Genomic DNA, 288,358 nt, shown 5'->3' with positions numbered 1-288,358 from the left:
GAGAATTGAAGACTGCCGAGATTGCGCCATGATAAGCGACGAAGATCTCCTCCAAACACTTCCCAGCATTTTTAAGGGTAATGCGAGTAGGTGGTTCCGCACAATTCGTAAAGAAATTAGTTCGTGAAGGTCATTTAAAAAAGCTTTTCGACGAGAGTATTTAATGACCATTGATGACGACGAAGTGATAGACGAGATGAGGAGTAGGACTCAAGCGAAAGGGGAGAAAATATCCTCCTACATAACCAGTTTGCGACTTATAATGGGGCATCTTAGGAAACCATTGTCGTCCAGGGAACAGGTTAAAATCGCTTATAAGGGACTTACCCCCACTTATCGGAAACAAGTTGATTCATCGGGGTTAGAATCACTCTCGAAATTAGAGAGAAATTTGCGACAGTTCGAAAAGGTTCTAGATCTCGACGACAGATACGTCCCCCCTCCTCCTAAAGAGAAAATGCGTTTTCCCGCCGCGGCTTATAAGGGTACGAAGAAGGATGAGAAAAAGCCATCTTCCTCAAAAGAGACGAAGAAGATAGCGGCTTTAGAAAACGAGTCAGCGACGGGTAGCGAGGTAGAGAAGGTGGTCGACAAGAAGAGTAAGGGGAAAAAGTCGAAGAAGACAAAGAAGACTGATTCTGAGAAGGGAACTATAGAGGTGAATGCAATTAAGCAATCAAGTCCTCAGCCATCCGCGACTCCGATACGGGCTTCTAACCCTCCTCCTACTTTTGCGACAGTGGCCGCTGGGAAAGGCAAGCGTCAGTTTCCACCAAAACAAGGAGTTGGAAACACTGGACATACAACACAAATTGCGACGGGCGGGTCGAAGCCATTTGTGGGGGCATGTTTCACATGTCAAATGGTCGGACACAAAGTTTCGGAATGCCCCATGAGGACATGCTTTGTTTGTCAACAGCGTGGTCATTTCGCGGCACAGTGCCCAGCAGAGTCCAGGTTGAATCCTGCCTTGTTTGTCGATCACCAGGCGTGAATTTCCTTAATTGTCCGAATTGCGTCCAAGTGAGGGCCGCTTTGGGAAACGGACAATGGGGGGCACAGAGCGGGTCTGTACCCCCCTCCAACCCACTCAAGAATCCTTAAAACCGATTCTTAACGACGGGGTAGCGACCAGGGTTGGAGAAGGTTCAGGGGAAAAGAAGAGTAAACAAAGAGGGTAAAATTTTTTCCCCATCAACGAGGATGCATCCTGTAGTGGACAACAGAGTGGGAAGGGACCACTCAAACGTAGTGATGAGAGAGTTGGTACTGACGAATTAAATGAATAGAATTTATTTAAATTTGTGACACAGGTACCAAAAAGCCAAATGAGTGGAGAGCATTCACTCAAAAACGTGTTAGTAACAGATGGGACTAAAGATACTGAAAGGGAGTCAGTACCAATAGTCCAGGGGAGGGGAGAGGCTGTGACGGGCACAGCTGACCCAGAACCCTTATTCGACAAGGATGTAGACGGAAGTCGTATGGAAAATCGTTATTTCTTTCGAATGACCATTGGCGACAAATCTTACGAGGCACTTTTCGACCCTGGAGCGATGATCTCGGTGATTAGCGACAGAGTGGCTGAGCCTTATAAGAGCCGCATCCAGCCTTGCAATACATCGATAAGAAGCGCCATTGGAGGAGTAACTGAGACAGCTGGATTGTTGAATTTGAACATCGAGGTGGATGGCCATTCTCAACCGTTTAGCGTCAAGGTCCTTAGTTCAGTAGTACAAGATATAATTTTGGGTGTGGATTTCTGCAAAGCCTGGAATATGGAGGTACAATTGGGACTGGGGTTATGGAGAGTTTTCAATGGCGACTGGCATGTTTTTGGCGTCAAGGATGGGATTGAGAGTGATGAGTCGATCTACGCTGAATGCGCTGGAATCTCTGCGTTGACGGACAAACAAAGAGAGATCATTCAAGAAATGGTGAACCGATTGGTTCTTCCAGAATCTGACGTACTGGGGGTGACAAATCTGACAGAACATCATATAAGGGTTACAGACGAGACACCAGTACAGCATCGCCAGAGACGCATGTCACCTATTATGATCACGTGGGCTCAAGGACACATGATTCAACTACATGGGCAAGGTGTGAGCGAACCATCAAGTAGCGACTGGAGGAGTGCACCGGTGATTGCCAGAAAAGGGAATGGAGATTTTCGAATGTGTATGGACTATAGGGATGTCAAAAAGGTTACCGTCAAGGACGCCTATTTAATTCCGACGATAGACTCCATACTCGACAAGTTGAGAAAGGCGCGATACTTGTCGAAGATCGATTTGAAATTGGCATATCACCAAATTCCAATGGCAGAATAGAGCAGAAAGTACAAACAACTCCGGAGATTTTTGGGCATGGTGGGATGGTATTCGAGATTTATCATGAACGATAGCGAAATCAAGATACCTCTTCTTAAATTGCTCAAGAAGAGTCAAGACTGGGAATGGGGCGAGGAGCAACAAGAGGCTTTCGACAAGTTGAAGGACAAACTTACGACAGCGCCAGTGTTGGCCCGTCCTGACTTTAGTAAGATATTCACCATCCAATGTGATGCGAGTAGTTTTGCTATTAGAGCTGTGTTGACTCAGGAGTTTGACGACGGTGAACATCCGGTGATGTATATCAGCCGTGTTCTGACAGGGGCAGAACGGAATTATAGCGTCACGGAGAAGGAGTGTTTAGCGTTGTTGTGGGCGATTAAGAAGTTGCGACCGTATATCGAGGGATACAAGTTTATGGTGATCACAGATCACAGTGCCCTAAAGTGGCTTAGAAACTTAAAAGACCCAAGTGTTCGACTAGCGAGATGGGCCCTGGAAATGCAGGTGTGGGATTTTGAAATCATTCACAGGAGGGGTGCATTGAACCAAGTCCCAGATGCATTGTTCAGGATGAGTGAGGATGACGAGGAGATGATCGATGCCTTTGATACCATTATGGACCAATGGTACCTTAAGCGACGAGATTTGGTTCGACAGTTCCCGGAGCGTTTTCCTGGATGGAAAATTGAGAACGATCATCTTTATCGACATAGGAGTGACCCGTTACTCCTTCCGATTGTTGGCGACGAAGATGGTTGGAAACTGGTGGTACCTGAGGAGTACAGAGAGAGAGTTCTCCACGACGGCCATGGGTTGGCGTCGACAGGTCATTTGGGGGTGGAGAAAACGTATAATCGAGTGGCGAGAGAATATTACTGGCAAGGAATCTGGAACGATGTCCACCAGTATGTCACTCGATGTCCCCAGTGCCAGCTTCACAAAGCATCACAAGCAGGACCGGCAGGACTAATGGGACAGAGGATAGTTGAGCGACCTTGGGCTGTAGTGGCGGCGGACACAATGGAGTTTCCACCAAGCAAGAGTAGGTGTAAATATCTTGTCGTGTTCCAAGATCTTTTCTCGAGGTGGGTTGAGGTGAAACCGTTGCGATCAGCTGATGGAAAGTCGGTGGCCAAAGCATTTGAAGAATTGGTCCTCTTCCGCTGGGAAACCCCTGACTTTTTATTAACGGACAATGGGAAGGAGTTCGACAACAAGTTCCTCAAGGAAACGCTTCAGGAATATGGGGTCAAACACATCACCACACCACCCTACCACCCGCAAGCTAATCCTGTGGAGAGGAGTAACCGGACATTGAAGACGATGATTGCGACTTTCATAGGGAATGATCATCGCGACTGGGATCTTCATGTTCATGAGTTTCGCCATGCTATGAACACTGCGACACAGGTGGCGACTAAAACGTCTCCCGCATTTTTGAATTACGGAAGACATCCTTGACCGGTTAAAAGTTTGCGACGGGAGGTGGAACCACGAGATCAGGTTAGAAGAATTGCGCCAGAAGATTGGGTAGACAGGGTAAAGAGGTTGGATGCGTTGCGAGACTTGGTAGCGAAATTTATCGACAAAGAACGTGATCGACAGACCGAGTACTATAACCGTAATCGACGTGAGGGGTTGTTTAACGTGGATGATCTAGTACTCCGTAAATAACACAAATTGTCGAGTGGTACACGGAATTTCGCGACAAAACTCGCACCGAAATATGAAGGCCCCTTCGAGATCGTGGAGAAATTATCACCTACAGTTTTTGTCTTACGCGATAACGAGAGTCGTCGATTTCCTAAAATCCATGTCTCAGACCTTAAACGATATCTCGCCCTACGAACTCAGTAAATTTTACTAATGATACTATAATTTTAGATTCGAGGAGGAATTTCGACAAGGGTAATATGAGACAAAGGGAACGAGATCAACGACAAAAGCTTCAAGGACCTTAAACAAAATGTAGTCCTCCATGTAGTCGACAAGGGACGGACAATTTTTCGACTTGGGTTTTGGTGTTTTGGTTAGGCGTTACTGCTGGGAGTAGTAACGGCCTAGGGGGGAGGTGTTTGTGACGAAGTAATTCGTTACAAGGCAATTTTCGACTCGGGTTGAGTTTCGCGCATTTTGGAGTTTGGAGCCGAGACAACGCAGGAGTCCGGGAGGTGGCGCCATCACGGCGGCCAACTACGGAACGAGGCGGAGACGAAGGCGATCAATTAGAGAATTCCATCGACGCGTGTAAGAGAGCACAGAGGTGCTAATAGTTTGAGTTTTTGAGTATTAAGTTGTGTAGAGGAGTATTGTAGTGTTTCTTTTGAGAGGGAGTCGAAGCAGAGTTCGACTCAAGAATAAATAAAGAAAAAAGTGTGAAAGTGTGTATTTTATTTATCAGCCCTTTTCTCGACACCGGCGAGTTTTCACCGACCACGAGGACCTGCCGAGAGGAAGCTGTGTGCTGATTTTGTCGTCGTGGGTAAGTCCAATTTTGTTGTGTCGTGTCTCAAGGGTCGTGTCCCTTTTTGCGACTTTCGTTCTTGACAGAATCTCCTCTGAGATTTAATTTGGTTAATTTGAGTGTTGGGGTTATTTTGTGAAATTTGTGATTTTTCTGGTTTGCCAATTCCATTTAATAATTGGCTGGCGTCTAACAATTATCACGTTGGGTTTTCTTTTTGTAACTTAAAAAGGGGTTATTGATTAACAACATTTAATTAATTTAATAATTTCGTTAGAACATATATATGGTAATTCAACAACTGTATGCACTGTACACTTAAAACACTTATTATTAATTAATTATATCTTAATTTATTATTATTATTGCATAAATCAGCACTCTAAATGTATATTAACCATTCCTAATAGTTATTTCCTACATATTTCGTTGATTAACGACAATATTTCACAATGAACGGAAACGTAACCGAATCGTAACCCAATTCGGTTACAACTCGGTTTTCCCAATCCGCCAGGGTGGTACAGTCCGGGATAACAAATAAAAGAAAAAAATGATGTTACGAAAAATGTCCCAAATTAACGCACGATGTTAAACATGATAAAATAGTGGAATAAATTTCTTTACAGTACAAGATTCAAAAAAAATGTCAATTTTATCGACAGCGACAAGAGTAATTCCTTTAAATACAGTAAAACGTTCAACTCACGAAGCATTCCGACTCGCATACCGTTCATAATTTATCTTAAATGAACACTAGGCGAGAATTTCGACACTACGCGGGAACTCGCTGTACTCGGCAACCATTCAACTCGCGAAGCATTCAAATTCGCCTACCGTTTAGAATGTGTCTCGAAAATTTCAGAGATTGTACTATCTATATCAAAAACATAGGTTAAAAATTAGGATAATATCAATACTGAAGGTCGAACGACAGAATCATAGATTAAAACGAACATAACCGCAAAAATTAAAGTTTTTGAAGTAGTTGAGACAGAAATAACCTCAAAATTAGTATCAGTTCAAAAGATAACCCTCCGTTTAAAATATCAAAGGTCATAGGTCAAAAGAGATCATAGCCTCAAATTTACGTCAAATGTCATAGGCGTGGAGGCGAACATAACCTCAAAATTTGTTCTAGATCATAGAAAAAAATACTGACAAACCTCAAAATTAGGGTCATAGGTTAGTAGAACGTCATCCGTGGAGTGTCTTAGATATAAATTCTTTAAAATGAAAGAATAAATTTTTGTGAAAGAATTTGGCTAAAATTAATCTTTGAACACATATGAAAACTTATTCCGTTCCTAATTAATTTTTCAATTGCAGAATAGATGAAAATTTAGTTTACGGATGTAAGTTAAAATATAAATAAATTTCTGCTATTCAAATTTAAAAACTTTTTATTAAAGGCGCTCGCACACCAGAGAGACAGAAAATTCAAATTTAAATCTACTGACTCTCTGATTGGAACCCACTGGCTGCCTGTGCAGGCAGTCAGAGGTGCGAGTGCGCCCTAAATATAAATTTAATCAAAATAATATTAAATATTTTTAGTAAATTTAAATAGGTGGTTGGCGTGCGAAGTGTGCAGGGGGGCGAAGCCACCTAGTATATATATCGTCGCTTGGGGGCAAAATGATGTCAATTCAGATTAGTTTTAAGAAACATGCCATTCCAAATAAGATGTGAAAAACATGTCATTTAAAATGTCAAATTTTTTTTCATATTTTATAGGTTAACAAAAGTAAACCAAAAAGTTGATTAACGAAATAAATTCGTTGATGAAAATGAAGTTGAAGCCTAAATAGTTAATTTAAGATCATAATTTTACAGATTTCTTTTTTAACTATACACTTTTCCCAACCTATGAAATATGTAAAAAATTTGACATTTGAAATGGCATGTTTTTCAAATCTTATTTGGAATGGCATGTTTCTTGATACTAATCTGAATTGGCATCATTTTGACTCCATGCGACGATATGTACCTGTAACTTATATTAATACAGGACAAGGAAAATTGTAATCCTTGTGAGTCATATCAAATAAACGTAACTAAAGATAAATTATAATTATAAACAAAATTTAATAATATAATTATAGTTTATAATTTTAGTTAGAAATACTGATTCCAGAAAAGTATAAAATTTTTAGGTGTTTCCGTTCTCACGAAGACTAGCGTGAGATTCAAACACGTCAGAAAAAATTCAATGTCAATGGGCCTCGTGCATTTTCCCTACTTCTATTCTTTATTACTCCCTAATTTTAAATTATCCCACCTAGACCCCGAAGTTAGAACTAGAGGCATGTCGCAAAATTTCAATTAACGCAGTACAACTTTCCTAGCTCATTAATAAACCTTGAGCCTGAAAACGCCGCGACTAAGCCAGTCCGCGAGTCGGAACCCGAGTTTTAGATCTTCATACAAAGTTATAAGTAAACAAAGGCGGACAAAAATAAATTTAAATTCTTCAGCCGGCAAAGTCCAATGGAAGCCAACTTGAGTGAAAATTATAATTAATTATATAATTAATTAATTGGAATTCCTGTTATTCAACTGGTCAGTCCGTACCCGAGGTACCTGCGCCATCCCAACTTGGTGGACCCACAAGCGCGAGAGCGCTACCAACCTTTTGTTTGGCCCGGAGTCGTAAAACCCGTGTGTGGATGACGTACAGCGGTAGTTTTAAAACATCGTAGCGTAAGTAAAAATTATGTATCGTTCGTATTATTAATTTCCTTTTGTACTTCTTTTAAATTTTATTTCAATAAACAATAACTTGTAACAGAATTCTTAGTCTTTTCTTATTATCTACTCCTACCTTTTGTAACAAATAGTTTCAATTTTTCTTATAGTGGCTTGGCGGAACGTTCTAAAACGATAAACGATCCCACATAAAAGTAAACAGAATTTCGAGTTTCTTTTCTCACACACTTTCAGTTAACTTTAAATTCTGGCAGTTTGGTGCCTCCCCCTAACCTCAAAATTGATAATTTTATATTAATTAATTTTCCGGTTCGTAACACATTTTTAATCCCATATTTTGGAACCCGGGATTGTGTTCAGCACACAAAAATACATTGGAAACCACACTAATATTTCAAAAAATACCTCGTAGACCTGTGTAATAGTTTCCATAGCATTTTTACATATATCTACTACAAGAATATGCAGTTTTTAGAAAATCGATTTTTTTGAAAAAAGATGTGGTATACTATCTTCTTAACCAAAGTCAACAAATTAATACATTTTTGGAAAAAAGGACGTTTAAATTCTTATTCCGTAATTGCACGTGATCTGAATCAGTGTATACGAATGCAATATGACCCTCAAACTATTTTTTTTAAATCGGAGACATCTTTAGTAATTGGTCCGGTGTTGTGTGGTCTTTGCAAATTTGTTTTTTTAATATTCACATCATTTAGTACAGCTTCGCGTTCAGAGTATCTTTTGGCAGTTTGTTCAAGAGGTTTATGTCCTTTTTTTATCATTCTCTTTATCGTTGACATATAGTTCTCGAATCTAAAAGCACTGTACTTGTCCAAGCGTCCAAACTTCTTAACATCCGCAATAAGGTGTAATAAGTTGTGCACATTATGTGACACAAATTGTTCCCCATAAATATTTTGAAAACCTTGGACAAAATTTACTAACAATTCGTGACAAGACTGTATATTCTCTGGAGAAAGATTAATTTCGCTCACTAAAACAGATATCGCAGTATGTAGAAGTAAGAAGTTCTCATACATTTCCTTTTTTACACCATTTACCATTGTTTTCTTCAAAACCACAGGTCCTGTATATAATAAGAATGTCCGAAACTCTGTTGCCTTCCAATGTGCATATGTCAATAACGATCGTGGTTTTCTCCCAAATTCACAAGGTATGCTGCAACGAAGATTCAACCGTCTTTTAGAAATTTTTCTTATTTCTTCTGAACTTAATCTCACTTTAAGTGGACCCTTCACCCATAACTGTATGAGTTTCTTCATTACACCTAACAATACCAGGTGCATATAATCTAAAGGCACTTTGGAGAAGCAACCGAAATTTGGAATTTGGGTTAAGATTGTCTCTTTTCCATTGTCGAATTCTTGATAATCATTATTAATAAATCCTCCATCTGTTTTCAGAGGTGAAGGTTTGATACCTGGAAAACATACAGTTCCCCTTTTTTTCGACCTTTGCCTTTCTTCTTACGTTTTCCTTTACCTTTCTCATTTCCTTTTCGCGCAATATATTTACCTCTAATGGTGCATTTTGAACAGCTGTTATATCCTGTATGTCCTTTCAGATAAAAGGCGAAAGATTTTGCCGGAGCATCGCAAACTATAGCTGTACACGATATTGAAACATCAGAATCTTTTAGTTTATTATTACATATATAAATTAATTCTTCAACAAATTCCTTTAGAAAATCATTAGCATCTTCTGGTTTCGATGCGCCGTAAAACGCTCCAACTGGATATACTATGTCTCCATTTATTTCAGAGCATAGAATTAATGCATCCAAGGGCAAAGGAAATGGTAAAACTGATTTTAAAAGAAGTAATAATGCAGTCAAAGCAACAAGGCTAATGTTAAAAATCAAAGCCCAATGACGCAATTTAATTTTAAAAGCATTTCCACAAGAGTCCTCGTCTACCAGATCATCATCTGTGTCTTCGTTTGAGGATAGTTTGTTTGAATTTTTACTATCGCCATCAAAAGAGGTATCCATTAATGAGTCATCACTACTGTCAGAAAGTAAAACCTCATCTTCAGAATCATTATTGAGCAAATTAAGTCCATCATTTTCAACACTGAAAGACAAATAATATAAGGTGCTTCAACAGGTTTCTTAAAGATAATTAAACAAAACATGAGTTTATAAGAAAACGAATTTCACTTTTTAAAATTAATTTTTTCAAAAAGATAAAAAATAAAATGATAATATGTAATTTTCTTTAAAAACATGCTCCATAAATTTCATGTGATCAATAGTTTTGTCAAAACGAACAAGCCTTGCTGAAATTTCGTATAAATTAGGCATTTATTTAGTAATTTCAGTCAAGTTGCAAAATAATTAAATCTAACCATTTGAATGTTAAGAAATAAGATTAAGCTAAATTCAGGCAAATACCAATTCTAATTTTCTAATACTTTGATTGAGGGGGCAACACCAATTTTAGCGCGAAAAATTTATTCATTTACAGAAATTTTTTTTTGAAAATCACCAATATTTTTCGTTTTGGAAACTATTTATTATTTAAAAGTACATGTATTGAAGCTACCTTTAATTACTTTTAATTTAAAAATATTATAAAAGTTAAAGAGGAATTATTATTATAAAAATGAAATACATCAGTCAAGCGGCATAGAGTTCTGCTCAAACGTGTGTGTACACTGTCGCGCGCGTAACCAGTACACCGAGTTGAAATGATTATTTAAAGCTATTAAACCAACTCGGCCATTCTGAATCTATTTTAAAAGTTCTTTCTTATATTTTCAGGCACATTAAAAAAAATTAATAAAAAATACCCCAATTCAAAAAAATTCATTTTGTTTATATAAAATTTTCATGGCATCACGGTTCACTGCGTGAACGGAAACATGAACAATCAATTTTTTTAAAGAATTTTTTTCAACTTTACTTAAAAATTTTGTAAGAACACTTTTAAATTTACATACTGAAAAAAAACAAAAAGTGTAAAATTGGTATTTTTGAAGTGCGAATTAATGTTGCCCCCCTTAAATTCATATTAAGAAATGCTAAAAATGTTACTTATTGAAAGTCAAAAGCTTTGATAAATGGTCGGCTTTTTAGTTGATTCCAAAAATCTGAATAGAATTAGTAAAATATGCAAAAAAAATACGATATACATTGCAGTAAAATGTAGTTCAACAACAAAACATTTGAGAATTTCCATATCCCAATGGGAAATTGCCAGTGCTTACTATTGGCGCAATATTGGGCAATATTGGAAGCCAATAGATTTTTTCTTGGTTAACTACTGGCTCCCAATATTGGACAACGATTGCTAGAGCCTTGGGATGATCACGACTTTGCCAAGCATTGGTAGCCAATATTGGATTAATATTGGCTTCCAAGGCAAATATCGGATAAAAAAACATTGGATAATCCATGGCTACAAAGATTGTACCAATATTGGAAGCCAACATTTCCAAAACTTTGGTTAATCTGTAGCTACAAAAGATTGTACCAATATTGAAAGCCAACAAAATCGTGCCAAGATTTAAAGAAAACAGATTTAATTAATTATACAACTCTAAAAAAAGAGATGTACCAAAAAATCACCAGTCACACTTAAGCAATAGGTGAATAGAAATAAATTTTGCTCCTGACGGTGCAGGAGTCCCTTCTTATAACACTAGTCGAGCATCTTGTTTTCGGGTAGAACATTCTCACATGCACCCTGGTGGTGACTCCTCTAAATTCTTTTCCAGCGCACAATGTTCTGAGCAGCGCAGCGCGGGAATTTTCAAATTTCAATTTAACTCTTTGCAATTATTGAATTAATTAAATATAAAAAAATTATTTATTTGTACATACCTAATGAATATTTAATTTTTTGTTTAGTAAATGTTAACAAAAAAAATTATTTTTTATTTATTTAATTAATTAGGAAAAGTGTTCACAAGTATTTTTATCCGATTCATATATTTCTTATACATATGGATCTTTTTCATAAAATATCCAAATATTTACAAGAAAAAAAACTTGTTTGATCTTTATAATAGAAGTTTTATTGTTTTGGTTTAATTGAACACATCTTGACACCTCATATACAAAATTTAATAATCTAGCAACAGTTTAAAACACATTTATAATAATGTAACGTAAAAATACAAAACCATTTTTCATCAAAATTTTTGAACATACACTTTTAAAAATAATTATCCTTACATCGTACTAAAATATATACAAAAAGAAGATCTTTTAATCAGTTTCTAAATTTTCTTGTGAGAATTTGCTTTCTCTTCGTTTTGTTAATATTTTATTATGCATTTTAGCAAGTTGTAAAAAACGTGTTTATAAATTTAGTATAAATATGAAAATTTTCTTAAGCAAAAATTTTAAACATATAAATAAAGAGGACTTTTTAATCATTTTCGAAATTATTTTGTGATGATTCAGTTTCTCTTTCATTTCCCTTCTAATAATTTAAATCCTGTTATAACAACAGGTAAAAAACACATTTACATTTAACGTAAAATTCAAAAATCCTCTTTGAACAAAAATGTTTGATACTCTTAACAGTAGCGGTTTCAGAAATCATCATCTTTATATTGTTTTAAAATATAAATAAAAATGAGGTCTTCGACTCATTTTCGAAATTCTGTAGGTTAGACTGCGATTTTTCTTCGCTTTAATAATTTAACCCTGTTACAACCGCAGGTAAAAATCGCGTTTAAAATATGTTCTCTATCTTTATATTGAGTCAGCCACACTCCTATGGCGCTGCCAATATTTTTATCGTTCGAATCCTTAATTTTAAAAGTTATCACAGCTAAAAAAAAGTTAAAAATTATAACGATAAATACAAGTGGAAAAATAATTATATTAATTTTGTATTAACTGTTACTAATACCCACTTTGATATAAGAACAAGTATCATTTTTGATAGAAAACAATATGATAAAAATTAAAAACTTTAAAAAATAAATGGAATATTTTACCACTAAATAATTGTCTTGGTAAAATCCCATAGTACTTAAAACATTCATTAAATGACAATATATAAAATTAAATATGTATAAATTACCTGAAATGCACGAAAATAAAGTAGTTTCAGAAAAAGCTGCTTTTTTGACTCCTCTGAATGATTTACCCTTTCCGGAAAAGTTTTTCTGTACTTCTTTTTTTATTAATGTTGGCATTACAGCTTTTACTGCTTCATTAATGTCTTTTGTGCCAGCGATTTTACGCAATAGGTGTGTGTGCTAAAAATGAAAAAGTCATTTATGTGAAGGTAAGTTACATTAATTATATATTTAATATTACTTTTGTATGTTTTATAAATAAAACAAATTGACTTTGAATTTTAGATGTAAAAGAAATATGTTAAAAATGTTACTTTTATTGTGAATGATAATAATGTGAATGTTTACCAATTTTTGACGCAATTCTTGGTTGGTTTTTAAATCAGTGTCAAAGACTTCGAAATTTTCGACAGTTGTTAAAGGGAGCTGACTGATGAATGGTTGTTCGAGAAACGTTCTTAAGTCAGATGAAGCCGCAGTTGTCTCTATAAGTTGAATAATCTCATTCCCTTTTTGTTTAACGTCGTATTCAACACGTCGTTCTGAAGCAATAATTTCTTTTTTCGTTAAAGCATTCATTTCATCTTTTGAAACACTTACAGCTTTCAATACTTTATTTTCTGTAGCACTTAAAGCTTCAATAACTGAAAATACAAAAAAAATTTTAAGAAAAATAATATTTTAATTATACAATAAAATATCAAAAAACCAACTTACATTCTTTTTTAAATTCAGCTAAAATGGATACAACATTTTCTTCTGAATTCTGATTTTGTTTATCATTTCCCTCACAACACAAGGATATTCAGGATATCCCTGGGACGTCCTGGGGATATCCATTTGCTTTTGGCGATTCGGATATCCCTAAGATATCCTCTGGATATCCATGGACATCTCTAAGATATCCCAGGGATATCCAAACCGCCGAAAACAAATCGATATCCCCAGGACGTCCCAAGGATATCCTGAATATCCTTTTGTTGTGAGGGTTGGTGGAGAATTTTCTGCAAAAATAAATGTTATTATTTTTAAAGTAAATATTATTTAACAATATAGGTTTACAATGATAGATTGAACAAAAAATTTAATTAAATTGGTGTGCAAATCAATTTGATTTCATTTTGAAATTTTGAAATTACTATATTATTAAAAATATTTTTAATATAATTAAAACTCACTATTTTCTGCTTCAATAGAAGACACTTGTTTCTTTAAATGTCTGTCATTCTCTGCAACTTCATCTTCGCTTGAGGTCGAGTCTTCAGGATGCCTCATAATTAATCGTCTTTCTAGTTTAAAAAAAATATATTAAATTGTTACATATAAAATAAAGATTAACTCTTTCATACTAAGAGTATTTCAATAAGTATTTGATAAGAGTTTATAACACTCATTACCGCAAAGAACTTATATTTTCAATTTTTTAATATTTTTTAAGATTGCAATCAAATTCTTTATGTAAATATCCTTGAAAATATAACAATTTAAAAATTAAATTTAAAATCTTCAATAATCTCTATTTTTGAGAAAAATAAATTTACGTGCTCCTATTCGCTCTATGAAAATAATACTTTTTCTTTTACTACCTGCTTTGTCTATATATGTGGCAAAGAAAGTTAAAAGACCTACGATCCATAAATAAAATAAAATTATAATAAATAAAAAATCATTAAAAAATAAAAAAATCAATTCTATCGAACCGAAGGTCTCTTTAAACCATCTGTCACATACGACGATCCAATAAATTATTGTTAATAAAAAAAGAAATTTACTTCTGCCATTCTGAAGTGCTTTAATTTTTCTGTTCTTCTCATCAGTTGTCATTTTCTTGACAGGAGCAGTAGAAGATGTGGAAGGTTCTTTTCCTAAATCAACTCCATTCTTTTTTTTGTCGACCAATCTTGGGATACTTCTCAACATTTGTTTCGCGTCTTTTCGAGTAAAGACGGTCACCTCCTCTGGCACATTTGTAGCAGCATTTTCTATCTCCGTTTCAATATTGCTGCTTTCCACAAAACCTTGCGCACACATCCTATTCATTCTCCAAAATGCTTGCTCGTAATCACCTTTAATTATAAATATTAAAAATTGTCAAATGAATAGCAAAAGACGAATATTTGTAAATATATATTAAGATATCCATCAAGTCTTAAAGCAGTGTATTAATTATTTGAAAAAAAATGTTACTGAAAACCTTACAAAATATTCCAATTTATTCTGACATTAATTATTTACAAAAATAGTTTTTTCCTTTTATCAAACAAATTTTATCGTGATAGATCTATTACCGGTAATGTTTAAAATTTATATTAAAAATATCACTTTCAGAAAATGATGTTTTAATTTATTATTTTTTAAAATAAATCAATTTTGTCTACATAAAAATTCTTTTAATCACATTTAATGCTTTGAATTTCATTTCTTTTTTTTATATGTTAAAATTTTTACTGTTTCGTATAAACTTAAATTTTTTAATTTAAAAATATAAATATCGTTTTCTAAGAATGAATTTAAAGAGAAAATAAAAAATAAAGTTAAAATAAATATACTAAAATGAATAAATAATTAAAATAAATAAACTATACATACGAGCTTCTGTAATCACATTTATCGGAAAAAGTTTCCAAGTTTCCCCAGGAGGAACTTCTTGTTGAATCCACTCATCCAAATTCTGGTAATCATTTTCATCAGGATATTTGCATTCCCACTTGACCTTACTGATTTCAAATGCCCAAGTAATGGATAAAATGTCGACAGATTTTGGAGAATGATTGTTTGATTTTTGTGTTTTCTTTTTCGCTGGGAGAATAAACTCTACCAGTAAATATTTCGCATTACTTTTCATTTCTGTTGACATCTAAAAATATGTAACAATTATTATTAATAATGTAATTATGATGTTTAAATTAGTACATAATTTATGAAATAGTAAAATGCTTAAAACATATTTTCTTTCAATTGCATTTTTACAATATTTCTTCAACACCAAGTTAAATAAAAGTGAGAAACATCCTGAATATTTTCTGAAACTATTGAAACGATATTATTATAAAATTAAACTTTATATATGTAAAAATTTAAATGTATCATCCTTGGTCCTTTTTAAACAAATTTATAATATATTTTTTCCAATAGTCGCACCTTTATAGTCGCACCATAATACTTTTTTTAGGTTATGTCAGTGTTGAAAATATATCTGTTTAACATCATTTACTTGGATATCAAATAACTGAATTCAATAGGATAATTTTAATAGATGCGAGAAAAAAAATTAATTTAAGAAGTACGTACCTTTTACTTGATCTATTTTTAATCCAAAGTACTATGTATGGAATAAAAATTGTTTCAACTCAACGGTCAAAAGAAACTTCACTTATCTATATTCTCATCAATTCACGTTCTTCTTGATAGAAACTATGGAAAGTCTTATTCATCACATTCTCACTGTTGCCAATCACTGAATTTATTGTTATATTATTTTATTATTTATTATTTAACAAATCACGAACAACGAGCACAGACAGTACTGAAATATTTGATTTTTTCATAGGTGTTTTTATTTTATAATTAAATATTTGTTAAATTTTAAGTGTTATTTAAATATTTTTTTCAACGAAATATTTTTAAATTTATTGTGAATTGACCAGGGAAAAACAGGAAAAAGCTTTATTGCTGGATTTTGAGACGGTTACGTGAAAAACTTGTCTTTTTTCAAAATTCGATAAAGACATAATTTTTATTTAAGACTTTTAGAAAATTGTAAAAACAATTGTATTTCCAAAACGGTTCACAGTTATTTGAAAAAACAATTATCCCACAAAACTAGATTTTAATACTTTTTTTTAAATCTAATAAAAGTGACTGGATGAGTTAAATCCTTCTATAATTAAATTGATGTTGGTACAATAAAAAAATCCTTCCTTTTTTATTTAAATTTTGAATCAATTTTTGTAAATACATAAATTTTTTTATTTATTAAATAATAATATATTAAATATTAATACTTAAATAATATTAAATAGTTAAAAATATAAAAGAAAAAATCGTAGCTAATTACGATTTTTAATTAATTTATAGATATAAAAATTAATAATAAGTTTCTTTATTATAAAAAATATGAAAAAACATTGCGTTGTATAAAAAATTTTGATTTAAAGAATGCAAGAAATTTATTTACAATTATTATAAATAATTTATATTATTATTGACAAATAAGTATAAATATTTATTATAAAATGCAGATACTTTAATTTTTAAATTAATTTATCAAATTACAAATTGACGATTTAAATGTCCACCATACATCTCGGTAAATTTAATTAATTAATTAATGATAAAAGCCATAAACATACGTTGATAAATGTTCAAAAAGTTTTTCTAATTATGTTACTTTTAATTGAATAATAATTTAATAAAAATTTGACAAGTCCAGAATTTTTTATAACGAGATTCAGTATTTAATAAATTTCATTTTTAAAGAATTACCTTAAATCGTTTTATAGAGCTGCTAGTTTCACAAATAATATTAATATTTACATTGCAATATTATTTCAATGCCCTTTTAATTATGACACTAATTTAATAATAGAATTTAAAAATATTTCGTTGAAAACATTTTTAAATTTTCCGGCCATTCGTGTCAACTGATGACGACAAGGCTTGCAGCTTATAAAGACCCGAAAGTTACCCACCTTCAGGTTGTTGGTTAGGTTAGTGGTTAGGGTTCTTGGCTGTTGTGTTGCGCGTCCGGGTTCAATCCCCAGCTCCTCCAAATTTATTTCCGAAAATTGCGCCGTTAATGTTGGGGAAAAATAAAAGAAAGCGCAATAAGGGAAAAATAAATTTTTTTAATTTTACTTTTATTTAATAAATATTATAAAACATTTATAATAAACTTACCTTATAAAATTCACTGAAAACTTGTATTTTAATTTTACAGGAAATTTGCCTATATATCTTATTTAGAGTACTTTCCGGAGATAGTTTTAAAGAAATTCACAAAGCAAATTTCTGTAAAACTCAAAATTTAATATTTCCTAAACTTTTATCCACAATTTTTCGGCAAACTTAATCGGATAACTATCCTGAACTTCGCACCGCGAGTTATAAAACCGAGGACATATAGAGCTCGCCTGAACTTCCCCTGAAGCTCCCCAACTTAGTTTCCGAACTTAACACGGGGAACTCTCCGCGAACTCCCTGCGAAAAACGGTGCTGTCTGGGAAATAATAAATAAACGATAAATTACATTTCTTTGGCACAATGAGTTTATATTTCCCTTTCATATTATTCTTTAAAGAAGGATAACATTTATTTTTAAACGATTTTTTTTAAATGTAGTATTGTAAGAAAATAAAAATTATATAATTACTTATGTTATAAAATGTTATAGTTAACTGAAGAAGGAAATATGAAAATGCGACTATTACTACTGGTGTGCATTTGGATTTTATGCGTTGCTGTGACACTGAATTGTAAGTTCGATATTTAAAATGTTTTTTTAAAATTATATTAATAAATATTGTTATTTTAATTTTAATCTTTGGTAAAATTTTAAGGAAATATAATTTTTATTGTGTTCGTAAATTTTTAGATTGATTTGGAATAATGTATTTTCTGAAGAGCAAAATGTTGAAAATAAGTGATTCATTAAAATCAAAATTTTCTATTTGTCTGAAGCTGTCGTTATTTAATATTAAAAATATATTTAATAAGAAAAAAAAATTATTTGTATTGCAAGGTGAAAGTCATGTTAGCATAAAAGTTGTAGAACATATAGAGAATTAGAGAAATTAGGAAATTTTGTTTTTTTTATGAGTTTCATTTTTTAATTGAATAATTTCCTATATTTTTCAGGTAACGACTGCAATATGTCCAGTTACTATCGAACGAAAAAACATCGCGAGTTGAAGCGAAGCTTGGAAAACGAATCCGCCAATAATATTAACAATCCTATTGCAAAACAAAATGAAAATAACAGTACCAAGGTAGAGCAGAAAGGACAAAACTCCGACGATGACGAAAAATTAGAAAACAACCACATGGTCGAGGAGCATCTAGGAAACTATGAAGCAACCGTTAATAAAAAACCACGTATTGAAGATGAATACTTGCACAATGACGACGATGTAACTCTAGACCAAGATATCGTTGAGGGAATAGACGATCAGAATAACAGCAGCACTCTACCAGACAACAGTGATAGAGCATCGGCTCATCATTCTGGCACCAATTCACAATCAAAAGTAAAAGTTTCGAATTTGAGAAACAGGTTGCACGTTTGGGCAATAAAGAACAGAAAGCATTTACCTCGTAACAGTATTGATGATTTGTTAACAATTTTTAGATTAGAAGGTTTCACGGACATTCCAAAGTCTTCAAAAACTCTTTTACCCTCAGATTCAACTGCGGATTATAATATAAGATTGATGGAAAGTGGTCGCGAAAAACTTGGATGTTTTGTATATTTTGGAATCGCCGAGAGATTGAAAAAAATCATTGATCCATCAATATTCGTCGAGGAGACTATAAGTCTTCTAATAAATGTTGATGGAGTTCCATTATTTCAAAACTCTCGTCAGCAGTTTTGGCCTATTTTGGGCATGATAGCTCACGTCGAATATCATTCAGCGCCGTTTATTATTGGCGTTTTTGGTGGTGATTCAAAACCTGGGTCGGCTGAAGATTTTTTCAAAGAATTTGTGGAAGAGATGAACCTGCTGATCTGCAATGGACTACAAATTCAACAAAAATTATACTCCATAAAGCTACTTGGATTCGTTTGCGATACTCCGGCCAGAGCATTTATAAAAGGCGTTAAGGGACACACGGGTTTTTCTTCATGCGAGCGATGCGTTGTTCACGGTGCAACAGTTAAGAAAAAAAGAGTATTTCCGACAGTTGATTCAGCACCTCGAACGAATGAATCATTTCGACAACAATCGCAAAGTGATAATCATAAGGAGGATTGTTATCTTCTGAATTTAATCGATTTCGACCCAGTAAAACACGTTTTTTTAGATATTATGCATTTATTATTTCGAGGCGCAATGAAATACTTACTGGATGAATGGTATAGCACTAAAAAACGATTCGGCAAGTTAAATATAGAAGAACGACAATCGTTGAGTGAATTGTTGATCGAAGCTTCGTCAGGAATAACTTGTGAATTTCAAAGGAAAACTTTGGAAACTGGTGATTTATCGAATTGGAAAGCTACGCAGTATCGTTTCGTTTTATTGTATTGCAGCGCCATTGTTTTAAAATTTGTTTTAAAAAAAGACACCTACGAACACTTCATGCTTTTATTTGTTGGTTGTCGCATTCTGTGCTCAGAGGAATTAGCGGCAGAACATTGTAGCTACGCAAAAACGCTTTTGCAGCAATATGTCATCTTGATGCCTACGTTTTATGGAGAAGATTGTCAAACAATGAATAACCGATGATGTTGATCTTATAAGAAAGTCGTTGTCCTCAGTTACGGCATTTCCTTTTGAAAACTGCCTGGGATTGCTAAAATCAATGATAAAAGGACCAAATGACATAGTTCCACAACTCATCCAAAGAATCTCGGAAATAGAAAATTGTCCTGAATCACTGGAAGAATTTAAATTAGCAGTAAATTGCCCTGTTCAGCGAAAACAAAACTCAATTCTGGAGGAAACTGACAAATCAGGAGCAATTGTATCTTTAACGTTGAGACAAATGACGATTCGAAATTGTAAACCAGATAATACCGTCATATTAAAGGACAACACATTTTTTGAAGTAACTGGTTTCTCAAAGTCGCAAGAAAATAATATATCTATAGAAGGGCATAAAATCGAAGATCTAGGAAATTCTTTCGACTTCCCATGTGATTCGTCAATATTAGGAATTCGGAAACTAGGGTTATGCAGTACGAAAAAGGAGTCAATAGATGTCCAAAAAATAAAAAATAAATGTGTCTCTCTGGAGGTAAAAGAAGAAAGGCACGCTTTAAATTTATTACATATCGACTAAGAAAGGTAAATATATTTTTAGAAACATTATTATTTTAAACATTCTGAATCAATGTTATTAAGGGGGGGGGGTATAGTTAATTCGGTGAAAATAATGCATACTTTTAAGAATTTTTTTTGGCGATACAAAGAAAGTTAATATATTTATTAAATTTTTATATAATAGTACAACATTTGAACAGTATTTCACCAAATTTTCATTGCAAAATATTGCGAATTGAGCGAGTAAGAGCAAATCTCCTCAGGCGCTTGCAAAAAAAGTTATTTTACGGTGTACACTCTAACTCGCAAAAGAATCATCTAAAACAAAAAAAACAAGATGCATTAGTCAAAGGAGATGTTTCTCAAGGTAACGCTGGGAGGATTTTTCTTTTCATTTTTCGATTTTTCGTAACACATAAAAGCCAAAAAACCGATTTTTTCTATAAAAAATCGACGAATTTGTTATTGTAAAATGAGTAATTTTTTAAAAAACAAAAAAAGCTCCCAGGGTTACGTGAGGAATTATGTGAAGAAGAACTGTGCCAAATTTCAGCATGATTGGTCCAGTAGATTTTGAGTTATGATGTACACGGACTTCAGAAATAGCAAGTTTCAGAAAAACGCTTTAAAGTTTAAGTACCAGATGTACACAAATTTTACTGAATGTTTGACATTATTTTTAAACTTTAAAACGCAATTTAAATAGCAATTCCTATGGCTTAGAAATCGCTCTTTCAAATAGTCTATCAAAGAATATTGAAAATTTTTAAATAAACAAATTACAGGTTGTTATTTAATAAAAAAACATGAATTCTCAAAGTTTTTTTAGGGTTCCGTACCCGAAGGAGCCCTAGAAAAAAATTACACGTGAAATTACACGTGTAATTACACGTGTAATTACACGTGTAGATTTGGCCACATGTAATTACACGTGTAATGTATACTTTAATATTTTACGAATATTTTTTAAAAAAATACACGTGTAATTACACGTGTAATGTATACTTTAATATTTTTCAAAAAATTACACGTGTAATTACATGTGTAATTTATACTTTAATATTTTTCGAATATTTTTCAAAAAAAATACACGTGTAATTACACGTGTAATTTATATTTTAATACTTTTCAAATATTTTTCAAAAAATTACACGTGTAATTACACGTGTAATATATACTTTATTATTTTTCAAATATTTTTCAAAAAATTACACGTGTAATTACACGTGTAATGTATACTTTAATATTTTACGAATATTTTTTAAAAAAATACACGTGTAATTACACGTGTAATGTATACTTTAATATTTTTCAAAAAATTACACGTGTAATTACATGTGTAATATATACTTTATTATTTTTCAAATATTTTTCAAAAAATTACACGTGTAATTACACGTGTAATTTATATTTTAATACTTTTCAAATATTTTTCAAAAAATTACACGTGTAATTACACGTGTAATATAAACTTTATTATTTTTCTAATATTTTTCAAAAAATTACACGTGTAATTACATGTGTAATTTATACTTTAATATTTTTCGAATATTTTTCAAAAAAAATACACGTGTAATTACACGTGTAATTTATACTTTAATATTTTTCAAATATTTTTTAAAAAATTACACGTGTAATTACACGTGTAATATAAACTTTATTATTTTTCAAATATTTTTCAAAAAATTACACGTGTAATTACACGTGTAATATATACTTTATTATTTTTCAAATATTTTTCAAAAAATTACACGTGTAATTACACGTGTAATTTATATTTTAATACTTTTCAAATATTTTTCAAAAAATTACACGTATAATTACACGTGTAATATATACTTTATTATTTTTCAAATATTTTTCAAAAAATTACACGTGTAATTACACGTGTAATGTATACTTTAATATTTTACGAATATTTTTTAAAAAAATACACGTGTAATTACACGTGTAATGTATACTTTAATATTTTTCAAAAAATTACACGTGTAATTACATGTGTAATTTATACTTTAATATTTTTCGAATATTTTTCAAAAAAAATACACGTGTAATTACACGTGTAATTTATATTTTAATACTTTTCAAATATTTTTCAAAAAATTACACGTGTAATTACACGTGTAATATATACTTTATTATTTTTCAAATATTTTTCAAAAAATTACACGTGTAATTACACGTGTAATTTATATTTTAATACTTTTCAAATATTTTTCAAAAAATTACACGTGTAATTACACGTGTAATATAAACTTTATTATTTTTCTAATATTTTTCAAAAAATTACACGTGTAATTACATGTGTAATTTATACTTTAATATTTTTCGAATATTTTTCAAAAAAAATACACGTGTAATTACACGTGTAATTTATACTTTAATATTTTTCAAATATTTTTTAAAAAATTACACGTGTAATTACACGTGTAATATAAACTTTATTATTTTTCAAATATTTTTCAAAAAATTACACGTGTAATTACACGTGTAATATATACTTTATTATTTTTCAAATATTTTTCAAAAAATTACACGTGTAATTACACGTGTAATTTATATTTTAATACTTTTCAAATATTTTTCAAAAAATTACACGTGTAATTACACGTGTAATATAAACTTTATTATTTTTCTAATATTTTTCAAAAAATTACACGTGTAATTACATGTGTAATTTATACTTTAATATTTTTCGAATATTTTTCAAAAAAAATACACGTGTAATTACACGTGTAATTTATACTTTAATATTTTTCAAATATTTTTTAAAAAATTACACGTGTAATTACACGTGTAATATAAACTTTATTATTTTTCTAATATTTTTCAAAAAATTACACGTGTAATTACACGTGTAATGTATACTTTAATATTTTACGAATATTTTTTAAAAAAATACACGTGTAATTACACGTGTAATGTATACTTTAATATTTTTCAAAAAATTACACGTGTAATTACATGTGTAATTTATACTTTAATATTTTTCGAATATTTTTCAAAAAAAATACACGTGTAATTACACGTGTAATTTATATTTTAATACTTTTCAAATATTTTTCAAAAAATTACACGTGTAATTACACGTGTAATATATACTTTATTATTTTTCAAATATTTTTCAAAAAATTACACGTGTAATTACACGTGTAATTTATATTTTAATACTTTTCAAATATTTTTCAAAAAATTACACGTGTAATTACACGTGTAATATAAACTTTATTATTTTTCTAATATTTTTCAAAAAATTACACGTGTAATTACATGTGTAATTTATACTTTAATATTTTTCGAATATTTTTCAAAAAAAATACACGTGTAATTACACGTGTAATTTATATTTTAATACTTTTCAAATATTTTTCAAAAAATTACACGTGTAATTACACGTGTAATATATACTTTATTATTTTTCAAATATTTTTCAAAAAATTACACGTGTAATTACACGTGTAATTTATATTTTAATACTTTTCAAATATTTTTCAAAAAATTACACGTGTAATTACACGTGTAATATATACTTTATTATTTTTCAAATATTTTTCAAAAAATTACACGTGTAATTACACGTGTAATTTATACTTTAATATTTTTCAAATATTTTTTAAAAAATTACACGTGTAATTACACGTGTAATATAAACTTTATTATTTTTCTAATATTTTTCAAAAAATTACACGTGTAATTACATGTGTAATTTATACTTTAATATTTTTCGAATATTTTTCAAAAAAAATACACGTGTAATTACACGTGTAATTTATATTTTAATACTTTTCAAATATTTTTCAAAAAATTACACGTGTAATTACACGTGTAATATATACTTTATTATTTTTCAAATATTTTTCAAAAAATTACACGTGTAATTACACGTGTAATTTATATTTTAATACTTTTCAAATATTTTTCAAAAAATTACACGTGTAATTACACGTGTAATATAAACTTTATTATTTTTCTAATATTTTTCAAAAAATTACACGTGTAATTACATGTGTAATTTATACTTTAATATTTTTCGAATATTTTTCAAAAAAAATACACGTGTAATTACACGTGTAATTTATACTTTAATATTTTTCAAATATTTTTTAAAAAATTTACACGTGTAATTACACGTGTAATGTATACTTTAATATTTTTCAAATATTTTTCAAAAAATTACACGTGTAATTTATACTTTAATATTTTTCAAACATTTTTCAAAAAATTACACGTGTAATTACACGTGTAATATATACTTTAATATTTTTCAAATATTTTTCAAAAAATTACACGTGTAATTACACGTGTAATTTATATTTTAATATTTTTCAAACATTTTTCAAAAAATTACACGTGTAATTACACGTGTAATGTATACTTTAATATTCTTCAAACATTTTTCAAAAAATTACACGTGTAATTACATGTGAAATTTATATTTTAATATTTTTCAAATATTTTTCAGGGTTCGTTTTTAATGAACTTAACATTACATATTACAGATTTAAAGTATTTATTAACAAAACAAGAAATTTACTATTTACAAACTATTAAAATAAATTTCAAACTGTGATAATTTCTACGCGAAGAAATTATAATGAACGACTACAATATTATGCTCGATTAATAACACAACTAACGATTTACAAAATTACGCTGATTTGTCGAATAAAAGAAATACAAACATTTCTTATTTCACAGTGTACATAGTCGGTACATTTAATTTTGCGCCAAGATAACACGGTTTCTTACGCTAAACGATCTGGAATATTTTTCAAAAAATTACACGTGTAATTTATACTTTGATATTTCTCGAATATTTTTTAAAAAATTACACGTGTAATTTATACTTTAAAGTGTATGTTTTAAGAAATTTATCTAGAAATTTTTATGATGATCCTGTGAAAATTGAATGAGATATATACAGGCTGAAAGGGAAGCGCATCAGAATGGTTGAAAACAGGTAATTGTGGCCTTGTAGGTCCTTATACCTTTCTATTTGAATTGTGATTTTGGAAGCAGCATCATGTGCTGAAAAATTATTATATGGTCCAAGAATTGATGATTCTATCTGATTTAAAAAAATTCCATATTCATTGAGAAGTAAGTTAAAATTTTAAACACGTTTTTCTCAAAACTACATTTTTAAATTCGGTGACCACTCTCAATTGAAAACTACTCATTCGATTGTCCTGAAATTTAACGTTCTCTTTTAATACATAATAATCTAGTTCTTGATAGGACATCACTTTGACAGGATATAATTTTAAATTTTTTAATATTTTTATTTTTTTTTGTAAATTCATGTTTAATATAAGTACTTTTAAACAATAAATCGATATTTTGAAAAAATTTAATGGTGTACAAGAAAAAAATTTATAAAAAAGGTCTATTTTTTGCGCTACAACTGCGATTGCCCCTTTAAACTCTGTCGTTATAAATGCAAGGAATTTTTTTAAATTTTTTTAAATCTTTTTTTTCTAAACTTATTAATAACTTTACAATTATTATTACAATGTATTATTTTTTCATTTCTTTATTAAAATATCTTAATTGAAATAACCTTAAAAGTTGAAGAATTGAATGTAAATAAAAAATAAATTACAACAAAAGTTATTTGTAAATTATAGGCATGACTTTGAAATACGCTACTACAATTTGACAAAAAAAAGCGATCAAATAATGTAAGATCAAACAGACGGCCGGTGATGATCAATGGTGATAACAGACAGAAAATAAAATTTCGTCTTTTCTGAATCTGTAAGATACAGATCTCTCAGAGTAAATTGTTCTTCAACTTACCCTTTTGTAGAGAATGTTTATTTGTTTTATTAAATAAACGTCTTCATTTGTTTCTTCAATTCCTGAGTAATTGTAGCATTTGCAGATATATTTATAATGAATTAACTCAAAAATAATTTTAAAAAAATTATATTAGTATTTTTTTAATTTAATTATTATCCACATAGTATACCATGTTATCTAAATATTAAATTGTATATCTAATATATAATTTTTTTAAACAAATTTTATTTCAAAAAATTATGAAAATTATGATGTTATATTTTAAAGAAATATTATAATTGTCATTAAAAATTTTTAGTTTTTTAAATTATATAATTTTAATGTGGTTTTGCTATATAATAGTTATTTATGTGGCAAGGGCGCAAAAGTAGGGGAATTGAGATTCGTGTGGGTTTGAGGCACGAGCGAATCGAGTGCGACAATCACGCGAGTCGAGATTCCCTTATTTGCGCCCATGTCTCATACATAATTTTTTATAACATTTTGTGTCAAAAACTCAACTAAATTGCTATGATGGAATTGCTGTGTGCGTAAAAGTACGATTTCCCCTCCTTTTAAGCACTAGTGCGTAAAAGATAGCAATTTAGTCGGGTTTTTGACGCAAGATGTTATAAAAAATATTTTATTTTTTAGTCTTGAAATTTTGAAATGTTTTTTGTGAAATAGAAATAAAAAATCAATAATGCAATTTTAATTTATTTTTATTTGTCCTTTTTTTAAAATTTCCACTTTTTTTTAATTATTCATTTTTTTTCTGAAATTATAAAATATTTTAATTAGTTAATATATTCTTTGAAAAATATTTAAATTAAAACACATGAAAAATTTCTTTTTTTTTTAATTGACTTAAAGAGCAATTTATGAAAATGTATTACAGTTACAAATGTTTCGAAAAACCTTGCACAAAATCGAAAAATGAAACTATTAGAATATAATTTTTTTTATACATGTTATTTTGTTTCATAAAATGATAAATTTATAAAAAATTTAGCATTATAAATATATTGTTGTTAAAAGTGATTTTAATGAAATATTACTGTAAAATTTTTAAATAGTAAAAATATTTAATAACAATGTTTAAAGAATTATAGTTATATTATTAACAGATTTTTAGAAAAATTTAACACTGTGCTTGGATAAATAAGTAAATATTCTTACTGGACAATTCTGGATGCATAAGATTCCTAAGTGTACGAATATGCTGGCTAATGTAGTACCCAAATTTTTTTTCTCGTTCGATTTTATTCTTTACGTTATCCAATCTATCTACGAAGCATTCTAAAAAGAAATTACATAATAATTTACATAAAATTGACATATTTTTAAGTTATTATAGAGGAAATTTGCTTTAAGTTTGAAATTTATGAAAAGTCATCATTTCCCCCTTCATTTTTATAAAATGGAACTTTTTCAAATTGTTAATTGTCAGAGTTATTTATTTATTTACATGTTTATGGGCAGTGCACTTTTATTTAAATGTACTGATAATAAAAATTTGAAAATTAATAAAATATAAGTAAAACAAAACTAGGCGAAGATATAATAATTTATTTATAATGTAATACGAGATCTCTTAACTTAGTAATAAACATATTCAAAGAGATGCTTCAAAAAATAAGAATTGTATGCAACTAATTTACATCTCTGATAATTCTAGATATAACATAAAGTACACACCCTTATTATGGAACACATTGAAAACTTGATCCTATTATGGAACAATGAAAAATATTTGAAAATTATGGAGGAGAGTCAGTACGGTAGGGCCACCTTTACGGTTGGGTGTTTAAAGCCCTTTCACATTAGTGCCATTTGTTTGCAAAAACTTACTAGTGATATTAATAAACTTTTCACGTCACTTTTAGCAATTTTCAGTAAAATGCGTAATTCGTACATACGTGTTTTGTTAAAGTTCGCTAAAGATTAAAAGAAAAAATTGTTTTTGGTGTCCGAAAAAATGAATTAAACAAAAGAAGAAGTTGCAAACAATAAAGTAAGTTGACTAAGTTTGTTCGTTTGAGTGTTCTTTAAAAATGTAATGTCTTATTTGATGTTTGTGTTATTCGTTTTCTGTCTGTATAATAAAAAAATAAAACGACGTGATAGGTATGGTTGGGCCACTTTAAATTTTGTAATTATGATACGTCCTGACATTATAAATTCATTTTTCGACGTAGCGATGTGTCAAAAACGTCATTTACCAATGGGAAATAAAGATTTAAATTTTAGATACGCTACTAAAAGGATTCATAAAGTTTTATTTCGAGTCTACTGCAATAACGCATTATAAACGATTTGTGTTCTGAAAACGTTTTCGGGGTTTTCATTAATTTAAATGAGATTTTGTTTGAAATTTGTACCCCCTCCCGTTTTGTGAGATTTTTAGGGACCACCCTTCTCCCCCTCTCTTGAGAAGCTTTTAATACTTTCTTTTGACATACATGAAACGTTTTAGGAAACTTTCTTTAAAGTAAATCTAATGTATTTTATTGCAAAAAATTAAATATTATTAATTTTTATCATTTTTCTTTAATTTTTAAATTAACTTTTAGAAAAAAGAGAAAAACAAACCGCGAGAATTTCGATTTTCCTATAACTTTTAAACTTTTGGTCCAATCATTTTCTGTTGTTTAGAGAAACTGTTGCACTTGAAAAGATCTTTCCAACCATACGTGATAAAATCCGAAATTCGGTTTAGAACAGAAATTATGGATACAAGTCAAAACGTGACCCAACCATACTAACTCTCCCCTAATAGAAAACATTTTTTCCGTTTTTAAAAAATCATAGTTTCATAGTGCCCCTAACCTCAAAAATGCATTGATAAATAAGAACTAATTATAAAGTGTGGAACACACGTACAGGTGTGTAAATGAAGTTCTATTAATATATCCATCATCATTTTTCTAAATTTGATTTATTAAACAAATCAAATCAATCAAAATTAGGTTTTTAAGGAATGTTTTAAAAAACTACAATGGTAGGCTAATCGATTAGTAATTATTGTCGATTTTTAATTAGTACATTTGTCTGTCATAAAAATAGCTTCAATATTTGGGAAACCGAAAAAGTGTTCCATAATAGGAGCGTTTATCTTATGGGGGCGTTTACAAATAACGTCACATAAATTTACCGACTTTTAAATGAATAAAATAAAGTTTGAATTAAATGACTTTTTTATTGTGCAATTTGCACACTCTTTATCCTAGGTGACGATAAAATGAAGTTGTGTATGGAAGAATAAATTTTAGACGAGAGTGGGGAGTTTTGCTCCAAGTTTTCTTTTTAGATCAGAACTATTACATACATTCTTTTAAATATTCTAATATGCAGCATTTTTAGAATACGTACAAGTACAACTTTTAGCATAATTGATTATTTAAAATTTTTAACTGAAATCGAAATTTTGCTTGTTTTTCGAAACTACTAGTTATATGATTTTTCAAAAACAGTAGGGAGTTGTGCTCCAGCATTAAAAATGGAAGAAAAAGATATACTTTTTTAAATTTTCTTTATTTAAATTATAAAATGTGTAACAATAAGATAATTCACATAAAATAAATTAATAGATAAGATAATAAAATATTAATTTTAAATAATTTAGATAAAATTATATATTTTAAGAAGAATTGAATGAAACTAGGTAAATAATTTAATTTATAGTGAATAAAGATTTAAAAAGTCCCATTTCACTAAAAAACAATATTTAAATTGCATAAAATATTCTAATTATTTATCAGTATTGAAAAATTAAAAAAATACGAATTAGGATTAAAAACTGTTAAATATGATGTGAGGAACAACTCAACTCAAAATAGTCGTAGTATGATAAATACATAGAATATTCATGAGAATTTTTTTTACGTCAAAAAATTATTAATGACAATTAATTTTTATGCATTCAACATTGTAATCACTTTGAAAAAAAATAATTGAAATGACCTAAACATAAAGAGACAAAAGACTTTTAAAAACAAATTTTTACTTAATATCTTGAAAGACACAAAAAATGATTCCAAATATGACGGGTACCATTTAAAAAGTTACTTCTTAAGGAGAAAAGAATATGTCAATAGTTGAAATTTCTCATATTAATGGCCATAATAAAAAAATTAAGGTGGAGCACGACTCCCCACGAGGTGCAACTCCCCACTCTCTCCTTTTTATTTTACTTACTGTATAATATTTCTTTTTTTTTTTCATTTAACAATTTGCGTGGAGATCTATTTGGCAAATTTATAATGTTTGGAGTTTCCTTCAGATACGAATTAACTAGCTCATTTCTGCCAAATATTGCTGTTGCTAAATATTTGACAAACTTTGAGTCTAGTTCTTGATTTACAATAGAATTCCACACCTCTTTTTTTATTTTTACTTTTTCTCCTAAATAAATATATTCCGTCTGCAAAATAAAATATATATCATGATAAAAGTACGTCGTTTTGTAAATTTGTACATTTACCAATAAATGCACATATTTACAAGGCTCACAACCAACAAATTAAAAAATATTTCCTAAATATTTATAGGTTAAAAAAATGTTTTTGTAATGGAAAATGTAATATTATAAAATACAGCTGTAAATTGTAAGATTTTTTGTGTAATTCTGATATTACAGCTCCTTGAATTAAAACAAACTATCTACATTTAACAAATTACCAATGATGTACTTTTACCATGACATACATATACATATGGATCAATTTTTATCGAATATAACATTATCAAAATTAAATTTGTCAAATTAGATAATGATGTTTTAACAAAATTAAACTTATTAAATGATTTTATTTATTTTCTCCAAGAAATTACTGATATAATGATATAAATGATATAATTTATATACAAAATTAATTGAAGGTGATAATCTTTTTAAATCATATCAACTTTAGCATCCAAGAAGAATATTCTAAAGTATCTTTGATTGATTTTAATTAACTAATTTCAACCAAATACGAAGATTATTTAATAAGATAAGAAAAGATTACCCTTCCGATGGTATGATGATAAGGCGAACATTAGTCATATATCGCACGCTTCGGAGGATGTGGAGTCTTCAAAACGGCCCAGCGGTTCCACATGTATGCGAAATAACAAATTCGTTGCGATTGTGGAACTCCCATTGCGATATCTAATCAATAAACTTCCCTCCGTGACGTTAAAAAGGGAAAGCATTATGTAAATGACGTAGTGGGAGTTGGACGATCGCAACGACTGTACGATTTCACCTACATGTGGAACCTTTTTGAAGAGTCTAAGAAGACTCGCACGAACGAAGAATAAATAAGCCACCCGGTAAAAAGAGCAGATTGTAAAGGATAAATATGCTTCTATCTAATTCAATGTCGTTTTTGTCCATAAACAGATTAATTCCGAATGAAGAGGAAGCAGGAATTAGATGGTATGAAAATGCTAACAGTACTTGCAATAGAATAAAATATGGTATTAAATATAATAGAAACGCTCAATTTATCTTTGAAATGACAAAATTGATCATTTTTAACATGAATTTATTGGTTAATTATACTATATTTTTTAAAACTAAAAAAACATAAAAAATATAAGTATAAAACATACTCAATTTTAATGCGTTTAATTTAATTTCATTTTATAGGGATGTCATAACCCATTAATTTAAAAAAAAATAATTTAGATGAATTTAAATGAATTAACTTTTTTGCCAAGGTCCAATTCGTATTTGTCGCTAAGCAAGATTTAGTGAAGCCCTTTGTATATTCAAATCAATTCGTACCAATGAGTTTTCATTTGTTTAGAATTCAAATTAAATGACCAACTCGTCTGTTGGATTTTTGTTGACGAATTGAAAAAAATTGAAACTCAAAACTTTTTTCATTGAATTAGTACGAATAGAGACTTTGGAAATGGAATTCAGCTTCATAGAATTAAAATGAATTGCAACATTGCTGCAATTCGAATTTGTTGCAAAACGGGATTCACTGAAGCTCAAGGTATATTCAATTAAATTCAAACAAATTAATTTTTATTTTCTGGGAAAATTGATTTCAATATTAAATCAGATTGATGTGCTATAATTCGTATTTTGATTATAATAATTAAAATGGTTTTAACTTTTATAGTTATTTTCCAAAATACAACAGTTTTAAACTAATATGGAGCTTATCAGTTAAGGATTGAATATGACTCAAAAATACTCAAATATAATGAGAATAATCCTCCAATATTATGATTATCATTTTATGTATATAAGAAATCTTGAATACTTTAATTAATAAGAAAATTATATTGTTCATTTTAGATAAGGCAATAAATAATTAATTATGTACAGTTTGATAATAATAACACCCTCAACACGTCACTTTTCTATCTGATCTCTTATACCATACATCCAAGAAGTTGCATACATATAATAAGAGGGAATTTCTTTTTGTTACGCTGTCAAGAAGTTGCATACATATAATAAGAGGGAATTTCTTTTTGTTTACGCTGTTGAGATACCAATTAAAGTGTAAACATTTTCTACACTAAATTTTCAAATAATTAAATAGGATATAAATTAAAACATTTGTTATATCAGAAAACAAATTGAAATGAAACTGGACAAAAACGACATTTGTTAGAATAAAGTGTGTTAAATTTCATAACAATTTGAATGCACTTTTATAGATTTTAATCCACTCTTTCTTAGCGGGTAGAAGCAAGGATCGCGATAGTTAAATCCCAGGGACATTCACCTACAAAGTTTAAATCTTGACGGCAGTTTCGTCGTGTGGATTAGTCCAGCCAAAGGGTGTACTTTTTAGTGGGTCGACCAGAACAAGAACGGTCATCCCCACATAACCTCGGAGCAACGGGCTCCAGGTATTTGCCTTTAGTATCAAGGATTATGTAGTTTTTCCATTTCCCTCGTAAAAAAAAAGAAAAAAAAGAAAAAAAAGAAAAGATAAGATTAATAAACAATAAATGATGATAATTAATTATAAAATAATTAATAAGATTAATTAAAGTCTTAATTAAAAGTATTTTTAAAACTTATTAAATTTCTTATGATGTTTTACAAAAAAAATGTAAAATTGTACATAAATTAGAAATATGTAAAAAAACAGATGATTAACATAATAGCTTGGATAAAAATGTTGGATGAATGTTTTAACAACATGGTTTGTTTTAGAAATGATTAAATCAATAAGAGTTATCGATTGTGCTATATAAAATTATAAGTACTATATGGGTCATTTTCAATAAACGTAGAAATTCAATTCTTCTATAATTATTTAATGAAAAAAATATTGTATGTTGCTATAATAACGGTGTAACATATTAATAAATATTATATCTACTCATTTCTATTTCCAGAAATTGCAAATATTTGGTTCACAATATATGATAGTTGATTAAAGTGTGAAATGTCACGTTAAGTATTTTTATCCACATTTAAGTTAATAATAATAAATTTTTTTAATAAACAATTATATTTTGTAATAAAATACAATTGATTGAAAAAATTTTAGTACCTTTTTTATGTAATTCCCCTGGCATGAAATAAAATAAAAAAATTTTAATTTTTGTTCTAATAATAATGGCTATAAATATTAAGTTATAAATTCTTCATAATATCCCATAATAATAAGTAAATATTTTTATACACATAAAATATTAACTAAACCTTCAAATTTGAAAACTATCAAACCTTTTATTTATTGAAAATAAACCATATATGTGAATAGAGATAAGAATTTTCTATGGAAATATTTAAAAAAATATTTAACAAATTAAAATTGGTTTTAATTTAGTATTATTTTTAAAATATCTATAAAGTATGCAATGTTAAGAAAAACGAAAAATCTAACTAAACCAAACACAGCTGACAAAAAAAAGAATGATACAATTTTTTTATTATTTGTTAATGTTGAAATGTTAAATGAAATACTGTATCGTGCTATTTAAATTTCCTACACTAAAAGAAATTTGAATTATCATTTATTGATAGATGCATATAAAAGTTTAAAATAAAGTGTTTCAATTTAGGAAAAAAGAGTAATTTTTATAATTACTGTTAAAATTATTATCAAAATATATAATAAATATAAGAATAAATATTATTTGAAGAATGAAAAATTAATAAATTTATTTTTTTTTCCATGTTCTTTTTTATAAAATCGAAATAATTCGATACATTTATTATGAAAAATTAGAATTATGTGAGGATTATGACAGAGTACGAAAAAGTGTTATTTAAAATGCAGAAGTTGTAAAAATAAATATATAATTTAGCATGCATATATATATATATATATATATATATATATATAACACATTAAACTTATTTCACTATTCGTAAAATTTTATATGAAAAGTGTCGGATTTCCCCGATAATCTATGACTTGAACCGAGTTCGACTTCATATTTAATCTGAACTGTCCCGATCCAATCCGATGACTAAAAGTCTTTGTACTATGATCAATTGATACGTATATGAAAAAATATTATTTATACACTGAAAAAAATTTACTTCGTATTAATGACTATTAACCACAGCAACTTTAAATATAGTCAGCGTAACCAAGCATCCTAGTCAATTCAGTTATGTAGCTTGGTTAATATTGTCAAAGTCGATTTAGTAGAATTGACCCCTTGTTTCCTAGTTATATTAACTAAAATGTTTCGTTAATATGACATGTATCTATAGTCAATTTTGCTAAAGTTTATTTAGTCAAAGTAATTCCAGCCAATGTAACTAAGATACCTGGTTATTCTGATAAGCTTCCCTAGTCATTCTGACTAATTGTAGAAATCAACTTTAACCAAGATTGCCTAGTGGGTTCCTCTCGTAACCAGGCAAATTAGTCAATTCCTGGTATACGGGGGTTAGAAATTTTTTTCAGTGTAATATATTATAAGTAAATCTTTTTCTCAAAAGTGCTAAAAAATTCCAATGCTTAACATATAAGGAAACGAAAGGAGTATATGTAGATGTTATATATGCTTATATAAGGAAACGAAAGGAGTATATGTAGATCTTATATATGCATATTAGTATTAGTTTGTGAGCGTCTATGTATAAGTAAAACAATCTGTGTATCAAGTTTATCAAGTTGTAGCTACCGTTTGTATATGTGTGCGTTTGTGTTTATACAATCGACGTGATGTGTTAATTGAAATTACTAATTAGAGAATTTGAGAATGACGGAATTAAACGACAATAGCCGAAATTTCTTTTTTTTTCCTTCTTACAAACATTCCGAATTTTTCATATAAAATTTTTCAAATTTAAAAAAGCTACGTTATAGAATATAAATAAACTTTATATAATATTTTAATAAAAGTGCAAATTTCCTTACATTGAAATAAAATATATTAAAATGTAATACAAGTTTTTGTACATTTTAATAATAATTTTCTTCTAGTGCACTGGGAAGGTAAACGGGTGACTTTTAATGAAATAAAAATTAAAATTAATAAGTATATTAAAATTTAAAAATTATTAAAAGAAAAATTTTATTACCTTTGTTCCATTACTTTCTTTGGTAAATGTTTCATACATTTCTTTTTCCTCAATTTCATTGTCTGATGAATCTTAAATATAAATTAAAATATACAGTTAGTAATTCATATATTTCATATTAATAAAATACAGTTTATTTATATTATATATAAATATAATATGTAATTTAAAAAAAAACATATTATTTCAAAACTTATTATCTACAATAATGTTTTTTTTATATTTGCAATGTGCATAACATTTAGTACTAGCGGTAAGTACTTCACCCATAAATTATTATTAATTTTTATTAAAAACTGTTTATGGTGAGAGGATTAAAATTTTGGTTAAATATAAGCATTGCAATTTTTGAAAAATCATAACTATTGTATTAAAATATGAAAAAATTTTAACTTATATGATTTGGAAAGGGTTTTTCATGTTCTTTCGAATAATATAATTTTTTTTTTAAATTCATAATTTACTCTTTCTTTGAAAATCAAAACTATTTTTAAATTTTTTTATAATAATAAACATTTAAGTAAGTTAAGTAATTTACTGTAATTAAAAATTTACCAATTTAATATTAACATAATTTTGCATCCAAGGAGCACTACATGAAGTATTTTGATTAAGTACCCGCCATAGCCCTGGTGTTTTCGCTGAAATCGATATATATTAAGCTGAAGGTTTGATGTCGAGAATATGTTTGTGCACTTAGCTGACTATTTAAATGTACATTTATGACTAGACAGTTAACAAACCAGCTGTATTCAGTAATTTCTAAATCTGAATTGGCGATTATTCGCTTTGAATTAGTGACTATTCGCTTATACCTATCGCAGAGTATGCAGCTGGGAATAAGTGAATAATCACTCATTGAAAATTCGCTCATCATTAGCGAATAATCGCTATTTTAATCAGCCCAGAGTATGCAGCTACGAATATGCAAATATTTCTAATAAATGTTGGCTACGGACCGTAACTTTTGGAACTTTAGAGTATTCATAGAAGTAGGGTTATAAGTGTGGAATAGCATGCGTAAAAACCTTTACAAGAGGTATAATAAGGAAATCTAATAAAACAATATTTCATTTTATATTAACATTAATTAATTAATTAATATTTCGAAGAATAAAAAATTTTGTTTAAATTGTTTATTAAAAGTTCACATTTTTTGTTTTATTTTAAGGTGTGAAAAAAAGAAATAAAAAATGTCTTTTATTAAAAAAAAATTAAAGAATATTTTTGATTTTCAAAAAGGGGGTTAATTTTGAATAAAAAATATTTATTCCATTCTAAAGAGCACTTAAAAATCTTTCGAAATCATATATATCAACATTTCTTTCACCCTGTTATACTCTCTAAATTTGAATTAGTGACTATTCGGTTATTCGTAGCTACATACTCTGGGCCGATTAAAATTGTGACTATTCGCTAGCAATCAGCGACTATTCGCTAGTGATGAGCAAATTTTCAATGAGTAATTATTCACTTGTTCCCAGCTGCATACTCTGCGCTAGGAATAAGCGAATAGTCAATAATTTAAAGCTAATAGTCGCTAATTCAGATTTAGAGAGTACAATAGTTATGAATTTTTAAAAAATGCAATCCTCACATTTTGATAATTTCTTCACTTTATAAACGCACAATATATATATACATACATACAAGCAAAAGTCTGTCTAAAAATATTCATTACATATACTAAACGTTTTTTCTTTTTTCATGTGGACCTTAAATTATGCTGTAATATTTTTTTCAAACTATTATACTGTAGGGTAATTTATATGTTTTTAAATTTTACTTAAAAAAAATTTTTGAACATTTTTTTAAATTAGTGATTAAACATTTCTAATGTTCTATAATATTTATATAAAAAAATTTCAATAACATTTTAATGACGTTTATCCATGTAAATGTAGACCTCTGAAAAAAATATGTAATTAACATTAAAATAATTAGAAAAAATATTAGTAATATTACTTTCTGAAAGAAGAAATAACAATTTTCAAGAAAAATATTTAAAACCTATAAATTGTATTTGTTATTCCACAATTTGCATGATAACAATTTTACGTAACATCACTTGGACAGAATTTTTTAAAAATTATTCGATTTCAAAGTATTATGGTTCTTCAGAAAATGATTCTCTACAACTTTACCGTGAAGATTTTCAAACAAGCAATTTTTTATCTTATACAAATTTTATAAACAAATATATTTTTTGATTTAAATTTTTTTCTTAAAAATTGATATTTCTTCTTGCAGAAAGTACATTTAATAATATTATTATAGTTATAGTTATTGTATCAATAACTAATTAACATTAAAATTAAATGTTAAATTTTTTGCTTAAGTGGTCCCTTAGGGTGTTAGAAATAATATCCCATTAGTTTCAAGTTGGAAAAGAAATCTATTTTTAAAAAATAATTTTTGTCGGGAAAGCACATTGCATAGTAAGAAAGTTTAACATGATTAAAAAATTAATTCAGAAATTACTACCATGAGTACACTAATATAAATAACTCGTCAATACTGCAATAATTATTTGCATGTTTACCATACAAATTGATTGGAATAGATACGGCCATATTTGATGTCTATTTTAACTAAAAATATGTCAAACTGAAAAATATAAATATTACAAAAGAGCAATTCAAATAAAAGTGATGGTTAAAACGGCCTGCTAATCATTGTGAATTAACATTGTACACTTTGATATATTTTCATAAGAAAATCCATCAACTTGTTTCTATCAGTGTAATGATTTTGGTATCATTAGCTTAATTTTGAAAATTTGTACTCTACCATGTTGGATATGCCATTTTAAATTTTGAAAAACTTACGTCATATTCGTAATCAGCGACTCCAAAAATCTCTTAACATTGTTTTTATGATTGCAAACTTAAAAATTGTTTTTCTCAAATCTAGATTTTTCAAAATTGACGGAAGAATTATTCCTATAATTTTTAACGGATTTGCTTGAAATTTGGACTGCAGCTTTAGGACACTATTCCTTCGGAAAGTACGTAGGACTTTTTAATTGCTTGAAGAGTTTCTATTAAACAACTATTTTTTGAGTGAATTTTCTTTAAAAAATTACATTTTTTTCATAAATGAAATTCCATTTTAACAAAAATCTATATTTTTAAAATATTCTACGTAATTCTTTAGCAAATAACATCTTCTTTCATAATTTGCATAAATTTTTTGTCTACGTTTTCTTAAAATAAATTAATGAAATATACTATTTTTAACGTGTTATGGGTGATTTTAACCTTTCAACTATTTTCTTCTGGAGGTCTGCATTTCCGTGGATAAACGTACTTCATTAAGTTATGAAAAAAATTATAACGGAAATATATCAATATATTATACGAATATTACAACTTCTGCAATGTAATTGTTATATTCAGTATATACCAGGAATAATCTTAAATATCCAATGCTATGAAGGAAGGTAATGTTGAAAAAAATTATTTTAGGCCTTGAAAACCTTTAAAAATTATAGACATTCTTTTTAGGAATCATTTTACAACCTATATCAAAATATTTAATTTTCTTGTTCTTAAAAATACTACGTCTTACCTGTTTTTCTTAAAATTTCTTCTCTTATATTCAAGTTTTTTGTTTTATTCTTCTTTTGATTCGGATGACTTTTCATTTTTTTAAATTGGCCTTTTTGCAAATCTTTTATACCTATTGAAAAAATAAATGTTTATATTTTTTATTATTTTTCAATCATTTATTAAAGTAATAAATATGAATATGATGTTTATTTTTAGTAAATTATTTTGAAATTATAATTTATTTTTTATATAATAATATAAAAAAAAGTCTGAAATGAATTTTATTATTAATTTAAATTGCATTATTCTTAGATTAATTTTAAATTTCAAGAGTTTAAAGAAAATGTCATTGATTGATCTTATTTTTTAATGTAAGTTTCTTTTTTCTATAGCTCTACAAGGAAAAGTATACAAGAAACATTAAAAAACGATAAAATTCAAGTAAAAAAGTTATTCCTTAAAACTTAAAGAAAAATTTAATAAAATTATACATCGTACAGTCAGTGAGCAGTAAGAGGCAGGTATTAGAGTGTGCGTTCGTGTTTGGTCATTTCTTTTTCCTGGTTCTTCATTTACTGTATTTTTACTTATTATGACTATTTTGATAAAATAATTAAGAGAACTTTTGTAAAGTGATAAATAATTAAGTAATTCTAATTACTTAATGAATTACTTAGTTTAAAATAATTATAATCATATAATACATGTTTTTTAAATGTGATTCACTCACCGAGTTGTGAAGAATCACTTTCTTCATTGTCACTAGGAATATTTTTTCCTAATGGTTCATGATTAGAATTTTCTTCTGAAAACAGCAAGAATTAAATCATTTAACTATACGGAAAAAACAAACTTGCCTTTTTATCACAAAAGTACTTTATCCTTTAATTTATGCTTTCGTAGTACGACATATAGTCTACCTTAAATATCAATAGCTTCATCCTTTTTAGTCTTTAAATTCTTGCAACCTTGCGTTTTCTCAAAGCCTACTTTCCCTTTCAAACCATCACAGGTTGCAAGAATTTTAGAACCAAAAAGAATGAAGCTTTTGCTAATTTAGGTAGTCTGCGTGTCGTATTTTGCGGGCATGAATTTTATGATTTTAAATTACGTCATTCTTCCATAATAGTATAATTATTATACTTTTATTTAGCATGGACTTATTTTACGCTAAAAATGCATTACTTTATATTTTGAAAGGTAAACAATGTTACCTGTTATTAAAGGATAAAGTAGTTTCATACCAAAAAGGCTAGTTTGTTTTTTCCCTATATACAGAATGACAAATGGTCAAATGAATCGGAAAGAATATAGTCAGTAACTATATTACTTTTGCGCGTGTGCTCTTTTAATATATTCGTAGAGCAATATAATACTAATTTCTATAAAGTGTGTTCCAAAAGTATGGAAACTTGCAAATATCTCCAAAAGTACGCATTTTCGTGATACTTTTTTTTTTATTATTGGCTTACGGGACCAATTTTTTGGGTTTAAAAATGTAGATCTTTTTTTTGGAACAACTTTTGTTTTGAATATTTTTTACGAAAATGCGTACTTTTCGAGATATTTGTAACTTTCCATACATTTGGAACACCCTGTATACTACTGGATAGTGGATTGTCGTATCTGTCATGTTACAAAAGTGTATCCAATTAAAGGGGTTAGGTTTTTTTCTGAAGCCAAAAATAGCATATTATATTTACGAATTTTTTTCTAAGAGATGAAATGAATGCGTTTAAAGTTTTCTTAACAGTTTGTTTCTGATTAAAAATGATTAAATTAAAAATTATCTCTAATCATTTACGCCTGGTACATATATCATATCTTTTATATGACTATAAGGTATACATTAAGCAAAAAAAATTTGATTTATTTTAAATTTCAAAGTTGTGTAACCCCTCAAAACTTTAGAAAAATGTTATTGTAATATTACACTATTAAATAAAAAAGGAAAGAAAAAATTTGTTCTTTATTTTGACTCATGTAATCTCTTAAAATTGATTCATTTTTGCGATGGAAACAGACTTCTAAATGTAAAATTCGTCAACACACTCCACTTTACTCTATATTTTAAAAAAGTTGTTTTAGTGTTAAATTCTCTATAAAGATTAAACTTATTTTCTATTAAATATATTAGAATCACCTGTTTCAGAAGAACTTAATTTTTCATCTTGAAAATCAACATTTTCATTTAATGATTTTTCTCCATTAGTTTCATCTAAAAATAATAATAATGAAATTATTTAACTGTAATTTATTTCATCGAATTCGTATGAAAATATTTACTCTGCTGTTTTTGGAGTTTTTGATTATAAATCTGTTGTCAGTTTTCCAAAATTAAAAATAGCTTATACAAAAATGCTGATCAAGTAATTAAAAATCAATTACACTAGATGCCGTTCAAAATGAAAATCATTTTCTAAAATTCTATCTTTTTCTTAGAGTTTTATTCATATTATCTTAAAACTTTGGCAAAACGTTCCTGAAATGTTATACTATTAAATAAAGAAAGGAAATAAAAATTTGATTTTTTTCTTTACTCTTGTAACCTCTTAAAATTGATTCATTTTTGTAATGACTAAAGACTTCTGAATGTCAAATTCACTAATATAATCCACTCTACTGTATATTTTTAAAAAGTTGTCTTTGTGTTAAATTCTCTATAAAGATTAAACTTATTTTCTATTAAATATATTAGAATCACCTGTTTCAGAAGAAATTACATTTTCTTCTTGAAAATCAACGTTTTCATTTAAATAATGATCATTTAATGATCTTTCTTCAGTATCTACATCTAGAAATAAAAATAATTAAATTATTCAATTATAATTTATTTCATCGAATTCGTTTAAAAATATTTACTCAGGGGTTTTTTGAAATTGTTGATTAGGAATCTATTGTCAGTTTTCAAAAATTAAAAATGGCTGACAAAAAAATGCGGATGAAGTAATTAAAAATCAATTGCACTAGATGCCGGTCAAAATGAAAATTGTTTTATAAAATTCTATATGTTTCTTAGACTTTTACTCATATTATCTTAAAACTTTGGGAAAACGTTCTTGAAATGTTATACTATTAAATAAAAAAGGAAATAAAAATTTGATTTTTTTCTTTAATCATGTAACCTCTTAAAATTAATTCATTTTTGTGATGACTAAAGACTTCTGAATGTAAAATTCACTAATATAATCCACTCTACTCTATATTTTAAAAAAGTTGTTTTCGTTTTAAATTATCTATACAGATTAAACTTATTTTCTATTAAATATATTAGAATCACCTGTTTCAGAAGAACTTAATTTTTCTTCTTGAAAATCAACGTTTTTATTTGAATAATGATCATTTAATGATCTTTCTTCAGTATCATCATCTAGAAATAAAAATAATTAAATTATTCAATTATAATTTATTTCATCGAATTCGTTTAAAAATATTTACTCAGGGGTTTTTTGAAATTGTTGATTAGGAATCTATTGTCAGTTTTCAAAAATTAAAAATGGCTGACAAAAAAATGCGGATGAAGTAATTAAAAATCAATTGCACTAGATGCCGGTCAAAATGAAAATTGTTTTATAAAATTCTATATGTTTCTTAGACTTTTACTCATATTATCTTAAAACTTTGGGAAAACGTTCTTGAAATGTTATACTATTAAATAAAAAAGGAAATAAAAATTTGATTTTTTTCTTTAATCATGTAACCTCTTAAAATTGATTCATTTTTGTGATGACTAAAGACTTCTGAATGTCAAATTCACTAATATAATCCACTCTACTCTATATTTTAAAAAAGTTGTTTTCGTTTTAAATTATCTATACAGATTAAACTTATTTTCTATTAAATATATTAGAATCACCTGTTTCAGAAGAACTTAATTTTTCTTCTTGAAAATCAACGTTTTTATTTGAATAATGATCATTTAATGATCTTTCTTCAGTATCATCATCTAGAAATAAAAATAATTAAATTATTCAACTATATCTCGTAAACATGATGAGGGTTTAATTCTGAGGTCTGTTTTGGAATCAGCACGTCGAAAACCTTCAAAATAGCATTGTCTAATTCTTGATTAGAAAATTTAATTAAATTTTGTTCGCATGTGTTATTGATGACATTAATAATACTACATTAATTACATAAAATACATCATGCATTAAATATATCGTTACCATAAAAATTTTTTAATCACATAATTCTTCTGTTACTCAATTTAAATATGTCAATGAATAAAATTTAAAAATAAAATAAAAATTTTATATAAAATTTGAAGTGAATATTTAATTAGGTTAAAAGACCACATTTGAATTACGTTACGCTTTAAGGTGTTAGTACCACATCTCACTGACTTTTATTAAATTTTTTTTTTATTACAAAATTTATTAGTATGGATTGCGAAAATTATTAATTTTCTTCAAAAATTAACTTTTTCGTAGAATTTTTGAAAATTTCAAACTTGACAAAGTCCCTTTAGAAAAAAGGAAATAATTTCTTTTTAAAAACTTAGTTTTTTCTCTCAAATTTCTCAAATTTTAAAGTTTGCAAAAAATATGAGGAAAATATAGTAGTATGGAAGGCAAAACTTTTTAAATTTTTCAACAAAAATTTTTTTTTTTCGAATTTCTCAAATTTCAAACTTATGTGCAATATCATTTGAGAAAAAAATAGTTTTTGCAACACTAACCTCTAAAGTTAAATTTTACACACCGAAAAGTGTGTGTAAAGAAGCTCTTTTTCAAACGGTGTGTAAAGTGATTCACTTTACGAACTGAAATTTAATTTACGCACTGAAATATTACTTTACGCACTGAAATTAACTTTACGCACCGAAATTTTTCTCACATAATATAAGGATTGTTTTAGACCATACAAAACCACAAAATTAAAAAAGAACTTTACTGTTAAATTTATACACTCCTGCTTAATGATATTTTTCCTGATCTTCGATTGATTTATTTAATTCTATATAATCGAAATTATTCTAATAGAGAGATGGAATTCCTCATAATGGGTACTTAACTTTAGAGGTGGGTGTTGCAAAAAATGTTGTATGATACACGTGCGTAAATCTGATTATACTCGTGTGATTTGCATCACTCGGCTTCGCCTCGTGCTGCAAACGTCACACTCGTATAATCACTCACTTTACGCACTTGTATCATAAATAACTATTTTTCGACAAATTTCTTTAATTTGAAAGTCTTGAAAAAGTATGGGGAAAGTATGGGATTAATATTTTAAAGTGACTTTGACAAAAGTTTAAAACTTTCATAAATTCGACGAAAAAAGTTATTTTTTAAAGAAAAATAAACATTTTCGCAATCCATACTCCTCCCATATTTTTAAAAACTTGGCAATTTGAAAAATTAGACGAAAAAAATTAAGTTTTTAAAAAAAAATAATCCCATACTTTCCCCATACTTTAATTTTTACGCGGGTGACTCCCTTTAAGGAGGATGTAAGAGAAATATTCATTATAATCAATTGCTATAAAGGTCGGTCAAATTCAAGTTACGCTTAAACATAAAAATATTACTTTTAACGAGGTACTATTTATTGAAAACTATTATTGAAAGATGTGAATTTAAACAATATGTACAGAAAATTTACAAACATTTTTAATGTTTAGAATAAAATAATATACAAAACAAAAAAAAATGAATTAAACGAAACTTTTCTTTTAAACATAGCATTAATTATTCTAGGTTTGCTTACCAGATTCACTGGATAAAATTCTCGATGTACTTGGTTTATCTATAAATATATATTAAATATTCAATATGTTTGTTTTTGATAAGAGTATACACGGATAAAAATAGATGGTACGGGTTACTATAAAGATAGTATCATGTACCATATTTGATCTTACATAAACGGACAGGAATCTTGATTGTACCATTAATTATCTGAAGATTGTAAAAATAATATTGTACGGGGTACTATCACAGATGGTGAGGGATATTTTAACAGATTGTTCACCTGCATATGATTGAATCGAAAGACACTTATGCGGTATTAAGTAAAACTGTATTACATTAGTTGTAAAATTAAAGAAATGTTTCTAAAGTTCTAAACGTAGAAAATAAATAAAATTTAAATAAATTTAAAATAAGTATAAAACAAATTTTTTGCATTTTAAAGTCGACGCAGCACATTTAATAAAAAATAGAAATGAGACAGACGCTAAAAATTTTAAAAAATTCAATTAATCAGTATAAGAAATGTTTACATTATATTTTCTTATAACACTGGAATAATAGTGAACATTTTGATATATGGACTGTAAGTTCGCAAGTTGCATTGTTGATCAAATTGATTGTCAATATTTTTGAGCTTAAAGGGGGAAAATCGTGTAAAAATTTTTTTTTTTACATTTTCTTTTTCTTGCTTTAAAAATTAGTTTACTATCTGTAGATTATGTTTTTAAATTATTTATCTACAATTAGATGTATGAATGTCTATAGTAAACATAAGTTTAGCACATCAGATGCAACCAAAGGCAGTTAACTATGAGAACGAGATCCCTCTATTCTTTCGGGTTTTTGTCAATATAATTTTATTAATTGTCATTAACAAGCACCATAAGCAAGTGATAGTAAATCTTGGTTTTTGTGCAATAGTTATTTTCGAATATATAACGTCTTCAAGGCAATAGTTAAAATACTACTTTTATATATCGAAAACTTTATACGTATTTTTTCGCGCGCCGTGCAATGTAACTTAGCCAATTTTTAACTGATTTTAATCAAACTTACCACAAATCTTCTTTATCTTACTGGCTATTGCATGACGAGCTCTTTTTTTAATTTTTGTTTAACAATTGTTTTTGAACATTGTTTATAAAAAAAGTGATTTTTTTTAAATGGTCCCAAATTTTCAAAACAAATTTTTTTTTTGTTTTCTCTTCGTCATGCAAAGCGTATTTGCGTATGTTAACGGTAAAAATTTTGATTTTTAATTTTAGTTGAAATTTGTGACCTGTAGGCTGTACGGCGAAAAATCAAAGATGCAAATCCAAACGCCTGTAATGCCACCATTTTGTATTTTTTTTTAAGAAAAAATTTTTTTTATAAAGCTTATATTATGTACTTTAAGGTATGCTTTACTTTCATTCAATAAACTTTACCAGTTTTTTAAAAAAAATTCCTGAAAAACGTAAATTTACATGAGTTTCCCCCCTTAATTTACGAACACACGAGATGTAGTAATCTATGATATTTATCCTCTTGGAATATAATAAAAGTGTTAATTACCTTCAAATATGGAAATAAGCTTTTCCAAATTCTAGCTTATTAGGATATTTTTTTTTAAATTGTTCATTTTTTGATAAAACAAAAACAAAAAACAGAGAAACACAACACTTCATGCATTAAATAACTACCTGTTATGCGCATGTCAATAAAATCTTACCATCTCTAGATTTTATAAAATTCAACTACATCTAGATGTTAAAGAGAGTTAAATGAGTAAAATCACGGATGGTAAAATATTTATATTAGATCCTACTAAGTACAATCTTGATGTTACTGAGTACTATCTTTTTTATTTACCATCTATTTCTCTCCGTGTAATGATCATTTAGTAAAAAATAACTGATCGTCAGTAAAGTATAAATAATTGATAGTGAAAACTAACACCTATGTCAATAGATTTTATTTTAATTGATTTAATTAGTCAAATTAAACTAATTTTTCAGTTATTTCTTATTAAGAATCAGTCAGTTTTTTAATAATAATGAGTTATTTTTAACTGATTGTTAGTTAAAACTTTTACATATTAGGGTCAGTTCACCGACTTTCGTCTGGGGGGAGTAGCGGCTATAGTTTTAAAAATTCTGAATTCAAAATATGTTAAAACTGAAAGACTTAATTAGTCCATTAATCATAATATTATGCTGTAACATTTATTTATTTAGGTTTTACTATTAATCGAAAATTGTACGCTTAGAGGGTTATTTTGTAAGGAAGAATCAAAAATCTGCAACTCCCCCAGACGAAAGTCAGTGAAGAGACCCATAAATTTTATTATTAGAAAATAATTATTTACCCTTTAATATGTTCTTTTTTCTTTTAAATGGCGATCCTTCTATTAATTTTTTATTTAATAAAATATTTTTTTTTCTTTTATAATTAATTGTATCTAAAATTCTTTCTCTCTCCGCTATTGATTTTTTCTGTTTCTGATAAAATAAAAAAAATTTTTTTAATACTTATAGATATATATTTAACTTTAATATTAAGATAGATGTCCTTATATTAAATCATAAAAATATTAAATTTTAATATTTTAATATTAATTTTAAATATCCCTCTTTCTTCTTGTATTTTTCAGAAAAAGCTAAAATATTTAAAAGAATGTTATTTGAAATGTTATATTTAAAAGTTATAGATGATTTTTGAAATTTCTATGTTATGTGATATTATAATTGTAACCTTACAAAAACGGCATTAAATTACACTTTGCGCGAAAAAGATATTTTTTTGGAATATACTTGTCATATAATGTATTAAAGGGTTAGTACAAAATCTCAGTGATTTTTCTTAAACATTTTACTTTATTAAAAAATTTATTTCATTTACTTAAAATTTTTTTATACCTAAAAGAAAGGATTTTAAACAATAAAAAAAATTTTAGTTAGAGCCGTATTTGTTGGACAATGATTGCATGTATTACTTAATCAAGAAATTTTAGACACCGTCGAATACTTTTAATTATAAAACGTCCTAAAAGCCTACCAGCAGATCAGCTAGGCTATTCTTTCAAAATTCAAAATATAAAAAAATTTTATAAATAGTTTCAATCATTATTATAACTTAGAAAAAATTACAGAGGCATTATCTCTTTTGCCTTATTTATTTTAAAATAACAGTTTTAATACCTGCAGTTTTTGTTTTGTATTTTTAACTGATCTATCTTGTGTGTTCGGCATCTTTTCTGCGGAACGCATTTTCCGAAAAGGAACATATGAAATACGAGATTTATTCCCAGAATTTTTTATTCGTTCATTGATACTTTCTTCTGAATCTGTAATATGAAATTAGATTTTATATTGTTTATTCAAAGTGTAAAAAAATTCAACGTCACAATTCCATAATTCGTTCAACGTTCATACGCAAGCTCAATTGGTCGTTGGTTATCAGCGACTGAGCTAATGACACTCTTTTCTACCTGATTACAAATAGAGCGTTAGTTCGAGCGTCAAACGAGTTATGAAATTAGAACTGTCACCCCCCCTCTCTCTAACACTCACTCACTCTCTCACTCTCATTCTATCACTCTATCATTCAATCATTCAAATATATCAAAAGTCAAGAAGAAAATCCGTACTGTTTGTTTTTTTTGTTTTAGAAAAAAGTCAACAATGATTCCCATTAAAGGTACAACAAATGATTTAATCATGAAAAATCATTTGTTCCACCTTTAATAGAAATTATTATTAACGTTTTTCCGAAACAAAAAAGCAAACACAGTAATGATTTTCTTCATGACTCCTAGCTTTTGATATTTTTGAGCGAGCAATAATAAAAGTAAACAATGTTATTAACAAATATTGAGTATTAATTCTGACACTTTTAAATTGAATAAAAATTGACAACTTCAGGAAAAATTGATTCATTATTAAAAATCGAATTTATTAATGTTCAACTGTTTCAAAATAAAAAAAGTGTACTACAAAAAGTTGATAATACACAAAAATCTAGTTTATTCCAAAATCTCTTTACCGATTTTAAAAATCTTAAGTTGAAATTACTTAGAAAATAATGTGGAATTATTGTCTGAAGAGTGCCAAGATGGGCCGATATTTTTTGGTTAATGTTAATCTAAGCCCGCCTTGGAGTACCAAACCACTTTTGTTTTCTATTAGAGGGTAAAAAAAATAATATTTCTATTCTATGGTTAAAAAAATTTAATTCAATAATCTGTAAAACCATTATCATACCCTCAAACTAAAAAGTAGTTTTAACTGAACTGAAAATATATTTAAAAGTAATTTCACCCCAATTCGACAGATCCAATTGTACAATTTTAAAAAAAAATTATTTTTATTGAAAATTTGTTGCTAAATAATAAATAATAAACATTTTGTATTTTTTACAATGTTGGACGTTGGTAATTATTTGCCTTACATCAGACGTAGTAACCTTACAGAGGCTGGTATTAAGACATAACCTCAGCTTAATTTTACAATCAGTGTTTTATTGTATAATACAGGGATGTGTCCGGAAACAGAACTTCGGTTCCGTTCCGTGCTGTAGTCACGGGACGAAAGTCATGAAGCATTTAGTTTTGTGACTGGGCACGGAACGAAAGTCGATGGGACATTCATTCCGTTCCAAGACCAGAAACGACAGTTGATGGGACTTTCGTTCCATTCCAAGACCAGAAACGAAAATCGATGGGACTTTTATTCCGTTCTAAGACCAAAAACGAAAGTTGATGAGACTTTTGTTCCGTTCCAAGATTAGAAAAAACACTGAATTCAGTGTCATATGAAACATACATGTATCCATTTTTTTCTGATCTTGGAATGGAACAAAAGTCTCATCAACTTTCGTTTTTGGTCTTAGAACGGAATAAAAGTCCCATCGATTTTCGTTTCTGGTCTTGGAACGAAACGAAAGTCCCTATATACTTTCGTTTCTGTTCTCAGGCACGGAACAGAACAGAAGTGATTTTTCCTTTCTGTTCCGTTTCCGGACACATCTCTGGTATAAGGGCGATTCACGATTCGCCGCCAACTCATCCCCGTGTACCTGCTCAGCGGCAAATTTTCGTCCCCGTATGTTCCCCCACTACCGGCCGTACTGTACCCCTCCGTTCAGTCTGACTGCATGTTGTTTATATATATATATATATATAATATTATGTCAATAAATATACATATGTATAAATAATAATAATTATTATATATCTATTGAAAAAAAAAATGGCTGGCAGAATGTTTATAAATTACAATGAATTTTTAATTTAATTTTTAATTTAATTTTCTTAGATTTTGAATTGAAATTTTGGATAATAATTAAATTTTTATTGACTTTTAATTGAAATTTTGGGTAATAATTAAAGTTTAGTTTATTTTGAATTGGAATTTTTGAAAATAATTCAATTTTATTGTGATATTTTTTTAAAATTATAAACAATTGTTAAATTTCATAAAAATTTTATTTGAAAAATAATTTTGAAATAATTGAATTTGTGATGAATTTCATTAAAATTATTAAAAATAATTAATTTAATGAAGAATCATTTTAGTTCAAAATTTGTTAAATAATTGAATTGAAGAAGATCTAAAGAAGATCTACATAAGATCTACATTTTACACCAAAAAAAATGTATTTTCTTTAATTTTTTTTTTAATGTAAAAAAAAGTCGAAAAAGTCACATTTTATTAAAATAAGTCGATAAAAGTCGTATTTTTGAAGAAAAAGTCGTATAATCCGAGGCCTGTTAAAAATATAATTTTCATTATTATCATTTAATATGTAATAATATTCTAATAAATTTAAATTATTATTGATAATATTAATCTTTAATTTCTTTATAACAAACAATTTAATTAAATTTCAATCACGAGAACAGAGTCTGTCCTTGTCTATTATATGTATGTCCACACAAACCATGGGAAGGAGTACTGTGAAGTAGAGTATGCCTTTGCGGTCTGACTGAACGGAGGGGTACAGTACGGCCGGTAGTGGGGGAACATACGGGGACGAAAATTTGCCGCTGAGCAGGTACACGGGGATGAGTTGGCGTCGAAAAGTGGTCTGCCCCTGGTATAATATGAGATTTATTTTTGAATATTTATTAATCAATTAAATTTTTTTTTAAATAAAAAAAATGGGTTTTTCGATTTTTCTGGAAACAAAGAAAGAAACGCCTTCCATAATTAGCATGAAGGAGCACTTTAACAATAATTTTTAAAAGAGAAATTATAAAAGTGATTGTATTAAATATTATTAAAAAAAAATAATATTTTTAATCTATTTTTTAGGTTATGCTACATGACTAAAAAATTAGTAGATTTTTGTTAACCAAATATTTAGTAATTTTTTTTTTAAATAATTAGTCAAATTAGACTTTTAAATCAGATGTTTTCTTCTAAAAATTAGTTTTTTTTTCTAATTAAAATAGGGCCGACTCATTCACTGTTTTACTGTCAATTAGTAGTTTTCTACTAATTCTGATTTAGAGAGTAATTTCAAACTTTCAAATTTTGAGTAATTTTAATCAAAGAAAAATTAAAAGTAAAATTTTAGTTAAAAAATTTTCAAATAAATAAAAAAATTCCTCTTTTTAGGGTTCCGTACCCGAAGGGGGAACCCTATTAATGAGACTAGTGAAGCAAGGCATGTACCCCCCCCCTAGCGGCCACACGAATTTATCTAGAGGGCTAAAATTTGGTACACATATGTATTTTGACGTGTAGATTACAGGAAAAATATAACGAATCTCATAGGAATTGATTATCATAGCGTTGTCAAGGAAAAACCATGAATTTTTACGAAAAATCCCTAAAAATGACTATGTACCCCCCCCCCTGGTGGCCACATTTTTTCACATAGAGATCTCAAATTTGGTACACTTATGTATTTTTACGTGAAAATTACAGGAAAAATATAGCGAACATGATTCGGATCGATTTACATAGCGTTGTCAAGGAAAAATCAAAAATTTTGAAAAAAAGCGTTTAATCCTCCTAGCGCACACACTATTTGACCAAGACAGTTAATATTTGGTATACATACGTATTTTTGCGTATAGATTACAGAAAAAATATAGCGAGCACGATTGGAGTTGATGATCATATTGTTTTTAAGAAAAACTCATATTTTTAGAAAAAATCATGGATTTTTCGAATAAAAAAAGAAGAAAATTTTATCTTAAGGGCTTCAAATTTATACATTTTTAGGTATTTTTACGTGCAGATTACAAGAAAAATAGTCAGCATGATTGGAGTTGGTAATCATAGCGTTTTCAAGGAAAAACTGATAATTTTCGTTATATGTGACTATGTGTCTATCTATGTGTTTTTATGCTCAAATTACTGATTACGAATTTGATGTCAGTTTTTGAAAATACAAAATGGCGGATCCAATATGGCGGACGAAAAAATAAAAATTCAACCGGATTTGCTTAAAACTTGTTACTCGGGGGTTTTTGGGGTCGCTGATTACGAATTTGATGTCAGTTTTTGAAAATACAAAATGGCGGATCTAATATGGCGGACAAAGATTAAGAAATTAATTAAATTTAGTTGAAAATGGTTACTTGTGGCCTTTTGAGATTGCTAGTTATGAATATAGGCACAAAACATTAACGTTCTAGGAACGTTTTAATTAATTAAAAAAGTTAATTTTTTATTTTGTAGTCCGCCATATTGGATCCGCCATTTTGAATTTTCAAAAACTGACATAAAATTCATAATCAGCGACCCCAAAAACCCCCGAGTAACAAGTTTTAAGCAAATTCGGTTCAATTTTTATTTTTTGTCCGCCATATTAGATCCGCCATTTTGTATTTTCAAAAACTGACATCAAATTCGTAATCAGCGACCCCAAAAACCCCCGAGTAGCAAGTTTTAAGCAAATCCGGTTGAATTTTTATTTTTTCGTCCGCCATATTGGATCCGCCATTTTGAATTTTCAAAAACGGACATCAAATTCGTAATCAGCGACCCCAAAAACCCCCGAATAGCAAGTTTTAAGCAAATCCGGTTGAATTTTTATTTTTTCGTCCGCCATATTGGATCCGCCATTTTGAATTTTCCAAAACGGACATCAAATTCGTAATCAGCGACCCTAAAAACAGCGGGATACGAAGTTCTGTTGTAATAAAAAGTTGTTTGATATTCATGACTCAATGAACTATGTTATGAAAACTTTGAACGCGTTTTTCGCGAAAACTCATTTTTCAAACTGGTACAGAGCTTTTCTCAAAATCTACCTAACCGATTTTGAAATCCCAAAAAATTTTCGATTCTTTATTTAAAAAACTGGGGCCTAAACCTCTAAAAACTCATATTTCTACCCCCTGTGTTTTTATATGGAGGTAAATTGACCCCAAAACACGGCGTTTTTGCGAGTTTTTGAGAAAAATGTACATAAAAAATAAAAAAACCTTTAAAAAAAATCGTTTTTGAGGTTTAGACCCCAGAATAAATCCTTATGAAGAGATTCCCGTTTGAAACTTGAATTTATGTATTACAGGTTGCCCGGAAACTAACGTACCAAAAAAAAGGTATCTTTTGGAAGACGCCACCTACAGCTATGAAATTGAACTAAATACACTCAAACATATTTTTTAAATTTTCTCTACGCAATGTGCTACAATGTCCAAAAATAGTTTTTACAATTTCTTTAATACTGTTCTTACAATAAAAGTTTTAAAACCTTCCTTTTTTGTCAATTCTAAACCAGAAAGTCCCCTTAAAAATATTTTCGCATAATTTGTCACTTTGATATACATCTGTCATGTACAATTATCGCGTCAAAAATGTTTATGCTTTGATATGGTGTCATAGATTTAAATAGAAATCAAAATGTCGGATCCAAAATGGCAATTAAATTCAAGTTTTTTATAACAAATATACAGTTAGTTTCAAAAATTTTAAAAACGTGACGGACTTAAACGAAATTTGTCACTCGGGGGTTTTTGGGGTCGCTGATTACGAATTTAGTCAGTTTTCAAAAATTCAAAATGGCGGATCCAATATGGCGGCTAAAAAAAATGTAAAATTCATCGGATTGGCTTGAAACTCGGTACTTACGGGTTTTCGGGGTCACTGATTACAAATATAGTATCAGATTTTCAAAATTCAAAATGCGGATCCAAGACGGCGGAAAGAAAAATAGAAATTCATCGGATTCACCTACAATTTTCTACTCGGGGGTTTTCGGGGTCGCTGATTACGAATTTTAAGTCAGTTTTTAAAAATTCGAAATAAAACTCGATAATTTTTTATACTTACACAGAGTCGTCGATACCAGGTCCACAGAGCTCTTGATAATCAAAGTGATCTAGAGCATCCTTTTGGATTTGTCTACGCAAAACTCTTTCTTCTTTACTGTCGTGCGCCGCTTTCCCCTCTGCTCTATCAATTCGCAATTCGTCAGCTTGTCGCGCCAATTCGTGAGAACTTGGTCCGGTATGAATGTGCATCTCTTGCATGAAAGCCAACAAAGCAAAAGAACCTTCATTGAAAGTACATGCTGCTACATTAGCTGCAATTTCAACAATTGTAGAGGTGCCACTCATTGACTTTGGAGAGATTTTCCAAATAAGCTGATTCAGACTTTCATTATTATTTTGCGTGAAACCTCCAAGACATCGTTGTAAAAGTGCATCTTTGCTCAAGTCTACATAAATGGGCTTCATGGCTTCCAAAACGTCATTAGGAAGGGCTTGGTAAGTATGTTTGAATGATTTTAGAGTATTTGTAGCAGCAGCTTTTTGCCATTCGCACCAGGAGTCTTTTCCGCTCGGGCATTTCTCGTGCTGTGGCTTCTTGTCAGTTGAACTGTAATGATAAAATGTTGCCTATATGGCATTTTTCATCTTCTCAATTGAATCATGATTGCGTCGAATAGCCAGTCTATAGTATACAGTCAATTTGTCAATCATTTTAGCAGTAAGCTTTCCTTTGCCAGAGAGGCTTTTTCTTTTTGTGATCTTTCCGGCTTTGGTAATTACGTCAACTACGAATTTTTTTACTAATTCACGCAAACGTGTTCCCATTCTCTTTTGTACATGACCGATGCATTCTTTTTTGTTTACCTTGAACTCGGAACCATAAGGTTTTGCATTAACAACGCTGCTGTACGTCTTCGAGTCACCGTCTCCGATGTAGTTACGATATTTCACTTCAAGATTTTCAAACGATCGTTTGAACATTTCGATGATTGCAGATACCTCCATGTTTCCAGCGGGTCCGTCGTGGTTGGCTTTGAAATTGCCGCTATTTGCTTTTTCCTCGTACCACTCTTCGAATTGGGCAGAATCCAATTTGTTTTCCCAAGTTTTACATTCGTGACAGTAACTACTTTTCACAAAAATGTCAAGTACCTTTCCAGTATAATGTCCAATTAGTGAAGCAACGCCAAATAACGAGGAAAACCCTCTTTTTTCCATGTGCCATCGCCTGATACAGTCAATTCTGATGTATCTTTTAAATTATTTGCTTCACACGTTGCTTTTTTCTCTTGTTGGACAGCCGATGCAAAACACTTCTTTGCAACATGTTTTACCGATTCACACATTTTTTTCATATATGAATGATAAGCTGCCTTCGATAAGAAATTACCAGCTAAATCCATGAGTCCGCAAAACCTATTACATCCGGCTAAACCTAAGCCTAAAACTCGCATTACGAAAGCAAATCGATAATTGATATCGTATGCACCAGAATCTATTCGTTTACTTGATGGCAGAGCCATATTTGTAATAGAGGCCAATAAGGCCATGGCCTAGGGGCCGGCGGATTTTAGGGGCGGCAAAATATTGAAATAAAAAATTTAAAAAAATTTTAAAATGTGTTAGGTAAAGTCGAAAAAAGTTAAAAATAGAAAAAAACGGAACATAGTTTACATGTGACTTTATCTGAATACCAGGGGACAACTTTCGATCGTAGCGCCAATCTGATAATCAATTTCAGGAACTTCTCTTTTCTTCATACTGCTCAACACTCCCACCTATTAAGTTTGTAAAACTTTTTGGTTATGACTTTATGTTTACATATTGTTCTTGTTGTTGTTGACATATTGTAAATGAAAGTTAAATTACTTAAATTATGTCTTCTAAAAAAAATAAATTAAGCGGTTGTGAATACCGTAAAATAAGAAAAGAAAAAAATGTAGCTTTAATAAAGCATACCGGTCAATACCAAAAATTGGATTCTTTCGTTACGAAAATCCAAGCTAATATATCAGACAATAATAATTCGATTCATTTGAACACCGTGGAAAATGTCGCCGAACGTAAGTTATAATTTTACCAAGTTTTCTTATTCTTTGTTCGAGTTTTTTAATATAATTGTACATTTACTTTTTCATCATATTGTGCTATTTTTAAAAATTCTAACCTCTATTTATACCTAAATAGAAAACGCGGAAAAGGGTTTATCGGAAGAACCTGGTGATTTTCAATTAAATGAGGGTCTTGACACAGAGGGTATTCAAGACATTTCGAAATTATCATTAACTCCAGACAATACAGAGATTGATTTGACAAATTGTGAGATCAGTGATGATCCGTCGAAATGGACAATTAATGATTCAACGGTAGAGTATTTCACAACACACGGATTTAATCAAAACATTGATGCCGACTTTTCGAAATCAAAAAGACAGTATAATAATAGAGCAAGGTACATGTCAAAATCACTTTTTAATCGAGAACTAAAAAATGGAGAAATTCAGGTGCGTCCGTGGTTGATATATTCAACAAGTGTAAACTCGATTTTTTGTGGTCCCTGTAAATTATTTAAAGTGAAAGAAAGTTCGTTTACAACAGGATTTAATGATTGGAAAAACGCACATGATCGTTTAGTGCAACATGAATGTTCCACGGAACATAAGGATGCAATGATGAGGTTTTTACAAATAAATAAAACGAATAAGAGTATTGACAAATCAATTATTTATGAAACACAAAAACAAATCGAATATTGGAGAAACGTTCTTAAACGAGTAGTGGCAACGATCAAATCTTTGGCATCTTATGGATTACCATTTAGAGGAACAGATGAAAAATTTGGATCATTCCATTCGGGAAATTACATCATGGCTTTAGAGTTAATTGCTCAATTTGACCCCTTTCTGGCAGAGCATATAAAGCTTTATGGAAACAAAGGTAGTGGAAATACATCTTACCTTTCATCTTTCACTTGCGAAGAATTTATTAAAATTTTAGGAGATAATGTTCTGAACGAAATTCTAAAAAATGTAAAGATAGCAAAATACTTTTCGATTAGTATTGATTCAACTTCAGATGTAGCACATTTTGATCAGTTATCATTTATCTTGAGACATGTAGATGGAAATGGTTTACCAAGAGAAAATTTTGTAAAGTTTATTCCCAACTGTGGGCACAAATCAGAAGAAATGTTCGATACCATTCTCGGTGTTTTGGCTGGTGATGATTTAAGCATAGGAAATTGTCGAGGACAGTCTTACGACAACGCAGCCAATATGTCGGGTATGTATTCTGGTGTTCAAGCAAGAATTGTTGAAGTAAATCCCGCAGCTGTCTTCGCTCCTTGTTCACCACATTCACTCAATCTTGTTGGGACAAATACTGTTAAAAGTTGTCAGTTAGTGGTAAATTTTTTCTCTATTTTGCAACAGCTTTACAATTTCTTTTCCTCGTCAACACACAGATGGGAGATTTTACTCGAAAATTTGAAAGATAACGCGACTGTTCTTAAGAATTTATCTAAAACTAGATGGTCAGATCAACACCAAGCATGTAAAAGTGTTTGTCAATCTTGGAGTGAAATTTTAAATGCCCTGTTACAAATAGCTAACAATAAATTTGAAAAACCTGAAACTCGTCAACAAGCCAAAGGAATTCATGTTTCTCTTGATAATCTTGAAAATTGCTTTATTTCACTTGTTTGGAACGATATACTTCAAAGGTTGAATGCTGTCAGCAAAGCATTACAAGCTAAAGATTGTCACCTCGCTTTGGTTGTTGAACTTTATCACTCTTTAATGCAGTACGTTGCCGAATTCAGGAACCAATTTTCTGTTTACGAAGAGAAAGCCAAAAGTGTTTGCAAGCACACTAGTTATAAATTTGATTTGTCGAGAAAGAAGAAACGTAAACCACATTTTGATGAAGCTGGAGAAACGGAACATGAATTTACGGGCAGAGACAACATCAAAGTGAACATGTTTTACTTTAGCATTGATAGGTTGGAAGCGGAATTAAAAAAACGATGCGAAGCCTATGAAATTTTGTGTGACAGGTTCTCTTTCTTAACATTATTGCATGTTCAAGATTCTGGCGAAATAAGGAAGAATTGTACAAAGTTACTCTCTTTTTATCCCGACGATTTAGGAGACGAATTAGAAGTTGAATGCCTTCACCTTGGAGCACATCTAAGATCGATGAAGATACAAAATATTTCGATGATTGAACTGTCGATTATGCTGCACGAAAAACAATTAACGATTGTTTATCCAAATGTAAATGTTGCGCTTCGTATTTATTTAACAATCCCTGTTTCAAATTGTTCTTGTGAGCGATCATTTTCTGCTATGTCAAGAGTTAAAGACTATTTGCGCTCAACCATGTGCGAAGAAAGATTGAATGCCTTGTCTATAATGTATATTGAATCTTCCATTCTTCAAACAATTGATACCGAAAAAATTATAAACGAGTTTGCAGAAAAAAAAGTACGTCGAGTAAATCTGTAGACTAAAAGTCTTACTTCATTATTATTTATTATTATTAAATAAAAATAATTTTTAAATTATTAATTACATATTTCTTTCTTCTTCTCCATTAAATTCGCGAAACAAATGAGAAGTTATTCAAGTCTCTTTTTTTATCTCAACATGCAAATAAAAATCTTAAATATGCAAACATTTTAATATATCATTATTAATCATCATACGCCAAAATTAATTTTTCCAAATATTTGTATTCATGCATGAAAATCCTCGCCTTAAGGAGGGCGGATCAGTAAAATGGCCTAGGGCGGCAAGATGTCTATATTCGGCTCTGCTTGATGGGATGTGATGAGGCTTTGTACACTTTTCACATGTAACTTTTACGTTGAAACCAAGACCTTCTTTTTTGCATGTTTCGAATGCAACTTTTCCATCACACTTTACACATTTCACTAATGTAGCAATAGTTGAAAAAACAAGAACAAAATCTATTATTCTATAATGTTTTTGGGTATCTTCTTCTACCTCTGGAGCGGGACTATTTTTAATTTTTTTCGATGACGCGCTTATACCTGCCGTTTCTTCTTTTTTACGCTTTTGAGGAGGCACCACTTTTTTCGATCTACACAGAAAATCATTACTTCTCTTACGTTCTTCTCTGGTAATTTTTCGAGGCATTTTTAATAGATATATAGTCACAGGAGCAATAAAATCCAATCTCAAATAAAAATACACGAAAACACAACGGTCGCGACAAACATTGGGAATCACTTTATTGAAAATACGCAAAAAAAACGAACACGGACGAAATGTGTATACAATAGATAAAAAAAACATTGGGAAACACTTGTAACACACTCTTTGAGTGTCGCGCTAAAATACGTGAAATTGACCAAGAATGTTAAAAAAATGAAGATTTTAAAAAATGGTCGGATTCACCTGAAACTAGTTACTTGGGGGTTTCGGGATTTGAATTTTGTAAAGTTAACAATGGATTCATCATCAGCGACCCCGAAAACCCATGAGTGACAAGATTCAGATAAATCCGTTAATTTTTCAAAAAGTCGTCCGCCATATTGGATCCGCCATTTTGAACTTTTGAAAACTGACATCGGATTCGTAATCAGCGATCCCGAAAGCCCCCGAGTAACCTATTTCAATCGAATACGACTAATTTTTAAAAAAGTTGTCCGCCATATTGAAGCCGCCATTTTGAATTTTTGAAAACTGACATCATATTCGTAATCAGCGACCCCTAAAACCCCCGAATAACTAATTTCAAGCAAATTTATGAAGTGGAAATATGATTTTGGTCAAAGACGTCACACGACATTCTTGGGGCCTGGACCACCGGGCCCTCAAATACCCATAACTTTGTCAATTTTGCTCCGATTGACTTGCCATTTTGACACAATATTCTTGATATATTATACATTCATTTAAAAAAATAAAAAAAATGCAAAAAAAAATTAAAATACTATACCCCCCCCTTAATTGATAATATTAAATTTAATGATTTCATTACATATTTTTTAATACAAATATTTCGTATAATAAAAAAGTCAATTATTAGATTAATTATAAATTTCTTATCATTTAATTGTTATCATGGAATATATTTTTAGTAATATTGCGATTAAAGTTATTTTTACAAAAAAAAAATTATTTTCATTAATTTATACTTCTTTGAAAAAATTTATGTTGATCTCTGTGAAAAGCTTTCCACTCCATATATATTTTGTAAAGAAAAAAGAAATTTGCAAAAAAATAAAATGTATTAATTATTTCAAATTAATTTACAGATTAGCAGTACCTCTGTCAGCTCAAATATGAAAATTTTCAATTTATGGTGATTATCGGAAATTTGATGAAAATTATTTCTAAACTGTACTTCGAGGGAAAATACAAGCGAAAACTTTTCAACATTATTATAGAAGCTGACCACTTTTGACTCACGAACGAGCAGCGGAGACAATAAAAAATAGCTTATTTTAACTATTTATCAAATATGACTTTTTGGATTTTTTCTTTACGTTGCAGTATCGCAGACATGCATGTATAGAAAAAGTGTCACGACCAATGAAATGCCTTTCTGTATGACAAAAATCGACGAACCGTTTGTTTGCAAATTAATTTTTTATATTCCGTACAATCTATTGCAAATTACTAAATTTGTTTCATGTAATATTCTATACATTTAATTTTAATTAAATTACTTTAGAATTTATAATGGATTTTTATTTGATAGAATTGTTAATGCCAATTAATATATAATATTTAAATATATTTAAATATATATTTAATATTAATATTTAAATATATATTAAATATATAATATTTAATATATATTATATAATAATATAATTAACTGATATCGAAGGAAATAGAAAACAGATACAAATATTTTATAATGAAAATTAACCTTATTTTAAATTTTTCAGGCAAGAAAAAGCTGATGGTATACAAGTTATAGAAAATTGAAAATAATTTTTTGAATTTATCTTGGAACTTAACTTTTATTTTCTCAAAATTTATAAAAATCTATAAATAAAAATCAATTGTGTAAAATACATTGGACTGGTTTCTTGTTTTTAATATTTTCAATAGTATTTTTATTTAATGATTATTAATCAAATAAAACAGATAATAAACAAACATTCGTAAAATTTATTAATAATAACATTAATAATATATAATATATTAATATTATAAGTAAAATAAAAAATTATTAATTACAGGATAAATTCATGATTTTTATGAATTATGAAAATTTATTCTTTAATTACAATCTGCAAACAAAAATAATGAATAATTATAAAACTTTAAAGAAATGAGTTAAATTGAAATTTGAAAATTCCCGCGCTGCGCTGCTCAGAACCATGTGCGCTGGAAAAGAATTTAGAGGAGTCACCACCAGGGTGCATGTGAGAATGTTCTACCCGAAAACAAGATGCTCGACTAGTGTTATAAGAAGGGACTCCTGCACCGTCAGGAGCAAAATTTATTTCTATTCACCTATTGCTTAAGTGTGACTGGTGATTTTTTGGTACATCTCTTTTTTTAGAGTTGTATAATTAATTAAATCTGTTTCCTTTAAATCTTGGCACGATTTTGTTGGCTTCCAATATTGGTACAATCTTTGTAGCTACAGATTAACCAAAGTTTTGGAAATGTTGGCTTCCAATATTGGTACAATCTTTGTAGCCGTGGATTATCAAATGTTTTTTTATCCGATATTTGCCTTGGAAGCCAATATTAATCCAATATTGGCTACCAATGCTTGGCAAAGTCGTGATCATCCCAAGGCTCTAGCAATCGTTGTCCAATATTGGGAGCCAATGTTGCACCTAGCTTGGCAAGATTGGCTGCCAATATTTCTCAATATTTAGCCAATAGTAAATTTCCCATTGGGATAATATTATTATGAGCGACAAATTTACTTTTTGAAAATGTTAATGTTACTTAACATATTCCGCAATTACTTGGAAACAATTTTTTGTGTTCTAAATATTATTGGTATTAAATAAATGAATATATTGTTAATATTTTGCTACTCATAAAAAGTAATAAAGTTTTTTTTAGGAATACACAATCTTAAGAAAATAACAAATTTCATTACATAAATACCTATAATCGTTGACTTGTTTCACAACATCGTGGTTAGCATCCAAACAATTAGTCATATAATTACTCTCGACATTTTTACTAGATTGTAATACCTGGGTGGACTCTTCATATACATCGCTTTCCAAGACTGACAAGTGTTGCTTTAAAGTGGACCTTACGGGAAAAAACTATATTAGGATAATAAAGATATTGAATATTACTTGAACATGGTATCATCAATTCTTCAAATTCATAGTATCATTCTATATAAAGTAATTATAAACTTTTTGTTTTTCAAGAAGATTAAAGTGGAGTTATGGTTGATCAAATAGAGTTCAAGCCATGAGGAGCTGCAAAGTATTCCAAGTTATTCAATGATTCTGTGTAATCAAACTTTTCAAGTTTTCGAATTTATTTATTAATTCAAAAATATTAAATTTTCTGAATTTATAAAAAAAACTATAAAATGTTCAAAATTTTGAAATTTTCAATTACTTTCTTGCATTTGAGTACTGGAATGTGTTGAAGTTATTTTAATTTTCGAGTTTTTTTAATACATTCATAGTCACTTAACTTGGCTCTGCTCTTTAAAAAAGTCGGCTCTACTTGGTTCGTCTGTTTAAAATTTTTGCAAACCTCTACAACTTTAAGATTTCAACTATTATGATGATAAATTTTTGTTATTTTTAGTTACATATAATGTACGCTATGGTAATATTATTATGATACAGTTTAATAAAATATAAGACTATTAATTTCTTTACAAAAGATAATTTTTAAAACATTAGTTCGTTTCGATAATGATTAATTAAAATTCAAATATCTTTATGTCAATCTTTATACCGAGCTTTACTAAAATCGAAGCGGAGAACTATACAACAATGAACACTTACCACCTACTTTATGTTTGTTAATTTCGTATATCGAAAATATTTCATTAATTTCTTTAATTTATGCTCAAATTTCTTTAATAATCAATTTGGGACAATTGAGGCAGATGTCGCTATTAAAATGATAAAACCGTAATTGACTCGAAAATCTATTAATATTTGAATTGAATCTTCGAAATCATTTTAAAAAAAAATTTTGAAATTAGCAAAAAATGACTAACTTTTTAAAAATATTATATTACTATATAAATATATAGCTTATTTTTAATTTATTACTGATTTATTTATGTTGTACATAAAGCTTACTATTATTTGTAGCGGTGTTAAAACTCGACCTGATAATTTTGGGCTTTTCCATTTTTCTGGTGGGGTCGGGTCGGGCTTAATTAAATCGGGCTCGTACCGCGGGTTCGGGTCGGGTCGGGCCTTGTCAAAAACCCGAATATATTCGGGTTCTCGATATTTTCGGGTACCCGAATAATTTCGGGTGTCCGAATGAATTCGGGTTTTTGAAATTTGTTATTTTCTAAAACTTAATTGCTCTTATTATTAAAAAAAAATTTGAAATTTTTAGTACTAGAATGCTACACGAGCTGTGCCTGTGTTTGAACTTTCTCGATATATCAAGTACTCTTTTCGATAAGTCAAGTGCTTTCAATAATCCGAAAATTTTCGAGTACCTGGAAACAATCGGGTAATCGAAACTTTCGGTGCCCGAAAAATTCGAGTACCCGAATGCATTTAGTTACCCGATTTTTCGGGTAACCCAAAAATTTTGAATGGCTCGAGCCCGACCCGACTTGAGTTTTCGGGCTTTTTGCACACCTCTAATTATTTGTTCTAATTAAAACTATAGAAAAATGTTTAACACTAATTTTTTATTTTTTGAATTTAAACAAATAACATTAATTTAAAAAATATATATTTCAAAATAATTCAATTTTATAGTATAAGATAAGGCAAAACTTATAATATAAAAATATAAATTTCATTAAATATAAACAAGTAATGAAGTAAATGAAAATGAAAAAGAAATAAAGATTGTCATATTCTCAAATTAGTCTTAAATTCAATTAACTAAATAAAATTAACTAGTTTAAAAATAAAACTACACACTTATATGATTATAATATTTTTCTAAAAAAACAATTATTTAAAAACTCTAATAAATAATTTATTAATTTATAATAATGTTTTAAATGATTATACGAAGAAATAATTTTCTTATTATAAAATTGTTCGTTTAAATTTAACATTTCTGAAAATAGTGATATAAACTTTCAAAATTCTGTTTTGAACAAATGTAAACCACTTTATTATAAACGCAACATTTATCAATTGAAATAACTGAATTTAAAATGTGGTTGTGATTTTATTGATTCATAAATTATAAAGCAATTACATTTTTTAATAATTATATAACGTCGGGATTAGTAACTTAAGGAATAAAATTTTTGAAAAAATAATATTTCTCAAATATTGAATTTAAATTATTTTTATTTTTATTTTTAAACTAGAAAACAATTTTAATTATATCACGAAATTTTCAGAGTGAGAATATTAAATAATGGAATTAATAATGCATTTTTGGAAGAAATAGAAAATTTCATATTTGTAAATTGTTAGGACAAAAATTGTAAATTTTGTAACGAATTGAATAATAAACATTTAATAATAACAACGGGACCTAATAGTTCCGAAATTGTAGGTTATGTTTGGGTCCATTACAGATTGATTTAACGGTTTATTTTATTAAAATTATCTAACAATAAAATCAGTTTTTATTACATATTTTAGATGTCGTTAAGAGTTAAATTTATTTGTACTGAAAATTGATAGTCTTTGCTCTTTTTTATTTCAAAAACATACAAACATAACCTACAATTTTGCGGAATCTTGGGTCCTTTTCTTTGCATCGCGTCACAAATATTCAGTAATAAATATTGAACTTTTCTTCAATTAATAATTTTATAATTTATTTTTATAATTTTTATAATCTATGTTCTAAATGGAATTTTTTTATTATTTGTTGAAAATATAATTGCAACAATATCATGTCCCTATTTATTTTAAATTGGAATTACTTACCTCTGAAACAACTTATCACTCTCACTGCTCTCAGAGTCACTGTCTTGGTCTTCACTATTATTTTCAATCACTACTAGATCATCTTTTTCTAATTCTCTGTTTACAATTCGCTGAAAATGACGCTTGGAATATCCACATTGAAGGGATGCTTTTCTTTTAAATGAATCCATTTTCTCAGGATAAAGTTTCGGAAGTCACAAAATATCACTCGGAAAAATGGCACTAAAGAATATATTACTTCTTTTTGTTATTAAGCTTAACTTTGAACTAAAAGACATATTAAACAAACCAAAAATTTGGAAAGAATCACGTACGAAAAACACGAACGCATGCATAACCAGAATGCGTTTGTTTACCAAAAATTTTCGTCTGCTATAGTAGAAGATTCTATAAGATTCTAGAAAAAACGTCACTTCCTCTAATCCCATTCCGATGTTTAAAAAATTGTTCAGTTATTCAACTGTATTTTACAAAATAGAAAACATTTTATTTTCATACATTTACATAAATAATAATTGTAAGAAATACATAAAATTGTTTAAGATTTTTAAGAACTTAAAAATACTATTACTACAAGATAATCCAATTAAAGTCGCAAAAATAAATAATAGACACATGGCAACGTCGCTGATACGAGAAAAAAACCGGCCGGTAAGAGGACTCACGTGTTTTGTTTTCGATCGTGTCATACGTGATCGCAGTTTATACGGTCTTCTTCTATCGTTTTGTGCAGTTGTGTGAAAATTGATAAACTTACACTACCGTCCGAAATTGTGCGAACTCTGCTTTTTCAACAACTATAAAACTGTTCAAATCTTCAAAAATATTAAAACTGAAATTTTTTCCTCTTTATTTTATTAAAGCTAATAAAATTCTGAAAGAAATGACACCTTGACAAAGAGAATATGTTAATTTTTCAATTAGATATCTAAGAAAAACCCAATTTTCAATGTTTTTACTATTTTTTTTATTTCTCTTGAAAAAATTAATATTTTTAAACGTTCTTAGGCTCATTGAAATCGTATTTTGTTATGCAATTCAAATTATATAAAACAATTCATGTACACATTCTTCCCTAGCGTATGCAAACCGTGAAAGTTGGCTCATAAAATGTCAAAAAATTGTGATTAATGTTTATATGACAAAAATTGATCAGTAAAATGTATAAATTTCAAACTTACTTACATAAATCAGAGAAGTTTAGAATGATATATTTACTTGATTTTTAAACATTATATTTTATTGTAGAATTAAATTTCAATTTTTTGACATTTTATGAGCCAACTTTCACGGTTTGCATACGCTAGGGAAGAATGTGTACATAAATTGTTTTATATAATTTGAATTGCATAACAAAATACGATTTCAATGAGCCTAAGAACGTTTAAAAATATTAATTTTTTCAAGAGAAATAAAAAAATAGTAAAAACATTGAAAATTGGGTTTTTCTTAGATATCTAATTGAAAAATTAACATATTCTTTTTGTCAAGGTGTCATTTCTTTCAGAATTTTATTAACTTTAATAAAATAAAGAGGAAAAAATTTTAGTTTTAATATTTTTGAAGATTTGAACAGTTTTATAGTTGTTGAAAAAGCAGAGTTCGCACAATTTCGGACGGTAGTGTAATCATGTGCGACTTTGCAATTGTAAATTTTGAAGACGGGATGGCCATCATTAGATCCAGTTGGGCAATTAGAGACGAAAAGTAAAAATAAGTTCCAGTTATTACCCGTTGGGAAAAAATGCAAATTCCGTTGTTCACCATCTTTTGTCTAGAGAAGATGTAAAAATATCAATTTCGAAGGGAGGCTAGAAAATTCTGCCCGTCGAACATTTATGCGATGCAAATAAGTATAATTTGAAAAAAAAATATCTTACAACTGAAAAATCTTATGATCTTAATTGGTCGGAACATTAGTTTTCACTCGAACATAAATATGAACAGACGGATCATAGAAGGGCATACGTGCCATATAAAATACATTACGCGTATACCTTTCTACGATCTATTGCAGTTTAATTAAAGAATTACACATTACCAATACATTTATTATTTATATTATTTAATTTTTTCAAAAATTCATTTTTTTTAAATTAAAAATTCCTGTTTGGTGTTGTAGTGTTATAAATTAAATTCATTTATAAATTTTTTAAAAGTTGATGTATATGTTCAAAATTTAAAACAATAATTTTGTCAGAAAATTTATTTCCTGAGAATGAAAATATCAAAAAATTCAAACTTTTTGTAATCCAAGTAACTATGAAGTCAGTTACATTATGTTATTTCAATTATGTATCAGTAAGAGATTTTTTGTTCAAAATATAGTTGTTTATATATTTGTTCAGAACAAAACTAAAAATTTTAATGAACAATTTATTTAACCAAAAAATGAAAGTGTTATCTTATTTAAAAATTTATTACAAAATAATATTAAATTTTTAGGGGTCGTCCATAAATTACGTAAGACTTTCTTCTGGTCATTTGAACCCCCTCCCACCCTATGTAAGATTTTTTACATGCATTAGCGACATTTTGCCCATTGGTCGTAAGAAATACTTGACCCCCTAAAAGTCTTACGTAATTTATGGACGGCCCCTTAAATAGAATTTTTAAATAACTTTTTTTAGAAAAGTGTTTTTTAATCATTTAAAATATTATATATGTAGTTGAATTTTTTAAATAGTTTATTTTGTATAATTAACGAATATAATACTATAATTTGAGGATTTAAAGTTTCTGAATTTTTTTGAAAATGTAAAAAATTAATTTTACAATATAAATTGAAAAATTGCAACATAAACATAGACTTTGTTCTTATATTATTCATTCGATTTTATAGAATTCAAGTCTTATGAGAGTAAAAATAATTTAAATTTAAACATTTGTGCAAATTTAATAATGAAAAATCTATTATTCAATAAAACAATAATAAAACTATGTATTTAAAGTTTTTTTTTTGTAAAAACTGAGTGAATAATTTAAGTTTTTAATAAAAGAATGTGTATTTCGTCGACAAAAAATTGAGAAAAAAGATTGAGAATTGAAGTTAAAATTTTGAAATATGTAGATAAAATATTCTACAGAAATTATGATTGTCATCAGAGCAATGTGTTGCAAAAAGTTCTTAAAATTACTTTAATTTTTAAATATAAAAAAATAACTACCTATTTATAAATTAAAAAACTCGTTAAAAAATAAACAAAGAAATAATTGTTTTCTAAAACATATGAAACTTATTATAAATTATTATTATGTTATTAAATAATTGAAATTAAAAACAATTTTTTACAAAACATGAAATTTTTATATATATATGTCTTGACATTTATTACGTCCAATTAAGAATTATAAAATTGTAATTTTTTTGCTATGAAAGTATAAACATTTATTTAAAAAATTTTATTTTCTGAATTTTGATGGGTCCCAATTGATAACTTATTACTTGTGAGAGCAAATAGAAAAGGCGTAACTCACGAAAACAGATTGAAAAATGTATATATTTTCACTCTCTGAAATTGAATCAGTAAAATTTATTAATTTTCTAGTGAGTAAACATCTTGTTACTTCAATCAGTGAAATGTCATTAGAAATAAGTAAAAAAATAACCCAATTTTGATTCATTTTTCAATGATCTAAGCAATTAAAAATGACATAATTTCAATAACTACTATTCAAATTTTCAGTTATATTGAAAAAAATATTATTTTACATCATTTTAATTTTTAGGTTCTTATGAGTTAGCGACTCAAAAGCTTGATGTGTTAGGAAAATTGTCAGGCATAGAAAGTGATGATAATAAAAATCTCGAAAAACTGCGCAAGACGAGACATCTTAGATGCCTTTCAGTAGGTTTCTTTAGTAATTTAAAGAATTAATTTTTAAATTACATGTTGGACGTGGTAAATTTTTGACACAAGTAGCGAAGGTATCTTGCAAGTTAACATTTTATCGTTTTACAATAAATAATAAATTAACAGCACCAAACTATTTTAATACCACGGATCATAAGTTGTGCCTTATTTTCACATTTTTTCAACTTTACCCTTTATGAAAAAAAATTACTGGAATAATTACTGAAAATACAGTAATTTTTTCGCTTTACATTGTGAAAAAATTTATTCGATGCGCACTAAGTTTCTATTACTCCTACGTATGCGCAATAGTTTTTTTTGTTGCAAGTTGAATGCACTCACATAATAAATAACACCTAAAATTACGATTTCATTGCAATTTAAAATGAGTAATGTACTTAAAAAAATATATTCGCGAAATAATTACTGGAATTCCAGTAATTCTTTTTCATACGGGTCTCACCAAGTTTCAAATTTTAAATAATCTCCATTTTGGTTGATTTTAATTTTACAAAATTTTCACTCATAAAATTTTTAAACTAATCCAAATGTAATTGATCAAAATTTAAAAGCATCTGAATTCCAATTCATTAGTAATCGAAATTATAATGTATTTTAAATTTTATTGATTTAAATCTTTATTGGTAAATTGATTCTAATTTTAATTGATCCAAATAATATTAATGTAAATTCATATAATGTTAGCCAACTCCAAACTTGATGTACCCAAATTTCAGTTTAATCCATTTCAGTGTGCCTCTAAAATTATACCCCCGAAAAAATTTTCCAAAATTGAAACAGAAATTTTTTGGATTTTAAAGAGAAAGTTTTTTTAAAATGTTTAAATGATTTTTCACTTTGTTAAAAATAAAACTGATAATTTTTTACTTTTCTAAAAATTGAACTAAGTGATTATGTGAAACAAAAGACAACTTTTTTATTAAAGCAGTGCTTTTATAATAAGCAACGCTCTATATTGAAAAGTTTTTATATAAATCATTTTAAGTTCACATTATATATATTTCTTTTTTTTTTCTTTAAAATCAGTTCTGACTTTTTTGAGCAAAACCCATTTTTCTATTTTGGTGCAATTTTTTATTCTAAGTTTAGTCCAATAGAATTTCAACTAATTCTGAATTTTAGTTATTCAAATTACAAATCATTTTATCTTCAATTTAATGTTAAATTGATTGTAACCAATTTTTTATATTAATTATATTTTAATTTATTTCTTTTTCAATTAATTCTCAATTTAATTTAACGGAATTGCAATTTATTATAATTCGAATCCCTTCGATTGAAACTGTACGTAATGGATTTTAAATCAATTCACTTAATATTCAATTGCTTTAAATTTCAAAAGATATTTATTATTTTATTTATTAATTTGTTACTTCATATATTTAATTACTTTGTGTAGGAATGGTAGCAATTTTTCCGGAAATTATTAACCTTTTATTACCTTTTTTGGAAAAATAATATCCTAATCCCTGTAATGTATAAGCTAGGAAGAATTAAAATTACCATATTCGACGTGAAAAATTTTTTTCAAAGTTGTGAAAAGATGTCTATATTTTATTGTCTGCTTTGTTTGATCACTGATATATTTTACTAAATTTCATATTACAGAAAATATAAAAAATATATTCCAGTCGCGGATTAAGAAGAAGAACGATAGACAGATGAAGAAATCAAATCTTGAAAATGAAGATTCTCAACGGATTGAAAATAAAGTACCAAAAGGTACAGATAACTCTAATATTGGAGGCACAAAGGCAACAGACTTAGTAGAAGAAGACACAATTGAAGCAGAGGCAATGCAGAATAGTGTAATTTCGGGAAATCCTATAAAAGTAAACTCAAGCGGAGAAAATACAATAGAAACAGTCGAAAATGGGGAAAATGCAATAGAAGCAGGTACAAGTGGAGAAAATGCCATGGATGCAGGCACAAGTGGAAAAAATATAACAGACGCAGAAATAACTGAAGAAACTGCAATGGAAGCAGGTACGTGTGTAGGAAATGAAAAAGGTATAATGTAATTAAAGTCAAGTATAAGTTTTATGGCACTACATGCAGAAAATTTTATTTACAATTTTTATTCTTTATAACAATGGGTATCGACCTAAGTGCCAACAACTCGTACTAGGGGACCCCGGATCAGGCTCGTCTTCATTACATTACATTCTTTATAGCAATGATTTTTTAAAATCGACAAAAACGTACTCTTTATATCTACTTAAAGAAATTTTAATTAATTCAATATTACCGACTAGTTCATTAAATAAAATACAATATATAGTACTTTAAACAAAATTTTAAATTAGAAAAAACGAAATTTTTTTCTGATAAAATAAGAAAAAGTGAGTCCCTATATTTTTATTTTTTTCATTAAATAAAAAATTTTAAACACTATCCACAATTTTCCACCTATGTGTAAAAATTAAATATAATTTTTCTAAATACAGAAAATTAAATATAAATATTTTATTTTTGAATTTTTTAAAAATCTATAAAAAATTTAGTTTTAGATCCGATGGTACAGGAGAGCCAGGAATTTGTGAATAATAATAATGGGACAGACAGAAAATTGCTTATGCAAATTTCCAGAAAAATCACATCAATGGGAGTTGTTTTAAAAATCATGAGCGAAAATCAATTGAATCCTAGAATCCACTAATATACTACTTGACGATCCTGAAATGAAAATATTTCCCGCCAAAAGTGTCGAGGAACTAAATGAAATTAATAGAAAATTAAAAAAATTAAGTCGCCTGAGAATTAAAGTAAAAAATGCGCTATTATCGATTGGAAAAGGAACATCAATAAATACAACTGTATACGATTTGATGAACAAACTTTTAACATTGCAATGTGGACAACTTTACACGTTTAAGGGAAGGAGTAACAAGAAGCCATCCTTTGAAATTTTAAAATTAACTTCGATAATATGTGGTAAGTATTATTGTAATTCAATCTTGTCGACATTCATAGAGTTTCAATGAATTTTTTTTAATGGAAAAAGGTTTTTTGCAATAGGCTTAATCCATTATATACCATAATTGGTTGGAATAATTTTTGAAATTAATACAATATATTTTTAGCAGTCAATTTATTAATTATTAATTTTATAATTTTTTTACTTTTTTATTATCAATTTATTTATCTATATGTATAACATTGGCAATTAAATTCTGAAGTTTCAGTGCAAAAAACAATTTATTTGATCTGAAAAAATTACACTTCTAAAATACTTAATAGTAAAATTTTGTTTTAGAATAGTAAATTTTACTATTTCTGAAATAAAAATCCAAATATTAACTTCGTAAAAAACTCGATTTACTAATTAAAACTCGCATTTTTTAGAAAACGTCCCAAGTTACAACCTGAATATAACTTGCTAGAAATAATTGAAATATTCGGACGTCCACAAATTATTAATCAGAAATGTATTTTTATGCTCTTCTTACGTTTTTTGTTTTCATTAGATGTAGTCGTGCAAATGATCCCGAAGGCAGATAGGGCCGATGTAAAGAAGGCTATTATATTATGGTTGAACCAATGTAAAAATAAGGAGAAACGTTTACAGTAAGTAAATTTTATAGAGAAATTTTATGTGATTTATATGATTTTTTGCTGACTTGTTTGACATTTTCAGTTTCCCTTTATAATGCAATCATGATTTTATTAAGAATTATTATTTTCAAATATTAAGAATCAGATAAAAGAGAACATTTTAATATTAAACATTTCAATAAAAACTATTTAAAATAACTTAAAAAATTGTATCAAATTCATACGTAACATAAAAAAATTAATAAGTTAAAAAATTGATAACAAATAAGAATACTAGTTAAACTTGAATAGAATATTTTTTAAAATCCAACTTAAGAACTCTCTCTTGAAGAATTCAGAGATATTGAGAAAAGTTCATAAAAGTTTTACTAAAAAATACAAAAAATTAAATGGAAGAATCCAAGAATTAAAAATCATAAAAACTATCGTCATCTTCAAAAACATCTTTTAATAAAATTTTTACAGTAAATATTAATTTGTTTTTATATTATAGAACTGCCTTACAAAGACGCCAAGAGAATGAGAGAGATGTAATGGAATCTTCAAGCGAAGATGAGGATAAATAAAAGGTAAATTTTTTGTAATTAAATACCCCAGAATTTGAATTCTAAAGTTTAGTTGCAAAGAAAAGAGGTTTTTAGAAGTAGAAGCATATAAATTACAGTTGAAATTTCGAAAATTAAGGGTAGTGTTAAATAGTTTCAAATATATTTTTTGGAAGAGATATCATTCTTTTGATCATTTAATAATTCACATTTTTTTAAATAATCAGTTGCCACATTTAATCTTCCGATTTTTAGTCAAATTTTGACATTCCAAATTAATTTTAACATTACAATAGACAGCAGATCTTGTAAATTAGTACAAATTGTAGTATTTTATTTTTTCTTAATTTAAACAGGAGAATTTTTTAAATGGGTGTCAGTCCACTATTAAAATTTTACGGACGTGATTAACTTATTTTTTAGGATATAAAATTTATAAATATTTAAATAAAATTATATAAAAAGTTTTATATTTTATTGTTAACAGTTGTTAAATTATGTTAACATTCAAGGTTTTTAAGGCCTGTATTTATATTGCTAATTTATTATTATATAAATATGAGAAATTTTTTATACGAATTATTTAATTTTTCTAGATATACGACATAACGAATTTCAAGAATAAAATATAATGTATTGCCCTAAAAGTACCTCTATAATTGTTTATATTTTCTTACCGTAAAAAACGAGTTTAATAAAAAATATGTTAAATGTTTCAGGTTTTTAAAGGAGACGAAGGATTCCTATCGTTTACATATTAATTTCGTTGCATTTTCTTAAATTTTATTAATTGTTTCAAATTTTAAAAAAGACTGATTAATTTTTAATAAAAATAATGTAACATTTATAATAATAACTTAATAAATCATGTAATAAAAAATTAATCCATTGTTTGTCTTTCTGGACCCAGTTTAAATATATAAGGTTATTCATATGTTAATAATTCTATAATTTTAAATACTGAAAAAATTTTAGTGTGTATTATTAATTAAAATTTATAATTTATTTCTCCTAAAATTTTATAGACAAACTTAGAGGAAATTATCCGCGCTATTTTTTCAACAATTATTCTTGGAAATTTTCAGAAATTTTACTGTTAAAATTTGCATTGCAAACTTGCCAATGGGGGGACATTTTTATACATATTTAAAGTTTGCTGCAAACTTCCGAACTTTGCACTGCAAACTTGCCGAAAAATGTCGTGCTATCTGGGTTATATTCTGAAAAAATAAGCCAAATCCCATTGAAAAAAGTTAATATTTAAAAAAGTTAAACGCATTTTGGCATTATTAATTTCTTATATTAAATTTCAGTAATTAAAATTATATTTTAAAACATTATATTAAAAAAATAATAATAATAGTATATTAATTATTATAACAATTAATATCACAATATTCCAATGCAATATTTCCACACTTTTCGAATAGAATATTTCCATAATATTCCATTGCTTTATTTGAAATAATCCTTTGGAATATTCCATTGATGTTCTAAGAATATAAAAATATCCGATGTTTGGAATGTCCCTTTAGAATATTGGAGGAATATTCTTGTAATTTCGAAAAATATGATTTAATTTTGATTTTTTTCAAGAATATTGATGTATTATTCATATTATATTTTTATAATTTTTTATTTGAATATTCCAATGGAACATTCCCACAATATTCCAAAGAAATATTCCTGTAGTAATCCTATGAAATATCCAAATATTCTTGCAATATTTCAAAAGAATATTTCAAAAAGTGGATATTTTTATGCTCCTGGAATGTAAATGGAATATTATTTTAGAATATTCCCAATATTCTACCCACACAGCACCCAAAATTTCCTGAAACTTGACAGAGCCTCACACGGCAAGGTTAGGAAACTTCAGTGGCAAAGTTCATACAAGTTTGTGTCGATGTTTAAATGTCCACATGAAAAGAATATTTACACGAAACTTTGAAGAAATATTACACTATAAATATTCACGTGCAATGTTCAGTCAATGTTGTGTCAATATTCACCTATACTTATTATATTAGTAAATGAAATTTTTATAACTAGGCGAAAATGTAATTTCCATATTGACACAACATTTACTGAACATTGCACGTGAATATTTATGTGTAATATTTCCTCAAAGCTTCGTGTGAATATTCTTTTCATGTGGACATTTAAACATCGACACAAACTTGTATGAACTTTGCCACTGAAGTTTCCTAACCTTGCCGTGTTTCCTAACCTATTTTAATGCGACTTAGATTCAGCAGATTCTCAGCAATTTCTTCGCTAGTCTCCACTATCGCCATTACTTCTGCTCTGGCGTTTGGTTTTGTTAGAAAAACTTTTACGTTTACAATCTGATCGTTTAGTGCATTCTTGATTTCTTCTTCCACTTCTTCTTTTGTTGTAATACAGTCCAAATCCCGTATCTCCAAAGAGGCTTTCGGAGTTCTGCTTTCCACCGTTCCAAGCTCACCTACCACCTTGGTTAAGGCTTCAGCGAAAGCTTTTTTGTCTTTAGACACTCTACTTATTTCAACTACAACACATCCATTTCTCGTTTCGTGGATATGTTTAATTATTGTATTGAAAAAAAATTTGATTCTTTAAATTATTGATTAATTTTTTAAAGCAAATTAAATTTTTTCGAAAATATTTACATTTCTTTCATAAAAAGAAATTGGATCATTTGATTTCGTTTGAACATTAAAATACTCTCAAAATAAACTAAATTTGTCTCCTATTTAATATTTTAAGAAAATTGGAGAAATTAGGCTTTATGATAACCGCTTCTGAGCGTAATTTTTTATTTCTTGAAGGAAGGACTTCTTTCTTCTTCTCAGGTTTCCTCTTAGAGTTTACATCTATCCACTCTCCTTCTTTCTGTAATTCTTTCTTCTTCTTTTCAGACTGGTTTTCTCCATTTTTTTCGAGTGGACTAGTTGCTGAGCGCTTTTTTGGAGTGCTTGAACTAGTCTCGTCTGAAGATTTAGGCTTTTTTGGCGTGTTCAAACTGTTGCGTCGGGACTGTAATCTTGTTAGAGCCGCCAAGTTTCCTTTAGCCGTTTTCGACTTTTGCCTCTCTGTATTGATAATATCCACCATCTCCCTAAGGACAGGAATACCATCTTTTATGTTGCTATTAACATTTTTCTACCTTAATAGAGCTGCAGCCATAACCTCTAAGGTAGCCTGCATCTTTTTCAATGCCTTCGAAATAGCATCATCTGCGTTTACCGCCTGACTTTTTAGTTCAGCAGTTTGCTCGACTAAATTTGTACGCGGATCATTCTTATCTCCTCTTGTAATCAAACAATAATTTTAAATAATTTTTAAAAATTTATTTATAAATTGAACCTATTTTCAAGAATTTAAACGATATAAATTTCCAATTCTTATAATTCCGATCAACTTCAAATTAATTCGATTCAAATTCCACTAAATCTCAATATTTATTAATCAAAACATTTATTAATTAAAATTTTTATCGACTCTAAATTTAATTCATCCAAATTTAAAACGATTTAAATTTTAATTAACCTCAAATTCAATGCGTCCAAATTTCAATAATTATTAATTAAGTTTTAAAATTAATTCATCCAAAGTTTAAATTCATTTTTTTAAGTTACTGTCTTCGATTGGGTCTTTAAGAAAAAATTTGTAGTTTAACGTTTAATTTTATTTCACACGTTTTCATAAATGCAAAAACGATTCGCTGAGGATAAAAAAAATATCAATAAAATTAGAAAAAAAATGTAGCAAAATATCTGCAAATCATCGAAATTTTTTATTTCTTGAAGTCGAATCATTTCTTTTTTTGTCAGTTTGCGTAAGTAAAGCCACACTTCAAAGAAGCAAAATTTTTAATTGCTGCAAAACTGCAAGAGGAGAAAATTTTTTTTTTCAATTTTATTTCGCTTAAAATATTTTAACTAATCGAAAAAACATGAATCGTTCTATAAACTGGTTCGTAAACGAGTTTAATTATGAAAATAAGTCATAAAAATTCTTGAAGTTTTACGTGAAAATTTAAACATATGCGTAACCTGGTCTACGAAAAGGGATATCATACGTGGGAAAATAAGTTTTCGAGAAAACAGCTATTCAAAATTTTTTTTTCCCTTTACTTTTAGTAATTTATGACTTTCTGGTTTTCACCATGTGAAAGAACGTCTCAAACTTTATCCGAAACGGCAAAAAAGTGAAAAATTATTTTTTTGACTTGAAAGGTCCCTCTCCGTAGAAGACCAGGTCACATATATTATAAATAATATGTAAATAAATAAGTAATAAAAAAAATTATTTGTGAATAATGAATTAAAATTCATTATTGCTAAAAATACAATTTTTCTTATAGGTCTGTAGCTGACAGATTTGGTGTTTCAATTTCTACGGCGTGGCAGTGCATTATTGATGTTGGGAGTGTACTTTGTGAACGTGCACGTCAATTCATTCAGTGGCCAACGGGTCCTGAAATTCGTCAAAAGGAACAAGAATTTCGTCAAATTAAAGGCTTTCCAGGAGCCATTGGGGCCATTGATTGTTGCCAAGTGCAAATAAGTGCGCCACATGATCATCCCGACACCTACTTCAATCGGAAGGGATATTATTCTATAAATGTCCAGGCAATTTGTGACGCTAACATGAAGTTTACCGACATTTATGCAGCTTGTCCGGGAAGCGTAAATGATGCACGCGTATGGGCATTGAGCACTATTAACGAAGAGGCTCAGCGAGATAAAAATCGTTATTTCCCGGACCAAACGCACATTATCGCCCCCACAGCACCCAAAATTTCTTGAAAATTTCCTAAAGATTTATTTGCAAACTTCGGAAACTTTAATTGCAAAGTTTAGAGAAAATTGTATAAAGATTTAAATGTCCAAAATGAGTAAATGTGTGGCGTAAAACTTGACGGAAGATTTAAATTAAATTTTCCAGAAATTTTCGACGCGAAAATTGAGTGAAGATTTAAATTAAAGTTTCGTGAAATGTTTGGCGTAAAAGTTGACTAAAAATTTAAATTAAATATTTATTAAAAATTTATACCGAAAGTTGAGTGAAAATGTAATTTAAATATTCAGTCAATTTTTGTGACGAACATTTCCTAAAAATTTAAATTAAATTTTCAGAAAAGGTTGGACGAAAATATTTGTAAAAAATACAAAAATAATATTTAAGAAGTATTAATATTATTATTAATATTAATAATACATAGATAGATAGATAGATAGATAGATCTTTATTATTATTATTATTATCAATAAAAAAAATTTACTATCTGGGATTAAAAATAAAATAAATAATATACAAACATTGTTGCTCTGCTTTGATTCACATTGAATCAAGCACTGCATGCTTGTTGAGCAAGAACTTTTGAAAACAAATTATGGGGTGCTGGGGATTGAACCTACATTCGCCGCGCGCTAGCTAAAGACCCTAACCACTACACTACAGATATCTGGCTGAAAAAAAAAATCTTCCTCACACTCTACAACTTACTGATAGACAAGTGATCCTACTTATCGACTCAAAAGTCGATAATATAAAGTTGTAGAGTGTGTGGAAGATTTTTTTTTCAGCCAGATATCTGTAGTGTATATTTAATCACTGCATATTAGAAAAAAAAATTTAATAAATATTTTAAGTCGTGAAAAAATTTAAACGTGACACTAAACTTAAAAATAATCAACAATGGTACATAAATGAATTTTCAAATAAAAGTAATACATATTTCTTCATGTAAGCCTTATATCATAATAATTATATAAAAGTACATATAATCACAAAATCATTTTTGAAACATTTGTTATTATAATTAACAAAACATATATTTTTTAAAAAGTCTTTTCCTTTGGACACCTATTAATTAAAAAAAAAAAAATACAAAATTTATTGCTCAAATTAACATATGTATTAAACATAAAAATTCAACTGTTAAAAAAAAGAAAGAAAGAAGAAACGAGCAATCTTCGACTTTTAATATATATATATATATATTATGTATCTCAAAAAGAGGATTAAAAATAAATATTCTTAAGAAAACAAATCTAATCTTTAGGGAAATGACTAGTATTAAAATTGCAAAATGAAAATACTCTTTTTTGTATTGCATTTATTTCCCGGAACAAAATAAAGAAAAAGTAAATTGCAATTGTTTTTTTAAAAGACTAAATCTAATAAACAAATTATAATTTCACCAATAAATCCAGTCATACGTTTGTGTGAAAGAGAATTTTTCGAACCATATCCAAGGTTTATCAAATTTTTTTAAAAAATTTTTATTACAAATTGATTGTCATCGCCATATTTGAAAAAAAAATTTTCTTTTGTTTGTATCGCTAGCGCAATAAAAGAAAAAATCAGCCAAGTGACCAACGTCACTCACGCTGTCATTAGTATATTTATTATATTCCACGTCTGCTTATTTTGTAATAGAATAATAATTTTACTAGTAATACTTAGATTGTCATTATTGAATTATCACGTTCATCTTAAATCTAAATTGACCTAAGTGATTCCACTTTATCACAGTATCTCTATTTTTAAATTTTTAGACAAATCAATAGGTACAAATAATGATTCCTGGCGAAGGGGCCGTCCATATACCACGTGGACAGTTTTGGGGGGGAGGGGGGGTTCGTCAAAAGTCCACGATTGTCCACGAGGGGGGGAGGGGGGGTCAAAGCAAATATCCACGTGGACCCAGTAAAAATGAAATTTTATTTATTGTTTTTTATCCCTCTTTTAAATTTCGCGCCAGTGTATTATGCAGCGCTGCGCAAGTCATTCGATATTTTTATCGATTTCGTTCGAGTTTTATCGAATCAATATACGCCGGCTGGTGTGCTACACGTGAAAAATCATAACAAACCCACCTTAACCCGAATTCTCATAAATTACAATTTCATTTTTAATGAATTTAAGACCTACTGTGAATGATTTACCTCAAAATCTCCCTTATGATTTGTACTGCCCTTCAGTACTACCTGTACTGCAAGGTAAGTGGCCCCTTAAAAAGATTCCACAGATAGGACTCCGATAAAAATTTTGATACTCAGCGTAACAAATTTTGATTTGAAATACACCTTGAATTTTGAAACTACTATTGACTCAAAATACTTCAATCAACTAACAGACTGTTTTTAAAATTTTAAAACGCATATGCAGTGAATGTGGCCTTTATTTTGCCGCAAAGTCGCACTTAACTACTCACGTTAAAATATTACATAAAAATCAACGTAAAAGAAATACAAAGAATTGGGATGAAGAAACGGAACTTGTTGAAGTGTCTTGTGTAGAGATGGAAAATAATGTAACTTCAGAGAGCTCCATTGATTTTTTCGCAACTGATAATCTTGCCGAATGGTTAACACAACCATGGATCAGCAATGATAATATAGATGACGATTGTGGTTTTTTCGATATTATTTTAAGATTTGTTACCATAAAGATTTACCTACTTTTATTTTATACGATAATTTTCAGATATTCCTGGCATAAATATTTTAATTCTACCATACATTGTATTTTTAGCTATAGTGATCGATAATTTAAGATTTGTTGCCAGAAAGATTTATGTATTTTTAGTTTGTAGAGTAATTTGAAATATTTTTGCCAAAAATATCTTCACGATACCAAAAAATAATGGTATTTAGTTGGTAAACGTTATTCTAAGATGTGTTACCAATGTGATTGTTATGTGATTCAACCAAAAATGTTATTTTGCTTAGCAAAATTTTAAGTTTACTAGCAGTAAACTTGAAAATTATTTTTATAATTAAAAGAAACAGTGACTAAATGTTTTCTAATAACTATTAAATATCTATTTATTTACCATTTTAAAATAAGAAACATACTGAAAGGATCAAATTCTAACAAGCCTAGCAAATTTGAATTGTTCCGCCTAAATTTATATCGAGACAGTAGAGTTGACATGCGTGAATGACTTTTCCCGCCGTATTCCTGGAAAAGCGCCATGATTTCTGAGAATCCCGCCAGGAATACGAAGAACGATGGAAGTGGGCTGGAGAATGATGAATGGGTGGGGAATTATTCCGTGTCGAATAAAAGTAACGATAAAGGGACGCGTCCTCACTAATTGTTCGTCGTTGGTCAAGTGTTTGACTCCGCGCCACATTTCCGTGTCTATCGCCGATGAGCTGGAGGTATTAATTTCAATAGTTAAATTCGAGTATCAAATATTTAAAAATCATATTTCGGAGTAAAATTAATAATTATAATTTAATAATTCTCATTTAGTGTGGCGTTTAATTAACATCCATTTTGTGGAATTGAGTTTGTGCTGTTTGCGTGGAGATCGAAGGGTCAAGGGAGAGTCCTCATTCGTTGATTTCAATTGTACTCCGTTGGTGTAATATTGGGGAAAAAAGCCGCCCGATTCCGACAAAAAGGAGCCTACTTATCACATAACGAAGAATACACGGTGTTGCTCATTCACGAGGTTCAATACGTCTCCAGACCGCTTCCAAAGTTAAACCCGCTCAGAGCCAAGAATCCAACTGCCACGACGAACGATAAGTCACAAAAACCATTACTGTCTGTGTCTGTCTCAATCATTTCTTTTGTCTTTATAAAACTATTGATTTAATGTCTCTATAATCAAAAGCAATTATTTTACTATATCAATTTTTATATTTCATATTTATTTTTGTCCGACTCAATTTTATCTTGCTCAAAGCATGATTTGTGTAACATAATTTTGTATATCTGTGCGAGTGTGATTCGAATTCGTGGCTCGAGCCCGCGTGCGTTTCCTAATGTGTAGCTTGTAATTTGATTTTTGACGAAGGAACGTAAATTTGTAAGTCGTTGATTATGATAAATTTATTTGAGCAAGTTTATTTTAGAATATATTTTTTATATACGAGCTAATTATTGTTTAAATTATTTAATTTCCTTTTTCAATTATTGTTTGTTGTCAATTTATCTCAATTTAATTTTTATAAGTTCTAATTTTATTTGAATTTGATATTTCTAACTGATTTCAATAATTAAAAATAACTAGTTTGTTACAATACAAACAAAAAATGTTCACCAAAAAAAGTCCACGTGGACATTTAGGGTGGTGGGGGGGTTCGTCAAAAGTCCACAATTGTCCACGAGGGGGGGAGGGGGGGGGGTCAAAAAGTGATGAAAAATTGTCCACGTGGTATCTGGACGGCCCAGAATCAAAGGATAAATATTATATGCGCATTATAGCCGTTGATTCATTAACAAGTTTTCGAATTTAAAAATGTTTCCTCGTTTTGTTATTGTTGTTATTATTATCAGAGAACTCGGTAATTTTCTCACTATGAATATTATTGTTTATTATGTTAAATTTCTTTCAAACTGTTTTTATTATAAATTTGTTAATGATTTTTAGAGGCCTTTTACAGTTAAGATGTTTATTTATTGTTTGACATAAAGTTGTTACAACATGTTTCGGCTATTTAGCCCTTATCAGGTAAGTCAATGCACTTTTTTAAATAATTATAAGTATAACGAACAAACATAAGATAAATACGTGAGTGAAACAAAATCTGTAATAAATAAAAGGATTTCGATGTTATTTATTAAATTATAGGATTAAATTATTAAAATTGAAATAGAGAATTAAATTATTAAAATAGAGAATTAAATTATTAAAATTAAAAGAATAAAAGACTTACCACGTGTTTGATCACATTATTTTAATTTATTAGTTTGAATAATTTTTTTAATTTAAATAATTAAAAAAATTAAAAATTTAAAGAAATTAGAAATTTTTAAAAAAATTCAAATTTAAGAATCCATGGTGAATAAATGTTTCATGGTGTTCCATGGTAATATATCTGTTATGGCAGATTTCGAAAAAGTGAAAGGAAAAAATGTTTGAGGTTATGATAAAAAGTTAAAAAAATCCCTGTATTATCATGTAAAATATTAATTTAAGTTTAGAAGATTGATGATAAAGTAGAGTCCTATATTAACCTATATGGAATTAATGTGGTAATTTTGAAAAATTTAGAAGAATTCTAAAAAATTACATTGGAGAATCCGTTATTATTGAAAAATATATTTTGCTTAGATTTTGTGTGTCTGTATTAAAATTTACATGGTTTAATTTATTACTTTGGATGTGTTTTAAAATAGAATCATCTTCATTTGAAAAATAGTGTTTTGGATTTTTAATTTTATTGTAACGCAAATTAATTTTATTTTTTAATAATTCTTTAGGATAGCCATTATTTAATAATGTGTTTTTAACTATTTTTAAATTATCTTGATGAAAAGAAGGATGTGATAGCTTAATAGCTCTGTCGACCAGAGAGTATATAATTCCGATTTTTTGTGACAAAGGGTGTTGTGATGTAAAATTAAGATAACGGCCGGACCAAGTATTTTTGTGGTACCAATTTGTTTTTATATTATTGTTTTCAACTATAAGTGACAAATCTAAAAAATTAATAGTGTTATTTTTCCAAAGTTCTAAGGTAAATTTAATATTTTTATCAATACTGTTGAACTTGTCAAAAATATCTTGGATTTTGTTTGAAGGGGCACAAATCAAAATGTCATCTATGTATCTGAAATAAAAGATAATTTTAAAATTAAGAGACTTAATAATTTCATTTTCTAAATTTTCCATTACAAGGTTCGCACAGCTGGGTGAAATCGGAGAGCCCATTGGCAAACCAAAAATTTGTTTATAATATTCATTATTATATTTACAATAAGATGATGAGAGACAAAAATCTAAAGCTTTAATGAATTCTTCTTTTGAAAAAGTAGTGTGTTTACGAATATCATTCCATCTATCATTGACTGACATTTTAATTCTTTCCCATGAAATGTTAGTGTACATTGAGACAACATCTAGAGAAAATATTTGAAAATTATCAGGGATGAATTTTATATTATTAATTTTATTTTTAAAAGACCAATAATCCCTGACAAAATAACAGCTTTTTTTGTTTAAAGATTTATTTAATGTGATTGAGATAAGTTTAGATAATCTGTAATTAGGATTACTATAATAAGCAGTAATAGGTCTTAAGGGTATATTAGGTTTGTGGATTTTTCGTAAACCGTAAAATCTCGGAGCGTAACCGTTAGTACAATTTAGGTAATCGTATGTATCTTTTTTGAAAAAATTTTTTGTTAAGAATCTTTGAATTAGTGTGTGTAATGATGCGGAGACATTATGTGTCGGGTCTGTTTTAACTTTTATATAGGTTTTTTATCTTGTAATAATTCTAAAATTTTGTTATTATATGTAAATTTATCCATGAGAACTGTTATATTGCCCTTATCTGCAGAAGTGATTATTAAATTTTTTTGTGAATTAAGAAAATTTTTGGTTTTTTGGATTTTATAGATAATAAATGTTTCTGAGTAATTATTTGTGTGAAATAATGAATTATTGAGAAAATATTGTAAATTATAAGCAAACTTGCTTCGCAGGTAATCTTTGCTATCTTGTGGAAATTTAAGTAGGGTAACGGCACCAGTGAAAGAACATTTAAGGAAATGCATACTTTTATCATTTATTATTTTTGAATGCAGTTATTGAAAATTTTTTTACCAATTTTTTTTCGATAGCTAATTAAGTGTAGAATGCGAAGGTCACATTTAATTTTCATAAATATAAGATGTTAATTAAAATTTTAATTAATAAGTAAAACATATCTATTTCACCAGTGAAAGAACAAATTGTCTAATGAAAGAATTTTCTGCATCCAGTGAAAGAACGATGTGAAATATATATTTAAAATATATTTAAAAAATATATTAAAACAAAGATAAAATAATAAAATGTTTGTAATATACTAAAATAAAGGTAAATTAATGATAATTATGAATATTTTTTAACTAAGTTTGCAGAATCTTATTTTTAATTGAAAATGCATTTATAACCTACAATCAATCATCTACTTGCAATTTATTTTGACAATATTATTGTAACCTAACAGTGTTAACCTATTTGATTTTGTCATTTTTTTGTTTGACTTCAGACTATTCGTTGAAGGTGCTCCTTCATTGGATTGCATTGGAACCAGTGAAAAAACATTTCTGTTCTTTCACTAGTAAATAAAAAAAAACCCCAATGACGGAATTTGCTTTTCTTATGGCAAATTAATATTTTATTAGCTTTTAAATGAAAAGAAGTATTTCTAATACACAAGATAAATTTAGTTTAAAGAAGACCGACGATTTAAGGTAGTTTAAATTAGTTAAATGTGAAAAAAGAAATAACGTGTCAGAGAAGAGTTCTTATTGTTGAAGATAAATTTGCAACACAACATTTTTAAAAAATTTTTTTTATAAAATTTACGTGTTAACTCTCTAGGTATCTTAGATACTAAAGACGTAAATTAAATATGGAACATAAAAATATATAATTTATAATACCAAATTGCTTATTACACTAATTAGAATGCAAAACATGAAATTTGTTCTTTCACTGGTGCCGTTACCCTAGACCATATTCAAAATTTGTGATGATTTTGGAGATAGGAATGTCTTTTTTTGTAGTATATGGAAAGGCAAAATGACCTCCCAAACTTAAAATTTCTTTTACATCATTAGGGATATCTATGGTTGTAAGATTTTTTAACCGTTTGTCACTATCAGTATGAAAATCCACTCTCTGTCGATGTAAGAGATCATTAAATTTTTTAATAATAATTTTCAAATATTTTCTCTAGATGTTGTCTCAATGTACACTAACATTTCATGGGAAAGAATTAAAATGTCAGTCAATGATAGATGGAATGATATTCGTAAACACACTACTTTTTCAAAAGAAGAATTCATTAAAGCTTTAGATTTTTGTCTCTCATCATCTTATTGTAAATATAATAATGAATATTATAAACAAATTTTTGGTTTGCCAATGGGCTCTCCGATTTCACCCAGCTGTGCGAACCTTGTAATGGAAAATTTAGAAAATGAAATTATTAAGTCTTTTAATTTTAAAATTATCTTTTATTTCAGATACATAGATGACATTTTGATTTGTGCCCCTTCAAACAAAATCCAAGATATTTTTGACAAGTTCAACAGTATTGATAAAAATATTAAATTTACCTTAGAACTTTGGAAAAATAACACTATTAATTTTTTAGATTTGTCACTTATAGTTGAAAACAATAATATAAAAACAAATTGGTACCACAAAAATACTTGGTCCGGCCGTTATCTTAATTTTACATCACAACACCCTTTGTCACAAAAAATCGGAATTATATACTCTCTGGTCGACAGAGCTATTAAGCTATCACTTTGAGTTCGGGGTTCGATTCCCTGGATGGGTAGATTTTTTTCGTAAAGAAATGTTCCCATAATATTACTGTAATATTCTCTTGTAATATTACTGTAATATTCTCTTGTAATATTACCTTAATATTACGGTATAATATTACTGCAATATTACTGTAATATTACCTTAATATTAGCGCGTAATATTACAGTAACATTACCGATAATATTACCTTGAGGCGGACATTTTAAGATCACTGTAAGATTACTGTAATATTACAACGTTATATTACGAATCTTACATGTAATATTACCTTGCTATTGAGGTTATATTACGTGCTTCTTGGGTCCCCATTTTTATATAATTTCATTTATTTTCAATAATTAATTAATTAATTTATTAATTGATTCAATATTTAATTCAATAATAATGCAAATTTTTAGACTCAATAATTCATAGAAATATTTTTAAGAAATTTTGTTTAGAATATTTCAGACTTAAACTGAGAAAAATTTTTAAGATCTTTAGATTAAAAAGAAAATTTCAAGATTTTTTGGAGATAGGACATTCTTGCAATTTTGCATTGAACAAAATATAATAATTAAATTTTAATTTGAACTTAAGAATTATAAATTAAATATGCGACTCATAATTATATTAGGTAATCAGTCAAATTAGAAACATCATTTTTTACAAATTCAATTATTTAAAAATTAAATTATTGTAAACACAAATTGTATTTGAATTTAAGTTTCTTTTAAATTATAAATCAATTTTTTAATAATTTAATTTTATAACGAAATTATTAAATTAATTAAATGTTGTTAATTAATAACCCCTTTTTAAGTTACAAAAAGATAACCCAACGTGATAATTGTTAGATGCCAGCCAATTTTTAAATGGAATTGGCAAACCAGAAAAATCACGAAATAACCCCAAAACTCAAAATCAACAAAATAACTCTCAGAGGAGATTCTGTTGAGAACGAAAGTCGCAAAAAGGGACACGACACAACAAAATTGGACTTACCCACGACGACAAAATCAGCACACAGTTTCCTCTCAGCACATCCTCGTAGTCGGAGAAAACACGCCGGAGTCGGGAAAATGGGCTGATTAAATACACACTTTCACACTTCTTTTCTTATTCTTTATTTCCAATGAGTCGAACTCTGTTTCGACTCCCTCTCTACACACGCTACTATGCTCCTCTAACACACAACAAAAGAAAACTAAGACTCAAAGACGGGCAAAAACTAACTAGTACCTCTGTACTCTCTTATTCGCGTCCATTGACATTCTCCATTGATTTTTGTATTGATCGCCTTCGTCTCCGTCTCGTTACATAAGTGGCCGCCGCGATGGCGCCACCTCCCGGACTCCTGCGTTGTCTCAGCTCCAAACTCCCAAACGCGCTAAACTCAACTCCAGTCGAAAATTGCCTTGTGACGAATTACTTCTTCACAAACACCTCCCCCCTAGGCCGTTACTACTCCCAGAAGTAACGCCTACCCACAACACCAAAACCCAAGTCGTGACATTCTGTCTCTCCGTCGATGAAGCCTCTGTCGTTGATCTCGTTCCCTTTGTCACATATTACCCTTGTCGAAATTCCTCCTCGAATCTAAAATTATATTATCATTAGTAAAAATTAATGAGCTCGTGGGGGAATGTATCGTTTAAGGTCTGAGACATGGATTTTAGGAATACGACGACTCTCGTTATCGCGTAAGACAAAAACTGTAGGTGATAATTTCTCCACAATCTCGAAGGGGCCTTCATATTTTGGTGCGAGTTTTGTCGTGAAATTCTTGGTACCACTCGACAATTTGTGTGATTTACGAAGTACCAAGTCACCCACGTTAAACAACCCCTCACGTCGATTACGGTTATAGTACTCGGTCTGTCGATCACGTTCTTTGTCGATAAATTGCGCTACCAAATCTCGCAACGCATCCAACCTCTTTACCCTGTCTACCCAGTCTTCTGGTGCAATTCTCTTAACCTGATCTCGTTGTTCTACCTCCCGTCGCAAACTTTTAACCGGTCGAGGATGTCTTCCGTAATTTAAAAATGCGGGAGACGTTTTAGTCGCCACCTGTGTCGCAGTGTTCATAGCATGGCAAAACTCGTGAACATGAAGATCCCAGTCGCGATGATCATTCCCTATGAAAGTCGCAATCATGGTCTTCAATGTGCGGTTACTCCTCTCCACAGGATTAGCTTGCGGGTGGTGTGGTGATGTGTTTGACACCATATTCCTGAAGCGTCTCCTTGAGGAACTTGTTGTCGAACTCCTTCCCATTGTCTGTTAATAAAAAGTCAAGGGTTTCCCAGCGAAAGAGGACCAATTCTTCAAATGCTTTGGCCACCAACTTTCCATCAGCTGATCGCAACGGCTTCACCTCAACCCACCTCGAGAAAAGATCTTGGAACACGACAAGATATTTACACCTACTCTTGCTTGGTGAAAACTCTATCGTGTCCGCTGCCACTACAGCACAAGGTCGCTCAACTATCCTCTGTCCCATTAGTCCTGCCGGTCCTGCTTGTGATGCTTTGTGAAGTTGGCACTGGGCACATCGAGTGACATACTGGTGGACATCGTTCCAGATTCCTTGCCAGTAATATTATCTCGCCACTCGATTTTACGTTTTCTCTACCCCCAAATTACCTGCCGACGCCAATCCATGGCCGTCGTGGAGAACTCTCTCTGTACTCCTCAGGTACCACCAGTTTCCAACCATCTTCGTCACCAACAATCGGAAGGAGTAACGGGTCACTCCTATGTCGATAAAGATGATCGTTCTCAATTTTCCATCCTGGAAAACGCTCCGGGAATTGTCGAACCAAATCTCGTCGCTTAAGGTACCATTGGTCCATAATAGTATCAAAGGCATCGATCATCTCCTCGTCAACCTCACTCATTCTGGACAATGTATCTGGGACTTGGTTCAATGCACCTCTCCTGTGAATAATTTCAAAATCCCACACCTGCATTTCCAGGGTCCATCTCGCCAGTCGACCACTCGTATCTTTCAAGTTTCTAAGCCACTTTAGGGCACTGTGATCTGTGATCACCTTAAACTTGTATCCCTCGATATACGGTCGCAATTTCTTAATCGCCCACAGCAGCGCTAAACACTCCTTCTCCGTGACGCTATAATTCCGTTCTGCCCTAGTCAGAACACGGCTGATACACATCACCGGATGTTCATCGTCGTCAAACTCCTGAGTCAACACAGCTCCAATAGCAAAACTACTCGCATCACATTGGATGGTGAATGTCTTACTAAAGTCAGGACGGGCCAACACTGACGCTGTCGTAAGTTTGTCCTTCAACTTGTCGAAAGCCTCTTGTTGCTCCTCGCCCCATTCCCAGTCTTGACTCTTCTTTAGCAATTTAAGAAGAGGTATCTTGATTTCACTATCGTTCTTAATAAATCTCGAATACCACCCCACCATGCCCAAAAATCTTGGGAGTTGTTTGACGTTCTTTGGCGCTGGATAGTTTCTCACTGGCTCGGTTTTTTCGGGGTCTGGTCGCAATCCTTCATTGTCTAGAAGATACCCCAAGTAGGTAACCCTAGAGCACCCAAACTCACATTTCTCTGGGTTAACCACAAATCCCGCGTCTGCCAACTTCTTCAAAACTATCTCCAGCCATTTCACGTGTTCGTCGAAAGTATCTGTCACAATTATTATATCGTCGAGATAACCAAACACGTGAGGTTCGAATTCCGGTCCGAAAAGAGCATCAATTACTCGTTGAAAAGTCATCGGCGCGTTAGTCAAGCCGAATGGCATTCGTCGATATTGCCACAGTCCTGAGCCGGGGATGGCAAAGGCCGTGTACTTTCTGCTCTCTTCTGCCATTGGAATTTGGTGATATGCCAATTTCAAATCGATCTTCGACAAGTATCGCGCCTTCCTCAACTTGTCGAGTATGGAGTCTATCGTCGGAAATAAATAGGCGTCCTTGACGGTAACCTTGTTGACATCCCTATAGTCTGTAACGTCCAGCGAATTTTGACGTTTAAAATTTATTTTATTTTATTTTCTCACACATTTTCTATTTTATTTTACTTCGTTATAACATGAATTTTTCAGGATAAGATAAGTTTATGAGTTATAAATTTTTTCCAACTTTCTTAAGAAATCTTTATCCTGTAAAGTAAATATTTTCAAGTTTTCAAATTTTAGTAAATAAGATACTTTAAAAATTTATAACACCTCATAGATTTATCCAGTCCCAAAAATTCACGTCTGCCGCCACTAAACAATAATCTATATCAAACAATAGATTACCTTCAAAGGACCATATTCCTTAAGTGCCGTAGCACTTAAAAACCTATGTAAACAAGTAATATAACCATACCTATGTATAGATATATATAGATATACAACACAAAGTACAAAATAATAATTCAACATTTAGAATAAATTTTCTATATATATATTATTTTCAATAATATTATTAGTTAATTATTATATAAAGAATTTATAATTATTAATTGTTTAACTAATTATTGTTATAAATAATTAAAATAAATTAAATTATTACAATTAATATGAATTCAATATTTCTATTAAACTAAACATAAAAATTATGTAATAACACAATAGTTAATTAACAATAAAATTGTAAATAAATAATTAAATTCTAAATAATTTGAAAATATATTATTCTACATAATTTAATTAACTAATTTTGATAATTGAATGTTATTAAAGAATTTTATAATTAACAATAAAATAATTAATGTTTAAACATTAAGTTATTTAATAAATTACAATAAATTATTAATCTAAGTGCAATAATAGCCAAAATATTAGTGACAAGACTAATTAACTAATATTCTTTAGAATAAAATAATTAAATAACATTTTTTTTTCTATTAAATAATTAAGTTAACAATTTTTAAACAATTTAACAATAAATAATTTTTGAAATATTATGTTAATTAACAATTAATCAGAAACTTTTATTAATTAATAGAATAATAGTTGTTAGAGACGGATTTTCCGTCACTTTATAATCTTTTTTTTTAATTCTTTTTTATTCATAATTATCTTTCAAATTATTATATTATAAAACACAAAACACATTATTATTCTCATTGTGAATATTTTAATTATTATTTCGAAATCATTTAATAATTATGCCAAAGGTCTTTTCATATACTTTAGATATAATGAATTGTTAAATTGAAATAAGTTACAAAATAATAACATGATCTAAATTCTTATTGTATCATTTAAATGTGGGTCTTTAATATATGACAGTTACTTAATCCCTTTGGAAGATTAAGTAATATTAATGAAAATTATAAGTAGAGTAGGTGATTGAATGTATCACTGCCCCAGTTAAAAATGCAATGTTGTTGAAATTGCATGAAAATAAGGAGAAGTCAGTTGCAAAATCAACTCTCCTTCTACATGAATCGGGAGTGATCATTGTCACCAAACTCATTGTTTAAGAGAGTTTAAATAGTCGGTCTTTCGGCCAGTAGAGATCGAATGATCAGTATTCGTTCAAGTGTTCAGTATCATTTCCCGCAAAGGCGGATGTTGTGTTGATTCCCGCAAAAGGCGGATGATTATATTATTGAAGTCCCACAAAAAGTGGTTGAAGTTATTAATTAATCCCCAAGTAAGGGTTGATCTGTGTTAAATAATAATAAATACAAGTGTCTTGAAAATATATAAAAATAAATTGAGAAATTCATTATAACTAAATAAAGAAGAGAAGACTTCCGCATACCTAAATATCAAGTGACAAACAACGAGTAATACGATACTTTTCTGTAACGATTATAATTCTGGTGAGTCTCTTTAAATAATTGTGTTTAATAAAACAGTTTCTTGTGTTTCGAATCTATCTTGTTGATATTTGCGAGACTTGACGTAAGTCAAGTAGCTTAATTATTGAATTTTGTAATAAACCTTTCTTTGCATGTATAAAACAAATACTTTGAGAATGATTTGTAATAAATTGAGTGTTAATTTAATTTGACTCTATTTATTTATTTTTCACATTGAATTACTTTGTCTCATATTTCTTTTAACATTTTCTCTGAAATACCGTCTATCCGGGTTTATTGAATTGATGATTTACTGAGAGGTAGTCCACTACCTTATTCTAAAATTATTTAGCGAAGAGCATTTACGCTTTCCAAATAAGCGGAATTGTTAAGTAATAAAAATTAGTATTTTTCTAAAATATTTATTATTTCTCGTCAAGTTATCTATTTTATTTTTCTTTTGTTAATTAACATCCGTCTTTAACAATAGTAAAAATTGTTATTTGAGTATCAAATTAATTATTTAATGTTAATAACTTTGATTGTTATTAACATTTAATAAATAATATTATGAATATTCATAAGTTTATTGAATAATTATTAAATAATGTTTTTTTTTGTAAAGTTCTTTCTGTTATTGTAAATTAAACACTAATATTATTATTGCTATTGTTAATAACAATCATTTATAAACAAATTGTTATTAAAAATTATATATTATTATGTAAAACAAATATAATTTAAGGAAAATTCTAAAATTTAGAGTTTACGCCATTTCTGTAAAAACTATAAAATTGGAGTTGGAAGGGGAGATGAAGTTGAGGTAGGACAAGTCTCAGCCTTTTTTTTAAAAGATCCTCCTACGTGTTAAACCCCCAAATATGGGACGTACCCAAATTCTCCAATAAGGCCCATTTTTCTAATGAGTTTTTCTCCATTTTTCCTTTTCTTGAACCAATCTTAAAATACCCAACCTCTTTTTCCCTTACTATGACATTTCTATCCCCAAATTTTTCGCCCTTAAGAAAATTGGTAGTGGGAAATGTCATATAAATATATGTACTTCCGTAAGGAAGTTCAGTTAAAAAAATTTTTTTTCAATCTCAAGTCTAAAATTCAATCTCAAGTCAATCATCATTCAAGTTATACAAAGTTCTACATCAAATTGCAAGTTTTCAACTAATTAAAAAAAATCAATTGTAATGAAAGTTTAAAAATTATCGATCGAATATCGCGTAAATTATCTAAAGTCGATAATTTACATTACCGACGGATCGCATACGCCATGTAGTACACGTTCGCGACCACGTGAGTCCCGAGACTCTCGGTAGTGGGGAACGCGAGCGAGCGCGCAAGCCCAACGCGCCAGCCAATCACGGATCACTGGCTCCGGCGTAAAAGCAGAGCGCGCGGCCCGAGTTCTTCACTTCTTCCTCCATTGCGAAAGCGGTCTTACCGCTAAAGTAAGTGGTCTATACCACGTAGTATTTTTCGAATGCGGTTTCACCGCAGATTAGATTTTTGACACAATGGTTTTACCATTAGTTAACGTGCTTTTTGAAAACGGTTTTACCGTATTTAACCTGTAAAATTCTTTTAAGAGTGGTTTCACCACTATCGTAGATCCTTCCTTTTGAATGGTTTTTAACCATAATTAATGAAGTCATTTTTGAAAGCGGTTTTACCGCTATTAAAATCGTTATCTCTTTTTTGGTGGTCATTACCACACGTTAAGTCCGAAAATAGTTTGGCGTAGAGATACGACGTTCTCTGGCGCGGACTAATCGGTAGTTTTCGAGAAACTACATCGTCGTACATCGTTTATTTCATTTGTTAATCGCGTTCATGATTATTATGTTATTTTCCGCATTAATCGTTTGTAAATACTAAATTTCTTGTTTTGTTAATAAATACGTTAAATCTGTAATTTGTAATGTTAAATTTATTAAAAACGAACCCTGGCACGACGAGCTATATAAATATTTTAAAAACAATCATTACACAATATTACTCAACTTCATCGAACATTCCAATTTCAAGGACAACAATTATAATAAAAAGTAAGTTACAATTTTGAAATTGCTATCTTAATATTTCTTTCTACATTCTATCTCATCATTCCTAATTCCGGAATAATTCTCGTACGTCTATAATGTATGTATAAGAATATATTCCATACTTTTTGTATTTGATTCCTTACATTTGAATAACCTATGAATCCAAGATCAATTATTGAACTGTCAATTCAGTTCGAGAAAGATCTGAATCCTTTTAAATTCAATATTCCATATTATTTTCTAAATTGAATCAGAATAACAATCAAAAGAAATTTGAAAGTATTCCCAAGCTATTGGACTTAAGAGTCTAGGCTTAAAATTAATTATTATTTTAATTATTAATCAAATAACAAAATAAATTTATGTTATGTTCAATATTTTTGGACGTAACATAGATAAATTTTTGGAGGCCCCGGGGGGATAGCTTTCAAAAATTCTTCTTTTCATTTCTGATTCAATTAACTTCTTTACTCTCTTAATTATTATAAATAAATCCGATTAATAATGAATTTCTGTTACGAACCGAAGAAATTATTTGTTTTGAAATAATTATTATTAAAAATAATTAGAACAATACATCGGGCTTTTGAGATGGCCCAAATTTCAGAGGTTCTCGGAGGTCCAAACTGCCAAAGCCTGAAGGGCCTTGTTTTTATTTATGGGTTCTTTTTGTTCTAATTGCTGATATTTTCTAGGATAAAATAGGAAAATATACCACGACTTCCTTTTATAACTTGTTACTATTAGAATACAGGGAACAGAAAATAAAGAGAAGAAAGAATTAAAGAATTATTAATTTTATTTTATCATTCAAAAATAATGCTGACAAATATATTCCACTCTCTCTTACAAGAAAGGAGGGAGGGAAGAAGGATGTAGTTACAAAATTACCCCGGAACGATACTAAATACTTACCGTTCCGCTTCCTTATTCTACCGTCGACAATTTCTTCTCGACGGGCAAAAACATAAATTTTGAAAATCGTCCTCACACAATCACTCGAGTGGCGCATTCGCGGTTTGACGTATGTTCTATTATTGCGCGAACAATTTTTAAACAGGGACAGACAAATCCCCTCTCTCTTACTCTAATTCGTTAAGCCGTCAATTGCAAGAGCAGACGCGGGCACTCCGCACCCGGCTGGTCTTTCGACAAAAATTTAGAAAACGAAAATTAATTAGATTTAAAAACTCTTCACTTGAATTGATTCTTAACCGGCCTCCGTGGACTTCGGAGTAAGTTGGCGTTTTACTATACGTCCGACCGAAATTATTCGTGTAAGCACACGAATCAAAACGGGTCCTTGGTACCGGATGGGAGCGCTTAGGCTTTTTAATCCGGGCAGTTCCAAACAGAGTTGGAACTTCGATGCTCGCGGAAACCGTACTGAACAAAAATTTAGGGGCTGGAGATGCCTCTACAGGTCGGCTTAGGGCACCTGGTGGAAAATTTTGCTGATTTTGAATTTCGCAATTGTAGGTGGAAAGGGAATGTTGTTGCAATTCCAGTTTTGAGATCAATTGTCTCAATATTGATCTGGAATTGATCAGTTGCATATAGATCTAAAAGCACATTATAGTAAAGCAATGGCAGGCATAGCTTGTAGGCTTGAAAGATACAGAAGGGCAAGGTAGGATAGGCTGTGAGCAAGGAAACATAGGTGTATTGGTGCCATAGCGTACAGCATAGACGTCTCCAGCCATACTAATGTGTATTATAGTCGTAATACCTAACGAGTGCGAGAGAGCAAGCATCCACTATGCATTCGACAGCGTAAGAGCAAGAGTGACGCGTACTAGTCATTGGAGCGAGGGAGAAAACCATGCGACAGAGAGAGAACGCAGTACTCCGCGAGAACAGTGTGTCTGAGGGAGAACGCTTCGCCGTTACATACAGTCTTCTTTCTCTCTCGCGCAATGTCGAGGGACGCGCGGGGAGCCTTCACTCAACGCGTTCAGTGAGGACTCCCACCCATGGCTGCAGAAATATTATTTTAATTTCGAATCTTATTATTTTAATTACTATTTTAAATTTAATTTTTAATAATTTTAAAATTTGACAATTCTTTTGCAACAATAATATAAATACTTTGCGATATATTTAGGATAATATAATAATACATTTTCATGAATAAATAATTAATGATTTTGAACGAAATTCGCACTTGTTGCGTAACACCTGATTATTAAATGTATGTATCTATTCAATAGCGACTCGCAATGTTGCTGAAAGGTTTTCGGACGATATCTCGGCTGTTTACCATTCAATAAGATTTTAGCACAATTTATTAGCTTCAGGAGGTTGTGGCAATGTTGATTATCGAAACCGCAACATTCGCAAAATTGCGGTTCGCTAACTACGGAAGTTACAAATTGGTAACATTGCGACAAGGTCCATTTGCTTCTTATGGATGTCAGAGTAATGACTCTTTATTCTGCAACCTTCGCAAAATTGCGGTTCACTAGTTATTTGCGAGTTTCGTCTGCAACGTCGCTGCAAGGTTATTAGTGTACTACAATAGACGCGGGTCTTGCAACGACGTTATTGACGAAGTTACAAGAAATTTTTATTTAAAATAAAAGAACAATCAATCAATGAAGATTATAAAATTATTACTCTTCATTAATTGATATATTCTTAAAATTCGTGTTGGCTCCAAGAGCTTGCTTCATATAAATTAATTTTTTTTTAAAAAGGAATAAAATTATTATTCTTCCAAGATGCGAGTTGCCTAATAAAGTCGCGTTATTTCTTTATATTGTTTCCCTGACGTCCCGAAATTCCTGACGGTAATATGATATTAGAGTTGCTACAATCTAACTTGAAGCAAGTCTAAAAATAAAGAAAAATAATTTTAAAATAAAATAATTCTGATATATTTAATTAATAATTAATAATAACTCTACTCCCCGCGAGTCCCGAGCGGTATCTCGCGAACGCGAAGTCCCTCGCTGTTCTAAATACGATTTTTGATTTTTCTTAATTATGAATATTTATATTTAAATTTAATTTTTTTTTCTCGTAAATATATATATTTACGATTTTATTTTTCTCATTCCACTCTTTTGACTGTACAATGGAATAGTATTACGTCTGACTATACAAGCCAGACGGCGGCCATTTTTTTTTCTCACAGTACGCTATACGTAGCATTCAGCCCCGCGCTATCCGCGACTCCCGAGCGTTATCTCGCGAACGCAAAGTTCCTCGCGGTTTTTAATATGATTTTTGATTTTTCTCATTATTATAAAATATAATTTTTTAATAATTATTATTATTATTATTACTAAAATTTGAAAATTTTTTTTTTCTCCCTTTTTGGAATAACTCAAATTTTGTTTTTACATATGTTTCTAAAATGATCATTCTAAATAATGACATATTAGTAAAACTTTGTAATAAAATTAATAAAATAGAAAAAACTATTGAAATCAACTCTGATATTGATAAAGATCACTGGTATACTACCTCTAATTTGTGCGATAATTTTGATAAAATAAGAACAGCCTTAATAACATTGACTACAGTAAATAAGCAATTGATTGACATAGTTAGAGATATTGTCCCGGCCACAACATCAGAAAATAAAGAGGATATAATTAACAAATTAGATGTCGCTTTCGCCCGTTTAACTATTAGAAGTTAAATTTATGCAAATAAAAAATTCTTTTTGTATAAAAAAAAATCGTTAGTCCTTTTTATTTTTCATATATATAATGAGTTATGTCAGAGCAGATTTAGTTACGTGTCCCTATGATTCATCTCACAGAATACTTCGAGAAAGAATAGTTAGACACCTTATTAAATGCCGAGATAACAACGAGCCCCAATCTTTAGTGATGGTTGAATGTCCTATTAATAAAAATCACCTTGTACGAGAAATGGAAATGCATTATCATTTTATCAATTGTAGCAAAAACACTACCAAATCTTATTATTATTGGTTAGAACAATATAATACAACTAAATGTTGATTATAAAAATAAAATAAAAAAATTCTTCTTTAATCAATGATATTAATCTTGATGAAATCTTTAAAAAAAATTCTAAATCTAAAAAAAAAACTAATAAAAATTTATAAATAAATTTTTGAATAAAATTAAAAATAAATAAAAACAAAATTTGTCACTAAAAATAAAAAATTTCTTACTAAAACTTTCTTACAATCAGAGATTGAATCCAATTGTTGACAAATTATATTAATAAAAAAAAAATATTAATATTATTATTAATAAAAATAAAAATCTGAAAATCCAATTAAAATTAAAAACTCGATTCCTTATCCAAACTCCTTTCTATTAATCCATTGAAATAATCAAGAGTTGGAAAATTTTTTTCAAAAAATTTTTTTTTAGTAATAAATTGCACAGCTAATACGCCCGGAAATATAAAAGAATAGAATCAATCACTTGGATCTTAATGTCAATAAATGTTGTATCATTTCTTTTAGTAAATCTAATACCATTCAAAGATATTCATACTTTGTTGGCAATGGGGAGCTTAATAGAGTAAACCAAGTGCGGGATCTTGGGATAACACTTGATGACTCGTTATCTTTTAGTTATCACATTTCCAATATCGTTAACTGTGCTCTCAAGTCACTAGGATTTGTTATTAGAAATGCTTTAGCATTCCATAACCCACGAACTCTGAAATCGCTTTACTTTTCATTTGTTAGATCACAAATTGAACACTGTTCTGTGTCATGGAGACCATATTATGCTCATTATCTTGTTAGAATCGAACGAGTTCAAAATCGTTTCCTACGGTTCTTTGCTAGACAAACTAATGTTCGTTTTGATAGATTTTCACATGAATATGACAGTTTACGTTCATTGGCGAACATACCCAGACTTACATCTAGATTTGACTATTTTGATTTACTTTTCTTTTTTAAAATTTTAAAGGGATACATTGATTGTCCCCCCTTACTATCACTAATTAAATTTTCTATTCCAAAACGTCATTCCAGACATTATGTACTGTTTCAAATACCATACCATCGTACAAATTACGGAATTAATTCTGTCATTAACAGATTATCTATAAAGGCTAATACGGTTGCTAATGACATTGATTTTTTTAATATTAAGTTAGAAGCATTTAATACAGCACTGCGTAATCTATTATTTAGTAATTAGTTTCTTTATTTTATAAATAGCAGCGTTATACATAATATGTATTATACAATTTGTATTTAAAGGGCACTTTACTTTTGAAGTCCCGTAAATAAATAAATAAAAGAATTAATATTTCTGAGTATTTCTGCTGCCTTTAGCATCTTGATTTTTCAAAATTAAAAGAAAATAAAAATTAATTTTTATTCATAATAATTAATTTTTGTTAAATTCTGTCTCTCGAGTGGATTATGTCCATTTTAGAAGAGTAAGAATAATTTTCTAACAAAAAAAAAACTTCTTCCTTCCTTTTGAATTTAATTTTTCAATTTAAGGAAAACAAAAATTAATCTTTATTTTTTATAATAATAATTGATTGTGTTTTAAATTCTGTCTCTCGAGTGGATTACGTCCATTTTAGAAGAGTAAGAATTAATTTCCTTACAAATGAATTACCAAAATTCTATCCCGTCTAAATCTACAAATCGTAGAAAAAGAGGAAATAAAAAATTTGAATCCATTCCTCCTAGTTCCTTGATTTATTATAAATTAACCAAATCAATTTATACTATAAAACCAACACTAGCTGTAAAACCAACTTTAAAGGTTCATACAGAATTGCCTATAAATAATAATATTAATGTTGATATTTTAGAGATTGATCTCACTCTCGAAGAAGCAATAATCCAAAGAACAATAGCTATTCGAGAAGAGAATCAAGCCAGAAATGAAAGTCAAATAATGGATTCAGTTTATGATCAAGAAATCATAGAAATCGATTAAATTTCATTAAAATTTTTTTTTTCTTTTCTTCCCTCCTTTTAATAAAATTTTTTTTTATAGTGTTTGAATATTCTTCAAAACCCAGCAAGCTATCCAAGCGACAGAGAGCCAGCCTAAAAAAGAAACTTAGGCAGGAAACAATCCTGAAAGGAGAAACGTGGTACCCTGTTGAAGAATATCGACGTCTAAAAAAAGAACGTGAAATCGGAAATCCAGATTCTCAAAAAGAGAACGAAATTTGTCCTCCTTTACCTACGGAGACACCCTATAAACCTCCAGAACCTCCAGGCAGGGAAGAATTGAAACCTTATAAGGGTTTAATACACCCAGAGGTATTCAAAAAATTAAATTTAGATACTAAGATAATTTTATTTAGAAAAAATTTGTTTAAGCATTTAAATAACCCGACCATTTGTAAAGAATGTATAAATAACTTTACTAAAAATTATAAAATTCCTAAATTAAAAAGGGAATAAAATATTCAAATAAAAATAAAATTTTTAAGAATAAAAAAAAACTAAAATTATTTAATTTTGTCTTTCACATTTTCTTTTCTTTTTTTTTCTCCTCTATGAAACGAATTACTAGATTACAGGCAAAAGATGATTTAGAATTATTATTTGAAGTAGAAGCATTCAATCCTTTTGTAACAAGAAAAGAAATTTCACGATCCTCTCACATTAAAAAGAAAGCACAAGCTGAATCTAGTAATTTACATAAATCATCCTCAGAGTCCGATAATCAGTCATTAGAACAATCACAACACAGCTTCGATGTACACAATAACACTACAGTACAAAATTTTGATCCTTTAATTAATTTGTCTGAAGAAAACAATACCCCCACTACGTCTAAGGGTCTTTTTCATTCTACTCCTTATAGAAAAACGGTAGACTTTTCTAATATTAGTGAAATTGATAAAAATTTAACTATTAGACCGATTATTCCAGTCACAAATCAACAAGAATTTGATATGAGTATAGTACAAGACCCCCCAGCAATCATGGCACTCCCTTTTAACCAAACCGTTAGTCTCGTTGATGCCATTAAAGTAGATCCCGAATTTGATGGATCTAATATCCCCGTAACACTTTTTATAAGAGGTTGTTATGAAGCCAAAGACATGATTGGTCAAGGAGCTGAAGGCAATCTAACTAAGTTATTAAGATCAAAAATATTAGGTGAAGCCCAAGAAACTATCTCAAGGCAAACTTTTGAAACTGTAGAGGCTTTATCAAATTTTCTGAAGGATATTTACATTGTCAGTCGGACAGTAAAACAGTTACTCGGCGATCTTGGTAATGAATACCAACGCGAAGATGAAAAAGTTATTACATTTGCTAATCGAATTAGGGATATAGGAACTAGAATAATTGAAGCACAACGCGCAGCAACCGGTAATGCTGATAACCAATTCATCATAGATACTCAAAATGATGTCATAGAAACTTTCAGAGAAGGTTTACTTCCCGAAATCGAAATCAAAATGGTTGTTAATCGTGATATGAATGAATTAATAAAAAATGTAATTAAAATTGAACGTAAATTAGCAACTCAGAAAAGTAGAATTACAGGTAGTACTGTAGAATCCAAAATTACTAGAAAAAAGGAAATTTTCACATGTTAGTTATGTAAAAAGGAAGGCCATGTTGCCACAGATTGTAGTAATCTATCCCCAATACCGTGCGAAATTTGTAAAAAGACGAATCATACGCGAGATCAATATTTTTTCAAAGATAAGAAACCAACAACCACTTGTCAAATTTGCAATCGTCCTGGCCATGAAGCCCCCCAATGTTTTAAAATACAAAATTGTCAAATATGTCAACAAGTTGGACATACTGCAAAATTTTGTATTCAAACTAAGAGTTCAATAAATTGTCAAATTTGTCGAAATTCCGGACACGATGCAAAAAATTGTCCTCAAATTAAACAAAATGAGTATTGTCATTTTTGCAAAACAAATTCTCATTCAATGGACGATTGTAAAATGAAAGATAAAACTAACAATCCCATGGTAGCCTGATCACAGTTCCAATGTCAATTATGCAATGGAATAGGTCATACCGCTGCTAGATGTAAGAATTTAGGGTATCAATAACGATCTTGAAGAATTTTTTAATTATTGTAAAGAAAAAGGCCATGTAATTCAACATTGCATTAAAAGAATTATTAACAACTTTCGAAAATCGGGAAACGGGAACGGTCTTCAAATATCGAGCGCGAAAGTGGAGACTTTAGTCAGTCCCAGGCGCTCACCGAAAATGATGGAAGTAGAAAATTTACCGTGCGAATAAATGCGTTAGACAAAATTACTCGTAAAAATAGTCCTTATATTAACTTAAAAATCACACAAGATACTGACAACGTTGAAGTTCTTTTAGACACAGGAGCAGAAGCTAATTTATTAAAATTAAAATGCATCCCAAAAGATCGTAAAATCGACAAATCAAAAATTTATCAGATTTTCGGAATAGGAGGAGAATCATTAGAAACTTTAGGTCAAATAACATTAAAAATTGCCACTTATGATATCGATTTTCTAATAGTTCCAGATAATACTTCAATACCATACGATGGTATACTAGGAACTCAATTCTTCATTAAGACTAAAAGTAAACTTAATTTTTTAACTCAAAAATTAGAAATTGACTTTTTGCGAATAAAAATGTTAAGAAAAACCATCATACAAGACGATGTAATAAATGACGTGTATAGTATAGAAGACACTAATGTTTTAGGTAAACTTCCTCACATGTTTATTAAAAATGGTATTACAGACAAAACTTTTGACTTTTTAATTCATACAGGTTCAGAATGTAATATCATCAAAGATGAATTAATGTCACCTGGTGACCCTATAATGACTAATGAAAATCTATATTTGAAAGGAGTAGGCGATAATGTAATCCAAACAATGGGTAGTACAAATCTTTTCGTATACGGAGTTTTTTCCCCATTTCAAGTTGTTTCCGATGATGTTAACTTACCAGCTCAGGCTGTTTTAGGAGCTAAATTCTGCCAAGATGGAAAAGTTATTATTGACTTTGAAAATTCGGTAATAGTTATTCGAGAATCAGCTTACAACTTCCAATTTAACGCCCATTTACCTAATGTAGAAAAAGAACAAAATAATCTATATTTTTGTTCAGAAAATCGAGATATTCCTATTTTTTCTATCGATGTACTCCAACCTACTGATATTGAATTTGAATTCAATCACTCAAATTTTTTAAAAAATATAAAAGAAAAATACATCTTTCATGTCAATACACATGAATTGGGTAAAAATTAAGATTTAGACCCAAATGAGGAATTTTTTTGGATCCCTCTAACCCTTACTATCAAGAGGAACAAGAAGAATTAGATCGTTTAAAAAATAATAATCTTTCTGATTTCTTACGATTAGATCATCTGCATCAAAAAGAAAGACAACATGTAATAAATCTAGTAAATCAATATAGATCTAGTTTTTACTTACCAGGAGACGATTTACCTGGTACAGATGTTATCATGCATAAAATTCCTACTATTGATGATATTCCTGTAAATACTAAACAATATAAATTTCCTCACGCGTTAAAAGAAGAAATCATTAAACAAATGAAACATTCCTTTATGGATAGTTCCAAAAAAACCCGATTCCCATGGTGTAGTTAAATGGAGAGTTGTTCTCGATTTCCGATGTGTTTGGGTTTCGAAGTAGATTTCAGGTACCTGGCGACTTGAAAGGCCTGGTTGCCTGGGATTGGTCGGCTCTGGAAGGGGCGAGTAGGTCGACTTTCCCTCTCTTCTAATTGTTCTCTAGAATTCAAGGGAAACTGACCAGCGTGCTGGCAGTATTGTCTCGCGTTCTCGCTTTAGACGGTCGCTCAAGCGGATTTTGTTAAAAACCAGTTGAACCCTATTGTTCTTTTTCGTTAAAGTGTTGTTCTCGATTAATTTTTCTACTATTGTATCGTTTGCGTTTCTTTCTTGTACACGGGGCTGTTCCCCCTCTCAGACAACCCCCCGGGTTGTCCCGAAGAAACGGAACAGTGCGGAAGTGTAAGGACGCGAACGTTTAAAAACAGTGTTTGCCTTAGTTTAATTTCACTTTTTCTTTCTTTTATTATTTTTATTTTGTTTGTTCATACCTAGTTTCTAAACTATAGATTAAACTCTGACAATTTTTGGTGCATCGGCCGGGAAAGTTTTTTTTCTTTTAAGAAGAAAGTAACTCCGACGAACCCGCGGTAAATTCCAGTTTATAGCACTACCTGTCCTTCCGCGAAGGGTCGTGTTTACGAATTCTGCCTTCTATTTCCCTTCCCCGAGGGGAAAAGTGTTTGTGCGAATCGACTGATTACCTTTTCTCCCAAAGTCATAAAGACAATAACGCGAGTGAACCAGTGTTTCCCCTCCCCCCCCCTTTTTTGACTTCTGCAGTGCCGCACAACTCTACAACGATGGCTCCAACCTTGAGAAAACTGTTGTCGCAACAGGCCACTCGCCTCGACACCATAAAAAGAACTATCACGCGTAGAAAACAGGCCTCGAGGGAAGGAAGCCTACCTATTCCTCTCCTTAGGTCTAGGCTGAACCAGTTAGAAACATATTGGAAAGAGACCCGTGAAGCTCACCTAGAGATCATGAGTACTGCGGAGTCTGAAAACGAGCCCTACGTTACTGAACAACAATTTGAAAACATGGAGGTCGAATATGAAGCCGAAAACGATGAATTAGCTTCACTATTATACGACTCAACAAGACCCACTCAACAAAACGAGCCCCCCAACTTACACACAGGCGTACCAATTTCAAGCAAATTGCGCCTACCGAAGTCTACATTACCGCAATTTTCGGGGAGATACGAAGATTGGGGAAACTTCTCAGACTTGTTCCTCTCCATGATAGATGAGGACAAAACGCTACCTGGCGTCGTAAAATTGCAATACTTGAAGCAATGTTTAATCGATGAAGCTGCTGATTTTGTGAAGGACGTTAAAGTGGAAGAGTCAAATTACAAGCCCACTTGGGAAGCATTAAAAGGCAGATACTGCAACGTACGCCTACTCATACATACTCACTTTAACACACTTTACAATCTACCCAAACTACAGGATGAATCTGTGTCAGACCTTAAAACACTCATCGACAAAACTCGACAAGCTGTCCGCTCTTTGAGGAACATCGGAAGAGATATCGTTGGTGATTGGCTGGTTTACCACACTAGTGAACGGCTGGATCCAGCGTCGCGCCTCCAATGGGAAAACTATCTCAGCACTCGGAGTTCGAAACTCCCCAATTCGGAAGGCAATGACTCGGAACCCGATCATTATCCCACATTCGAAGCTTTAGCAAAATTCATTGACGAGCGAATCATCACCCTAAACATGACAGACTCGCATCGCTCAATGACGACCCCCAACTCGCCCGCATCAAGCTTAAAAAATTAAGGACAGAAAAACGTCAAGAGGACATTTCACAACGCTGCAAAGAGCGGACGTCCAAACCGGAAATGTCCAAAGTGTTCCGACGAACACTACATAGGTCGCTGTCCGACCTTTAAGCAACTTAGCACATTGGAACGCCGTAACGAAGCACGACGAATAAAACTTTGTTTTAATTGTCTAGGCCTTCATCAAATCAAGGACTGCACTTCCAAGGGACGCTGCTTCGAATGTCATAAGCAACATCACACCCTTCTGCACAGGCCACCTAGAGATAAAACCTCCGAGAACGAAAAGAATGCAAAACACCCTCACCAGACCACAGTGGGCCAGAAGGCAGGCAAAAGCGGCCAAAACTCGATTATTTTTTTTTTAATTTTTGTTTTGTTTATAGTAATCTACATATTTCAAAGTAGATTTTAGCCAATTTCTGTTGCATTTAATAAAACATTTTTAACTCTGCTGTATTTTGAATTTAAATTTGACAGTAGAATTTGAGTTCGGTTTATGCGCGAAATAATGAATATAGTTCAAGATGGTTAACAATTTCATAAAATTTTGAATTAGATACTTATTCTGTATGTAAAAACAAGTAAGTGTCAAGAAAAAAATATTTAAAAAAATATATATACAGCATAATACACGACATTATTATTCGCAGGTGCATATTATTTTTCGACTATGCTCGCTGCCGAATGCAGATTCCCCTAGATTCCGCTGCATAAAGAAAAATCTAAAGTGTAAATCGCTTCATTATTTCATATACTTCAATTTAATCCTGCCCACTTTTGCCCGTTTTCACTTTTGAATTAGAAATATTGCAAAAAAGTCGCGTGCGAGCACTTAACATTTTTCGACTTTTATATAGCCTCGATACTTGCTTATGGTTCCACCTATTTACCTACAGTCAATTTTTTACTGACAAAATTAATATTTTGTTTTCTACACATTGTGTTAATAATATTTATATGCTCCTACTAAACAAATAGATGGCGCCACCGTCGGTATCCAAGTGAATTTTCTTGTAAAACATGTTTTATCGAATATACTGATCATATTTTTTGCTTATGTTGTTTGAGAATATAAAATTCTAAAATACTTATCAAATTTAATAATAAAATTTAATATATATTATATATATATATTTTAATTTAATTTATTAAATTTAATAATTAAGGTCCTAGGGACCTTAAAAATACCCTAAAATTCCAGTTTATAAAAATAGTTTTCTTACGTTTTTTGGTTCGTATTGTAAATTTTTAATTTTCAGTATTATATTATTTATGTATTTGTTAGTTTTAAGTTATGTATTCGTAATCAGCACCCCCAAAAAAAACCTCAAAAAGAATTTTAGCTGAATTTAATGAGTTTTTAAATTTTTTGATCCACCATATTGGATCCGCCATTTTGAATTTTTGAAATCTGACATCGGATTTGTAATCAGCGACCCCGAAAACCCCCGAGTAATAATTTTTGAGTAAATTGAATCAACTTTTAAAAAAGACGTCCGCCATATTGGATGCGCCATTTTGAGTTTTTGAAAAGTGACATCGGATTCGTAATTAGCGACCCCGAAAACCCCCAAGTAACGATTTTCGAGTAAATTGAATCAACTTTTAAAAAATTCGTCCGACATATTGGATACGCCATTTTGAATTTTTGAAAACTGACATTGGATTCGTAATCAGCGACCCCGAAAACCCCCGAGTGACAATTTTCATGCCAATTGGATCGATTTTTCAAAAAGTCGTCCGCCATATTGGATCCGCCATTTTGAATTTTTGAAAACTGACGTTAGATTCGTAATCAGCGACCCCGAAAACCCCCGAGTAACGATTTTCGAGCGAATTTGATCACTTTTTGAGTTTTGGCCGCTTTTGCCTGCCTTCTGGCCCACTGTGCAGACACAAAGTCCATCGGCTACTACAGCACCCACGGTTCATACGAATACAACGTCCATCAGCAGTTCCAACCGGACAATTCTTCTGGCAACAGCCTGCGCTATTCTTGAAGGACCAAAGGGCCAAACCACGGCCCGTGCCATGCTGGATCAAGGATCTGAGGTATCCTTCATTTCTCAGGATATCGTCAGGAAATTGAGACTACCATGCTACCCCGCAAACGTCACTATCCTAGGATTGGAAAACCATAAAGTGGGGGAGGCAAAGACAGTTGCCACAATGACCCTAAGGTCCGTGCACGCGCCCGACTTCCATCTCGAATTCCAAGCTTATGTGGTCCCAAAACTCACATCAAGGCTTCCAACGCGAAAAATAGTTGAGATCAATCTGGATTGGCTCGGAGCAGAAAAGTTGGCTGATCCTCTTTATTACCAACCTGGAACAATCCAACTTATAATTGGCGCTGATTACTATGGACAGCTACTACTACCAGGGCTGTACCAGATTGAAAGTCCAAAAGCAACAGCCCAAAAAACAGCACTGGGCTGGGTTATTTCGGGAACTGTTGAAACCGAGTTTGCACGGCGGGCGGAACCAACTACTTCAAGAACAGTTTCGTCAATGCATTGCGCATCGTCAGAAAATATTCAAGACGAACTGCAACGCTTTTAGGAATTTGAAGCCATCCCAAACAATAAGGTGATCAAGCCAGATGACGAAAGTTGCGAAAACCACTTCGCTAATACACACACACGAACCCCTGAATGCCAGTACATGGTCCGTCTCCCCATCAAGTGTCAACCTCCAGAGGCTGCAGCTGAAACCAGAAGACTAGCTGCAAGCAGCCTAATTGGAACAGAGCGTCGATTTAAGCAAGATATCAAGTTATCCGAAGCCTACTGCGAGTTCATGGATAAATACGAATCAGACGGTCACATGAAGAGAGTGCCAGAGGAGGAATTGAACAACCCAAAGGCTTGGTACATACCACACCACGCAGTAGTCCAACAAACAAATAACTTGGATTGGAAATTACGAGTGGTGTTTAACGCATCAAGGTTAACCTCTCAGAAAAAATGCCTTAATGACTTCCTGCATGCTGGACCTGCTCTACAGAACGACATTGGCCTCATACTATTAAACTTGCGCAGACACAGAGTCGTTTTCACCGCGGACATAGTAAAAATGTTCCGCCAGATCCTCGTTCATCCGGAAGACCGCGATCTACAACGAATTCTTTGGCGATCAACTCCGGAGAAACCCATCGAAGAATATCGGCTCTGCACCGTCACATATGGCACGGCGTGCGCGCCATATCTCGCCATCCGCACCTTGCAACAACTTTCGATCGATGAAGGAGCTCAATTTCCACTTGGAGCGGACTGTTTGCTAGATAACACCTATGTCGACGATATCTTCGACGGCGATGATGACGTCCTACACGCTGAGAAGAAACGAGATCAAGTGATAGATCTCTGTGCGAAGGGGAACCTTAAGTTAGATAAATGGGCAGTAAACCACCCCGACCTACATCCTTCATCTTGCGCACCACCATCCTCGGAGATCATCGACAAAAACACAGTTTTTAAGACTCTGGGGATACTTTGGGATTCAAGAGTCGACTACTTTGCTTTCAACAATCCCCAAAAAACACACATCTCGGAGGATGCAACAAAAAGAATTATTTCCTCTACCATTGCCAAGCTGTACGACCCTTTGGGCTGGCTCGCACCTATCACAGTGGTCGCCAAGATCATGCTCCAAGATATCTGGATACTCAGAATTGACTGGGATGTTGAACTCCCTACTGAAGTGCAAGAGCGCTGGACGCAGTACTATCAATCCCTAGCTGGATTATCAGGTATCCAGATACCACGCTGGCTGGGAAGCTTTTCGAATTCGCTGATCGAACTCCATGGCTTCTCAGATGCTTCCACTCGAGCCTACGCCGCAGCGGTCTACGTGCGAGTTCTTAAATACAAAGAGGACGCTCAAGTTACACTTCTTGCAGCGAAGTCCAAAGTCGCTCCTATTAAGACTGCAACAATACCGAAGCTAGAACTCTGTGAAGCTGCTCTCCTAGTAAAGCTCTTAAAATACGTCTTAAAGACGGCTGACCTTTCTAAATACTGTACCTGTGACGGCTTGGAGTGACAGTCAAGTCACTCTAGCCTGGATCAATCAGCATCCATCCAAATGGAAAACCTTCATTGCGAACCGCGTCTCCTACATTCAGACTGAACTGCCTTCGGTGAAATGGAGACACGTGCCTAGCCAAGAAAATCCGGCTGACCTAGCGACACGAGGTCTTCAACCAGAGACCCTGCAAGAAAATAATCTTTGGTGGCATGGTCCACAATGGCTGTCCCTATCACCGGTTAATTGGCCTTCTCAATCCCAAGGTCACGATACCAATAGCGAGGAAGTGCAAGCGTTCCTTACTGTCGAAGCTGAAGTCAACAATGAGATTCTTTCGAGATTCTCCTCTCTGCAACGACTTATTAGAGTTGTAGCATTCTGCCTGAGAGTGTTCCAGAACTTTAGAGCAAAAGGCTCTGGAAACTCTTTCAAGGATACGGCCCTTTCCTTGACCGAGATAGAATCTGCCAGATCGACGGTCTTAGCGATAGCGCAGAGGAAGACATTCTCTGAGGAGATAGATTCTCTGAAAAACGGGAGAAACATTCCCAAACATAGTAAACTCCGCAATCTCAACCCCTTTTTGGACAAAGCAGGAATCCTCCGAGTTGGTGGACGTTTGAAACACTCTTCTCTAGTCTTCTCCTCGAAGCATCCACCGATTCTCCCAAAAGATTCACCACTGACCCCCTTGTACGTGAACTTAGCGCACAAGGTCTCGTGTCATGGAGGGCCAAAGCTAACCCTCAGCATCCTTCGAAACTTAGTGTGGATTGTTGGTGCAGCTTCACTAGTGAGAAAACTGGTACGCACGTGCGTGCCCTGCCACCGAATTAAACCTCGCTTCCCGACGCAGCTCATGGGTGATCTGCCACCTGCAAGGATCGAACCGGCTCGTCCATTTACAAACTGCGGCCTTGACTATGCCGGACCCTTTCAACTGCGGGCCACCAAAGGCCGTGGATTCAAATCCTACAAAGGATACATTGTAGTCTTCGTTTGCTTCGCTACGAAGGCGATCCACTTGGAAGCGGTGAGTGATATGACGACTTCAACCTTTCTAGCAGCTTATCGCAGGTTTACAGGAAGAAGAGGTCTTTGTCGACGACTGTACAGCGACAACGGAACAACATTTCAAGGGGCTGACAGAGAACTAAGATCCATGTTTAAAAGGGGATCCACATTCTACATGGAAGCCGCAGCAGCCTTCGCGAACGACGGAGCGACATGGAGCTTCATCCCCCCAAACTCACCTCACTTCGGTGGACTCTGGGAGTCCGGAGTGAAATCTGCAAAGCACCATTTGGCTCGACTGATGATCTCCCGGACATTTACGTTTGAAGAGTTTAGCACCCTTCTCACCGAAATAGAAGCCTGCCTGAACTCAAGGCCTTTATGTGCCATGTCAACTGATCCCGAGGATCTTAACGCTCTAACCCCTGCACACTTTCTGATCGGAAGTACATTGGCAATGATCCCTAACGAAGAACCACCGAAAGTACCTGACAACCGATTAAGCCGCTACGAACTTATTCAAAAAATAAGGAACAACTTTTGGAGAAAATGGTCCCAGGAGTACTTACAGTCACTGCAAGTTAGAGGCAAATGGCAGCAATCTTCAGACAATCTAAGTGTAGATCAGTTAGTACTCATCCAGGACAATCGATGTCCTCCCGCGAAGTGGCCTTTGGGAAGAGTGGTTGCGGTTCATCCGGGAGCTGACGGGAAGGTCCGAGTGGCTACAGTGAAAACAATTCACGGAACATATCGTCGCCCTATCGTGCGACTTAGCCCAATACCGCCACCTTTTTAGACAGGAAAAAGTGTCATTTGTCCTGCGGACAAGGCGGGCGGGAATATTTGGGTTTCGAAGTAGATTTCAGGTACCTGGCGACTTGAGAGGCCTGGTTGCCTGGGATTGGTCGGCTCTGGAAGGGCCGAGTAGGTCGACTTTCCCTCTCTTCTAATTGTTCTCTAGAATTCAAGGGAAACTGACCAGCGTGCTGGCAGTATTGTCTCGCGTTCTCGCTTTAGACGGTCGCTCAAGCGGATTTTGTTAAAAACCAGTTGAACCCTATTGTTCTTTTTCGTTAAAGTGTTGTTCTCGATTAATTTTTCTACTTTTGTATCGTTTGCGTTTCTTTCTTGTACACGGGGCTGTCCCCCCTCTTAGACAACCCCCCGGGTTGTCCGGAAGAAACGGAACAGTGCGGAAGTGTAAGGACGCGAACGTTTAAAAACAGTGTTTGCCTTAGTTTAATTTTACTTTTTCTTTCTTTTATTATTTTTATTTTGTTTGTTCATACCTAGTTTCTAAACTATAGATTAAACTCTGACACGATGGCTTAATGAAAAAACTATTAATGATAGCTATCCACTGCCAAATATCACGGAAATTTTTGATCAGGTTGGAGGAGCTAAATATTATTCCATTTTAGATTTAGCAAAAGGTTTCCTTCAAATAAAATTGGATCCTATAGATTCGCATAAAACTGCATTTAGTACACCCTTCGGACATTATCAATTTGTTAGAATGCCTTTTGGACTTAAAACTGCTCCATCTACGTTTCAAAGATTAATGGATACCGTTCTTCAGGGACTCCAAGGTGAAACGTTATTTGTTTATTTAGACGATATTGTCATATATGCTAACAGTATTGAAGAACATGATAGAAAGTTCCATCAATTAATGGAAAGATTAGTTCAAGCAAATCTGAAATTGCAAACGGATAAATGCGAATTTTTACGGACAGAAGTTAGTTATCTTGGTCATAAATTAAGTAAAGATGATCTTAGTCCTGACCCTAAAAAAATTGAAGCGGTAAAGAAATTTCCTGTACCAATTAACATTCGCAAAATACACTTAAATCTCGTTATAACGACAAGGTCGGGACTTTAAAATCTCGATATAACGATGACAAGAGGGGCCCCCACTTCACATTCTATTTAAAAACGTGAATTTATCTGTAACCAACTTTACAATATGTCAAATTTGTTTGACATTTAATATAAACATTCTTTAGTGTATACATATACGAATGATATTAATTTCCAATTATGGAATCGGAAAAAAAGTAAGTAATTTCTGATTATTTTATAAGTGAAATTACAAGGTTTCAAAAAATAAATATTTGTTTGTAATTACCGAAATATTGCGGTTAAACTAATTAAGTAGACAGTTGAATAAAATGTTCAGGTTAAATGTTTAGGTTCAATAAAGCTAAAAGTTAATTAATTTTAAGTTTATTTATAAATTAAAAAATTAACAACATTATTGTTTATTAAATTAAATAAAAATGTTCAAATATATACATACCTTTTAACAACTAAATTCTACTTAATTTTTTTTCTAATTTTACGATAATCACCAAATATGTAATAGTTGGTTACTATTTAACCTCATACAAGTTAATTGAGCAACAAAAAACTTTTTAAATTGATGAATCTAATAGCTTACATATTTAAATTCGATCGTGTTTTTTTTAAATTGGTGGGGGTAAAGGGGACAAATTTTTGTCGTTATATAAAGAGTTTTGGTGTTCGTAATAACAAGCGAACGTTGTATCGAGATTCGTTATAACGAGATTCGAGTGTACGAGAATTCCTTGGATTAGCCGGTTATTATCGTAGATTTATAAAAAAATTTTCTCAAATTGCCAAACCCCTAACCAAATTACTGCAAACAGATACTGAATTCAAATGGAACGAAAAATGCGATGAATCATTCAATGAATTGAAAAATCTTCTATGCAATGCCCCTCTTCTACAATTCCCTGAATTAGATAAACCCTACAATATTACTACTGATGCATCAGGTTATGCAATTGGAGGCGTTTTATCACAGGGTGAAATAGGTAAAGATAAACCTATCGCGTATTTTTCTCGTGTTCTTCGAGGTCCAGAATTAAACTATGAAGTTTATGAAAAAGAAGCAAAAGCCGCAGTTGATTCTGTTGCAGCCTTCAGATCTTATGTGTATTGTAGAAAAATTAACATATACACAGATCATCAACCGTTAATTTGGTTTAAATCAGCTGATTTAAACACTCGTGTCCAAAAATGGCGTTTCAAGTTATCTGAATATGATTATAACATCTTTCATAAACAGGGAAAAATGAATAATAACGCTGATGCTTTATCGAGAAATCCTATAGAAGTTATAACTACTAATGTTGTAACGAGAGCCCAGAAAAGGATACAGGATACGATTGTCGAAATAAATCCTGTTCCCAAAAACCCAAGTTCTGTAGAAAAACAATCCCCAATTGAGAAACAACAAAATTTAGAAGAAATAAATCCCATTATCGAACCTCTTGAGATAAAATCCTCTAAAACTAGATACCCAAAACGAAATTCAGAAAAACCCAAACCCACGTATATAGAAAGTGATGAAGATTCTGACGAAGAAGAAATAGCAAAAGCTAAACCACTCCCGATCAATAGAAAAAGAAAAGAGGTACACTTTGCCCCAGATGATCAATTAAAGTTAAGCAAAGAAATTGTTGAATCTTTTCCTGTCCCTAAACTTAGGGATAAAAATATAAATGATTCAAATTTGTCTAGTTCTGATTCGAATTCAGATTCTGAAGATTCAGATTTAGTAGAAACTTGTTCTGATACTGCAAAATGAATGATCATTAAAACTAGGGAACCAATTCAATTTCGTAGCGACAATGTAGCGTATTTCACTACCACAAATGGTACACCTTGCGGTGAAGGTGCTAAAAAATTACTAGAAAACAAAAAAATAAACCCACGACAAAAATTGACATTAGGAGAAATTGAAGAAGTGAAAAATAAAAATAATAGATTCTTCTTTCCCTTATGTTTAAGAGGAGAAGAAAAACAATCCTTATCACACATTCGCGATAATATTTTAAAATTATTTAAAAAATTAAAAGAAAAACTTGAAAATTTAGATCAAAACGAATTTTCCATTGCCAAGAGTACTGAAATTGAAGGTTTAACTTGGATAGAAATCCTTAACTTGTTAGATTTAACATTTCGAGGAACTCAAATTACAATTTTAGTATGCTACGGTACTATAACATATGTTCCAATGGATAAACGTGATGAAATCTTTTATGAATCTCACAAATGTCCATTAGCAGGTCATAAAGCGGTCAGTAAAACTTACAACCGCATTAAACAAAAATATTTTTGGGAAAAATTAAAAGAAGATGTTGCTCGAAGGATACAACAATGTTTAGATTGCCAATTAAAAAAATTAGTCAGATTAAAAACCAAGCAACCAATGGTAATAACAGACACACCAGGGGTCGCTTTGGATAAAATTGCAATGGACATTGTTGGTCCTCTTAAAATCACATCCAAAGGTAATGAATACATTCTTACCATACAAGATCTATTTTCCAAATTTTGTTTAGCAATTCCATTATCAAATACTCTGTCTAGCACGATTGCTGATGCTTTTATTAAAAAATTCATTTGCATATTCGGTGCTCCTAAAATTGTTTTAACAGATCAGGGACGAAATTTCTTAAGCGAATTGATGACTAGAGTAGCCAAACGATTCAGAATAAAAAAACTTCGAACAACAGCCTTTCATCCTCAATCCAATGGTTCTTTAGAACGATCACATCATTCGCTTGGTGAATTTTTAAAACAATATACGGATATAGATAATGAATGGGACGAATGGTTAGATATAGCCATATTAAGCTACAACACTAGTACTCACGAAAGTACAAAACATACGCCGTACGAAGTGATTTTCGGTCGTTTAGCTCGTCTCCCCTCTAGTGAACCCTTACGCGAAGGTGACTTAAATCCTACTTTTAAAGGATATATTAATGAATTAGTATCCAGACACAATGGCATTCAAAAACTTGTGTACGACAATCAAGTTACCTCCAAAGAGAAATCAAAAATCCTTTACGATAAAACTATTAATCCCGTAAATTTTAAATTAGGTGATTATGTCTTTCTTTTATCCGGACCAACACCTGGCAAATTCGGAAACTATTATAATGGTCCCTATAAAATAGTAGAAATTCTGAATAAACAAAACATTAAAATTCAAATAAAAAAGGAATTTAAAATAGTACATGCAAACAGACTCAGAATTTCTCACATTAATCCTAAATAAAATTTTATAATTGTATATATCAGAAATTAATCTAGATATAAAGTTGTATTACAGATGGATTTCTTAGTATATTTCTTATTGCTTACCCATTTTTCAACTGTGTGGTCAATAATAGGCTACGATTGTGGTGTAGGAGAATTAAACATTACTACGATCTCACTCTTACAAGTTGGAGAGTGTGAAATTCTAAAAAATGAGATACAGACCACTGATACACAGATCCAATTATTACAAATTAGTGAATACTCGGAAGTTATGGTTAAACAATGTAAAGTAAAGATTCACCGTATCATCTACTATTGTGGAATGCATTCACATATATCTGTGGTTCACAACGGTATGAATGAATACATCATGGAAACAAATAAAGACGTTTGCGATATAGCACACTCTACGGGTATGTTCAAAGTAACAGACTCACACACAATAATAGGGTTAAAGGTAAATAACACAGTTAGACATCCGGTAACACTAAAAGGTACAATAGGAAGTGATGGGTCTTGTAGCGGCGAAGGTTATTCTGATCCTTTTGGTTCTTAGAAAAATGTTGTAGTACAAGCGTCAATTACAATTACACTTTCAGAGCATTTAGCAGTTGTAAAATTAGATTCAAATAACATAATTTTGAAAACAGGAACTGTTTGTAGTTTCTCCGAAGAAAGATGCATAAATCATGATTCAGAATATACATATTGGAGATCTTTACCTAATGACTATTGTAAATTCGATAAATATAACATTTTGTATGAAGGTATAGCCAGTAAAATGGTTGATCTTGATATTTTTAATCCCCAAACCGTGTACGCTGTAACCACAGGTGAAATAACCTTTGCATTAACTTCTAAATCAATCGAATATGTATGTGGATATAGCTTAATCAAAACCGAACACCCCAAACTTATAATTTTCGAGAAGAAGGGAGGAGATAGTTTTGCTAAAAAAAACATATAGCTACCTCTAATTTAGATATTTTTACTTATGTAAACTCAAAATTTGTTAACGTTGAAAAACATATTAGGACGCAAATGAAAAGCCTATACGCCGATATTGTACAACAAAAATGTAAATTAGAACAACAAACCATCAAAAATTCTTTGTCATTAGCCGTAATAGCACCACATCAATTTGCCTTCGATATAATGAACAATCCGGGTTACATGGCTCTTGTTGCAGGTGAAGTGGTTCATATAATCAAGTGTACACCAGTAGAAGTGAAGATTCAGCATGGAGAGAACTGCTTCATGGCGCTCCAGGTGACTAGAAATAATAAGACCTTTTTCCTTACCCCAAGGACACATGTTTTAAAAACAACAGGAACTCAAACAATATGCAATAGCTTATTGCCATCATTATACCAAGTTAATGAAAATTGGTATAAAATTCTACCAATGCCAGTGGAAGCACGAGCACCAGTGATCTTTCAACCATCTAAAACAAATGAATGGAAATATTTAAATCCAGGAGAATTGGCCACAAGTGGAATTTACTCCGAAGAAGAAATAGAGAAATTGAAAGAGAAGCTAATGTTCCCCGTGGAAAAGCCTTCAGTATTAAATGATTTAGCAATGGGCATGTGAGGTCACAGAACTGTAACTAATGGTCACGGACTTCTCAATCTATTCAATGAAGAACACAGGTGTCTGGAACGAAAAAAAAGTTTGCCTACGATGCCAAAAAAAATCATTGTTACCAGGTGGTCTCTTAGCACCCCCTGAAGCAAGAAAACTCAACCCGAAAATCGTAGCTGTTCATGTAAGGTGAAATTACCCCTTTATGGGGGTCATTTTGGGATTTTTTCAGAAAAAATTGTTTTTTAAGTATCATAAATAAGTTTTAAAATATTTTGAAGTGTTTTATTTGTGTGTGAGTGTTTATAGGACCTTATTTTCTAGATACAAGCCGTGAAAAAAATTTTAATAAAAAGTAAACTCGAATTCTTAACTTTTCTTTTACACATGTGACGATTTTGGATAATTAACATGTTTATATATATGTGACGTTCCATGAGGAAAGGGACCTTAGCTGCAAAAAAATGAAAATTGAGTTTTTGATATCAGTCGATAGATCTTGAGTTGCTCTTTCAGATACAAAAGTTAAAAATTGTACTTTTCTATTTAGTTTTTTTGTTATAAAGCATTAATCATGACCATGTTAATCGCGTTCCAGCACGGACTACAGAAACCATCCCCACCACTTCTACACTAGTATACTTGTCGTAAGCGTGAGCTGTAGGAACGATGTAGTAGTAAGGTGGTGGGGCTGATTTTCGATGGAGGGTCTCAACCAATCAGGGACGGTCTACTTTAAATACCTTTTCTGGAAAATGCGTCTATTGCAGCTAAGGTCCCTTTCCTCATGGAACGTCACATATGCATGTATGCCCGTACGTATTTGCACTTTCTTTTTTTTATATCGTGTTTGCAAAGCGTTTCTGTTTATACAAACTGTCAAAAGTTTTCACGTTTATAGTTTAAATTAAATCATATCAGTACCAAAAGAAAAATTCCTATCAAAATGAATGTACTGATATCCGAAAGAAAAAGAAAATGATATTTTCGAATCTTTGCAGTGTTATCGACATATATGTATATACGTAGGTTAACATCGGAAAAATTTGGAATTAGGCATTTTGCATTTCCTTGCGAATGTCAAGCACAGTAATTTTTAATAGAAATTTCTCTTTGTTCAGTGCGTTATTTTTATTAAATAGTTATATCAAGAAATATTTTTAAATTTTATTATTAATAATAAATTGTGAGATGGACATTGTGTGAACTTTGAAAAATCAAAATGCCTTATTCTTGTGATCATCGTTGTGACCATGAAGAGAATAGAAAGAAAATTTGTGCACCATGCGGGAGAAAAATTAATCTCGGGAATAATAAAATTGATTACTTCAAAATTGCAGAAAATATCGAAAAGCGTATACAGCAATTTATCAATGCTAAATTTTCTGTCTCTGATCCTAGATATCCTCTAAGCATTTGTTGTAATTGTCGGAAAATACTTGCAGAACACAGCGAAAATAATTTCCAGAGACCTTTCAAAACAATGCCGAATTATAAAGACATTTTATTGCCAAAAAAAACTAGATCGAGTGATGAAAATGTAATTTGTCAATGTTATATTTGTTTGACAGGACGACATAAAGGATCAATCAATATGAAAAAAAATTTGAAAGTTGGGGAAAGCTTGAATTTATCTTTGAAAATTGAAAAAAATACAGGGCAGTTTGGATCGCAAAATTCAAAAGTGTCCGAGTTAACACCAGTAATACCGAAAGAACAGAAAAAAATTTTCAAAACATTATGCAGTCAATGTCTTCAAAAAAGCGGAAAGGGCATTTCGCATACCTGTAAAAAGAATTCTCATCCAGAAATCAATACCTCCTCATTATTCAAAGCAAATTTCAGAAAAGGCTAAAGTTTTGGAAGATTTTTATAAATGTGAAATATTAGACTTTGATGTTGATAAAAGTAAAGTTCAACAAAAGAGACCTGTAGTCTGGTGCAATTGTGAAGAAATCCTGGAAGAAATAATAGAAAAACGAAGTTTAATTGGTAACTGTGTTATCAAAATAATGGCAGATGGCGGTCAGGGATTTTTTAAAGTGTGTATGACTATATTGCCAGAGGGGTATGTTTCTGATCCAGATTTAGCTGCAGATATTCCTCCAGGAAAGAAAATGAAGGTTGATAAATTAACCAGTGTTCACAAGTTAAATATGCTGTGTATTGTGCCTCAAATCAAAGAAAGTTACGAGAATGTCCAAAAATTATTCGATTTGATAAAAATCAACGATATTCCGTTTAAGTTTGTGGCAGATTTTAAATTGCTTTTAATCATCAATGGACAACAAACTGCTTCGGCTAGCTTCCCTTGTCCATATTGCTTCGTATCTTTAGAACAGTTAAAAACTCGGTTTGATCTCGAAAATGATAAAGAAGATTTTGTGTTGAAAATGTACGGCGATTTGCGACAAGATTACCAGAAATTTATCGCTCTCGGTGGTGATAAGAAATCGGCCAAAGTGAATAATAGCACCGTCAACCCTCCGTTGTTTGATGAGCCCGATGACATGCCTGTTATTGAAAAGTGCGTAACGCCAGAGTTACATATATTGCAAGGTCTAGTTAACCACATTTTTTGGAAGGGCTTAGTGCCTCTTTTGGGAAAAGAAAAAGCATTACTCTGGCCGCAGCATTTAAAGTTAGTATCTAAAAGTTACCATGGTGATTCTTTTGAAGGTAATGCCTGCAGAAAGATGTTGAAAAACCCTGATTTTTTACTCAGTAATGTAATTTGTGGTCATATTGGTGCTTCGCTAGCCCCGGTTCCGTATGTGTCGGCTTTTAAAGTTCTCGATAAAATAGTTCATGATTGTTTTTCGAATATCAGACTTGGCGGAAATTTAAGTATGTACATAACTGACTTGAAAAAGTCTCTCGCGGGGACAAAAGTAAGTGAATCATTGAAGATACATGTATGCCTGAATCATCTTGAGCAATCTCTAGAGTTTTTGAAGCGAGAAGAAGGATTTGGCATTTGGTCTGAACAAGCTGGAGAATCAATCCATCGCGAATTTTTGAAGTTCTGGAACCGACGAAAGTTAAATAATATCATGGATCCCAATTATTCGGTGAAATTGAAGGAAGCGGTCGTAGACTTCTCTTCGAAACACATTTAGAGAAGGTTATTTTTACTATTCTAATTAGTAATCAGATCTAATAAACACTTTTTATGTTAAATAAATTTGTGATTTTTGGATATATACAATATTATAAAAATTTTCAAACATATCTTGCTGCTTTTTGAAATTGATTTCTTTTTAAATGTTTTCAATGAATCTTTACTATTGGAAAAATGTTTCAATCGCTTTTATCAAGAAAATAAGGCTATATAAAATCACACACACACATATTTAAATCATCAAAATAATTTAAAACTTATTTGTGATACTTGAAAAATAATTTTTTCTGAAAAAATCCCAAAATGACCCCCATAAAGGGGTAATTTTATCCTACATGAACAGCTACGATTTTCGGGTTGAGTTTTCTTGCTTCAGGGGGTGCTAAGAGACCACCTGGCAACAATGATTTTTTTTGGCATCGTAGGCAAACTTTTTTTTCTTTCCAGACAACTGTGAGAAGTTGTTGAAAAATTCGTTGACAACACTTGGAACAAATTGTGGAACAAATTTATAACATTTGGAACTGCAAGCGCAGGAGTATTTGCAATCATGACCATCTTCCATCTTCTGAAATCAGTCATCAACACTTTGGTACATGGTTATACACTATTTTCAATCTATGGTTGGTCAATACATCTATTAGGAGCAATATTTAGTTCCATTGCTCATCCCTTAGTACATCTGGGGACTAGACCACCAGCAGAAGAAATACCATTGGAAACAGTTACAGTTCCTAATAATCCCAACCATTCAGAAGAAGCTTCAACCACCATTAAACCAAATACACCCACTAATTCCCCAAGTGATCATGAAACGTCATCAACTCATTTGTATCCAGTAACTATGATACAACAACAACAACAACAATGATTCTTTGCTTTAAAGTGAATACTTGACTGTAGGAATTAACTCACAAACAACAAGCCTAACCTTAAATTGTTCAAATTATATAAACTTATGAAAATTAGTATTGTATTCATGCTCAGGCTATGGCCAATGCATAGTTAATGTAGATAAAACGGGCAGCAAATTTGAAGATAATATTGCTGCTCAATTTCAGGTCATCCCGCAAGTCCTGGAAAGCATGCGCCAGGCTTGCAAAAAGCAAAAAAATATTAGCCGAGGCGTTCAGGATGGCATGACGGCTCTGGAGGAGGCGTTCGAGATAATTCGCAGTAATCTGCGTTTTATTTCAGGGCCCTTCGGAAAACCGGAGCCGTCTACCCTAGTTCTCAGGGCGCCGGTGCTGATGAGAAATGTAGCAACTACGATGAGTAGTGAAAAAGATAGAAGAAAACGCGGCAGAGAGGGACCGGATGCTGGCACTCAGCCGGAGACACCCAAGCGCATTAGGAGCGGAGATGTTCCTCCTTTTGTGAGGGATGTCCAGTCGAAGGCTGGGAATTTTGCTGCAACGGAGGCCTTGAAAGCCACCTGCGCTGCGGTTGCTTCCGGAAGTGCTACAACGGAAGGTGATAACTTTGAAGTCTTCACACATAAAAAACGGCAGGCCCGAAAAGAGAAAGCCTCCAAGAAAAAGAAGAAAGAAGAGGCTCAGAAGCGTCCTTTAAGGATAAGAGCTACAGAGGCAGTTAAGATTTCGGCAAAAGATTCAGAGTCTTACGCCGAAATCTTAAAATTGATGAACAGTTCGGTCAAACCAGAGGATACTGGCACCGAAATTCTAAGAATTAGGAGAACTCTTAATAAAGAAGTTCTCCTGGTTGTAAAAAAAGGAGGTGAAACCTCTAAATTCGCAAGAGCGATTACATCTGCACTGTGTGACAAGGCAGATGTTACAGCTCTCGTGAATAAGAGGACCCTCGAGATTGGATATCTCGATGAAACTACTTCTGAGGAGGAGGTTGTTTCATCATTGAGGGATAAGATGGGAAAGCCCGACCTGGATGTAACGTGTCGGCTTCTACCACGTTTTGGCGGGACGATGGTTGCACTGGTGAGTTTGACGGAAGCAGAGAGTGACTCTCTTCTTAGTCTTGGCAAGATTCGGATTGGCTGGATTAATGCTCCCATCCGAAAGCATCTACAAGTTCAAAGATGCAAAAAGTGTCTTATTTTTGGACACACGACCATAGCATGCAAAGGCCCAGACAGAACTAAAAACTGTCGGGGATGCGGCAGCGAAGGTCACTTTGCTAAGACTTGCTCGGTCAAGAAACCAAAGTGCCTTACATGCATGGACTTGAAAAAAACAGAAATGGACCACGCCGCCGGGTGCAATTCTTGCCCGGTTTACAACGAGGAACTGGCGAAGCTGAAAAGGGCAAACCCTTGAAGCTTTTACAGGTTAACCTGCATACAAGTAAGGTTGCACAGGTCCTCCTGATGCAAACAGCCAGGGAAAATGAGATCGATATCCTGTTCTGCAGTGAGCAGTATCGAGGAGGCGATCTCGCTCCCTGGTATCAGGACAAGGCGAAGAGAGCCGCTATCAAGGTGTGCAATCCAGAATTGGGGGTTGATAAGTTCCTGGAGACGAGCAGTGGATTTGTTTGGGTGGAGGTGGCTAACATACGTATGTATAGCTGTTACTTCTCGCCAAACGATCCACTGAAGGCGCTTCTACAACAACTTGCATCAGTACCAGTATCTGAACTTGCTTTGCATTTGCTCTGCATGAGACTTGCAAAGTGCGCGCGCAACGTCTCCAGGTTTCACGTTCCGCTCATTCCTGAAGTTTAGTAATTTAAAATTAATTCAGTTTTAAATATGTTACAAAAAACTTTAATATTTAATAAAATATTAGTAAATATGTAATGTTTATAAAATATTATTTGTTGTTGCTAAATTTTTTAGTACAAGGAATAAATAGCAGGTGTTATAAATTTTAAACAGTATTTGTTTCCTTTTCTTTACATAAAAAAGTTTATTATTTACAAACAAGAATAATAATAAATATATTACAAAATGCAGTAATAAGACTTCTTCTTCTCGGATGGGACTCATGTTTTTGAGATTTACGAAAGTCATGTATAAAATACGATTACATATTTTTGAATAGATTTTAAAATTGTATTTTGTATTATATACAATAATTCTCGTTGAAGCATTTATTATATATTCTTAAGGAAGAATTGGTTAAATAATTATTTTAGGACAATTAAGTATTAACCAAGGACAGGGTTGCCACTAATATTCAATTTTATTTATTCCTGAATTTTCATTTTTTTTCTGTAAAAAAATTCCCTGACCATCCCAGGTTTTTCTCTGACCGATATTGATTTGAAATTAAACAGATTAAGGTGCAGCATAAAGTAAATTAAAAACAAGGAACTCTGCAAACTTAAAAATGTATTTAAAATTATACAATAATAATTGTTAATTATTCTAATAAAGAAGACACTATTAATTCAATTTTATATTTATTTATTTTGATTCAAAAAGATCTCTTAATTTGAGAAAACAATTTTTTTTTTATTTTGAGGAACTTTTTGCCAAGCGTCATACAGCACGTCTATATAACGCTGTGAAAGCTGGTCATCAATAATCTGATTGTTTTCCGATTGATCAGAACCTTGAGTAACGGATTGAATGCCTTCCGATTGATCGAAACCTTGGGCCGGGAAATGTTGAAATATATTGTCTGAAATGTATAAAAAAAGACAGTTATCCCTCATATACAAATATTTGTATCACGTATGTTTAAATCAATTCAGATTTAACTTGAGCAGATAACGCAATATTACTGTTTAAAAGTAAAATGTGTTCAATTTACCTTCACTCCTTTCAACATCAGACATCTCTTCGTTTCCCTTGCCATAAGGGAGAGTACTGATTGTTCTAAAAAAATGATACATGGCTTATTTACTTGTTTGAAAGTGTTAAAAGAATATTTTGAAAAAATCCAAAATATTAATTTTTGAATAATAAAAATATTAACTATTTTATAAATATTGGTAAAATATATACGTTATATACATGAATCGATTCGTTTTTTACAAGGAATACAACTCTGACAAAATTTACTTAAAACTTTCATAATGAAAAAAGTTATTTCAAAAAATAGAAAAAAAAATTATTTTAAAAATCATAAAAATTATTTAATGTATAGATTTTAAGTAAAATTAAGACTTTATAGAGGTTAATTGATTCATTTCATTGAGAGAAATCAGTTACAAAAAAAATTAAATTTAGTGTAAAAATTTTTTTGTTAAAAAACGTATTTTAGAATTTCTGAATAAGTGACTTAAAAAAATTATGTAAATATTTTTGGAAATCCTTGTCAGATTGTAATTTTAATTTTTTTAAATTTTTATTTGCTTTTTTTAGCTGTCATCTATTATTTCATATACAATATTATTAATAGAAAATAATTTTGAAATTATGATAATTGGGAGTTTTGTTCTATTCAACTAGATATCCTCAAGGGAAAGTTAAAACATCTTTCCCCTTCTATTACTTCTGCGGATAGTCGGAATTGGAAGTGACGAGCAAGTGAATTTTTTTCCTTGCTCTAAATGAGCTTGATCTTTTAAAAAGTCTTAATTTTTTAAAAATTTCAAACAAATGTGTATTTAAATTTCTGAACTGACCTTCTATGTTCTATTTTATCCTCCATAAATCCCATTTCAGCGTAATAAAGAAATTGTTGTTTCTGATGCTGTTGAGCAGATCCAGAAGGAATATATTTTTTTAATTCTGCTCTGTACTTTCTGTACTCACTTAACAAAGCTTTCCACTGATTAATAACTTGAGCAACTGCAAAATAAAAAATTAGATTAAATATAAAAAATTTTTCCTATTTTAATTTTAACGTAACAAAGAAATTTAATTTGATTATATAACTAAAATCAATCATAAACTAATAAATATATGTGTACGTCCGTATGAAAAGGGACTTAATGGTAGACTTGAACTTTGCCTATAAAGATAAGTCCAATAGTACCAAAGTGGTCCCTTTTCATGCGGACATCAATCATCTCCTTCAGGGTTATGACTGCGATACGCAGAGTGGGGGCGTCTTGAGATTCCAATCAATCCATGATATCGAGGTCAGGGCACCACGAAACAGCCAAATCTACGAATCAGAATCATAATTAGTACATAGAAAAGGTTTAAGGTCTTTAATATGGAATTTACCCATTGGTTTAAGGGACAAATCACTTAATTCAACAACATTTGGGGAACGTATTTTAGAAACTTTATAGGGTCCAACAAATTTAGGACTTAATTTAGAGGTAATATTTTTAACTTTCGAGGACAACACTCGACAGCGAGTGAGAACTAAGTCTCCCACGGAATATTTTACAAGACGATGATGTTGATCATAATATCGGGATTGTTTTTGGTTAGCTTTATCCATATTTTCTATCACCCAGTCTTTCATTATTTGGAGCTTTTTCATTCTTTCTTCCCATAAACTAGGATCTTGTTGATTAATATCAGGGGACTCTGTTGATTTGTTTCGTGACTCATGCATTGGTATTGGATGACGGCCGAAATTAAGGAAGGCAGGGGAAACTTTAAGGGAATCGTGAATAGCTGTATTATAGGCAAATCGGAATTCTCCTAAATATTTGTCCCAGTCACGGTGATCATCTGATATAAACGAGATTAGCATTTTTTTAAAACTCGGTTGACTCGTTCTACTGGGTTTGCCTGTGGATGATAGGGTGGCGTTGTTGAATGGTAAATTCCGTATTCTTGAGCTAGAGAGCGAAGGACGTTGTTGATGAATTCAGTTCCATTATTGGTTAGCAGTACTTTTGGAGTACCCCAGCGATTGAGAATTGTATCCCGTAGAACGTCTGAGATTAATTTTCCTGTGGCATTCCTGAGAGATTTAACCTCAATCCACTTCGTGAAAAGATCTTGAAGAACAAGGATATATTTGAATCCAGCACGACTTGGGGGAAATGGCCCCATGATGTCGGCTGCTACGACAGACCAAGGTTGCTCTATTATCCTTTGACCCATAAGGCCTGCAGGTACCGACTGATCAACTTTACAGGACTGGCAGATTTCACAGAATCGAACATATTTCGCGACTTCACGATAGCATCCGGGCCAATAGTAATCGGTAGCTATCCTTATTATGTCTTTTGGGTACCCAAATGTCCTGACTGAGGGTCATCATGTGCATTTTGTAAAATCTGTTGTCTTTCTTTTTCAGTTGGGACTAGTTTCCAAGCATTTAAGTCTTCAACCAAGGTTGAAATAACAGGGTCTGGACGGTGATAATATAATTTGCCGTCGGAAATCTTCCAATTAGGGAAACGTCCGGGAAACTCTGTTACCAAAAGATAACGTCGAGTGTACCAAGAATTATCAGTCTCTTCAATTTTGTAAAGTGTTTCCTCAGGAATAACTTTTTCGTCATCAGTACGTGTTATAGGAATTCTGTTAAAGAATCTAACACGCGTACTTTCAAAGGTTTTGATTTTCCATTTAGTTCCACGGGTAATACTATCTCTTTTGACACTGTTAACAACTCACCATTTGCTAACTGAACCTTACCGACCTTTTCTGTGACTGGAAAGTTTAATTATTTTAACATCTCTAAACATAGAGGGCCTATAAAAGTTCTCGACGCTCCACAATCTATTAGAGCTTTTATGGCGTGATCATTCACAAGAACAGTGACATATAGCAAGGGTTCGGGACCTGTAGGTGCCGAAAAAGGATAGTTTAAATCTGCTAAATTGAAACAACTGTCAGATATTTTATTAACAAAATCATTTACACTAGTTCCTTTATCCTGTGGCTTATTTTCGAAAGGATCGTTATTGCAAGGGTTATTTTTAAGAGGCCTACTCTCTTGTAGTGAATTAGTTTCTGAAATGACATTATTTTTAAGAATAAAGTTCCTACTATTCTTAATTTTCTCGATATCCTTTTCATCAATATAATAACGATTAGATTCACAATAAATAAAAATATCAAGATCTTTTGGACTATACACTCCATTAATTTCGGATATATCAGTTTCCAAGTTCAAGCACTTTATTTCGACTTTATTAATTGTAGGTCTTTTTCCCTTAGGTATCTTTATTTCTTTTCTTTCTAACGAACGATAAAGGGTATTTCCAGGTTGAATTTGTTCTTCTGGGACATTTCCAGGTTCATTTTGTTCTTCTGGGACATTTCCAGGTTGAATTTGTTCTTCTGGGACATTTCCAGGTTTAATTTGTTCTTCTGGGACATTTCCAGGTTTAATTTGTTCTTCTGGGACATTTCCAGGTTTAATTTGTTCTTCTGGGACATTTCCAGGTTTAATTTGTTCTTCTGGGACATTTCCAGGTTTATCTTGTTTTTCTGGGACATTTCCAGGTTTATCTTGTTCTTCTGGGACATTTCCAGGTTTATTTTTAATTTTTGATTCCTGAGACCGTTTTGATATTTTCTGGACCGTTCCGACCTCTTTTAACGATCCACTTAATCTTTTCCCGAGCAATTGGGACATTTAGGTTTGATTATATCTTTCTTACCACATCCATAACAAATTATATTTTTAGCTTCTGTACAATCTTGATGGCGGTGTCCCAATTGGTCACAGTTCCAACATGTGATTTTAACTTGTTTATTGGGAATATCTTTAGAATCTGATTCTTCTTTTGATGAAGACTCTTTCTTTTATTTTTCTTTAGGGTTTATTGTTATTTATTCAAAAGATTTATTTTTATCTTTTATGGAATTATTTGTTGAGGTTTTCGAATTTTTAGGGGACTGTTTGACCATTAGTAATTCTTCTAACTCACTTCCTTCTTCTTCTTCTTCAGAATCTTCTTCCATTTGTTTAAGATATTCTCTTCTCGTATTCGTTTCGTGTGTCCTTTTTGGTTGAAGTTTTACATTCGATCCTCTATATGCAAGGTCAGGGAGTAAACAACTCTCGGGTTTTGGGGGTGCTGAATATGATCGAGCAACGCGGAACGATTTTTCAGCAGCAACTGCTATTTGTTCAAAGTGTGCGAAGTCTCGTATATTTGTGCGAGGAATAATAAGGTGTAAACGGGGTAACAGATTTCTGTGAGCGAAATTGATTTCCTCATATTCGGTCAATCTCGGTGATAACCTGTCGAACATGACGAGCATGCATGTTAAATAATCTGCAACGGGTTCTTGTTCTCCTTGTGTTCTTCGGTATATATCCTGCATCAACTCGAACTGAAAATCAGGATCACTGAACCGATTTCTGAAATCTCTCGCAAAATCTTCAAAATAAAACCAACGATTCCTATATACGTCATACCATCTAGCGGCAATTCCTGTGAGGAAAAATGGCAGAAGGTTTAGAAGATCTTCGTCTTCTACAAAAATCATTGTTCTTACTTTTATTATTCTTTTTATAAACACGTCAGGATCTTCCCTGCGTGCTCCTGAGAATTTCAGATCCCATTTTCGCATTATTTCATATGCCTGAGCTGTAGGATTCAAGCGATTACGACGATTGAAAGGTTCTTGATAGTTAGGGTTAAACTGCTCATGACTCCTACTTAAAGGTCTTTCTTGATTGAATGGGATGTCATAATTAAATTGAACTCGAGGTCGTTCATCGATTTCTCGATTTAAATTTTGAGGGGGAGTTGTATTTTCATTTCTTAGATCGTCTTGATAATTGACCGCTCTCCTATTTCCTGCTTCTCGAATGGACATTCTACTAAAATTTCTTTTAAAATCATTTGTTAATCTCGTTTCTCTATTTAATGTTGGATCTCGAATTCTGTTATACTCATTATAAACTAGAGGACGGTGATAATAATTTCGATGTAATGATTCATTCATACGAGTGTCCAAATTTCTCTGTAATCGAATATTATCATTATTTCTATAAGACTGTGAAGGACGTTGATAATAATAAACTTCATCTTGTCGAAAACGTTCTGAATAATGTTGCGTCGGTGGTAGTGACTCGTATACGGGTGGGGGTGTATTAGAATCGGTTTGTCTATTCGCGAGAACGGTTCGATTTTGAATAGTTGAATCTGCATGAACGCGAGGTACAGAATTTAAAGTCATTTGCGGATCACGATTGCTAACCTGAACATTATTATTATTCGCGGTTGGTTGTCGAGGGATGGCACCTAAACTTTGGTTTCGTTGAATATCATCATTGATATTGAGGTTTATTTCTCGTAGAACTCTATTTTCCTGAGCAGCAATAGAAGCAGCACCATCTGCTTGATTGTTGCGAACATCGTTTAAAGATTGATTATTTTGAGTATTGGGGCTTAAAGCTGACGCGGTAGACATACTAATATTTTGTTCAAGAGGCGCATTTAAATTTGGAATTATTGTTTGATCGCCGGTCAAACTCGGGTTAGGGGGTAAATTAAAATCAGAAACATCCTGTGTTTCTTCGGGTATGTTTTCTCCTATATTTCGAGAAGTACGCTCATAATGACGTAAGCGTCGTCTTCTTTCATCGGCCGTACCTGGTATTGGTAATCCTCTATTCGTCAGTTCAATTTCTAATTCTCTTGAATTTAAATTGTCTATCCAAGACCTTCCGTATTGGTTCATTTTGAATTCTAAAAAAAATTATTTGCTTCGAGTAAAAAAAAATTAAAAATAAATTATTTAATCCGCGTTTTAAAAGTTTAAACAAATTAAAAAAATAATTTTTAAATTAAATAAAATAAAATTTTATTTCAGCGCAGATACAAAAGTATTATTAAAAGGTATTATTTCAATATTAATTGTAAACATGGGACTGCTTATCAGCAAACACAATGGGAACAAAGAAATCAATTATAAAATAAATTTTCAAAACATAACACAAAAATATAAACTCTCAAGGAATCCTGAAATTAAAATTTATTAGACATATTTTATAGTAAATTCTTGACCAGAGAAAACCATCTAAAGAATTCCATAATCGTTGAAATAGTAAAAAAATGACATAATTATTTTAAGAAAATGTGACTTTCTACTTCGGCATTGCCCCACGTTGGGCGCCAAAATTTGTAACGGACTTTTTTCCTTAAAAAAAATAAATAGATAATAATAATAATAAAATAAAATTTGGAGTTTACAAAAAAAATAAATATTAATAAACAATTACAAATTAATAAATAATTACAGAGAATTTTTATCAAGAGCTAGAATGATAATAAACAAACATTAAAATAATAATAAACAATAAAATAATAATAAACAATAAAATAATAATAAACAATAACATAATAATAAACAATAAAATAATAATAAACGATAAAAGCCAAAGTCTTTTAGTCCTTACAATTAATATCCGGAAATTAATATGGTCCTTCAATCAAAAAAAGTAATTTGTTGGGCGCCAGTCCTTTCTTGGGACAAATCTCAAAATTAAAAAAAGGTAATATTCTATAATACAAATAGAACTAAATTCCAATAAAAGTAAAATTATAGAATAAAAACAAGACAAAAAAATATAGCAAATTTATCTAAAATTCAATTATCAGATTAAAGACCATGATTAATTTCGGGATAATTGCCGCTAGCTTAGACCGAGAAGGGGGGTTCGAGAAAGTCACAAATTACACTTAAAACAAGATAAATAACAATTTATTAAAAAAAAAGATTTCATTTTGGTTTCACAAAATTTTCAAATATCCCGACATTCAACGATCATAGACTTATCCTAAGAGCCATTTTAAATATGATCTATATCAAATTTATCGCGACATATAGTAACGCAACACTAAAGAAAAATTTTACAATAATCACAATAATTACTATAATAAAGAAAAGAAATGGCGCTCTTCAATAACAATTTCTCAGGTCAAAAACTCGCGAACACGTGGTCAGCAAATCACAAAATTAATATATTTTAATAAAGAAATTAACATAAAACAACAAAAAAAAGAGGGTAAAAATTAATAAAAGAATAATTTCAATTATCGTAAATCGAACATTACGATATCAAAAATTTGGGAAATATTATCATAAGACAACTTTATGATAATGGGACGAAATTATCGTAGATCACACACTACGATAATTAAACACTAATGATGGGAAGAATTTATCGCAAGACAACTTTACTATAAAAGGGACCAGAATTATCGTAGATCGAACACTACGATAATAAAAGAGAGAAAAACTATCAAAACAACTTTAATTTTAAATAATTGACATAATATTATAAAATTATGGTCACGTGGTTGAATGAGAAAAGTCATTCTTCTTTTATTTTGAAATAATAAATAATTAACCAAAAAAATTATGTTAAAATAAAAAGAATTAAATTTATATTAGTACTTTAAAACATCGTAGAATCACAAACAATATTCTCACTCAACCACGAGGCCGGCTGAACCCACTTACTATAGTTTACATAAAAAAAAATAAATAAAAGGAAAAGGGAATATTATGACGTGACTTACATTTTGTTGCTGTCGAATATCCAACTCAACGTCGATTTAATACACTTTTTACTTCTATCAAAGAAAATTCAATCAAAATAACAAATACAACACGACTACTGCCGATGACCACCAAATTGAGAGAGAGCCATTAAGGTCCTAATTGCCGGCACGCTTCTTCGTTCGTCCCCTCTCCGCTCACCCGCACCGGGGTCTACTTTTCGGTCTTGTATTAATCCGCCAGGATAGGAGCGTAACTACGGTGAAAAATAGTGACTCAGGGGTATATTTTCGGTTTTAGATTCATGCTTCCAATTCTGTTTTCGTTTTATTATTCTTTATTTCCTGTCGTCACCTCCGAGTAATTCAATTTTTATTGAAAACATATGTTTAATATTGATTTAAAAAAAATCGGTAATTAAAATGTTGGTAATATAACAAGGGAAAACTCGGGCCTGAGCATAAGGTGTCTCTTATTGTACAAGGGAAATGACAAAGAAACTATTTTTCATATTAATCTCTAGAATATTCCTTCGGAATTCTAAATAAATTTATAGATTTACGGAATCAAATATATTCCGATGGGTTCTTTTGTGAGATTAATTTTTTTGAAGTCGAATATAAAATATAGCGGGTTTTTCGATGTAGTGTTGACGAATGTTGTAGCTTCCTTTTTGTGTGAGGACGGATGTGATGAAACTGCGCATGTGCATTGACTAATTCCAAACAGCTGAACCGGAACCGGGAAACTTCTCTGCTTTTGAATTTGGCTCGGCACGTTACATATAGGGAAATTCAAGTAAATTAATAACAAAATTTTAATAAACAAATATTTCGACCATGACCTGAGAAATTGCGGCAGTGCTCGGCAATCGTAGTGACTAAGGATTTTATTTACGTAAAAAAATAGATTTTTGTTTATAAAAAATTGTGCCACGTCACAACACATAAACAAATGCTGAATTTTTAAAATAAACAAATGAGCGAAATTACTAAAAATTAAATAAACAAATAAATCAGCAACAAAAGCAAAGTGGCACAATATAAACAAAGTATTTTTATAAACAATAATAATTAACCTAAATTTGCACCAAAGTCTGAAAGTCCGAACAATAAAACATCGCAAAGAATTATTTGTGTTTTCAAATTCGCGAAAGAGTAAAAATCGATTAAAATGTTGGGCGCCAGTCCTTTCTTGGGACAAATACAAAGAAACGATAGTAGAATGCGATAACGAGAACTTGAACGATACATGCAACTAAATTCCGAAAGAAAATGAGACTAAATCTCAAAATAAAACAAAATAAAGCAAAACGATATTTAAAATAATAATATAATTCAAATAATTTAAAATCTTGGAAACGACACATAATCGTCAACGAATGTTGCCGTTAGCTGAGACGAAGGAGGGATGGGCTGAGAAAAACACATCGCATCAATTAAAATAAAATAATATAACAATTTATTCAATTTAAATAATTTAAGAATTCTCATACAAAAGTATAACATAATATTATACAAACGCGACATATAACGAATAGAAAATTACCCTAAAGACCATTTCATAGAATTTCTACACTGAAATTTACGCGACATAATTTAACGCTACTCTAAATAAATTTAATATACAAAATAAAATGTACAAAAGAAATCTATAGAAAATCATAATTAAAATATGAAGAAATGGTGCAACTTGACGAATTTTTCTCTGGTATAGTAAACGAGACAACTTCGTTCACTATTGTCCAAAAGGGGTTTTATTTCGAATGGGACATCACAAATAAAAGGGAAAAATCATTTGGTAACGGGGAAAGACATGGGCTAACAATATCAACACATTTGCTTATACTAAATAACACTCAATCTTTCTGGCCACACGGTCAAACGACAATTAATAATGGACAACAAAGACATTTTAAAATCTAGAGTATACCTCATTTTAATAAAAGTAAAAAAAATATGATTAATAATCCATTACAAAGAAAACGATGCAATTAAAACAAACCAAAATAAAGGAGAAATGGCTCTCGTTTGACCATGCGGTCGGCTGAACCACCTGTTACAAAATCATAATTTTATAACAAAAAATCGAGGAGAATTGTAACTGCACTTACATTAGTCGGTGACCAGGAAGATCGGGATCAATTCTGTAAAAATCTCACTGATGTTAGTTATTCAAATACACTTTTATTATATATAAAATTTCGTCGATGGCAGAAAAGTAACTATCGCCGGTAGCTGCTTGTTCAAGAAGAATTATCTGGGCCTCGTGCTATAGGCACGTTGCTTCGTTTTACGCCCCGCTCTCTCCGCCGGTGCCACTACTCAAGCTTGTATCCCTCCGCCTAAATCAGGGGTGTAGTTACGGGTTAAAACAGTGACAGGGTATGTTTTAATTTATAATTAGATATTAATAATTCAAGGGGTTTCTTTGTAAAGCTATTTAGCGTGAGGTGTGAGTATAAGGGTGACGGGTTTTCGGGGATAATTCAATAGTGATTTGTTGATCGTAGTGTTTTCCTTATTTGGTCAGGATGACGGAAGTGACGAGACGGCGCAGATGCGTAGACGTTTCCAAGGCGAGGAATACAGGAACCGGGAATTTTCACACATCGCTTGAAATAAGCTCGGCATTTTGTATATGAAATAAATTCGAGATAGTTAATAATTAATAATAAACAATTATTGATTATGACCAGAGAAATTTTGTCCTGCAACTACCGGTATTTTGGTGACAAATTTGAATAACAATGAGATCAATGTTTACAAAAATTGTGCCACGTTACAATATATATATATATGAATATATTATAGGGTGTCCCAGTCATAAGTGTTCATATTAAAGCTACATATTTTAAGGAAAAAAATAAGACAAAAAGTCCTCTACAGTTTTTAAAAATTTTTTATACTTTTTGCAATTGAAAATTTAAAAATTAAATTAAATCACGCGTGGTGATTGGCCGCACAATCTCAGTGGGCCGGTGGGCGGGACATAGTAAGCATGAACTTTCCTAATTTTCCAGGCGTAAGCATGTAGAGTTTACGCGAGCAATTGAAATAATCCTTTGAAAAATACATTTAATCACAAATTATTGTTAGGTTTTTTCAAAAACTGTCGTAAAGGGAGGGGGTTGGATTTTTTTTGAAAAATTTAAACAGTGAATTTTTGAAGACTTGTAACTTTTAAGCAGGAAGAAGAAAAAAATTTGTCCTATATGTTTTTGAAAGGTTTTTTCCTGCTCTTTGGAATATTGCAAAAAAAATTTCAAAAATTCATATTTTGACCCTTTTTTGTAAATTAAACTTTTTTCGAATTTTTTTTAAGTTCGGTCCATTATATTTTATTTTTTTAAAGTTAAAAATGTGTATTTTCACCACAAAAAATATTCAGATGTCCTTTTTTGTTATTTTCGAGATATTAATTAATTAATGTTAATAAAAAATGAAATATTTCACAAATAAATTTAGTTATTGCAATCCTGAAGGTACCAATTGAAAGCTGACGTAATTTCGCATCCAACGAGCCCTATATGGACTATTTTGGAATAGAGGATTTTTTATAAACAATCGCCATGTTTGCCAATTGTTTATTAACAATCCACTAACCCAAAGTACTTCATATAGGGCTCATTGGATGCGGAATTTTGTCAACTTTTTTTTAGTAACGTCAGAATTACGATACCATTATTGGTTTATAAAATATATAATTTTTTATTAAACTTAACACTTAATTAATTAACTAAAAATTGTAAATATTATATAAGTAAATAAAAAAAATTTTGACATATATGTTTTCCAAATGTTTTTTGTGCTCTTTCGATTGGTGAAAAACAATTTTCAAAAAATTTAAAAATTGACCCTTTTTCTGAAAATCGAAAAATATTTTGACTTTTTTTTAAGTTCGGTCTTTTTTATTTTTTTATTTATTTTTTTAATGAAAGCTAAAAATGTGTATTTTCACCTGAAAAAATATTAAGATGTCATTTTTAGTTAATTTCGAGATATTAGGTAATTAATTAATGTTAATAAAAAATTATATATTTTATAAACCAATAAAAGTATCGTAATTCTGACGTTACTAAAAAAAAGTTGACAAAATTCCGCATCCAATGAGCCCTATATGAAGTACTTTGGGTTAGTGGATTGTTAATAAGCAATTTGAATTTTTTGAAAATTTTTTTGCAACATTCGAAAGAGCAGAAAAAAAACCTTTCGAAAACATGTAGAACAAATTTTTTTCTTCTTTCTGTTTAAAAGTTACAAGTCTTCAAAAATTCACTGTTTAAATTTTTTAAAAAAATTCAACCACCTCCCTCTCCGACAGTTTTTAAAAAAACCTAACAATATTTCGTGTTTAAATTACTTACCCCTAGAGCTAAACTATGTGCAAGTTACAGCTCGATCTGATTAACTTTTTTTCACTTAATTCGCTACAGAAATTTTACCCCATAGATATTTCTCCCCACTATACTTCTTAGTTTTTGGAAGTCCTTTAGTGAAAAGCTCCACCACTACAACAAGGTCTACCAAGAATATACAAGACTTTTGGTAGCGGACAACCATCGGCAGTGTTTTAATATTATTAGAGACATTGGCCTTGAACCAGTAAAATTATATATCTTGTCTTCTCATCGAACCCTAATTAAGAATAAATTAATTAAGGATGAGAACTTACTCCTCAATCGGTATTACTGCTATTAGGGGGAATAGCTAAAAAAATTGATATTCTTTCATCTTGTCGCGGTGTGTTATTTGCATTTATTACATTTCCACTATTATAATTTGGACGTGAATAATTATAATTTTGATAATTGTTTTGTTTAAAATTATTATTTGTAAATTTATTACCTTCGAAACTATTATCACGGAATTCCCTTTTATTTTGAAAATTTTCTTGTTTATTAACCCTTTCATTTTCTTGTTTATTATTTTCTTGATATTTATTTTGATTGTTATTTCCTTGATAATAATTTCGATTCGCATTTCCGTTAGGATTATATTTATTTTTATTTTGATTTCCTTGATATGTGGTTTGTTTATTTTGATAGCCTTGTTGGCTGTTTGAATTATTTTGAAAATTTCCAGTATTTCTATTTAAAAAATTTCTTTGAGAGTTTACTGGACCAACTTGGTCAAATTTTTCTAATAAATCTAACAAATTATTTACATCTTGAATGCCTCTAACAATTATTGCAGTTTGAATATCCTCTGTGAAATGTCTAGAAATTGTCATAATAATTTCATTTTCTGAAGGTGGTGGAATTAAGTCTTTAGCTTTATTAATCATCTTTATCGCGTAAGCTGACCTTGATAATTTACCATTTGGGTTATAATTTCCAAATTGTAAATTAGTGCCTATTTTAAATCTAATTTCTTGATTCCAAAAACGATTTATAAATTTTTCTTTAAAATTATTATAATTATCATCTTCTGCCTTGACTAAATTCCACCATTCTTTAGAAATCCCATCTAAGCTAGCTTGTATAAAATACTTAAATTCAACATCATTTATATCATTATATTTCATATAATCCTCTAACTCGCGTAAATAGGTTATTGGACGTTCTTGAGTACTGCCAGAAAATTTAGGTAATGGCATTTCTTTCATCCATGAACTTCTGGATGCTGAATCATTACTTTTAATTTTATTAACTTTTTGTTCTATTTTATATTGATTTTCTGTTATTTTTTTTATTTTTAATTCATTATCAGTTGTCATTATAAAATTCTCTATCGTCTCGTCGACATTGAGTCTAACATTCTCGCATACTCTTTTGTTTATATTTATACTAGTGTCTACTCTGTCATTTAATTTGCTCATTAGTTCTACTATTTCGCGTTTATTTTGTTCAATTATATTTTTAATTGTAGATCTATCTTTAGTACATATATCAAAGTTTTCTTTTTGTTGAGTTGCTACAGTTGCTAAACCCTTTTTAATTTTTTTTACACCTACGCCCAATTCGGTCATGAAATTATCAAAATCTCTTTGAGTTTTATTTAAAATTGCTTTATCTTCTTCACTTAAATTTAAATCATCATCATCATCTTCATATTCAGTTACTTCTATTTGAGTTTCATCAAAAATATCCATAAAACCCCAATTTTTTCTTTTCTTTTTATTTTTAGATTTATCTTTATTTTGATTTTTTTGTTTTGATTTATCCCCTTCTATATTTATATTATCTGAAAGAGATTTTGGTAATTCAATCTGTTTTTCCGCCATTTTTTTTATTTAATAACGAAAGATTTATTATTCGCGAAATTAAGTTTATATTTTATTTTAATAAATCTAATTCTCCAATTCAGAATGATTATTAAAATTTATTTTTGTTTTATTCTGTTATGCATGCATATATCTATATACTAAATCTCATTCTATCCAGAGATAAGAGAGAAAGGAAAGTAAATAAACACCAGGGGTACCAGTTGAAGCATTCATAAGCTCTCAGTCCGGGGATTATTAATATATTATGTAATTTCTTATTCTTATTTAATTAAATTTACGTGATACATCGATTCTGAGAAGCAAATGAGTTCAAACATGTGGTCGATAAATTGTAAACATAAATGTTTAGGGAAGTATCACCCACATTCTATTATCTTTAATACAAAAGAAACAATGATATTGTCAAAATTTAAAGGAACATTATATTCTTAATTTCTATTATTCAATATAATGAGACACGTGCTAACTATATTATCAGATAAGATTGTAAACACGTGGTGAAATTTATGAATGAAAATACGCTAGTATTTATCTCATTCTTTTTTTTTTTGCTTTACCAAATTCTATATCTATATTTTTATATTCTTCTCTTTTATTTTTAAGTTATTTGTCGCTTTTCAAACTAAATTAGAGGAATCTTTCCAATAATCATTTAGTTTTTTAGCTTTTGTTATTAACTTTTAAAATTCTTTTACTTGTTTAAACAATTGACTGTTTATCGTTTCAAAGAATTTTATGCTAAAGAAAATAATAATAAATAATAAATAAAGAATTAATTATTTTTATTTAAATTATGAAAATAACAATCAATCTGATAATATTGCTGCTTTGTTTATAAAAACGATTGTGGGTCTTTCCTTATTACTTCTCTCAATTCTGAATAGATTAAAATTTACTTGGATTTAATTTAATATTTATAAACAAATAAAAATAAATATTAACACACCTTGGTTTAGTGATTATATCACTTGTTAATGAAGTTTGTATATTGGTTTTATAGCTTTGAAAAATGTACAAAAAAAATATGAAATAAATTATTTAAAGATATTATAAACTTTACCTAACAAAACTTTTAGGGTTAGTTTCTCCTAACTCTATTTTTAAATTTTCTATTGTTGATATAAAAAGATTAAACTTTAATGACCTATCATAATTCAACAATATATTGTCAAACTATGACGTATACATTAAATTTCAATGGATTTATCACTGAAAAACCCTACTAGATAATTAATTTGAATAAATTAATTATATCCTATTCTAGCTATTTCTTTGGGTTGTCAGGGTCATCTCTATAGTTTAATCTTTCAAATTGTCATGTGGATCGCCTATTGCAATGCACATGGCATATAAGAATATTAAACAAGAATTACGATTTAATCTTTGATACCACTCTTGGACAATCAATAGTGTTGGTAGAGATCGTTAGAAAGCCCCTGACCATTGATTTTCCGTGGCTTGACTTAGAAGAATTGTTTGTTGATATTGTTGTTGTTTTGTTAAATAATAATTTATTTGATTGAAGATTTGGCAAGTCAGTCGTGTTGGTAGAAATCTTTCGAAAGCCCCTGACAATAGACTTTCCTCCTCGACAATTGTTAATTGTTAATTTGAGAAGAACCAATCGTATTGGTAGAAATCGTTAGAGAGCCCCTAACAATTGGTCTCTCAAATATAACAATTCAAAATAAATTTTATTTTTAATTACGATTTAATCTTTGAAATCTTTCTCGCCCAGAGATGCAGATCGTTTAGGTAGAGATCGTTAGAAAGCCCCCAACAATCTGCAACTCTCAAGTTTGAAAGACTTGACTTTGTAGATTTGTTACTCTGAAATTTCCTTATATTAAAATATTTAAAAGAAAGCTCTTACCAGTATAAACTGTTCAGATCAAAAGAGACAGAAACGTGCATTTACTCGGCTTATATAGTTGCGTCCCTACCCTTAATTTTCTGGGGTAAGTAAAATTCAAAATGTGCAAGTGTGTGAGTAAGGAATTTCAAATTGATTGAGCGAAAATCCGCGAGTTTCCCTCACCACTTTACGCAAGGCGCTTCTCCCATGTATTTCTTACCGCCAATTTCTCCCTCTATTTGGATTTTTCGCGGCGTCTATTTTCGAATAGCCAATTACATTTAAATTATTTTCAAAGGACAGAGATATTTTTCTCTCTCTAATTCCGTTTCTAACGTTCGCCAAGAACAATGTCATTGTCTAGCTGTCAATCATTTTTCTCTAATTGATTTTCATTTTCTAAAAACTTTAATTTCTCAAAAAATAATGATTCTAAAATTATTTAACTTTTACCATTAATTTTTAAATAATTTTTACTTTAATGCAACATAAAATTTTATTCAATTATTATTAATTTCAGCAATTTATAAACTAATTTTTATTATTTTATTTTCCAAATAATTTAAAGAAAAAATATAAAATAAATTTATTCTTTAATTAATAATCCATATAATTTATTTATTTATAAAAAAGAAACTTTAAATTTAAATTAAGTTAATAATTCTCATAATTCGTATTTATATCTACCTTCTCTTTCTATTATTTTTCCTGTTTATGTTTTCATTGTGTTATCTAAAGATATCTTCTCTCTCTTTCTATTATTTTCAGAAATTCAATTTATCTAGTTTTAATTTCATTACTTTATATAATTTAATTTTTAATATTTATTCATTTATAATTTAAATAATTTATAATTATTTTGTAATAAAATTTTTGACTATTGAAATACCATTTCAATGCCCCCTTAAACAAATGAATTCTTTTAACATAAAAGGAATTTTATTTGTTTTAAAAAAAAAATTAATTTCAATTGGCAAAAAGATGGAGAGAAACAAAAAAAAAATTTTTTTAAAAAGAAAAATTTACAAAATTTGACTCCAAAATGCCCCCCTAAACGAATGAATTTCTTAATTTATGAATAAATTTATTCGTTTATAAAGAGAAAAAAAAAATTTATTTAATTTATTTACACTGCTGAGCTATTATGCTCTTGGGGCTCTTATGGGTTCATCTTCAAATTCATCCTCATCAAATTCCTCTTCCGCCTCATCGTAGTTCAAATATAACTCGTAAGTGTCTGGTTTGATTAATGCTAATTCATTTTCCAGTAGCCAATCATCTAGTGAGGATAATCGATCGATCTTTGCCCATCCCACATAATGATTACTTACAAATTTTTTTATATAGAAATCCACTACCATGTTTTTTATAAATTCTTGGAATCTGGAATTTGTTCCAGACTCCCAAATCTCACGTCGTGGTGGGCAAATATCCCAGGTGGAAATATTCGCGTGAATAGATTAACGCGAATCTCGCGCAAGTATACTCGCTCGAATATCGCGCGAGTTTCCCGCGAATTTTTACAAGGTTAAAAATTTAGTCTTTGCAGTTTACAAGTAATAATTTAAAGTTCACGTCATTTTTTGATAACTTCATTACAGAAGTTACCCTAAAACTGTCAAAATCAATACCTATGAAGTTAACAAAAACTAAATCGAGATCCGTGTCATATCTCGATAACGTCTTTACGGAAGTTAACCTCAAACTGTCAACATAAATACCTATGAAGTTAACAAGTACTAAATCGACCTGCGTGTCGTATCTCAATAACTTATTCTTTTCGGAAGTTAACCTAAAAATGTCAAAATAAATACATATGAAGTTAATAAGTACTAAATCGAGATCCGTGTCATATCTCGATAACTTCTTTACGGAAGTTAACCTCAAACTGTCAACATAAATACATATGAAGTTAATAAGTACTAAATCGACCTCCGTGTCGTATCTCAATAACTTCTTTTCGGAAGTTAACCTAAAAATGTCAAAATAAATACATATGAAGTTAATAAGTACTAAATCGACCTCCGTGTCGTATCTCAATAACTTCTTTTCGGCGGTTAACCTAAAAATGTCAAAATAAATACACATGAAGTTATTAAGTACTAAATCGACCTGCGTGTCGTATCTCAATAACTTATTCTTTTCGGAAGTTAACCTAAAAATGTCAAAATAAATACATATGAAGTTAAGAAGTACTAAATCGACCTCCGTGTCGTATCTCAATAACTTATTCTTTTCGGAAGTTAACCTAAAAATGTCAAAATAAATTCATATGAAGTTAATAAGTTCTAAATCAACATCCGTGTCGTATCTCAATAACTTATTCTTTTCGGAAGTTAACCTAAAAATGTCAAAATAAATACATATGAAGTTATTAAGTACTAAATCGACCTGCGTGTCGTATCTCAATAACTTCTTTTCGGAAGTTAACCTAAAAATGTCAAAATAAATACATATGAAGTTAATAAGTACTATATCGACCTTTGTGTCGTATCTCAATAACTTCTTTTCGGAAGTTAACCTAAAAATGTCAAAATAAATACATATGAAGTTATTAAGTACTAAATCGACCTGCGTGTCGTATCTCAATAACTTATTCTTTTCGGAAGTTAACCTAAAAATGTCAAAATAAATACATATGAAGTTAATAAGTACTAAATCGACCTCCGTGTCATATCTCAATAACTTCTTTTCGGAAGTTAACCTAAAAATGTCAAAATAAACACGTATGAAGTTAACACGTACGAAATCGAACATTTCTCGATAACTTTTTACGGAAGTTAACGTCAGACTGTTAAAGTAACTGAATTTAATTTTTTGAACTGCCAAATTGAAGTTCAGTTAATTGCTAGATATTTCTTCAGCGAAGTTAAGCTCTGATTCTCAAAATAAATATTTATTTGAATGTCTTTAATTATTTTGATATTTTTAATGCGATTGTAAAATATTTTTAAAGCGTGAAATGAAAAAGTAATTTAAAAAATATTAAGTGCTAATGAGAGATTCACGCTTAAGTTAGTTTAAGTGTTACCGTGTAAGCTTACCACAACCTTACCATGTAAACTTACCACGACCTTACTATGTAAGCTTACCTTAGCTTTACTGTGTAAGCTTACTATAATGGCGGAAGTTTTAAGATGACCTCAAGTTTACTGTAGGCTTACACGGTAACTTTACAAACCCTACAGATATCCTTACAGTAACCTCACTACAAGAAGTCGTGCTATGTGGGCAATATAAAAAAACCCTTTTTTCTTTAGGAATTATTTAAGTAATTGCTTTTTTCCTTTGACAGTTTATTGAAAGAAAAATTGATGACATTAAATATTTTTAAAAAATACGATTTTATTTATACTATAGAAACAATTAATATTTCCGTAGAACATTAATTTTTAATTAAAGAAACAAATTATATTGAAATATTTAAAAGAAAAAAAAAAAAAAAACATGAACTATTATGCAGCAACTTTTGCAGATTTCTTCTGCAATTCTCGGATCTTGCTACGGATGCTGTGTCTCACTAACTGATCATTAATAATTGGCCATTTGGATTGTTTGGCAAAAGAGCGAGCGAATTCTGTAATATCATAAATTTAATTCAGTTAATTATATTCATTCTTATTAACCATTTATTTCTACTTTAAAATAAAAGTGTGCAGACAGTGTAGTGTTATATATTCATTTAATAGAATTATTATTTTTAGCTGAGTTATTTTTTTCAATATGGACTATTCACCTCACAGAAATTTTATTTTTCATGTTTTTTGTGCAATTCTCACTTTTCAGATTAATTGCAAATCAAACAGAAAAGGATATAAATGGGATTAAAAAAAGTTGAAATGAATTCCAAAAATGGAATTAAATATTAATAATTTCACATTGTCATATGTTGATAATGCAGAAAAGCAGAGTTTTTTATTTTATGGCCTTGAAAAAATATAATAAATATGGAATAAAAAATATAATAAACCAATTTCACTTTTGGAATAGGAACTTTTCAGCTTCACCATTTCGAAATAGAATTAATTAGGATTGAAAATTTACAAAATGTATTGTGGCATTATTTTTTTGGTCAATTTTTAAAATTAATTTAAATTAAATTAAATTTTTTTATTTAAACTGATAATAAGTAAACACTTTTTTTCCAGAATTACTACTTAATAAATATAATTTTTATTTGGCATAATCACCTTTTTACAGAATTTTTTTAAAAAAGTCTATAAAATAATGATTATACAAATAAATAATTATGTTAAGTAATGATGTTGCAAAATTATAATTTTGCTTAATAATTATTCGAATAAATTTAAATTTTGTCAAATAAAAAAGAAAATAAAAAAAATGCTGAAAATAAAAATTAGAATATTTGAGGGGCTGATAGTAAAAATAGTTAAAAATAACATTGGAAGCAAAAGTGGGATAAGTGACTTGGGAGCAAAAACGGAGTTAAAATGATTCGTATAATTTATTGATAAATTCATTATATTATCGATTAAAAAATATTAACAATAGCAAAAAATGCATATTTTATTATAATTAATATTTTTTAATCGATAATATAATGAATTTATCAATAAATTACACGAATCATTTTAACACGTTTTTGCTCCCCAGTCACTTATCCCACTTTTGCTCCCAATGTTATTTTAAACCATTTTTACTATCAGCCTCTCAATTATAATTTCTATATGTATGTTAATAAATATATTGACATACTTAATATTTTATTGATAGCATCCTTTTTTGTAATTGATTTTTCTTCCTTCAAGTGCGTTGACAAGAGAACATCTTCTTTAATTATAGCAACTAAAATTTTCCTCGCTAAGGTTGATTGCGAATTGGAACTTTTTCTTGCCTCTTTGAAGGCATGATTTTCGATGTACAAATCGCTGCCCTTGTACAGCTCGACTGCCTAAATAATATTTAAATTAGTTTTTAAATTATTAAACTCCAATATTCGGAGAATATAAAAAAATACCAAGTAATTATTTTGAAAAATAAATTTATATTTATTTTTCCTGAATAAGGTTTTTTTGGCTTTTGACGTAATTACCTTTTTTCCTGCATTTTCTTTTGTAAAATTAAAAATATCACTCGCTCTTTCTTCTTGATTACTTAAATTAGATTCTGCTCCATCTGTATCTCTTAATAAATTTTCGACATGTTCCAAATTCGATGAAGTAGTTTGACCGTTATCTATTTCGGGAGGTGGATGAGGAGGGGAAGTAGGCACTATGTTAGGAAGAATATGTTACAAATTCGAAACAGTTTGACTGTTATCTATTTCGGAAGTTGGATGAGGAGGGGAAGTAGGTACTGTGGCCGTATCATCAAAATCTGGCTCAAAATTCCGAGAAGCACTCTCCATTGTACTAGTAGGATGAAATGTTGAAGAAGAAGGAACTTCAGGGGAAGCCGCTCCGAGAGAGATTGGTTCAATCTCAGCTTCCAACGACTGAAAACAAATTTAATTATAAATATTATAGAAAAATAAAATTAATAATGGAAAAATATTACGCGGAAAAAATGTGTCTACTATTACATGTACAACAAATTGTTAGCTACGATAGCTAATATTTAGTTGTCACAGCGAAACATGTTAACTATTAATTTTCAACTCATCCAAATTAATATTGTTAAGGGGTGTTAATTTTTTTCTGTCATTATTTGGGATGTAAAAATATTGTGAATTATCAAAATTAAAAAAAAATTTTTTTGATTATTTTAGAAATTTTATTTTTTTAAATATTAAAATTTTTAAAAATCCATACGATTGATTGTACAGAGTCATGAAAAAAGTCTACAAAAAATTACCGATAAAAAATAATAAAAATTGGAGAAGTTGAATTGTTAAGGAATAATTGATAATATTTAAACCCAACATATTTAGTTTGGTTTAGGGGTAACAATTTAAAAAAAAAGTTTTAAGATCCTGAATTGATATTTCACTATGAACAATAAAAAAATTAATTTTTAACAATTTTTTTTCAAAAATTTAATTTTTTCAAAATCAATACGATTGATTATTCAGAATCATGAAAAAATGTATAAAAATCAGCAATGAAAAATAATAAAAATTGTGACAGAAGTTTAAATTTTTAGTTTTTGGAGATTTCAAGTTTTATTAACAAAATCATTAATGAATTAATTATTTTTCAATTTCTTATATTATATTACAGTTTTAAATTCTCAATATTGTCTAAAAAAAATTGACACATTATTGATATTTTTATTTACCTCTTTCAGTTGTTCCAATACGGGAATTAAATTATTTACTAAACGCAAAGCAACATTAATATTATTTAATTTAGATATTGTAGATGCGTTTTTGGAATTATCAGAGTTTATTCGTTCAAATATCTTTCTCGCATTTACAATGGTCGCTTTTCTTTTAAAAACTTTATTTTGTTTCTGAAAAAAAATTTTTTAAATTATTTTCTTTTTTTTATTTTTTTTCAAATTTAAAAAAGTAAAATTTTGTCGAATTAAATAATAATAATATATTAATAGTAATAAAAAAAGAATATAATACATTATAAAAATATAATATAATAATATAAGAATTATTTTAATTTGAAAATTTATATCCAACCTTTTTTACATTTCCATCTTTATTTTGTTTTTTCCTACAGTTGATGGTTGATTTTCCAGCTTTCGGATGATTTTTATTTTTGGATTCTTTTAATTTTTGTTTTTGTATTTTAATTAAGACTATATTCTTTAATACTTCCCTTTTCAGACCATTGATAGTTTATTGTAGAATCCACTGATAAATTTACTTCTTCTCCTTCATGAATCACTATTGAGTCTTTCTCAATTATAGTAAAACAATCATTACTTTCCAATAAATACAATTCCATTTTATTATATTATTAACCAACGACTTAACCAACGATAAAATTTGCTCAACAACAAGACTTAGTTGCTTTGACTACCAAACAAAAGATAGTGAAATAGAAATAAACTATATTTTAATAGAAAGGCAGACTTTATTTAAATTTCAAATAAATAAATAAATTTTAAAATAGATTATTTTCATAGAATACTATTTTTGAAAATTAATGTAGACTTAAAATTGAGAAATGTCACGGGTGAAAAAATTCGATAAGAAGACAACTCTTCTAGAAAAAATATATTAAAAACGATTGAAAACAATAATGAAATTTCTATTGTCCGGACTCAAAAATTAGAATATTAATCAATGTATTTGTCACCTGGAAAGTAAATAAAATATTTTAGCTAAAAATTAATTAAAAGTTATTTCTTAAATTTTTTTTAAATGAAACTGCACAAGAGGAAATGTTTATAATTTATCGAAAACATTTTTAAAAATTTATTTTTGACAATTACATCAAGTATTGTTTTCAAATTAAATTTTTGTCAATTGCTGAATTTTTAATTTTGAAAAATTTGAAAATAATTGAATTTTTTAAAGAATCTGATTACAATGTTTGAAAATATTTAATTAAAATTTTGTTCTAAAAAAATGATAAACTAAAATTATTTTAAAATGTAGGAAATACAATTTTTCTTATAGGTATTTATTTTTATATGTACCTAATTTCAGTTCTTTCTAAAGATAGAAAATTTTTTATTTAACATTCTTTTATTTTTGACAAACATAAATTACAGGATTTTTATAAATATAATAATCAATAAACTGTCAAATTGAAATCTGTGCGTTATATCTTTTTCTACGGCAAGTTCATGGGAAATCATATTAAAAAGGTACGTATATTAGAAAATAAATATTACATACAATAATCCATATATTCTTTCATTTTCCTATTTCTTTTTTTTAGTCTTCACCTAATATTTGTATTATTTTCATTCAATGGTTTTACGAATTGTATTGACATTTCGTTATAGAGAATCTCGTTAATTTATTTAGTCAATTTTGCATTTATAACCAACAATTTATCATAATTTATAAATATAAATGTAATAAGAAAAGAATTTATTCATTTAATTTGTGATTTAATTACTTAATTTTAAGAATATTATTTTATAAAAAAAGTATAGTAATCTTTAAGTTTACTTTTCTATTACGTCTTTATTGTAATATCAATATCACTTATTGTTTTATGTTTCACAAATTTATTACAGCTAATAGTTATTATTAGGTATAACAATATATTAATATTAGCTAAAAAATTCTACAGTTAATTAATTTATTTGTATTTATTGTATTTGTATTATATTTATAATGTATTTTTAAAATTTTAACACTACTTTGAAATCTATTCTAATATTCTGAAATTTTAAGAGATATTTTTCCAAAGGATTTTAAATATTTGCAGATGGATGTAGATGGAAAATTACATCAGTAGTTACATAACCCATAACCAAAATTTTTCTGACGATTAAAGGCGCTTGTATACCTCACCGATCCCGAGTATACTTCTGTCGTGTACTATTGGAGTAAAAGAAACAAAAGATATTTCTGTCTCTTTTACTCCAATGGTACACGACACAAGTATACTCGAGACAGGTGAGGTATACAAACGCCTTTACTCTTAAAATAATGAATGAATCTTTCTGAAAATTGGTAGACTTACATAAAATATCATCAGGATGGTCACTCTGGTCGGGATTTTTTAGTATTTTTATTTAAAAGTAATTTTATAAGTATAATAAAATTAATAAACAAATTATTTCTTTTTTATGAATGCTTATAAAAATAATTTTATTTATACACAACTTTCAGGATTGGAAATTAAAACGGATATACGGATTCCAGATCAAGCTCATGCTACTTCGGTGCGCTGTGTGCGTACAATAATATATGAACAAATTTGACGAAAACAATTCCTGAAACTTATAATTTCAGCAATAATTCATATCGTCTTGTGAGACCGCACATTCGTGCAATCGCTTAAAACTAGCGTTGCTAGATTAATCTATTTCTCAAAAATGAGTATAATTGAACAGGACGATATGGCTGACATAAACGAAGTAGGTTTTAAAATTTTCATACAATGAATATGTTAAACCCAGGATATCTGAACAAATTTTGTTGAATTTTCTTATAGGGTCAGTTGGGGTAAATGGGGACAAGGGATAAATGGGAACAAGAGGTTTTAGAGCTTAATTTACAGTTTTAAAATTAAGTTTAACGTCAATATTTTAACCTCAGATCACCTGCAAGAGGTTTTGAGTATTGCCAAGCTTTTATCTTGACAATTGACAGCAAGATAAAAAAAGTTATCGCTCAATGCATAAAAACTTGAAAATTAAAGTCAGTCTGTTTTAGTATTTTGTCTCACCATTTCAAAGAAAACAGACTTAAAAATCATACCAAATTTTTTCTTATTCTTTATGAATAAGAAAATGTTATGGGAATACTCCCATAACAGAAATTCACTTGAACTTTTCATGGAGACAGCTTGACATTATTAACCAAATTAACAAAAATCAAACATTCAAGTGAATTTCTGTTATGGGAGTTATAAGGAATAAGAACAAATTTTTGTATGATTATTTTTTAAGTCTATTTTTTTAAAATGTGAGACAAAATACTGAAATAAAAAAAATTCAATTAGTTCAACTATTATATATCAACTACAAATTTTCTTCAAGTTTTCCCATACCTTAATACAGTAATATATATATATATATATATATATATATATATATATATTACTTTTTTCTTAGAAACTATGCTGTTCCCATTTACTCCAAATTTCATGAAATTTTCTAAATTTTAGGGTAAATGGGGACAGTCAGTTTCATGCGTTTAAAGCTTATCTAAATTTTTTTCTGGTGCATAAAATTAATCCTGGGAATATAAATAACAACTTAAAAAAAATAAACCCGCAAATATTATCTTTTAAATAAAGAAACTTACGCAGTTTGTAAAAAATAGCGATTTTGTCCCAATTTACCCCAACTGACCCTACGTGAAATATTTTATTCACATTAGAAAAAATTATTTGTTTAATATGGGGCTGTCACACTATAAATAAATGTATAATATTTATTAATAATATTAATGATAAATAGAATTATAATAAAATAATTCCATTGATATTATTATAAATATATTATTATCATTATTATTATGCTATAGACTCCGTGACGCTATAAACTGTAATTGAAAAATAGAGTTTTGTTGAATAATTTTGTTAAAACTTTTTTATGTAATACTTTGTTGTAAAAAATTAAATTTAAACGTATTTATTCAATTCAATAAAGTTTTAAATTTTATTGAGGATTTTTAAGCAAATAAACATATTTATAAATTCTTATTTCATATAGGATTCTGAGTTTGAATATTCCGAGAATGACATTGAAGATAATGACGATTTCTCAATAAGATCAGGTGTTTCCATCGATTCTGATTCCATTCTACATTCAAGTTCTTTATCAACATCTAATTCACCATCCGTAGACTTAAGTGATTCGATTGATATGCCATCAAATTTGTCATCAACTTCGAGCGTATTAGGCGTTCACTCAATTGCTCCAAGTGGTGTTGCTTCAAATTTATCTCTATTCTCACTATCAGTGTCAAATACTTTAAATCATCAACCAAATCATTCAAACTCAGCATCAGTTTCAGAAATGTCTATTGCCTCAAATGATTGGACCAATTTTTCTTCAGCAGAGATTGAGTCTAATATTTCTACGATTTTTACTATTAACAACCTGGAAGAGGACTATACAAAAGAATGGCTCTTTGAACCACTTTATGAAGGCACAGATACCACAAATGGAGATATCTTACATCAAATATTAGACATTCACATTCAAAGCGCTACAACAAAACAAGTCTTAGACAAAACTATAAAACTTGTAGTATCTGCATTGCCACCAGGAGCTAGTAACTTCCCGAAAACGAGACATTTTGTTATGAAAATCTTAAATAAACTAATGCCTCATTCGTTTTCCGAAAGATTTATCAGGCATAGAATATGCGATGTCTGTTTTAATTATATAAGTAAATTGGATGTTAAACAACCAGTAACTGTCTGTAACGTATGCTTTAATCCTAATTTAAGTGGTTTAGTTATGCAGTTTAGTATACGTGCTGCCATACAGGATGCTTTTGAGGTAGGAAATCTGCATCAATTTATTGATGATTATGAAGTAGAGCGTAAAACTAAACAACAAGAGGATATCATCTACGATATAACTTCCGGTGAAGAATTCAAGCGTTTGCAGGATACAGTTATTCCAGGAAAATACGATTTATGTTTAATATGGAATGCTGATGGAATCCCAACCGATGATGCTAATGGACAGTTGTGGGCTTTGCAAGCACAAATTATAAATATTAGTCCTAGGCGCCGAAGAAGATTCCAAATTCTTTGTGCTTTATATTACAGCAACAAAAAGTCAAAGCACAAGCCAAATATGCACTCTTTCTTGAAGCCATTTGTTGAAGAGACTATAGAGATGAATGTAGACGGAGTTGATTGGAAACACAAAGAGACAGGTGTAATTATGAAAAGTAAAGTAATTGCTCCTGTTGCTACCTTTGATGCTCCAGCCAAAGCTGCTGGGTTAGAAACAATGCAATATAATGGTGCATTTGGTTGCTCTACTTGTGAGCACCCTGGTCAAACTTGTCAAACAGGAAAAGGATTTAATCATGTATATCCCTACAAAGAAAAGGGACATACTAGAAGAACGAAGAAAAGAATGTTAGAGCAATCCAAGGAAGCTATTTTCACAGGCAAGGAGCATGTAAAAGGTGTAAAAGCTCCATCGATCACCTTTTTAATACCTTATTTTGACCCATCAAAAGGATTTCCGCCAGATTATATGCACGGAGTGCTTTTAGGTGTTTTGAAGATGTTATTATATCTTTGGTTTAATGTAAAAAATAAAAAAAAGCCTTTCTACGTTGGTCAACCTACAAAGCAAGAAGTTGAAAAGCTTCTTGCTGATGTGAAACCAGAAGATAAGGTTACGAGAACACCTAGGCCTTTAGACGTAATGAATCACTGGAAAGCTTCTGAATTACGAGCGTTTCTTTTATTTTATGGTCCAATTCTTCTTAAAGATAAATTGAAAAAAGAATATTATGAACATTTCTTGCTCCTTGTTAGAGCCATACACATCTTGTTGCAATCAAAGATAACGAAGGAAGAAGTGGATTTAGCGGAGATATATTTAAAAATTTTTGTACACGATGTTGAAAAATTATACGGCTTAGACAAATGCTCATATAATGTACATTCATTATTGCATCTGGCTGAATACGTAAGAATGTGGGGACCCCTATGGTCTTGGTCCGCTTTCCCTTTCGAAGATGGTAATGGCTATCTCGTTCGTTTAGCACACGGAACAAAAAATTTAGAAGTCGAATTAGCTAACACCATGCACTTCCAAAACGCACTTAGGTGTATAGAAAACATAATGAATTTTAAAGCAGAAGAGAGGGATTTTGAGGGAATTACACTTGGATCTACAGTTAATTTTGAATTATCTCAATTACATCTGGATGCATTAAGGAGAACTACTGGCTATTCAGAAGACGCATTGAAGAACACAGTAAAATTAGTTTATCGAAGAATTAAATTAAGAAATGAAAAATATACTTCAATTCTGTATGCGAAAGAAACGAAAAGAATTAATTATTGCATACACTGGGATGAACGTCAAAAATTCGGCAATATAAAATTCTTCGTAAAACTTGATGGATCTCTCTTTGCAATAGTTCAAGAACTTTTAAATTCATCCAATTCTAATCCGCAATTAGAAATAAAAAGTTCAGAACTGGAAATGGAATTCAATGATATTTTTATCCCGGTTAGACCATCTGTTTTCGTACATGCTTTACCTATAGAGAAAATTGAAGGAAAGCTCGTCTTCGTTAATAATTATGTAAGCTTTCTTCCAAATGACATGGAACGTAAATAAAAATATTTATAGTTATTAATTTTTTTTATAAAAAAGTAATTGTCTGTCCTTTACTGGGTGAATCGTTGTCAGTTCTTAATATTAATTGTTAAATCAGCTATATTGACCTCCCTAGTTAGAACGACTTACCTTAACTAGTTGTATCATGAATTTGCCTTACCCTAGATGGTTCATTATTAATTCACTTAAATATTAATATACACTGTAAATATATAATTATGATATGACCAAAAAATATGCCTAATAGTTTATCCTCTAAGTTAAAAAATCATTGTATCTATCGAACTAACTGTGAGTTCAATTACATCGACTCGACAGCAATTATGATTAAATTTCATATTAAACTGATACAGCACTTAAAAATAAAGTTGAATTTTTATTTCTTACAAGGGGATTTTCAAAAAAAGTGAATAGTTATTATTTGAAAATCCCACCTTTATCTGTAGATATAAACAACAACGAATTTTTTTGTGCACAGTATATTCTACCTAGGTTTATTTTTTCAGAACAAAAGTTATTTATATATTCAAAGTTACAAAAAACATCACAATTCATTCAAGAAAATTCAAAGAAAATATACTAAATCGAAAAGAATTTAAAATAATTGTTAAAAACAACAACAAATTCAAAACTAAATACAAATCTATCACTCTAGTATCTTCAAAGGTTATCGAAAAATGACGTAAACTTCAAATTAATACTTGTAAACTATATAAAGATTTATTTTCACAATTTGAGGTTAAACTCAGTGAAGAAATATACAAAAATTAGGTTAAGTTCGATTTTGTTCTGGGAACATTAAAGTCGGTTAATTTAACAGTTTGAGGTTAAGTTTCGTAAAAAAGTTATCAAGAATTGACGTTAACTTTATATTAGTACTTGTAAACTATATAAAGACTTTTTTTATGACAAGTAGAAGTTAAATTCGGTGAAGAAATATATGGAAATTAGGTGAAATTCAATTTTACAAAGGGAACATTGAAGTCAGTTTATTTGACAGTTTGAGGTTAAGTTTCGTTCAAAAGTTATCCAGAAATGACATTGAAGACATCAACTTTTAAATAGTGCTTGTTAACTCCATAGGTATTAATTTTGACAGTTTGAGGTTAAATTCGGTGAAGAAATACAAAGAAATTAGGTTAAGTTCAATTTTGTTCTGGGAACATTAGACTTGGTTAATTTAACAGTTTGAGGTTAAGATTCGTAAAAAAGTTGTCGAGAAATGATGTATACTTCAAAATAGTACTTGTAAACTATATAAATATTTATTTTGACAATAAGGGGTTAAACTCGGTAAAGAAATACAAAGAAATTAGGTTAAGTTCGATTTTGTTCCAGGAACATTAAAGTCGGTTACATTAACAGTTTGAGGTTAAGTTTCGTAAAAAATTATCGAGAATTGACGTGAACTTCAAATTAGTACTTGTAAACTATATAAATATTTATTTTGACAATAAGAGGTTAAACTCGGTGAAGAAATATACAAAAATTAGGTTAAGTTCGATTTTGTTCTGAGAAAATTTAAGTCGGTTAAATTAACAGTTAATAGGGTGAAGAAATATACAAAAATTAGGTTAAGTTTGATTTTGTTCCAGGAACATTAAAGTCGGTTAATTTAACAGTTTGAGGTTAAGTTTCGTAAAAAATTATAGAGAATTGACGTGAACTTCAAGTAGTACTTGTAAACTGTATATAGATTTATTTTGACAATTTGAGGTTAAACTCGGTTATGAAATATAAAGAAATTAGGTTAAGTTCGATTTTGTTCTGAGCACATTTAAGTCGGTTAATTTAACAGTTTGAGGTTATTTTCGTAAAAGATTATCGAGAATTGACGTGAACTTCAAATTAGTACTTGTAAACTATATAAAAATTTATTTTGACTATAAGGGGTTAAACTCGGTAAAGAAATACAAAGAAATTAGGTTAAGTTCGATTTTGTTCCAGGAACATTAAAGTCGGTTACTTTAACAGTTTGAGGTTAAGTTTCGTAAAAAATTATCGAGAATTGACGTGAACTTCAAATTAGTACTTGTAAACTATATAAATATTTATTTTGACAATAAGAGGTTAAACTCGGTGAAGAAATATACAAAAATTAGGTTAAGTTCGATTTTGTTCTGAGAAAATTTAAGTCGGTTAAATTAACAGTTAATAGGGTGAAGAAATATACAAAAATTAGGTTAAGTTTGATTTTGTTCCAGGAACATTAAAGTCGGTTAATTTAACAGTTTGAGGTTAAGTTTCGTAAAAAATTATAGAGAATTGACGTGAACTTCAAGTAGTACTTGTAAACTGTATATAGATTTATTTTGACAATTTGAGGTTAAACTCGGTTATGAAATATAAAGAAATTAGGTTAAGTTCGATTTTGTTCTGAGCACATTTAAGTCGGTTAATTTAACAGTTTGAGGTTATTTTCGTAAAAGATTATCGAGAATTGACGTGAACTTCAAATTAGTACTTGTAAACTATATAAAAATTTATTTTGACTATAAGGGGTTAAACTCGGTAAAGAAATACAAAGAAATTAGGTTATGTTCGATTTTGTTCCAGGAACATTAAAGTCGGTTAATTTAACAGTTTAAGGTTAAGTTTTGTAAAAAATTATCGAGAATTGACGTGAACTTCAAGTTAGTACTTGTAAACAATATGAAGATATATTTTGACAATTTGAGGTTAAACTCGGAGACGAAATATACAAAAATTAGATTAAGTTCGATTTTGTTCTGGGAACATTAAAGTCGGTTAATTTAACAGTTTGAGGTTAAGTTTCGTAAAAAATTATAGAGAATTGACGTGAACTTCAAGTAGTACTTATAAACTGTATATACATTTATTTTGACAATTTGAGGTTAAACTCGGTTATGAAATATACAAAAATCAGGTTAAGTTCGATTTTGTTCTGGGAACATTAAAGTCGGTTAATTTAACAGTTTGAGGTTAAGTTTCGTAAAAAATTATAGAGATTTGTCGTGAACTTCAAAGTAGTACTTGTAAACTGTATATAGATTTATTTTGACAATTTGAGGTTAAACTCGGTTATGAAATATAATGAAATTAGGTTAAGTTCGATTTTGTTCTGAGAACATTTAAGTCAGTTAATTTAACAGTTTGAGGTTATTTTTGTAAAAAATTATCGAGAATTGACTTGTACTTCAAATTAGTACTTGTAAACTATATAAATATTTATTTTGACAATAAGGGGTTAAACTCGGTAAAGAAATACAAAGAAATTAGGTTATGTTCGATTTTGTTCCAGGAACATTAAAGTCGGTTAATTTAACAGTTTGAGGTTAAGTTTCGTAAAAAATTATAGAGAATTAACGTGAAATTCAAGTAGTACTTATAAACTGTATATAGATTTATTTTGACAATTTGAGGTTAAACTAGGTTATGAAATATAAAGAAATTAGGTTAAGTTCGATTTTGTTCTGAGAACATTTAAGTCGGTTAAATTAACAGTTAATTCGGTGAAGAAATATACAAAAATTAGGTTAAGTTTGATTTTGTTCCAGGAACATTAAAGTCGGTTAATTTAACAGTTTAAGGTTAAGTTTTGTAAAAAATTATCGAGAATTGACGTGAACTTCAAGTTAGTACTTGTAAACAATATGAAGATATATTTTGACAATTTGAGGTTAAACTCGGAGACGAAATATACAAAAATTAGGTTAAGTTCGATTTTGTTCTGGGAACATTAAAGTCGGTTAATTTAACAGTTTGAGGTTAAGTTTTGTAAAAAAATTATAGAGAATTGACGTGAACTTCATGTAGTACTTATAAACTGTATATAGATTTATTTTGACAATTTGAGGTTATACTCGGTTATGAAATATAAAGAAATTAGGTTAAGTTCGATTTTGTTCTAAGAACATTTAAGTCAGTTAATTTAACAGTTTGAGGTTATTTTCGTAAAAAATTATCGAGAATTGACGTGTACTTCAAATTAGTACTTGTAAACTATATAAATATTTATTTTGACAATAAGGGGTTAAACTCGGTAAAGAAATACAAAGAAATTAGGTTATGTTCGATTTTGTTCTGGGAACATTAAAGTCGGTTGATTTAACAGTTTGAGGTTAAGTTTCGTAAAAAATTATAGAGATTTGACGTGAACTTCAAAGTAGTACTTGTAAACTGTATATAGATTTATTTTGACAATTTAAGGTTAAACTCGGTGAAGAAATACACAGAAATTAGGTTAAGTTCGATTTTGTTCTGAGAACATTAAAGTCGGTTAATTTAACAGTTTAAGGTTAAGTTTTGTAAAAAATTATCGAGAATTGACGTGAACTTCAAATTAGTACTTGTAAACTATATGAGGATATATTTTGACAATTTGAGGTTAAACTCGGTGGCGAAATATACAAAAATTAGGTTAAGTTCGATTTTGTTCTGGGAACATTAAAGTCGGTTAATTTAACAGTTTGAGGTTAAGTTACGTAAAAAATTATCGAGAATTGACGAAAACTTCAAATTAGTACTTGTAAACTATAAAAAAATTTATTTTGACAATAAGGGGTTAAACTCGGTAAAGAAATACAAAGAAATTAGGTTATGTTCGATTTTGTTCCAGGAACATTTAAGTCGGTTAATTTAACAGTTTAAGGTTAAGTTTTGTAAAAAATTATCGAGAATTGACGTGAACTTCAAGTTAGTACTTGTAAACAATATGAAGATATATTTTGACAATTTGAGGTTAAACTCGGTAAAGAAATACAAAGAAATTAGGTTAAGTTCGATTTTGTTCTGGGAACATTAAAGTCGGTTAAATTAACAGTTTGAGGTTAAGTTTCGTAAAAAATTAGAGAATTGACATGAACTTCAAAGTAGTACTTGTAAACTATATGAAGATATATTTTGACAATTTGAGGTTAAACTCGGTTATGAAATATAAAGAAATTAGGTTAAGTTCGATTTTGTTCTAAGAACATTTAAGTCAGTTAATTTAACAGTTTGAGGTTATTTTCGTAAAAAATTATCGAGAATTGACGTGTACTTCAAATTAGTACTTGTAAACTATATAAATATTTATTTTGACAATAAGGGGTTAAACTCGGTAAAGAAATACAAAGAAATTAGGTTATGTTCGATTTTGTTCCAGGAACATTAAAGTCGGTTACTTTAACAGTTTGAGGTTAAGTTTCGTAAAAAATTATCGAGAATTGACATTGAAGACATCAACTTTTTAATAGTGCTTGTTAACTTTATAGATATTAATTTTGACAGTTTGAGGTTAACTTTCTATAAAAAGTTTTAGAGAAATGACGTAAACTTCACAATAGTACTTGTCAACTATATAAATTTTTATTTTGACAGTTTGAGGTTAAATTCGGTGAAGAAATACAAAGGAATTAGGTTAAGTTAGATTTTGTTCCAGGAACATTATAGTCGGTTAGTTTAACAGTTTGAGGTTAAGTTTCGTTCAAAAGTTATCCAGAAATGACATTGAAGACATCAACTTTTAAATAGTGCTTGTTAACTCCATAGGTATTAATTTTGACAGTTTGAGGTTAAATTCGGTGAAGAAATATGCAGAAATTAGGTTAAGTTCAATTTTGTTCTGGGAACATTAGAGTTGGTTAATTTAACAGTTTGAGGTTAAGTTTCGTAAAAAATTATCGAGAATTGACATTGAAGACATCAACTTTTTAATAGTGCTTGTTAACTTTATAGATATTAATTTTGACAGTTTGAGGTTAACTTTCTATAAAAAGTTTTAGAGAAATGACGTAAACTTCACATTAGTACTTGTCAACTATATAAATTTTTATTTTGACAGTTTGAGGTTAAATTCGGTGAAGAAATACAAAGAAATTAGGTTAAGTTAGATTTTGTTCCAGGAACATTATAGTCGGTTAGTTTAACAGTTTGAGGTTAAGTTTCGTTCAAAAGTTATCCAGAAATGACATTGAAGACATCAACTTTTAAATAGTGCTTGTTAACTCCATAGGTATTAATTTTGACAGTTTGAGGTTAAATTCGGTGAAGAAATATGCAGAAATTAGGTTAAGTTCAATTTTGTTCTGGGAACATTAGAGTTGGTTAATTTAACAGTTTGAGGTTAAGTTTCGTAAAAAATTATCGAGAATTGACGTGAACTTCATATTAGTACTTGTCAACTATATAAATTTTTATTTTAACAGTTTGAGTTTAAATTCGGTGAAGAAATACAAAGAAATTAGGTAAAGTTCGATTTTTTTCTGGGAACATTAAAGTTGGTTAATTTGACACATTCAGGTTAAATTCCGTTTAAAAGTTATCCGGAAATGACATTGAAGACACCAACTTTATATTAGTGCTTGTTAACTTCATAGGTATTAATTTGAACAGTTTGAGGTTAACTTTCGAAAAGAAGTTACCGAAATATGACACGGATCTCGATTTAGTTTTTGTTAACTTCATAGGTATTGATTTTTGACAGTTTTAGGGTATCTTCCGTAAAGAAGTTATCGAAAAATGACGCGAACTTCAAATTATTGCTTGTAAACTGCAAAGATTTAATTTTTTAACTTCGTAAAAAATTAGCGCGAAACTCGCGCGATATTCTCGCGAGTATGCTTGCGCGAGATTCGCGTTAATCTATTCACGCGAATATTTCCACCTGGGATCACTTAAGGCGATTTTAAGAGTAAATTTAGGGATGATTAAGAATTTGTATATAATATGAAAGATGTTATTTTTTTTTTATATATGGGGGAAAATTCCTGAAGTGAACCGATATAAAAAAAAGTTTTTGGATCGGGCTAAAATTTTTCCTAAATTTAGTACTATGGGTGAGTACTTCACCCACCAAATATTATTAAGTTTTATCAAAAACTGTAGAGGGGGGAGGGGGTTGTAGTTTTCAGTCAAGCGTCAAAATTGAGTTTTTCTAATAATGGTAGCTATTATATACTGAAATGAAAAAAATTTTGACATATATGTTTTCGAAAGGTTTTTTCCTGCTCTTTCGAATGGTTTTAAAATTTTTTGAAAAAATTCAAAATTTGACCCGTTTTTTTTTAAATTAAAAATATTTTTGACTGTATCTCAAAATCGGCATTTTTTTGAATTTTTTTTTTTAAATAAAGCTTAAAACATGTACTTTTAGTAAAAAAATTTTGGAAATGTCCTTTTTTTTTGTTTTCCAGATATAAATAAATTTATTAACAAAAATTATTAAAAAATGAAATATTTCATAAAGGAATAAGTTTAAGGTAACTCTGAGATTAATATTTCAAAGCTTATGAAATTCCGCATCTAATGAGCTATGTGTGAAGTATTTTGAATTAACAGATTGTTAATAAATAATTATCAATGACTGATAGTTAATTAATTAATTAATTAAAATCTATTAATCCAAAATGCTTCATATAGGGCTCATTGGATGCGGAATTTAACCATCTTTAAGCTGATAATTTCAAATTCACTCTAACTTTATTTGCTTTTGAAATATTTCACTTTTTATAAATTTTTATTAATTTATTAGATTATATCTCCGAAACAAGAAACAAGGACATTTTCATAATACATTTTTTTTAACTTCTCTCTGCATTTACAGGGTTGAGACTGTCATTGGTTTACATCAATGCCTGCATTACAGTTGTGTAATGTAGATGTGTGTAAATGTGTAAGTTTTATTTATATTGTTACAGTTGTGAAATGTATAAGTGTAGAAATGTGTAATTCTTATTTGTATTGTAAAAATTGGATTTATACTTTGTATTGTAGTTGTGTTATGTTTTATGTCATTAATTTCTTTTTTTTTCTTTTTTTTCTTAATTTTTTAATCATAAAAATGTGCCTTTTTTAGTTATGGAAATTATTTTTACTTTTTTTTCGATCTAGTTTGAATGACAGTCTCAACCCTGTAAATGCAGAGAGAAGTTAAAAAAAATGTATTATGAAAATGTCCTTGTTTCTTGTTTCGGAGATATAAACTAATAAATTAATAAAAATTTATAAAAAGTGAAATATTTCAAAAGCAAATAAAGTTAGAGTGAATTTGAAATTATCAGCTTAAAGATGGTTAAATTCCGCATCCAATGAGCCCTATATGAAGCATTTTGGATTAATAGATTTTAATTAATTAATTAATTAACTATCAGTCATTGATAATTATTTATTAACAATCTGTTAATTCAAAATACTTCACACATAGCTCATTAGATGCGGAATTTCATAAGCTTTGAAATATTAATCTCATATGTATTTATTTTGACATTTTTAGGTTAACTTCCGAAAAGAATAAGTTATTGAGATACGACACGCAGGTCGATTTAGTACTTAATAACTTCATGTGTATTTATTTTGACATTTTTAGGTTAACCGCCGAAAAGAAGTTATTGAGATACGACACGGAGGTCGATTTAGTACTTATTAACTTCATATGTATTTATTTTGACATTTTTAGGTTAACTTCCGAAAAGAAGTTATTGAGATACGACACGGAGGTCGATTTAGTACTTATTAACTTCATATGTATTTATGTTGACAGTTTGAGGTTAACTTCCGTAAAGAAGTTATCGAGATATGACACGGATCTCGATTTAGTACTTATTAACTTCATATGTATTTATTTTGACATTTTTAGGTTAACTTCCGAAAAGAATAAGTTATTGAGATACGACACGCAGGTCGATTTAGTACTTGTTAACTTCATAGGTATTTATGTTGACAGTTTGAGGTTAACTTCCGTAAAGACGTTATCGAGATATGACACGGATCTCGATTTAGTTTTTGTTAACTTCATAGGTATTGATTTTGACAGTTTTAGGGTAACTTCTGTAATGAAGTTATCAAAAAATGACGTGAACTTTAAATTATTACTTGTAAACTGCAAAGACTAAATTTTTAACCTTGTAAAAATTCGCGGGAAACTCGCGCGATATTCGAGCGAGTATACTTGCGCGAGATTCGCGTTAATCTATTCACGCGAATATTTCCACCTGGGATATTTGCCCACCACGACGTGAGATTTGGGAGTCTGGAACAAATTCCAGATTCCAAGAATTTATAAAAAACATGGTAGTGGATTTCTATATAAAAAAATTTGTAAGTAATCATTATGTGGGATGGGCAAAGATCGATCGATTATCCTCACTAGATGATTGGCTACTGGAAAATGAATTAGCATTAATCAAACCAGACACTTACGAGTTATATTTGAACTACGATGAGGCGGAAGAGGAATTTGATGAGGATGAATTTGAAGATGAACCCATAAGAGCCCCAAGAGCATAATAGCTCAGCAGTGTAAATAAATTAAATAAATTTTTTTTTTCTCTTTATAAACGAATAAATTTATTCATAAATTAAGAAATTCATTCGTTTAGGGGGGCATTTTGGAGTCAAATTTTGTAAATTTTTCTTTTTAAAAAAATTTTTTTTTTGTTTCTCTCCATCTTTTTGCCAATTGAAATTAATTTTTTTTTTAAAACAAATAAAATTCCTTTTATGTTAAAAGAATTCATTTGTTTAAGGGGGCATTGAAATGGTATTTCAATAGTCAAAAATTTTATTACAAAATAATTATAAATTATTTAAATTATAAATGAATAAATATTAAAAATTAAATTATATAAAGTAATGAAATTAAAACTAGATAAATTGAATTTCTGAAAATAATAGAAAGAGAGAGAAGATATCTTTAGATAACACAATGAAAACATAAACAGGAAAAATAATAGAAAGAGAAGGTAGATATAAATACGAATTATGAGAATTATTAACTTAATTTAAATTTAAAGTTTCTTTTTTATAAATAAATAAATTATATGGATTATTAATTAAAGAATAAATTTATTTTATATTTTTTCTTTAAATTATTTGGAAAATAAAATAATAAAAATTAGTTTATAAATTGCTGAAATTAATAATAATTGAATAAAATTTTATGTTGCATTAAAGTAAAAATTATTTAAAAATTAATGGTAAAAGTTAAATAATTTTAGAATCATTATTTTTTGAGAAATTAAAGTTTTTAGAAAATGAAAATCAATTAGAGAAAAATGATTGACAGCTAGACAATGACATTGTTCTTGGCGAACGTTAGAAACGGAATTAGAGAGAGAAAAATATCTCTGTCCTTTGAAAATAATTTAAATGTAATTGGCTATTCGAAAATAGACGCCGCGAAAAATCCAAATAGAGGGAGAAATTGGCGGTAAGAAATACATGGGAGAAGCGCCTTGCGTAAAGTGGTGAGGGAAACTCGCGGATTTTCGCTCAATCAATTTGAAATTCCTTACTCACACACTTGCACATTTTGAATTTTACTTACCCCAGAAAATTAAGGGTAGGGACGCAACTATATAAGCCGAGTAAATGCACGTTTCTGTCTCTTTTGATCTGAACAGTTTATACTGGTAAGAGCTTTCTTTTAAATATTTTAATATAAGGAAATTTCAGAGTAACAAATCTACAAAGTCAAGTCTTTCAAACTTGAGAGTTGCAGATTGTTGGGGGCTTTCTAACGATCTCTACCTAAACGATCTGCATCTCTGGGCGAGAAAGATTTCAAAGATTAAATCGTAATTAAAAATAAAATTTATTTTGAATTGTTATATTTGAGAGACCAATTGTTAGGGGCTCTCTAACGATTTCTACCAATACGATTGGTTCTTCTCAAATTAACAATTAACAATTGTCGAGGAGGAAAGTCTATTGTCAGGGGCTTTCGAAAGATTTCTACCAACACGACTGACTTGCCAAATCTTCAATCAAATAAATTATTATTTAACAAAACAACAACAATATCAACAAACAATTCTTCTAAGTCAAGCCACGGAAAATCAATGGTCAGGGGCTTTCTAACGATCTCTACCAACACTATTGATTGTCCAAGAGTGGTATCAAAGATTAAATCGTAATTCTTGTTTAATATTCTTATATGCCATGTGCATTGCAATAGGCGATCCACATGACAATTTGAAAGATTAAACTATAGAGATGACCCTGACAACCCAAAGAAATAGCTAGAATAGGATATAATTAATTTATTCAAATTAATTATCTAGTAGGGTTTTTCAGTGATAAATCCATTGAAATTTAATGTATACGTCATAGTTTGACAATATATTGTTGAATTATGATAGGTCATTAAAGTTTAATCTTTTTATATCAACAATAGAAAATTTAAAAATAGAGTTAGGAGAAACTAACCCTAAAAGTTTTGTTAGGTAAAGTTTATAATATCTTTAAATAATTTATTTCATATTTTTTTGTACATTTTTCAAAGCTATAAAACCAATATACAAACTTCATTAACAAGTGATATAATCACTAAACCAAGGTGTGTTAATATTTATTTTTATTTGTTTATAAATATTAAATTAAATCCAAGTAAATTTTATTCTATTCAGAATTGAGAGAAGTAATAAGGAAAGACCCACAATCGTTTTTATAAACAAAGCAGCAATATTATCAGATTGATTGTTATTTTCATAATTTAACCCTTTCGTGCCCCCGGGCAACCTAGCTTATAGATTTTGTTGAAACTCGTCACTCGGGGGTTTTTGGGGTCGCTGATTTCGAATTTGAAGTCAGATTTCGAAAATTCAAAATGGCGGATCCAATATGGCGGACAAATTTTCAAAATTTTATCTGTTCCCCTTAAAACTCATCACTTGGGGGTTTTTGGGGTCGCTGATTACGAATCTGAAGCCAGATTTTCAAAAATCAAAATGGCGGATCCAATATGGCGGACTAATTTTCAAAATTTCACCGGTTTCCATTCAAACTTATCACTCGGGGGTTTTTGGGGTCGCTGATTACGAATCTGAAGTCAGATTTTCAAAATTCAAAATGGCCGATCTAATATGGCGGACTAATTTTCAAAATTTCACCGGTTTCACTTAAAACTTATCACTCGGGGGTTTTTGGGGTCGCTGATTACGAATCTGCAGTCAGATTTTCAAAATTCTAAATGACGGATCGAGTTTGTTCAAAAAATTTTTAGAAATTTTTAAATTTTTCTCACTTTCAAATCAATTGTTTGCAGCGGTGACGGTCTTCCACACCACCTAAGAGGTTCCGAATAAGGCGCGTTAGGTTTTTTTTACAGTAAACCTTCGCCAAGAACCCTATTTTAACAAGGTGGATGAATTTCATTATCATGTGAGTCTCGCGAATTTTCAAATTCGATGTAAGCTTTACATATAACAAAATACAAAAAATTGTTCAATTAATATAAAAGAAATTAATTAAATATAATTTTCAGATGGTGATTAAAATAAAATTATTAATTTCAATATAATAAGTTTAATAAAATAATAATTTTAATAACCCCCGAGTGATGAGTTTTAAGGGAAATCGGTGAAATTTTGAAATTTATTCCTCCATATTGGATCCGCCATTTTGAATTTTGAAAATCTGACTTCAGATTCGTAATCAGCGACCCCAAAAACCCCCGAGTGACGAATTTGAAGAGAACAGATAAAATTTTGGATATTCGACCGCCATATTGGATCCGCCATTTTGCATTTTGAAAATCTGACACCAGTTTCGTAATCAGCGACCTCGAAAATATTAAGAGTCAATGTGTTGTTAAAAACGGATGAAGCCTAAATGAATGACTTAACATTATTGATATATAACTTTTGTTAATTTTTTATCAATGTTGTACCTATTGTTTAAAATAATTATAACTGTATTATACTGTTTTCTATTTTTTAACATATAGTAATAACGATTGTCAATAAAACTATCCATTGGAATTACTGATTGGGTTAAATTTGTAAGAGTTATATCAAATTTTGTAAGTGGTACATATATGTACCGGAGGCACGAAAGGGTTAAATAAAAATAATTAATTCTTTATTTATTATTATTATTATTATTTTCTTTCGCATAAAATTCTTTGAAACGATAAACAGTCAATTGTTTAAACAAGTAAAAGAATTTTAAAAGTTAATAACAAAAGCTAAAAAACTAAATGATTATTGGAAAGATTCCTCTAATTTAGTTTGAAAAGCGACAAATAACTTAAAAATAAAAGAGAAGAATATAAAAATATAGATATAGAATTTGGTAAAGCAAAAAAAAAAAGAATGAGATAAATACTAGCGTATTTTCATTCATAAATTTCACCACGTGTTTACAATCTTATCTGATAATATAGTTAGCACGTGTCTCATTATATTGAATAATAGAAATTAAGAATATAAAATCTTGGTATTCATTCATTCATTCATTCATTCCGTCCGGACCCCTGCTGGGTTTTCGGTGACAGAGAAAAGAACAAGTTATGGAGAGAAAAAGGTATATCTTTATTTTGCAAATGAGGGTTAGCTTGACCTGCAATCTGTTAAGAAGGATTAATTAATAACTCTGAGGACCCAGGTAATTATTTCTTTCTCCCTTTATCACGTGAAAAAGCTATAAAGAAAGTGTAAAACTGAATAGGTAACGCATACCTTTCTTTCTTACACCAAGAAATATAACATAAGTACTTCTTTGTTTAACATTGCGTTTCTCTATCTAGACGATTGAAAATGGCATAAGAACATCATCGTCTAAAATCTTAATCTTCTTCCATTTTTGTTTTAAAAATAAAAAAAAATATTCATTTATATGTATATATGTATGTAGGGGAGAGTGACAAACAGTGGAACACTTTTTTTCAAAGAGATATTAATATGTCAATTTTATATATTTTTGGACACTTTTTGGTACTACCATAAAATTTCAAGTTTTTGGAACTTGATACATTTTTCTTGTTTTTAAGGTTTGTGTTAAACAGTGGGACACCTATTATTAATTATTAAATAATGAATAATTGTTTCAATAATAATATTCTGCTTCATACTTTGTAAATACATATACATGTTTTGCATTAAATAACGTTAACAAATGTTTCAAAACACTCATAATTTAATAATATTTTAAATTTTTATAATTTTTTATTACATTTCATTATGTACTCCGAGTTAATCTTCATTAACAAAGGTTCTATTGGCCAAGGGTTGGTACATCTTTATTTTTGTATATAATAAATGTGAAAAAAGAAATTATTACCTGGGTCCTCAGAGTTAATCCTCATTAACAAAGGTTCTATTGTCCAATGGTTGGTTCTTTTGTGGTATTTGTTCCGGGGTTTTAATACAGGTATAAATACGTATATATGTCATTTATAATGAACTACTGATTACTCATATAAGAGTGTCCTTTTTGCACTTAGTGGCTGATCAGTAGTTACTGATTCATAGTTACTCATAGTTCTCTCATTCTTTTGGATATTTGGTACTTTTATTGGATAAAAGGCAAAATTAATTATATTGGATTAAAGTAAAAATTGGTTATATTGAATTAAAGGAAAAATTAGTTATATTTAGTAAAAGGTAAAATTAGTTGTATTGAATTAAAGAAAAAATTGGTTATATTTAATAAAAGGCAAAATTGGTTATATTAGAGAAAGTGAGCAAAACGGTTAAAGATATTTAGATTTTCATGCATCAAAAATAAAATTAAACGAAGTATAATATGGCCAACATAAAAGAGTATGTTATTTTAAGTGATAAAGATTTAAAAATTATTGAAAATAGAAATAAATTGTTAAATTACATACATATGTACAAATATGAAGATTTATTAAGAAAAGATTCCAATTCTTTTTTTAATATGCAAAGTGCTTTGTATGTACAAATTCTTGATTTTATTGTCCCAATTAGAGACGGTGATAAACATATTTAAATACTTTTTAGCGGTAATAACAATTATGGTCACTGAATTTATGTCTATTACTATAAAGTAAGGCTTTATATTTTTGATAGCCTTAATAAGGGGTGTTTAAATGTGCAGCAAATAAAATATTTAATTAGATTGTTCCCTTTTAAACCAACAGTAGTTTTTGAAGCTGTTGATCAACAACCTTTTGGTAGTGTTGAGTGTGGAGTACATGCAATAGCATTTGCAACATCTATATTATTTAACGTAATGCCAAACCGTGTAAATTATGAAACTGATAATAACAAAATGAGAAACCATTTTAAGTCAATGTTTGAAAATAATTGCTTAAATCATTTTCCGACAGTAAGAACGTCTCACAATAGGAATTCGATAATAGAGAATGATTAGAACCGTCTTTTCATAAATTGAACTCAGGAACATAAAAATTATATTTTAAACTATTGTTCTGTTTTTAATACTTTTCCCAGTAATAATATTAATAGAGTTCTATTAACACAAGAGTTAAAAATTAAACATTCTTTAAATGACACTAGTGAAAAGAAAATAATTCGTACAACTTATAATACTGTGAACAAAATTTTACCACATGAATATTTAACAATGAAAACTTTTCTGAGTAAAGAAAATGATAAAAAGATAAATCGAGCAATTAAAGAGAAGGGAAGAAAAAGGAAGGCAAGGCGCGAAGTTACATATGAGCAGTAAATAATAAGACAGGAGAATGAGAGATTGAGAAAACGTAATCGTAATAAAACAGAAATAAAAAAGAAAGAGCGCAAAAAAAATTTGACATGCAAAAAAAAGAAATTATCTATAAAAACTGAAGATGGAAAGAAAATACGCAAGGATAAAAATTTGGCATGTAGGAAAAGAAAAATATCAATGGAAACTCAAGATGAAAAGAAAGTGCGTCAAGAAAATAATTTGTCATGTAAGAAGAAAAAATTTTCTACGGCAACGGAAGATGAAAAGAATGTGTGAAGAAAAGAATTTGACATGTAAAAACGATAATCGGAATAAAAAAAGTGCAGGAGTTGCAATTATGTCTTTTGAAGATTTAGATGAAAGTAAAGTACCACAGAATTATTTAGGTTTAATAAATGTAGAATGTAAGTTTTGTAACGCGTTACATTTTTTGTGTGAAAGACCGTAACATAGATACATCACGGAGGAATGTCCCCGTGAAAAGGACATTATGATATGTTAATTATCTGAGCCAATAATGACAGCGCGATTCTGATAAAAGATATTAAAACACTTTAATGAAATGAAAAGAAACTTGTTTATTATTAGAAACATTAAAAATAGTACAAAAGCAAAAAAATACTCTCCGTGCGCACTCGTCACGAGACAAAACAGTTTTATAGATAAAACAATCGTAGTACAGAAACTACTTAGCGACGACAGCGCCACTGGCTGTTCAGTAAACTGATTCAAACAAATGACAAAATACTAAATTGCATCTTTTTCAACATGATATCGCCTGAATGTCATAAGAATATTCCCGGTTGATATCAGCTTGACATTCAAGGAATATTCCGTGCTACTTGGGTGGTAGATCCAATATAAAGAAATTTTTTTTTACATTTCTAATATTAAATTTTTTTGAAAAAAAAATGAATAAAAAATATGGTTAATGCATACTAGCAACGTAGTCGACCGCTTGCGGACGACAAAGTTGCTAGTTAAGAATATAATGTCCCTTTAAATTTTGACAATATCATTGTTTCTATTATTAGGTCTGTAATGTCAATTTGTCCGTAACTTTTCTCATAAAATATTGAATGCATTAAGGTGAAATTTTATAGAGGGGTTCCGAATATGATAAAGAATGGTTGTCAAGTGCAAAAATGTTGATATATTGTGAATTAACACAGGCCTGCGAGGGTGAGTAGCTAAAATAGTTCTAGGTGATTCTTGTAGATTTTTTTGTGCTTATTGTTAAATAATTATAAAAATTTAATGTCTTTATTAATTTCACCCGATTGAAAAACCTTATACAAGATCTTGTACAAGAAAATGTATATGTTCAGCAGCTGAACTTGTACCTGTTCTGGTGAGAACATGTACAAGATCTTGTACAATTTCGGCACCTGAAATTGGAACAAGTTCTTGTATCAGAACTTGTACAAGATCTTGAACAAGTAAATATTATATTTAATATTTGTATACAAGAAAATGTACATTTTCTTGTACAAGTTAATAAAAAATTTTTTTTTTAATTTTATATTTTAATAATATAGAATCATTAAAACCTTTTACTTATGCATGCCAAAAATTATCGAACAGCTGTAAAGTCCTAAGAAAACTACTGCGCAGCCTTTAAAGTTTTTAATTTTTACTAAACAAAGACATAAATGAATCTGTACAAGAGCATGTACATTTTCTTGTATACAAATATTTGGGTGAGGAAAATGTAAGAAAGTTGAAATTTGTTGAAAATTTTGAATATCTGGGTGTGTTGATAAGCGTGGATATGAAATTTAAAGTACAAGTGGATCGAATGAGAGAGAAAGTGAATGGTGTGATTAGTAAGTCAAGGCCTAAGCTGAATAGCTTCGCGAAAGACGTTCGCAAACGTGAAACATGAGTTAGTAAAGGACAGAGTTATATTCGTATCCTTTTCTATCTCATGCATCTCGTTCGCAAACGACTTTCGCGAATCTATTGTGCGTTGGCCTTTAAGAAGAGTCCTTAGGAAAGATTGGGGTTTGAAGAAAGTGGTTACGAAAGGCATGTTGGTTCCTGCAGTTATGTATGCATCGCATGTATGGCATCAATTGCTTAAGTTTAAAACAATATGTACGGAATTGAATAGATCTCAACGTGTTGGATTGTATGCATTTATAAGGGTGTGCCGAACTGTCCCAGTGGACGCGATGCAGGTTATTTATGGATCGCTTCCATGGGACACTCAATGTAAGAAAAGAGCGAATGAATATAAGTTACGCAGAGAAATTGATATGAATGGAATAGATTTGGTAAATGATCAAGAAATGGATGGGATGTATATAGTTGATAGAAAGAAGTTGGTGAATGATAGAGCAATTGATAAATGGCAAGAGAGATGGAATACATGTGTTAAAGGAAGAGTTAAGTATGAATGGATTAAGGATGTTAAGTTTGTCGATAAATGTAGAAAGTTTAAACCAAGTCTGAAAGTTTGCTACTTACTGACAGGTCATGGAAGCCGTAATGCTTTCCTTTTTGAAAGGAGGCTTTCGGCGGTTGTGGCGTGCCCGTGTGTCACTGGAATTGAAGACTGGAAGCATGTTTTGTATAAGTGTGATATGTATGCTGCTTTTCGAGATTTGGATACGATGAATGTGACTGGACTACATCGACAATGGAATGTTAGTGAGGTATTACAGACTAAGGAATCGTGTGAATGTTTGTGTGAGTTTGCAGAGCGTGCTTTTAAAACAATAGCTTGAATAATTGCGAATAGTTAAAATATGAGATAAGTAGTATGTACATTTGTGTGCGTGTAAGTGAGATTGCGTGAATGTGAAGAATATGAATGAATGGCATGATTATTTAGTATATGTAATGCGATAAGAGTGTGAATGTGATAGATTTGTATGTGAATTTGTGTGTGTGTGTGTGTGATTGATTATATAGTATATATAATGGGATGGGGTGGGTTTGGTAAGTGAATAGAGTTTAATGGAAATTATAGTGTGATATGTGAATTGTGTGTGTGTTTACTCTTCTCTTTTATTTTCAGGTCAACGAGATGGTCGAACGGTGCCGGGGGTGGTAAGACCCCCATCCGGGACTCTTACCAGAGTATAAACGATATCAACGGGATCCGGGGCACGTGAAGATTAATCTTCATCCGGATCACTGGGTTGGACTCTTGGTGGCAGTGGTTAATAGCCCACATCGCTTGGGTTAGAGGCTGATGGGAGAGGACGATTCTTTGGGTGCTTTTGCGCCATCGGAGTCGCTCCACTCTCTAGGTCTCGACATGTGAGTTGCGGTCTCAACTCACAGCGGTTCCACATCGGAGCAAAATCGGTGCGACGATGACTTTGCCTTACCCCCACTGCCCCGGCCCAAAACAAGGGTCTGCTAGGTCCTTACCGGCATAGTGGGAATCGGTAGATGACCAGAACATCAGGTTCATCGTCGTTGGCCAAGCGCATCTCGGCCCGCGACCATGTGGTCCGTGTGGGTATACCTGTACAGGGCGATCTCGCACGTTAAACTACTAAATTATGTATTCAAATATTAAATATATTTTTTGTACACAATCTTGACAGGATCTTGTATAAGTTCTGATACAAGAACTTGTTCCAAATTCTGGTGTCGAAATTGTACAAGATCTTGTACATCTTCTCACCAGAACAGGTACAACTTAAGCTGCTGAACATGTACATTTTCTTGTACAAGATCTTGTACAGGCAATTTCAATAAGGCAATATTTTACAGTTTATTATGAACATTTTTCGATAAAATCAATAAAGCAGCGCTTTTTAGAAGGTAGATAGCAGCACTCTTTTTTCCTTTCCTTAAATTTTTCCAGTAATTTTTTTATAAAAAGCAAATCTTTTATTGGTTAAACTGAAATATTGATCAGAAAATGTATTATTTTATCAAAAAATTAATATTTTAATAAAAAATATTGATTTAAATAAAATATTTATTATTTTCACCAATATTTTTAATAAAAAAAATGATTTTTTTCAGCCATATTAAAAAAAATTTCATTTATTAACAATATTTTAGACAGAAAAAAATAATCTTTTCAACCAATAATTTTTTTAAAATCTTTTTTTCAATAACATCCATTCTTTATTTAGGGAATACGACAAAATATTCTTAATTTAAAAAATGTAATTTGATCTCCATTTTTCGAAAATTTTCCAAATTTTATTTAAGTGTGCGCCTAAATCAAAAAGTGCGCCATACATTTTTTGTTCGAAACTTTTTGCTTAATTTATTGGTGGTATTCCCGAACAATTATCTCAAAAATCTAATTTTTTGAAAATTTTTCCAAAAATTATTTAAGTGTAGCTGAGAATCCGCTGGACAAATCAAAAAGTGCACCAAACATTTTTTGTTTGAAACTTTTTGCTTATTATACAATTTTCTAGCAAATTTAGTTTTTCCAAAATTTATCGAAGTGTAGCTTAGCATCCGCTGGACCAATTAAAAAATGGGCCATATATTTTTTGTAGACAACTTCTGGGTTAACTTACTACTACTTTTACTCAGGCTTTTTACTGTTTATACTCTACTGTCTAATTTAATTTTTATCTATTTATTATGATTAATTTAATACGTGACAATTATATTTTATAAAATTTAACTTAATTTTTTAAGACTTTTTAAAAATTAGTTTTTAATAACTGCGCTAAATACAAATGATGCTTATTTTTATTTCAAGTTTTGTGGATGTCTCAATTCAAAAATAATTTATTTCATAATTTTCTATGTATGCTAAATAAATATAAGAATTGTAACATAATTATTATTATTATGAATATAATAATTATTTTATAATATTGCGGAGGGCATAATATAATGTTTAGAACCTATCTTATAAATATTATGACAAGTTTTTTAATAAAAAAAATAATGATAATACAAGTCATAATTTAAATTTTGATAATATAAAAGAAAAAATTTAAAAGTATAAGTTGAGAGGAACTAATATTTTTTAAAGTTATACGTAGAATTATATTTTATTATAACAAAGGAATAAGAACCAATTTTTTAGTGGAGATATTGGTATGTGGTATGTATTAAACATATTCATTATAAATGACACTTTTCACACACCCCTCCTCAAGCGCCGTAAAGTTATACAAAAATGGATCCAACTTTGGACAACGAAAACTTGTAGGATTGAGCTTATATTTTCCAAATTTTCAAACCGTGAAATTGCCCCAGCTCCTATACTTAAATAAAACAAATTTTTGTAATTATCCCAAAGAAAAATCTTGAAAAAACCGATTTTTTACGTTTGGACGCAAAAAATGTTAGCAAATATCTATTATTTGCAAACTTTTCTAGTTTATAAACGCTGTACAAGGTTCTACTTATCTGCTAGTAATAAGAAAGAAAAAACAATTAAGAAGAAATATTTTTTTACTGTAATTTCGAGTGAAAAATTAGTATTAGCATGAAAATAGAGAAGATGATAGAAAACTTTGTTTTCAAATGAAAAATCAATTATTTAAAATGTTTTTTTAAAATTTAATATCTTTTCACAAACATTTAATTTTACAAATTCAACAAAAGTTCATTTTTTCACACATACATAAAGCCATTTTTACAAATTTTGTAATGGTCCATCAATGTCTCACAAATTTAACGAGGACAATTCTACCACTGCCTTATAAAGTTGTGTCCTGAATCTTTTATCTCCAATGTTGTCTATTTTGTATGGTTCCCAAATTTCCATGAAATGGTGATGAATCGCTTCTCCTGCCTGTTCAGACCAATAGCCTAAGCCATTGCCGTTTTCTATCGTTTCTAAACTCTCTTCTATATGTTCTTTAAGGACTTCTATATGTTCTCTATTTTCATGCTAATACTAATTTTTCACTCGAAATTCATAATACAGTAAAAAAATATTTCTTCTTAATTGTTTTTTCTTTTTTATACACTACCGTCCGAAATTGTGCGAACTCTGCTTTTTCAACAACTATAAAACTGTTCAAATCTTCAAAAATATTAAAACTAAAATTTTTTCCTCTTTATTTTATTAAAGTTAATAAAATTCTGAAAGAAATGACACCTTGACAAAAAGAATATGTTAATTTTTCAATTAGATATCTAAGAAAAACCCAATTTTCAATGTTTTTACTATTTTTTTTATTTCTCTGGAAAAAATTAATATTTTTAAACGTTCTTAGGCTCATTGAAATCGTATTTTGTTATGCAATTCAAATTATATAAAACAATTCATGTACACATTCTTCCCTAGCGTATGCAAACCGTGAAAGTTGGCTCATAAAATGTCAAAAAATTTAAATTTAATTCTACAATAAAATATAATGTTTAAAAATCAAGTAAATATATCATTCTAAACTTCTCTGATTTATGTAAGTAAGTTTGAAATTTATACATTTTACTGATCATTTTTTGTCATATAAACATTAATCACAATTTTTTGACATTTTATGAGCCATCTTTCACGGTTTGCATACGCTAGGGAAGAATGTGTACATGAATTGTTTTATATAATTTAAATTGCATAACAAAATACGATTTCAATGAGCCTAAGAACGTTTAAAAATATTAATTTTTGACAGAGAAATAAAAAAAATAGTAAAAACATTGAAAATTGGGTTTTTCTTAGATATCTAATTGAAAAATTAACATATTCTTTTTGTCAAGGTGTCATTTCTTTCAGAATTTTATTAGCTTCAATAAAATAAAGAGGAAAAAATTTCAGTTTTAATATTTTTGAAGATTTGAACAGTTTTATAGTTGTTGAAAAAGCAGAGTTCACACAATTTCGGACGGTAGTGTAACTGACAGGTACCCAGTAAAAAAAAAGAATTAGGAGTAAGCGAAAAGAATTGGTGGTAACTTAAGCTGAATTCGGTTTGGCGAAAAAACTGAATTAGAACGTTACGGTGAATTATTTTTTTCTTACCGTGAATTCTTTTCTCTTAAACATTTGAATTGACGTTTGTTTATTCGAGTTTGCATTATAAATGAATAAGAATAAATGTTTCGAAGTCTAAAAAAGCCGATTTGGAATAAGAAATATATCATTTAAAAAAAAAATAAAAGTGAAATGTGATAGATTTACCGACAATTTTACCATGTGAGTACTACTCATATTGTAAATTTATCATATGAACACTACTCACTTGATAAAATCGTCGGTGAATCTGTCACACTTCGCTTTCATTTATTTTTTTAAAATTATATATTTCTTCTTCCAAATCGGCTTTTTTAGACTTCGAAGCATTTATTTTATTCATTTATAATGCAAACTCGAATAAACAAACGTCAATTCAAATGTTTAAGAAAAAAGAATTCACGGTAAGAAAAAAATAATTCACCGTAACGTTCCAATTCGGTTTTTTCGCCAAACCGAATTCAGCTTAAGTTACCACCAATTCTTATCGCTTACTCCCAATTCTTTTTTTTTACTGGGTAAGTAGAACATTATACAGCGTTTATAAACTAGAAAAGTTTGCAAATAATAGATATTTGCTAACATTTTTTGTGTCCAAACGTAAAAAATCAGTTTTTTCAAGATTGTTCTTTGGGATAATTACAAAAATTCTTTTTATTTGAATATAGGAGCTGGGGCAATTTCACGGTTTGAAAATTTGGAAAATATAAGCCCAATCCTACAAGTTTTCGTTGTCCAAAGTTGGATCCATTTTTGTATAACTTTACGGCGCTTGAGGAGGGGTGTGTTCAAGAAATCTTCATAGTCTCCCTTGATCGAGCGCGTTTAGGCGCCCTCCCAGTACGGTTGAGATATACACAAAATACATATTTTACATTATACACACTAAACATGGTCGAGGGTCGAGTCCTACAAGTTAGCCCGCGAGTTGCAAGATGATATTTCAAAGAATAATTTTAAAAAACTTTTTTTTTAATTCTTATCGTTTACGTTACAGTAAAACGAAATATAACATTTTTAGAATTTATTATTGCAATAATTAACTATTTTTTAAATTTCTATCTTTTTCTATACCTATTTTTCTATTTCTTTCTATTCTTTAAAAAAGATAAGCAAAGAGATAAAAAGAGATATAAAAGTTCTATATCTTTTAAGTATCCATTCTGCATCTCCAAAACAGTATACCTTTTTATCTTTTCCTATCTCTTTCTTTGTCTTCACTTCCATCAGTAAAGTTATTAGAATGATTTTATGCAATTACAATATTTGCTTTTTCCATTAGATGGGCCGAAATTTCACTATTTTCACCCATAATTTTACCCTTTTTTGTATACTGAGATCATATAACGACAATATGGCTCATGACAACTGATTAAAATAACCTGATCATAGCTGCACTTGACAAGTTGATGAGAGGGTTAGTCACGTATTCTGTCAGATGGCGTCACTTGTTATTGAACTGTGGGGAGTCGTTGGCTCGGCGCTTCCCCTCTCACTCCCCACGTTCAAGGTGTGAACGGCACCTTTATTATTTCATGAGTTTCCCTTCTTACGTTATTTAGTAAGATTTAGTTTGAGTTGCGCAGTATGAACAAATAAGCAATGTATGTGTGTGATCAGCTGATGTATATGTGGAGTTAGTATAAATCCGGCAGCCATATGCCAAACACTGAAATTGGCATGTCAGTAGACAAACATTTATAATTATATATTTTTTAGTCTTTTAATAATAAATTGTTAATGTTATAATGGAGTCTTTTAATTATTAGTGGGATAACCTTCTGATAAGCATTTTTATATAAACCATATCCCACATTGGTGACCCCGTGACGTGGGCGATATAAAAATGTCGTCGTCGAGCACATGTCGCGTGTTTCATTTTGAAGCCAATTTTATCAATGTTTTAACAATTGATCCAGTATTATTTTAATGAAAACTGGATTTATAAAAAATCGAAGTATTTTTCGATATCAATATTTTATGGCTTTCGGAATTTTTTAAGTCATAAATTCGAAAGTGTTTTTCGTGCCATGAGGCTACCGACGCTGCCGCCATTTTTTACTCCAAAATGAATTTTTACCGTTTCTGACGACTATCAATGACCAACCACACTTGTTTTGGTAAAAACAAAAAATATTGCTACATGTTTTGCTGCTTTGGATTTTTGATGTGCTGTCCCATTTTCTGACGATTGATCTTGGCATTCCTGGTCGATGTGACGAGGGACCGACTTGGCTGGAGCTTGGCATGCCATTTTTGCGAGTTATCCAGACTTCAATTTTTTATAAACGCTATCATTGGACGGCGCATGGGCATAATATTCTTGCCCATGCACAGGGTATGTGTTCTTTTTTTTTTTTTTTTCACGCCTTCTGCAAAATAATTGTCCTCTGAGCTGTCTGCTGTCTCTGATGAGATCCCTTTTTTCATGCTGTCCTTGGGCCTGTTCCCGTTCCTGCGAGGATTTTTCGACATCAAAGTGATGCACGGGACCTGTCAAATATATGAGGCCAGCTGAGAAATTGAAACTTCCAATGGAATTGTTTGTCCGGTTTACCTGCCGAGTTTTCTCCGAGGATCGTCTCACCGCCTATGGAATCTTCATAATTTATATTTGCATACTTGCATATATGCTCCTGTAAGTCTCCGAACATTTTTTTTTATGAAACATTTTTTTATAAATATATATTTTTTTTTTTTCAAACAATTTTTTTCAAGAAAAATATTTTTTTTCTCTCAATATTGTTTTTTAATTTTTTTTTGAGAATATTTTTTTATCGAGACGACAAAAACAAAATTACCAGTTTTAAGAATAAAAATATTTTTTTTTTTGGTGTTTATTTTTTCACCCGTCGACAAGGCAAAGAAAAGTCATCAATTAAGCGTAACAAATTTATTTTTTTTTTTTTCTTTTCGATTTTGTGTTATGCACATTTATATCATAAATCGATTTTTGGACGAATTTAAAAATAATTTAAAACAAATTTATAAAATCAAAGTTTAAAAGAAAAATTTTTTTTCTTTACGGATTAAAAGTGTTTATTTACGTTTTTTGACAAAATTATTTTAAAAATGCGAATTGTACTTACAACGCCAGCCTTCGTCGACAATTTCATCTGGTTTTGTGTATTTTATTTTTGTATTTGTTTTATTGTGTCGTCATCGCGTTTATACAACGTTATATCTAAATTATTTTTCTGAATTTGAGAAAATTTATGTTGATGTGTGTTGTGAACGTTCGGGATAATTTTTTCAGGTTATAATTTTTATTTTTTTTGAATTCCAATTCGGGAGTACGGACATTCAAGTGACTATTTTCAACGAATTTTATAGAATTACAGAATTTCTATTATTCTCTGATTTTGAAATATTCCTTTAATTTACAAATTTTACGGAATCGATTTTTTTGGTATTAAAGATGCCAGGTGAAAATGACAATAAGGCGCCTGTGACTCAAGGGGGAGGGGTTCAATCTGGAGCATCAAATATGGCCAATCCTATAGTCGGGTTGGGAAATGCGGCCGGTGTTGCCCCTGGCGGTGAAACACTCGCTATTAATTATCGAAATATTAGACTCCCTACTTTTTTCAGTTCTGACCCAAAACTTTGGTTTGTTCAAGCCGATTTGGTTTTTGAATGCAATAATATCAGAAGCGAACGTCAACGTGCCGGTCATATCATTTCCGCATTGGATTATGAAATTATTCAAACAATTAGCGATTTATTAAGCGCAAATCCTCCAGTTGAAAACCTTTATGCACAGATAAAGGAACGTGTCACAACTAATTTTTCTGTTTCTCCCGAAAAGGAACTTCGTTCTATTCTTAGGGGTGAGATTCTTTCCGATGGAAAACCATCGTTGATTTTAAGCAAGATTCGCCATCTGAGTCGCGGTCGGTGTTCCGAGGAGATAATCAAAGCGGTTTTCTTGGACCATTTGCCAGAGAATTGCCGAGCGATTTTGTCGATGTCGGAGGTCGATGACGTCACACGATTAGCCCAAGTTGCCGATAAGGTTATGGCAAATATGTCGTCTACTTCCGGAAGTTCGGTTAGTGCAGTTTCCACGGAGAGTGAGGTTTTAAAGAAAATAGATGCACTTTCTAAAAGAATTGACGAAATGTCAATTAAACCGCATCCTAGCAGAGATTCTCGTTCGAGGTCATTTTTTTAAAATCGTTCAAGGTCAAAAAGTCGTCAGGGTCAGTCGCGTGATCGCTCTAAAAATGATCGTCACAATGGTAAATGCTATTATCATAATAAATTCGGGGAAAAAGCTGAATTTTGCAAACCGCCTTGCTCTTACAAAATTAAAACCAATTCTAAACTAAAATCTGAGAAAGATGCGGAAAACTAATTCCGCCGCACCGAGTTGAGACTATCGATGCGACGAATAATCAAAAACGTCTCTTTGTGAGAGATCGTATTTCGGGGATAAAATTTTTGATCGATACGGGATCGGACATTTCACTTCTCCCTGCCGATGGCAGATCCAAGAGAAGGCCAGCCGATTATGTGCTTTATGCAGCGAACAATTCGCTAATAAACACATACGGCGAACGCCGACTTTCATTGAATCTCAGGCTCAAACGTCCTATAACGTGGAATTTTTGTGTAGCATCAGTGCCTTATGCTATCATAGGAGCTGATCTACTAAGCCACTATGGACTGAATGTCGATCTCCGTAATCGTAGACTCATCGATTCTCAAACGGGCGTTGGTTCAACATGTGTTCTTGGTTTTGATTCGTTTGAAGGTGTTAGTACAGTCAACAAATCGAAATCTTATGCAAAGCTTCTTGCTGAATTTCCCAGTATTACTGGTTTAGAACAAAGTTCTAGTATAGCAGCACGCGGAGTTTTTCATCGAATTTTAACCACAGGTTTTCCAGTTTCTGAACGTCCTCGTCGTTTATTATCAGAAAAGTTAAATATTGCAAAAAAGCAATTTAAAGTTTGGATTGACGAAGGAAAATGTAGACCATCGAGCGGTGAATGGGCATCGCCTCTTCACATGGCTCCTCGGAAAGACGGAGGTTATAGGCCATGTGGCGATTACCGCAGACTTAACGCGCAAACAGTTTCAGATAGTTATCCGGTACCGTATTTACAGGATTTTACCGCGAATCTTTATGGAAAAACTATTTTTAGTAAACTAGATTTGTATTCTGCATATAATCAGATCCCGGTGGCTCCTGAGGACATTCCTAAAACGACAATAACAACGCCTTTCGGTTCGTATGAGTTTCTCGTTATGACTTTTGGTCTTAAAAACGCGGCTCAGACGTTCCAGCGTTACATAAATCAGGCGATGATTGAATTTGACTTCGTTTTCGTGTACATAGACGATATACTTATCGCATCGTCCGATGAGGAGGAGCACGAAAAGCATCTCAAGGCAGTTTTTGAAAAACTAAAGGAATTTGGTCTTCGTCTGAATCTGGACAAATGCACATTTGGAGTTACTGAACTCGAATTTTTGGGACACATTGTTGATTCGAAGGGTGTTAGACCCACTCAAGAGAGAGTCAGAGCAATCTCTGAATATCCTAAACCGACAACCGTTGTTGAGCTGAGACGCTTTTTGGGTTTGGTAAATTTTTACCGACGTTGTTTACCACAAGCAGCTCAAGCTCAGCGTCCATTGAACGTATATCTATGTAATTCGAAGAAAAATGATCAAACGATTATTGATTGGTCCCCTGAAGCAAACGAAGCTTTTACCAAAATTTGCCACAGCATCACGGAAGCTGTTCTTCTGGCACATCCCGATCCTGAAGCTCAAACTCGCTTAGTGACTGATGCATCCGATACAGGAATGGGAGCTTCAGTCGAGCAAATTCAGGAGGGTGAATGGAGACCATTGGCCTTTTTTTCTCGGGGTTTTACCCCTACCCAACAGAGGTATAGTACATACGACCGGGAATTGACCGGAATTTTCGAATCCCTCAGGTACTTTAAACATCTACTTCAAGGCCAGAAGTTCAAAATCGTCACTGATCACAAACCTCTGATTTATGCCTTCCAGCAGAAATCTGATAAAGCATCTACACGTCAACAGAATCAGTTATCGTTTATATCCCAGTATACCACAGAAATCGAATATTTACCTGGAAAGGAGAATGTTGTTGCCGATTCCTTATCGCGAGTTAACGCTGTAATTTTCGCTTCGGAAATCAGTTTAGCCGAAATGGCTACAGCACAAAGGGACGATCCTGAATTGAAATCCTTGCTCGAGGACAAGAGTAGTTCTCTCGACCTGAAGAGCATTAGATGGGGTACTGATCACACCGCCATTTTTTGCGATTTATCGGGAGAGGTTCTACGTCCATTTGTTCCTGCTTCGCTTCGAAAACGCGTTTTCCATCTGCTTCATAATCCTGCACATCCTGGCGCCAAGGTCTCGTGTAGGGTTATCGGTAAGTCATACGTGTGGCCAGGGATGAATCGAGAAATAAAGGAGTTGTGTAGAAATTGTCTTTCTTGCCAAAAAGCTAAAGTTACTCGTCATACTGTGATGCAACCATCCCATTTCGTATCTCCGGAAAGTAGATTTCGTCACGTCCATATGGACATAATTGGTCCGCTTCCTGTGTGCGAAGGATATAGATACTGTTTGACTCTTATCGACAGATTTTCTCGCTGGCCGGAGGCCATTCCCTTGACAAATATTGACGCTAATACCGTTTGTCGTGCATTTTTCAATGGTTGGATATCTCGATTTGGTTCACCCGAAACTTTGACAACGGATAGAGGAAGTCAATTCGAATCCCAGCTTTTTTCGGCTCTTCTCAAATTGACAGGCTGTCAACGAATTCGAACGACGGCGTACCATCCTGCCTCAAATGGCATGGTGGAGCGCTGGCACCGAGTACTAAAGGCTGCGATTATGTGCCATTCGGATCAGCAGTGGATCCATTCTCTGCCCGTGGTCATGATGGGGTTGCGTAATAATGTTTTACAGTCAGGGTCATCACCGGCCGAATATGTTTACGGAACATCGCTTAGAATTCCTGGTCAATTTGTTTTGCCAGAAGATTTCGCGCCTAACCCTCAATTTTTTATTGAGGAATTTAGAGAACATATGCGCCTTGTTCGACCAGTACCTGTTGAACATCATGATAAAAGAAAAGTTTTTGTTCATAAAAGTTTAGAGTCATGCACACACGTTTTTCTAAAGGCAGCTTTTACAAAGAAATCACTTGAGTGCCCGTACTCCGGCCCACATAAAGTAATAAATCGCACATCTAAAAAAGTTTTTGAAATTGATATCAACGGTGTAAAAAAACAAGTTTCTGTGGAAAATTTGAAACCCGCCTTTTTTGTACGCGATGCCGTAGATGTTGCGAAGGACTCTGTGATACAACCTGTGTGTAATGTACCTACGATCCCAAAGTTACCTGTACTTGTCACTGCAACTCCTGACTTAGTATTAAATGTTAAACCTCCATTGAGGACTTACGTTAACAAAAAGAAAAATGTTATGTTTAACTTACGACCGAAGTAAATTTTTAAATTTCAATTTAACTCTAATCAGTATTATATGATGATTATCATAACATTTTTTATCTACGAATTAGATAATTTAACGAAACTTATTTTTATAAATAGTAAACTCTATAATTTGATAATTAACGATATTTAAGTAATTATTATAAAATATTATTTTTTATGAAAACTAGTATAATATTATAAAGAATATTTTTCTATTTTTGGAAATCATGATTTTTATTGTTTTTAAAAATATATTTATTTTCTCCGTGTTTTTTATTCGTTAACACTCGGGGGGGAGTATGTGGGGAGTCGTTGGCTCGGCGCTTCCCCTCTCACTCCCCACGTTCAAGGTGTGAACGGCACCTTTATTATTTCATGAGTTTCCCTTCTTACGTTATTTAGTAAGATTTAGTTTGAGTTGCGCAGTATGAACAAATAAGCAATGTATGTGTGTGATCAGCTGATGTATATGTGGAGTTAGTATAAATCCGGCAGCCATATGCCAAACACTGAAATTGGCATGTCAGTAGACAAACATTTATAATTATATATTTTTTAGTCTTTTAATAATAAATTGTTAATGTTATAATGGAGTCTTTTAATTATTAGTGGGATAACCTTCTGATAAGCATTTTTATATAAACCATATCCCACAGAACACCACCTGTTTTATGAGGAAGAAAGTTTTTTCTTCCCTGTCCCTAGGGAGGAAAGTGTAATTATATTGCATACGCGCAAGCGCAAAAAATTTTTTTCTCTCTCTCGAGTTGCTAAAAGCCACTTTCTACTTGCTTTACAGCTTTAGAAAGTAAGCAAATACGTTCGTGTATGATGAAAAAAATTTTAATACTTTGTTGGTCGGATCTTCCACTATTTTTACTTTTACTGGTCTCGGATCTTCTTCTCTTCTTACCTTTGTTGGTCGGATCTTCCACTATTTTTACCTTTACTAGTTGGATCATTTTCCAATCATACCTTGGTCGGATCTTCCTCTCTTCTTACCTTTACTTTACCTTCAGAGAAACAAGTTTCATGTGAATCTGTTAAAATTTTTTAAATTGCGTGTCATTTTGTATCAGAAATTTAAAATTTTTAAAAACTGACATTAGATTTGTGGCGTCTAGAAATATATTATTGTTTTTTGTTGAACTTTATAAAATAATTTTGTATAGCACACAAGTTTTAATTACACAAACATGTACACAAGTACACACATACACACAATGTATTACACTACATTTAAGTAATAATTGTATATCGTGTAATTGTGGTTGTGCTCAGTAATATTATTTTATTTAAGTTTTCTATATTTAAATTTTGTTTCTCTAAAGTTGAGTTTTCTTGCTGGCCTGGCGATCATGCCATCCTTGCTAGGTACCTACGGCCGACCCTATCATAAAAATCGGTCCGTTCACCAGGCCCAGCAATGTACTCCGTACTCTTCTTACCCTCTCTTTTTGCATCTTTTTTATCCTTTTCTAACTGCAATAATTTTCCCAAAATTTATCTTTTCTCTTTTTTCACAAGCGACGCTTGGAAAAGCGGTCACCATTTTTTCAATTAGTCTTTACCGAATTCTCGTCCTGAGCACAACCTCGCTCCGAGAGCAACGAAATCTTTACAAAAATAAACTATATTATTCTTTTATTAAATAATTCTTGTGTCTTATTTATCAAGGTACCCGAGCGACTAAAGTGGTGACCCCGACGTGATTTTTATTAAAAAATTAAATAAATAATCGTGCGAGTATCGTGATTATAATAGACGCAAGTCGGGAGACTCAACCGTAACAAAGTTCAAATTTTTGTTATCAATAAAATTTACATATTACGTTTTCCAGTTGTTCTTTTCTTTGTGTTTTGTGCATTTTTTTTTGAAATTCCTCATTGTAAAATGGCCTATCAACAAAATCAACCTAATGGTCAGGAGCTGATGGATCTCCTTCGCGGCGCGCTCGGGAATAATAAACCGCGAGTGAAACTAGCGAATTTTGACATTTCTGATCCTGAATTGTTAACGTGTTAACGTCGATGGACCTAAAAATGACGAAATTACTCGAAGTGTCCGAAGTCCATGGAAGAAGTGCTTCTCAACATCCGCGCGGTAGATCGAAATCTCGCGGGCGCTCTCGTTCTCGCGGCCGCTACGCGGACGATGGCGTATGCTGGTACCACGCGCGTCATGGACCTAACGCGACTAAATGTACAAAACCTTGCGCGTACAAGGCGGGAAACGGGGCAGCCAGTGCGTAATGGCGTCAGACGGTACTGGCCCAGTGCATTCACGCCGCATTTTTATACAAGATAGAGGCTCGCGAACGCAATTTTTAGTGGATACAGGTGCCGATTTGTGTGTGTTTCCGCGGTCTATGATCCGCGAACATCTTCCCAAATCGACTTACGAACTTTCCGCGGCAAATGGAACAACTATCGCGACGTACGGTACTAATACAATGACCCTTGATTTTGGACTCCGTCGCGACTTCACATGGAGGTTTGTCGTTGCTGACGTCACTAGACCAATAATTGGCGTCGATTTTTTGGCATTTTACGAGTTACTCGTAGATGTTAAAAATAGATCTTTGATTGATAAGAAAACGGGCTTAACCTCTACCGGAAAATACGTACACTGTAAAAAAAAGGTACTAAAATAGTACCGATTTTAGGTATTAAAATAGAACCAAAAGGCAATTTAGTACCTAAAGTTGGTATTACATTAATACCTCTAGTTTTACAGTGTAACAAGCGAATATCCGGATATCAAAGTTGTCGCTGGCTCGAGTGAATATCACGAACTTTTATTGAAATTTCCGGAGATAACACGTCCTGCCGGCACCGCGTCGGTCAAACATAATACCGTTCACCACATTCGGACAACAGCAGGACCGCCTGTTTCGAGTAAACCGCGACGCTTATCTCCAGAAAAATTAAAAATCGCGAAAAAGGATTTTAATGCCTTAGTGAAGCTAGGTATCGCGCGTCCATCAGAGAGTTCGTGGTCCTCCTCCCTCCACCTCGTCCCTAAAGAGAATGACGAGTGGAGACCGCGTGGGGATTACCGCGGTGTAAATGCCAGGACGGAACCTGATCGTTATCCGGTTCGTCATATTCAAGATTATTCGCACAATCTCGCGGGAAAAACAATTTTTTCGACAATTGATTTGGTAAAAGCATTTCACCAAATTCCGGTGGCCGCGGAGGATATATGTAAAACCGCGATCACGACACCGTTCGGGTTGTTTGAGTTTCCGTTCATGACTTTCGGTTTACGGAACGCAGCTCAAACCTTCCAGCGATTCATGGACGAAGTGCTTCGTGATCTTGATTTTTGCTTTACGTACATCGACGACATCCTCGTCGCATCTTCGTCACCGGAGGAACATCTGCGACACTTACAAATTTTATTCGATCGTTTAAAACTGTATGGTGTCGTAATTAACCCGTCAAAGTGCGTGTTCGGTCAATGTGAAGTGAAGTTTCTCGGATACAGTGTCAGTGAACGTGGTACTCAACGTCTTCCCGGAAAGGTTGACGCGATACGGAACTTTCCGCGACCACAGACTGTTAAACAGTTACGTCAGTTTCTGGGCATGATAAACTTTTATCTACGATTTATACCCAGAGCCGCGGAAATTCAAGCACCATTAAACGAGCTACTTCACGGAAATGTTAAGGGAAAAGCTCCGGTTGTATGGACAAATGAAGTACAGAATGCTTTTGAGAAGACAAAGGAAAGTTTGGCACAGGCCACACTTCTTTTCCATCCGGCCGTCAACTGTCCATTGGCCATTTTTTGTGACGCGTCCGATTTCACAATCGGCGCCGCTCTTCACCAAGAAGTAAATGGTACTTGGCAGCCACTTGCATTCTTCTCAAGGAAGTTGAGTACCACTGAGCGCAAGTACTCAACATATGATCGCGAGCTTCTGGCTATCTATGAAGCAGTAAAGTATTTTCGGCATATGCTCGAGGCAAGTACATTTACAATCTTTACCGATCACAAGCCGATTACATATGCGTTCAGGAAAAAGGATCATCAAAGTACACCGCGTCAGTTTCGTTATCTGGATTTTATAGGTCAATTTTCTACAGACATCCGTCACATCGCCGGAGAGGAAAATGTTGTGGCTGATGCCTTGTCACGCATCGAAGAAGTCCAAGTTACCCTGGATCTTAAGGAACTTGAGTTGGCGCAGAAAATAGATCCGGAACTGAAACAGCTCGAGTCCGGAAAATCAATTTCCTTACAATTGAAGCTGATCAAGATGCCAGATTCGAATGTATCATTGGTGTGTGATGTCAGCACAACAAGTGCCCGCCCGTACATTCCGGAACCGTTCCGGAAAAAAGTTTTCGAGTTGTTCCACAATCTCAGCCATCCTGGAGTAAAAGCTACGGTTAAGATGATAACGCAACGTTATATTTGGCCGTCAGCTAAAAGGGATTGCGGAACCTGGGCGAGAAATTGCGTCAACTGTCAACGAGCCAAAGTTACGCTATAACCTCTGCCGGATCAAGAGGCCGAGACTGTCGCGCGTGCATTTTATTCGACTTGGATTTCGCGTTACGGAACCCCACTGAGGATAACTACGGACCAGGGGAGACAATTTGAGTCGTATCTGTTCAGAGAACTTAACCAACTGACTGGTACTTCTCATTTTAAAACAACGCCTTACCATCCTCAAGCAAATGGGATGGTGGAGAGATTGCACCGACAACTGAAGGCAGCCATCAAGTGCCATAATAATTCCAGGTGGACCAAAATTTTACCTTCTGTATTGTTGGGAATCAGGTCAGCGTGGAAGGAAGATATGCAGTCAACAGCCGCTGAGATGTTGTACGGACAACAACTTCGTCTTCCTGGGGAGTTACTGTGTTCTGCAGACAACTCTGTCAGTGCACGCACGCAATCTGCCTTCGTCAAGGAACTACGAGAACATATGAGTAGGGTAAGGGGTACAGTGACCGACACCCTGGGCATACTTTCAACTTTAAATGACATTTTATCGTAATTTATTAAAGATTTAGTTATAAAATAAATTTTAAATAAAAGATTTGTGTTAAAATTTATAGTACACAAGTTTAAAATTAAAAAACACCTTGATAAGAGTTTATAATATTAATTTAAAAATGTATGGTATGAAAACAGTGAACGACACCCTTTAATAAAATAAAAAATATTTAAACTTCTATTTAAGTAACATGATATTTATTAGTATTATCATAAATTTTATTATTCAGACTTAATGTACAAAAAAAGTTGCTTTTAAAATATAATTATTTAACAATTTTTTCATATTTATAAAATTTGTAATCAATAAAGCAAATTTTTGAAGGTTAGTTTTCTAGAAAGTATTAAATATTGAGGAAAATATAAACATATAAAATTTTGTATAAACTGTATAAGTTTTTAAATATTGTATATTAATTAATTTACTAGTGATATTTAATTAAATATTATTATTTTTATAGTTATTATCGTTTTTAATAGCAGGTATCGTTCACTGTCTGGGTGTCGGTCACGGTACCTTTTACCCTACGTTGCGACCAACGCAAGGTACAAGGCATGGCACCAAGTCAACATTTATTTTCAAGGGTCTTCGAACGAGTCACTTTGTGTTTCTCCGTACGGATTCTGTCCAAGCACCGCTTCAAAATCCGTATGAGGGACCCTTCAAGGTTATTTCGCGCGGGGAAAAAACATTTGTGATTGAAGTGCGCGGCAAAAACATTACAGTTTCAATAGATCGGTTGAAACCAGCTTATATTGCGGAAGATATCATCGACGAGAGTGATAGTGAAGACGACGAAGTGTCAATATATGTTCCGGCACCAATACTGGGTCCGGAACCACTTCCGAGAGACGTTCCGCAAGTGGTTCCAGTTCCGGAACCAGCTGCAGTACCTGAACCAAATGTGGATCCTGAACGTGGTATACGTACGCGAGCGGGTAGGCGTGTAAGATTTCCAGATCGCCTTCAAGCCGGTTTTTCGTGACTCTATCACTAGCAGGGGGGTACTGTGGCGTCTAGAAATATATTATTGTTTTTTGTTGAACTTTATAAAATAATTTTGTATAGCACACAAGTTTTAATTAAACAAACATTTACACAAGTACACACATACACACAATGTATTACACTACATTTAAGTAATAATTGTATATCGTGTAATTGTGGTTGTGCTCAGTAATATTATTTTATTTAAGTTTTCTATATTTAAATTTTGTTTCTCTAAAGTTGAGTTTTCTTGCTGGCCTGGCGATCATGCCATCCTTGCTAGGTACCTACGGCCGACCCTATCATAAAAATCGGTCCGTTCACCAGGCCCAGCAATGTACTCCGTACTCTTCTTACCCTCTCTTTTTGCATCTTTTTTATCCTTTTCTAACTGCAATAATTTTCCCAAAATTTATCTTTTCTCTTTTTTCACAAGCGACGCTTGGAAAAGCGGTCGCCATTTTTTCAATTAGTCTTTACCGAATTCTCGTCCTGAGCACAACCTCGCTCCGAGAGCAACGAAATCTTTACAAAAATAAACTATATTATTCATTAATTAAATAATTCTTGTGTCTTATTTATCAAGGTACCCGAGCGACTAAAGATTCTTGATAAGCGACCTCAAAAACCCTCCTATAACGATTTTCATGATAATTAAATAATTTCTAATAAAATATGCTCGTAATATATATATATTACTGTAACGTCCTGCGTTATTTTATTAAATTTTATGTTCTTTTTCCTTTTAATTTTTTGTAAATTTTGTATGGAAAACATCTGTTTTATCTAAACTACGTCTCATATTTTTTTTGTGTAAATTGTTTGTCTTTCTTTTAAAACCGATAACGAGACAAAGTACTTTCAGTTGTCTTCACTCGTGGGATGCACTTTGAAATTTTGGAAAATTCAATATAGATAAGAATATAGCTATTAAATCTTTTAGAAACTCTAAAGTGCATCCTTCCAGCTGTTGACTGCTGGGGTCTTTTTCATATCTTATCACTTTCCCACGAAAGTCCAAGAGTCTCTACCATCAAATTACATCTGTTAGTCATAAAACTATAAAAAATATTAGGATACAAAATCTGTTATATTTCTATTTTTCTAAATAATATCTCACACGTTGATTTAGTGAATTTTAAATAATTTTAAATAATTCTTAAAAATATTCTTTTAATTTTTAGTTAAGTTTTAATATTAATGTTTGGAATTTCAAATTAATTTATTACTTATAACTATATATTCAAATTACTAAAAAAATAAAATTAATTAAATCTTAATCAACAATTTAAATTAATATTGAAATTTTAAACATTATTATGAAAATAATTAATCATTTACACTATAAGTAACAGAAATTTTACATGTTTCTTTTTTTTTACTATTGTCATTTAATTATATATAAATAATTTTATTTAACTATCTTTTATATTTATATATATGTATAAAAAAAGGTATGTGTTTGTAATTGAATGTGTAAATTTTTAACATTATGTAATTAAATATTCATAAAAACATGTATGTCATAAATAATTTTAAGAATTTTTGTACTTTTGAAAATTCGTTTAAAAAGTGAATTTTGGCTCCATCTTTTAAAAATAGTGTAAACTATAGTTCCCCACTTTTTCGAAATACCCTAATCTTAAAGATACGCCCACGCAAAGTCATCCCTTGCAAGGCTGGGCCTGAAAGATCCAATGACTTCTTTCTTTTAGATAAGTTTTTTATAAAAAATCTAATCACTGATCTTTTTAACCTCCCACTCTATAAAATTTTCATCTCCAAATTTCCACCCAACTAAAAAATTTAAGTAGGGATAATAATATAAAAACTAAAGATTTGAATCAAAAACTCAGTCAAAATTTCTCATTCAAAATTAGTCAGTCAACATTTCTCAGTCAAAATTAATCAATCTAAATTCTAAAGTCAAATTTCTCAAGTCTAATTTCTTAATTCTTAGTGCAGTCAGTCAAATTTCTCAAATATCAGTGCATTTAGTCAAAGTTCAATTAATTCAATTCTTAATCACGAAGCCAAGACCCAAAATTCAAATTTAAACAAATTTTCAACGATCTTCAACATTTATGAATAAAATCTAAAAAAGTAAGTACTTTTATTGCATAATTAATTACTTTTCTCCTCTTATCTATTTTTTTCTTGTCATACTTCTAATTCCGAAGGACGTGGTGCGATTAAGTTGCGCATTTTAGTTCCTTCATTCCTTAAAAGATTTGATCATTATTTTTTTATTAAACACCTTCCGAAAAGATGTTGGTGTATTCAGTGCATCATTATTTTTTCAATCCTTTTAAATTTTCCTTCAAATAAAACGAACCAATTTGAAAGTTTCCCGAGTTGTGGACAATGCGTCTAGACTCAAAAATAAATTAAAATTTATTAACTATGTTGCGTTTCCGGACGTAACATAATTAAATTTTTGGAGGCCCCGGAGGGATACTTCAGATTGGTCTGTTTTAATCCTTTTACTTCTTTCTTTTCTTTTCTTTTCTTATTCTAAACTAACAATAATGATAAAAATTCCCTAAAAGATTAAAATTTTCTTAAAATGTGCGTAAAATTAAAATTTTGTTATAATAAATTTAAAAATTAATTTTTTTTATTATAAATAAATAATAAAATGAGAAATTCGTAAACAAATAGTTTTTCTAAATTCATCTGTCATAATAAAATTTAGACATCTTGTTTTGAAGATCCCTTGTAGGATCCCCTTTGTGTAGTAGCTGGGTCACGCTACCGCGTTGCGCGGCTTGTACCTTGTATACCTGCCGCGACCCGAGCGTTATCTCGCGAACGCGAAGTCCCTCGCGAGTTTTAATATCATTTTTGATTTTTCTACCCTTTCAATAATTATATAGAGTAAAAAAAATATTTTTTATAAACAAATTTTATAATAAATAATCCTTTTAATAAAATTCGTGTAGTCGACGCTCGCGACTCACAGTCAACGCGTTGTGTGAGGGGATACATATCCTTGTTAAGTCAGACGGCAAGACGGCTGACTGTATAAGCCAGGCAACGGTTTTTCCACTTACTAGCAGCTATAGGCACTGTAGTCCAGTAGTCACGCGCTACCCCCACTATTACTTTTATAGTTCCGCGCGGTATCTCGCGATCGCGATGTCTCTCGCGATTTTTAACATTTTTGAGTTTTCCAGCATCTAAATATTAATTACTAAAGGATAAGGCGTTGTCCGCAGTGGCGAGACATTAGGATATTTCAGACAGCTGAACTGACTGTGCTGGCACTTCTGGTCTGAAAGTCAAGTTTTATTGTGCTTTAACTTTTCAATATGATACATACGTTTTTGATGTACGAAATATCGCTATACTGTTAATAACAGTTTCAAGATATTTTAAAAGTTTTATTTCCCATAGGTATAAGTGATAATATATAAAAATTTCCGGAATTTTCTGAAGGGTTAAATGTTTTGAGTCTTTAGTATTTAAGTTTCCTTCAAAATTTCCAGAGCACTATGAATTATTGTTCGATGCATAGGATTGTACATCGTCATTACCGAAAAATGCTGTCTCCGCATTGGCGAGACACTTGTTGTCGGCAGTGGCTTTTTTATATCTAATAATATTGTACATGTCCTAATGAATTTGATATAATTTTTGTACGTTTTGTCGACAATATTTTTCATAACTATAGTTTAAATTGAAAAAGATGAACAGGAAGAACAGCTTATATGTTTTTAATAACTGTGACATGGATTAGCGGCTCACAATGAGAAAAATATTTGCCTGTATTTTTATGATTGAATGAAACAATATTATGATTTAAAGGCATCAATTATTATACTCTTTCTCTTTGATTCCTTTGTTTTTGTGACGTTTGAACGATGAAGACTCTGATTTTAAGATAGTGTCTCGCCACTACGGACGATTTTTTATGTCGGTAGTCGCGAGACATTATCGTAAATCGGCAATAACTTTTTTTTTCAATATCTGTTCTGTAACTGTATAACTTAAATTTGCAGTATAGAGTCACACCTGTCCATGGATATATATACAGACTTGATGTTCTTGAAAATGTGAGTGCTATAACAAAAAAACAAAACGTGTCTCGCCACTACCGACTCTCCCTTATAATTATAAAATAAAATAATTCTAAATCCAATTATTCTAAATCCAAATGTTCTAAATCTAAAAATTCTAATGTTCTAAATCTAAAAAATTCTAAATCGAATTGTTCTAAATCTAAAAAAATTCTAAATCCAAATGTTATAAATTAAAAAAATTCTAAATCTAATTATTCTAAATCTAAAAAATTCTAAATCCAATTGTTCTAAATCTAATTATTCTAAATCCAAATGTTCTAAATCTAATTATTCTAAATCCAAATGTTCTAAATCTAAAAAAATTCTAAATCCAAATGTTATAAATTAAAAATTCTAAATCCAATTATTCTACATCCAAATGTTCTAAATCTAAAAAAATTCTAAATCCAAATGTTATAAATTAAAAATTCTAAATCCAATTATTCTACATCCAAATCTTCTAAATCTAAAAAAATTCTAAATCCAAATGTTATAAATTAAAAATTCTAAATCCAATTATTAGAAATCTAAATGTTATAAATTAAAATTCTAAATCCAATTATTCTAAATCTAAAAAATTCTAAATCCAAATGTTATGAACCAAAAATTCTAAATCTAAATGTTCTAAAATCTAAAAAAAGGTATTACCGAAAAAAAACAATTATTGATAAACTAGAATACGCATTTTCCCAATTGAATATCAGATCTCAATTTTTTTTTGGGATATTAATTTCCTTTGAACATTTTTTTTTCCAGTGTCTGGATATTTTTCTATTCCAAAGAAAATTACCGGCACACAGAGAGCCAGTTATAACAAAAAATTAAAAAAAGAAAAGGCTGCTCTTGGGGAAAAATGGATGCCATTTGCGGAATATAGAAAATTGAAAGCTGAACAAATTAAAGAAAAAGAATTCTTAATTTCTAATCCTCCTCTTCCAAATTATAAGGCATATCAGCCACCAGAGACACCTGTCGAAAAAAGGATTTAATTACCAAACGGGGTAGTTCATCCCGAAGTATTTAGGAAATTAAATTTAGATGCTAAAATTGTATTATTTCGACGAAGTATTTGTAAGCACAATAATAACCCAAAAACTTGCATTACATGTAAAGATTTTTGGAAAAAATCATATAGAATATTAAAAAATTCAACAAATTGTAATATAGAATATCATAAAGTTTTGTAATACATTTAATCTTGTTTTCAAAAATAGGGTTTATTTTTATTACCTTTATATATCCTTAAATCCTATGAGTGATGCTAGAATAACTAGAAGTCAAGCTAAAGCCGATGCTTGTTTAGCTAATGAAATTGAAGCTTTTAATCCTTTTATTTCAGGAAAACAATTAGATCGATCTCCCTCTAAAAGTGAGAACAATTTAGAAAATTTAACAACCTCAACACCAATAGTGGAATCTCAATTTGAATCAAATTTTCCTAATATTTCATTATCAGAAAATTCATTTACTTCATGTGAAACTGTTAGAAGACAATTAGATTTTAATTCGAGTTTTAATGATATTACAACTATTGCTTTTTGAAATACAAACGAAACATTAATTGAAAAAAATACTATTGACAATACTTTAAGGGGTTAAACCACTCTAGACCGTCAAAAAAAGGCCTAACTTTAGAAATTTTTTTTAAGAAAAGTTTAAATGTACTGAAAAATATGTTTACATATCTTTATTAGGTACACTTTAAAGAGAAAAAAAATATACTTCATTAATTATTTTTTTTTTAAATATCAAATTTACAGGTACGTGATAGGAACCCTTTCTGAGAGGAATCACGTCGCGGCCGGAAAGGTTTTAGCTCCAATTTTCATCCTAGAACAAAAAACAAATTTCTTTCTATTTTTACATCTTAAAAGCTAGAGAAAGACGTAGGGGATTTTTTTTCAATTGATTTTTGCAAAAATGGCGAACATTTTAAGGAAAAACCGAGTTTTTTACTTAAAAAATTGACACTAAATTGTTTATAACAAAAAAAATATGCAACGTAAACGATTGAAGCTTTAGGAAATTTCCTTAAGGATATTTATATAGTTAGCCGAACGGTTAAACAATTGTTGGGAGACTTAGGCAATGAATATCAAAGGGAAGATGAAAATGTTATAACATTCGCAAATAGAATTCGAGATATAGGGACGCGAATTATTGAAGCTCAACGCGCTTTTACCGGTACTGTAACCGAAGCTTTTGTAACTGAAACCCAAGCTGATATCGTAGACAGTTTTAAAGAAGGGCTCCTTCCAGAAATCGAAAACAAAATGCCAGCGAATGCTAACATCACTGAATTAATAAAAAGCGCAATTAAAATCGAAAAAAGATTAATCACACAAAAAGGTAGGCGAAATAATTTAATTTCAGATTCAAAACCTGTAAGAAAGAAAGAGATTTTTACATGTCAATTATGTAAAGAAGAGGGACACGAAGCAACCGATTGTAGTCAAATTTGTAGCAAACCAGGACATGATGCTAAAACATGCTTTAAAAATCCATTTTATAAACCCGACAATATGCAACAAAAGTTTCAAAATCCGTTAGAATCGCGATCTCAACTACAATGTCAAAATTGTAATGGTATAGGTCATACAGCGGCAACATGTCGACGTCTTGTTAATCAATTATCGATGAATCCAACTCAATTAATAATTTGTAGATATTGCAAAGGCATAGGTCACACATTAGAAGAATGTAGAAAAAGATTATTTAACAATCAAAGATTTCAGGGAAACGGCCAGAGTCTCCCCATTCAGAGCGCAAACATGGAGACTCCAATAAAACCAATGCGCTCAGTGAATGTGACCGAAACAGTAGACCTACCGTGCGAATTAACGTCGTAAACGAAACACAAAGAAAATTTTGCCCGTACATTGATATCAAAATTAATTCAGAAAAAGGTATTAGTTTACTCTTAGACACAGGAGCAGAAGCTAATTTATTAAAACAAAAATGTATTCCAGACTCTCATTCAATAAATAAAAATAATATCTATAAAATCTTCGGTATAGGTGGAGAATCTTCTGAAACTTTAGGATCAGTTAATTTAAAAATAGGAGGATACATTACTGAATTTTTAATTATTCCAAATAATACACCTATTCCATATGATGGAATTTTAGGGACTCAGTTTTTCTTAACATGAAAATGTAAAATCAATTTCTTAACACAAAAATTAGAAATAGATAATTTACGCGTAACTTTAAAAAGAAGAGAAAGTATCATTAATGAAACAAGAGATATTTGCAATGTTGAAGATATTAATGTCTTAGGTAGATTGCCTTTTATGACAATTAATCATGCTCTAACTCAAAAAAAGAGTGACTTTTTAATTGACACGGGTTTAGAACCAAACGTAATCAAAGAACGTATGATGATTCCAGGAGATCCTTTAATAACAAATCAAAAACAATTACTCAAAGGAGTCGGTAATAATCTTATAAGAACTTTAGGATGTACTGATATATTTGTTTATGGAGTAAAGTTCTGCTATTCTTGGTGCACAATTCTGTCAGGATGCAAAAGCAATAATCGTTTTTAAAAATGCAATAATTACTATAGATCATCGAGAATTTCCTTTCCAATATAAAACGCGCCAAATTGATGAAAAACAAAATAATGATAATTTATATCATAATCTCCAACCATTATCCGAAGCCAATGATGTTAAAATTTTTGCTATAGACGTTGTTCAACCTACAGATATTGAATTTGAATTTAATTCCTTTCAATCTTTAAATAATATCGAAGAAAAATACATTTTTCATGTTAATGCTCATGATTTAACCAAAGGATTAGATCCAGAAGTAGAAAACAATGAATTTTATTTAGATCCTTCAAACCCGTATTATCAAGAAGACCAAGAAGAATTAGAACAGTTAAAAAAATGTAATATCGCGGAATTCTTGCGTCTCGACCATTTAAAACAAAAAGAACGACAACATATTCTGGATTTATTGGAAAAATATAAACATATGTTTTATTTACCGGGAGATGATTTACCGGGTACCAATGCCATTATGCATCGAATTCCAACTATAGATGATATTCCTGTCAATACAAAACAATATAAATTTCCTCATGCTTTAAAAGAAGAAATAAGAAAACAAATGAAAGAATTGTTAAAATTAAAAATTATTAAACCTTCCAATTCTTCATATAATATTCCATTATTGATAGTACCGAAAAAACCGGATTCTCAAGGTGTAATAAAATGGAGAGTCGTTCTAGATTTCAGATGGCTCAATGAAAAAACCATTAGTGATAGCTATCCCCTCCCCAATATTATTGAGATTTTTGACCAGGTAGGGGGCGCTAAATACTATACAATAATAATCGATTTAGCCAAAGGATTTCTTCAAATCAAGTTAAATCCACGGGATTCTCATAAAACTGCTTTCAGCACACCATTTGGACACTATGAATTTACAAGGATGCCTTTTAGACTCAAAACAGCGCCAGCAACTTTTCAACGACTTATGGATACCATACTTGATGGACTTCAAGGAGTAAAATTATTTGTATATTTAGATGATATTGTAATTTATGCAAATAGTTTAGAAGAACACCATCAAAAATTTCACGAGTTAATGGAAAGACTTGTGACAGCCGGATTGAACATACAAACAGATAAGTGCGAATTTTTAAGAACAGAAGTTAATTATCTAGGACACAAGTTAAGCAAGGATGGTCTTAGTCCTGATTCAAAGAAAATTGAAGCTGTTAAACAATTTCCAATCCCTAAAAATGTTAAAAAAATTCGAGAATTCTTAGGCCTTGCAGGATATTATAAACGGTTTATTAAAAATTTGGCACAAATCGCGAAACCCTTAACAAAATTACTACAAAAAGATGCAGAATTTGTTTGGGATGAAAAAACTAATCTTTCATTTGAAACTTTAAAAGACCTTTTGTGTAATGCTCCTTTACTTCAATTTCCGGAATTAAATAAATCTTATAACATCACAACAGATGCATCAGGTTACGCAATCGGAGGTATTCTATCTCAAGGTGAAATCGGCAAAGACAAGCCTATTGCTTATTTTTCTCGCGTCTTACGAGGGCCCGAGTTGAACTATGAGGTTTATGAAAAAGAAGCATTAGCCATTGTAGATAGTACAGAAGCTTTCCGATCGTATGTATATGGCCGACAAATTAACATATACACTGATCAACAACCTCTAGTTTGGTTCAAATCAGCAGATTTAAATACTCGTGTTCAAAAATGGCGTTTTAAATTATCAGAGTATAATTACACTGTCTTTCACAGACCTGGAAAAATAAATACGAATGCAGATGCTTTATCAAGAAATCCAATCGGTGTGACAGATTTAAATGTTTTAACAAGAGCACAACAAAAATGTTTAAATTCCCCTTCTTCAAAAGTCGATAAAAACCCTAAAAAAATTGTTTCTAATGATAAATTAAATAAAAAAGATACTCTACCTTCAAAGAAAAATGAAGAACAAATCAAAGTATCTAAACCTTGTGAAATGAAGGAATCCCTAGATTTGTTAACTAAACGATACCCCGAGCGAAATATTAAGAAACCTAATTATGAAGAAAGTGAAGAGGAAAAAAATGAAGAACCAAGTGCAACGACAAACCACTTAGTAATAAAAATCAAGATTTACAAGCTGATCCAATTGTAGAACAAGAAGAAGAAAAATCAACACCTCGAATGAATCCTTTCCCTAACCCAAGAAAAGAAGCTAGAAAAAGAAGATATTTACGTCACGCCTCGGATCCTGAAACAGATTCAGAAAGTTCTATTTCTTCCGAAAATTTTTCGGATGAAATATCGGAAATTAACACGACTAGAGCAAGAATTATACAAAAAAAGGAACCTATTCAATATCGTGCCGATAATTTTGTATATTTCGTATCTACAAACGGGTCACCATGCGATGAAGGTGCCCGCAAATTAATCGAACATAACAAAATAATTTCGCGACAAGCTTTAACAATCGATGAAGTTAAAGAAATTAAAAGAAAGAATAAAAGATTTTTAATTTCTTTATGTTTAAAAGGAGAAGAATCTGAATCTCTAAGCCAAACATATAAAAATATTTTAGGATTGTTTAAAAATCTTCGAAAATTATTAGAAAACCTAAATCAAAATGAATTTTCTATAGGTAAAAGTGATAAAATTAAAAGTTTAGATTGGTCTGAGATTTTAAATTTACTTGACATAACTTTTGCCGGATCAAAAATAACAATTATAATTTGTGATGGTTCCGTAACATATGTACCTCATGAAAAACGCGACGAAATTTTTTACGAATTTCATAAAAGCCCTGTAGGAGGTCATAAAGGTGTCGGAAAGACATATTATAGAATTAAACTAAAATATTTTTGGGAAAATTTAAAAGATGACATCACTCGTAGGATACAGCAATGTTTAGATTGCCAATTAAAGAAATTGGTTCGTTTAAAAACAAAACAACCAATGATAATTACGGATACGCCAGGAGTTGCATTAGACAAAATAGCTATGGATATTGTAGGTCCTTTGAAACCAACTAAAAATGGTAATGAATATATCCTTACAATCCAAGATTTGTTTTCTAAATTTTGTATTGCAGTCCCCCTTCAAAATACATTATCCAGTACTATTGCTGATGCATTCATAAAAAGGTTCATTTGTATATTTGGAGCACCCAAAACCGTTTTAACAGATCAGGGTAGAAATTTCTTAAGCGAACTTTTAGTTAGAGTTACAAAACGTTTCCGAATAAAAAAATTGAGGACAACCGCTTTTCATCCTCAATCTAACGGATCTTTAGAACGTTCACATCATTCATTAGGAGAATTTCTAAAACAATACACTGATGCTGATAACGAATGGGACCAGTGGCTCGATGTTGCTATGCTTAGTTACAATACAAGTGTTCATGAAAGTACTAAACATACCCCTTATGAAGTTATATTCGGCCGTCTATCTCGACTCCCTTCAAGCGATCCCTTACGAGAAGGTGATTTAACTCCTACATTCAAAGGATATATAACGGAATTAGTTTCTAGACTTAATGGAATACAAAAAATAGTGTATGATAATCAGGTTTTATCTAAAACGAAATCTAAAGAATATTATGACAGAAATGTAAATCCTATAAATTTTAAACTAGGAGATTACGTTTTTCTTTTATCAGGTCCTAAACCCGGGAAATTCGGAAATCATTATGCGGGTCCTTATAAAATAATTGAAATTTTAAGTAAAAATAATATTAAAATTCAAATTGGAAAAGATCACAAAGTAGTTCACGCAAATCGTTTACGAATTTCTCATATAAACCGGGAATTAAATACGCCACGAAATAACGTAAGAGATGATCAATATGAATCTGATAAGATTTTTTTTCTTTTCACTAAATAAGTCATAAAAAGATTCTGTTACAGAATGATTTCATTGATGATCATTTTCTTTTGTACTCTTGTATCATCAACATGGGGTATGATTGGGTACAACTGTGGGTCACGAGAATTGAATGTATCTACTGTTTCTCTTTTACAAGTAGGAGAATGTGAAATACCAAAAACAAACATAAATTCTACCCAAAGTTATATTCAACTACTGCAGATAAGTGAGTACAAAGAAACGATGGTAAGACAATGTAAAGTAGAAATACGGAGAGTGATTTACCACTGCGGTATGCACTCTCAGGCTGCAGTCCCATGGCAGCGTTTTGCGTTGCGTTTTGTCACTAGACCATGAGTGTAAAAGAGATGCAGATATATGTTTGCTATGTTTACACTCAGGGTCTAGTGACAAAACGCAACGCAAAACGCTGCCATGGGACTGCAGCCTCATGTATCAGTAGTACATAATGGAATGAATTAGTATATTAAGGAAACCACTAAATCGGCGTGTGACATTGCGCATTTTACCGGAATTTTGAGAATAACAGACACTCACTCAATTAATGGTTTATTATTAAATCAAACTGTAGTACAACCAGCAACACTAGCGGGCGTAATTGAAAACGATGGAACATGTGACGGTGCGGGTTACTCTGATCCTTTCGGATCATGGAAAGACGTCGTCGTTCAAGCTTCTGTAAAAATTACATTATCAGAACATTTAGCTAGAGTAAAATTAGAAACAAATCAATTAATCTTAAAATCTGGTACAGTCTGTCCTTTATCAAAAGAAATGTGTATAGATCAAGAAGGAGGACACACTTTTTGGAATACCGTACATCTAGATAATTGTAAATTCGACCAATATAGTATATTATATGAAGGTACCGCTGATAAAATGATTGATCTCGATATATTTAACCCACAAACAGTTTTTGCAGTAACTAAAGGCCAAGTAACTTTTGCTTTAACATCTAAATCAGATGAATTTGTATGCGGTTACAAAATTATTAAAACAGAACATCCAAAATTATTCATTTTTGAAACTCATGCAGGAAGTAGTTTTACAGAAAATAATCAAATTGCGATATCTAATCTTGATATTTTCACGTATGTTAACTCTAAATTTATTTATGTAGAAAAATATATACGAAAACAATTAAAAAATTTATACATTGACATTGTAACACAAAAATGTAATCTGGAACAACAAACGTTAAAAAATTCATTATCTATAGCAATTCAATCACCTGACCAATTCGCGTATGATGTAATGAAAGGACCAGGTTATATGGCTTTAGTTGCTGGTAAAGTAATTCATATCATCAAATGCACACCAGTTGAAGTAAAAATACAACAAGGTATGGTTGGTCCCTACATTTATTGGGAGCAATCTGCAGTTCTATAGCTGATCTTTTAGTTCATTTAAGTACTAAAACAAAAACTGAAGAAGTTACATTAGAAAATGTTACAACTGACATAAATCCAGGAGAACCTGTAGCACCAGAATCATCAACATCAACAGTACAAATTTCTCCAAATACAGAACTACAACAACAAAAAGGATACTTCAACTTAAAATGAGTATTTGATTGTTATGGTTAGTTCACAAGCAACAAAGTTTAACCTCAAAACCCTTCATCCGTATTTAAAAATATTTGTATTTCATTTTGATTGTACTTAGAAATATGATCACTTTTCGTCTTGCATCCTTAAGTAACCATTTTACGATGGGGGTGTAACGTCCTACGATATTTTATTAAATTTTATGTTCTTTTTCCATTTAATTTTTTGTAAATTTTGTATGGAAAACATCTGTTTTATCTAAACTACGTCTCATATTTTTTTTGTGTAAATTGCTTGTCTTTCTTTTAAAACCGATAACGAGACAAAGTACTTTCAGTTGTCTTCACTCGTGGGATGCACTTTGAAATTTGGAAAATTCAATATAGATAAGAATATAGCTATTAAATCTTTTAGAAACTCTAAAGTGCATCCTTCCAGCTGTTGACTGCTGGGGTCTTTTTCATATCTTATCACTTTCCCACGAAAGTCCAAGAGTCTCTACCATCAAATTACATCTGTTAGTCATAAAACTATAAAAAATATTAGGATACAAAGTCTGTTATATTTCTATTTTTCTAAATAATATCTCACACGTTGATTTAGTGAATTTTAAATAATTTTAAATAATTCTTAAAAATATTCTTTTAATTTTTAGTTAAGTTTTAATATTAATGTTTGGAATTTCAAATTAATTTATTATTTATAACTATATATTCAAATTACTAAAAAAATAAAATTAATTAAATCTTAATCAACAATTTAAATTAATATTGAAATTTTAAACAGTATTATGAAAATAATTAATCATTTACACTATAAGTAACAGAAATTTTACATGTTTCTTTTTTTTTTTACTATTCTCATTTAATTACATATAATTAATTTTATTTAACTATCTTTTATATTTATATATATGTATAAAAAAAGGTATGTGTTTGTAATTGAATGTGTAAATTTTTAACATTATGTAATTAAATATTCATAAAAACATGTATGTCATAAATAATTTTAAGAATTTTTGTACTTTTGAAAATTCGTTTAAAAAGTGAATTTTGGCTTCATCTTTTAAAAATAGTGTAAACTATAGTTCCCCACTTTTTCGAAACACCCTAATCTTAAAGATACGCCCACGCAAAGTCATCCCTTGTAAGGCTGGGCCTGAAAGATCCAATGACTTCTTTCTTTTAGATAAGTTTTTCATAAAAAATCCAATCACTGATCTTTTTAACCTCCCACTCTATAAAATTTTCATCTCCAAATTTCCACCCAACTAAAAAATTTAAGTAGGGATAATAATATAAAAACTAAAGATTTGAATCAAAAACTCAGTCAAAATTTCTCATTCAAAATTAGTCAGTCAACATTTCTCAGTCAAAATTAATCAATCTAAATTCTAAAGTCAAATTTCTCAAGTCTAATTTCTTAATTCTTAGTGCAATCAGTCAAATTTCTCAAATATCAGTGCATTTAGTCAAAGTTCAATTAATTCAATTCTTAATCACGAAGCCAAGACCCAAAATTCAAATTTAAACAAATTTTCAACGATCTTCAACATTTATAAATAAAATCTAAAAAAGTAAGTACTTTTATTGCATAATTAATTACTTTTCTCCTCTTATCTATTTTTTTCTTGTCATACTTCTAATTCCGAAGGACGTGGTGCGATTAAGTTGCGCATTTTAGTTCCTTCATTCCTTAAAAGATTTGATCATTATTTTTTTATTAAACACCTTCCGAAAAGATTTTGGTGTATTCAGTGCATCATTATTTTTTCAATCCTTTTAAATTTTCCTTCAAATAAAACGAACCAATTTGAAAGTTTTCCGAGTTGTGGACAATGCGTCTAGACTCAAAAATAAATTAAAATTTATTAACTATGTTGCGTTGCCGGACGTAACAATTACGTTATATAAAGAAATTTTTATTAAGGTTTATTTTTAGGGCAGGTGAATTGGGAAAATTTTTCAACAACAGGTTATAGCACATTCTTTTTTCCAATCATTTTTTCATCCACATAGAATTCAAAAACTTAGTACATATTTTAAAGTATTCGCACCCGTGGACAAAAACTCACCCCCTTTTTAAGGGTTGAAATAAATGAATCCACACTGGGCTCATTTGAAAGAGCACGATTCAGGCTTTGATTTCTAATAATAATGAATTTTTTATCAAGTCAAGATTTTGCTCCAAGAATTTTCCAAAAGTGTCAAAAAAACGCTGTCCTTAAGGGTTTCAACCCCATTTTTCTTAAAAACCCGGCGTTACAGCTTTTTGAACACCGGATTCGTGTTCAGAGCAAAAATTTCCTTTAGAAAAACTTAGTCGCATTTATCAAACAGAAAAAGTTTTTAAATCTGCAGGGTTAGGTCATTTAATGGTGAAAAATGGTTTCATGATCCTTGTGCAGCTTACATGTGTGTTAAAAATTACAGATTTTAAAATGTGTATACCTATCTTTTGTCAACACTCTAAAGCAGAATTTAACACCTCATATTATGAAATAGAGCGCGGAAGTTCGGGGAAGTTTTATTCGCAAGCGTGTACTTAATATAAACAACGAGGAGGTCTTTTATGTTTATTTCATAAACATTTTGCTTACTCATTGTGTGAAGCAAAGAATTTGCTTCCTCGTGGAGGAAGCAATAAATTTCTCTAATTCGATTGATTGATTTAAAACATTTCGAGTTAAAAACTGATTTAGATTAATTAAATTTTTTGAAAAATTAAGAAAATTTTAATTAATTTTGGATGTAACATATACTATATATATATATCGATTCGTTTCAATGCAAGGAATACAATTATTATATTTGTTAACTTGAATTTTAAAAAAACACAAATTTTTTTATCTAAAATATGAATTTTCGATTTTTCAATTTTTATTAATTCTCAAATTTTAAATCAAATCTATACTTTATTTATACCAACCAATTCGTTTCAATGCGGGGAATAAAATTATTTCATATATAAACATGAATTTAAATAAACACAACATTTTTTAGTATAATGTGAATTTTTGATTTTTTAACTTTCAATAATTCTTTCAATTTCGCTCAAATCTATACTTTATATATACCAATCAATTCGTCTTGATGTAAGAAAGACGATTATATTATATATTACTTTAAAATTTTCTATTTAAAAATTTTTTCAATTAAAAAAAAATTTTTGGAAAAAAGGCGATAAAAATATTTTTTTGGGGTATTTCTAAAAATCCTCTCGTCATTTTTGAGAGATTAATGTGATAAATAAGCCTACCAAAGTTTATCCAAATCCATAAAAACTTGTTAAAGATATCGTGTTCACAAAAACGATCCACACACACATACACATACATACATCCGGACAATTGATCAGGATCTCAAATAACATGTTTCTATAGAGAGGAAAATTTTTTTTTACCATGTTTAAAAATTTTATAAACGAAAGGACTACAAAGCTTCCTCCACGGGGAAGCAAAAAGCTTAATTTTTTGATTTAATCACGAATTTATTATTTAAAAAAATTTAATTATGCAGGATAGTCAAAAATTTTCTGTTGTTTATGTTCTAAATAACAAGTAAAAACAGTAACTTTTATGTTTCGGCACATTTTCTCAAACAGATAATTGCAATTAAAAAAATTTATTTTTTTTGAAAGTGACGTTTTTTTGAATCTATATAGCTGCCAAATGTAACAGAATGAATTTATTATCAAATCACTTTGGTAAATGTTAGTTTCACTATCACCGATTACAATGTACTGCTTCTTATTTGAATATTCCAAAATCGACTTTTAGCCAAAAATCGGCGTTCCTGGCCCACTGTGCGCCCTGTACTTTCTATAAATTTTTTTTAATGAGTTAACATTTTAAGCACTTATTACTTTCATATAGGACAACAATTTACCAAAGTATCAAGCCAATCCCAGAACTTTTACTTTTTGGGTTGTGCCTATTGAAGAAGAATCCTTTATGTATATTTTTTGTAAAATTGAAACTTAATAACAATAAATTATAAAAAGGAATAAACATAAATGTAAAACAATTCCCCATAGAATTTATTCGTATAAAATAATATTCAGGCCTTAACAACCTAATTTATGAGTTAAACTTGCTTGTTAGAATTTAATTAATGAAACTAATTAACACAAACCAAATAACCCAATTACTTTCGCACACGGTAACCCCACTGTTACTAAGCAAGCTTTTTGCAAACTTGCAATTTAAACATTTTTAGCAACTTAAATCGTTTTATTTTAATTAATTATTATTCATTTGTTAATATAGGAATCGTTTAAATAAAAAAGTTTGTAATTTTCAGTCTTACAATTTATTTGAAATATGCCATGACACATCAAAATGTATTATATATATAACAGTTCTTAATTCATTTTTTTTTTATAAATAACAGATAAATTAATTTTTAGAAACATTTTTTCCTTCTATGATCGCCTAAAATACATATTCCTAAAACTAATTATGACGAATGTAATAGGCGGAGTTTGAGGAGTTTTAAGAACTTATAATAAGTCAATGTTAGGTAGAAAAAAAAATTCTGAACATAGCATCAGTAACGAGCGTTTATTTTATTCTATTAGAATGAGTTACATTTTTAATATGACATCTTTTTAAAAAGTGACCCCAAAACATGCTTGTTGTCCCCTCGATTTTAAAACTAATACAAAAAATACATTTTCTAGATATTTAAAAAATTTTTAATCAAATTTTTTTAATTAGACAAGAATCTTACATGAATTATGACATTGAATCTACTCCAAACAAATCTAAACGCAACGACTTGAAATACTAATGTATATTTAAAACGTATGTATTATAAATCTTATTATTTTACCAATTTCCCTGTGGGCAAAAAACCATGTTCGTTCTAAAAACGTTCTAAGAACGTCCTTAAAACGTTTTTAGAAAGAACATGGTTTTTTGCCCACAGGATTGAAATTTAATTTAAATGTAAATTAAAATGAACAGAAGTAGATTTGTTCTCGACGAGATTCTGTCCTTTCATAAAAGAAAAAAGATGAAAATATATTACATTCAATTGTTTTTTCGAGAGAATCTCGGTATTTCAAATCTTTCTGTGACGATATCCGCTCGAAGTGCATCACTATTTTAAAATCCTTTTATAGTTTCAAAATCCAGACTATAAAGAGAATCAATATTGGCATATGGATTGGAGTCACGCTTTCATTACGATTACAATAATTATTGTAATAATGAATGATTTAAAACAATTTTTTGTTCTTACTTTTTCTTTAACTTTAATGAACATGCATAAACAGAAATAATTGTGTTTACTGTTTAACATTAAGGGGGCACTTGCAGATAGATATAAATATTTATTTTATATACAAGTACTTTTTATAAGTAAAAACATTCAGTTTTCCGTAAAATACAAAAAATCCTTGGTTAAAATATCGGACTGATTTTAGACTAAATTTATCGGAAATCAGTCTTTCTTAAATCTCAATGACTCCGCCACAAAGAACCGAAGATTTAATAAATATATATTTTCAATGTTCGCAGTATTTAGAACAAAGGTAAATATTTAAATGTCCGCACTTCGGCAAATGTTTAGCGCAAACCTTGAGTGAAGCTTGAAATTAAATATTCGTTAAAGGTTCGGCTCGAAACTTGAGTAAAGCTTTAAATTAAATATGCGTTAAAGGTTCAGCTCGAACCTTGATTGAAGCTTGAAAAAAATATTCGTTAAATGTTCGCCCAGATAGCTGGATTTTAAAATTATCTAATCATAAAGTATTAATTGTATTAATAATAATAATATAATTAAAATAATTATATCTTTAATTTGAATCAGTTTAATGAATAAATTGATTTAAGAAATTTTAGTTTCTAAAAATGATAAAGGGTCATTCCATTTTATTTCGCCTATAGTCGTTGCAGCCTATTTTTAGAAAAATTTGATATTTCGTATTAATGACTTTGAATATCCGTACAATGCATTTTTGACAATTATTTTATGAAATTTTTTTTTATTTACGTTGAAATTAAGTTTTTAAGTTGAGTTGAACGGAAAATAGGTTAGTTTGACAGCTTTGGAAATTTTATAAAAAAGAACAGAAATAATTCAGTTAGTAAATTTTTTTTCATTGAGCTACTTTTTATTTTTATTCACTTTGAAAAATCCACCTTAAAATACAAATTTAAAGGTTAAAAACAAGTAATTTTATAAAACTGAAGTTGGTTTTCTCAATATAGATTTATTTGTATGAATTTTATTTATAAAAATACTTGTTTTTTAACCTTCAAATTCGTATTTTAAGGTGGATTTTTTAAAGTGAATAAAAATAAAAAGTAGCTCGTTCTCCATCACCAAATTTTGATAAGATGAATAAAGAAGATTTAACTTAAATTTTAAAACCAAAATGGGATTTTTTCATTAATCGCCTGCGAAGATATAAGTGTTTAAAATCTGATAAAATCCTGAAAAGTTCAATATTCAAGGTAAAATTTCACATATTTCTATATTATAAAAATAAAAAGCCAACATATCATGTGAAAGCACATGGAAAGTACTTATTGTTAGGTAGTAATGAATTTTATAATATTTATAAACTCTCTTGGAAAATATAAATAAAATGTGACAAATTTTGACATTTTACAGGTAAGTTTGAATATTAATTTTCACGTAGTATTTTGGCTTTTTTACACAATTATCAATTAACATTGGTAAATTAGACTATTTTAAACAAATATCAATGAAAAAAAAATTTAATAACTAAATTATTTCTGTTTTTTTTTATAAAATTTCCAAAGTTGTCAAACTAACCTATTTTCCGTGCAACTCAACTTAAAAACTTAATTTCAACGTAAATAAAAAAAATTTCATAAAATAATTGTCAAAAATGAATTGTACGGATACTCAAAGTCATTAATACAAAATATCAAATTTTTCTAAAAATAGGCTGCAACGACTATAGGTGAAATAAAATGGAATGACCCAAAAAAAAATAATTTCTTAAATTAGGGACTCATACTTGATTAAGCAATTTTTTAGAGACTTTAAATAACGAAATTAATTTTGAAAATAAATTTGGGGGACCGGGGATCGAATACGGGTTCGACGAACGCAAATGCAATACCTAACCAACCGAGTTATACGAGCAACTATGATTGAAAAAAAAAATCTTGGTCTTAAGCTACAAGTGATTTTATTGGTTGCAGAAAACGGCACGAATTGTTTCGATGGGTAAGATAATTTTTGTTTGGTTATGTACTGTCAAAACAAAAAATCCAGTTTTAAATTATCTCGCCGTTTTCCGCAAACCAATAAAATCACTTGTGGCTTAAGAGCAAGATTTTTTTTCCAATCATAGTTGCTCGTATAACTCGGTTGGTTAGGTATTGCCTTTGCGTTCGTCGAACCCGAGTTCAATCCCCGGTCCCCCAAATTTATTTTCAAAATTAATTTCGTTATTTAAAGTCTCTAAAAAATTTCTTAATCAAGTATGAGTCCCTAAATTTAAGAAATTATTTTTTTTTTCATTTTTAGAAACTAAAATTTCTTAAATCAATTTATTCATTAAACTGATTCAAATTAAAGATATAATTATTTTAATTATATTATTATTATTAATACAATTAATACTTTATGATTAGATAATTTTAAAATCCAGCTATCTGGGCGAACATTTAACGAATATTTTTTTCAAGCTTCAATCAAGGTTCGAGCTGAACCTTTAACGCATATTTAATTTAAAGCTTTACTCAAGTTTCGAGCCGAACCTTTAACGAATATTTAATTTCAAGCTTTACTCAAGGTTTGCGCTAAACATTTGCTGAAGTGCGGACATTTAAATATTTACAGAAGCTTTACTTAACCTTTATTCTGAATACTGCGAACATTGAAAATAAATATTTATTAAATGTTCGGTGCTATGTGGGCGGATATAAATACACGTTTCGTATTAATTGTGGAATTTTAATCAAGGATGGATGATTTATAAATAAATTATTTTATAAGAAACATAAATAAAATGTTCAATACCATCTGAAAAATACAAAAAAAAGTTTTTATTCTGCCTTAACAACCATTTAAAATTTAAAAAGACTTTGGTTTCAGTATTTATCTATAACAATTACATCTATGTATATTTTAAACAAATTAATCCATTTCACGTCAATTCCTTAATATGAGCTGACAATATCTGCTCTAAAAAGTCTCTTTAAAATATCTTAAAAAAATAATAAATAAAATGTCAAATATATCGTACATAACAATAATCAATACTATCCATCTAGGAAGTAAATTTATTTTGCAGAATGAACTATTATTCTCTACATAATATACAAATAAATCTAATTAACAAATCTATTTGATAATAATAAAAACCACTGGCAAGCTGAAATATGAATACACCAAAAAAACAAAACTCTAAGTTTGAAAATATCTTCCTGGCGTATATTTAAAAATATTTCTCATGCATTTTATTCTTAAATTTAAAATATAATACTCTTAAAATAAAAAAGAATTGCTAAATTAAGAACTACTTCTTAATTTAAAAATTCTATCTTATTTTAAGTGTATTTTAATCAAAATTTAAGAATAAAATGCAAGGGAAATATTCTTAAATTTAGAATTACACTTTTTCGGCATATTTTCTATTAATTACATGAACACTTTGCTTTCCCATAGAGATTTTATTATTATTTACAAAATTTTTAAATAATTTTTAAGACCTCGAAGAACCCCACCGAGTAAGAAGTTTCAATCGATTTTATTCATTTGAAAATTATTTTTACCGCCATATTGGATCCGCCATTTTGAATTTTTATAAATTAACATCATATTTGTAATCAACGACCCCAAAAACCCCCGAGTAGCAAGTTTCAAAGAAATCCGAGAAATTTTTTGAAAAAATACACCCTTTTAGATCCGCCATTTAAAATTTTTTTTATATATCCAATTTTTATGTAATTAAAGTCACTGAATCCAAATCAACATTCAGAAGAAGCAAAAATTCAGTTTTAGATATAGAAATTGAGTAAATTCCCATAGAAATCAATTTCTCAAAAATCACACCCCCCCCCCCTTCCCACCATGCCTGTAAAAAGAAAACACGAACTAACTTTTAGTTAGGACTACGTTTTTCTCTGTAGATACACCTTAAGGAAGAAAATCTACCATATGGCAGTCCTGTCAATTGAAATTTTTTTTCTTTTGTATGCCTGTGTTATCGCCCTATAAAAACGGCACTAAACGTGAAAATACGAAAACGTAAACTAAAGCAGCTAGAGATCCTTATCTTAGATAAATTTCCTAAATCCGAAAGATTATGCGAATCCATACAAAAACACGATTGCAAAACGAACAAGGAGGGGGTCCTTTATATTTATTTCAAAAACATTTAGCTTCCTTATTGTGTGAAGCAATGAATTTCTCCAATTCAATTTATTGATTTAAAACATTTCAAGTTGAAAACTGTTTTAAATTTCTTAAATTTTTTGAAAAAATTAAGAAAATTTTAATTAATTTTGGGTGTAACATATACTCTATATATGCAAATCGATTCGTTTCAATGCAAAAAATACAATTATATTATGTATTAACTTGAATCACTCACACATACACACATACACATACATACATCCGAACAATTGAGCAGGATCTCATATAACATGTTTCTATATAGAGGAACATTTTTTTCACCATTTTTGAAAATTTTATAAACGAAAGGACTACAAAGCTTCCTCCACGAGGAAGCAAAAGTAATATAATGACAGGTTCATTACCTCCTGCCGCCGTTAGATAACAGCAGCATGCAGGGCGCACAAAGTGCAGCTGTTATTAGATTTCTTTTCTACTTTTTGTTTTGCAACTATGTTTTTCTATGGATTCGTACAGTCTTTTGGATTTAGGAAATTTATAAGATGAGGATTTTGGCTGATTTTGTTAAAAGTGTTCGTGTTTCGAGAAAAAAGTATTTTAAAATCAATACTATTTCACGTTCAGAGCGATAATTAAAGCTCTCTTCTTGCCAAAGAATGTCAGATACCGTTCGACACTCTTAATGCATAAATATAAAAACGAAACAAGAAAATAACTTCAATGTTAATAAATTTATATGAACCCAAATCTAAAACATCTATTATCTATACGCATATAAGTATACATTAAATAAATTCTGGTTTCTCATAAAACACTATTTTTAAATATTTAAAATTCAATTTTTTTTAAATTGGGCACGTAAGCTGATTTTCAAACCTATTGAGAAATGTTTTTTATTCATCTAAGAACCATAATCAAAAAGAATTTTTAAGTGCCAACTCATTTTTATTTAAACCTCCTTCTGGCGCACCGTTTAATATCTCTTAAAAGAATTATAGATTAGGTATTTTTGAATCAATGATTACGAATCCGCAAACAGATTTGTAAAATTCAAAATGGCGGACCCAATGTAAGTCGGTCAACTTTTTAAAAGTTGGTGTATTATTATGAAACTTAGGATCTTAGAGACCCAAAAACCCTTAATCCTTAAATGAACTATATTATAAAAATTAGATAATTTTTCTCCTCTTTTAACTAAAATTTGTGATTTATTCGAAAAATAAGATAGTAGACTTTAGATTTGCATATCGGGCTCTAAAACTACTGACCATATTTCACTATATTTTCCTTTATTCTGCATTTATTAAGCTTCATTTTTGTTCAAGAAATATTCATTTTCATCCATTTCTTTAAAAGATATTAGGTTATGAACAAAATTTCCCAAAAAGTCGCATTATCAATGAAATATTAGAATCTATGTAAAAGTGAAAAAATTTAATACCACAAAGTGAAAAAATGTCTATAACTCTAATTTGAAAGCATTCATACGCGCGTGAAAACCATCAGTTCTAAAACTGTAGTTTTCGAATGCTTGAAATTAAAAAACAAGTAAAAAAATAGGAAATTTAAATTCACAGTATTATAGTGCTTCCTCAATGAGAAAGCAATCTTTATCATCAATAATACTTTACGTTTACAGGTTCGAATTGAGTGAGTTCATATAAAATAAATATTTATTATTGTACACACTTAAAATTAATATATTATATGTCGTAGGTAGTCAGCACAAATTGGCAGTTAGTAAAGAGCGGTCATTTAGCAAAATGTGTTCTAAAATTCAGTTAGTTACTTCTCTAGACAGTTTGTTTAACTTCATGGCGTTAAAATAGACTATTAAAAGTGACGAACTGACAAAAGCATTATTAATAATTTTTTTACTTACATTTTTTATCATCATCCGAATACTCTATTGCTATGATTTAAAGAAACGATAACAATATTCTTTGAATGAATCAAAGAAAAATTGTAGTAAGTGCTATTTTATTTTGTATTTGATAACAATTATTGAATTTTTTAATGAAATAATATTAAATTAATATTTAGTAAATTCTTCCACAATTATTTAATAAATTATTTTCTACTTTCAAAAAATCGAAAAAATAATTTATTAAATAATATTAAAGATTGAGACTTTGAATATATTTTCTTAGTTTTTTAAAACGCCTTAAATATTAAGCAAAGTGAATAGGTAGTTGTCTGACTGTTGGGACCCATTTTAATATAATATATTACGCTCTTCGGTGAAAGGGTCATTAGTTGAAAAAATATGAATTTTGACTTTTTTACATGAATCAATAGAGTTTGAGTTGCTTTCACATAAAATAGTCAAAAAATGGTTTGTCAATTATTTTTTGTGTTAATATTAATTGAATAATTCAACAACTAATTTAATTGCCCTTCTTTAAAAGTCTTCCCTGTAAAATAACCTTTTTGTAGCTAAGGTTCCTTTCACCGTGGTGGGTCATATTGTGGGAAAATCTCACGAAATTATGACATTTTGTTTTAAAAATAATCAAGAAAAGAAATACTTCTTTCTATGTGTTTCTTAAAATGGCAATTGAGGACTTAGATCCTTTAGGGGAGTCACCACCTTTATTTTGAGTTTTTTAAATTTTAATATTCGCAAGAAGTTATTTTTTTTGCATCATTTGCGTTCTAAAAACATACAGGATGGTAAAAAAAAAATTTTTATTTTTGAACATTGTAGAAATTAAAGTCTTTAAAAAATTAATATTTTAAATATCTAACTTCTTTTAAAATTTCGACTATTTTTCATCGCCAATTTTTTTCCACGCCTTATTTAACGATTCTTAAGAATCATCGTATGGATTTTTAAAAATTTTAATTTTTTCAAAAAGTAAAAATTCTAAAATAGGCAAAAATTAAAATTTTGTTTTTTTAACCATCCTGTATGTTTTCAGGACTCAAATGATGCAAAAAAAAATAGCTTCCTAACATCATTAAAATTTAAAATAAAAGTGGTAACTTTAAATAACTTCTTTAAGATCGACTATACAGGGATAAAAAGAGCAAACTTTCGAATTGAAGTTCAGTTCAGATTGACAATGTAGAGGCTTTTTATGACACAAATGTCTCAGTAAGCAATTTGACCTTAGGTCACGAAATTTTCCCATATGTATTTATTAAATGTCAGCGTTTTGTTAACTTCTGGTTTTTGCTACATACATGTAGGGGAAAAGAAAAATAATATGCTTAGATAAATTCCTCAATATTCAGATAAACACCGTCAAACAGGCCAATACATATGTGGAAAATGCTTATTTTTCTATTTACCTGGACTCAGTCGATTTGCTTTATACCAAGCATTATGCTTAACGCCTTAATTGCGTCTAGAAACTGAAGTAAACATTAAATTTTTCTTTTCTTCCGTTACATATACATATAAATAGACGCGCAGAAAAATTGCGTGGTTTGGGAGGTTATTTGTCTAGACATTGCAAAAAGTGATTGTTACAGTTCTGTCCTACTTATTACTATTTGAGATACAAAAATTCATAATTTAATATTCACATTAGCGTAAAACAAAACTGGACCTTCGTTTATTTTGACCAGAAGCAGCGAAAACGAAAATGTTTGTGTTGGGTTATATCGACTTAATCATTTTGTATTTGCAAATTTTGATATCTTATATCATTACTTTTAACAGATGCGATTATATCGACACAATAAATATCAGTATATTTTATCCACTAACACCTTGCCTGATGATTTTGTGCGACATTTTGCTCGCCATGTCCGTACATTTAACTTGTTAAATTCTTCGCGATATTGTCATTATAATATTACTGTCATTTTCACCGGAGTTTATTTATAAAAAAGAAAAACCAATTCATTAGAACTACCTAGAAATTTGGTTATTTTGAAAGTGTTCATTTTCATTCAAAATAACTTCGGGAATTGACTTTTTTAAATCATTGTTAGAAGGAAATCCGTCTTCTATATACGTAATGGAATGCCTATCAACTTCCGAGCATTCCTTGGTTTGTTGTGCCTCACATAACCAACCTTGATTATTGTCCACTTCTCTTGAAACAACCAAGAATAATTCTTTTTCATTACTGTCTATTTGGTCTTTTAAGTAAGCTAGTAATTCAGAATCCTGTAAATATTAAGAAAAAGTTAATTTCTTGTAAAACTAAAATGTTTGTAAATCTAACTTAAATAATAAACTTTTCAAAAAATGGAACAGTTTCATACAAATATATACGGGTCCTAAGTAACATCGAGTTTAACATTAGATGTATCAGGTAGAAGTTCAAATATATATTTTTATATATTTTTAACATGCATTGCAAAAATCTCCCAGCGGAGGTTTTGTTAACCAGTAACTTATGTAAAGCAATACATAGATATAAAATAATTTATATTCAATCATAAACAGTCCATTAAAATGTCTCTAGTTACTAATAAATTATTAAATTAATAAATAAATTTTCTGAAAGTTTTCTTTGGTAAATTTACACAAAATTTTTATGGTAAACTTAAAAATCTTTTTTCATGCGCAGATATTTTCTATGGAAGTTAGGGCTGCGTAATACTTTTTAATTACATTTCCCTATAGAGAAGGTATAGATGTATAAAAATACATATCTTGAAAAAAAAATTTGTTTTCTTTTAAATTTATAAGAAAAAACTTCTTACAAAATTTATGTATACTTTCTAAAAAAAACTTTCGGAAAATTTAGCTTTATAAATTCCAGCATGTTAACAATGTTAACTTAAACCCTGAGGACATTTAAAACTTCTGGGAAGTTAACGAATTTATGGCCGTTAACTTCCTGCAAACTTCGGTGCTATTTGTACTGTATTTATTTTCAGATTACGATGAATTACTTCATTGAGAACATACCACGGAGCTTGCATAATAATATAATCGTTAATATATTAGATTTGAATCGTTGAATAATATCAATCTTAAAGTTACTAATAATTCCCCACATTTAAATTCCATATACCCACACAGCACAATATCTTGCTGTAAGCTTCCCTTGAGTTTAAACCTAAGATTCGTAAACTTACAGAGCAAACTTGAGGTGAGGTTAAGGTGAGTTGCAAATGTTCGTCATTCGTAAGCTTACAGTGTAAGATTGTAGTCAATTTACTGTAAGCTTCGTGTAGTCTTAATGTAAGCTTTCATGTAAGATTACCGTAATAATAATAATAATAATTTAAGCTTATACTATAAGCTTACACAAAGCTTATAATGATTATTTCGGTTCTCTGATTGAAACAAGTGAATTCGAATTTTTTACTATAAAGAGTAATCTGACAGAGTAGCGTTCCGTTTACCAATCGAAATCAAACATACATTCTACAAGTTCTAATACAAGATCTTGTACAAGAAAATGTTAAAAATTATTGCTCAGCTGTAAAATCCTAAGAAAACAACTGCGCAGTCTTTAAAGTTTTTAATTTTTACCAAACGAAGAGATAAATGAACATGTACAAGAAGATGTACCAAATCTGGTGCAAGAAAATGTACATGAACCTGCACAAGCATATGTACAAGAACATATATATTTTCTTGTATACAAATATTAAATATATTTTCTTGTACAAGATCTTGTACAAGTTCTGATACAAGAACTTGTTCCAAATTCTGGTGCCCAAATTTGTATATTTTCTGCACCAGAACTTATACAACTTAAGCTGCTGAATATGTACATTTTCTTGTACAGGGATTTTCAATAGGGTCTTCTTTCGTTTCGTTAGAAATATCGAAACGAAATCGAAATTCTACATTTTAAACGTCCCTGTTCAAAATTATGTCAATTATATTATGAGGTTTCAGTATTCTCTACCTTGTTTATTCATTGCAAACCTTTATTATAATTTGTCCTTTTATCAATAAAGAAGAGATTAATAAGTTCATGCAAATATTGGAGACGTAAAATTGCAAGTCGACAGTAGTTACCATAAAATGAACTAAAAAAAACGTGTCCTTAGTGGGTGTACAATCTTATTGACATTTGGAGTATTTAAATGTCGAAGAAATATTTTGCAAGTTTGAGGAACATTATTTGTCTTTTTATTAAAAATTTACTTAACATTAAAGACAAGGCATAACTACAGAAGTAAATTTTTTTTAAATCTGTACACCCAGTTCGGCATGTTTGATGTGAACGGTGTAAAACATTAAAGCGCTACCATGCCCGCGTTGATAATTTTCTTTCCCAATACCTTTCCAATGAGTTGAGGAGCATCTAACTTGGAGTCTAAATTGTAGAAAGCACCATGAATTTTTCGAAGTGCAACCCAATGGCGTCGTTTTAATGGCAGTAATACAAATCCCAATTTATATTCCGTTGGAACATTCAATATAAAACCTTGTATGTTTTTAAGACACAAACATGTTGGATCTCTAAAAATAAGAAATAGATAGAATTAAAAATTAATCTAATAATAGTGTCATTCTAGTTTCTTTAAATAATACAAACGTTTTCTTTTTTATTTCTACAATTACGAAATTGGTATTGATTTATTGCACAAAACATTTTTTTAAAAAGTAGAATAAATTTGTGGACCGTTGTCACATGATAATCAAAAATATTTAAATTTTAGATATATTTTATATAGAAATACTATATTTATCGCTGATTAAGATTTTTGAAAATTACGAAATTGAAGAATTCGACTTTATCAGCAAAGTGACATCTATTAGATGTCATTAAAACTCCTTGGTTCAGAGTTAGGTGTTTCATGTGATAATTATATCGATATGATTTGTCGACAAATAATTATCAATTTTTGAATGCACAGTGTACTCGAGCACGCAGCTTATTTTTTCAGATCAAAATTAATTCAAAAATTGATAATTATTTGTCGACAAATCATATCGATATAATTATCACATGAAACACCTAACTCTGAACCAAGGAGTTTTAATGACATCTAATAGATGTCACTTTGCTGATAAAGTCGAATTCTTCAATTTCGTAATATTTAAATTTTTATCAAAGAAATGGATTTTTTAATACAAAAGAGATTTAGATTGAAATCACTTGAGAGGTTACTAAAAATGATAAAATTGTTTAGTTCACTAAATCTAGTGTAGGATTTTTATTTTTCATCCGATTGTGCTCCACTTTCCTATTGAAAATCCCCATATAGGATCCGATAAAATTTACCAGAAAAAAAGATTACAGGTCATTCGCCCGAATCCACCCGCCCGAATGCTGAATACCCGAAATATTTTAACCCGAATACATTTGCCCGAAAACTAATAAATTCGGGCATTACAAAAATAAGTATAATGTATTTTATTAGAGCTTGAAGAAGTCGTTGGAATGCGATCCACTGCTTACGAGGTGCAACTTTAATATTTCTTCCTAAACTCAGTTGTAATATATGTATGCGAACTTGTAATTTTGAATAATTGGAATTATGATTGCACAAAAATTTTGACGTTGAACTGTTATGATACATATACAAATGACATTATTAATATGAACATATTCACGTAAGAATATGTGTTTATTTTTTTGAATATGAATATATTCACGTAAGAATATATGTAATATACTTTTTTCAGGCAAATATTCAAGAATATATTCGGGCAAATGGTTTTCGGATAAATGGATTCGGGCAAATGTATTCGGGTGAATAAATTCGGGCATATGTATATTCGGGGATATGCGCCTTCGGGCGAATGGATTCGGGCGAGTGGACGTAAACCATATGGGATCCTATAAAAATTCCTCTAAAATTCAAGGATTTTATATAGTTTTTTTTCGGTTTACGTCCACATTTGTACAGGAAAGTGAAAAAGGATTTAATGTAGGAAATGACATAGGAGTTATAATATATACTTCCATTTGAAAAATCATGTGAATAAATATGTGATTTCCTCTAAATTTTCTCTCACATTATTTTATGTCAATTTCCCCAATAATAATAATAATAATAATAATAATAATAATAATAATAATAATATTCTTACGTCAAATTGCATATTGTATCCTAGGTGAAATCTTATTTTGCTTATACAGATAAAAAATTCCTTGGAAAAATCCCATGTCGAATCTTATATGAAAACCCGTGTAAACACATGATTTCATATGGATTTAAATAAAAGAAACAATATAGGATTTCATATGGGAATTTTAAGTTGAATACTTTATGCAGACGGCAGTTTTCAAAAATTAAAAATTATTTAATTAAAAATCAAATAATATTACTGCAATTCATCTGCATAAAGTTTTCAACTGAAAATTCCCATATGAAATCCTATATTGTTTCCTTTATTTAAATCCATATGAAATCACCCAAGCAGCACGGTATATTCACTGAATATCCGTTGAATACCACAGTGGAATATTCTCATGATCTTCTGGGAAAATCAAAATGCCCACATCATGGGAATATTCCATAGTGACATTCAGGGTATATTCCAGTGACATTGAGGGAATATTCCTCGGTGACATTCATGGAATATTCCAGTGACATTAAGGGGATATTCAGGTGATATTGTTGAAATATTCCAGTGATATTGAGAGAATATTCCACGGTTACATTGAATTTTTTTTAAAAATGTGTTTTTAATCTTCCTGCTTATTCAAATAACAATTTATAACATATTTCTATTATTTCAACATTTAAAAAAAAATTCAATATAACCGTGAAATATTCCCTTAATATCACTGGAATATTCCTTTAATATTACCCTCAATGTCACTGGAATATACCCTGAATGTCACTGTGGAATATTCCCATGATGCGGACATTTTGATTTTCCTGGAAGATCAAGGGAATATTCCACGGTGGTATTCAAGGAATATTCAGGGGATATACCGTGCTGCTTGGGCATATGTTTACACGGGTTTTCATATGAGATTCGACATGGGATTTTTCCAAGGAATTTTTTATCTGTCTAAGCAAAATAAGATTTTTGTATGTTTTTATACAGGAAATTTATAAGAAATGTACATGGGATATTGACTTGGGGAATTGACATAAGATAATGTGAGAGAAAATTTAGAGGAAATCACATAGGTTATATGCGAGTCGATAGTATTTGAGTTGCTCTTTGATATAGAAATATCAAAAATAATATTTTTCTAATTACTTTTTTTGTAATAAAGCTTTAAACATACACTACCGTCCGAAATTGTGCGAACTCTGCTTTTTCAACAACTATAAAACTGTTCAAATCTTCAAAAATATTAAAACTGAAATTTTTTCCTCTTTATTTTATTAAAGCTAATAAAATTCTGAAAGAAAAGACACCTTGACAAAGAGAATATGTTAATTTTTCAATTAGATATCTAAGAAAAACCCAATTTTCAATGTTTTTACTATTTTTTTTATTTCTCTGTCAAAAATTAATATTTTTAAACGTTCTTAGGCTCATTGAAATCGTATTTTGTTATGCAATTCAAATTATATAAAACAATTCATGTACACATTCTTCCCTAGCGTATGCAAACCGTGAAAGTTGGCTCATAAAATTTCAAAAAATTTAAATTTAATTCTACAATAAAATATAATGTTTAAAAATCAAGTAAATATATCATTCTAAACTTCTCTGATTTATGTAAGTAAATTTGAAATTTATACATTTTACTGATCATTTTTGTCATATAAACATTAATCACAATTTTTTGACATTTTATGAGCCAACTTTCACGGTTTGCATACGCTAGGGAAGAATGTGTACATGAATTGTTTTATATAATTTGAATTGCATAACAAAATACGATTTCAATGAGCCTAAGAACGTTTAAAAATATTAATTTTTGCCAGAGAAATAAAAACAACCCAAGTAGCACGATATATCAACCAGATGTCACGGTGATATCACCGGGGAATGTCACCGTGACATCAGGAAAATGTCAAAATGTCCGCCTTACGGTGATATCACACGGTGACATCGAGGTGATATCATGGTGACATCAAGGTGATATCACAGTCATATCACGGTGATATCATGGTGATATCACCGTGATATCATGTTGATATTTTACAGGGACTTAAAATTTTTAATAATTTAGAAAATAATAATAAATAAAAAAAATAATAAAAATAATAAAAAAAAATAGTAAAAAATAATAATTTTTAAAAAATTTTAAATCCCTGTAAAATATCAACATGATATCACGGTGATATCACCATGATATCACCGTGATATGACTGTGATATCACCTTGATGTCACCATGATATCACCACGATGTCACCGTGTGATATCACCGTAAGGCGGACATTTTGACATTTTCCTGATGTCACGGTGACATTCCCCGGTGATATCACCGTAACATCTGGTTGATATATCGTGCTACTTGGGAAGGAGGGGGTCCTTTATGTTTATTTCATAAACATTATGCTTCCTCTTTTTGTGAAGCAAAAAATTCGCTTCCTCGTGAAGGAAGCAATGAATTTGTCCAATTCAATTGATTGATTTAAAAAATTTCGAGTTAAAAATGTTTTAAATTAATTAAATTTTTTGAAAAATAAAGAAAATTTTAATTAATTTTGAGTGTAACATAAACTTTATATATACGAATCGATTCGTTTTAATGCAAGGAATACAATTATTTTATTCATCAACTTGAATTTTAAAAAAACACAAAATTTTTTAGCTAAAATATGAATTTTCGATTTTTCAATTTTTATTAATTCTCAAATTTTAAATCAAATCTATACTTTATATATACCAACCAATTCGTTTCAATGCAGGGAATAAAATTATTTCATATATAAACATGAATTTAAATAAACACATCATTTTTTAGCTAAAATGAGAATTTTTGATTTTTTAACTTTCATTAATTCTTTAAATTTCAATCAAATCTATACTTTATATATATCAATCGATTCATCTTGACATAAAGAAGACGATTATATTATATATTACCTTAAATTTTTCGATTTAAAAATTTTTTCAATTAAAAAAAAATTTTTGGAAAAAAGACGATAAAATTTTTTTTTTGGGGTATTTTTAAAAATCCTCTCGTCATTTTTGAGAGATTAATGTGTTAAATAAGCCTACCAAATTTTACCCAAATCCATTAAAACCTGTTAAAGATATCGTGTTCACAAAAACTATCCACACACACATACACACACACACACACACACACATACACACACACATACATACATCCGGACAATTGATCAGGATCTCATATAACATGTTTCTATATAGAGGAAAATTTGTTTTCACCATTTTTAAAAAGTTTATAAACGAAAGGACTACATAGCTTCCTCCACGAGGAAGCAAAAATAGTAAAAACATTGAAAATTGGGTTTTTCTTAGATATCTAATTGAAAAATTAACATATTCTCTTTGTCAAGGTGTCATTTCTTTCAGAATTTTATTAACTTTAATAAAATAAAGAGGAAAAAATTTTAGTTTTAATATTTTTGAAGATTTGAACAGTTTTATAGTTGTTGAAAAAGCAGAGTTCGCACAATTTCGGACGGTAGTGTAACCATGTCAATCGCGTTCCAGCACGGACTACGGAAACCATCCCCACCATCACTACTACTAGTATACTTGTAGAATCCGTGAGACGTAGGAACGATGTAGTAGTAAGGTAGTAAGGCTGATTTTCGCTGACGCGTCTCAGCTAATCAGATCGTTCAACTTTAAACGCCTTTCCTGTATAATTCTGTTTTGTCTCATTAGGTCCCTTTTCGGGAGTTCGATTTGAACCGTATTAGTGTTCGGTCACGTTTATGTTTCTTGCTTGTTGGCGTCGTTATGAACGTCACTTAACTGTGTATTTCAAATATTGTGGTCTTAGTGTTTTTTTTCTATTTTTCAAACAAACAATTTAAATAAATAAATAATCTTAAACTAAATAGTTCCCTGTGTGATAAATTTAATTTTAATCATATCAATTATCCGTTTAGTGGCCTTTCCATTATTACTGGAGGAATTTTTTTATTCTGGTATACACAAACTATGAATCATCGCCCATTCTTCCTATTGTTGTGTTTCTCATATATTATTCTACACTGGATTATTTTTCGATATTTGTGTTCTTGCTGAATTTGAATTTATTATTTTCACCTGCGAAATTATTTTAAATTAAATTGAACTCAACTATTCTTTTAAACAAGTAATTTTGAAAGGGAAAAACTTTGAAGAAATAAAGAAAAAGGAAACTTTTTTTTCTCTCTCAATTTAAAGAGAATTTAAAATTCTTTTTACTTTTGTTTTTTTTGTGGAGCTTTTAATTGATGTTGTATAGTTTAGTGTATTGTGATATTATGATTTGCTAATTGTCTAATTTGTTTGGGGACGAGACTTGCCTCGTCTTCAATTTATTCAGTATAAATATTAGATACCAATATATAATATTTCTTAATTTGATTAATTAATTAATATAATAAATTATTAATTAATTCCACCGAATTTATATCCGCTTTTTGTTTTTTTTTTTAGTTTTTTTTTATTCAACAACCGAACATGGCTTCACCGCATGGTTCTGCTGATCTTTCTAAGAATCCTTCCATTTCTAACGTGCGTTCAAGTGATAAGGGGTTGCAAAAAGATCATACCTCGAATATTTTGGCTAAACATTCTTATGTCAATAGTGACAAGAAAAAGCGTGCACTTGTCCAAAACAATGCTGGCGGTAGCAATAGTCCTTTAAGTAGCAAAAGAAGTAGAAGGCAATAACAGCAGCAGGATTTTCAAAATATGCCGTCAACTTCCAATTCTAGCCCTGAGGATGCTGTGTTTGTACCTCCCCAATTGATGACTGTATCCGAAAATACAATTTCGTCTGAAAATACTTCACAGAGTCTCGTCTTTACAGACCAACATAAGGAAGTTTCAGATGAAACGGTTGATCTCTCTTGCTCCTATGGTCTAGGGAATGATACTAATAAATATTATCTCTGGAGAAGAGAGTTCTCCGAGGTATCTGAGAAATTTTCCCCTGATTCCTCTCCGCCTTTTATTGTTCTTATAGAGTCGTCATTACCAGGGAAAAATGTAGGGAAACTTAAAAAGATTGCCATAGGCATCCTTATAGGGAAAATCATTTCTGGCAAAAAGCGAATCACTCCTAGCGGACAGAACAAACTAAAGGATTTCTGTGACAATTGGCGTGATGCTAATATTTTGGTAGATTCTCTAATTCTTTGTGTAAAGGGCTATAAAGCCTTCATTCCAGCTTCACTTTTTAGACGCAAGATATTGGTTAGAGAAGTCGATGTGGAGATCGGTGCTTATGAAATATTTGACCTCTTGGATCGTTCTTTTCGTCCGCAAGTGTTGGAGATACGTAGAAGAACAGTGGGATTTGCTACATCTAGCAATGATCCTGTTGACAAAACACCTACAGAAACTGTTGAATTAACCATTTCGAGTACTACTATCCCTAAGAATATATACATTGCAAATATTGCATGTGCTGTAACCCCTATAATTCCGCCTCCTAGAAGATGTTTTTTCTGCCAGAGATTTCGTCACGTGCTCGGTCAATGTAGGAGTTCTAGGCCAATTTGCGATTTCTGTGCTGATTTTCATGAAGCCGATAAATGTCACAACAAGCTTAGGGCAGCTCTCTGTTCGAATTGTGGAGGTGCACATGCTGTTTCCTCCAGGGAATGTCCAGTATACGTTTTTGAATATGAGATCATGAGAATTAGATATGAAAATACCTGTGAATTTGATGAGGCTGAATCTTTTCTTGAGTCTCAAGGTATCTTTAGGCCTCGATTTCCTGCAGCCATCATACGTAATTTGCAAAGACTTTCTCTTGCTAGTCCACAATCTGATTTGCAGATTGAAGCTGGGCATTCTTCCCGACCGTCTACTTCTTCTAAGAATTTGGCAACCTTGGAATCTTCTTCTTCTTCGAGTGAGAAATTCCTTTCGGCACTGTTTACGAAATCGGCTGAATCTTCCAAGAACACTTCCATGGAGGAAATAGATTTATAAGTTTGGTGGCTCGTCTCGTCCCCAATCGGTTTATTTGAATATTTTATAATTTGTTTGGTCAGTTGATCGTTTTAATATGTCGCTCAATAATTTAAAAATGGGTTTATGGAATGCCCGCAGCGTGGTACACAGGAAGACTGAGGTCGAATCAATTCTACATACACATCAACTGGACGTTTTGTGCATCACTGAGACCTGGCTTACACGAGAGTTAACTTTCAACATCTTTGGCTATACAGTGCACAGGGCTGATCGTATCGTGGGAAGAGGGGGAGGTGTAATGATACTGACTAGAGATGGTTTGAGGGTCGAATCTATCTCCACTCCGATTCTTTGTGGTGGCGAATTGGACTTGGTAGTGATTAACATCAGTTCTCGTTTGGGAAACATCCCTTTATGTCTGATCTATTGTCCCCCTAACCTAGCGACCGATTATGGTGATTGGCTGACTCTTTTTGTTTTAGTACGTTCTTCGTCCTTTCCAATTATCTGCGGCGATTTCAACGCTCATCACGTTGACCCAGACAAGCACGTTGACTTGGAGGTTAAGTGGTTTTTACGTAACAAAAAAAGGGATTCCTTTAGGTCGATGTGCGAGGACCTGACTCCTGATCTTGGGCTATCCAAGATTTGGTCTGTTGTTAAATTTCTCAGAAGTGGTCCAAGTGGTCCCCGATATCGAGATTCTTCCATTGTTACTCCAGAGATCAAGAGGCTTCAGGATGAACTGGTATGTGAGGAAATTCCCCCAAGTACTAATCCCCGCATCCCCTTGGTTGATGAGACGGATTCATTAAATTCACCGTTTTCAACTTCGGAATTTCGTGCTGCGATGTCAAAGGGAAAGGCTAAGACAACTCCTGGCATTGACTATGTTACACAGGAATGGATTCGGGCTCTCCCTTTGGTTGCTCAGGCATTCTGTCTCTCTTTGTTTAATAAATTCTATCTCGGGTCAACATTTCCAGATGCTTGAAGACGCACTAGAGTGGTTTTTATTCCTAAGCCTGGGGAAGTGGCTATCGCCCTATCTCTCTGACTTCCACTCTCTGTAAACTAATGGAACGGATGGTTCATCGAAGACTGGAACACTTTGTGAAGGCTCGCATCATAGTTCTCAACTTTCAATTTGGTTTCCGACGTAAGCGTTCGTCCATAGATTGTGTGGCTACCGTCACTACAGACATCTTGCAGAGTTTTGGAAGGGCTAAAATTACTTTGGCTCTGGCAGTTGATATAAAAGGCGCTTTCAACTATGTACGACCCTTGATTCTCAACGAAAAACTAAAAAAGTTGAATGTTCCTGGCTGCATCATCAATTTTGTTGCTGCTCTTACAGAGCGCAGAGAGCTTTTTTTCCTGAGCTCCCCCACTGGGAGAAGCTGTGGTGTTGGAGTACCACAGGGAGGAGTGCTTTCCCCGCTTTTATTCAACATATACCTTGCAGATTTGGGTACCTCTTTTCCGTTGCAAGTAAAGGCGGCGCAGTATGCGAATGATCTTCTGTACGCTCAGGGTGATGACCTGCAGGAGGCAGTGGAGCTTTTGGGGGAGGAAATCACCCCTGTCTCGAACCGCTTGCGAGAGTTGGGATTTACAATCTCCCCTTTTAAGTGTGTTATGTGCCCTTTTTCGTCTAAATCTATCAATCCAAGGGAGATTTCGATTGTTGTTGAGGATTTGAACGTTGTGGGCTCATCTGAACTTAAGTATCTCGGCATTATTCTTGATTTTCGTCTTTCTTGGATTTCCCACATCAAGGAGAATGTGGCTAAAGCCAACAAGGCCATAAATGTTCTCAAGGTCATTACTAGGGTTACTTGTGGAGCTGGTCCCTTCTTGGCCCTTATTGTATACAAGAGTCTTGTTCGAGCGTATTTGAAGTGGGGTTGTCAGTTGTTTGGTTCTGCTAATCGATTTGCTCTACAGATGCTCGATAGGGCTCAATGCGCCGCCCTTAGAGTCGCTCTTGGAGTTATGAGTTCTACTCCTATTGTTGTGCTTCTGTCTGAGGCAGCGGAGCCTCCTTTGTCTTTTAGACGCGAGATGCTCACGCAACGCTTCATTATTCGCCATTATAGTTGGCGATTTAACCCGCTTATTCCAAGGTTGCAGCTGCTCGCTCAGAGATTGAACTCTTGTCGGATGCCAAAAACTATTGCTCGATCACCTCTTCTGAGAGTATACCTGGAGATGCTGGAGTTTTTGAATGCTTCTTACCGAATGAATAGACCGGCTGATTTTGATTTATCTTGGGATTCCATTATTGAAGAACACGACATACACTTGGATCTGTTCCAGGAAAGATTGGAGGATGGCGTTTCACATCAATGTGCTGTGGATTCTATTGTTCATGAGAAGTACCCGTCTCACACTGCGGTTTACAAGGATGGCTCTTTGATTCCTGGTGACTTCCCTCTTGGTGGGAGTGCATTCTATATCCCAAGCATTGACTTCAGGTTCGGTGTGGCTTTGCAGGACCATTTGTCTGCTCACTCGGCTGAGGCGTATGCCCTTCTTTCTGCTCTTCTCCATATAAGAAGAACCATGATAAGTAATTCCCTAGTATTATCGGATGCTAAGTGGATTCTCAGAGAGCTCAAGAATAGTTCTTATTCTGAACCTTCCTCTCAGCTGATCTATAGAATCTTGGTTCTCTTGTCTGAAATTAGATCTTTGGGGCTCTCTGTCTCCTTTCTGTGGATTCCCTCTCATGCTGGAATTTCGGGTAACGAGATTGCTGATCGGATCGCCAAATTGGCTGCTAGTACTCCTTTTAAGAATCAATTTGGATTGCCAAGTTTAGATGTACTGAAAATATGTGACTCGAAATTTCGTCATGAGATACAGCAGGCATGGCCTCTATTTGGAAACAGGCCCAAGGGAGACGGGTGTTTTTCAAGAATTACGTATAATTCGAAGCGACCGTGGTTTGTTGGGATCAGATCTTCCCGTTTGGTGATCATCTGTTCCGAACTCTTTGAGCGATTAGGTTGGCGGATTGATCTTACATGTCCGTGTGGCGCAGAAAGTAGAAGCTTGTTCCACCTCCTTGCTGAGTGCCCTATATTATCTCCAGGCAGACCTGAATTTTTTGGGTTTCTGTTCCATAGGAGGGGTGTGACTGACCCTGAGCATTTTGATCTCTATGAGGCCGCGTTCGACCCAGGTTTGGACTTTATTGAGTCTCTTAGCCGATTTTTGGGAAGGGGTACTCAGAGAATAGTGATTTAGTCTCGGAAGCAATTTTATGCTTTCATGTTTTTTTTTATTTTATTAATTTCTTTTCTTCTTTTGCTAGTTATAATAAATGTATATATGTTAAATACAATACACTCCAACTTTTCTCTCTATGTCTGACACACCAATTTGAGTGTATACAGTAAATAAACAATTTGGATTGCTAGGCATTGAATTGATTATTTTGGTATGATTACTTTCACCTTACCTGCACTTAGTTAAACCCTGTTTAATTTATTTATTTATTATTTTTTAGTTGGCTTTCTCGTATTATTTTTTTTTGCTGTTTAAATTATTTTGCTTGGTTATTCTTGTTTTTTCCCCTATTCTGTCACAGACATTAATCTATGCCTGCATCTTGGTTGCTTTCCGCCCGGGTGAACTGAGTAATCTAGGTCTGCGGCAATATACTGATGTTTGGTGTCGATCACTGTCTGATTTCAATTTTTGGTTTTATTCCTTTCATTTTCACCCTTTCTTTTTTTTATTTTTTCTTTGGTTTGCTCCTTTTTAATATTTTTTTGGTTTTTTTTTGTTTACCCATATACAATCTATTTAATTGACAACCTATTTTTTCAATTTAATTTTTGGTTTGATCATATACGATAAATATTTAGAATGTAGTTGCATATCAGTGCATATAAGACTTGACTATGTTCACACATAGTTATGGCTGTATGCTATGCAAAAGGCCACTAAACAAGGAAGAAGAAGAAGAAGAAGAAGAAGAAGAAGGTCCGTTTTCTTCACTCTTGAGGCACTTCCACTGAAAAATGGGAGACTATAAGTTTAGTTTCAGGTAAAAGGTGCAGATGTCACCACCATAGAAGCGAAACGAATTTATGGTTATGCGCATGCGTCAAATTTAAAATATATATTTTTATTTCCATGATAATTATTGTTTTTTTTAATATTTTTAAATGCATGAATCATTTTTATGATGGCAAAGAAAAAAATATATTTTCTGTTAAAATGATTGATTATATTTCTATTTTAATTCAATTAAAAAAAATGTAATATATGAAATATATTTTAGTAAATAAAATGAAATATAATATTTTAATATTTTTCATTTTAATAAATAAAATGAAATATATTTTTTTAATAGTTAAATAAAAGAAGCAACAACGAAGAAAAATAAAGATATTTAAAATTTATTAAAAACAAGAACCGTTTAATATATCCTTTTAATGTCATATATAAGATCATTATAATTTAAGTAAATATAAATATTAGAAACTTGTAATTGTCTTTGTTTATTTTCGTGAAACTTATTTAGTTAGTGATTTATCATTATAGTGATTAGTACGTTATAATCAATGAAATTGTAGTGTGGTAAGTGAACTATACTCGCTTTAAGCAAAAACTAAATTGTTTGATTTTTTTAAAATTTCAAAGACGTGTAACCTCTTAAAGATGTTCAAATATATTTTTTTAGAATTATTGTAATGTAGAAAAAAATTGAAAGATGAATTGTACATGTTTGTAAATTATTTATTTTTTTGCAACATGTGGGACAGAAAAAATTGTAAAACTTTGTAAAAATACTCTATGGAGAAAATAAAATCTAATCTATAGAACCATTTTCAAAATAAAAACTGAACGAAAAAAAATTATTATTATTATATTTTTTTGCACCCATAAAGAAAGGTATAAAATGTTTAATAATTTATAATGCCATATATTATTATTAATATGGCAGCGACGCATAAAATGATAAGTGTTAATATGTTTAGTTTATCAAACTTTTGTATGTCATTTCCTAGATTAAATCCTGTTTCACTTTCCTATACGAATTTATGTGGGATCCTATGAAAATTCCTCTAAAATTCAAAGATTTTATAGTTCTTTTTCTGGGAAATTTTATCGAATCCTAATATATAGGATCGTATGTGGGGATTTTCAATATAGGGAGTTGGGCTCAAAATTTTCGTAATTAAATAGACTAACAATGATAAAAATTTAAAACAAGAACTTTTTTTATTTTTTGGATTAGAAAAAATTATCAGAAGTTAGACAACTATCTAAAAAACATCAAAATTTGCATGATAATTTGAACTTTGATTTTTATTGGATTTTAATCTACTACCAACGATTCGAAAGGTAATTTCATTTTCTTTCCAACGGTATATTATTTATTATATTTAGACTAGCTGATTTTCCTACAGGTGAATTTAAGTGACGTCACACCTCAAAAATGTGTTTTTTTAGATTCAACAAAATTGCACGAAGGAAAAAAAATCCAAAATATGTTTTTCTTACACAAAAAACACATATTAATCGAAAAAAAATGTTTCGTTCGATTGACCAAAAAAAGTTTTAAATTTGTAAACCTGCGTTATAGATGACTATGTCTTCTATGTGAACGAAAGATTTTAAAAACAAGTTTTAAATTTTTTTAAGAAGTTTGAACGTATGTTTTTGGTTTTTTCATATTTAATAATTATGACCAACCTTGGCTGCCTTAGTTTGGCCAACTATGGAAAACAATGGCCGGCATGACTAGGGCACCCACAGTTGGGTCGACTATGGGGAACTATGGTCATGATACATGATAATTTAAAAGCAAAATTTATTTCAAATTGACTAATTTTCTTATCTAAAAAAGTTTTATTTTTATAATAATTTTTTCCAACGCCAAAGTGATTCGATATGAAATAAATTGTTCATTATTATTTTATTATAAAATAGAATATTTATTAAATAATTTGAAATAGGTAATTTTTTTTATGAATTATTTTGTTAATACTATAATATTAATTATTATTATATTGATTTATGATAATTAAAATTTTTATTTTTATTTAAAATTTCTAAAAATACAGTCGGCATAGTCCCCCATAGTCAGGCCAACTGTGGCTGCCATAGTTTGGCTAACTATCGGGCACGACGGGCGGCAGCCCTAGTTGGGACAACTATGAGGGACAATGGTCGGCATGACTTGGACAGTCACAGTTGGGTCAACCTTGGTCGCCCTAGTTGGGCCGACTATGGGATCGTCAGTTGACATGACTTGTGATTTAGCAATCACAGTTGGGATATACTTTAAACAAAATGGTGATTAATAAAACTGTCGCAGCCAAAATAGTAAGAAACCCACTTCTTAATGGTCGGCTAAATTTCTTTGAAGATGCAACTTATGAGACTAATTTTTCCTTAGACTCTCATGTAAGCATAGGGTAATGGATAGCGTGTTAGATTTCGGTGCGTTAGGTTGCGGGTTCGATCCTTGCGAGCGATAAATATTTTTAAAATGTATGTATGTATAAGATTGCGTTTAGTGTTTAAATACCTAAAATAATTGTATGATGAATTTAGAATAATTACTAATATATGTTATTCGTATAACAAATTTTTATATTCTATTTTTTATTGGTCGGCAAAAATTTTAATGCCAAGGTCGGCCAACCTTTGGCAGCCATAGTTGGGCCAACTGAGTCGACCATAGGTCGGTTGACGTATTAAATTCGCTAGTTGGCCCGACCTTTGGCTGCCATAGGTGGGCCGACAATCTTTACCATAGTGGGCCCAATTATGGCTGCCGACCGTCGTCCTTAACAGTCGGCAAAACTAGGGCAGCCCAAGTTGGCCCAACTGTGGCTGCCGACCGTCGTCTCCAACGGTTGGCCTAACTAGGGCAGCCACAGTTGGCCTGAATTGGGTACCCATAGTTGGGCCAACCAAGTCGACCCCATGTCAGTTGAAGTTATCAATTCGCTAGTTGGCCTGTCCTCTGACTGCCCAAGGTGGGCCGACTGAGCACATGGTTGGCCCAACTTGGGGCTGACCGCCAACTCGCACCTGGGTTGATAACTAATTTAATATAATAATTAGGGGAGACTGGGGCAAACCGGCCATGTTAACAAGCTCTAGTAACTAAACAAACTAATGAAAAACCTTTTATAATAGCTGCATCAATTTTAAAAAAATTTGCAAACTAGCCGGTTTGCTCCACTCCTGAGGCAAACCGGCCAGTTCATTATTTTTATTTGTCTAGATAATTAAAAGAAAGGAAAACGTCATTAAATATAAAAAATAAATAAACAATCTTCCCGATAAGGGAAATAAAAAGATAGGATTAAATTTCATTTAAATATATTTAATTTATTATGAAACAAATAGTTTTGTCCAACGCCTTCGGTGGAATTGAGCCATTGGACGAAAGTGGATAATTGCAATATTTATTTGATTTACTAACGTTTCTTTTAAGATTTTCAATCAATTTTATTATGTGTATGATAAAATGTTTGAGACGTATTAAGAAAATTTTAGCTAATAATTATTATTATACAATGAAAGAAATAAGGTCAGTTGGGGTAAATGGGGACAAAATCGCTATTTTTCACAAATTACGTAAGTTTCTTCCTTTAAAAGGTAATTTTTGCAGGTTTATTTTTTTTAACTTGTTATTTACGTTCCCAGGATTAATTTTATGCATCAGAAAGAAATTTAGATAAGCTTTAAACGCATGAAACTGACTGTCCCCATTTACCCCAAGATTTAGAAAATTTCATAAAATTTGTGGTAAATGGGGACAGCATAGTTTCTAAGAAAGTTTTAAGAAAAAAGTTTCCTTAAGTATATTACAGTATTAGGGGATGAAAAAACTTGAAAAAAGTTGTAGTAGATATATAATAGTTAAACCAATTGAAATTTTTTTATTTTTTTTTATTTCAGTATTTTGTCTCGCATTTAAAAAAAAAGAGACTTAAAAATCATACCAAATTTTTTTCTTATTCCTTATGACTCCCATAACAGAAATTCACTTGAATTTTTGATTTTTGTTAATTTGGTTAATAATGACAAGCTGTCCACATTTACCCCACAAATTTGAAAACTCAGGGTAAATGGGGACAGCTTGTCATTATTAACCAAATTGATAAAAATGAAAAATTCAATTAAATTTCTGTTATAGGAGTAATAAGGAATAAGAAAAAAATTTGGTATGATTTTTAAGTCTGTTTTCTTTGAAAGGCGAGACAAAATACTGAAACTGTTTAACTTTGATTTTCAAGTTTTTATGCATTGAGCGATAACTGTTTTTATCTTGCTGCCAATTGTCAAGATAAAAGCTTGGCAATACTCAAAACCTCTTGCAGGTGATCTGAGGTTAAAATATTGACGTTGAACTTAATTTTAAAACTGTAAATTAAGCTCCAAAACCTCTTGTCCCCATTTACCCCAACTGACTGATGATTCTTGATAAATTTCGAATACACGTTTAAGAAAATTATCATACTGTTTAAAAGACTTTGTAGAACTGCGCATGCGTCAGTTTTATTCTAAATGAAAAATATCATTGACTATAATACATACAATACATGCATTATTCTAGATTAACATTTTGACAATTAACACCTGTATAAAAAAATGCTTCGTAAAATCATTAAATAATATGGCGATAAATTTAACTGAGGTATGCACCTTTTAAACTTAAAAAAAATTTTAACAAACATTACAAGATTTTCTCACTTATGAACTGTTTTACAAAAGTTTCTAGCGGAATCGAAGAAACAAACTTTTGTTTATAAAATTGCACAAACACAATTAAAAAATGTTAAAGTGAGGAAATAAGGTATTCTTAATATAGTCTTTTCAAATTTGTAACATATTTTAAAGTTTGACCAATTCAGAGAAATTAACACCTGGTCGGTTTGCCCTAGTTTTGAAAAAATTAGAAATGTCACATGAAATATTACTTAATATATCATGAAAAATTGCTGAATAAATTATTTAATTCCATTATTTATCAAATAAATGAGAAAATCGCTTATTTTTTTTTATCTTTCTAACAGTATACTTGTAACGTTAAAGACATATTGAGAAAGTAACTATTTTCAAACTACTAGTCTGGATGAGTTCAAAATTTACTACCTCCGCAGTCTAGTTAAATTTCTGACTTAATCCTGATTTTGAAATTACAACTGATCAAACTGACTTTGAATTACACCAGAGTCAGAGTGTCTTCTTAGAGATAAGTATTTCATTCAAAAAATTGATTATAATTACTTATCATACCTGCGCTTATCAAACCAAACAGCTTCACAGCCTCTTGTTTGTAAGGCTGCCATAATAACGTTAATGTCATAATTTCCAAGACCTAGTAAAGATTTGTGAGGATTTATCCATACATCTGGACTTAAACTGTAACAAATTTGGTCTAGTTCTTGTTTGCTGAAGCCACGTTCTTGAAATAAATTGTTCAAAGCATGTAAAGCACATAATTCCTTAACCTGTAACATAGAAAAGGTTACGAGGGTTTTCTGTTAAAGTAAAAATTAGATTTCATGAACCTAACAGATGGCTCATCGGTGTATTACAATATTTTGTAATATATTCTGACAACTCACTTTCCTTAGTTTCTGTTAGTAAATAAATAACACTGTAGCTCTTCAAGTAGAGAGATAAGTGAGTTTAATTTAATCCGTAAAGGAATATAGAAGTGTAGATTAGGCATGTCATTAAACCGTTCATAACTCAGTGGTCAAGAAACCATGTTCGTTCTAAAAACGTTTTAAAAACGTATTTAAAACGTTTCATGTCTACCAAATAATGTTCTGCAACATTATTTGAACATCCATGTTCTTAAAATGTTCCAGAACATTATTTGGCGGACATGAAACGTTCTAAAAACGTCCTTAAAACGTTTTTAGAACGAACATGGTTTTTTGTCCACTGGGAAAAGTCTAGTATGAATTAATATATATATTCGTCAGATATATTGGTGTTGCATTCGAGTCGAGATTTCTCGGTGCACTCACTCGATTTCATGCATGATCGTCTGTTTGACACGATTCGATTTTCTCAATCTGTGACACTCCGCGACAAAAGGTACCTAAGCTGATGGAGCAATTCTGAGTTCGAATTCGTGTTCAGTGTCAAAAAACCTGTAAGAATTACCATATGCGATCCCAGAAATAAAAAAAATTAAATTCTGTTGCACAGTGAAATAAGACTTTTTTAGATATCGGAGTTGTTTCCAACGTATTATTGTGTGTTGAACACAATCCCGGGTTCCTAAATTGAGAATCACGTCAGGATTTTGAGTAAAGTAAGGGTAAATAGGCTTAAATTAAACCGTAAACTTTAAGATCCATAATTATGCTTAAGATAAAAAAAATTTGAAAAAACATGGGGTTGAAACCCCCAAAAAACGTGTTTTTGAGGATTTTCAGTATTTTTAACTCCTTAACCTGACGTGCTACAGGCTTCTATTTAAGCTTTAATTAAAGCTTACATCGAACAATTTAAGACTCATATAGGCAAAATAAAAAAGTTTTAAAATTTTGAAAAAGATTGAACTTTTTTGAAATTTTTCGAATGGTGAATTTTGTTTTTTAATATTTTTTAATTTTTACCTTGATTTTCTATAATTAAACATAAATTTGTATATATAGGAAAAAACCTCAGCTTTCGTTTGCAATCGATTTTGGTGAAAATAGCAAATTTATGTTTAATTATAGAAAATCAAGGACAAAATTAAAAAAAATTTTAAAACCTAACAAAATTTTTTTTATTGCATGTATAGGAAGCAAATATTCAAATAATAGGCGGTTGCAAGGAAAACTTATAAAATTGCCTCCCCCCCTTTATCTCCCTCAAAATTGCAAAAAAGTCACAAAAAATAATTTTTTTGACACAAGAGCCGCCAGTGAACATGTAAAAGGAATTGGAACAAATATCTTATACAAGAATATGTACAAGAACATGCATATGAGGCATTTTACGTGTAATGTCCAAAGTTAAAAAATTGATTTCTCAAAAAAAGTACACGATCCTGTGCAAGTTTTTTCAACAGGGCAGTTTTCTCAGGTTTCAGTTTTTTTCGAAAAAATCGATTTTTCAACTTAGGACATTACACGTGAAATGCTTCATATGGGTCTTAAAGTGTAGTATTTAAGGGGGAAAACTCGTGTAAATGCACGTTTTTTAAGATTTTTTTTACAAGAAAGTGGTAAAGTTTATTGAATTTAAATAAAACATAACATACATAACAATATAAGCTATGTATAATAATTTTTTTAATTAAAAATATTACAAAATGGTAGAGTTACAGGCGTTTGAAGTTAGATCTTTGGCTAATGGTGCTTGCTAATGACATTAATAAAATTATATTGAACTAGCGATGTATTCCTCGCTCGCTAACACTCGCTCGGTTATAGTTGTACAGGGTGTCCAGCGACCTTGAATTCCTTGAAAACATTGAAAAGTACTTGAATTTTATAGCAAAACCTTGAATATTTTATATTTTCTAAAATAATAGCTTAATTTTCTAGTCTCAAATACATTTGGTCTAACCATGACTAGAAAAAAGCGCGAAACATAATAAACTTTTTGAAAAAAACATTCTTCTCGATTCTCTGAATCATAGAATCGATTTCAAAGAATCGATTTTTTATAGGAATCGGTTGTTGATATGCTGGTGTTAGTGTCATGTGTAACATGTCGTTGGTAGTTTTTATTTTTTGTACCAAAGTTTCATTACAGAATAATTAAAAATTAGTACAATTTTGACTAATTTGAATTGTTACATGACACTTTACTAATTAAAATTTAGAGAGTCATAAATAGTAAAATATTTTCGAAGTTATTATGTTAAAAGTGCACCTTGAAAAAAATTATTTTGGGCCTTGAAAACCTTGAAAAGTCCTTGAACTCTTTTTTCAAGAACCGCTGGACACCCTCTTGTAGTTATTGTTGTTTAGTTATTGCAGTTTATGTATATTATATATATAATTTATGTTTCAAATTAATATATTATTAATATTGTATAAAATTTATCTTAATTTTAATCAGTATCATTGAAGGATGAAATGACAATTGTTAAATATTAAATGTTTTAATTTATTATAATTATAACAACAATATTAATTATATTATATTATAATATATTATATTATATTATATTGCTGTAAATTGCCCCACAAACACATGGAGATTTTGCAAATTTTTTAGAAAAATGTTCATAATAAATCGAAAAACCATTTAAAATATCGGTTTTTATTTTTATTATCCAGAATAAACCTTTATAAAGAGATTTTAAAGGTATATATCCAAAAATTCGTAAACAATTGCATAAAATTGCAAAATAACCCTTTTTTGGGTTGAGAATGCAAAATAACCCTTTTTCGGGTTAAAATTTTAAAAATATGTTACAAATAAAATCGGACAAGTGCGAGTTACACTCGCACTGAAATCGAGGGTTCCGTACTCGAAGCGAACTTATTTGGTATAAAAACAAATGTTTAAAAAATATGTGTTGTATGACAACTAATATAAGTGATACAAAAAGGAACAATTTTGTAAAATTCAAGAAAATTGTTCCTCTTCGTATCACTTATATTAGTTGTCATACAACACATATTTTTTAAACATTTGTTTTTATACCAAATAAGTTCGCTTCGAGTACGGAACCCTCGATTTCAGTGCGAGTGTAACTCGCACTTGTCCGATTTTATTTTTTAAAAAATATTTTACTAAAAAAATATAAGAAACATAATTTTATTTCAACTCGCAATATTTTTATTGTATTTACATTTTAAAAATATATTGAATATTAAATTTTATCTTTCTAAGTCAAAAAGAGATAAAACTTAAGATATTGATATAAGGCTAGTAGCTGCTTGTCAAGGAAAAATCGAAAGTTATCTAAAAAATAAAATTTGTTTATTAATTCCAGAAAAATCAACTCCAATCATCCTCGCTATATTTTTTTTGTAATCTACACGTAAAAATACGTTAAAATATATAAATTTAATTTCCTTTAAATAAAATTTTGTTCGTTTTTGGTGGAAAAATACATTTTTTTCCTAAAATTGTCATTTTTTCTTGAAAAACTTGATAAAAAGTTAATCATCAACTCTAATCGTGACCGCTTTTTTTCCCCTGTATTTTTCCCGTAAAAATACATTTGTATACTAAATATGATCTGTCTGGGTTGAATATTGTGTGCGCTAGGGAGAATAAATTATTTTTTTCGAAATTTTTGATTTTTCCTTGACAACGCTATGTAAATTGATCCGAATCAAGTTCGCTATAATTTTCCTGTAATTTTCACGTAAAAATACGTAAGTGTGTCAAATTTGAGCTCTTTATGTCAAAAGATGTGGCCGCTAGGGGGGGGGTACATAGTCATTTTTAGGCATTTTTCGTAAAAATTCATGGTTTTTCCTTGACAACGCTATGTTAATCAATTCCAATCAAGTTCGCTATAATTTTCCTGTAATCTACACGCGAAAATACATATGTGTACTAATTTTCAGCCCTCCAGATAAATTTATGTGGCCGCTAGGGGGGGGGTACACGATTTCAAAAAAACCGATATTAATAGGGTTCCGAACCGAGTACGGAACCCTAAAAAAAGTATGTAAGATTTTCTAAAAGCATATGGCTTTGATTTATTTGAAAATAAGTGAAAATAGATTTTCCAAGGACAGTGTCGAGGTCACGGTGTCGCTTCTGGAAATTTGTTAACTTAATATAATAGAAGATGTTTCGTTTTAAAATAAGAAATGTTAAAATTATTAAGTTAAAAACAATTGATTTCAATGACACTTATAATTAGGCACAATATTATAGGTTCCTAACTAAAAATTTAAAAAACAACAATAAATAATAATAAAAAACCATAAAAAATTGTTCATAAGTAACATTTTAAAAATAGAGTAATTTTAAAGGTATATATCCAAAAATTCGTAAAAAATTGCATAAAATTGCAAAATAACCCTTTTTTGGGATGAGAATGCAAAATAACCCTTTTTCGGGTTAAAATTTTAAAAACATGTTACGAAAAAAAGTATGTAAAATTTTCTAAAAGCATATGGCAAAGTATTTTGATTTATTTGAAAATAAGTGAAAATAGGTTTTCCGGTGTCGGTGTCGTCGGTGTCGCTTTTGGAAATTTGTTATCTTAATATAATAGAAGATATTTGAAGTGCAACACTTATGTACACTATATACTTCGAATTATAGATTAATAATCTAGGATCATATTCTACAGATAATAAACTAATTTTTAAAGCACAATAAAATTGTAAACAATTCTTTTTTACACGAGTTTTCCACCTTAAGCTTTAATTTAAGCCTATATAGAAGTCTCTAGCACGTCGGGTTAAGAAGAAAAACTAATTAATAAATAATTTTTTTATTAGTTTTTAATCCTCAAATAATATTCATCCTATTCCATTTACTGGTACATATTTAAGTAACGTATACTTTTGTTATGTTTCAATATTTAATATTATATGAAACCAAGAAGAGTGAGAACTGCCATTTTGAACTTATAAGAATTTTTGCGTTGTTTAATAAAAATTATAGAATTTCTATTTAAGAGAAATTTATAAAGTACATTTTATATTCAACCGAATTTTCATACAAAACAATTTTTATTTATCTGCATTTTTATTTAGCCAAACTTTTACATTGCAGACACTCTAGTTCACCGAATTTTAATCTAGCAAAATTTAATAGAATTCTTTTTTAATCAAATTACTACTTATCCAAATATTCACTTAAAAGTAATTTAAGTTAACCGAATTTTCATTCTAACTTTAACAAAATTTTCATGAAACGAAATTTCTATTTAGTTTAATTTTCAAATAGCAGAATTTTCATTTGATCCAATTCTCATTTCATAGAACTTTTAAAAAGTCAAATTTTTCATTTGGTCTAAATCACAAATGGCCAAATAAACAATCTACAAAAAGATTCCGGCGCGAATTTTAAAATTGACCAATCACAATTTTCTTGATATATTCTGATTGGTCATCTTTAAAATTGGCGCCTAAATATTTCAGTCGATTTTTTGTTTGGTCTTTTGCAATTACTATCAAATGAAAATTTGACGTTTTAAAAGTTCTTTAAAATGACAATTCGATCAAATGGAATTTCGATGATAAAGAAAATTATACCATTTGTGAATTGGCCTAATTAGAAATTCTGTTAAAATTTAATTCAGTTAAATAAAATACTGTTAAGTGAATATTCGGATAAATAGAAATTCGATTGAGGATCAACTCTGTTAAATTAAAGTTTTGATTGGTGGAAATTTTGATAAATTTAAATTCTCTAAAACGAAAATCGCATTAATGAATTAGAGAATCTGCTTTACAAAGTTTGGCTAAATGAAAATGTTACGATATAAAAATTTTGTTGAGATTCAAATTTTATTTTAAAAAATTCCCATCAAATTTGTAAACACTGTCCCCAAAACCCAGCGAGTAACGAGTTTTAAGTTACTGTGATTATGGAAACTCGGTATGTTTTTTGGTTAAAAATAAAAAAAATATAAAATTGCAAATATTTTGAAAATGTAACCTTATTTTAAGACGACATTCAATTGTGTGTTAAGAGAGACAACTCAGACACATATAATACACTAAAACTATACCATAAAATTGTGTTATGAATAAAAACCAAAATATATCCGCTGTTTCGTCAAAAGACGTAATTAATTTTTTAGTAGGGTTATGTGCTGTGTGAGTCACTATGCAAATTTTGAACAGAATCGCCAAAAAATATTGAGCTGATTAAGTTTAATTCAGATATTAACACAGAGTATGTACATAAATTAAGTTGTGTAAATAAAGATAAATGATAAAATTACCTGTCGTTCATGATATATAGATTCAGTCATATCAGTGGTTGTGCTAAAAACCATGACTCTTACATTACATTTACACCTTAATAAGTGTCTAATTATGTTATTCCAACAATGGTATAATCCGAATTCTTAAAAGTAATGGAATAATTATGGGAAAATAATAATCAATAAATATAACCTTGTTATGTTATGTTATGACTTGAGAGTTTGACACACCGGACAGAGCTCAATGCATGATCTTGCATGATCAAACTAACCATCAGGCGGTAGGAATTTTGAATGCTATAGCACGATCTAAGAAATGAAGGTCTCGCGACGCGCAGTTCATGAAAAGACCACCAATGAGACAGGTGGTTTGCGTCAGCCATTTTGCTTTGACTTATAAGCGCTACATTTTAAAGGATAAGAAATGATTTGCTCATGTTATATTGTTCGTTTATAAATAAGTGTAAAAAATGATTAAATTAAAAGTTGACTTATTTTGCCATAAATCTTAAAAGTATCTACTTGAGTGCAGAAAAGTGTCTCTTTCAAAGTGAAGAAATCAACTTTGTGCAAAAACAGACCAAAAAAAATAATAAACATAAAGGTGGAAGGATAATATTTTTAACTTCGGATTCTTAAGATTTCGAAAATCAATGTAATAACAGAAACTATTCTTTTAGGCCGATCATTTTTTATAAACTATAGGGGAGAAATGGGGAGTTGTGTACCGGGTTTTTTCGATCAAAACTATTATATAAATTTTTTTTATAGAACGCCTAGTACACGTACAAACACAACTTTTGGCAGGATCAATTAATTAAAATTCAAAACGGATATAGAAATTTTGCTTGTTTTCCACCGTTGAAAATTAAAGAAAAAGACATTTTTCAGAATATTTTTTATTTAAATTATGAAATGTGAAAAAATAAGATAATTTACATAAAATAAAGTAATAAATAAGAACAATATTTAAAGTGCATAAAACATTCGAATTATTCATAGATAATGCGAAATTAAAATAGAGAGTGTGTATTAGAATTATTCTTCTTCTTCTTATATAAAAAAATTTTTTTGGTGTGGCCACGTACGTTGAAAAGTTATTAATGACAGATAATTTTTATGCATTAAACATTGTGATCTCTATGAAAAAATTAGTGGAAGTGACCTAACCATAAAGGGACAACAAAACTTTTAGAAAAAAAATTTAACTCACTATCTGGAAAGACACGAAAAACACTTGCAAAGATGACGGATACCACATAAAAAGTTAGTTCTTAACGAGAAAAAAATATGACAATAGTTGAAAATTGTTATATTAATTGCCATATTAAAAAAATTATTGTGGAGTACAACTCCCCATTCTCCCCTACTTTAACGAATATGACGAATATTGATTTTAATTATGACAGTGAAATTGAGACAAGAAATTATTTTTTCTTGGATACGGACAAGGCCAAGTGCTTTTTTAATATTCTTTTGATATTGAAAGTAATTTTTCTTGTAAATTAATTAAGGCAATGTTAAACGATTCATTTTCAGATTATGAAAATTATTCTAACCCTTAAAGGAATTGCTTCAAAGACATTTTTTTACGATTAAAAGAATTTTTCCCTCGGTGGATTATTATTGAACGATTAAGGAATTCGGATTATAAATGTTGATAATTATTGGTTTAATTAGAATTTATTTACTCAAGTATTATAAAAGATGAATCCATAAATACTATAACAATATTTAACATCTTTATTTCTGCAGTAGTAAATATTGATACAGTTTATTTTATAATATTAAATTAGAAGAAAAATCCCAGAATTTTGCCTCCAAGATGTTTTCTCCTAGCTTCTTCGTGATCCATAATACCTCCACTTGTCGTTAAAACCACGTAACTGTTAAAGAAGAAAACAAACAAGTTAGTATAAAACTATTGCCAACTAAAGTATAAAATAAGTTTTTTTCATGAACACTGCTACTTTATAGAGATTTATTTATTGTATAAATAACTCAATCTTCTACAGATTGAGTTATTATTATACGACACTACACTGACAAAAATATGCTATTGAATCAACAGCATTTAAAAAGGGGTGGTTTTCTCTTAAAACTTGTTAAAAGTATGTGAGGGAACAAAAAAATGGACAAAAGATATTAAATCAGAGGTTACAGATCTATCCAAGATTGAAAATAGCGAAACATATTGTAAAGATTTAGTTAAAGCAGTGTATAATATAGAGCTAAGAAGAGAATATTAATTAAGGTAGAAATAGTTTCAATCAAATAAATGTTTAAATATAACTTTAAATATTTAAAAAAATATTGATTCATCTGAAATTATTAAAACTTACAGAAGTCTATATTTAAAATTAATTGTAATTTTATTTCTTACCCAAACTGTCGACTCGGTAATAAATTATTGGTCCACTTCTCAATATCTGTAATTGGAACATCGAATCTAGGAGAAATAACTCCACACTTGTTCAGTCTTCCTGTTAAGTTAACAACAACTTTGCCGCTACGGTGGTCATCAACAATTTCGAATTCTCCAATGTACCCTATAAAATGAACATTTACAATAAATATTGATATTTAATATTACTTACAAGAAGCTTATTTTCATTAATCACAATCCATTTTTAAATCAAACATTAAGCTAAAATATTTCTAAACTGAGCTATTCAAACTAGAAGAATTATTTTTTTAAATTTCTTATTGTTTATTTATAACTTCTGATAATTTGTCAACGCAGATTGCTAGAAGTCACCTCAAGGTGACCCAAATTTTTTTTTAAATTGTATAGTGTAAAAAAATAGTAATTTCTAATTATAATTATTTGTTTTTTATTATAGTTTAGTAAAATACATTATTTGTCAACATCAACCTTGATGATTCACAAAAAATATTTGAAAAAAGTTAGAAATAAATGTAAATGAATTATATCAATTGCGCAAAATAATTGCAGAATGGAAGTTATTAATACAATATAGTACCGATGGTACTCAGGATGACCGCTTTTTTCACAAAACAAAATTCCCATTCATAAAAAATGTCTACACTGAGAGAAGCTTAACGCAACATCTGCATTTTTTGAGAGACAGATATTGTACATCAATTGAGGGTATGGATGCTAAAAGGGGATATAAGTGAAAGTAAAAGTCCCCGCGTGTAGCGAGTCAGCGGCTGCGCAAGGGGACAACGTAAACCATGCGCGTTCCCTTATAGCATCCATACCCTCAATTATGTGCAGACGCAGTACTAAAATCGAACAGCAGCAGCAGAAAATCTTTCTATAACATTATAGTAAATACCGATACATTATTTATTCAAAACAAAACAAATAACTATTTGGGGCATTTATGATATTGATTTAATTTGATAAAATGTATTTTTTTACAAAGAAGAAGTATATTTTTGATGATTTATGAGCCAAAAGTTTTGAACGTTCAAATGAACAAAATTTATTTTGCAACTTCTTTAAGTACGAATTTTATTACAAAATATTTTTTTAAATATCTAAATGGAAATTATTAATTTAATATTTGTTTAATTTACTATTTTATTTTACATTGACATTATAGTTTTTAATAATTAATAGATTGAAAAAAATATTTTGTTTATTTGAACGTTCAAAACTTTTGGCTCATGATGATTTAAGGTGAAACGGGGGAATTTTAGTCATATTAACCTTTTGAAACGAAGGGTTTTTGGCGGACGAGTTTTGTAAAAAAATTGATGAGCCAAAAGTTTTGAACGTTCAAATGAACAAAATATTTTTTTCAATCTATAAATTTTTAAAAACTGTAATGTCAATGTAAAATAAAATAGTAAATTAAACAAATATTAAATTAATAATTTCCGTTTAGATATTTAAAACAATATTTTGTAATAAAATTCGTACTTAAAGAAATTGCAAAATAAATTTTGTTCATTTGAACGTTCAAAACTTTTGGCTCATAAAAATTGTTGGATTCACTTGAATCTTGTTACTCGAAGGTTTTTTAGAGTCGCTGATTACGAATCTGAAGTCAGATTTTCAAAATTCCCGTTTCACCTTAAATCATCAAAAATATATTTCTTCTTTGTAAAAAAATACATTTCAGTCATTTAAATCAATATCCAAAATGGCCCAAATATAGGGCTTATGGGCTCTTCTTCTTTGTAATATTTTTGCAGATAATTTATAATAATAAAATTAAACAATATTTTTTTGCTTTACTTATAACTTTTTCCCTACTAAAAATAGAGAAAAATGTTAAGAATGTTTTATACCCAAAAAACCTTAAAGTTTAAATTAAATTTTTTTTTAAATATTACTTTTTAAACAATTTGTTTAAAAAATAAAATTTGATAATAATTATTTAACATGTTCTCCTACTTTTTGAAGTGTGAAAAAAGTCGTGAATATTGTTTAAGTCATAATAAATCGATAGTTAAATTTTTGAGATGACATTATTTTGGATTTGAATGGTGTTTTTAAAATTATTATAATTTTATTTATTTAAAAAATATTTTATTTTTTATTACATTTTATTAGTTAATTAATTAATTAATATTTCGAAAACAAAAAATAATGCCATCTCAAAAATTTTAACTATCGATTTATTATGACTTAAACAATATTCATGACTTTTTTCACGCTTCAAAAAGTGTGAGAACTTGTTTAATAATTACACTGAGAAAAAAATGCTATTGAATTTATAGCATGTATATTCATATGCGTTCAAAGGCAGATGCTATTAACTTGATGCGATATGTAGTTCATTTTACAGCACTGCTATTGAATCAGAAACTGTATTCTTTGGTTCAGTAGCAGTGCTATAAAATGAACTACATATTGCATCAAGTTAATTATATTTGCTTTTGAACGTATATGAATATGCGTGCTATAGATTCAATAGCATTTTTTTCTCAGTGTATTATTAAATAATAATAATTATTATATTTTAAACAAATTGTTTAAAAAGTAATATTAAAAACAATTTTTTTTATTTAATTAAAAGATTAAGGTCTTCTGCGTATAAAACGTTCTTAACATTTTTCTCTATTTTTAGTAGGGAAAAAGTTATAAGTAAAGCAAAAAAATATTGTTTAAATTTATTATTAGGTATAAATTATTTGCAAAAATATTTAAAATTTAAATTTTGTATACTAATTTAGCACCAGTGAAACTACAATTGACTGAATTTTTAGAAAAATCCGAGATTAATCGAAAACTTACCAAATATTCAGTACACTCAATGAACTTTTAGATTTTCTTTTTACTTTTCTTCTTTCTTCCTTATAAATATAAAAAATTGTAAAAATAAAATTGCCACTTTGTTGATTTTTGCGATCATTGAACCATAATAACTTTCTAACAGAAGAATAAAACGAATTGAGTCTGGAAATATTTAAATAGTCACTAAATACATTCACACCGAAAATTTTGCGTTGGTCCCAAAACTACTTTTCCAAATATTAAAGTTTAAAAATTTTTATTTTCAGGTTAATACTTGTGATTTTTCCAAATATGACAATAGTTTATCATTATGGTTAATAATATTGAACCAACTTCAACATAACAAAATAACATGTATTAACCTGTAAAAAAATTATAATTTTTAAACTTTAATATCTGGAAAAGTAGTTTTGGGACCATTTAAATATTTCAAGTCTCAAATTATTTTATTTTTCTGTAAGAAAGTTATTAAGGTTTAATGATCTCAAAAATCTGCAAAGTGGAAATTTTGTTTTCACAATTTTTTTATATTTATAAGGAAAGAAAAAAATTAAAAAAATAAAATCTAAAAGTTCAAGTGTACTTAATATTTTGGTAAGTTTTTGTTTCATTAATAGATAAAAACCGCAAAGTTAGGTAATTTGGCAGGTCGTCTTTGAAATCTTATTTTAAAATACTTATATTAATTTTAAGTAAGAAATTTAATTATTATTAACAAATCTCAATGATTTTTTTTACAATTTCCCAGTAAATTACACGTTTTCTTGATTATTTTCATCTAGCTGAAAAGCTGTCAGTTTTTAGTACCTCCTACAATTTAAATTTATATTTTTACAATAAATAAAAAAAAATTTCACAAAATTCTCATTTTGTGATGTTGATATTTTCTAAATATTATTTCTAAGTACCATAATTTTTTAAAATTAGTTAGCAGACTTTGGTCGAAACATAATGGAATGTCTATATGATTTTCAATATAGCGTTTTTTTAAATCTGTCAATAACCACCCTTCATTGACACAAGGTGTCAAATAAAAAAAAAAAAAAAAACACGTGTTTAATGTAGTGGTGAGAAATATGAAATTGTTTACTTCGCAACAGAAAAAATTTGTCAGCTCGTTATATAAAGATTAAAGTGTAATTAAAGTAAGTAAGTGAAATGTAATAAAGTGAATAAGAAAGAGAAAAAGAAACTTACCATGCTTCATCATCACAGTCAAAAACTTGACAATAACCTTTGAACAAGGTCTCAACAAAACTTGCCTCTTTCCACGCTTTTCGGCATTATTAATCGACTTGAGAGCGTCGCTCAGAACGTTCATACGCACCATGACTGAAAAAATTACATTTATTTGAAAAAACCTGCAAAACCAACAAATGAACTACACTCTGCACTTAAAATAACAACACAAAAATTTCTTCCATTTTTACCACATGTCTCTTCTCACGTGTTAATATTAAAGTATTTCATTAAAATAAATTTTTTTTTTTTTTAATAAGACAAAAAAAATTTCACCTTAAAATTTACTTTTATTTATAACCTTAAATTGTAACAAAAATGATCAAACAATTAACATCACTTCCGGAATTGAGTGAAACTCGAGCAACATTACAAATGTGCAAATATAATGATTAGTTATGTAAATAAAGACAAGAACAATTAACGTAACTTTTGTCTTTGTTACTGTGATTTCGTTAAATTATTAAATTTTAAATAATGTACAATATCACAGTAGAAGCAAAGTGTCACTGTTAACCTAAAAAACAATCACACTAATAAAAAGAACTATAACTTGATCCCGCGTAGAAATATTACAGTTGTTATATTAAATGCAATTTATAATTTCATAATTTTCATATAATACTGAGATTTAGTTTACGATTTAATAGATTACCTGCGATTTAAATTTTGTTTACCGGAACGACATAAACACACACGTTTCACGGAGAAAAAAGAAAGATAGGCATCCTCCTATACTCTTAACTTTGGAAAATTGAGCTCACTGCGCTTGCGTTACTCTGGCCGGCAGGGATGGGAACCCATTTAAATTTTGAAGCGCATTTTAGGCCAACGCACAATAGCTTTGCGAAATAGATGCATAAGGTAGAAAAATATATGAATGCAACTCTATCCTTTTTTAACTCATGAAATGTTAATTAAACTAAAGTCCTAAGCACAATAGAGTCGGGTACGTGAAACGAATGCAGGATAAGGGTACGGTCACACTATCTCATGCATGCAGAAACATTTGGCCGGTCACACTTCAACGAAATCTAGTAAATGTTTAGTAACTTTCTAGTAATTTTCCAAAAATTTCGATTGTAACTAGAAAGTTACTAAAGGCGCTTGTACACCTCACCGATCTCAAGTATACTTCTGTCGTGTATCATTGAAGTAAAAGAGACAAAAGATATTTCCGTCTCTTTTACTCCAATTGTACACGACGTAAGTATACTCGGAATCGGTGAGGTATACAAGCGCCTTAAACATTCACCAGATTTCGTTGAAGTGTGACCGGACAAATGTTTCTGCATGCATGTACAGTGCATGCATGTACGGAAGCGCCTACGAGTCACCAGCGAACTATCTTGTTCGCGTCACATTTTTAGCTGTGAAACCGAGGAACGCGTTCGATGGTTTCGCTGTTTCCTTGTTTTTGAGTGACGATAAAACACACTATACGGTTCGATAGTTCGATGGTTCTCTGGTTTTACTTAGTTCTATCGTTATCGAAGTCTAAATTTTGTATTAAAAAAATAAATTTAAATTTAAAAACCGAAATATAATAATATATTTAAATTATATATTTGAGATATATCAGATATCTTATAATGTGTGCCTAAAAAATTATTTTATTTAAAAATAATAGTACAAAATATTAATAGTATAGTACAAATATAAAATGCAAACAAATCAACTTACTTCAAAATAATATTTTGTACTATTATTTTTAAATAAAATAATTTTTTAGGCACACATTATAAGATATCTGATATATCTCAAATATATAATTTAAATATATTATTATATTTCGGTTTTTAAATTTAAATTTATTTTTTTAATACAAAATTTAGACTTCGATAACGATAGAACTAAATAAAACCAGAGAACCATCGAACTATCGAACCGTATAGTGTGTTTTATCGTCACTCAAAAACAAGGAAACAGCGAAACCATCGAACGCGTTCCTCGGTTTCACAGCTAAAAATGTGACGCGAACAAGATAGTTCGCTGGTGACTCGTAGGCGCTTCCGTATGCATGAGATAGTGTGACCGCACCCTAAAGCCTTTCTCCAATATGTTCTTAAATGTTTGCGTTGCGTGACTGACGGGTTGGTTCGCAAGCGCAGTGACGTCATCAAAGTATTGATACCAATTACGAACAAAAATTTTGGTTTATGATTTTAAATCACTGAATTTTTTAATTATAAATATTAAATAAATGATATTATTAAAAACCGTCGAGAAACATGTGCATTAGGGTACGGTCACACGACTTTTGGAAAAACCATTCTTGTCTTTCTCTCTCCTATTACAGACGCATAAGTTTGTCTCACTCTGCATTTTCCGTCTTTGGGAAATGTAAGAAAATGCAGAGTGAGACAATCTTATGCCTCTGTCTTAGGAGAGAGAAAGACATGAATGGTTTTTCCAAAAGTCGTGTGACCGTACCTTTAAAGGAATATAAACGAAACTTTTTGTTCGCGATTGGTATCAATGCTTTGATGACGTCACTGCGCTTGCGAACCAACGCGTCAGTCACGCAACGCAAACATTTAGGAACATATTAGAAAAAGGCCTTTATGGAGCATTTATAAAAAAAAGTTTTCACTTTGATTTTCCTGAAATGCAAAAATCTGATTGGTTGTCTATTATCAATCAGATTTGTGAACAACCAATCAAGTTGGAGTAAACGCAGAATGCAAAACCGTAAATAATGAGAGTGAATAGGATAGTGATATATCCCTGTCCTTTTCACTCGCATTATTTTCGGTTTTGCATTCTGCATTTTCATCAACATGTAACTCCATCTTCAGGTTTTGTGTTCTAGAACGAGATGTATGCGTTATAAAAAAACAGAGATATATTTTTGTCTCTTTCTATCTCATGAACCACGTTCGCGAAGCACTTGTGCGTTGGCCTAAGCCTTTTCTCATAAGGTTGGTAGTTGACGAGAATTATGAAAAATGGCGAATGGGGACAATGGAAACCAAGGCCATTTCTGAATTGAGGTTTTTAGCGCATTTTTGATAAAGGCCGTATCCGAATTGGGATTTTTAGCGCATACTGGATAAAGTGTATAGGGTCAGTTGGGGTAAATGGGGCCAAAATCGCTATTTTTCACAAATTACGTAAGTTTCTTCCATTAAAATGTAATATTTGTGGTATTATTTTTCTTAAGTTGTTATTTACAATCCCAGGATTAATTTTATGCAGTAGAAAAAAATTTAAATAAGCTTTAAACACATGAAACTGAATGTCCCCATTTACCCCAAAATTTAGAAAATTTCCTAAAATTTGGGATAAATGGGGACAGCATAGTTTTTAAGAAAGGTTTAAGAAAAAAGTTTCCTTAAGTATATTACTGTATTAAGGGATGAAAAAACTTGAAAAAAATTTGTAATATGGCGGACGAACTTAAAAATTTTCTTATAAATTTATTAAATTTGCTTGGTTTATGTTTTTTATTTAATTTTTTTATTTCAATATTTTGTCTCGCATTTGAAAACAAGCAGACTTAAAAATTTCTGTTATGCAAATAATAATTATAAATTCCATAACAGAAATTGACTTGAATTTCATATTTTTGTCAATTTGGTTAATATGTAATAACAAGTTGTCCCCATTTACCCCGAGTTTTCAAATTCTTATGTTAAATAGATAAAAATTAATTAAATTTTTGTCAATTAACCAAATTGAAAAAAAAATTAAAAATTCAAGTGAATTTCTATTATAGGAGTCATAAGCAATAAGAAAAAAATTTTGTATATGGTTTTTAAGCCTATTTTCTTTGAAATGCGAGACAAAATACTGAAACAATTTCACTTTGATTTTCAAGTTTTTATGCATTAAGCGATAACTTGAATTACCTTGCTGCCAATTGTCAAGGTAAAAGCTTGGCAATACTCAGAACCTATTGTAGGTGATCTGAGATTAAACACGAAAAAACAAGGACACTGCATACTTCCCGCGAGTATACATTTTAACAAAAGTGCGCTAATGGAGCGGTCACACCTCGGCTGCAGGAGCAGTTGCCCATGGCAACTGTGTAAGAGTAAGAGAGATAGAAGATTTTCCATCTCTCTTGCTCTTACACGGTTGCCATTGGCAACTGCTCCTGCAGGCGAGGTGTGACCGCTCCATAAAAGCCTGAGCAGAATAGAAACGTAACCGGAATCGTAATCGCAAACGCAACCAGAAGAATGAGTTAGAGAAGGATAGATAGATTGCTTGTCCTTCTCTAACTTATTCTTCCGGTTGCGTTTACGATTGCATATCTAGCCACGAGTGTGCAATACAATGCATTGAAGTCAATGGAGCAAATAAGTTTTTAAACAATAATTTTTTTATTTTATTCTTTTAAAAAATAGATCTCGATAAATAAAAAATATTTTACCATTACACTCGGGTTCAAAAATTAATTTTTCAAAAGTTATTTTAAAAAAACTGATTTGCTCCATTGACTTCCAATGCATTGTATAGCCGTTTCCGAATTAGGATTTTTAACGTATCTTTGATAAAGTATATACTCGGGAAGTATGCAGTGTTCTTTTTTTCGCACGGAAAAACAAGAACACTGCATACTTCCCGAGTATTAGGCTGTGTCAGTTCATCGAGATATTTTGAGTTCAAGATATGACGTCAGAGGCCTGGACGGACAACAAACAGTCGACACAATGTTATTCTAACGGGGAAGAAAATTAGTTTCACTTTCATCAATTTTATTCATACTTTAAACATGAAAACGCTTGTTGGCATATAATGAAATTAAAATGTGTGTTGATAATTAATTTTGTTATATATTTGATTCAATTACATTTATAGATTCTCTGAATACGTGATAAAATAAAAATTTTGAGGTTAGGGGAGTTTGTTTACTAACTTGAAATCTTTTACTACTGTGGTAATTCCCACTTAAAATATATATTTTATATCTTTTTAATAACATGCATACTGGATATTGTTTAATGATGTTGTTAAAATGTAAAATGTGATTAGTAAACAAACACCCCTAACCTCAAAATTTATATTTTATCACGAATTCAGAGAATCTATAAATGTAATTGAATCAAATATATAACAAAATTAATTATCAACACACATTTTAATTTTATTATATGCCAACAAGCGTTTTCATGTTTAACGTATGAATAAAATTGATCTTCTTCTTCTTCTTCTTTTTTGTGGCTTCGACTAGTCAGGCCAATTGAATAAAATTGATGAAAGTGAAACTAAATTTCTTCCCCATAAGAATAACATTGTGTACACTGTAAAAAAAAATTTGTCTTATTTTACGGATTGAACTTGTAATGTAACCAAAATCTGTAGGAGAGTCCAGAATACGGGTTTCTGAGCGTTGACGCGTTGATAGCGACGCGTCGGTCTTATGGGACATCAATGGGAAAGACAAAGACAGAATGATACATCGACGTTCAGAAACCACTTATTCTGGACTCTCCCTGTAACTGAACTTATTTCAAAGCAGTAAATATACAATAACTGATTTAAACTTTATACTTTTAAAGTAGCACATTCGTTATTTTCTGTAAATTTACTACTTTCAGAGTAGTACCAAATATTACCTACTTTCAATGTGACATAATTACTACCGTATTTGTAATTTTATAGTTTTTTGTAAAAATGCGAACATAAAGGCGTTTGTATACCTCACCTATCTCGAGTATACTTGTGTCGTGTACCATTGGAGTAAAAGAGACAGAAATATCTTTTGTTTCTTTTACTCCCATAGTACACGACAGAAGTATACTCGGGATCGGTGAGGTGTACAAGCGCCTTAACCTAGTCAATTTGCCACATTTAATTAAGTAAAATCACTGCTTTAAAAGAAGGTAATATTCGTTACTACTCTGAAAGTAGTAAATTTACAGGAAATTTTTTTTACAGTGTAGGGTAAGGGCACCAGTGAAGGAACTGACACCAGTGAAAGAACAAATTTCATGTTTTGCATTCTAATTAGTGTAATAAGCAATTTGGTATTATAAATTATATATTTTTATGTTCCATATTTAATTTACGTCTTTAGTATCTAAGATACCTAGAGAGTTAACACGTAAATTTTATAAAAAAAAATTTTTAAAAATGTTGTGTTACAAATTTATCTTCAACAATAAGAACTCTTCTCTGACACGTTATTTCTTTTTTCACATTTAACTAATTTAAACTGCCTTAAATCGTCGGTCTTCTTTAAACTAAATTTATCTTGTGTATTAGAAATACTTCTTTTCATTTAAAAGCTAATAAAATATTAATTTGCCATAAGAAAAGCAAATTCCGTCATTGGGGTTTCTTTTTTTATTTACTAGTGAAAGAACAGAAATGTTTTTTCACTGGTTCCAATGCAATCCAATGAAGGAACACCTTCAACGAATAGTCTGAAGTCAAACAAAAAAATGACAAAATCAAATAGGTTAACACTGTTAGGTTACAATAATATTGTCAAAATAAATTGCAAGTAGATGATTGATTGTAGGTTATAAATGCATTTTCAATTAAAAATAAGATTCTGCAAACTTAGTTAAAAAATATTCATAATTATCATTAATTTACCTTTATTTTAGTATATTACAAACATTTTATTACTTTATCTTTGTTTTAATATATTTTTTAAATATATTTTAAATATATATTTCACATCGTTCTTTCACTGGATGCAGAAAATTCTTTCATTAGACAATTTGTTCTTTCACTGGTGAAATAGGTATGTTTTACTTATTAATTAAAATTTTAATTAACATCTTATATTTATGAAAATTAAATGTGACCTTCGCATTCTACACTTAATTAGCTATCGAAAAAAAATTGGTAAAAAAATTTTCAATAACTGCATTCAAAAATAATAAATGATAAAAGTATGCATTTCCTTAAATGTTCTTTCACTGGTGCCGTTACCCTAGTCTGTTTGTTGTCCCTCCAGGCCTCTGACGTCACACCTAGAATCGACTCTGACGTCACAAGTGACAGAGCCTAATACACTTTATCAAAAGTGCGACAAAAATCCCAATTCGGAAACGACATAGGCTGCAGTCCTATGGCAGCATTTTGCGTTGCGTTTTGTCACTAGACCCTGCGTGTAAACATAGCAAACATATTGGGATCGGCTAAACTGCAAGTCTGCAATACGCCATCTGGTGGGGACCCATTCTCTCCCTCCATTTTCTTTCTTTGTCTCTCTTCAATTAATAGGTTAGAAAGAGTAGAAAAAACAAAATGGAGGGAGAGAATGGGTCAAAGTTACTAGATTGTTACTAGACCACCGTTCCCAATATCTGCATCTCTTTTACACTCATGGTCTAGTGACAAAACGCAACGCAAAACGCTGCCATGGGACTGCAGCCATACGTCTTCCTAGAAGCTGCCATTTTGAGAAGTGACGTCTCGCTTTGTCCAAATTGAACTGCCGCTTCTCCAGTGATGGGTTGTGACGCGTCACACGAAGTTTTGTACGTATAATACGTTTTCGACGTAATATACGTATAAAATGTATAAAACCATGTAGAAAACCACTAAGGCTGCAGTCCCATGGCAGCGTTTTGCGTTGCGTTTTGTCACTAGACCATGAGTGTAAAAGAGATGCAGATATATGTTTGCTATGTTTACACTCACGGTCTAGTGACAAAACGCAACGCAAAACGCTGCCATGGGACTGCAGCCTGACATTTTCACATCTATTATATGATCCTCTGATTTTTGCCATAACGAATTTTTCTTATCATTCTATTTAAATTAAAGTCTTAAAATAAAATAGAAATGGTCAGAAAAAGTAAAAGAAAATCTTTTAAAGAGGGTTTGCCCTGGGAAAAAAATGGAATTTGAGCGGATGAAAGAGCTAGGCACTAATAAAAATGTTGCTAAATGTTTAATTTGTCAAAACATTATGAAAAACACTGGCTATAAGCGTATTATTATTATTGTTTGTTATTGTTTATAAAGTTTTTATTTAAAAATTGTTTATTTTTTGAGATACCAAACGACTAGACTGACAATATAATACTTAGAATATAGGTTATGTTATTATGCACGTGGCCCGGTGTTCACTCTTATCTGTGAAACCAACTTAGAAATAAAACCGATATAAAAACATTTCAATAATTAAAAATTTTGTTTTATAATTGTTAAAATAATTAATAATTACCTAAATTTTGTTTATATTAACAACTTTCTCTTTCAATAGTGTAAAGTAATGAATGATGTATTTTAATGAAGAATTTAAAATTGCCGCTCTTAAATCACGTGATCAAATGTAATATACATCGTGTAGAAAACTTGGCACGTATATGCGTAGTATTATACACGTAGAAAACCACGTATTATACGTACCCATCACTGCGCTTCTCTGTAATATCGAGTTGTAAAATATCGATATTATTATTGAAATCGAATATTTTTTTCGAAATCGATATTGCATCAACCTGTTTATTCTATATTGGCCTTTATGCCTTAAAAAAATATACAACCTGTAAATAACAATTTTCTATGAAAAAATATTGAATATTGTTTAATAATGTAGATTTTCAATTCTGTCCCTTTGTTCAATTTGTGTTCATCCGTGTTCAATGAAAGCAGTTGTATTTTCACAAAAATGAAGATATTAAATTAAGGGAACAAAGAAAGAAAAATGTTTTTTTTTCGAGATTATGTGTCAGTGTCAATTGTAATGAATCTTGGTATCTAGTGCGAAATGAGTGCCGGTTCTCAAGGTTCAGCATCGGAGCATGGACATGCGGTGGTTGTTTGGGAATGGGAAAATCGACAAGGGCGATGGAGGCCCTACAGTCCAGCAGTTTCCCAGCATCTCGAAAGAGCTCACTACAAAAAACTCACCAGGGTCTTTCTCACTGATGCAGATCCAAATCTTGAAGGGTGTGGAATATATATTTTTTCTTTATAGAAAATTTATAAACATTTTTCAAATTCGATTTTTTTATATTCGGCATTTAATATGAGAAGATGGGATCATATCTAGAGAAAATAGAAAAAATGTTAAGAATTATTCTTTACGCAGCTCTTAAACTTTAAGAATTAGTTTGAAAAATAAAATTTGTTAATATTGGTCTTGTTGGATGCTGATTTCGATAAATATTCGAATGGCGTTTTTAAAATTATTCTAACTTCATTTGTTGTCAAATATTTCATTTTTTATTAATTTTTATTACTTAATTAATTAATATCTCGAAAAAAATATTGCCACCTCAAAAATTACACTATTGATTCATTATGAGTTAATCAATATTCACGATTTTTTTCGTGCTTCAAAAAGAGGGAGAGCATGTTTAAAAATTATAATCAAATTTTATTTTTCGAACAAATTGTTTAAAAATTAATATTTTTCTAGGAACATAATTTTTATCTACAAGTTATAAGAAAAGCAAAAACAATATTGTTAAAATGTTTTATTGTATAAATCTGAAAATATTCATTAAAAAATCCAAGACATGACCCCGTTTTTTCATATGATATGAAGAAACCTCATATATCATATATACATTAATGTTTTTCGACCTCAGGAATCCAAAAACCACATTCTCAAAAAATAACAAAAGTGTAAAAATTAAAATTTTTAATTTTAAAAAATAGTACCTTATGCAAAAATATAAATGCGCATCTTTTTTCCATTGAGATTTTTTTGTAGAATAAATATTTTAGATAATAATGTCACGTAATAGAAGGAAAGAACATTACGAACATTCAAAAAATAATTAATTGCTTAATAATTTCTAATTGTTAATAGAAACCTGTACGTAACTACATTTTCTTACTTTTGATCTTTGATTACAAAAAGTTTGCAAGAAAATTGACAGTTGAAATAACATAAGACTGAAGCTACGTTTATTCGACGAAATTTTTTTTTATTTTAAACAGCATAACAAAGTCTCTAACGATGCCAAACATTATTTTACCATTTTCTACACCCCAAAAACATTATTCAGCCCACCGAAAGTAAAAAAAAAAACAGTTACACTCATTAAAAAAAATTATGATTTATTTATGCCTGAAAATATACAGAAGATTTTGCAAAAAGAGCCGGAATGGGCCTGATGAGTTAAATAAGTTTAAGGTCAGGTCCAAGTGAGGCAGCGCCATCTACATTGAAACTAAAATTTTGGAAAAATTTCAACAAGAAGGTAAAATGCTTTTTCCTTTATGGATAATTGATTATTGGCAAGATATACACCAGCTAAAACTTTTTTTGAGTTAAAATAATAAAAAAAATTTCATGTCAATAAATTAAATATGAGCACTTTTTTCACAAAAACTGTAACAGTACTTTCTCAGAAATTACAATCAAAAATGCAATTTCCATTTGGAAAATTAATAAACGCTAAAAAATACACGACCTAAGATTTACCAATCACGAAAATAACAAAAAAAAGTATTTTAACATAACATATTTTACTCATTATGACAGCCGTTTGGCAGGTTATATATGTCACCAGACGTTTCGCAGTTTTGCCGAAAGGAGGAGATTGGCGCTGTTGCTAACCACCTGAAATACATAATCTACAAAGGGCTGTCACAATCAGTAAAGCAGTATCAATATGTTAAATATTTAATAAAATTTTTTTTTGTTATTTTCGTGATTGGTAAATCTTAGGTCGTGTATTTTTTGGCGTTTATTAATTTTCCAAATGGAAATTGCATTTTTGATTGTAATTTCTGAGAAAGTACTGTTACAGTTTTTGTGAAAAAAGTGCTCATATTTAATTTATTGACATGAAATTTTTTTTATTATTTTAACTCAAAAAAAGTTTTAGCTGGTGTATATCTTGCCAATAATCAATTATCCATAAAGGAAAAAGCATTTTACCATCTTGTTTTCAAGAAAAGGCTGTTGAAAATTTTCCAAAATTTTAGTATCAATGTAGATGGCGCTGCCTCACTTGGACCTGGCCTTAAGGGGACTTTCTGGTTTAGAATTGACAAAACTTAAAAAAAAAGTTTTAAAACTTTTGTTGTAAGAAAAGTATTAAATAAATTGTAAAAATTCTTTTTGGACATTATTGCATATTACATAGAGAAAATTAAAAAAAAATTTTTTTGATTGTATTTAGTTCAATTTCTTAGCTATAGGTGGCGTCTTCTAAAAGGTGCCTTTTTTGGTACAAGTGATTGCGGACAACCTGTAATATATAATTTCAAATTTCAAACCCTCTTATAAAAAAACAGAGGGTAGAAAAATGAAGTTTCAAAGGTTTATTCTCTAGTTTACTAATTAAAGAATCGAATGGTTTTTAGTTTTTTAAAATCGGTTTAGTAGATTTCGAGAAAAGCCGTGTACCAGTTTGAAAAATGTGTTTTCGAGAAAAACGCGTTTAAAGTTTTCATAACATAATACATTGATCCAGGACTATCAAACAATTTTTGATTACAACTTTTGTTTTTTTACATATTTTTTAAAAAACGTTTTGGGACAGTAATTTTATGATACTAAGGAACATTTTCAAGCAAAAAAAAATTTATTTTTTTGGATTTATAAACCAGAAACTCCCCTTAAATGGATTTTTAAAAATTGCTTGCAAGCTTAACGGTTTATAGAAAGTAATACAAAACTTAAAAAACTAAATATAAGGCATTATTTTGTGGACATGCATGCATGCAATGAAAAAAAGGGGTGACAATTTTTTTTCTTAAATTTCATGTTCATTATTGAAAAGTACGTGAAAAATGCTTTAATTCATTATACCTAAATTAAAATCCACTTAGTTTTGTCATTGTTATATGGATTTGAAAATTAAAATGTTACCGAAAATGTCAAAACTTCAACCCCCTTTACTTTCTACAATTTTTTTTAATGAGTTAATATTTTAGAGATTTATTACTTTCATATACACTGAAAAAAACTAGTAGGTTTTACTATTTTTTATTTACTCTGAGTAGTACAATAGGTCCTCAACTGAATTTAAACGGTTCTATTAACTATATAAAAATAGTTAAACCAATTAAAAATGTAATTGGTAGAATGACATTTTGTGATTGTATTAACTCAATTTAAAAATGTTAAAACAACTCAAGATGTAAGTAGTAGATTTTACTACTGAAAGTGGTTCAATAGGCTTTAAGAACATTTTTTTGTAGAATTAATAAATCTTTTGCAATTGAAACTACTACTTTAAGTAGTAAACTTTACTACTGAAAAGGTTCAATAGGTTTTAAGAACATTTTTTTGTAGAATTAATAAATCTTTTGCAATTAAAACTACTACTTTAAGTAGTAGATTTTACTACTTAAAATAGGAAAATAAAATTATTTTTTATTTATAATTGTTTATTATCAGTAGAATTGACTTTTTCATCCTCTCTCCTATACTGACGCTTATTTTATGCCCTAATGATTATGTACCTAACAGAGAAAATTTCTAACCGACGGGAATTGAACCCTCGACCTTAACGCTCGCTATCCACGGTGGGTTTTAAGCGATTATTATGAAAAGTCAAAATAACCAAGATTTTTCTTTTGGGATGTTTTCTACAACGAAAAAGAAGATGTTTGCAACAAAAATGAAAATCATCCATCGGTCCCTTTTTGAGAAAATTGATTTTTTCTACAAAATCGCATGATTCCTCGCTTTTGAATAGTTTCATGCAAATAATGTTTAAAATTGCATATATATATACTCTGTTCCAGGAGAGATCGATATTTTTCAGGACGAATTTGGGCCCTTTACGCGCAGAAAACTATAAAAGGAGACGTATATTATTTTCCGTTTCAGAAAATAAGCTTCCTCTTTCAATTACTTTTAAATTTGAAGAAACATGTTTATTGACAACTAAATTTTTTTTATCCATTTTAGGGTCGTTTAGATTTTATGGCATTTTGGTGCAAAATAAAAAATATTTAAATCCAAAGAAATAACACAGGCACACAAAAAAAAAAAAAGTCAGGTCCCAAAAAGCACAACCCCATATTCCTATGTTTTTGGGGTCGCTGAAACCGAATATGACCATGAAAAATTTTTTTGCCGACCCATTTTCCCGCAACCACCCCCTTGCACCTACTCACGGGGGTTGGAGTTTCAAATTAAAAAAAAAGTCAAGTTCGATGTCTAATCCTACGTTTTTTGGGGCGCTGAAACCGAAAAACGCCACCAAAAACAAGTCCTTTCCTCCCTTAACCCCCTACAACCCTCTGGGAGGGGGTTAACATTTTAAATTTCACAAAAAGTCAAGTTCGGTGTCTAATCCTACGTTTTTTGGGGCGCTGAAATCAAAAAACGCCACCAAAAACAAATTCTTTACCCCCTTAACCCCCTACAACCCTCTGGGAGGGGGTTGGAATTTCATTTTTCACGAAAAGTCGAGTACGGTGTCTAATCCTATGTTTTTTGGGTCGCTGAAACCGAAAAACGACACCAAAAACAAGTCCTTTCCTCCCTTAACACTTACAACCCCCTGGGAGGGGGTTGGAATTTCAATTTTTACAAAAAGTCGAGTACGGTATCTATTCCTATGTTTTTTTGGTCGCTGAAATCAAAAAACACACCCAAAAAACATAGAATTAGATACCGTACTCGATTTTTCGTGAAAAATGAAATTCCAACCCCCTCCCAGGGATTGTAGGGGGTTAAGGGGGTAAAGGATTTGTTTTTGGTGGTGTTTTTTGATTTCAGCGCCCCAAGAAACGTAGGATTAGACACCGAACTTGACTTTTTGTGAAATTTAAAATTTTAACCCCCTCCCAGAGGGTTGTAGGGGGTTAAGGGGGTAAAGAATTTGTTTTTGGTGGCGTTTTTTGATTTCAGCGCCCCAAAAAACGTAGGATTAGACACCGAACTTGACTTTTTGTGAAATTTAAAATTTTAACCCCCTCCCAGAGGGTTGTAGGGGGTTAAGGGGGTAAAGAATTTGTTTTTGGTGGCGTTTTTCGGTTTCAGCGCCCCAAAAAACGTAGGATTAGACACCGAACTTGACTTTTTTTTTAATTTGAAACTCCAACCCCCGTGAGTAGGTGCAAGGGGGTGGTTGCGGGAAAATGGGTCGGCAAAAAAATTTTTCATGGTCATATTCGGTTTCAGCGACCCCAAAAACATAGGAATATGGGGTTGTGCTTTTTGGGACCTGACTTTTTTTTTTTTGTGTGCCTGTGTAATTTTTTAAATATTAAATTTACCATTTGCAGATTTTGACGATTCCAACGATATAAATTTTTACGTCTAAATATTAAAATTTGCTTTTGGAAAAGTTATACAATTTCATGATTTACATATGTACAAACTCTAATCTTATAGTATTTGCAAAAAAATTTATACCGTTGTAATTGTTTTAACCTGTACATTGCAAATATAATATTTATATAATTATTTTTTTAAATTCCAACATTTTTTAATTTTGCAATGAAAAGCCATAAAAGATCCTTCCGACTGCCTTTTGGAGACCAGGCTCGCAGGTCACAAAAATTTTAAATATGTTTGCTTGATTTTAGTTTTAGGAAAAGCAACACATGTTACAATCCTTTTCATATCATTGGCTATGTTTTTCAGAAAAAAATCTAGAAAACGCCTTTTTCATTTAAAAATACACCCTTTTACAACAAGATGCGCAAAAAAATATCGATCTCTCCTGGAACAGTGTATATATATAATTATATGCAATTTTAAACATTATTTGCATGAAACTATTCAAAAGCGAGGAATCATGCGATTTTGTAGAAAAAATAAATTTTCTCAAAAAGGGACCGATGGATGATTTTCATTTTTGTTGCAAACATCTTCTTTTTTGTTGTAGAAAACATCCCAAAAGAAAAATCTTGGTTATTTTGACTTTTCATAATAATCGCTTAAAACCCACCGTGTATCCGATACTTTAACCGACTAAACACGCACGCTCGCTACGACAGCCAGCAAACTACTCGAAGACTACTTTCTGATCTTCCAATTGGTAATTTAACTATTTAAAGTAGTCATTTTTACTACATTTATTAGTTGCTATAACTATCCTTTTTAAGTTTTGACTTGTAAATTTTTCATCTTTTAATTATATTATAAGTTGTTTAATTGCATAGTGCAGTAAAATCTACTACTTAAAGTGATAGTTTTAATTGCAAAGGATTTTTTTATTTTACGACATAAATGTTCTGAAAGCCTATTGAACCACTTTAAGTAGTAAATGCTCCTACTGAAAGTAGTAGTTTTAATTGGAAACGATTTGTAAATTTTACATCAAAAACGTTTTTCAAGCTTATTGAATTAATTAAAGTAGTAGTTTTAATCACAAAGGATTTGTTAATTCTACAACAAAAATGTTCTTAAAGCCTATTGTACCACTTTGAGTAGTAAAGTCTACTACTTAAAGTAGTAGTTTTAACTGGAAACGATTTGTAAATTCTACATCAAAAATCTTCTTTAAGTTTATCGAATTAATTAAAATAGTAAAAATCTACTACTTAAAGTAGTAGTTTTAATTACAGACGACTTGTTAATTCTACAACAAGAATATTATTGAAGCCTATAAAATCCGATTTCCGATTTGTAGTTGTACTTTAACTACATATTCACGTAAAATCAACTATTACTTATTAACTTCTTAAAAATAGTTACATTAACTACATCAACATGATTAGATTAACTAAAAAAGTAGTTATTTTAACTACTTTCTAGTCAACTACCCAATAGTATAGTTGAATTTCTCGGAAACATTTTTTTCAGTGTATAGGACAACAATTTACCAAAGTATTAAGTCAATCCTAGAACTTTCACTTTTTAGGATGGGGCGATTAAAGAAGAATCCCTCATATTTTTGTTATTTATTAACTTTTTTCTTTAAATTATATTTAGCCTTTTAAATTTTGTTTTACTATCTATAAACCGTTAAAAATGTTTTATCAGCAGGAGAATTAATTAATAACTTTATTTATTCGTGAAATATTTCATTTTTTATTAACATTAATTAATTAATTTATTTATATCTCGAAAATAACAAAAAGAGACATCTCAATATTTGTCGTAGTGAAAATTCACATTTTTAACTTTCAAAAAATAAAAAAAGACCGAACTTAAAAAAAAGTCAAAAATATTTTTTGATTTTCAAAAAAAACGGGTCAAATTTTGAATATTTGCAAAAAAAATTTGCACTATTCCCTCTCTTACAGTTTTTGAAAAAACCTAACAATACTTCGTGCTTAAAGTACTCACCCCTAGGGCTAAACTAGATGGATAGATAGATAGATATTCTTTATTATGCCCTACGGCCTATAACTCAATACAAAATTAAAACACTAAAATATATAAAGTCATGTTAAAATATAATTTTCTTAGAGTTCCAACAAAACTACGTGTAAGTGACCATACGGTCCCTTAACATACATTCAATCATTTTTACAAATTTTTTAATAATTTCCACACTATTCGTAGATAAAATTTCCCACCAAATCGTGGATGAACATATATTAAAATCGTACTCAGGAAAAAAACGCTCTCTTATACAATTATAACGTGGAAAATCTTTTAAAAAGTGAGTAAAATTCTCATTTCTCTCAGCACACCCCATACAATGCTCCCCCCACTTCAACTGCATTCTAGAGAATCCTATCAATATACAATTATAACATTTATTTACAAGACGAATTTGCGCAAACATTCTATTCTTCGCTAAATTCTTTCTCTTTCTTAAATAAGGTTGGGTCCCGGGAAACAGACGGACTGGCCAAATCCGAAGATTCGATGATTCTTCCCAGGAGCATAAATCTTGCTCTAAACAACGTTTTTCAAAGCTGAAGCTTAACTGTCTTGCATGTGCCGAAATTAATTCTAGAGATCCAGAATCCCATAACTCCACTCCAACTTTCTCCAAAAAGTATGATTTCAACTGACTAAACCAATTGTTCTCATCAGATGACGGGTCTATACGCGCCAGTGATATCAGCCTCAACAAACACTGTCTCGGAAATCTAGAATCTTCCATTACTGCTATCTTTTCAATCCAGGACAGTGCCCGACTGAACACTTTACATGACAGAGGCAGGACACCCACCTCCAACCGAACAGCGTAGTTAGCCGTACAAGTAGGGAGATGGAGCAGGCTCTTAAAAAAAGCTAACTGAACTCTCTCAATATCACTTCCTCTATCCAAGCCCCAAATCTCAATCACGTAAAAAAGTGTACTACAAGTCAGACTATCGAACAGCCTCGTGTATGTAGACCATGTGTCCGCCTTTAGATCATCTATAATTTTCAATGTAGACCCCGGTGCCGCTCTAGCCGAGCTTAAAAATTTATAACAAGCTAGTTCGAATGATCCTGAGTTATGAAATATGACCCCCAAGTACATAAATTCATTTACAACTTCTATTTTCTCGTCTCCCACCTTAAATGACTTAAAATTTTTCACCGAGTGATTAGCACTTTTTCTAAAAATTACAATTTTTGTCTTTTTTACATTAATTTCCAGTGCTCTTTTCTCACAAAATTTAAACAATGTGGACAATTGTTTACTCAACTCCATAGGGGAGTCCGATAACAACACCAAGTCATCGGCGTAGGCAAGAATTGGAACATCTGTGGTACTATTCATAGAGACCCTTGCAACCCTCATTCCGCAAGAAAATCTCTAAATCGCTGGTAAATAAGGAGAAAAGATGAGAACTGAGTACCTCACCCTGTAAAACGCCCTGAGATACGTTAATAAATTCAGTAGAACCATAACGGGTTTTAATACTGGCACTCGCCTTTTCATAGAAGTCTTTCAATAGATTTATAAATTTTGTCCTTAAACCAATCGAGTGCAGTTTGTACCATAAAATGTCGTGGTCAACGGAGGGAAAGGCACTTTTGAAGTCAATAAAGGCCGCGTAAACAATCCTCCCAGGCAATCTTAAATGAATTTGTAATAACGAATTTAAGGTAAAAAGATTTTCCACGCAACCCCTTCCCCTTCTGAAGCCCGACTGGAACTCCGGTAACACCCTAATCTCACTCTCCCGTAATAAAAGCCTGTCCGCCAGTATCTGAGTGAACCATTTCACCACATTGTTAACTAATGTAATGAGACGAAAGTTATTCGGATTCTCGATGTCACCCTTTTTGTGCAGCATACACATTATCAATTGTCCCGACGCAACCGGTACCTTTTCCTGGACAAGAATTTTATTGAATAAGTTTTCCAAAAAAAATAAACCAATTTTCCGGCAGGTTCTTAAGAAAACTATAATTGATGCTGTCATCTCCCGGTGACTTTAAATCTTTAAAACCTTTATGCATTTTCTTAACTCTTCATATGTTATACTACTGTCCAGAATCGGGTGGCCAATATACGGTGCTGTGAAATGGTTCACGACCTTAACAGGAAACAATTCACGTAGGTACTGCCACCATGCGTCCCTACTCAAATATCAATACTCACAAAACATTTGCTTCTTTTCTTATTAACAATGGACCAGAAGTCTTTCGAATCTCTCGACATAGCAAGCTCATCTACAGATTTTTGAAATTTCAAAAAAAAATTATTTCTTAAAAATCGAGTTCCAAGAGTTCTGATGGGAGTTTTGTTTGCCCTCCACTGAGTTCTACAAAAAACCCTAATAATTTTTTTCTAAACTCATAATTAAAGAAACTACGGGAGCTGGAATTAAAAATAATAAATATATTAACAAATAATAACATTTACTTTTTCATAATTGAGTTCCAAGTATTTTGCTGGCAATTCTTTATGCTCTCTGAATATGAATCAGCCGAATCTCGCTGAGTCTCAGCTATAAGAATGTATATCACTAATTTGAATCAGCGTATATACTTTGATTATAATCAGTGATATACTTATCACATCCGAGAAGTTGGCAACGCCATTTTATTTTTTCAAAAAGCAATTTTTGTGCTAATTTGAGCTGCAAATTTTTTTTAAATAAAAATAGGGGTCAAAATTAAAAAAAAACAGTCTTTAGCTCAAAATTTATGATTAATTTTTATTTTAATCAAATTATTCGGCAAACACCAATAAAATTTGCAAAAAAAGATTTAAAAAAATTTTTTTTTCCAAACCAACGAAAATTTAATAAACAAAATTAACATTTTTAACCCTAAAGTGGGTAAATACCAAAAATTTTTCAAATCAATTTTTGTGCTATATTCTGCACGACTAGAACAAAAATAATCTCTAAAACATTTTTAAAAAACTGTAAATTCAAAAGAAATTGCAAGTTTATTACTCAAAAACAAGAAGGGGTGGACATTTATATTACATAAATGTGATGTTCATTTCACGAACATTATGCTTTCTCGCAGAAAATATTTAATTTAATTTACATTAAAAAAATTTTTTTTAATACCTACTTTTAATTTAATTTATTTTAATTTCGATTTTGCATTTCCTGAAGAAGTTTTTGTTAATTCTTAAATTTTTCTTTTTCTTAAGTTCTTTCGAATTTATTTACGTTTTGTTGACGTTAAAAAAAACGATTAATTTTATAAAAGGTAAAATATATAGATCAATCAATTTGTTTCTATGTAAGGAATGCAATTTTGCGTAAACATTTTGAAAATTTTCATTAATAAAAAAGAAAAAAAATTTTTAACAAAAAAAATTTAAATTTTTTGTGAAAAAATAAAAATAATGATTTCATCTATAAATTTAAAGAAAATATGAACTTAATATAGGTAAAAAAATACGTTTTAACGCACTCTCTAAATTTGAATCAGCGGAATCTCGCTGATTCTCAGCTATAAGTATACCACTGATTCCAATCAGCTTATATGCACTGATGAATTAGTGGAATTTCACTGATTTTTCAGCGTATATCCGCTGATTGGTACCAGTGGTATATTTATCGCTGATTCAAATTTAGAGAGCAAAGAATAGGGGAATAGTGTCAGGGTTGGACACTTGTCAGGGTTGGACACTTGGCTTTTTTTTAAATAAGAACACTAGCGCCACCTGTATGCGTACGTGACGAATCTTCTAGTAGTATAACCTAACTTTTTGTGGCATTACATTTTTGGAGAATCAAAAGTAGCGTCTCTTGTGACTTCGGTGCAATCGAAGAGACAAAAAAAGTTTTGTTTGACTTGTGAATAAACCTAAAAAATGTGTAAAAAAAGCAAGAATTCGGCAAGATAAGCTTATTGAATGTATTGTGGGGTACATAATTTAAGAAGAAAAAAAGTGAAAAATCGAATCGCGACACATGTCTAGTTATGGTTAGCACAATTCGAAAATGATGCTTCTAGTTAGGGTTGGACACTTTATACAGTTAGGGTTGGACACCCATATTAATTATGAATTTGACACAATTTATAAATAAATTTTATTTTATTGATATTTCAGTGCAAAATTGTGCCAAAGATATTAGAAAAATAATACTTAAATTGTATAAATTTTGTTCATCATTTCATTGAGTTATTTGGAACAATAAAGCGTTATTTTTTATAATTTGAGTTCATTCCTTTTTTAAACCCATGAAGCTTTACAATTTGTAAACAATAAGTAAAGATAAACATGAAAAAATAAGAATAAAAAACATTACAAATGTTATTTTACGTTTTTACCAATAATGCGTTTCGATTTTCAAAAAGTGTCCAACCCTGACTGAAAAGTCCAACCCTGACTAGATTTTTTTTTTTTTTTAAATGTTTATAACTTTTTTAATTTTGGACCAATCAATTTACGGTCCACAGCAAAAGTGTTCCTCTTTTGTAGATCTTTCCACCCATATACCACAATTGACTGAATTTATCTAAACAAAATATTTATAAACAAAAAACCAAAACTGTGTCCAACCCTGACACTATTCCCCTACCTTTTTAAAATAAATAAAGTGAAATTTTTATAATAAAAAGCTTTTTTATCAAAAAATGTATTTTTAACTTTTTGGAAAAATGGTCTCAAAAAAATTGTGTTGATATTTTTGGAAATCCTTTTGTCGGATTTTTGGTATTAGTAAGTAGAATTAGTATGCAAAATTTCCGGGCGATCCGTCAACATTTGTTTGAGATAATTCGTACACAAGAAGCGGTGCCATACACACATATCCACATACACACACATACATCCGGACATTTGTTCCTCATATCGAAATATATTTATATTAGTTAAAAATTTATTAAAATAATTGATTTTAGGAAGTTCGAAAATTGTCATCACTATAAAGCTTCCTACGAGAAAGCAATAACATTCTTAATCCTAAAATAGGCAAATATCAAAATTATTGAAAAACAATTTTTATGCTGTATTCTGCACAACTATCACAAAAATAATCTTTAAAAACATTTTAGAAAAACTGTGTAAACTCAAAAGAAATTGCAACTTTATTACTCAAAAGTAACATTTTTCACTCTAAAATGGGCAAATATCAAAATTTTTAAAAAACAATTTTTGTGCTTAATTCTTCTCGACTAGCCCATTTTAGGGTTAAAATTTTTATTTTGAATTTTCGTTTTATTGGAAAAAATTTTTTTTTTAATTTCTTTTGCAGATTTTATTGGTGTTACATTATGACTTGCCGAATAATTTGATTGGAATAAAAATTAATCAATAAATTTTAAACTAAAAACAATATTTCTTAAATTTTGACCGCTATTTTTATTTTTTCAAAAAAATTTTTGCAGCATGAATTAGCACAAAATTAGCACAATTTAGCGCAAAAATTGCTTTTTTGAAAAATAAAATGGCTTTGCCAACTTCTCGGAAGTTAATTATCTTTTTTAGACTTTTTTATCTTACGTAAAATAAAACATGAGGACTAGTTTTTTAATTATCCATTGGTAATGTTTCACTACTGCATAAATCGTCATACAAATACCATTTATTTTTCCATATATAGGACTTGTAATGTTCGTCTTCGGAATTATAATCAACAACTCCAGAAATTTTGTATATTTCGTCGTTAATACAAACTGACAAAGGAATTGACTCGAGTAAAAATTTATTTAATACTTTTATTTGTTTTAAATATTTATTTCTTTCTTTTAATTTTGCGTTATCGCTAATATACTGCATCTAAGAAGATTTTTTGTTTCAAGACTCCTATAGTACCTTTAAATTTGTTTTTAATCTTTCGATATAAGTATCATGGTTAAGAAGGGAAGTGTCAATTATTATATTAGGACCGTATTCAGTTTTTAATTTATTCGTATTTCCACATTTTTGGCTTCTAAATAATTTCTTATTACTTTGATTGTCATCTACAGCGCTTTGCAAATGTCCCATTCTATTTAGAAGAATAATGTTGATATTTATTGCCAGTGAGAGATATTTTGTCTCATTTGAATAAAGACATTTGGAATTGGAACATTTGCAAATCGCTGAATAGCTTGGAACTTCATAAAATAAAATTTCATCAAGGTGTGCAGCATTGCATTTTGCGTCAATTGTATGCATCTTACGAGTCTGAAAAGACTTAAAAATTAAATTATCCCGATCTGCAATATCTAATAAGATATTTGCTCTATCTTTATAAATCAAAATCGAAACTTTCTACTTCTATTGAAATGGAAGATTCTTGTTCGAGTGATGAAATCCCTTTGAAACTGGGAAGCTGATTGTCATTACTGTCCATTTCTATTTCAACTGACGTTTTCAATGTAATAGATGTTAAATTACAATTTGTCTTTTGTTGATCCATTTTCTTGTCACTAGAAAGATGAATGTCGTCATGGCTGTCGATTTCTAGTTCTGAATTTTTCAAAGTAGCGGATGTTAAATCCATATTTGTCTTTTTTTCTCTTTGCATTCAGTGTTTTTTGTTGGATTATTTACTGATTCAGCAGCAGACAATTTCACTTTTTGCTCTAAATACTCCACGTGAAAAATAGCAAATTTATCTACTCGCATTTGTCGCTAAAAAATTGCTTTTAAGAGTCAAGTCTCATGTAGATGCAAAATGTAAAATAGAAATTACTAGATGGTTACCAGATATGGATTTAGACCAAATCAACCTTAAGTTTAATTAAAATTTTCTTCTTTGTTTAAAAATAATATGGGAACCTCAAATATTCAAAATCCACAAGAAATTTTAGAGAGTGCAAGTAAATTTTAAATAAAATTCATTTCAGGCGTACGTTCTTGGGATCATTGGAATGGTATTTTGTTATCTAATTCGAAATATTTAAAACAATATTTATTTATTTATTAATATTTTTGAAGATTTAAACCGTTTTTTAGTCATCGAAAAAGCAGAGATCGCACAATTTTTGACGGTAGTGTAAATTCCATAATTTTCATCAAATTGAAAAATCAAAATATATTTGCATATTTTTCATAAAGATTTTGAAAAAAGGTTCAATTCGAAAAAATATTTTAACGAATACTTCACATGAAAAGACCGATATGTTGCTACTAATATTCGATATTTTATTACCTTGACGGTTTGCATAAGTCGTCCAAAAATGTCATCAACTGAAATAAACTGAAATCATGTTCTTTTTTTCAAACGCTGCCGATCCACTAGGCCTATGTATTCTTTCCTCATTGTAAGAAACTTTAATAATAATATTTTAATGTTCTGTTTTTCTCTTTTGAATCATGAAAAGTCTCCGCGGTCCACTGATGAAACAATCGGGATTAGAATTAAAGCCACGTTTTATTATTTAGTTAAATGCATTTATTAAAAGATTAAGTTTAGTAAAAATAAGATAAATATAATTGAATGGTGAATTTCGAAAAGGGCTCAACTCTAAAAAGGCTAAGAGTCATTTTCACTATCAATTGTTATGCGAAAATGACACTTACGCTTTTTCGAGTTGAGCCCTTTCCGAAATTCACCATTCAATTATCGCACTGGTTCGCTCACTATATTCTTCAATAGACGCACAACGCTCATTCTCTTGCCATGCCTTTTCGCACACTGACGTACACTAAAATTTACAAAATGTGCTACTAGCCACATTTTTTCCGCTCAAAATAGATTTCCGGTTGGACGCGCGATTTTTAAAAATGCTAACATCATGTTTAGCTGCCACGTACTTTTCTTTTAAACTCTCCCATCTTCTTCGAATTTTTTTCAATTCACAAGGAACTGAAATATACATATAATTAAAAAGTAATTAATTGAAGACAAACTAACATTATTTGCATGAAATAAAAATAATGAATAACCAAAAACTATGACTAACGTTGCCTACAATTGTGTGCGCTAGGGAGATTAAATCATTTTTTTTCGAAATTTTTTATTTTTCCTTGACAACGCTATGTAAATTGATCCGAATCAAGTTCGCTATATTTTTCCTGTGATTTTTACGTAAAAATAGGTAAGTGTACCAAATTTGAGCTCTTTATGTCAAAAGATGTGGCTGCTAGGGGGGGGGGGTACATAGTCATTTTTAGGTATTTTTCGTAAAAATTCATGGTTTTTCCTTGACAACGCTATGATAATCAACTCCAATCATGCTCGCTATATTTTTTTGTAATCTACACGTAAAAATACGTTAAAATATATAAATTTGATTTCCTTTAAATAAAATTTTGTTCGTTTTTGGTGGAAAAATACATTTTTTTCCTAAAATTGGCATTTTTTCTTGAAAAACTTGATAAAAAGTTATTCATCATCTCTAAACGTGACCGCCTTTGTTCCTGTATTTTTCCTGTAAAAATAAATTTGTATACTAAATATGAACTGTCTGGATCGAATATTGTGTGCACTAGGGAGAATAAACCATTTTTTTTTTTGAAATTTTTGATTTTTCCTTGCCAACGCTATGTAAATTGATACGAATCAAGTTCGCTATATTTTTCCTGTAATTTTCACGTAAAAATACGTAAGTGTGCCAAATTTGAGCTTTTTATGTCAAAAGATGTGCCCGCTAGGGGGGGGGGTACATAGTCATTTTTAGGCATTTTTCGTAAAAATTCATGTTTTTTCCTTGACAACGCTATGACAATCAATTCTAATCTGGTTCGCTATATTTTTCCTGCAATCTACACGCAAAAATACATATGTGTACCAAATTTTAGTTCTTCAGATAAATTCATGTGACCGCTAGGGGGGGGGGGTACACGATTTCAAAAAACCGATATTAATAGGGTTCCGAACCGAGTACGGAATCCTAAAAAAGCAAAAAAAAAAAAACAGTGTAAGGTCCTTAAGTAATTAATTTAAATTTACCTTTAAATTTTTCAGATATTACATAAATTTAAAAACCAAAATGCAATGTACGGAAGAGGTTGACGAATGTCATGAAGTTAGAAGAAAATTTTATCTTCCTGGTTCACCAGCAGGCAGAGGAGCTAAGTGGGAATGGGCCGGCGATACTGATGATTGGCATACTTATGATATGGAAGTACAATGTCTTATTGAAGAAGCCTGGGCAAAGGTAGTACTTAAAAATTGTTCATCATTATTTGTTTCTAAATATAATTATTTAAGCGTATACTAATGTGTTTTGTATTTCCTCTTTTTTAGGGAGATAAGACTATAGACGTATCTAAAACGTATTTGGGCTTTCCATATATTATAAACTTTTGTAATTTAACTCAAGTTCGATGTTGCACTGGTTATGTAAGGTCTATTCGTAGAATTTTACAAGCACCTTATCCCTTAGTAAAAGTAACTCTCGAAGAATTACACATTAATACTGAAAAAAGGTTTATGTCAACGATTTCAAAATCTGGAAGTTCCAAATCAACGAGCAATAAAAAGACTTCAAGCAATAATAATAAAAAAAATAATAAGAAAGTATGTAAATAAATAAATATTTATTGTTATAAAATATATTAATTTCAACTATCTTTTAAAGTGACAGTAAAAAGAAGCTGTTAAACTATGTAAATATAATAATTAATTATTTATTTCAATTTTTAGAATAAAAATGACACCGGTCCCACAAACATTGCTAAAGTAATTCTAAGCAATTTCAATATATTTAGTAGCAAGCATGGTGTAGAAAACAATTCAGAGAATTCAGTTTCGTGTGATCAAAAGAAAAAGACTTGGGACACAATTTTGGATGCAGATTCTAGTAGTACAAAGAGTGGTCGAAGGCCAAGTGTAGATACGGTCTCTACTTACCTCAGTCATGAGAACCCTATTGACTTGCTAGACAGTAGTGTGGGAATTGATGATGCCTACAAAGAATCTCTTGTTGGTATGTAATTACTGGAAAATTAATTGAGTTTAATAAGTACAACTAGGTGTTATGTAGGTAAGAAATGTGAGTAGTATCAGAATTTAAAAATACTGACAATGTTGCAGGTGTGGATATGGCTTCTGACGTAATATCACAATATGTTAAAGTTGTAGAAAGTGATGAATCTGACTCTTGTCCTGTATGTCTTGGACCTCCGGAACCACTAACTGTAGAATTGACACGTTGCAGACATAGATTACATTTAGCGTGTCTTAATGCAATGCTACATAATCAAAAGCAACCGATTTATATTCAGTGTCCTGTCTGCGGATTAATATACGGTGAAAAAAGAGGAAATCAGCCACCAGGAAGCATGAATTGGACCAGAATTCCTCGTTCTCTTTCTGGTTTTCAAAATTCAAATACAATTCAAATTACGTATGAGTAAGTATATGTTTAAAATTTAAATAACTTATTTATTAACACTTCTAAATGGTTCCTAATCTGAAAAAATAATAACTAATGACAATCAATGTAATAAATACTGAATAATAGTTTTTTAAACTCAGGTGTTTGTAAAGATTATAATTTTTAGGCCATTCTGTTAAAATGGAAAAACAAAAAATTTTTAATAGTCGATGTTTTAATCCTTTTACAAAGGATTACACTGTGCAACACTTTTTTCTTTCCCGAATGGCACTAGTGGCAAATTAAAGTAGCTTTATGTAATAATTAAATTCCCAAAGGATTTTAAAAAATTAGCTCGCATTTCTTTTTTATGGGTTTCTGAAGTTATACTCATTTTTAAAAATATTCCCTGGCGGATTGGGAAAACCGAGTTGTAACCGAATTGGGTTACGATTCGGTTACGTTTTCGGTTCATTGTGAAATATTATCGTTAATCGTCGAAATATTTAGTAAATAACTATTGGGAATGGTTAATATACATTTAAAGTGCTTATTTATGCAATAATAATAATAAATTAAGATATAATTAATTAAAAATAAGTGTTTTAAGTGTACAGTGCATACAGTTATTGAATTACCATATATATGTATATTACCATCAGCGGCAGCTGTGATACGCGCGTTAAACTCTAGATGGCGTTAAGGATGACTTTGTGAATAAATTTCTAAAATTAAGCCCTTGAGTGTCAAATGTGTAAGTGAATATATAAGTTTTAAAAAAATAGATCAATTTATTAAAACAACTTTTTTGATTTGTACAAATACAAAAATAAAATTTTTATAACGAACAAAAATATTTTTAATGAGAAAAAGATTTTTTTGTGTCAAAATTAATCTTTTTCATTTTATTGAGAAAAAAAAATTTTTTATTCAAAAATTCAAAAAAAATTTATTCAAAAAAAAAAAAATGAGAAAGATTAATTTTGACCCAAAAAAAACTTTTTCTCATTAAAAAAATTTTTGTTCGGTATAAAAAATTTTTTTTTTATATTTGTACAAATCAAAAAAGTTGTTTTAATAAATTGATCTATTTTTTTAAAACTTATATATTCACTTACACATTTGACACTCAAGAGCTTAATTTTAGAAATTCAGTCAGAAAGTCATCCTTAACGCCATCTAGGGTTTAACGTGCGTATCACAGCTGCCGCTGATGGTAATATACATATATATGGTAATTCAACAACTGTATGCACTGTACACTTAAAACACTTATTATTAATTAATTATATCTCAATTTATTATTAATATTGCATAAATAAGCTCTCTAAATGTATATTAACCATTCCTAATAGTTATTTACTACATATTTCGTCGATTAACGATAATATTTCACAATGAACCGAAACGTAACCGAATCGTAACCGAATCGTAACCCAATTCGGTTACAACTCGGTTTTTCCAATCCGCCAGGGTTTTTGTAATATTTTTAGTATTTATCTATTAATTATTAAATAGATCAATAAAGTATTAAATAATTTAGGTCTAAAAATTTGAAAATATAATATTTATTTGGTTTATAGTGATCATAAAAATTTTTTAATTAACTTTTCGGCATTTGTTCAACAATTTCCTTGTTTTTGCTGCCAATTTTTGCAATGTAATAAGATTTTAAAAAAGAATACTAATTGTTAGCACCAAGTCTAGTTTGACTTGATGTTTCCGTTTCTTTAATTAACGAGACTAAAATTATGTCCGTTAATTTCAGGAATTACTAAATAAAGAAGGAAACGATATTCACTTTAATACATATATTTTTACAATCTTCAAAAATTACATTAGTGAATACTGTCGCGCGTATAATAGGCGGAACAGATCTTTCTCTTTTGAAAGGTAAATTGTTTCTGTTTTTAAGATTAAAGTTCGGAAAATTACAAGTAGTATGACAGCAAAAATTTGAGTGGGAGAAAAAGGGAATTTGAGAAGGGATGAAAATTCATAGGTGGGGGTATCTTGTCGTAGTTCATTCAAGGATTGCAAACAAATTTGATAAAGGTATAATTCAGATATACAGAAAAATTTATCTGGACTCGTCGTATAATTTAATGAGCCTTTTACAGCGACTAAATCCTAAAATAACAGTTTGTCGATTTCTAACAGTTGCTTTGTTATCAAAGATAAATTTATTTTTTGCGTAGATGTGACACGTCGTGAAATTTATAAAGGAGAATTTTCACAATGCTGATCATTTGGCAAAGGACAAATACGCTTTACACATCTCTTATAAGTCCCAGCTTCTGTTTTTACGGTTACAACACGCACAATTCCATCCTCGGCTGGATGAACCTCAATGACTCTACCGAGTACCCAATGTAATGGTGCTGTATTTTCTTCCTGTAGTACCACCAAAGTACCAATGGTTATATTTGTGTTACCATTTTTCCATTTGGTGCGAGTGTTGAGCTCGTTTAAATATTCCTTGTGCCATCTAGTCCAGAAGTGTCTTCTCAATAATTGCGAATGCTGCCATGCAGATAATCTATTGATGGGCGTATTGCGTAAATCAGCTTGAGAATAGCTCGTCAATGGTTCGCCAATCAAAAAATGACCAGGGGTTAAAGGTCGGGGATCATTAGGATCAGATGACAAAAGTGATAAAGAACGGGAGTTTAATACTGACTCAATCTCTATCGCGTAAGTTTCAAGTTGATCGTAGGTTAAAAGAGTGTCACCCACAGTGCGTAAAAAAGTGATGTTTAAACGACTTTACACTTGCTTCTCATAAACCGCCAAAATGTGGAGCGCGGGGTGGAATGAAATTCCATGCGATGTTACTTGAAGTTAAAAAACGTTTGACATCTTTATTGTGCTCATTTGACAACAACATTCTTTGCAATTCAACTAATTCGCGATTAGCATCTTTAAAATTCGTAGCATTATCGGATGTTATGGAAATTGGTTTTCCTCGACGAGAGATAAATCGACTCAAAGCTGCAAGAAATGATTCAGTAGTGAGATCGCTCACTACCTCTAAATGTACAGCTTTACACGCGAGGCAAACAAAAATAGCAACATAACATTTAACCTTGCCACGGTTTCGCAATCGTTTTTCCTTTATAAAAAAAGGGCCACAATAATCCACTCCAGTATGTAGGAACGGGCGAACGAAGTTTACGCGTTTCGCAGGTAAGTTTCCCATGACGTAATTTATACCGCGAGGTCTAGCGCAAATACAAGTAACACATTGATGTATGATTTTTCGCGTAACATTTCGTCCATTCATAGGCCAATATTGTTTTCTAACTGAATACAACGTGGTTTGGATGCCCGCATGTTGAAGTCTGATATGTTCTTCGCGGATAATAAGTAATGTTACGTGGTGATTTCGTGGCAAAAGTATTGGGTGCTTTTGCTCTGGTTGTAAATCAGAATATTTAAGTCGACCACCGACTCTTAAATTTCCATCATTGATGAAAGGGTTGAGGGATAGAATCGGACTTTTTGGATCAATATTTTTTTGCTCATTCAAAGCTGAAAGCTCCTTAGAAAAATCTCCTTTTTGCACAAGTCTGCATGATTCGATTTATAGCTAAATCGATTTCGTCCTTTGTTAACTCATCAATTTGTTTATTGCGCCCCCTTGCATTATGTGCAAAGCGAAAACAAAATGCAATGACTCTAACGAGGGTTCTGAAAGAAGATTGATTTTCAAGAATCTCATCCCTTGATAGTAATTACCATAGAAATCTGCACTGACCCTTGAGGTTTCAACTCAGGTATAGTTTCATTCGTCAATTTAAACAAGGGTCATTGTTCCTCGGTATTAAGAAGAAAACAAGGACCATTAGACCACAAGACACCCTGTATAAAATCATTAGGCATTTGTCCTCGTGATATAAGGTCAGCTGGATTTTCAGAAGTAGGAACATGTCTCCATTGTTAAATATCTGTGAGTGATTGTATTTTTGCTACACGATTCACAACAAAAGTTTTTAACAAATGTGGTTTTGTGTTGATCCAGTGAAGAGCAATAGTGGAATCTGACTAAAAATAAGTTTGATCGAAATAAATTTTTAAAGCTTCCGTAGGACGGAACCTTGAAGTTCCGCTAATAAAAATGCTGAACATAATTCTAGTCGGGGCAAAGATACAGTTTTGACCGGTGCAACTCGTGATTTAGAACACAAAAGAACTACCTGAGTTTGTCCCCTTTCGTCGACCGTGCGTACATAAAGGCACGCGCCGTACGCTTTTTCACTCGCATCACAAAACCCATGAAGTTGTATATTTTTTGCATTTTTGGCTATAACATATCTGTTGAATCGAAGTTGATTAACGGACGGCAATTGTTGCAAATATTCACACCAAGAGGTTTCGATAGAATTAGGAATGGCTTCATCCCAATGAATATTTAATTTCCATAATTCTTGCATCATAATTTTCCCGGGAATAACAATAGGACCTAAGAGACCGTAAGGATCGAATATTTTTGCGACTTGTGATATAATTTTTCTTTTTGTAACCTTTCCAAAGGATTCGGGAATTTTCACAATATAAGAAATAGTATCCTCATGAAAATTCCAATAAACGCCTAATGGTTTTATGGCATCTGGGGAATCGAGTGCCATAAAGGGATCCTCTCTTGAATTGCCCAGATCTGATGCAATAGAAGTGCTATTAGAGGCCCATTTCCTAAGCTGAAATCCTCCCCTTTTTAAAAGTTTAATAAGGTTGTCCCGCAATTCGAGCGCTTCCTCTCGAGTATCTCGACCTGTCATGCAATCATCGACGTAAAAATCATCCTTCAATGCTATTGCTGCCTCCGGATGATTAGAACATTCATCCTCGGCTAATTGATGCAAAACTCGAATGGCTAAGAAAGGAGCACTAGCAACCCTAAAGGCACCGTATTTAAAGTGAAGAAATTCTCACGTGTATCAGGGGATTATCGAAAAATAATTTTTTGATATTTGGCATCATCGGGGTGTATTTTTACCTGCCGATACATCTTGACTATATCAGCAGTCAAGATATATTGCCGAGAGCGAAACCGAATTAGGAGACTAAAAAGATCCCCTTGTATGGTTGATCCTACCATTAAAACATCATTCAAAGAAACCCCAGTTATTGATTTTGCCGATGCATTAAATACAACTCTGACCTTGTTGGTCAGACTGTCTTCCTTTAATATCGCATGGTGAGGCAAGTAAAATCCTTCTGAATGATCTAATTGATCATTTGTTATATAGATCATGTGATTAAGAATTTCATATTCTTGTATCTGAATCCTGAATATATATTAATCCTGAATCTAACCGGATAACTACCATTCGATTGTCGTACGGTATTATCAACGAAATGTTTTTCGCAAGCAACTTCTTCAGGAGAACGAAAATTAGTATGTAGCAATTCTTCTACTTCTCAAAATTTAGTTAATTGGGAATCAAGAGAAGGGGAATTATAAGCAAAGTTGCAGTGACTTACTTGATCAGAAAAAACAGGTTTTCCATATATTTCTCCAGAAATTATCCAACCTAACAAAGTTTTCTGTAGAGTAGCAGCATGAATTTTTAAGCGAATTTGACCAACAGAAAAGAGATTATAAAATAATCCGACTCCAATGACACCATCGGCTAAAACAATGTTTTTAGGAATTTGCAAAGAATTTTTATCAACGTTGAGCGACGAGAAAGAACAATTCAAATTCTCTATAATTAAGAACTCAACGCATTTTTCATATTTACAATATCGTGATTTAATTACCGCCTTCGTAGAATGACGTATATTCGTGCAATTAGTTCCTATACTCAAAACGCGGATATTTACAGGATCGCGAGGTAAATTCAAATAAGAAGCGACTGATTCCGTCAAATAATGTGAGCTATCTAAGAGCAATCGTCATGGTTTAACCTTATTTTCTTGATTTACGATGTCGACAATTACTGTAGACAATAACATATTCGAAGAACAATTACTACGGGGTAGATAATTTAAACTCGTTGTAGACATACACTACCGTCCGAAATTGTGCGAACTCTGCTTTTTCAACAACTATAAAACTGTTCATATCTTCAAAAATATTAAAACTAAAATTTTTTCCTCTTTATTTTATTAAAGTTAATAAAATTCTGAAAGAAATGACACCTTGACAAAAAGAATATGTTAATTTTTCAATTAGATATCTAAGAAAAACCCAATTTTCAATGTTTTTACTATTTTTTTTATTTCTCTTGAAAAAATTAATATTTTTAAACGTTCTTAGGCTCATTGAAATTGTATTTTGTTATGCAATTCAAATTATATAAAACAATTTATGTACACATTCTTCCCTAGCGTATGCAAACCGTGAAAGTTGGCTCATAAAATGTCAAAAAATTGAAATTTAATTCTACAATAAAATATAATGTTTAAAAATCAAGTAAATATATCATTCTAAACTTCTCTGATTTATGTAAGTAAGTTTGAAATTTATACATTTTACTGATCAATTTTTGTCATATAAACATTAATCACAATTTTTTGACATTTTATGAGCCAACTTTCACGGTTTGCATACGCTAGGGAAGAATGTGTACATGAATTGTTTTATATAATTTGAATTGCATAACAAAATACGATTTCAATGAGCCTAAGAACGTTTAAAAATATTAATTTTTGACAGAGAAATAAAAAAAATAGTAAAAACATTGAAAATTGGGTTTTTCTTAGATATCTAATTGAAAAATTAACATATTCTCTTTGTCAAGGTGTCATTTCTTTCAGAATTTTATTAGCTTTAATAAAATAAAGAGGAAAAAATTTCAGTTTTAATATTTTTGAAGATTTGAACAGTTTTATAGTTGTTGAAAAAGCAGAGTTCGCACAATTTCGGACGGTAGTGTAGAAGGACTAGAGTTACTTTCATTAGCCGCTTTGCTTTCAAAATGGAGAAGGATATTGTGTTTCCCTTGACATTTCTTACAAGCTTCTTTCGTACATTTACTAGTACGATGGGATGCTTGTAAGCAATTGACACACAAATTTTCCTTTTTAACAAATTTAAATCAATCAGACGGAGAGAGGTGTAAAAATGACTCACAGGAGGAGAGATCATGTTCACCTTTGCAATTCGGGCACATTGTAGGCGTAGTAGTTGCCAAAAACAATTTTTGATGTGACCGATTATTATGGTTATTAGGACGAGAATGAGATTGCGTCCTTTTCTCTTGAGACGTTCTAGATTTGTTACGAATTTGTGCCGATTTGGTAGCATCTTATTGAGCTCGTTTTTGAAGGAATGATATAAGATCATCCCATCCCGGACAATTTATTTCACATGCAAATTCGTCCCATTTTTCCGTAGTATTTGAATCCATTTTATTTCTAATTAAAACAATTAAAAGACTCCCCCACTGATCAATGGGTTCATCGAGAACCTTTAATGCACGAATAGGTTTCTGTACATGATTAAGAAGTTCGCGCAATGAAAATTCTTTTGACATGCCTGGAATATTTAACAAATCTTGAATATGATTTTGTTTTATTAATTTACGATTATCATAAGTTTCTTTTAGACTTTCCCAAGCTACCAAATAATTTTCCCCGGATAATTGAACCGACGCGATAACTTCCGCGGCTTCTCCGGTTAAACAAATTTTCAGATATCTTAGTTTTAGAATCGGAGCTAATTTTGAGTTCGTGTGAAGCATGGAATAAAACACGTCATAAAAACCTAACCACGAATCATAATTGCCGTTAAATGAAGGCGATCCTAGTGATGGCATTTTAAAATCATCTGACGCTTCATTTATGGAAGGATTTAAATTGAGTGGATTGTTGTGAAAATTTGTAATTTGAATATGAGTTTCAGAATGTGCCAAAGTAGTTGACGGTTGCGAAACTTCTGCATTAACGGGTGTTAATATATTAAATATTCGATCATAAATTGAAAAATATCTATTTTCATAATCATTTCTCGCATCTTCATCGATCCCGTCATCGTTTAAAGTTCCCGATCCGCACCTTTCAATTATCGTTTGCCATTTATCAAACTCGCGTAAATTTTCTTCTAAATCTTTACTTTGTCTGACAAGTGAAAGATATTTCGCGAGAGTATAATTCTCAAGAAATTTTTCTAAATTTGTTAATTTACGTTTAAGATTTCCGCGCTCCTTTTTGCGGTTGCAAGTTCAACCTCCTTTGTAACTGAATTGTCACCACCCGAATTATTATCGTCAGTCTCAGTCATCGTGAGTATTAAGGGGGGCGCCTACTTTATCGGGTCAAAAAAATCGATTTTTTAAAAGTTGTCTTAACTGAAAGTACAACTATCAGAGAATATGCTCTTAAAATATTACGTCAACATACAAAGTATTTTTCGAGTTACAGCTTGTAGAACGCAATAAAGCGCGTGGCCTGGCGCGCGACTCCACTCGCGGTCTCTAATACTTTTCATAATTTGTTGCGCTTATCTACTATTACACCTATCATTAAAATTACCATTTATCAGTAAAATGTCGTCTTATCCAAGATCTACCCATAAAAAAATAGTCGTTCATCGAGGCCTGTGACTGCCGTAAGTTTTTAATAAACAGTTTTTCAATCTTTAAACTCGTTTTTCTCAAAACATTGTTTTTGTAGTTTGCGTACACGATAGACAAAAATCTATTCAACCGATTAAGGTCTACCTGGGCTTGTTTTAAAGATAAAAAGTATCTCTTCTGTATGAACTAAATTTGTTTTTGATAGAGTTAAATTTAGTGCTTTCTTTTATAGAAAAAATGAGATTTTTTTGGCGAAAATTAAATTTTTTTTAAAAAAGTCATGTAAAAATGTCAGTTTTTACTTTCGATTGAAATCTTTTAATTCATACAGAAGGCAATAATGTATATTTAAAGAAAAAATTTTGTTTTTTTGTTTTAGATAAGAATTGTCGACCCTAGGTTGTACGCAATGGGAAAATTTTAGCAGCGAGGCGTTATATATATGACGTTTATTTTATTATTAAATTCTATTTTCATTTAATCAAAAAATTATATTTCAAAGATTTAAATATATAAGAAAACATACACTAAATCTCGCATCGATTTATTTAAATGGGTTTGAGAAAAAAATTCCTGAAATGTACGCAGTTTTTTACCTTCTAAAGTAGGCGCCCCCCTTAATAGAAATTAAGCGAAGGAGACAATTTGGAATATAATATGATTGATTGACGAATTAACTTGCCTACTCATCGCTGATAACACGTTAAACTGCTTGGCTGATGACTGTGGTGTAGAGAGGAACGCAGCTAATTCTTTTTTTTAATCCAATGTTGATTTCGATGATGGAAACAGGGCACTTTAGAGAAAACACTTAAACGAGTCTCAATTCACTTGAACTTTGAATAGAGGTTATAAGTCTTGTAAAATACACTTAAAGTTCAAAGTCTAGAAATTCACAACACATCATTTCAACTTCAACAAGTTTCGTAAAAACGATTGCGTGTCATTGAATTTACGGATTCACTATATATAACAGTAGTGAAAAAAGCTTGAAAATCGTTACACAATAAAAAATTCGTTTAATACACTTCTAGTAGAAAATACAAATTTTTTCTTTTTGGAACTTAAAGAGGAGACTGCCATGTACACTACATTTAAGTTTCATCACAATCAGAGGTGTAGAAGACATAAATAATGTAAATTGTTTATAAAATTGTTATTAAAAATATCGAATTTTTAGGTTTACAATTTTGCAATTATATTTATTGAAAAGAGAGTAATTTTTTATATAATCAGTATAAGTTTCATTAATTTATTGCAAACAATTGTTGAGTTATTAATTTTTCTTTAACATGTTGTAAAATTTTGTTTATGCAAAAAAAACTAACAAAAGTTAAAAATTTTTAAAAACGGTTAAAAGTGTTTCTTTGTTTTATTATAAACTACAGATTTTCATAAAAGTTTTAACATTTTAGAAAATCAATGAAAATTTGTTGACACGGTTGACCTGGAGTTACTCAGATGTAATGGGACTATAAGTGCTAAAAATATTATATTATTTAGTCCACGAATCACGTCAGCTGGTCATTATTTTAATGCCTGCATTACGCTCGTTGTTTAATTTTCGAAATAAGTTAAGTTCTAAATGAAAATAAAAAAAAATTGAAATTGAAATTTTATAGAAAAATGCAATTTTATTTTTGATTTTCATTTTTCAAGGACAAAAATTATTTATTTTTTAAAATTGTTTTCACTACTAAAAAGTGCGTAAAAAGAGCTACAAAATTCATATATTGCAAACATTTTTCGTTTTGTTTTATAGGAACTATACATTTTTTAAATATGCAATGCCAGAAAAAAAGTCCAAACTTTGGAAAACTTTTCGAAAACATATAGAACAAAATTTTTTTCATCAATTTATATAAAAGTTACGATTTTTTAAAAAATCCACTGTTCACATTTGACTAGAAACTTGAACCCCCTCTACAGTTTTGCATAAAACTTAATAATAATTTATGGGAGTAGTACTCACCCATAGTACTGAAGTACTATAGTACCCATAGTACCAAATTTCAGCCTGATCCGAAAACCTTCTATTTTAAAGTCTAGGACAATTTTGCAAATGACCTCATAATTTTTTTTGATTCAATTATTTTACAAAAATTCCTTTTGCATCATAAAGTAGGGGACTAAAGTTGAGTTTCTACATGTTGTAAATATTTTTCAAGCTCGTTAGTTTTGCTTGTTAAACAAGTAAAAAAAATAAGTTTGTTACAAAACGAAAAAAATTATTGCAGCGTTTTTGTCACATAGTGCTTACAAAAGGTTAAATAATATTTGTCGGATCAGTGTTTGCTCAAAAACATCCTTATAAATGATAATTAAACATAATTTGCATTTATTTTGTTTACAGTATTCCTTCAGGAATCCAAGGTCCGGAACATCCTAATCCAGGTGAAATGTATTACGCAGTAGGATTTCCAAGGGTTTGTTATCTTCCAGACAATGAATTGGGACGTAAAGTTTTAAGACTGCTTCAAGTTGCATTCGATCGAAGACTGATTTTCACGATCGGACGATCCGTGACAACAGGTCGAGAAGACGTTGTTACATGGAATAAAATTCATCACAAGACAGAGTTAGGACCCTCTATCTCGAGATACGGGTATCCAGACAAAAATTATTTAGAGCGTACTATCTCAGAATTAGCCGCTCAAGGTGTAACCGACTTTCAACCATATTCCACTCTTTATCAGGAACTTCATTAATTTGTTATCATGCGAACGCAAAGAATTTTATAGAATTGCAGTACAAATTATTATATTTTTTTATCTAAAGAACTTTCAATAAAAGTTTAGGAGAGTTTAATTTTGTTTTCAGGATTATAAGAAAAGTCTTCCAATGATTCTTTTTGAAAATTATGCAATAAGTGTAAACACAATTATATTGTGTGATATATTGTTTGAGTCAACATAAAAACAGAAATATTAGTATTTAATCCTTGTTCGACAGTATAAACTTACTACATTTGTAAGCGGCATAAGTACAATTGTACTTACTTTTAACTTTTGTTATGATAATATAAAAAAATTAATTTTTATGTTTGTTTTATCATATATTTTATTTTATACTTTAATACTATATTGCAAATGTGATAACCAATTATTTTACTAATTGTTTAAAAAATAATAATTCTATTATACTATTAAGTATTTGTTATTATTATATTATTTTATACTTATGATAATTAATTATAATTTCTCTTATTGATTAAAAAAAAGAAAAAATATATTAACAATTTACATGCAAACATATAAAGATGCAATTGTACTTAAAACGTTTAGAAATGTAATAAGATATACTTTAATTCACATCTCAAAAATAGGTAACGATATTTTTATTAAATTTTTTTACTCACAACAGAAGCTGTACAGGTGTCAAAAAATTCTGACCTTTCGGCATTAATAAAAAAAAGTTTTCATAATTTAAAATCACTAATTAATAAGGATTAAATATGATTTTTCTATTTTGACTTTGAAAAAAATTAGGCGTATTTAATAAGTGCCTTTTTGAATCTCGTTTTATGACAAATACGAATTAAACTTATTAAGCAATTTATGTCAAATAAATTACAATGAATTTAAACATATTGGGAAAATAAATTTTTTAATTCATATTTTCTCCATATAAGGGAATACACTGAGAAAAAATTATTTGATTCAAATAAACGGTTACTTGACTATTATTTGAGTCAATGAAATGGTATGTGTTTAAAATACAGAAATTATTGGTTCAAATACAGTATATTTAATTTAAATAAAAATTATTTGGTTCAAATACAGTATATTTAATTTAAATAAAAATTATTTGGTTCAAATAAATATTTATTTGATAATAGTCAAGTAACAGATTATTTGAAACAAATAAATTTTTTTTTCAGTGTACTTACGGGTCATGTTATTAAAAAGAAATTTTTGGGAATCTATTGCGGACCTCAGGATGTCCTTAACTGAAAAAGGGAAATTTTGATTTTGTGGAAAGAGATTAAGAAAACTACTAAACGGAATAAAGCCGTCAAGATTTTAAACTTTCCAGAAATAATTAAGATAAAAAAATTCAAAAAATGTATAGTGTAAGATTTTATTAATGAAGTACAAAAAGTTAATATCTTTTCTTACTTAACCACTATAAATTCCCAAAATTGCGCTCAAAAACATGGTTCGCAAGTAGACTAAGGGGCCATCCATAAATTACGTTGCGCTTGAAGGGGAGGGGGGGGTCAAGAATTTGCAACATTCAATAGAAAAAATGGCGCTAATGTATGCAAAATGTGCAACATAGGGGTGGGGGGAGTCGAAAATGGTGAAAAATAGTGCAACGTAATTTATGGATGGCCCCTAATATGAATAAAATACTACGCACTTTTATTAAACACCGCTCTTGTAGAAAAAATTCAGGCTGAGCTAGGTAGACAAATTTTTTGTTTCATCAATTTCTAGAATAAGCACAGCAGTAGAACAAGTGTCATATTACAAATTATTTAATATTAACTTAGACACTATTTGTTTTAACTTAAGCAGTAAAACGTATTAAATTATGTTATATTTCTAATTTCTATTATATCAATATTTTAATAAAATGTAAACTTATTGTTTACTAAAAAGAACATTTAATGTATGGAAAGTTAAGTTCGCTCAAATACTTTAAAAATGTGCAATACAATTTATTCTTTTAAAGTCAATTTAATTTAAAGAATTATCTTCTTTAAAACATTTGAGTCATTCCATTATATTTCGACTAATGTCGTTGCCGACTAATTTTAAAAAATTATAATAATACTTTGCAGAAATGATTTTAAAGGATTCAATATCACGAAATGAAAAGAATTTTATTAAAATTTGTATTATTTTTTGTAAAATAAGGATCTAAAGTATATGAGGTGCTGGAAACTGTCACTTTTTCATCTAATAGAAAATATTAAAGAAAAAATATAATTTTCTATGAAAATGTCAAAGAAATATTGGAATTTATTAAGAATGACTAAATTTATTTTTATAAATTGATAAAAGCAATTATTTTATAAGTGAATTTTAAAATCATATTTTATTTATTATTTCTTATCTTTATCTTTCTTATAATTTCTGCAAAGTATTACAATTTTTTGAAATTAGTCGGCAACGACATTAGTCGAAATATAATAGAATGACTCATTTATTATTTTTTGCTGTTTTTTTTATCTTACTTTAATATTGAGACTACTAACTAAAAATCTGCTGAGTCACTATGCTCTGGAGAGAATTTAATTAAAATTTTTAGGCATATTCATGCATATTTTCTTTCTGGACTGTATTAGAAAGAGAATAAGTTAGCAAAGTTTCACTAGACGGTTTTTTTAGCGTTAAAAATAAAATTTTATAGCTATCCTGTTGAAAATTCCTGTACAAGACCTTGGTTATTTTTTTGTACAAGTTCAGTACAAGAAATTGGAATAAGTTCATGTGCATGTTTTTCTACAGGGTGCCGATCGACCGAGAATAGACAGGGAATTTTAAAAATCTAGAAAGCGCATAGTGGATTTTTTTATTTTGGCTTATTCTTAAATCAATTCAATCTAGAGCACCGTGGTGTACAACGTGACCCTAAAATATTTAAATATTTTTTTAATTATAATTGAAACATGTGTTTTAAGTATGTAAGTACTTCAACGTCAATTATATGTAACTTCAAGGTACTTCTTTGTGTTGTACTTTGTAATAAATATCATATTTAAGTACATATTCGAAAAATGTTTTCTATTGATTTATTTGTATGAATAAAAATAACAATAAAATCTGTATTAAATTATTTGTTAAACTTATTATTTGTTATATATATATATATATCTTGTTCCGGTATACTACTAACAAAATCGTTTACGTAGTTCTGACGAGCTTCAACGAAAGCGATACCGAAACTCAGCATATTTTACCATTTTGAATTGTGAAAAACGTAATCACCGACCCCGAAATCCTCGAGAAACAAATTTTAATCCATGTAATTCCCCCCGAGTAACGAGTTTCAGACAATTTTAAAGACATTTGGACTTTTGGCCAGTTTTGAACGTCTTCTGGCCCACTTTGCATATAATAAAAATAAATGTTGACAAAAAAAATGATACTTAGTTACATTTTCACGATTTATAGATTTACAGTTACCGACAAACTTATAGAAAAAAAACTTTTAGTTCATTGGTCTATGAATATATTTAATATTAAATAATAATAAAAAAATTATGTTGGAGACTAAATATTAAAAAAAAATATTCTCCAACCCCTGACCCTCTCTTATTTCTTGCTGTCGTCCCTTGACAGCTT

General features: G+C 30.3%; 7 protein-coding genes and 2 long non-coding RNA genes across 10 annotated transcripts; 6 read left to right on the top strand and 3 right to left on the bottom strand.

Annotated features, from left to right (window-relative positions):
- The first annotated feature begins 163 nt into the window (after positions 1 to 163).
- Positions 164 to 994, top strand: LOC127281063 (uncharacterized). Its single transcript, XM_051304552.1, has one exon. It carries the CDS (start codon positions 164 to 166, stop codon positions 992 to 994), a length of 831 nt encoding a protein of 276 aa, XP_051160509.1.
- A 26,524-nt stretch (positions 995 to 27,518) lies between these two features.
- On the bottom strand, positions 27,519 to 33,230 carry LOC127281049 (uncharacterized). The gene is made up of 3 exons (XR_007842923.1): positions 33,069 to 33,230; positions 30,528 to 30,753; positions 27,519 to 27,629 (listed from the first exon to the last, which is right to left on the bottom strand). It is a non-coding gene; the product is annotated as an uncharacterized LOC127281049 (long non-coding RNA).
- A 44,040-nt stretch (positions 33,231 to 77,270) lies between these two features.
- On the top strand, positions 77,271 to 78,126 carry LOC127281062 (putative nuclease HARBI1). The gene is made up of 2 exons (XM_051304550.1): positions 77,271 to 77,290; positions 77,682 to 78,126. Exons 1-2 carry the CDS (start codon positions 77,271 to 77,273, stop codon positions 78,124 to 78,126), a joined length of 465 nt encoding a protein of 154 aa, XP_051160507.1.
- A 30,311-nt stretch (positions 78,127 to 108,437) lies between these two features.
- Positions 108,438 to 111,615, top strand: LOC127281060 (uncharacterized). The gene is made up of 2 exons (XM_051304549.1): positions 108,438 to 109,745; positions 109,900 to 111,615. The coding sequence occupies exons 1-2, from the start codon at positions 108,438 to 108,440 to the stop codon at positions 111,613 to 111,615; spliced, it is 3,024 nt and encodes a 1,007-aa protein (XP_051160506.1).
- LOC127281042 (josephin-2) lies at positions 109,142 to 241,009 on the bottom strand. 2 transcript variants are annotated; one of them, XR_007842921.1, is made up of 5 exons: positions 240,719 to 241,009; positions 234,133 to 234,347; positions 217,163 to 217,343; positions 214,731 to 215,081; positions 109,142 to 109,154 (listed from the first exon to the last, which is right to left on the bottom strand). XR_007842921.1 is itself a non-coding variant. In XM_051304526.1 (4 exons), the coding sequence occupies exons 1-4, from the start codon at positions 240,770 to 240,772 to the stop codon at positions 214,821 to 214,823; spliced, it is 711 nt and encodes a 236-aa protein (XP_051160483.1). In that variant the 5' UTR covers positions 240,773 to 241,009; the 3' UTR covers positions 206,160 to 214,820. The 2 variants fall into 2 exon arrangements, 1 of the variants encoding a protein (XP_051160483.1); XM_051304526.1 differs by lacking the exon at positions 109,142 to 109,154 and having other exon boundaries at positions 206,160 to 215,081.
- LOC127281059 (uncharacterized) lies at positions 187,321 to 188,623 on the top strand. Its single transcript, XM_051304547.1, has 2 exons — positions 187,321 to 187,575; positions 188,099 to 188,623. Exons 1-2 carry the CDS (start codon positions 187,321 to 187,323, stop codon positions 188,621 to 188,623), a joined length of 780 nt encoding a protein of 259 aa, XP_051160504.1.
- A 1,411-nt stretch (positions 241,010 to 242,420) lies between the features above and the next one.
- Positions 242,421 to 247,974, bottom strand: LOC127281045 (40S ribosomal protein S15Aa). The gene is made up of 4 exons (XM_051304529.1): positions 247,807 to 247,974; positions 247,110 to 247,244; positions 243,084 to 243,249; positions 242,421 to 242,586 (listed from the first exon to the last, which is right to left on the bottom strand). Exons 2-4 carry the CDS (start codon positions 247,240 to 247,242, stop codon positions 242,493 to 242,495), a joined length of 393 nt encoding a protein of 130 aa, XP_051160486.1. The 5' UTR covers positions 247,243 to 247,244; positions 247,807 to 247,974; the 3' UTR covers positions 242,421 to 242,492.
- LOC127281048 (uncharacterized) lies at positions 242,501 to 243,182 on the top strand. The gene is made up of 2 exons (XR_007842922.1): positions 242,501 to 242,609; positions 242,772 to 243,182. It is a non-coding gene; the product is annotated as an uncharacterized LOC127281048 (long non-coding RNA).
- Positions 247,975 to 255,559: 7,585 nt separating the features above from the next.
- Positions 255,560 to 287,849, top strand: LOC127281038 (protein deltex). Its single transcript, XM_051304522.1, has 6 exons — positions 255,560 to 256,013; positions 272,190 to 272,382; positions 272,472 to 272,744; positions 272,871 to 273,153; positions 273,261 to 273,579; positions 284,419 to 287,849. The coding sequence occupies exons 1-6, from the start codon at positions 255,832 to 255,834 to the stop codon at positions 284,771 to 284,773; spliced, it is 1,605 nt and encodes a 534-aa protein (XP_051160479.1). The 5' UTR covers positions 255,560 to 255,831; the 3' UTR covers positions 284,774 to 287,849.
- Positions 287,850 to 288,358: the final 509 nt, after the last annotated feature.

Source organism: Leptopilina boulardi, unplaced genomic scaffold (genome assembly GCF_019393585.1).
Source record: "Leptopilina boulardi isolate dan_hultmark-lab unplaced genomic scaffold, ZJU_Lbou_2.1 LbouV2_262, whole genome shotgun sequence".
Lineage (NCBI taxonomy): Eukaryota > Metazoa > Arthropoda > Insecta > Hymenoptera > Figitidae > Leptopilina > Leptopilina boulardi.
The sequence above is the reverse complement of the archived record's forward strand: the minus strand, read 5'-3'. Positions and strand labels throughout refer to the sequence as shown.

Excerpts from the sequence above, each read along its gene's own strand:
- LOC127281063 (XM_051304552.1), top strand. The coding sequence starts at position 164 with ATGACCATTGATGACGACGAAGTGATAGACGAGATGAGGAGTAGGACT.
- LOC127281062 (XM_051304550.1), top strand. The coding sequence starts at position 77,271 with ATGAATCGTTCTATAAACTG. Across the intron at positions 77,291-77,681 it reads ATGAATCGTTCTATAAACTG|GTCTGTAGCTGACAGATTTG; the intron begins GTTCGTAAACGA and ends TTTTTCTTATAG.
- LOC127281060 (XM_051304549.1), top strand. The coding sequence starts at position 108,438 with ATGGTCCGTCTCCCCATCAAGTGTCAACCTCCAGAGGCTGCAGCTGAA. Across the intron at positions 109,746-109,899 it reads TCTGTGAAGCTGCTCTCCTA|ACTGAACTGCCTTCGGTGAA; the intron begins GTAAAGCTCTTA and ends TCCTACATTCAG.
- LOC127281059 (XM_051304547.1), top strand. The coding sequence starts at position 187,321 with ATGGTGGAGAGATTGCACCGACAACTGAAGGCAGCCATCAAGTGCCAT. Across the intron at positions 187,576-188,098 it reads TACGAGAACATATGAGTAGG|TTATTATCGTTTTTAATAGC; the intron begins GTAAGGGGTACA and ends TTATTTTTATAG.
- LOC127281042 (XM_051304526.1), bottom strand. The coding sequence starts at position 240,772 with ATGGTTTTTAGCACAACCACTGATATGACTGAATCTATATATCATGAA. Across the intron at positions 234,348-240,718 it reads CTATATATCATGAACGACAG|GTTAAGGAATTATGTGCTTT; the intron begins GTAATTTTATCA and ends TCTATGTTACAG. Across the intron at positions 217,344-234,132 it reads GTTTGGTTTGATAAGCGCAG|AGATCCAACATGTTTGTGTC; the intron begins GTATGATAAGTA and ends TCTTATTTTTAG.
- LOC127281045 (XM_051304529.1), bottom strand. The coding sequence starts at position 247,242 with ATGGTGCGTATGAACGTTCTGAGCGACGCTCTCAAGTCGATTAATAAT. Across the intron at positions 243,250-247,109 it reads GACTGTGATGATGAAGCATG|GGTACATTGGAGAATTCGAA; the intron begins GTAAGTTTCTTT and ends TTCATTTTATAG. Across the intron at positions 242,587-243,083 it reads TTACCGAGTCGACAGTTTGG|TTACGTGGTTTTAACGACAA; the intron begins GTAAGAAATAAA and ends CTTCTTTAACAG.
- LOC127281038 (XM_051304522.1), top strand. The coding sequence starts at position 255,832 with ATGAGTGCCGGTTCTCAAGGTTCAGCATCGGAGCATGGACATGCGGTG. Across the intron at positions 272,383-272,471 it reads TTGAAGAAGCCTGGGCAAAG|GGAGATAAGACTATAGACGT; the intron begins GTAGTACTTAAA and ends CCTCTTTTTTAG. Across the intron at positions 273,154-273,260 it reads CTACAAAGAATCTCTTGTTG|GTGTGGATATGGCTTCTGAC; the intron begins GTATGTAATTAC and ends ACAATGTTGCAG.